The sequence below is a fragment of the Lissotriton vulgaris genome, unplaced genomic scaffold (assembly GCF_964263255.1).
Source record: "Lissotriton vulgaris unplaced genomic scaffold, aLisVul1.2 SCAFFOLD_1942, whole genome shotgun sequence".
Lineage (NCBI taxonomy): Eukaryota > Metazoa > Chordata > Amphibia > Caudata > Salamandridae > Lissotriton > Lissotriton vulgaris.
Genome location: NW_028243614.1, coordinates 206,375 through 484,524, shown reverse-complemented (window position 1 = coordinate 484,524; position 278,150 = coordinate 206,375). Strand labels below are relative to the sequence as shown.

Genomic DNA, 278,150 nt, shown 5'->3' with positions numbered 1-278,150 from the left:
CGATTGAAACAAGCACTGGCGTTGCCAATAGGTCTCGCAGTAGGAAAGTTGGAGCTATTGGTTTTGTAAATGACATTTTATATTTGTTTTGTGATTTACAATGCCAATACTTTTAACTTTAGCAAATGTGACACTTTTAGCATTTGTAATGCCACATGTTTTGTATTGACGTGACTTAGATGTATTAATATTACAAATAACAATGGCTTTTAATTTTTTTAAATAATTAATACTTAAATAAAAGTGATTGTAATTTATAATGGCAATGGTCCGAAGTAGATAAAATAGTGGCAAAATAGAAAAACTGTGGCACAGGAAACCGGGCAGAAATTCATATCTGGCGTTTGCATAACAAACTAAATCTCAGCATAATTGTTATGGAAACTTTTACCAAAACAAATATTTTGAAGACAGGTTAATAAAACCCACAATAAGTATTGGCGTTTTGATAGAGAACAGTGTTGAAAATCAGGGGCTGACCCCCTATATGCCTTTGCGCTTTCACTGGAGGGACTTCCCATGGTTGGGGGGGGGGGAGGCAACCTTACTGCCCAGCAGCTGGCCGTAGCTTTGCAGACCTGATGCGAGTCACGGCCGCCAGGCCGTTATGTGTGAAGCAGTGGGCGGGGAAGCAGATCCCTTTGAAGCTCTCGGAGGCAAGGGGAGGAGAAATGCTGCTGGTGGCAATCCTCTACAGAAGCACGAAACTCTGAGGGGATATGTAAGTGGAAGGCCAGCAGGTGGGCCCGGATAAAAAAAAAATAAAAAACGGCAATGAAATGTAAATAAATCCTCCAAAGCAAACATCTGAAGTGCACGGTTAATTCAAATGCCTCACAGGGCTTCAATTTGTTTAAAAGGAAGCAACGTGATATTAACAATCGCACAATCAAACTTAACCTGAATCTTCCTTAATGTCACCGGGGCATCACAAACTGAGAGGCTCCTCCCAGCCAACCACACTTTGCACTCAATTTATTGATTCGATTTTATGCTTGATTGGATTTACTGGTCATAGGTGAGATGAAACTGAATTAACAATAATTTAAACAAATATTATTTCCATTCCTGTACAGCATTAAAACACAGTTTAATCTAATGAGTACACCAGTTTTAATTGCGTTTAGTTATTAATTTTACAGTTGACACATGTAAACACACTTCCGTCCATGTATATTACAATTATTCAGATAAATCACACGATTCTTTATCTTTTCCGGGCGGCGTTCCAAACCAAAACAGTTAGGTAATCAATTTTTACAGGTAATTAAAAACGCAGTTTTTAAATTCAGTTGATATAGCAGAGACTAAAATTGATGACACTTTATACATGTAAGATAATCACGATATTCAGTCATCCAGGAACTAGAGCTCAAATCCAAGGGAAAAGAAGTCCAACTTATTGTACCCCGCGCTCTATTAAGGTACTGCCACCCACCAGGAAGTTCGGCGTTTGTTGGCCCCGCAAGAACTATTATCTCAAAACTGTGCTTTAAATACAACGTATTTTAGCCCGTTCGGGTTTAAACAACGAATAGTGTCAGTTTAATGTCAATATGGCTTTAGATCATCTTACCTGTTGGCTCCTAGGAGACAGGTTCTGGGCTCAGCGTGGAGATGTAGCGTCGCCATTCACTACAGTGCAGCGCTGAGCTGGAGGGGGGGCATTCTCCCCTCCCCCACTGCCCGGACTCTATAATTACAACCCGAGTGTAAACAATGTGCAGAGATCCTATGCAGCTGAACTAAGTAAGTAATACAATGTTGCATCTCTGCTGACGCCACATCCTCCTCCTGCTTGCCAGCACGTGCACGCACAACCAATTATAACTGGTAGTATATATATGCATATTTTTCTTTGCAGCAAAGCCGTGATTTATCGATAATAATTCACAGAAGCGGCAAACACCACCCAAATGAGGCAGTTTGGGGTGGAGCTATAAAGCACCCATCACCAGGACTTCGCAGCACTCTATGCAACGCTCTCAGTAAAGTCGAACTGGGGAAGCCTTCCTGAACATACAGTTGCTCTGGGGCATGCCTTCCACACACGGACTGGAGGGGGGGGCACAGACTTTGTTAGAACAATCGTGCAATTTCTCGCATAAATTGGTAAAAAGCGCCGAAGGGCCGGCGGCTGAGGAAGTGACAAGCGCTGTGTGTGTGTGTGTGTACAGTGAGCTGATACCGGCGCTAGGCTGCAGCCAACAACAAATGTGAGGGGGCATGACTTCACTGAATAAAAGCGTAAAGATAAGAAGAAAAATACGCCAGTCATATACTACTTGGACGGCAACTGAAGGAAACACCAGACTAAAGTGTCATAAAATAATGAAACAATGGCACGTCCCTGAAAGTCACAGGAGGGAATTAGAGTAACATGAGGTAAATTGCACAAAAACAGTTCAATTGACGGGAGAAGTAGAGAAATACATCTTTAATATAATAAACGAGGACTAAGATATCCGGAAAAGCACAAGTGTTTTACAGTGTTTCATTAGCTCAAAATGGTAGAAGACGTAGGTGCGATGAACGCAGCGCGTCTGCACTTATAAAATAAACAATACACGGAAGACGCATTTAGGAGAGGAAAATACATTTAACCATTCACAAAAAAACTGTGCAGTTTTAGTGTTAGGATTTGTAAATTTGTGTGCCCAGTAATAATCTATACTAATAATCTATATAACAAGTTGTGAATGAAAGAAGGGACAGAGAGGAGGAAAGGTGGGAGGGAACATGGCCCGGGGGAAGCTGGCTGGGGAGGGGGAGGAGAAATCCAAGTAAGGCTGTGTGCGCGGAGAGAGAGGGCAGGTGCTGGAGCTGGGGAACAGATGGCCGTGAAAGTTTATGGCCCAAAAGCGCGTGCCTGTGGCCACGTGAACTCGAAGAAAACCGCACCAAAAAACCCTTGGTTTCACGAGTATTTTGAGCACTTGAATTCTCTCCATTTTCCATTCCTTCGGAATGGAAAAGGCGAGACCTAAAAACGGAACAGAAGGCTCTCCGTTGCTTTGCTTTTATATCTAATTTCTCAGTTTTAGAAAACAGTTTGAACCGTTTTGCTTGAAGGCCTGCCTGAACTGGCTGCCTCAAGGGGCTGATTTTTTTGCCTGATATGACACCTGGTTCATAAGTTGTGCAGACGGGGCCTGTGGAGATGACTTTTTCTATCATGTGGGTGCTTGAGAAATGGGCAGGTTCCAGGAAACCTCTGATCTCAAATAAAGGACACAAACTAATATAAAACAAACATTGGCTCAGTCAGTCAGGATGGGCTGCTTTAAGTGAATGTGCACTTTACTGTAATAGCTATTCGCATTGTTGTATTATAGATGCATTTATATATTACATTATACCCTTCATTCCAAAGTGAATTTGTAGATGGGTAGCATACCACTCTGCAGGAGTGCTTTGGTCGGAAGATTGATTCAGTAATGGCCACATAATTCCATTGCTTGTACAACTGGAATTGCGCGACAGTGGAGGGCAAAATTAGTTGGCATAGTCGTCTAAATGATGCAGCATCAGACGGCACATTCTCTACATCTTTTTCGCTCTCGTGATTGCAAAGTAAATTATGCAGCAGGTGGTGTGTTTTGTGGCAGATGTGATCATTAATTTACTGAAAAGGCTCCAGACACAGAATCCAATACCTCCAGTGGCCCTACCTATATGGGTAGTCTTCGATGTTTCGTTGCTGCACCTTTGTGTTTTTTGATGCAAAAAGGAGTGATAAATTTGACTCTTAAGCATTAAATGCTATTATATGGTTGGAAAGATGTATCAGTGCTGTGTGCTAACTAATGTTGCTAGTATTGTGTTTACTACCACCTCTAACTGCAGTTAATCAAGAGCAATGCAGTGGTATGGCCTCACTTCCACTCAAGATAAATCCCCTAATTTAATTCTCATAAATCAGAACTATTTCGTATATTAAAGTAGGTTTACAACTGTAGCTGTCTCTGCTGTTGCCGCCCCGCTGACTACGCTGCCAAGAACGCCTTGCCACGGCGCCGTAACGCCTAGCGAAGCACCGCCCCCTGGAGCATTTGGACGAGGATTCGGACGCGAGCAGACTGCTGTGCTGTGCCGTAACAGAAACGCAAAGCGCACGGGCCACATTGATCCGGCGGATTTGGCAGGCACTTGGGACCCCTGGAGAGTTAATTGGAGCTTGCCGGTAATCGCCCGATTCAAAGAACCGCGGGGGAGCAGGAACAGGAGGGGCAGACCGCCCCGGGAACTCCCGGGTCCTGGAAGGAAGGAGGAGGAAAAGGAGGCAAAGGAACTTTTGAATAAGGTGCTGCATTGCTGAACTGCCTCCGCCCTCGAAGCCAGAAAGGAAGAGTTAGGAGGCCCCCAGCATACTAACCAGTGTCCAGTACACTGGAAGTAAGCGCAAATTGGCAGGCACAGTAGGCACGGCGGACTAAAGGCACAGCAGAGGTAAGTGTGTGTATGTTTGTAGAGTTTTAATATTTTTTAAATCCCCAGTATTACCAAATATGACTGAGTAAGGCGCCATAAATTGGAGTTTTTAAGTGAGCAAAGTTTACTGCTTATATCTCCGATACACTTCTTACAAGAGACCAATGGTACCAAAAAGGAAACAGAAAAATTGCAAGGAGCCCATAGAGCAAAGCTCTGAGAGGAGAGAGCTCTCTATGGAGAGTAGAATCCTAGTAGAGAGCCAGGAGAGTCTGGTAAGCCCCAAAGAAGGGGCAAAAGAAGTAGCTCAAAAGAGAAAAAACTAAAAAGTTATTAAAGCCACAAAAGAGTCTTTGCATGATAATAAAGGAAGTACATCAGCCTCCAAATTAATAAAGGACTTTGTAGGCAAACACTATAAAAAAGTAGTTTCATCTACTAAGCCTATGGAAGGAGAAGCAAAGCAGCAGAATGAGAACGCCTCAGTAGAACTCTGCGAAGAATTATTGGAGGCATCATACCTGATAATTCATTTTGGCTGAAAAGGGAATGATTTAACAGGACCACGGCTGTCTTCGTCACCCAAGTTGTTCTCGCTGCAGGTGCAGGACTTAGAAGCTTCTGGCTTAGCGAAGAATGACAGTGAAGGGTCGAAATCTGTCTAGGGGAATGTATCGGTCCCAAAAGCGCTATGGCCACATACTAACATAATCCAAATGCACAAGCAGACATTGAGAACTGAGAGAAGAGACCATTCCGAGAGGAACAGTTTACAGGACCTTGATAACTCTGCAACTCCCTCTTCCTCAATGATGGACTTACTGTTGATGATTCAATAAACCCCACAGGGGATATTTGAAGTCACAATGTTAAATAATGGGGTGTTGAAAACACAAAAAATATATTTACAAAAGATCGAAGAGGAATTGCAAGAAATCAGAGGGCAAATGCCAACTATGATGAGACCCGTTTTAAACCCACAGTCGACAGAAAAGAATGGGGGTACAGAAATAATAGAAACTCCACATAGTGTATATGTATCCAAATGCTCAATGCTGATAAAAAGAAGAGGAGACCATCTGAGATACAGCCTCTTGAGGCTGAGGAATCTACTAAAAAGAAAGTTACACAAAGAGGAAATAAAAAGTAGGTAAAAGGGAAAGTATAAAAGAAAAGGTGGAAGAATCTAACTTAAAAACAACCCCACGGAAAATGTCACCACTCATGAACTCGAGAGAAGAGAATAAGAGAAAGGGCCTAAATACCCAAGCAAAGGAAAGTGTTAGCAAGGAGCAACTAAAATTAAAACCGGTTTCAAAACCAACTCAATCGGGTTATAATATACAAATACAGAAAAATCAAGATAAAGCAGCCCAGTGGCAAGGAAAAATAGAAGTTAAAAGCAAACAAGGTGGGATAGAATGGAAGAACACCGTGTGGTCAGGTATAGAATCCCCTAAGCTTGAAATGAAAATGGGAAGTAATAGGTGGCTGTACTTTGAACTCGCCCAACCAGAAAAAAAGGTAAAAAAACAGGAGAGGTTATACCTTTTAAATAGATCCCAACTCTTATACTCCTTTTCAAAATGTCCACACCTGAGGGGTATTAGAACAAAAGACCTGAGACAGGTTGGATTTATAGAAAACCTAAAAGGAAAGGAAATCTCAAGAGTGCTAGCTTGCTCAAATCTAGTAAGATTGGCAATCTGGAAAGCAGGGAGGAAGATACAGCAGGAAGGCATATGGTTAATACCAGAGAAAGAATTGGAGAAAAATACTAATCAAGGTAGTGGCTTTCTAAACTGCCATGCAGGGCTCGGTAAGAGACAGGTGAGGTTATGGGAGGAGAATGAAGGGGGTGCAGGTAATCTGAATATAGTAGTTAATAACTCAGCACTTGATAATTCTTGGGGTAACCGGAGTCAAAGAAGTAGCCCCGCAGGCCCCTCTCAGTGGTATAAGGAAGGCACGGAAGAAGATGGTGGTTTAAGTGAGGTAGAATAGGATGATGTGTCGCATAGCCTTAAGTTCATATCGTGGAATATAAATGGCCTTGGAGAGAGAACCAAACAAGAAAATATTAATCTGTTAGCAAAGAATGTGGGAATTTTGTGTCTACAAGAAACTTGGCTATGCGACGAAACCCCAACGTTTGACGGTTTCCTCCAGTTCCACCAACAGGCCAAGAAAAAAAGGTTTAGGCGCCCGGCAGGAGGGATTGCGACTCTCCTGTCTACAAAAGTAGCGAAGAATGTGATATTATTAAATGTAAATGGCTACTTGCATGTAGGTTATCCTTGTTGATTTTAGACAAAACATATGAAAATGTATTTGTCATAAATGTGTATATGCAATGGGGGGACACCAAGGAATATAGAATTGAGCTGGAGTATTTTAAAGAAGACCTAGACTTTTTATGCGAAAGGTATGGGTCGGATAGATGCGAGAAGCCCACGGACGCTGCCCCTCCTCCTCCTTGACGCGCTGAGAAAGACGCTGTCTTTTCTCCTGGCGAGAAAATCCAGCTCCGGCGTTTCCAGCCTACCCTTGCGGGTAACTGGGATATCGGGTCCTGAGAGGAGATACCAGACCTCCTGCATTCTATTCCAGAGGTATGGTGCTGACTAAACCCTTAGAGAGAATTCTTGAAACAAACTCTTGGCAAAACCAACTTAACTTAAGCTACTTACTTACTCCCTCCCATGTGTTAGGCTTAGGTCAGGTACACCGGGGTAGGCGTAGTTAGAAGCACCAGTTGAGGTCATTAGCTAATGTATATATGAATGTATATATTTTAACTATCTTATGGCTAAGAAACCATATCAATGCTTTTACAGTATTATTTCGTAATACTCCTTTTACTGTACGCACTTTTCATAATAACAAGTTTTGCAATTGTGGCAATTCATTTCTATTGCATGAGAAGGAAGACTGCTCAATAAATAATATCTTTTATTGAAAACGCCCGTCTCTCTATTCTCTGCATCCTGGTGAAAGTAAAATCTGCACAACTGACAGAGTGAAATAGCTGTCTATTGTTTCACACGACTCTAGAGATTGACTGAAAGTTGTCATGTTTATGCGGTTGTCGGAAGCTGAATCCCTTCTTGTCTGAGCCAGGGAAGCTGATCACTTCCTATTCAGTCAAGAAAGTTTCCAGTGACCTCTGAGCTAGCTGGCGCAAACCTAAATTAAGTCTAACATAGTCAGTAGAGACCTAGAAGACCGCACTCCTACGTCTACACTGCTGTTTGTTATTCCAATGCGCAGGGCCTATAGGGAAAATAGGAACTACACTACAATCTCGAGGATGCGGAGAGCCCCCTTGAATCTCCAACTGCTGGGGTTTATGGTCGTTACCTTCCCTTTGGAGTATCTCAAACCTTTTTATAAGGGAAACATTCTAAGCAAACATGGACATTTATTTATTTATTTATTAGGGAGTTTTATAAAGCGCCTGGTTTACGCCCAAAGGCGTGTCCCCGCGCTATGGTAAGTAGGGTAACCGTCTAAACAGCCATCACAGTAACCTAGCGTCTGAAGAGATGGGTCTTAAGTTTCCGCCTAAACAAGGATTCTGAAGGCTCCAGACGTAATTCTGGCGGCAGGTCATTCCACCTCTTCGCGGCCAGGTATTTAAATGATCTACCCCCCATGCGTGCTTTCTTAATTTTAGGAATTGTCAGAAGTCCTGTACAGGAGGAGCGCAAGCTCCTTGTAGGCTCATACCAGGTAACCAGACTCTGTAACTGGGCAGGGGCTTTGCCTCTCAGAATGCGATGACATGTGGCAAGAGCCTTGAATTCTACCCTGATCCTGACCGGATGCCAGTGCAGAGCCTGGAGCGCTGCCCTGGAGGAGGATCTTCTCAAAACAAGGCGAGCGGCAGCATTTTGCAGTACCTGGAGGCGATTGAGAACCTTTCCCGTAGCCCCCAGATACAACAAATTGTTGTAATCCAGGCGCGAGGTGACCAGCACATGTACCAGGGTCCGTCGAGCTGTGATAGGCAGGAGATCCAAGACCTTCCTCAGAGTTTTTAAAACTCCGAAGCATGTCCCCACCACTCGGCTGACCTGGGAGCCAAAGGCGAGATCAACATCCAGCCCCCCCAGGTTCCTTACCTCCTGGCAGGGAACAGGTACCTCCCCAAGGCAGGATGGCCACCACGCCGACGACCAAGCAGATGGGCCTCCCCCTACCACGAGCACCTCGGTCTTACTGCCATTAAGCTTCAGGCAGTTGGCGGACATCCAGGCTGCCGGTTCTTGCAGGCATACTCTGAACTTGTCCGCCATAAGGCCAGGTGCACGCGAGAGGGATATTACCAGCTGCGTGTCGTCGGCATAGGACACAAGACGTACTCCATAGCTTTCAACAATGGCCGCCAGTGGGGAGACCTATAGGTTGAACAGGGTCAGACTCGGGGACCAGCCCTGCGGTACGCCCTGGCCCAACCCAATCTCCCTGGAATAGCAATCGCCCTGGAATAGCAATCTCCCTGGCGGACTTGGAAGCATCTGCCTAACAGGAAGGACCGGATCCATCTAAGCGCAGGACCTGACACCCCTCCGTCATTCAGACACTGTAGCAAGGTGGAATGAGCTACAGTGCCGAATGCTGCGCTTAGGTCCAAGAGGATCAAGGCCCTCATCCACTCCCTGCAGTATAGACTCTACTGCCATGAGCAATGCTGACTCCGTTGAATGCCGTGGACGGAAGCCAAATTGAGTCATGGAGCAGGGAAGCTTCCTCTACAAAGCCCATCAGCTGAAGGTTAACAATTTTTTCAGCAATCTTTGCCATGTATGGCAAGAGGGAAATAGGGCGAAGATTGTCTAATCTGTCATAGCTGATATTGGGCTTTTTTTGGAGAGGAAGAACTACCGCTCGTTTCCAGGCATCTGGGACAGTATAAGTCTCAAACGAGATATCCAGGAGATGACGGATATATGGCTCTAAGACATGCAGACTACCCAACAGGCGTCTGGGTGTAGTGGGATCTCGAGGGGAGCCTGATTTGATTGACCCACAAATGTGGATGAGTTTTTTAGTAGGTGGGGTTACGAGTGTCGTTAGCACCCGTTGTACTCCCCTTACTTCGAGTGCCTCTACCATCTCGGGGTCTATGATGGCCCGGCTGGGGAAAGCCGAATAGATGGTTGCTACCTTATTGGCAAAAAAACTCAGCTACTCGGTTACAATTGTCCACCGTGCAGAATTCCTCTGGGACTGCTGCAGGCTTCCCCACCGCAAGGGATTTGTATATTAAGAACAGTTCCTTCGAGGAGTTCTCAGCTTCCCCAATCCTGGTGTCATAGTAGACCTTTTTGGCCTTTCTAATTAGTCTGTGGTAGTTACGCCTACTTGAGACACAATCCATTCTGGCTTGGGTGGCGAAATCTACTCTCCACCGCCTTTCTGCACATTTACATGCGGACTTGGCCCTCCGCACCTCTTCATTGAACCAAGATGCAGTTTTCAGTGCACGTCCCTCTGTTTTAATCTGGGCGAGCGGGGCTACTTGGTCCAGGGCAGCTAAGATGCGCTGGTCCAGGTTATTGTTGGCTTTTTCCACATCCTCTCCCCCTGGTCCATCCCCCACCATGAGAGCCTCATTAAACCTGGCAAGGGAAAAGTTGGCCCATCTCCGTCTCGGACGATGCAATATAATACGATATATGCGATACATATAATCTATTGGACAATTTTGATTGCCTATTTTAAAGGTTTTCTGTGCAGGGGTATCCGTTTCTAATCTTCCGTTCAGGCAGAACAAACCCTTTGTCCGTAGATAATTTCCTGATGCGTTGTCCTGTCTTAAAGGTTCACAGGCTAGAAAGAGTGCTTGTTTTATTTCATATGCCTCCAAAACTAATAGTTTCTTACCTGTCGGTGTAGTTTTGCAGCTTGAAGATCTTTCTGGATTCACTATGCTGCGCATATTCCGCTATCTGGTGGTTGGGTCCGGAATCGTAGTCTTTTTTTCTCTTTTTTTTTTTTGTAGCCCAGGTCGACGTCCCACCATTTGGTGTACCTTCGGTGACGTCGGCATGCTTCCGGCGGAAGCTACCACCCTTGGGCGCCATCTTCGGATTCTTTTTTTTTTCTGTCTCTTTTCTTTTCCGTGTTTGTAGTGAATCCATGGCTATGTTTGTTAATCCTTCTTTTTTTTTAAAAATTTTTTTACGTAATTCTTTTCACGTATCTTGTAGGCTTCAACTTTCTTTCTTTTTCTATGCATTTCCACCTTCTTTTCCAGCCTCATCTTTCTGGCAGAGGCGGGTGGGTTCGCTAGTGAATCCAGAAAGATCTTCAAGCTGCAAAACTACACCGACAGGTAAGAAACTATTCGTTTTGCAGCGTGAATATTTCTGGATTCACTATGCTGTGCATAGATTTTGTAGCGGTTTTTGTTACTTTTGTGGCGGCTGGGTGGAAGATGAGCGTTGGTTGTTGAAAATATGTTGAAGCACCTTCTGTCCTACTTGTGCTTCCTTGTTCATTTGAACATCCATGCAATAGTACTTAGTGAACGTGTGCACTGAAGCCCATGTTGCCGCCAGGCATATGTCCTGAATTGGTGTGTTGTCCAGAAAGGCAATTGTTGCTCGTTTCTTCCTGGTTGAGTGGGCCTGTGCCCCTCCTGTTAGCTCCTGGCCCGCTTGCTTGTGGCAGAACTGAATAGTTTGTGCGATCCATCGGGCTATGGTGTTTTTCGTCACTGGTTTACCTATGTAACTGTTTGCAAAGGATACGAAGAACTGTTTTGTCTTCCTGTGTCCTTTCGTCCTTTCCATGTAGTGCATCACTGCCCTTCTTGGGTCTAGAGTGTGGAGTGCTCTCTCAGCGCTTGTAGTGGGGTTTTGGAAGAAGCTAGGGATCTGAATACTTTGATTCATGTGAAACCTCGACACCACCTTCGGCATGAAGTGTGGGTCCGGTCTCATTACGACCCTGTCTCTGTGTATTTGAATGTAGGGTTCCTGTAGTGTTAGAGCCTGCAGTTTGCTCACTCTCCGTAGTGATGTGATTGCTACCAGAAAAGCAGTTTTCATAGTCAGCATTTGCAGTGATGCTTTGTGCATCGGTTCGAAAGTTTTTTTTTTTTCGAGTTCTGTCAGTACTACATTCAGGTTCCAAGCCGGTGGCGGCATTCTTTTCGGTGGCGCTATTCTTTTAGCCCCTTCCAAGAATCTTTTCACGACCTGAGATGTGAAGAAACTTCTCCCTGTTTCTCCTCTTGTGTATGCCACAATCGCTGCCAGGTGTACCCTTAGCGAAGACGAGCTTAGTTTCGCCTTTATTAGGTGTGTGAGGTACCTCAGCACCGTAGATTCTCTTGTCATTTTACAGTGTAGTTTTTTCTTGCGACACCTTTGAGTGAATCTTTCCCATTTTGCCCCATAGCATTTGCGTGTGCTGGGCCTTCTTGCCTCTCGTAGCACTCTCAGGGTGCTCTCTGGTAGTTTTAGATGTGCGAACTCTAAGTCCTCAGGAGTCCGGCTGAGAGGTTGAGGCTCTCCGGCTCTGGGTGTAGCACTTCTCTGTTTTCCATGGACAGTATGTCTCTTCTTTTTGGGAACTTGTGTGGAGGCCCCTGCGCCATCTCCATTATCTGAGAGTACCAGGTCTGCCTGGCCCATTCTGGTGCCACCAGGATCAGAGTCATGTTGCTTGACATGCATTTGTTCAGAACGCTGGGGATCAGTGGTATCGGGGGAAACGCGTAGGCAAATGTCTTTTACCCAGCTTATCCATTAGGCATTCCCCTGTGATTGTGCTTCTGGTTGCCTGGATGCAAAGTATTGGCATTTTGCATTCCGGCGTGTTGCAAATAGGTCTATTGTCGGAGGGCCCCATCTCCTGAATAGTTTCTCCGTCTCCTGCACATTGAGTTCCCACTCGTGGGATGCTGAAGTCTGCCTGCTGAGCCAGTCCGCTTCTACATTGTCCTTCCCTGGCAGGTGTATGGCTAGCAGGTCTTTTTTTAGTGGTATTGCCCATCTCCAGATTTCCTGTTTCAAGTTTGACAGGGGAAATGATTGAGTTCCCCCTTGTTTGTTTATGTAAAACATCGTTGTGGTGTTGTCTGTTTGTATTAGCACCTTCTGGCTGTACAGGTGTCTGGAAGGCTTTGAGTGCCAGCAACACTGTTTTCAGCTCTAGGTAATTGATGTGTCTGACCGCATCTGTAGGGCTCCACAGGCCTCTCACTCTGAGCTTGTTCATATGTGCGCCCCACCCCTTCTGGGATGCATCTGTGGTAATGGTCAATGTTGGGTCTGGTGGTGTTAGAGGTTTCCCTACTGTTATCCGTTCCTTGGTCCACCACCTTATTTCTTCCTGCACCCTGTGCGTTACAACCACTAGATCCTCCCAACTCCCTGTAGCTTGTGACCATTGTTGTTGTAGCCACTCTTAGAGTGGTCTCATCTGTAGACGTACATTGGGGACCAGGTGTATGCACGACGCCATCATCCCTAAGATCTTGCTCACTGTCCTCACTGTCAGAGCTTCAGGTAGTGACGTTTCTCCCTCAGTAGGCTGAGTGTTCTCTTTTCGCTGGGTGACACTCTGCATTGGATGGTGTCGATTTGAGCACCCAAGAAGATCTTCTCCTGCTCTGGTTCCATTGAGCATTTTCCCCAGTGTATGGAGAAACCCAGGGCAGTTAGCGTTGTCGTAACTTGCTTTGCGTGATCCTTGCATGTCCTGTACGAGCTTGCCTTTACGAGCCAGCCGTCTAGGTAGCGGTAGACGTGTATCCCCTCCCTTCGCAGATGCGCGGCTACTGCCGCGAGGCATTTGGTGAACACCCTTGGTGCGTTTTTTAGGCCGAAGGCCAGGGTTGTAAACTGGTAGTGATCGTTGTTCACTGCGAACCTTAGCATGTGTTTGTGCTGCCTGTTCATGGGGATGTGCAGGTACGCGTCCTTGAGGTCTATGGTGGACAAGAAGTCCCCGGCCTTTATCTGTGGGATGACTTCTTGCAGGGACGTCATTTTAAATTTTTGGGTTTTTACGTATTTGTTTAGGAACCGTAAGTTCAGGATGGGTCTTAGGCTTTCGTCCACTTTCGGTACCAGGAAGTAGTTTGAGTACACTCCTTTGTTCCGTTCTTTGAATCGGACTGTTTCGATGGCCTCTTTGAGGAGTAGTTCTTGAGTCTCCTTTTGGAGCAGTTGTAGCTCTGTTCCAGAGTGCTCTCTTCTCTTTGGCTTTCTGTTTGGTGGATTCTTTAGCAGCTCTATGCAGTATCCGAACTGCATGATGTTCAGTATCCACTTGTCTGTGGTGATTTTCCTCCACTCCTGGAGAAAAAATCATAGCCTGCCTCCTACTGGAGTTACATGATCTTTTGTGTCCTGTCCGTGTATCCCTCTCCTCTTTGTTTCTCCGTGCTCTTCCCCCGGAGGGTTCGGGTGGGTGAGCACCTTTTCTCGTGAGCAGTCACTTAGAGGGGGGTTGTTCACCGCCTCTTCTTCTTTGTCCTCGTCCATTTCCTCTTGAACGAAAGGACTGGCCCCTGTTCTGGTAGTTCCAGTTTTGTCTCTGTTGGCCCTGGTGACCTTGGCTGTCACTCTGTTGTCCCTGGTGGAACGTCTGGTGAGAATCTCCTCGCTGGCATCCACCTCTGCCGTTTGGCCTCCGCTTAGGAGTGCCCCTTCTCCTTCCCCTGAATTGCAGGGCCCCCATGGACCTTGCCGTCTCATTGTCCTTTTTCAGTTGTGTGAGCTTCTCATCGACTGGGGCTCCGAACAGTGTTTCACCATAGAAGGGTGTGTTCGGGATGTTGTTTTGAACCTCAGCTTTGAAGCCTGAGATCCTGAGCCAGGCTTGCCTTCTCTCTGTGATTCCTATAGCCATCAGTCTGCTGGATGTTTCAGCCCCATCAAAGGCTGTCTTCAGGCACGAGTTAGCAATGCTTTTCCCCTCTTTCACAAGGTGTGATGCCCTCTCACGGTATTGCTCCGGGAGGTGCTTGAGCAATTGCCCCATCTCATCCCAATGTTGGTATTGATGTCTCTTTAGGAGGGCGTTCGAGTTCGCCATCCGCCAGTGCGTTGCGGCGTTTCTCTCTATTTTTTTGTCCGTTAGGTCCATCCTCCTGCTTTCCTTGTCAGGTGGAGGACCAGATGTTGTTGGCACATTGGCCCTTCTTCTGGCCGTTGCAGCGATAATAGTCAGCTGTGACGGACCCCTTGATATACGCTGGGTCCTGTGAGGAGAATTTGTATTTCTTTTCTGTCCTCGGCATTACTGATCTACATGTAGCCGGGTCCTTGAAGGCTTCCTTCCCCTGGTCTGTGATGCTTTTCAGCATGGGAAGGAATTGCCTTCTTGTCTGTGTGGGGAGCAATGTTTCTAGTAGGAAATCTGCTTTTAGCTTTTCCTCCTCTAGCTTCACCCCATAAGCTGCTGCTGCCTTCCTGACAACCTCGTTGTATGCCCCGATGTTGTCCGGTGGCGAAGGCCTCGATGGATATGTCTCCACCGCCTCCTCCGGGTTTTCGGCCTCGATGTCCTGCCATTCCTGGTCCTGGGCCGTCGAGGAACCCGAGCCGTAGCTTGACTGCTGGTCCCCGTAATCCTCTTCATTATAATAGAGGTCCTCTTCCTCTTCGTGCTCCGAGAGCTCCGGAGTTTTCGGCGGATGTTCGACGTCGAACTCCTCCTGTTGTACCACCTCAGCGACGGACGTTGCCGGCCTCGAGGGGGATCTTGTAACTTTTCATTTTATTGTCCAAGTCTTTCTTTCTCTGGAGGATGTTCTCCATCTCGGCCTCGAGCCTTCTTTTCTTTCTCAGCATCTCTGCGGCCTGGTCGTCGTCTAGCGTTTCGGCTGCTCTTTTCGGTGGCGGCGTCTACGTCGAAGCTTTCTTCAGCTCCTTTTCCTTCGAAGTCAAAGACCCTTTTTCGGGGGCTTGCTTCGACCTCTGCTTTTCGCCGGTCTTCTGCCTCCGGGAGTCCTTGTCGAAGGATCCGCTGGGCTCTTTTTCAGAGGATGCAGCTTCGGCCGTCAAACTTTTCGGCGCCGGTGCTCCTTTCAAGGCTTTGGACTCTGTCTTTCGAGGGTCCGCCTCTGGTTTTCGAGGCCCTGAGGGGGTTTTCGGGGTCGTAGACTCTCCTGCCTTCAGCGATGTCGTCGGTGGAGAGGCCCAGTTCGTAAAGCGTTGGGGCCTGGCCCTTGCTCTGCATCGTGCGTTGAGCTATCCTCTGCTTCTCTCGAACTCGGAGTGTCTTCGGCTTGAAGACGGAGCAGGCGTTGCAGTCTCTGCTGTCGTGGTCGACAGGCAGGCAGAGGTTGCAGACCGGGTGTTGGTCCGTCTGCGCGAACTTGTGGTGGCAGTTCTTGCAGAATTTAAACGGAGTCTTGTACATCCCTGCGCTCAGGGGGCCCCCTGTATGCGCATTCCTCCAAGGACGCAGAAGATCTCGAGGTTCTTCTCTTTCTTCGTCATCTCCTCTCTGATGGTCTTCTCAACTTTTCCGGTCTTTACCGTCGAATAGTAGTTGTATTTTCTCCTTTTCTCCTCTAAAACTTCTGGAGCTTCACGCGACGATCCAGACTCAACAGCGGACAAAAGAATCTGAAGATGGCGCCCAAGGGTGGTAGCTTCCGCCGGAAGCATGCCGATGTCACCGAAGGTACACCAAATGGTGGGACGTCGACGCCCACCTGGGCTACAAAAAAAAAAAGAGAAAAAAGACTACGATTCCGGACCCAACCACCAGATTGCGGAATATGCACAGCATAGTGAATCCAGAAAGATTCACGCTGCAAAATTTTGGAGGCATATGAAATAAAACAAGCACGTTTTCTAGCCTGTGAACCTTTAAGACAGGACAAAGCATCAGGAAATTATCTACGGACAAAGGGTTTGTTCTGCCTGAACGGAAGATTAGAAACTGATATCCCTGCACAGAAAACCTTTAAATTAGGCAATCAAAATTGTCCAATAGATTATATGTCCATGTTTGCTTGGAATTTTTCCCTTATAAAAAGGTTTGAGATACTCCAAAGGGAAGGTAACGACCATAACCCTCAGCAGTTGGAGATTCAAGGGGGCTCTCTGCATCCTCAAGATTATAGTGTAGTTCCTATTTTCCCTATAGGCCCTGTGCATTGGAATAACATAAACAGCAGTGTAGACGTAGGAGTGCGGTCTTCTAGGTCTCTACTGACTATGTTAGACTTAATTTAGGTTTGCGCCAGCTAGCTCAGAGGTCACTGGAAACTTTCTTGACTGAATAGGAAGTGATCAGCTTCCCTGGCTCAGACAAGAAGGGATTCAGCTTCCGACAACCGCATAAACATGACAACTTTGCTCCTCAGAATAAGAGTCAATCTCTAGAGTCGTGTGAAACAATAAACAGCTATTTCACTCAGTCAGTTGTGCAGATTTTACTTTCACCAGGATGCAGAGAATAGAGAGACGGGCGTTTTCAATAAAAGATATTATTTATTGAACAGTCTTCCTTCTCATGCAAGAAAAATGAATTGCCACAATTGCAAAACTTGATATTATGAAAAGTGCGTACAGTAAAAGGAGTATTACGAAATAATACTGAAAAAGCATTGATATGGTTTCTTAGCCATAAGATAGTTAAAATTAATAAAATATATACATTCATATATACATTAGCTAATGACCTCAACTGGTGCTTCTAACTACGCCTACCCCGGTGTACCTGACCTAAGCCTAATACATGGGAGGGAGTAAGTAAGTATCTTAAGTTAAGTTGGTTTTGCCAAGAGTTTTTCAAGAATTCTCTCTAAGGGTTTAGTCCGCACCGTACCTCTGGAATAGAATGCAGGAGGTCTGGTATCTCCTCTCAGGACCCGATATCCCAGTTACCCGCAAGGGTAGGCTGGAAACGCCAAAGCTGGATTTTCTCGGCAGGAGAAAAGACAGCGTCTTTCTCAGCGCGTCAAGGAGGAGGGGCAGCGTCCGTGGGCTTCTCGCATCTGCTGGACTCTGCAAGGGACAGCTGTTCTGCTCCAGTATTCACCACCACCGTGTGCTTGCTTAAGGCAATGTTGGTATATTTATACCTGAAAGGTGCCGAGTTTGATGTAAGTTTTTGGACATTAGACGTCAATAAAGATGTCATTAAGAACTGGTCGTTCTTACAGTGCTCGCAGGAGTTCTATTACTAATCAAAACAAAGCAAGCGGGGCTTTCCCAGGTTGCTGGGGGGTTTGAGATGTCGAAAGAACTCGGTGTGTTATCTAGGAATCTAAGGAAGTGGCTTCTGCTGTGTCATGGACTGTCATGAGCTGCAGAGACGAGTTACTGAAATATGGCTCTGATCGTTTATGCCATTATAGGGATATGTATTGATTATAGCCGTATAGGGGCTTGAGGTCATAATATTGATCGGGGTCCTAGATTGATCACAACAAGATAAAGTGATGCAATGCCTTAGAATTGAATTAACAAAAGATAAAATAAATCAACATTCATTAACAGTAAGACAACATAAATGGTTTTCAATGGAATGCCTAAAGAAAAAAAGAGATCAGGAAAGTAACTATAAGCATTAAAGCAAAACATGATGGGACGAGACAAACATATCTTAAAGAACTGAAAAGACAATATAGAAAGCTAATCACTAAGGCAGAAAGAGTGTATAAGGATAAATGCTGGGAAAATCTTCTGGAAGCTATTGAAACGAAGAATACACAACAGTTCTGGAAGCTGGTACAAGCTGCTGCCAACCACTCGGTGGGGGAAATGAACTGTGTAGTAGAGGAGGCTGCATAGGAGAAGTATCTGAAGGAACTGTGGCCCTCGTGGAGAGCTTGATGAAGAAGGGCCCCAGCCCCGGCAAGGGATAATGGAAGAACTAAAAGCAGACTTCACAGAAACAAACGTAAAAAAATACAATAGCGAAATTAAAGTTAACAAGAGCAGCAGGACCAGAAAACCTCCCAGCTATTATAATAAAAACACAGTTGAACTGGTGGGCGAGTTTTTTCTCTCTCATGTTTTTGGCTATTCTTGATATAGGCAAAATACCTAAGAACTGGGAAGGGGCAGTAATAAGACCCGTGCATAAAAAGGGTAATAAGAACGCACCACAAAACTATAGGTTAATTAATCTATTGGATATAGGGGAAAAGGTATTTGCGAAAATAATACTGCATAGACTGAAGGACTGGGTGGAGCAGTTTTCGATCGTACCAGTGGAACAGGGAGGCTTTAAAGAAGGCCACTCTACGGTCGATCACTGCTTTGCCCTGTGGGCAGTGGCCCAGAAGTCAATTGAACAAAACGGTAAATTGTGCTGCTATTTCTTTGACTTTCGAGCTGCGTTCGATTCAGTCGACAGAACTGTCCCTGGCAAACATTAGTAAATAAAAACATCCCAGAAAATGTGTTGGCCATCATAAAAGAACTACATAGCGGAAACTGGGTACAGGTAATTGGAGATACAGGAGGAGCTTTGACGCCAAAAATAGCAATCGAGAATTGACTTAGGATGGGCTGTGTACTGGCCCCTTTGCAAATTTTTTGGGCGGATTTACCTGCAACCCTAGAAGGTTGCTAGAAGTGCTAGCCCGAGAATGGACGGTAAGAAAGTGTCTTGTCTATTGTATGCAGACGATCTGCTGATAATGGACCAGACCGAAATTGGCCTTCAAAGGAAGTTAGATGCTTTCAGATAGTACTGTGAAGAAATATAAATATGGACAAAACAAAAATGTTATGTTTTAGGAAAAAGGATACCAGTTTTACTTGGTCTTTATTAGACTTGCAATTGGAAACAGTCAAGGAATATCTGTATCTTGGACTGTGGTTCGAAAGTACTCTAAAGTGGCACACTCATCTTGAAGCACAGAAAGCTAAAGCTTTTGCATCAATCTGTGGGATGAAAAAATTTAACAGACTATGGAGACATGTCCCATGAACCGTTAATAAAAGCCTTTAGCGTGATGATACCTCCACAAGTCCTCTACGGAGCAGAAATCATTTTCCTAAGTGGCAAACAAGACTGGGATTTAGAGGAAGAGAATTGTCTGAAAACAATGCTGTCCCTACCACGCTCATCGATCCAGGCAATAAGAACCGAGATAGGTTCAACTGCTTGGAGCATACAGACTCAAATGCTTTTAATTAGATTCTGGAAACGGCTAGATACAGAATCAGTCCAGAAGGTATCTCAATGGTGCAGAAAGGCGGTAGAATCTAGTAGCCTAAAATGGGCTAGGGAGGTAAGGAAGAAAGTTCCATTGGTTAGTGAGAATATAAAGGTGCCAATCTGTCAGTTATCATTCCATGTAGATTTTACCAAGAGTGATCTTAGAAACCAGGGACAAGAAGTGTCCAAAAGAGCTGATATAGAATACCGGAGTAAGAAAAAATCTGTAACACCGGAGTAAGAAAAAATCTGTACAATTCATGAGAGAATCGTGGTTAAAGGAAAACTAGTTCCCCTACTTGGATATTCTACCTAACCTTAGGTTTAGACTTTAAGATTAAGAATTTGCATTAATCCTTGGCTGATAAACGAAGAAGTAATAGCTAAAATGTTACTTCTCGATGGATCGTGTAAATGTATGCTGGGTACTAAATGTGACATAATGCACATTTTGTTAGACTGCCAAATCGTATTAGACCAGCATAAACAATACCATCGCCCAATATTTCTAAAATATGATACAAGGCTACGGTCTCAAGCGGCAGCTTTACTTACAGAATTGCCCAACCTCGAGATAGCAATTGCACTGGGTAACTACATGAAAGCAATTAAAAGCTTTCTCAGGGAGGTTTAGTTAGCTTCTTTTAGAGATTTTAAGTTTGTAAATTTTTGTGTCCGGTTTTATACATTTTAGATACATGAACTGAATGTCTTTTTAGAGAATGTGTTAAATTAGATACCATTTTTTTTAGTTCAAAATATTTTATTGCAAATTATTTCATAATAAACAAACAAGCAAGTCATACAAAAAAAGAGTATGAATCAGCAACAATCTATTACAATACCTAAATTACGATATTTGTTTACACATTTCAATAGAAATAATAAAAAACTTAATCATAGAAAAACTAAAAAGGAAGAGGGAGGGAGGGAAACATTAAAATAGCCAATTGATTGTAAAATACAAATTGAGTTACTAATCAATTTCACTTAAAACAACAAAAGAGTAACACATGGGGAACAAGCCATAAATATACTAATAATTTGATAAATAAATATCAACAGGAATCCAGAATGAATGATAAGCAATAGAATTATGACAAACCCCAGACATAGATAACTAAGCACCTCTTCTTGTAAAAATAACCCATGACCACCAAGCATGAACTGATAACTTTGAAACATCTTTCCAACAAAATGTAATGTATTTTAACGCAGCTGAAATTAAGAAATTAAAGAGTTTACATTCAAGATCACTTAAATACAGTGATAAAATAACAGCTTTGCATATTAACATTTTATACGATATATCTTCCTGAATATTAAGAATCTTTTTAATATTAACCCAAACTTCTTCACAGAATTTAGAGATTAAAGGACAAGAAAAAAAGCATATGTTGAAGCGAGCCAGAGTGTAAATTACAGTGCCAACAAATATCATATTGAAGAAGTTCAGCCTTAAATAAACACAATGGAGTCCATAAACAGTTAAGTAGAATAGAAGAGTAAGTTTACAAAAGCGAAACAGGTAACCATCCAGATATGTTACTAAGCCAAATCTTTTCCCATGTATCAGATAAGGTAAGTGATAGCTCATTATTCCAGAATGTAGCAATCAAATTTATATTACTACCTAGATTATTAGACAATTTCTTATATAGAATAGAAACACCATGACGATTCGTTGATACAGTTTGGATGTATACGGATAAATCGGCTTGAGTATTAGAAGGAATAGTTTGCTCAAAAAAATCTAAGATTGAATTACATAAATATTCATATTTCATAAGATCCTAATTAGCCAAACCAAACTTGGGGGCCGATTACGATGGAGGATTCTCCGCATCCACTGGGCCGGCGGAAGCCACCGCCGGCCCGGAGGATGCGGAGAATCCTCTGCGGAGCCTCAAAAGACCCACCGCCATATTAGGATGGCGGTGGGTCTGGGTTCCGTCCGCAGCTTTTCCGCCACGGTCGCCTTCCGACCGCGGCGGAAAAGCTATAACATGGCTGGCGGTGTCTATCGGGATTCCGTCCGCCATATTAGGATGGTGGTGAATACATGCTTTTCCACAGCGGCTTTTCCGCATGTATTGTTATCCTATTATTTTTTCTAATGATATACCAGTGAGGAGGCTGGGAAGGAAGGTAAAGGACTCCATAGTCTGTAATGATATTCATATCTGAAAATTAAAGTTTAGGGAGGGATGCAATTTTTTTTATTTTTTTACACCAGCCTGTACTCCACTTATGTTTTAGCTCTGTCCCTTGTTTGATCTGGCAGGGCATATAGGATTTTTAATCTGGTTGACAGGCTTATTTTGGTCTAACTAAGAACCTACAGTGGGCTTGGTGCATGCCCATTGCTTACCATTGATTTACCTTATTGTCACTAATATGTGCTTGCTTCTGATTCAGTGGCTTTTCTTTTCTCATCTTGGTTATCTTGTGTTTGTCCCTCCCCTGAGGCATAGCCTCTGTACCGTCCTTTTGATTCGCTTACTTGTGTTGTAGCGTTACCAGGCCCATGAAAAAATGTTTAAATTATAACTTTTAACGCTTTCCCTGCCTATGATTACCTCTCTCTCCAATGGTCCTCCGATGGATCTTGTTTAGTGCTGAGAGGGATTGGGTATAAAGACTCCAACAGTCCTCCAATGAGGATAAGGAATTGAATAACTAAACTACAAACTAGAACTCAAACTCATATAAATCACTCTCGATACAATACTGTAGAGAGAGATTATCACAGCAAGCCCTAATCTCCTGAAGAAACGTAGGCGAGCCAGAATCATACACACTAAAAGCTCTGTTCAAGCTATACAGAATAACTGCATTAGTGTTTGATGCTCTGAGATCTCTCTAGTATGATCTCCTCTGGTCATTAGTCCCAAATGGGAATGCACATTCAATTGAAGAGAAACCATCATGATAGCTGAGTCGATATGTTGATTAAGTTGATCAAAAGTTAAGGCAAACAAGTGCATCAGTAAATCGGGTAATAGACAATATAGTCAAATTATAATAAGGCATTTGAAATAAGATACCAAAGAGCAAGAGTTCAGTAAGGGACATGAAACATGCCAGTTCAAGCAGTGGCTCGATAAGGAAAAGACCACTAGCTTATGCGTTGGATCATAAAAGAAGCCAGGTGAGATCTCAATTGGGCAGGTAAAGATTTTCCTGAAGGTTCTGCAAAGATATTAGTCAGCCAGCAGCTCAAATGTCACCATCAAGATTGCTGACTTCAGCCGGGTAGGCAACAATGTTGGTTAAATCAGGCAATATTGTATTCTTGAAGTTCCAGGGGTGACACCTCCTAGAATCACCTCATCTAGTCAGACCACTCAGTCCATTGGTCAGTTCGTATAGGATAGGTGTCGGGCGACATAAAGAACATACAAAATGTAGAGAAAGAGGTGGGACTACTACGCAGACCTTAAGCAATCCACTATGTGAAACGTTAGAACAATGCTACTTCAGCAAAAGCACATAAACAAGATTAAAAGAACAGTTTCCCAGGCAGCTGTTCAGAATTGTATCAGAAAAACATGTAGCACAGTATCTTGTACAATACATGAGAACTAAGGAAAGAAAACACTGTTTCACTTTACTGGTTATATTGAGGAATTCTTTCACGAACAGACTTGGTAAGTCGAAGGACTTCACATTTTCTGTCTGTCCTACATTAAATTGAGCTAATATGACGTAAAACATATATAATTATTAAGCATACAATCATGGAGAAAATTAATGGTCATCATTCTAGTACAATTCTGATGCAATTGAAGTCATTTAGAATGGTTACAAATAATACACTTTAATGGAACTACATTTAAGGTTGAGCCTACCAGACAGCGCAGACTGTCTTGTTACAAAGGATCTATTGTGGGCTTACCAAGAACTTACAAGGGCTTACAGCCAGGCCATTTCTTACCTTTGGTTGGTTTTGTGTTACTCACATGCTTGTGACTTATTTGATGCCTTCCTTTGTTCCATCTTGTTGGTTCCTCTTCTGAAGGATAGACTCTAAGTCATCTTTGTGATTGCCTGTCTTCTATCCTTCCCCTGCTCACTTTGCTCACTTCATAGGTGACTACTTTTTTCTTTTTACTTAAGTGCTCTGAGGGTGCGTGTGTGTTCCTGCTTTCTCCTTCATGTGCTTTCTCCTTCATCTCCCCCACCAAATACCCCCGTGCTCCACGTTGCTGTCTCCCTCATGTTTTCAAGCTCACTCTTGTGTAATTCTCCCCACCTCCTATTTCTCTCCCTCTTATGCTGCCTTTATCCTCCCCCACCTGCTCCTGCTGTTGCCCTCCTGCTGTTGCCCTCTTGCTCCTGCTGTGCCCTCTTGCTCCTGCTGTTGCCCTCCCGCTCCTGCTGTTGCCCTCCCGCTCCTGCTGTTGCCCTCCCGCTCCTTCTGTTGCCCTCCCGCTCATCCACGCCTCCATTGCCCTACTGCCCACCTGCTCCCACCATGGCCAAAGTAAAAAAATATATATATATTGCAGGTATTTTAAAAAAAATTCAGAGGGCAAGGAGCAAATTGCTGCTGTTGCACCTTTTTCATTTTTTGGTATTTATCAATCTATCTCACATGCGTGGACCTACAATATGATGCGTCAGCAGCATCGTGCCCTTTTTAGGTCGAGCAAGGGCAGCGCATGTGCTACTCTGTGAGATATGCTGTATTCAGGTATGGGCCTGAAGCTCCACCCATCTTTTCAATTGGCTCCTGTTACTGTCATTTCGAAATCGTTGATTTTGATTTATGAATAGGATTAGTAGTCCCTCCTCAGTACAGCCATGTCTAGTCTCATGAGGACTGGACTTTTTACTTGTGTTGTTAAACGGTCTGTTTTAGCTACAGTCTGTGAGTACTATTTTCTTTCATGATTTTCCCCTATTCCACCTAAAACGTACTTTCTTACATTGCAGCAGGTCGCCCGCTTTTTTATATTTATAACTATTGGCAGGTGGTCCGCTTTAACTATTGTGGCCGTGCTTCTGAACTATGGGGGCTGTGCTCTGCAAATTTGTTTTGTTTTTGGGGGGGGGGGGGGGGGGGGGGGGGGGTGAAAGTGCCTTGTACCGGGCTTTCACTTTAATGGTAGTCACGCCCGTTCTTTAGACGCCACTCACCGTATTCAGCTTACAGCGAGCCACGTCTAAAGAAGGGGTCACGGTCGCCATTACATTGGAAGTACGGCATGGGGCGCTTTGCCCCCGCCACCCCCGTCCAAAGATGTTTGTAAAGGTCACAAACACGTTTTTTTTTTTTTTTGGTAAAAGCGCCCCATACTGTGCTATCAATTTAATGACAGCTGCGCCCCATTCTTTACACGTGGCTCGCTGTAAGCTGAATTCGGCGAGTAGAATCCGAAGAAAGGGGAGCGGCCACCATTAAAGTGGGTTTGCATTTGCAAAAGTTTGAGCTATTGTCATTAACAGTGCCAGAAGCTCAAATTCTCACAAATGCGAACCCTGTTGCATTGCAAATGCTTGTTCTTTTGCCATGCTGGACAGCATCTTGCAGATGCTGTAAAGCATCACCAGAAGGCACTAGTGAAGCCAATGGAGCTCGAAGGTTAGCCCCATTGGTGTTGACAAAGTTTGTATGTCAGGGTTCCTTCCGGCAGAATGAAGAATAGATTGAAGGTCTCAATGATGGCTTGATAGGGTGTGGTTGGCCTGTAAACAGCAACACAAATGGTGGGGGGGAATTGTGCCGCAACAACATGCAGAGGGTGGAGGCCTGTCACCATCATGGAATTGGCAGCCAAAGCAGCATAGAAAGGAGTTGTGCTCTGTCACGAGTGACATTGAGAGGAGTGGCATGTAAAGGCAGGTGGAGCTCTGGCGGGTGCATAGAGAAGGGGCAGGGCTAAAGGGAATAACAGTGAAGCTGTGATACGGGGCCATCTGCCATTCAAAAGCTTAATCAATGTAGCTATCTTGGAAAATAATGATTTCCTTTTTAATCATACAGACCTTGTGTGAAGCAAAGCTTAGTTCTAGTATGAGGTAGATACGCATGAACGTTCATTAATATAGTTGTGATATGGTATTTATCAAGGAAATCGGTTTTGGATTTCTAGGTTTTTCACACTAAAATTATTTAGAAACTAAATGTAAGTGAATTTGAATTCTTATCAAGATGTCACATGAAGTAAGCTTTTATTTACTCCATCATGAGGTTTTTTTTCTCTATTTGGCTATTTAAAGTGGACGATTTTCTCTCGGGGCTGACCCGTAGGGGTACTAAGACTTCGTGGAAAAATTACATCTGTCCAAATGACTGAAATCTCTGTATGATTGTCCTAAGGGGTAACCTAAAATATCAATGACACTGGCAAGAAAATTGACTGAAGGGTGGTAATTCATTAACCCATTGTTTGTAAACTAGCTGTGAGCTCGGTCAAATGAGAATGACACTTGCAGCAAGCCACGTGGCTTCATGGTCCTGACCCAAACCCCTTCTATGTGTTATTTATGTATTATTTACTAATTACAATAGCTCTGGGAGACAGTTAAAGATGTCTGCAGCCCAGACATTACAAAAAAAAAAAACTCTTTTAATTTGAAATATCTGATAGAGACTTCCAGCTGCAGATTCCTGGCCTTTGAATTTCCCAGGCGTTCGAGTGGATCCGGAAACTTTTGCGGGACAGTCCCCCTGCCTACTGTCTGGTGGCTCTGTTTGGTTCCGCGTGGTGTTGTCAGCACTGGATGTGACATCGCAGTAACCTATATAGGTGCCACCCAGGCGCGCGGATATCCGTTCTTTTCTTTCTGCGCCGGTTAGTTACCCCTCTGTCTCTTTTTAACAGACTTTTTTTTCAATGTTTTGTCAAGGATTTTTTTCATAGTGTGCTGAGGGATTTTATATAGCACAAACTAGACCCAAAGGTATCAGAGCACTTTAAATAAGCGCCAGTTGCGTTACAGACGGACACATTCATTTTTTGTTAAGAACGGAGAGATGAAGTGATTTGCACAGAATCACAGGATGTTGAGCGACCCTGCCGAGACTCGAACCTGGTTCCCCAGCTTCGAAGTTGACTGCTCTAGCCGTTGGGCCACATCCTCTAGGGAAGAAGATATTTTCTTCCACCAGCCTGACATTGCGGTCGGTGAACACCACATTCCTTTTGGGCCGTTTCTCACATACCCTTTGGGAAATGGTTGCTCAAAGTGCCGCCACAGGTCCCAGAGGAAACGGGCTGTGCTCTCCCAGGCATTAAAAGATGGGAGACATGCAGCAAAGTTCACCTTAAGGGGTGCCTTGGATACTACTCACTCACTAGGTAGAGCGCTTCAGTCGACTTGTGGCCTTGCGACGCCACTCCTGGCTAAGAACCTCTGGCTTCTCTGTGGATGTCCAGGCCAACCTCATGGCCATTCCCTTCGATGGGACTGGTCTCTTATGAGAGAAGGCAGACTCTGCGCTGGAGCACTTCATGGATTCGTGGGCTTCGGCCAGGTTCTTGGGCCTCTCAGTGACATCTCGTCCCCAGTTTGCCTTTCATGGCAATGGAAAGCGCTTTTAACCACATCAACCATACCTCAGCCACCGTCCTAAACAGACTTCCCAAGTTGTACGTGTACGCTGTGCATTCCTTCCTCGTGGGAATGGTAGCCAGAAGTCGCCTGCCACCCACCTCGGCAGCTGTAGGCTCTAAGCCTTCCTAATTTGGTTCTGGAAGACCATGGGTGTCCAGTTGGAAGGAGAATACATATTCATCTCGTCTACTGGCAGTCCATAACATCGGACAAATGGGTGTTGCAGATCATTTGGGATGGTTACTCCCCCGCCGCCCCCTTCTATCTTTTCTTCCTACTTTACTGCCATCTCAAGAACAGCTGGCGGAGAATCATCTTGTTTTGCTCCGAGAGGAAGTTGTAGCTCTCCTGGCCAGGGGGGGTTATAGAGAGGTTTCCAATTTCAGAACTCAGGCAGTGGTTGTTATTCCTGCTACTTTCGATACCCAAAAAGAAACTTTCTGATACCTAAAAAGAACAAAGGTCTTCGTTCTATTCCAGACCTTTTGGAATGTCAATCTCGTCCTCCAAAAAGGAGAAATTCAAGATGCTCAGGTCATGTCTGCTCTAGACCAAGGAGACTGGCTTGTAGCGTTAGACTTCAGGATGTGTATTTTCACATCTCCATCCTGCCATCCCACAGGTGTTACCTGTGGTTCAAGGTAAGCCATGAGCACTTTCAGTTCACTGTGCTACTCCTTGGCCTTACCAGCACCGCTCCCGTGTTCACCAAGGTGATGGCAGTGGTTGCAACTCCTCTGCGCAGGTTAGGGGTTCCAGTCTTCCCCTATCTAGACGACTGGCTGTTCAATGCGTCCTCACCCCAGACTGTCGTTTTCCACCTCCAGACTATGGCGGACCTCCTGCATTCGCTGGTATTCACTATAAACATGCAGAAGTCACATCTGACTCTTTCTCAGATGCTCCCTTTATCTGTGCGGTTATGGACACAGTGTAATTTCGGGCTAATACTTCCAAGCAGCGAGTCCATGATAATCGGGTTATGATATCTATGTTTCAACCTCTATCCTGGATTTCTGTGAAAGTTACTCTGAGGCTGCTTGGACTCATGGCCTCCTACATCCTGTTGGTAACTCGTGCCAGATGGCATAATTGGGCTCTGCAGTGGGACCTGACATTCCAGTGGGCGCAGCATCAGAGGAATCTCTCCGACATGGCTCAGCTATAGTAGGAAACTGAAAAGGACCGGCACTGCTGGCTAACGGACAGCGATTGGGTCAGAGGCAGACCCCTCTCCCTTCTCCAACCAGATCTTACAATGGTGACAGATTCTTCACTCCTTGGATTGGATGGTCATGTGGGAGAGGTGGAGATCAGTGAATTTCAGTCTCAGGCGGAGTCGAGGCTCCACATCAACTTGTTGGAGCTCCGGACATTAAAAGCATTTCTTCCCTCTGTCAAGGGGAAGTTGGTGCAGGTGTTGACAAACAACACAACCGATATTTGGGACTGCAAAGAAGAGGGCGGTGCGGGGTCGCGAACCCTTTCTCAAGAAAGCTGGAACAGCAAGACCTATTTCTGGTGGTTCAACACGTGGCAGGTTCTCTGAATGCAGGGGCAGACTAATTCAGTCGTCTATGCCTAGCGGATCACGAATGGTGTCTCCAGCTGAAGGTGGTGCAAGGTCTCTTTCAACAGTGGGGAGAGTCTTGGTTAGATTGGTTCGCCTCCAAAAAGAACGCGCAATGTCAGCAATTTTGCACCTTGGAGTTTCCAAGGCGGCTATTGCTTGGTGACTCTTTTCGTCTAGTGAAGCTTAGGCCTCCTGTATGCCTTTCTGCCCATACCACGCCTGCCCAGAGTGCTAAAGAAGATCAAGAATGACCAGGCCCAAGTCTTTCTTGTGGCTCCTGACTGGAGACTGAGAATCTGGTAACCCAAGCTGCTTCAAATATGTGTTGATGCTACGATCAGGCTGTGCCTTCGGTAGGTTCTTCTGTCGCAGCAGGGGAGGTTACTCCACCTGAACCTGTCAACTCTACGCCTAATTGTGTGGAGACTGAGCTGCAACAGTTGATAGCTTTTGACCTTCCTCCCAAAGTCTGTAGGGTTATGTTGGCGGCCAGGCGGCCCACCACCAATACAGTATACGTCTGCTGTATGCAAACATTTGTAAAATATTTTACAGAAAAGTCTATTGACATTCTTTTTGCCTCTTTCCGATATTCTGCTCTTCATTCTTACCCTTGCCCATCCGGGATCTGCTCTGGGCACTCTCCAGCATTATCTTCCTGCTCTTGTATGCTTTTCTGCGGCTGCCTGACCAACCCTCTTTATTCAAGTCCCCTATTGTAAATGGGTTCCTTAAAGGGCATATGTTTCCTCCTACGCCCGTCATTGTGCCTCCGTGATTCCTAAACCTAGTTCTCACTTACCTCCTGTGCGCTCTCTTTGAGCCGCTACATAATTGCTAGTGGGAATACCATCTGCCCGGATGGTGAGTGAGTTGCAGGCTTTATTATCCAAGCCTTTATATCTCTTGATATTTCAGGATAAGTTGGTGCTTCGCACCCAAGCCTCTTTTCTGCCCAAGGTGGTGACCCAATTCCATCTGGGTCAGTCGGTCACACTTCCCATCTTTTATGCTCCTCCGCATCCCTGTGAGGAAGAGGAACATCTCCATCGTCTGGACCCCAAAACAGAGTTGTTCCACCTTGACCACACAAAAGAATTCCGGGTGGACGACAAACTCTTCATGGGTTATTTGGGAGCTAAAAAAAGTTGGGCAGTGCAGAAACTAACCATTTTGCTGTGGGTTGTTATCTGTATTAAGATATACCATGCCCTGGCTAAGAAGCAGCATCCGGAGGGCTTGCAAGCCCCTTCCACCAGGGGGAAGGCTGATACCACGGCGTTCACTCGTGATGTACCAGTCCTGGACATCTGCCAGGCTGCAATGTGAGCTTTACTGCACGCACTTGTTAAACACTACTGCCTGGATATTGCGGTCCACAAGGATGGGCATTTTGCCTGTTCGGTCCTACAGGACTTTCTAGTTTAGTAATTTGTCCGCAGCCAACCCCCAGGAAGTATGGTTTGGGGATCTATTCAAAGGTGTAAGGAATCTGCAGCTAGAAGTCTCTAGCAAGTGAACAAGTTAGTTACCTTTGGTAGCGCATTCTCTGGTAGAGACAATATCTAGCTGCAGATTCCTTACAGACTCATGCATGCATCTCTGCACTACGGACTCATTGATAGGGCTAGGGTTGTTCCCTTTTTTGGGCCCCTAGCTTGACACAAAATAGTTATTCACTTCTTGGCTCTGTACTTCTGGCATGGAAAGCGTGAAAAGTAACTGATGTCCACGTACCTGGGTGGCGTGTATATGGGAGATCACAGCATCACATCGGGCGTCGATGCCACACAGAACCGAATGGAGCTACCCGACGGCACGCAGAGTTCTACTCACGCTAAAGTTCCTGAATCCAGTATGTTGCCTGGTAACTTCAAAGTTAAGGAATCTGCAGTTATATGTCTCTACCAGATAATGCGTGACTGAAGGTAAATAACTTGTTCATTTGTTACTGCGATCAACACAACACAAAGAAAAAAACACAAATTGATTTGTAGTCTTTGAACCTGAACAAAAAAAACTAAATTAACTGATTACAAAGAATAACTGCTATACTTAGCTGTAAGTGACATGGAAAGCAATGGTTTATTCAAACAGTGATCGATGATGGTAAGACATTGTTACAGCTATTTCCAAATTATTTTTAATTTGCCATTTGTTTTTGTAGAAATGCAATCTTATTTTGAGTTTGTCTTTTGTTTCTGGGGGAAGGAAATGAAGCAGTTTTGCATAGTAAGTCTCCAGTATGGTCATACAATTTTGTTTTTGGACAAAACACCATTGATGAAGTTAGTAAAGTGTGCATCTTAAGATGGCTTGCTCTACTCACAGAGGAGGCTACTTCTGCATTTTCACAGCCCAGTAAAAGCTTCAGAGCAGCTTTCATCACAAATATTCTTTTGCTAAACGTCTGCAATTTTTTTGTCTTTGTATTTTTAAGGATGGAAGTCCCCATCAGTTTTACCAGCATTCCCATCCTAACGTTTTACTCTAGTCTGTCATGAAGTTCTCCTGAATTTTAGCTCTTGGTGTTCTTTGTAGGGCAATGGTCTAAGCACCCCCTCCAAAGCAATGACTCTAGTGCGGCTTAGGGGCAGCCTTGTTTTCTGTTTGGACCCGGGGCACCCCAATCCTGCCTTGTCTTTGTGTCTCAGGCGGGTTCGCTTGGCCATGACTGGGCTGGTGGCTACAAATTCGCAGTTAGGGTTCTGCAGCTAATCGCAAACACTAATGAATGTGGAGGGAGAATTATCACATGACTACCAGGTCACCCTCCCTTTCATTTTCCTCCTCCTTCACCAAGGGCTGTCTGTGTGAGTAACACCTACCCAAAGATGTACAGCAGGAGACCATTCAAACCAACCAACAGCCTCTAGCACCTCAAAATCACCGGACCTTTGGGTAGCTGTATTAGCACCTCTCAAGGAACAGATGGTGCAGGCTGAAAGGGTGATGACCTGGGATGGACGTCAGTGGTAGTTCCCCCAGATTCCCAATGTTCTTGTGCAATAAGTCTCTCGCACGATAGCCACGTGTGAAATATGGTGAAGGTATGGATTATCAAATCTAAAATTACAGGGTAACCTCAATGAGATGTAAAATAATTGTAGCAGTTTACTCCCCGAGCCACATCCTCGGAGTAAACTTTACATGGATACTATGATGCAGATGAAACTATATCTGTGACCCATATTCTTATGAATTAGGGTGAATGGAGGCTTAGCAACAGATCAGGACTGGATAGGACAGATCATGGCAGTCTCGCAACAGGTCAGGAATACCCTAAGCTAAGGAACAGACCGAAGAATCGAAAGCCGAAACACAAAAATTAATGCTGCTGTTGTCGAAATCCAAGATTAAGGGGAGCTCAAATCAGCTGAGAGAACAAATAAAAAATGCCATTGGACAGCAGCAAGGCACTCCAGAGTAACCATAAGGGCAAGCCAGGCACAGTAGGCAAGTAAAATGGAGTTTTGCAATGTAAAACAATTGAGAAGCAATACGTTTTGGATGTTAGATGGGCCATTCGAAATGGCCTCCCACACAGGTGTTGACAATTGCTTCCAATTGGTTTAACCATATGCAAGATGTATCCAAATGGGTTCTTTAATCGTGTTCAACGCTTATAGCCCTATTAGATGCTTGTGAGAGTCCCCTGGCGGTCTTTTGATGGAAATCAACATGCCTCTGCTCCACAGCTCCACACACTAGGACAGACCTACTGAAGGACACAGAAGTTAAAAGGCAATGCCGACCTGCCAGGAATGTGAATGCATGGCTTGAGTGTTGCATGGTAACTTGCAGCACGCGTTCAGAAAAAATGCTGCCTCTTTCGTGCCAATGATTTTGACAGTCATCTGGATGCTGAAGGCTTCAGGACCATGCTCCTGTAACACAATTCAAGCGAGCATTGATGCTTCTAGTCTCTGTGAGGGACTTTGGACTGAGCGTGTGACAATGAGGTGCACGCTATGATTCCACCCCAGAGCAACTCTCTTGGGTGTTGCATTTTGTGTGGTGGCCTTTAGCCACCAGGATCTGCGGTGCATACTGGAAGCAGGATAAGCTTGCTCTAACCAGCACATCCTGACCTTTCTACAGTCTGGAAATGCATCCCAACATGTCTGGCAGGGAGTTTAAACTTGGAACACAATGATTGGTGGGACTGGTAACGCATCTAATTCCAGCGTACAAGCTCCGTAAATTTACATGTGAGCATTGCAGCGCCGACACAATAAGGAGCTGCCCGATGATGAAGCATGACACGCATCTGGGTGTGGGAGGGCTCCTGCTTTTGATCAATCATATCTCCCGGATCTGCTTGCTGAGACTTTTCCTAACCTGTCTGGCAAAGTGGGAGTAGGCTGCACACCATCGTCTTTGGCATGAGTACACTCCACTCTTCCTGGCCGTGCTGTGATCCAGGACCTGGTAGGCTTACCTGGTAGTCTGATTCAGTGATTGAGGAAGAACCTAGGAGGTCCTTTGTCATTTTGGGCTCATGTCTGATTTGCATTTGAAAGCCAAGCCCATCTTGAACCCAATAAAAAGCAAAAGCAGACCCCCCCCCCCCCCTTTAAAAAAACGAGAGTTCTTAGGATATCCTAAACCAAGGGATAACTGGGATTTCCCCAATGACAATTCAGACAATAAAAAAAATGCACTACACGGGCGGTCTGGACATTCCGCTGGGATTTGATTCAAGCCATAAGCTTCTGCATCTAGGAAAATGTTGACATTTGGAAAACTATGAAGCTTGGATTTCATATTTTGCAGGATGAATTCACTTCTGCCTCTCCACGTTTCTTGATTTAATGAGTGACGTTTTTTCGGACCTACGAACGGATTGGTCCCGGTTTTATCCTTATGGATTTGAGTAAAGTGAAGCAGTGTCCGCAGCTCCCATTTAGAGGCATTTGATGATAAAAGTCACAGATAGGATTGAACGATGGTTCTTTCAGATACCCCTGCTCCTATTTATATTTTTTATTATTGTACAATTTAAACACTGGTTCTAATGAAGGTGGTGAAAAGAATTTGTGTACCACCGAAACGTACGTCAACCATCCTTCCTTGGGAATCTGCTTAGATAGACACACAGGAAAAGCAATAGATATGACGGTTGCATATAATAATGAAATGACTCGGTGATTCTTATACACTGTTGTAATTTAGGAAATGCCTTGATGTCGCAGATGAAATGATTTCCTAATAAGTTTTTCTTGCTCCTGTCCCTGTCAGATCCCCATTGTGCTGCTTAAATAGTATTTTTATCTTGCACTTTGAATGTCAGGCGAATGAGTGGTATGGTATGGAGTGTGAGTATGTTGTACTATTGTATGAGTTTGCTGGAGTATGTTAGTTACATAGAATTGATGTGTATTAGATTCAAATTTTGTATATCCATGTCAAAAATAATTGTGACTTATGAATTTAGCTCGTTATTAATTTAATTTTTGTGCGATTTTAAAAAATGAAAAATAACAAATATACATAAAAAATAAAGAATGCCAGTTTAATCACCATTGTCATATCTATATGATTTCACTATAGATAGGACAATTTTTCTCCTTGTGGGGCACTTGTAAGCCATAGGCTACTTTTGAAAGAAATATAGGTCAGCTAGAGGACTCTGTGTAGTCTTTGCCTGTTTTCTCCCGCTCCCTCCTGGACCTGAAATTAATATTAGGGGGTACCTTCTTTATCTTTATTGAATAAAACTAAGGTGAACATTGGAACCCAAGATTAACATGTTTCAATGTTTAACCATGAACCCATTAAATAAGAGCTAACTGTTTTGTATGGCATTTTTAATCTTCTGTTTCTTAGAGACACAGTTGTTCCCTCATCTGAGGACAATCATTTTAGACATCTGTTACAGTGTTCCCATCTCCACCCAAAAAATAACATTAATTTTTGGGATTTTTATGAGAAACTGTTGCAGGCCTTACAATTGTAAACCATGTTTTATGATAGGCGTAGAGGTGCAAAAACCACAATGGGTGTTATCATTTTTGACAGGAGGGTTTTTAATCAGATTCCCTCCTCATTGATTATATTGATCCTTCATTTCCTATGAGAGAGTACTGTTATCTTTATATTTTGAGAACAAGTAATTTAGAACATCACTTTGATAGCAGCATCTACATACCACCGCCTCTTTCTTTGTTTTGCAATGACTCGATGGCTCTCTGAAGGCAGGATTGAACCAAATCTCTTGGAAGATTCCTGCATAGTTTAGTGACCTTAAAGAAGCAAGCTAATATTGATCCAATGTACTGTTCAAATATTTGTTCTCCACATTCCTACACGCAAGGTTGTGGAGCAGTGTATTGACAGCACTCTGCTTTCTATTTCTCACTTATATTTTCTTATATGATCACATCATGTAAGCATTGGGCAGTGCACGCTAGAGGTAAGCTTAAAGAAGGAAATGAAATACTATTTGGTGAATTATCTGTTTCTATTTTTTTCAGAGAAAGGAGTAGTATTTGGTGCACCATTGACAGAAGAAGGCATTGCCCAGATCTATCAACTTATTGAGTACCTCCATAAAAGTAAGTCTCCTGCTCAATTGTATCTCCTAACTTTTCCCCTGTAGTGCCTAGACCAATAAAAAAATCTCCCTTTGTTTGTTACGAGCACATGGTTAGCACTAAAACCACACTGAAACAATTGTTGTGCTATCTGGATCTTTTTATTTAAGTGTGTTGCCTTGAGATTCCATAAGAGGTTTGGCTTTATATTTTTTGAGGAACGCAGATGGGAAAGGCTCTTCATCACCTGCTCCATTTCTTTACTCCAGTCACCTTCTTTAAGGAAAGCACGCAATCACACACCAGAGTTACTTCCATGGCATGTAGGACGTCTGCTTGAGGTCCTGTTCTGGAAAAAAAGGCACAAGTATGGAAGGATCCACTAGAAGACTCATGGATGAGGAGTTTAGACAGGGATTCCAACGCCAAGTTGGCCCCTGATATCATTGAAACAATCCAGATTAGCATGCTGCTGCTGTAAAGGTTTTGGTACTTTGTCGAAGCACTACAACTTCTTAAGGGATTCACTCTCTCCTTCGTGGTGAAAATGGAATAAGATCTCTGCATGGACTTTGAGGTATTAATCCAGGGATAATCTGCGTTTGTGTTGATCTTTTGTAAGCCTAGATTTTGCTGTGAGCTAGCGGCCTGAAGATATCTTGGGAAGCGTAAAAATCCCTGGAAATGTGTTAGTACATCTGCCATTGCACCCTATAAAGCTAGAAAGCCTGAAGTCAGTTTGCTTCCCCACCCAGTGTGTTTGACTGTGTGTCACGGTGTGACACCAAACTCTTTTAGAGGCACTGATGTGCACCTAGTTTCTCTTCGCACAGGTTGCCAACTCCTCACTAGGCCACATACCCCAGATCTGGTTTGTAGATTGGACTGCTATAACTGTCCCATTAGCGATTATTTCAGGTAGTGTTTGCAAAAAGGGGCAATTTCTTTCCTGCTAGGGTTTTATGATGTGATCGATTTGTTGTTGTGCATTTAATGATGTTTGAAAGATGGAATTGTTGTGAGTGTTTGGATTTGATGTATTGCAGTAATGTGCTGTATAGGTGTAATTTGAAGGCTGCTGTGCATTGAGAGAATACCAAATAGATGTCTAGAGTCTAGTAGGACCAACCCATAATTTAAGGGGGCTTACAACCCCTATCTCTTGTTTGAAAAACCTAATGCTTTAAGAACAAAAATCCTGACCAACTCTTAGATGCCATGCTTGATAATCGGGTTACTCCTCACACAACCTCCCACATTAGCAGTGGTGTGGGCTACAACTCGCTAGAATGGATAGGTGTACTTATAGGTGTTCTTATGGAGGTAAACACCAGTGTGAGCTACCTGGCTTGGGTGAGATTAGGCACAGTGTATGGCAATTAAAAGTAAAAAGGAGTAAAAATGCTGACCTGTGAACTAAAGTATAGATTTATGGCATGTCCCCAAAGATCATATGAAAAACAAGCAGCTGAATATGACTTTAACTGGGGTTGACATGTTTCTGCCACGTATGCAGAGCCTACAAAAAGGTTTCAAGTTTATTTTATTTAACAGAGTTTCTTAAAACCATTGCTACAAAATCTCATTACGTGTCATCAGTTATTAAAAACCAATTAAGACATAACCAAATGGTGTTTACAGTACATTAAAGGTATAAGCAGTTATTTAGCAGCATCCGTCTTTTCCTTGTCGGCTGTATTGCTGTTCTGACCAGGCATTTTCTTTTCTACTTGTTTTAAGAATTTTACAAAGCGGCAGTTAAGCTGAGTGTCCTCTGGTGCAAAACATACCAGCACAGCCTGTCTCCGTGTGCGAATACCCTTTCTGGTTAAAAAGTGGTTTTAAAAGCTTTCTCCTTTCCTCTGTTGGTTCCTTGCATGTGCAAAGGAGATGCACCATATCTTCTTGCGGTGTATTACATAAACGACAATTAGGATCAGATTGGTTTTTCAGCCAATATGGAAAGTGCTTTGTGCATGGCAACAAGCCTAGTCTGTATTTTAAAAATTGCATTTTTGTATGTTTGGCAAAACCCGAAGCTAGATACTTTAGTGCGGCCAGGGAGGAATAGGAGCTCAAGATCATCCAGCCATGTGACCTCCTTGTTAGGGCTGCCTTATCTTCAATCCAAGAGGTGTGTGGCATTCATCAGAATATAATGTTCAATATGCCGGTAGAAGTGTGGCTAAAGAAAAGACGAACAGGAATAGCTGCAGAAAATCGAAAATACAACTGATATTCCACATTCGGTGTGGCTTGATCACCGTTGTCAGCACCTATAGAAGAATAAACAATCAAGAGACAGATCATTATTCAGGTGGCAATATGTTATGACCATTTATCAAGCGCATAGATCACCCCGAGGGGTCTCATGGCGCTATTACAATTTCTTATCCGTTGTGGCTGGCTCAGGTATGTGTTGGAAGCTTAGTCCATTGTTGAGGAGCTAGGTGGGAGAAAGACCTACCTCCATTTCTGGCGGTTCGAACTCCAGGGGAGGGGAGGGGCATGGGGGGGGCATTGGGGTCAGAAGTTGTTTTCCTCCACACCGGAGTTTTTTTTTTTTGTAAATAACAATTGAGTTTCTTGGCTAGATAACTTGTCCCAACAGCGTAAAGGGACTTGTGTGCAATACACATAAGTTTTAACGAGTACGTTTCCTTATCAGGAGCCAGTGCAGCGATCTTAAGATGGGTAGAGATGAGAACCAAGATGGGAGATTTAGTACTAGTCTGACAGGTGTGTTCTGCAACACCTGCAGTCTAGTATATAAATCTTCGTTTATGGACGCCATGAGTGCATTACCATAGTCTAAACGGCTAAATATTAGAGCCTGAACCAATGTTTTTCTGTTTTCCAGAGGTATCCATTGGAAGATTTTTCGCAGCATTCTCATGATGCCATAGCATGTGGCAAGGGTATGGTTTACGTGGTCCTTCATGGGTAGCTTGTCGTCTATTATCATGCATAGTTTTCACAACGTGGATTTCGGAGTTGGACATGGACCTATCCCTTAAAGCGAGAAAGTACATATACCTCCTAACAGGCTATGTCCTTAGCAACCACGCCCACTGTGCCACCAAAATTCCCATGATGTGAATAAATCAAACGCATATACTGGTGATAATGTATGCATACTGCTTAACAGCAAATGTCTGATATTGAGCCTTAAGTCGCCAAACATTCAGTCATACAGAAAGTAGGGCTACATGTTTAAAAGAAAAAGTCAGATGAAGGGGTATTATAAAACGATAGTCTGAATAGAGTCAGTAACAACATTTCCATCATATCTAAAACATTACCGCCATCTCCTTACCATTAATATAAAGGAAATCAGGAGTTCTGCTAATCTGGTAATGCAAGCAAAACACTGAACAGAAGACAAAAGACCCACAACAAGCCACAGAATGTAGTAGGCGTCAGGCAAAATGTCACATGTATATAACTCATCCAGTCCGTAGGGGTTTCCTCAAAGAAGGGATGTCATTAAAAAAAAGCACTATATGGTCCACCCGTGGGCAGAATACAGTCCACTGCTACTTGTACTTTAATGCTTGGAGCGAGAAGAAACATTCCTCCGAGCCCAGCCGACATTAATACAGCTGTTTCTGAGATGCGGATCGGCAATCAGATTTGGTGTTCACCATCAGGAGCCTGGGGAATGTAGTCTAATCCACAACATGGTATCCCAGCCTCAGCAGAGATGTGAATGACATGTGGGTGTCTCGTGTGGCTGCTGCATTTTTGGACAAATAGTCTAATTCAGGCTCAGCAAAGTAACGTCCTTACTTTTAGGGGCCGCAAAAGGAAAAAAACAGCATTGTGTATACGGCCCATAATTCATAGACTACTCTTAAGGAAATATAACAGCCCAACATGAGGGTTGAAAACCTTACATTTAGTCCATGCTGATCATGCAGTTCTATAATATGTATAGAAACTACCAAGAGAGAAACTTGTTCACGTGAGTGAATGCTCATCCAGTAGTGCGTATCGCTGTAACTGTTAACAATATGGTTTGGGAAGTGTAACGCAACAAGTCAGTAGCATACGAGACCATATAACAAAGTACGGAGGTGTGTGGCAAGTGATAAACCGGGATGGCATTATTCCTATGCTGCACAGACGACCATGGACGAACACTTCAACTGGAAAAATGCATCTTTCAAGGCGGGTTACTCCAAGGTATATAATCATTCAAGCCCCTAATAAAGGTCTTCCGCCTGTAGACACAATGTTGTTCCCTTGGATCGAGAAAAACATGTCCCTTGTGTCCAGTATATATGTAATGCAGTTTATCAAATATAGTGCACAACAAGTCACTATCACTGTAGCCCTCTTCAAAAGAATGTTGAGTCATCTTGATGTTACGTGTACACTTGATATAAAGCACTGTTCTGAAATCCTGATCTTGATTATGCACAGTCATGCCTGTATAATGTAATGAACAAGGGCATGTTATCATATATATCACACTACTACTACTACTACAGTTACCATGGTGTCTAAGTTTCCATGGGGTAGCCAATTCCAAATCAATTTCAGCATCCTATCCCGTAAATCGACAGACTGTACACAAACCGCATGGAAAATGTCCTCTTAAGTTTGGAAAAGACCTGCTTCTCCGTTCCTCCCAACAAGTTTCACACAATGAATTTATGGACCTGGTCAAAGCAAGCAGGCCTGTCGGAAGCCCTTCTGACCCGTGTCCACCGCAAACTTTCAAGACAAATCTTCTAACAACCTCTGCTGCCACTCTAGTAAGAAGAATCCTCAACAACTCCTTAATTACTAGAATATGGGTATGCAGCAAGGAGATTATTAAGTTGCCAGAGTGATTAGGCGCACCACCTGTATGTCCGCAAAGTGGAAAGTACTATAAGGTAGCTGGTACAGGCAATAGGGCGAGCGGTAATCTCACACAACCGCTCAAGGTAGGACCCAAAAGATCCACACAAATAACAATTAAACAACAATGCCCCTGCACTATGCAAAATTAGAACATTCTTGGTAATGTTAGTGTCCAAATAGATATTTGGTTTGTACACATCCACACTTTCGGAGTGACTTTAAGAGAATCAATCCTCCAAATCGAGGTATAAAAGTTCAACAAAAGACGTTCCGTTCTTGTTATGGAGTGTCTGTTTATTGTTCCTTTAGTTATGCCAACACGTGTTTCATCGCAGGGAACACACTGCGAATCTTCAGGGCTTGTTCATTAGTATTCTGAGCTGTAACCGGGAGGAGTCGAAAATTAACTTGAAAAGTAAAGCTCTGCTTTCTCAAAGGCGGGTACACCTTGTTCGTGCTATGCTCCCTCTTGAGGTTCCCGGTGCCGTTTGCCAATAACGGTGTTAATTACTAGAATATTACCAGAAGAACTCCGTGTCATACATACTCCCATTACTAGAGAAAAAAAACTTGGACCCGCTGAACCCTGGCAACTACAGAATGATTTACAAATGGACCTTTCCTGGCCAAACTGATAGTAAGAGTGCCTTTCGCCAAGATGTCACAGTTCATTGAAGATAATGCCATACTTTTAGACTTCCAAACAGGATTCAATCCAGGAAGAGACACAGAATCTGCTTTCCTTGCCATCTGGGAAGACCTGAAGAACACAGTTGAGCGCAACTGGTTAGCTGAGCTACTTTTCTTGGACCTCTCAGCTGCCTTTGATACAGTTGACCATGACACTCTGATACAAAGACTCTAAGAAGCAGTCATAGAAGGGATTGCTCTAGACTAGACCACACCCTACCTTCGCAACAGAGCTAATGTCACTCATACCCCACCTTTCTCATCCAAACCGTACTTCACAAAAGCAAGGGTCTCTCGGCTCTATCATCTCGCCCATGCTTTTCAACATCTACATGAAGTCATTACCGGCACTAATCTATCAATTTTACCTCACATGCTATAACTATCCAGGTGACATGCAAATGCTCCTTCAACTAGAATGCCCCAAAGACATTGGAAACCTGCCAATTTTCAGCTGTCTTAGAGCCGCTGATCAGTGGATGACGTGCAAAACGGAAAGACTCCCGTGTGGCGATTGGAAACATGACCCGCTCGCCGCATAGCCTGATGATCTGGGAACACTACCTAAAGGATCCAAGGAAGTAAGAAACCTCGGAATGACCATGGACTCCAAGCTATCAACGAGAGCCCAAGCTTTTTTACAATAAAAACTGCGACAAATATTCCCCCATTTGGTATTTCCATTCAAGGTCCAGGCTACCATCTCCCTTGTTGTGTCCAAACTCGATTACTCCAATAGCCTCTACCACCGATCACCTTTAGTAACCATGCAAAGAGTACAACCGGTTCAGAACTCGGCTGCCAGACTACTCTTACATATAAAACCGCAAGGCCACATCTCCCCTGCCTTGAAAGCCATACATTGGTTACTGTTTGCCAGAAGATCCACGTTCAAGCTGCTTTGTATCATCCACAAAGCGATACATGTAATAGGACCGCTCTTCATCAGGAATAAAATCGCCAAATACATTCAGCAAAGGAATCTCTGCTCTAGAGTGGACCTCGCCTCAAAATCCCAAGATAATAAAAAAAAACATTGGTGGCACAGCCTTCTCTTTTCAAGCAGCCAAACTATGGAACCCTTAACCCCCCCAACATAAGATCCACGGATGACCACCTTATCTTCAGAAAACTACTCCTGAATCGCCTCTTCCCCCCACATAACCACCATACGCAAACAGAAATATGCAGCATATCCCTCTGTATATAAGCATTTTTGTGCGGATAAATCGGCCTGTGGATTCTTCACCTTGTGAATATCCCCTGCGCCAGCATTCCGCTAAAAATATTTCCTAGCTCTCCTCGCCGACGAGGTCGTCACAATGCCATGGCTCCGACCGCATGACGCCACCAGAGCTATAAGTGAGCCTCGTCGGCGTAATGACGTCAGTTCCCTTTTTTCCGCCCTGTTGACGTGTAACGGTTTTCTGGGACTCTCCATACTATTTTCGTTTTACTTTGTTATTTCTCCAGGTTTAACTGTAGCTGTACGATGGTGTCGGGATTCAAGCCCTGTGGAGAGTGTGGGGGGGTCACATGTCCATCATTGACCCCCATGAAGACCGTTTGTGGTGTTTGTCATCTTACCATGACGTGGAGGGCTGTTCATGCTGTCTCAAAATGAACCCGAAGGCCTTGAAAGAGCGTGAGGCCAAGCTTTTCATGGCAAAAGCAAGGAAGAAGAGGGGTCGGAAAAGGTCGAAGTCTTTCACCTCACATGCTTCGAAGTTGAGCAAGCATAAAAAGAGGAGGCGTGGGTCTTGGCAAAAGGCTGCGAGGTCACCTTCTCCAGCTCCTCGACGTCGACAAAAGGATTTTGTATATCCTTCGCCATCTCCTCAGGCGACTCCGGTTCATTCTCCTTAGTCTAAAGGTACCCCGACGAGGTCGCCGAGGTGCTCTCCAGCTTCGGAGGGCTTACCGGTTCAGGATACGCCTTATCCTGTGCATGAGACTGTACCTGTGGATCCGGCTGTTCCGGCGCCGGTTGTACCTCGTGTGTATCCTGACTCGGCTCTGTATCCTCCATTTTCTGGACCGGTGTCAGATCCCTTGCATTTTTTTTAAATGCTATGTATGGCGTGTTTGCCAAGGCTGCTTTCCCCTCCAGAACCCAGGCACCCTTCGTGCCTTTTATGCCGACAGTGCCGTCTTGGCAGTTTCCGGCTCTGAAGTTTTTGACGCCGTATGATCAGTCCCCGGCGCCATCTGGTGTCCCTTCATCTCGACTTCGAAGTCGAGATGAAGTTGCGTTCTTTGAGAGGGCCCAGAGACTGTTGGAGGAGGAGCAGTTTCGAAGAGAGGAGGTTGAAGGTGAAATCGAGGAATCTGTTGACGATTTCGAGGGTCTTCAAGAGGCTAGTGGCCTGGACACCTCACCGTAGTTGGAGCTTTCCTCCTCAAGAGCCTCACCATCTCAAGAGGTTGCTCCTTATCATTCAGTTATTAGAAATGCTGCGGAGCTTTTGGACTTGCAATTGCCTACCGCAGAGTACAAACCTAATTTACTCACAGGTTTGACATTCTCCGTCCTCTATAGTTGAGCCTTTGTTACCGTTTAATGAGGCTTTAACTGAGCCTATCCTTGAAGTCTGGCGTAAACCTCTATCTGCTCCTGCTGTTTTGAAATCTGTTGCAAGGAGATACAGGTCTGCTCCAGGAGACCATGCCTTCCTTTCATCTCATCCGTCAACAGAAAGTTTAGTGCTACAGGCGCATTTCCTCGAGCTCCTGCCGACATGGACTCTAGAAAGTTGGACCAATCGGCTAAAAAAGTCTTATCTTCTTCTAGCATGGCGTTAAAGTCAACCAATGCTATCTGCTTGCTGGGCAGATATATACACGCTCTGATGGGTTCTGCTAAACAGTTGGCACCCAAGTTGCCTGACGAGGATCGTGGTAATTTTATGGAGATTCTGAAGGATGCACAGGCTGCAGTTCGTCAGGTTTTGACACAGCTGATTCGGAGAGCAGAGTTATGAGCTCCTCCTTTGTTGCCAGGAGACAGGCTTTGCTGAGATCCACTGGGTTTTCTTCTGATGTGCAGGCTACCCTCCTTGACCTTCCGTTTGATGGATCAAAACTGTTGGGAGAGAAGGCTGATTCTGCACTTCAGAGATTCAAGGACAGCAAGGCAACAGCAAAGTCCTTGGGGTTGCAAACTCAGTCAAGAGGGGTTGCTTATAGAAAGTATCGAGGATTGGGAAGGTCTTCCTTTTGTAGTCTGCGACAGTCTCAGCAACAGCAACAAAATCCTCTTTAAAAATCTTACAGCAGGAAAAACAGGAGTCGCCCACGAGGGTCTAACCATCAATTCTCCTTCTTCTCCTCCTACCTCCCCCACCCCCCTCTAGTAGCGCAGGAAAGCAGCCCTAGATCCCCCATCCTGGATCATGCGGGTCCTGTGGGTGGCCGGCTGTCCCACTTTATACAGGATTGGAAATTGGTCACTTCGGACCTTTTGGGTTTTGAATCTTGTAAAGAATGGGTAAGCCCTTCCCTCTCTGGAATTCCCTCCTCCTTACCAAGTATTCTGTTCGGAGGATCATTTGCTCCTTCTCCAGGAGGAGGTCCTTGCCTTATTGCAAAAAAAGTTAGATAGAGGTAGTCCTGGAGCAGGAAAGGGCTCAGGTATTTTCAGATTCCCAAAAAGTATGGCAGGTCTTAAATTTTGTACCTCAAACAGGAGAAATTCAAGATGCTGCCCTTGCTCAGGTTCTTCAGGCGCTGCAGCAGGAAGACTGGATGGTGTGGATCGATTTTACAGGATGCATATTTTCACATTCCCATCCTGAAGTCACACAGGAAGTATCTCAGTTTCACCGTGGGGTCGCAGTACTACCAGTTTACGGTCTTCCCATTTGGTCTTACTACTGCACCTCAAGTCTTCACAAAGGTGATGGCAGTGGTGGCAGCTCATCTCAGGAGGTCTTGGATTCCTGTTTTCCTCTATCTGGACGACTGGCTGCTCAAAGCGGAGTCGCCAGAGATGGTGCTTCATCATCTGCAAGTAACAGCTCAGCTGTTGTTCAACTTGGGTTTTTCAATAAATGTGCCCAATTCTCACCTAGTGCCCTCTCAGCGCAACCTGTTCATAGGGGTGGTATTGGATACAACTGTGTGTCAAGCTTCTCCACCTCCAAGGATTCTTGACATTCACGAAATTATACCTTTGTTTCACAATGGAGTGGTTGTTCCAGTCTTGAAGTTCCTTCGCCTGCTCGGTCTGTTCGCCTCCTGCGTTTTGTTGGTCAACCATGCACACTGGCACATGAGGGTGCTCCAGTGATGCCTCCACAGGCAGTGGTTTCAACACAACGGGGATCTCAGGGAGACGATAAGAATCTCCAGAGACATGGCAGCGGACCTGACTTGGTGGAGCGTGGAAGGCAACCTGTCACAAGGAAAGCCATTTCATCTTCCTCCATTGGTGGCCACGGTGATTACGGATGCCTCCACCCTAGGCAGGGGTGCTCATCTGGGGGACCTGGAGGCCAAAGGTATTTGGTCTCCAGAGAGAAGATTGCTTCATATCAATCTTTTAGAATTGCAGGCGATAAGTTTGGCACTCGAGGCCTTTCTTCCCTCCCTTCGCAGTCAGTCGGTTCAGGTCCTGGCGGACAACACTGCCTTGATGTGGTAGATCAACAAGCAGGAAGGAGTAGGGTCGTATCGTCTCTGCAGAGAGGCTCTACGACTCTAGTCCTGTGCCCAGGACTACCAGATTTGTGTGATGGCAAATCATCTGGCAAGGGTGCTGAACGTGCGTGCCGACAGTCTCAGTTGGCAGTTCTCGGCCGATCACGAGTGCAGGCTTCATCCAGAGGTCATTAATCACATCTTTCAGATGTGGGGATCTCCACGGGTGGACCGGTTTGCCACTCACGAGAACGCGCACTGCTCGTTGTTCTGCAGTCTCCGGTGTCTGATGCAGGGAGCGATGGGGAACGCGATTCAATTGGATTGGAGCGCGCAACTCCTTTACGCGTTTCCTCCCAAAACCTTGATTCCTCTGGTTCTAAGGAATATTCGCCAAGACCGGGTCCAAGTTATATTGATCGCCCAGGATTGACCAAGAAGGGTGTGGTACACAGATCTACTTCACCTTTCATCGCACGCTCTGCTCAGTCTCCCTCTCAGGGCAGACCTCCTCTCTGTCGCAGGGGCAGGTTCTTCACGCCCACCTCCAGAGCCTGCTCCTTCATGCTTGGAGATTGAACTGGGCAACCTGAATTCTTTCTCGCTCCCGTCTGATGTGGTGGATGTCATTTTTTTGCCCAGGTGACACTCCACCAAATCTATTTACTCCTCCAGATGGACTAGATTCGTCAAATGGTGTGGAGAGAAGTCCATTGATCCGTTAAAGGCCCACTTGTCGGATATTCTTCAGTTTTCGCTGTTCTGGCCCAGCAGGGTGGTGCTGTGGCCACTGTAAAACGTTATTTGTCGGCCTTATCGGCATTTCTTTGTTTGCCAGATCAGCCATCTTTGTTTAAATCGCCTATTGTTTTAAGATTTATTACTGTCCTTACCAATAGGTTTCCACCTACCTCAATGGGATTTAAATCTTGTTCTAACCTGCTCAATGGGTTTTCCTTTTGAACCCTTGCATAGTTGTCCTTTAAGACTCCTACCTTTCAAAACAGTTTTTCTTGTAACTATTACCTTGGCCAGGAGGGTGAGTGAGCGAGCTTCAGGCTCGAAGTTCAAAACGACAGTTTTTGACCCTTTATGCTGAAAGAATGGTCCTCAGAACAAGGGCTGCTTTTCTGCCTAAGGTGTTTACTCTCTTCCATCTGGGGCAGTCCATTACCCTTCCTGCATTCTATCCTCCCCCTCATTCTTCCAAGGAGGAGGAGAGACTTCACCCCCTAGATCCTAAAAGAGCAGATAGCTTTTTTTTTGTTTTAAAGGACTATTGGATGATCTTTTGTGGGCTACATTGTAGGCATGAAGGGCAAGGCTGTGCACATGCGCACTCTATCAGATGGATCATCTTGTGCATCAAGCCCTGGCTGGTAAGGAGCCACCTGAAGGTATTAGAGCTTAGAGCTCATTCCACCAGAGCCAAGTCATCCGCTTCTGCTTTGGCCAGATGTGTTTCTGTAGTGGACATTTGTAAAGATGCAACTTGGTCCTCCCTCCACACTTTCGCAAAGCATTTTTGCTTGGATTCCAAAGTGAGGAGGGACAGTCACTTTGTGCGCTCTGTCCTGCAGGATTTTTTGGTATGGAAGGGTGGACACCCTCCTCCGGGTGTGGGACTGCTGTGGGAATCTATTCAAAAGTTGAGGAATCCATAGGCGGATGTATCCATCAGAAGAAAGTTACTTACCTTCGGTAACACTTTTTCTGGTGGATACAGTATCTGCCTGTGGATTCCTCACTGACCCACCCTCATCCCCGATGTCCACCCTTGTATACCTTTATAAGTGAAATTATTTAACATGTATATTTTGTACTGTTTCTTCTATCTGCTTTTGAGTGGATTTATAGGAAATGCTTTTATTATTGGCTTTCCTTGTTAATTCTACACTGTGTATTTGTATGAATATTGTGTACTGTGTATACTTTGAATTTGGTGTCGGTCCAACCGTTCGCCTCGGAGGCATGGGAAAAATGGGTGTATCTGATGTCATCACGCCGACGATGCTCCCTTATAGCTCTGACGTCATGCGAAGTAGCAAGCGGAGCCATGGCATTGTGACTACCTCGTCGGCGAGGAGAGCTAGGAAAAAAGTTTCAGTGGAATGCTGGCGCAAGGGATATTCAAAAGGTGAGGAATCTATAGGCAGATACTGTACTCACCAGAAAAAGCGTTACTGAAGGTAAGTTACTTGCTCATTTGTACTATAGATATGTACTTATATATGTGTATTGATTTGTATAAACGAGTAGAATAAGGATATATTTTTAAAAATATAGATATTCATTAGTTCTGCTTAACAAATGTACATATTACTGAGTTACATTATTCTGTTTTTAACATGTATGTGACTGCATAAATAAGTAAATCTTTTCTCATAACTATTTATCTACAATTGCTTCACTATTCAATTACAAAAATATATATAAAATTAATTTTAAGTACAACACTTGAAAGCCAGAGTTTATTTAATGCATCTTTAATCTACATATACTACCCTCCTTTATGCAACTAGATACCTTCAGTGTACTTATAGATCTATATATTTATTAGTTTTCTTCTAATTTGGCGTCCTCAATGTACTACCCTATTTCTCACCCTATACCGCTCTCAATATATCCTCTACCCCAACTCAAACCTCTTTTTACTACTCTTTCCAATGCACTACCCTATTTCTCACTCTATACCTCTATCGATATATCCTCTACCTCCACTCTCTCATTCATCTCAAACCCCATACCACTACAGTGATCCCAAAATAACCCTCTCTAGGCTTCCCTACTCTACCCCTCCTTGCATCATCTCATACCTCTTTTACTATTCCAATCCCCCAAAACAAGCCTTTCTAAAGCCTTCACTCTGACTCTTCCCCCTCCACCTCCCTTTTACTCATCCCTAGCTTCCTCCTACTGCTATGAGCTCCAAAACAAAAAAGATTTCTAAATCCTTCCCTCTTCTGTCACTCCACTATCCTTCTCAATCCAAATAACTGGCCAACATATCCACCACTCAAATTACTTTAATATTTCACTATACTAATTCGCCACTAATCCTTTATGGGTTCCGGAGTAGCGTGCTACTCGCCAAAAAAGCAATTTGATGCCTCGTCAGGGGTAGTAAGCTTTATATAAATTTAGTTACAATAGTGTCTTGGTTGTCACCTTTCTATATTCTTGGTCTTGTGTGCACCAGAAGGTCTTTGAGGTTCGGGCCATGATGAAAAGCAAATATCGGTGGAGCCAACTTAATTTTAGCTGTATTAAAAATACTCTCATTCTTGCAAATAGATTGTTTGATGGCGCGTGAAAAGCTACAGTAAGTGGTGACACAAATCAAGTGTTCATTGGAAGGGTGCCAGTGTTCTTCAAGTAACTCCTCATTATTATTATTGCGGGCCTGTTTGGAAGCTCGACAGATCAAGTGGAATGGGTAGTGCCTCTCCATCAGTTGTTTACTCAAGGTTGACCTGTTTGCGGAATTGTCAGTTCAGAACAGTTGCATCTAATTCTGAAAACTGGCCCGCAGGTAAATTGTCCCATAGGGACCTTGGATGATATCGGCCATATCGTAATAGGGAATTCCTAGCCATCAGTTTCCTATCCAACTCAGAACATACACACCCATCTTTTGTGTAGATCAAGAGACATAGAAAAAGGTAGTTGTTCTCTGCTATATTCTCAGTTAATCTCAAAAAGGTGTTCCTGATATTGAGCCACTATAAAAAAAGATTCTTCTGCATTGCCCGTCCAGATGACCAAACATCATCAATTTAATGTTTCTCAAGCTTTCGATGTTTTTTATAGGGATTGTACATCTGCAAATTCGCCGCACTGGGAGTAAATATACTACCCCTCGATTTCCCAGGCACCTCAAGGTATAGTTGATTTTAGGAACTGAAAAAAGTTTCCTTTCATGGCTAAATGGGCACATTGCATGATGAGGTCGGAGTACATGTATGTGGCAAATCTTCTCTTCACAGGGCTTCAACGGTTCTCAGCGTATCGTTATGAAGGATACAAGTGTACAGAGATTCCACATCCAGGCCCAACAATACATCCTTTTCTAAATTATATACTGCATTTTTCAGCACTTTTAAAACTTATTTACTGTTCTGAAGATTAGAGGGCGTCTTGCAGCCTAAAGGTCTGAGAAAGCAGTCTACTAAGTGGGAAGGGGCTTAAGGAGAGAACCGATCCTAGACACTGTGGGTCTACCAGGAGGAGGTCGTTGAGAATCCTATTGACATCTCAGTTGAGGTTTGAATGCTGCGTTGTGGATAGTGAACGCGAGATTTGGGCGTCCTCCCACGTCCCGGAAACTGCTGTATTAATAATGGCTGTCCTTGGGGGCAGGTTTCTCTTTGCTAAGGGCATTCTAGTAGAAGTAGCAGTGGACTGACAGAGGTATACATTTCCCTTGGAGTGGGCCTTATCTTGCTTTTTTAAAAAAAAATGTAATAACCTCCCTTTTCTGAGGAAACCCCCTCAGACTCTGGGAGTTATATACCTGTGACATTACTTCGCCTGACACCATCTACATTCTGTGGCTTGCTGTGGCTTTTCTTTTCTGTTTGGTGCTTTGCTGGCATTACTTGATTTGCCAAACTCCAAATTTCCCTTGTATTCACGGTGAGGATATGGCTGTAGTTTTTAGAGCTGATGGCTATTGTTGGAATAAAACACAGCAAGCAATAGTTGATGAAGAGCTGTTTTAATCACGTCTTGGTCTCTCGCACTCCAGCGCCTCACACGAACGTTCTATCTCAGACGCCCTGCTAACATTCCAGAGCGCTGATAACACGGGAAGGGGAGGGGTGTTGGAACATACCATTATAGACAGCCAGTAAAAAGGAGATTACAACACATCTCCCTCTGTACGGAAATAATAACAGTTTACAACCATTTCTCTTGGGAAGAGAAGCTACTAAAACTTACCATTTGTATGTTTACTAGGAACAATGGACAAATCATATGAAAGGTCCTCGGAGAGGAAAGGTTACATCGCTTAGGTTACATAGTCCTTTTGCCAACTAGGTGGCTGACGCATCCTGGTCACTCTGTTTCCTTGCGTGTCCGATGAATCATTGTCTGGGGTTTGCTCACCAACAGCCGTTGGTACGCACACATCTGGGCAAGCACACACATTGTCTATACTCCATGTACTTCCATCCTCCAGTACTAAGGAGTTATTATTCACACTCTGTATCCTTGCAGGTTTAGAGAAGGAGGACACTTTAGCTCGACCCACAGCAGGTCTTTTGACCACCACCCACTGGCCCACATAGAACTTCTTGGATGATGTTCCCCATTTTTGGTCGTACCTGGTTTTGTACTCCTTTTGGTGTAGTTCCACCTTGTCTTTCACAGACTGCCTGTCCACCCATACAGGACTATTCCCATTCAACCAATTTGGGTTAAGCTTGGACCCAGGGTTTCTCCCTTTGAGGGACACAAATGGAGACACCCCTGTCACTGCATTAGGGGCAGAATGATACGACCACAGAGTTTTCCTCACTGCCTCCTCTACTGGTTCACACATCGTAACAGCCATTTGAATAGAACTCTTTACCATCCTGTTTGCCCTCTCCACCATACCGTTGGCCTTGGGACAGTAAAGGGGTGTTTTTATGTGTGAGATGGCTAAATCAGATAGAAATTTTTTCATGACTTCTGACGTAAATTGGACCCCATTGTCAGTCACTAAGGAACTGGGGATACCTTCAGTAGCGAATAATTCCTTCAGGAATTCTATCATATCCTGAGTGGTTATAGAGTGGACAAACTTGGTGCTGATCCAATGTGAATGGTAGTCTATCATCACAAACATGAATCTCTGGTTGGCTCTAAGGAAATTCATGGGCCCGATTATGTCAAGTCCCAACTTGTCCCACGGTTTACTGGGAACCTCTACAGGAATAAGGGGGGCTTTGTGTACAATTTTAGATTTGTCACTCCTGCCACACGCTTCACAATTCTTGACCATGCTTTCTACCAATCCATCCATACCTGGGAACCAATAGTGTTGTCTCACTTTACTCTTTGTCATACTTCTTCCTGGATGACCCTCATGTGCAAGCACAATGATCCTGTTTCTCATTCCCACGGGGGGAATGACCTTGCTCCCTCTCCACAGCTGACCATTCATGCTGGATATTTCATCCTTCACAGACCAATAAGGTCTGAGGTTCTCAGTTAAATCTCTATTGTGCTCAGGCCACCCTTTCTCAACAAATTTCATAAGATCCTTTAATTCTGGGTCATTTAGGGAATCATTCTTCCATTCCTCTTTACCAATGGCTGGAAGTTCCACCGCAAGTATAGTTTCATCTGGTGGTTCACTTACATTGTCTTCACCTTTTATGGGCAACCTAGACATACAATCTGCAATGGTATTCTTCTCACCAGCCACGTAACACATTGTGAAATTGTACCCTTGTAATGCCAGTACCCATTTGGCGATACGTGGAGTGGCTCTCTCCAAATTCTTAGTTGAGAATAGGGGAATTAATGGTTTATGGTCAGACCTTAATGTGAAAGGGATACCCCACAGGAAGAATTTGAAGTGGATTATAGCCCAGTAACACGCTAAGGCTTCCCGTTCAATGGTGGAGTAATTTGATTCAGGGTCCTTAAGTGTTCTGGAGGCGAATGCAATGACCCTTTCGCATCCACCATTGGTTTGGGTGAGGGACGCCCCTAAGCCCTTGCTGCTAGCATCTGTAGTAAGAGTGGTCTTTTCATTGGGATCGAACGTCCCCAAAGTGGGTGCTCTTGCGATGGCTGCTTTAATGTACTTAAATTCCTTCTCGCACTCCTCACACCACTTAAAAATGCAATTTTTCTTTAGGAGTTCTCTCATGATACTTGTGTGACTGGAGAAATTCTCCACAAACTTGCTCATGTACTCGACCAAACCCAGGAAGGATCTGACCTCCTCCTTGGTAGACGGAGAGGGAGCAAGGGATACAGCATCTACCAAACTGGTTTTTGGTTTTATCCCTTCCCCGGATATGGTATGCCCAAGGTAGGTCACAGATTTGACTCCTATCTTACATTTGTCCTTTTGTGTAGTAAAACCAGCTTTACTCAATTTACATAAAACTACTCTTAAGATAGAGTTATGCTCGCACTCAGAGTCCCCATAAATCAATATGTCGTCCTGGAAACACAGAACCTTACTGAGGTCTTCCAGGATGTGTTGCATTATGCGTTGGAAAACCGCCGCCGCGGACGCCAACCCGAAAGGCATACGATTATACTGGTATGCTCCGAATGGCGTAATGAAAGAGGTAAGGTTCTTGGACTCCGGATGGAGGGCAACCTGGTGGTATGCCGCCGAGAGATCCAATACACTGAAGAATTTGGCACCCTTTATGACACTGAGCATCTCATTTATTCTAGGGAGAGGATGCCTCTCTACCCAGATGTTGGCGTTGAGATCCCTAAGATCCACACATAAACGAATCCCTTTGCCACCACCTTTGGAGGCGACCAAAATGGGGGCCAACCACTCAGAACTCTCAATTTTTTCAATCACCCCCAAGGACTCCAATTTCTCCAACTCCTTTTTAAGGGAATCTCTCACCACCAATGGCACCGATCTGGCTCTGTGTACCGTGGGCTTGCAATGTTTTTTAAGTTTTATTTTATGGAGGAATCCCTTTAACAAACCTAACTCACTGGAGAATACTTCAGGGAACTCCTCACACACCTCATTACCGATGTTGGGTAACTCAATCAAATAGACAGGTTCTGAGGCGTTGGGGTCTAATCTTATGCCTAGGTCCTTTTGATGTCTCCATCCCAGTAAGCACGAACCTTTCTTGGTTAGGTACACTTTACCCACAGTGGCTCTATCTTTAAACCTGATGTGCATAACGATCATTCCTACCACAGGTATGGTATCATGGTTATAACCACCCGGGTTGATGTCAGAGGGTAAGACTTCATAAACTTTGTCAACAGACTTGGTCTTGAATGTGGTTTCATCTATAAGGGTGTACGGTGAACAAGAATCCGCATAAACTTTATACGTCACACCATCAAGCAATATTTCACATTCAGGATAGCTACATCCAGTATTTTCCAACAACTCATTAACCATAAACACTATGTCCTCCCTTGGTTCCTCATCATTCCAAATCATATGGGTCATTTCTTTCTTAATATCATGACACACCTTGGTGAAGTGTCCCCTCTTGTTGCATTTTCTGCATATGGCACCCCTTGCTGGACATTTTATACTATTCGCCAGGTGATTAGGATTACCACAACGAAAACATTTTATCTTTTGAGACTCTTCTTTTAAGACAGTGCTACTCTTCTGAGACACTTTGCTCTTGTCATATTTGTTGGACACCTTAAGGATTTCGTCCTCGCATACTTGTTTCACCTCAACCGCCTCTTTCATCTCATTCATACAGAATGCTGTGTGCTCAATGCTTTTGGCTATGTCAATAGCTTGCTTCAATTCGGGGGCATCAGCCAGTAACTTTTCCTTTATTTTTCTATCAGAAGTGCACCTGACCAATTGGTCTCTTATAAGTGAATCTGTGAGATTTCCAAAATCACAGGTGGAAGACAACCCTCTAAGGACAGCTATGTAATTCACCACCCTTTCTTGTTTTCCTTGAACCCTTGAAAAAAAGTTGTGTCGCTCCAATACCACATTAATTTTTTTCCCAAACTGGACTTCCAATTTTTTCAAAGCAATACGGTAAACATCTGGTGGAACATCCCCTTCTCCTTCTCCACCTCTATTTTCCAACTCAACTTCTGGTAAATTATCATACATTTCTCTAGCATGTTTACCTAAATTGTGTAACAATATGTGCAATTTCCTTTCTGATGAAAACCTGTTACCTCCTATAGCTATCAAATAAGACTCAAAAACCTTCTCCCAATTCTTCCATGGAGTGAGAGGTTCTCCATCGTCATTAAGAAATGGAGGGGGTTGTGACATTGACATTGCAGTAGCCATTAGAATCTAATACACTCAATATCCCCAGTGAAATTTAAAATTGCAAAACACTTTAAATAGCTCTAGGCAATACGTGATATAGGAAATAGGTATCAACAATGTCAAAGAAAAGATTCAGTCTCAATAAGCTGTGCCCGTCAGCGTGACACGCACCAACAGGCTCCTGAATAAAGTGCCTTGTAACGTTGAAAATGTTAAACAAAGCAAAGGCAACCTCCGACAAGCTATAAGATGAAAGCTGGATGCTGTGCCTGTTGGCGTGAACGCTCAACAGGCTCGCGAATAAAATGCCTTGAAACGTTGCGAATATTTAACAGCGCAACAGCAACCTCTGACAAGCTTTGGATGAAAGCTGTGCTTGTCAGCGAAGAATATCTTCATCTGCGCTTATTCCCATAGGCCTAACATTGGCTTTGTATAGGCTTCAACAAAACTTAGGCTCCTTTATAGAGGAATTTGCCGTAAAACCAGCTACACAGCGTCACTCTTGTGCTCAGGTTCACTCACTGGATGCCCTCTCAAGAACAGAAGACCCAAAGACACACAGCTTGGCTTAGTAGCTGAAAAATGACGGAGCGCTAAGCTGCAGGATTAGCTGGATACTGTAGGTGGCGTCAAAGCTGTATATATCAGCTGACAGAACTCCTCTGAAGGCTTCTTCGCCAAGTCTCTCACACGACTTTAATACGGAGAAGTGAGACGGCTGCACAATTACTCTGGCACCGTGACAATTTATTACTGTCATCCGAGATAACTTAGGCTAAAATGCCGGTCCGTTCAAAGGTCAACTAGTGGCGGCAGTTACTGGTGAAACGTCACCCTCTGGACAGTTCACGGAGCGAGGCCCTCCGCAATAGTAGTTAAGCACTGACCTCAAATATACTCCTTCCACAATGTCACATGTAACGCTTAAGGAATAAATGTCTCTGATACGCGGGACAGTCTAAGTTTGCGCACCGTTCACCGCAATCTGTCCTCCGCTCACAAAAAGATAAACTGCGCACACTTATAGATGACTCACGGTTACTTCTCGGGCTGGTGTAGTGGCTCCCGGCAGTGCTGAATGAACGGGGGAAGACCAGGACCTGCCCCCCGCGCAGCCCCGTCGCCAATTTGTTGGAATAAAACACAGCAAGCAATAGTTGATGAAGAGCTGTTTTAATCACGTCTTGGTCTCTCGCACTCCAGCGCCTCACACGAACGTTCTATCTCAGACGCCCTGCTAACATTCCAGAGCGCTGATAACACGGGAAGGGGAGGGGTGTTGGAACATACCATTATAGACAGCCAGTAAAAAGGAGATTACAACAGCTATTTTGTCACTGACCCTATTTTGACTATCGTTTCATAATACCCCCACTCTGACTGTTAGTCTTGACTTTTTCAAACATGTTGCTCTGTTCGCCTAACTTTTTGGTGAGTTGAGGCTCAAAATCTGATGTTGGCGGGTAATCGGATGGATACATTATCACCAGTATATGTGTTTGATTTATTCACATTATGGGAATTTTGGTGGCACAGTGGGTGTGATTGCAATGGTCATAACCTGTTCAGAGGTATGTGTACTTGCTTGTTCGAAGTGATATTGTCACATCCGTAATGTTTTCTGATTTTATCTTTTGATTTGTTTATTCTTATACATGTGCTGACAACCGTGGTCAATACATATTAAATGTGGGATACCAGTTGAATTTTCATTATGCACACTGTAGATATTGCTGTTTTTCTTTACTTTGCACCACACTTCTACCTGCAGAGCGATAGGATTGAGCATTATGTCCTGACGAATGACTAACACCTTTTTGTAGGGTTTTAATAATTGGCAAAAACACGCCAAACCCAGTATCAGAAACTGAAGTCCCATCCTCTGGCTTGTTTTTATTATGCGTGTCTGGGACATTCAATAAAGATATGACTTAGTCCTGAGTCGGAGTTCGTTCTCTTGATTTCTGCCATTTAACAGAACATTTACCAACATTTTTCCAATGCACAAGGGACATGTCACCTCCGAACATGAAAGGGTTCAAACCTTATAAGGATTGCCACAAATGGATGTTAGTGACTGACAAATGGTCTTTCTCTGGTGTCATGGCGCCTCACACAATTCTTAGTAGTGCAGCAAATGCGCTCGAATTAACTCAAAGGCCTTTTTGGACCACAAGGCCATACTCTGCCGCGGAGTACCGTAGGAAGGCGCAGAAGACACAATCCATATGTAGGATGCAGATGTATTCTCTGTCACAACACTGTTTCTGAGAGCGATCATCACCCTTCCCAAGTCCTCAGGTAAGCCCAAAATAAAAAAAATACAAGTAGTCCAAACATGACTCAGGAGATGTCACGCAGATGTCAAGGGTTCCTCCAGATCTTAGTAAGCCACCTCCAAAATAGACCATCTCACTGGTCCCATTTGTGAGTCCATTTGTGATCTCGGAGCAGATTCAAGCCTTCAAGAAAGCTGTGATGTAGATTTGTGGTACTCTCCTGAAGCCCTCAGGTGTGCCTTCATACCCCGTGGATCAGAGGAGGCTTCTAGTCCGATTACTGTCGGCAGATCTGTCCTTGAGACTGACTACGCCTCTCGATCTCACTCCAGTGTCCGCCTCCTGACTCAAAGCCTGACGCACACCCCTACACTCGTGCCAAGTATAACACATTTTCCCGATGCGTTGATGCAGGCACCACGCTGCTCATGTCGGAAGGAAGCCTATAGTCATTTCAGAAACTAAAGCAAATTCACTGCGACTTTAATTTAAAGTTTCAACCACCTCAACCTCTCCCAAAACCCCTTTCTGACTAGCTTCCGCTGCCACATAGTTTCAGACCTGTAGCCGTATGAAGACGACAATTGCAATGACAATTTGCAAGTGTATGATGGTGAGAATCTTTTTCTGCTCATCCAGGAGGCCAGTGGTGTAAACAGCTCTCCTGTGTCCAGTCACCCTTTGTCTGTGTATGCGCAATCTGCCTGGTTTGCTATGGGAATCAGAAGGGCAATAGAAGTTCCAGTCCCGCAGCTTCCCTCATAGCAATTTAAGACAAATGTACTAACTGAGGTTTTGCAGCCTGAATCTTTCTGGATCCACTATGCTGTGCATTATTCCGCGGTCTAGTGGTTGGGTCCGGAATCGTAGTCGACGTCCCACCTTTTGGTGTCCTTCCTGTGACGTCTGCACGCTTCCCTCGGAAGCTCCCACCCTTGGGCGCCATATCCAGATTCTTTTTTTCCACGGTTGGGTCTGGATCGTTCCCGAGAACCCAAGACATTTTTGGAGAAAGAAGACACCACAAGCCTTTTTTGGACGAAAAAAATTGGAAAATACGACGAAAGACTACACCATCGAAGAGGACGACGAAAGAACTGGAGAACTTCCAGAACTTCGACGTCCATCGGAGAATGCGCGATCAGGGGGCCCCCTGAACGCAGGAGATGGACAACACACCATTCAAATTCTGCCGTAACTGCTACCACAAGTACGCGCAGAAGGACCAGCACCTGGTTTGCAACCTCTGCCTACCGGTCGACCACGAGAGCAAGGACTGCAACGCCTGCTCCATCTTTACACCGAAGACTCTTCGAGTAAGAGCGAGACAGAGAATGGCCAACGCCAGCATGCAGGGCAAGGGCCAGCCACCATCCCTTCGAGACCTGGGGCTCTGAACAGACTAAGAGGACAACGTCGCCGGAAAAGACGACGACTACACGGTCGTAGAGACCGATAAGAAGACTCCTAAAAAGGTAGGAGACTCGACGGCCCCTAAAGCCCCGAAAGACACTTGACAGTCTGATCCAGACTCTCGTAAAAACTAGGGCAAGTCCTCAAAAGCGCCGACGCCGAAATCCTCGGCGTCCGCGGCTACAAACATGCCCAGCGGATCCTCAGAGAGGGACACCCAGGCGCCGAAAGCTGGAGAACAGCAAAAGTCATCGAAAAACGTCCCCGAGAAGGAACGTTTGACGCCGAAAGAGAAGGACCCGAAACCCAGCTCGGCGCCGAAAGTCGCCTCTACGCCGACCAATCTGCTGAAAAGAGCGGCTGATCCATTCGACGCCGAACGTGCAGCCGAAATGAAAAGAAAAAGACGGCTCGAGGCCGAAATGGATAACATCCTGCAGTGCAAAAAAGAATTTGACGCCAGGATGAAGAACTTCTTAATCCCGACGAAACCAAGACCACAGGTTGTCGAGATAACGGAAGAAGAGGACTATGACGTTGAAGGGCAGTCCGGAAGCCCGGAGGTGCTGGAAGATCCAGAAGAAGCCTCCTACTACGAGGAGGATTGTGACTAGAGACAATCCTGGGCTCTGCATCCTCCGAGAGACAGGACATAGAGTGGCAAGACCTCAACACTGAGAGTCCGGAGGATAACGTGGACACGTACCCTTCGAGGCCCTCGCCGCCTGATGACATTGGGGTTTACAACACAGTCATCAGGAACGCAGCAGCAGCCTTCGGGGTAATACTCGACGAAACACTGCTCCCAACACAAACTAGGAGCCAGTACCTGCCGATGCTCGACAGCGTCAAGGCACAGGGGAGGGAGGCTTTCAAGGAGCCTGCAACTTGCAAAGCCATCACACCCAGGACGGAGAAGAAGTACAAACCTTCCTCCAAGGACCCGCCCTACATTCAGGGATCAGTCAAGGCTGACTACATCATTACAGCTACGGCAAGGAGGAGAGCTAACGTGCCAACAACCTCAGGGCCACCCCCGGACAAAGAAAGCAGAAGGATGGACCTGACTGGGAGAAAGGTCGAACGGAATGCACTGGTGCATGGCAAATTCCAATGCACTGCTCAACAGACACCAGTACCAGATCTTAGACAAACTGGGCCAGTTACTAAAACACCTCCCTGAAGAACACCAGCAAAGGGCTACACATCTCGTGGAAGAAGGGAAGAATGTGGCAAATTCTTGCCTCCAGACTGCTTTGGACGGGGCTGACACGGCCAGCAGACTCATGATGATGGGCATCACGGAAAGAAGGCAAGCCTGGCTCAGGATTTCAGGGTTCAAGGCAGAAGTACAACACAGCATCCTGAACACCCCGTTCAACGGAGAGACACTATTCGGTGCTCCAGTGGATGAGAAGCCCACCCAACTGAAGAAAGATAACGAGACTGCAAGATCCATGGGGGCCTTGCAATTCAGAGGAACAAGAGGGGCACCCTGTGACGAAGACCTAACTTGAGGGGAGGAAACCAGCCAGGAACATCGCACCAGGCGTTCCAGCAGTCCCACCAGTCCGACACCCAGACACATCAGGGGCAACAAAAACAACCCTGGCAATACCAACAAAGGGGCCAGACCTTTCTCGGGAGAGGGAATGGGCGTGGACAAAATAGAAGAGTGGGTCAACAACCCGCCTCGAAGTGACTTTGTCACGCGACGAGTGCCCACCCATGCAAAAACTCCCAGGGTGGAGCAGGGATACAACAACAAGGGAGTACACAAACTAAACGCCTGTGATCATGTAACACCGGTGGGAGGTAGAATAAACCTTTAATTCCAGGAGTGGAAGAAAATAACCACAGACAAGTGGGTACTCAACATCATACAGTTCGGGTACTGCATAAAGTTGGAAAGGAGACCACCAAACAGAAAGCCGAAAATAAGGGCACTAGCAAGGAAAGAGCTAGAACTACTTCAAAAGGAAGCAAAGGAACTCCTGCAAAAACAGGCCATCGAACCAATACCTTACAAGGAAAGGAAAGGGGAGTGTACTCAACCTACTTCCTGGTACCAAAGGTAGACGAGACATGGAGACCCATCCTGGACCTAAGGTTCTTAAACAAGTACATAAGAACGCAAAAATTAAAGATGACGTCCCTACAAGAGGTACTCCCTCAATTACAAGGCGGAGACTTCATGGTCACCATAGACCTCAATGATGCCTACCTGCACATCCCAATGAACAGGGGGCACAAGCATCTACTCGGATTTATCATCAACAAGAACCACTACCAGTTCACAACCTTGGAGTTCGGACTAAAATCGGCGCCAAGGGTCTTCACAAAGTGCCTCGCAGCACACCTAAGAAGGGAGGGGATACACGTATACCCTTACCTAGACGACTGGCTAGTAAAAGCAAGTTCATAGAAGACGTGCAAGCTGCACGCGCAAAGAGTGACAGACACACTGATGGGCCTGGGATTCTCCATCCACTCGGGTAAATCCTCAATGAAACCGGAACAAGTAAAAATCTTCCTGGGAGCACGGATCGACACCTTACGGAACAAGGTGTTCCCCAGCGAGAAGAGAACGCTAGCGCTACTGAAGGAGACCCGACTCTACCAGAAGGGGCGAGCTCTGACAGTGAGGACGGCGAGCAAAATCATGGAAATGATGGCGTTATGCATACATCTAGTGCCAAATGTACGCCTGCACATGAGACCCTTCCAAGAATGGCTGCAGGATCAATTGCCACAAGCTGCAGGTCGTTGGGAAGATCTAGTGGTTGTAACACACTCAGTTCAAGAAGAGATAGCATGGTGGAACATGGGGAAACTGAGAAGGGGGAAGCCTCTGACACCACCAACGCCAACGGTGACCATCACCACAGACACATCCCAGAAGGGATGAGGCGCTCACATGGAAAAACTCAGAGTGAGGGGTCTGTGGACAGCAGCAGATCCGGTAAAATACATTAACTACCTGGAATTAAAGACAGTCTTGCTCGCAATAAAGGCCTTCCAGACAAAGTTGTACAACCAGAAAGTGTTGATCCAGACACACAACACAACAGCGATGTTCTACATAAACAAGCAGGGAGGGACACAATCAGCCCCGCTTTCAAAACTAGCGCAAGAAATGTGGAGATGGGCCATCCCGCTCAAGATAGACCTGCTAGCCATACACCTACCAGGGAAGGACAATGTAGAAGGAGACTGGTTCAGCAGATAGACATCTGCATCCCACGAGTGGGAGCTCAATGCACAGGAAACAGAGAAGCTGTTCGGCAATGGAGGAACACCGTCAATAGACCCATTTGCAACACGCCAGAATGCAAAATGCCAAAACTTCGCATCCAGGCAACCAGGGGAAGGGTCCCTGCGGAATGCCCTATGGATAAGCTGGTCGAAGACATTTGCTTATGCTTTTCCGCCGATCCCTCTGATACAGAAAGTACTCAACAAGTGCAGAACCAGCAACATGACTCTGATACTGAATGCACCGCAGTGGGCCAGGCAGACCTGGTACTCACAGATAATGGAGATGAGACTGAGTGCACCGCACAGATTCGGGAGACAGAAAGACCTACTCTCCATGCAAGACTGGGAGGTGCTGCACCCAGAGGCAGAGAGCCTCAGCCTAGTAGCATGGCTCCTGAGGACATAGAGTTCGCTCATCTGAAATTACCAGAGAGCACTCTGAGGGTACTACATGAAGCAAGAAGACCCAGCACACGGAAGTGCTTTGTGGCAAAGTGGAAGAGGTTCACACTATGGTGCAGAAAGGAAAAGCTGCACAAGAAGATGCAGAAGGACTCAACAGTGCTTAAGTACCTCACGCACCTGCTCGAGGAAAACTTGAGCTCATCCTCACTAAGGGTACACCTGGCGGCGATAGTCGCTTACACAAGAGGAGCAACAGGCAAGAGCTTCTTCACATCACAGATAGTAAAGAGATTCCTGGAAGGAGCAAAAAGGATCGCGCCACCAAAGAGGGTGCCACCACCGGCATGGAACGTTAATTTAGTCCTGACAGACCTCATGAAGGAGCCTTTTGAACCACTTCATAAGGCCTCACTACAAATGCGAACTATGAAAGCCGCATTCTTAGTGGCAGTCACCTCGCTGTGCGGGTGAGTGAACTACAGGCGCTAACGCTGCAAGAACCATACATCCAGATACATAATGATAGGGTGGTGATGAGAACAGACCCACACTTTATGCCGAAGGTGGTGTCAAGGTTCCACATCAATCAGACAATACAAATACCAAGTTTCTTCCAGAAACCAGCCACAAGCGCAGAAAGAGCACTGCACACTCTAGACGCCAGAATTGCAGCCATGCACTACATAGAGAGAGCGCTAAGGGACACAGGAAAACAAAGCAGTTTTTTGTGTCCTTCGCAAACAGTTTCATGGGGAAACCAGTAACGAAAGGAACCATAGCACAGTGGATCGCACAAACAATACAGTTGTGCCACAAGCGAGCAGGACAGGAGCTGGCAGAGGGGACACGAGCCCACTCTACCAGGAAGAAAGGAGACACAATCGCTTTCCTGGCTAACACACCCATTCAGGACATATGCCTGGCGGCAACATGGGCTTCACTTCACACGTTCACGAAACACTACTGTGTGGACATACAAATGAACAAGGAAGCACAAGTGTGACAAAGTTCTTCAGCACATATTCAACACCCAACGCTCATCTTCCACCCAGCCGCCACAAATATAACAAGCCGCTGCAAAGTCTATGCACAGCATAGTGAATCCAGAAAGATTCACGCTGCAAAACGAATAGTTTCTTACCTGTTGGTGTAGTTTTGCAGCTTAAAGATCTTTCTGGATTCACTAGCGAACCCACCCACCTCTGCCAGAAAGATGAGGCTGGAGAGAAAGGTGGTAAAAACAAAGACAAGACTGAAACCGACACCCTGGAGGTCAAAGCGGTGAATCACTTACTTGAACATTGCCATAGATTTGGAAACAGAACACAAAACGAGAAAAAAGAATCCGAAGATGGCACCCAAGGGTGGGAGCTTCCGCAGGAAGCATGCCGACGTCACAGGAAGGACACCAAAAGGTGGGACGTCGACGCCCACCTGGGCTACGAAAAAAGAAAAAGAAAAAAAAGACTATGATTCCGGATCCAACCACTAGACCGCGGAATAATGCACAGCATAGTGAATCCAGAAAGATCTTCAAGCTGCAAAACTACACCGACAGGTAAGAAATTATTCGTTCTTCTGCCAAGGCAGGCCTCTTTGGAATCACTCCTTTCATTTATTGAAGCTCACGCAGACATCTACTTGGGCGATACTAGGAACCCCCACCACCCACATGTCCATCAGCATGCAACACCAGAGAACCTTGTGGTTCAGACTTCCATCAGTTGGCTAAACCTACATTTTTTTACAACTTGGGCTCCCGGTTTTATGGGTTTTTTTAATTTTTATTTCCGTCTGTATTTATCCATATTTATTTTTTGTCAACTTTATCTATTTATCCATATTTATTATGTGTTTTGTGAAAACAATGAAGCTGAAACTGGTATATTTCTGCATTTATTTAACCAATAAATATGCAGTCTTGCTTGAATACCTGCCAGGTTTCACTAATAACACATGCAGAAGATAAATCAATGCACTTATATGAAAATATGCACATTTCAGCATCAGCCTTGTACATATCTACTTCTGTTTAAGCCTCTTTACTAAAAGTACTTTATTAACCCCCCTTACATATAAATCCACACAGTTATTGGCTTGACAGTCATGGCAAAGTGTGTTTAGAATCACTTAATAGTCCATTTCTAAAATGTAGTAAGTCTTTATACTCTTTTTGAAGTCGAAACGATTAAAATGCCTAAAATGGGAATAAATAATGTCTGTGAAAAAAAGTATGCTCATTAATATGCAGAAGTAAATCCTGGCATTAAAATGGAAGGCACTGGGGCCAATCAGTTTGTAGGAACCTACGTTCTCTCTTACGAGGAGTAGAGGGCGAAACGGAAGACGTTCAATGAAACAAATGCAATCTACCAGTTTAAGGATACTTTCTAGACACCAAATCTGAAAACCATGATTTCAATATATTATACTGTATTGACGTGATTATCTTTCTGTTCCCACTTCTGGAGTTTGGGGTGTTTTTACTGCAAAAAAATGTCCAAATAAAGGTTTCAACGGAAGCACACTGCAGGGATTGATTGATTGGTGAGGTTTTAGTATTTTACATACCAAGTATAAAACGCTTATGGGCTGTAAATTACTGTTCTTGAGCATACCTTTTTACACAATGATGCCTGCTCACATCTGTGCCCTTTGGTTTTGTGTGTCTTTTTCCTTTAGTTTTAAATTGTAATGGCCTCTTCGTTTATATCTGTGCTTTACAATCGTTGAACTCTAGGTTGCACTTGCTGTTAGGTTACTCCTACTGCTCGAGGAGCAAAAACCAGACGCGGTTTTCCTGACAGAAACCTGGCTCACTGCTCACTCTGAGCCAGACGTGGTCCAAGCACTACCCGTAGGCTACCATATCCTTAGATTGGATAGACCGGTAGGGAGAGGCGGAGGGCTGGTGATTATATTGAAGAACCAGTACCGATGTCGTACGACAGCAGATACTATCCCTGAGTGCGAGAGTGTAGCATTCCGCATAGTTTAACGCAAATAGCTCCTTCTCAGGTACCCTGATCTATCGCCCCCCTGAGCCTGCAAAAGTGTTCCACAGGTCCCTTCCAGAAATTATAGCGGAAAGAATTCTGTCGTCCCCAACCACACGATCCTAGGGGACCTGAATCTCCATTTCAACTCCCCTTCAGACCATATTGCTCAGGAATTGCTAGAGGATCTGGAAGCCCTGCAACTGCTCCAACTGGTCGCAGCTCCGACCCATGAAAAAGGCAACCTACTTGACCCTATATTTAGCAACTGCCTGGATCTAACTGTTGATCAACCCATCCCCCTTCCATGGTCAGACCACTTGCTGGTCCCTTTCACCTGGGTCACACATGTCCCCCCAAATACCTCCCCAAGTCACCAACAGGAGAAATTGGTCAAAACTCCCTTTGGAGTCTTGGCTGCATAAACTGGACGCCACCCGCCCTTTACCCTGCCCAGACCCCAATGTGGCAAATGCCAACTACGGAAGCTGGATCACCCACTCGCTAGATTCGACCCTCCCGCTCCGCAAATCCTCCTCGAAGAGACTACAGAAATCTGCCCCCTGGTTCTCCGACTCTCTAAGACAGCTAAAACGTACTTGCAGACAACGAGAGAGAGCCTGGCGCTTAGATTCCCTCCCAGACAAAAAGGCTTCCTACAAAGAGGCGGTCAAAGCCTATAAAGAAGGGATCAGAACGGCCCAGGCAACACATTACTCGGAGAAAATATTAGGAGCGAAATCAAAGCCCAAAGAAATCTTTCAAATTATAAAGCAATGCTCCAGTGCCAATACAGCGCCCCCTCCTAATAAAACCCAGGACCAATGTAACGAGCTTGCAGATTTCTTTTATAACAAAGTTCTAAAAATCTACTCTACCTTCCCAACTGCAGCCACAACCCCGGATACGATTAACCCACTCCCCCCCAGACCACCTCCTCACCCGGACCAGCCTTCCCTCGAACATTTCCTACCTCTTGACCTTGACACTCTAAGTAAAGTGGCTCGTTCAGTCAAGTCGGGTTCCCCCTGCGATCCCGCTCCTCCAGAAATCCTGATGCAGGCAAGCAAAGCCACCCTGCCTGTAATCCTGGATCTCCTAAACACGCCCATATCCGCCTGCTCTGTCCCCACAGCCTGGAAGCAGGCCATGGTACGGGCGCTGTTGAAAAAGCCTAGCCTAGATCCAGATGACCATTCCAGCTATCGCCCTATCTCACTTCTCCCTTGGGTGAGCAAGGTGTTAGAGAAGTACATAAGAAGGGGTCCCAGTAAGAAGGACGTATGAATAGAGAGAATTTAAGACAAAGTAAATAGAAATAAATGCATCTATAATGTTTTATTCACATTATAGGGAAAAAGTTGTCAAAAACAAATGAACAATACAAAATTGCATTAGTGCCCCTGGGGGTAAGGGGGACGTGCAGTCGTGAGGGTAGTGTGGGGGGGGAATTAGTGACAGTAAAAACACGTATTATTCAGACATTATCATAGGTTCAATGTCAAATAGACAGCATATAGATATTGAATCAGCTTGAAAGTTCAGAGTACACATGCCCCAAAGTCCATACTGTACAAAATTTGGGGTAGGAGGAGGCTGTGTAGGAGCTGAGAAAGTCGACGTTTCGACCCAAGGGAGGCAGGAAACATTAAAGTCCTTGCAGGTGGGTCTTCATCAGGACGGGAAGAGGGTAGCGGGGCAGGCAACCTAAATTTGGGTAAATATTGAGGATCAGTAAATTATTTACAGAACTGGGTACTTGTTAAGTTGCATAAGGGTATACACGTTTAGCCAGACTGACCTGTATTAGTCAGTGTTGCTGGGTTAAATTAATTTGCTGAGGTCGATATAAGCATTCAATCCTAAGTAAGAAAATTTAAAATTGCCCATTAACATTAGAAAAAAGGGGCGTGCTCATGTCAAGAGCTAGAGAGGAGAGAATATCTCAGAACTTACTTGGAAATTAAAATACATATCCCACAAGGGTACAGAGGAACGAAACGATCCGGGTGCTGGGCTGGGGACCACTCCAAATATCTGCATAATGGAGGACATACTTCAGATTGGAAAGGGGGCTGATATAAGGTTCACTCAAAATCAATTATACACGATGGTAGTGATCGGTAATGCTTACCGATTTGAGGGAAAGTTACTCTCGTGTCCCCGTTGACGGAAAGGATTAGTCCGAGTCCGTAACCTAATACACAGGAAACACGAGGAGAGCGTCAATATAAAACTCTTGACGAGGCAGGCAAACATAGATCAGGAATATTATCCGGAGCTGTGTGGGAGGAAAAGCTTACCGGTCTCTAACGGTTTGATCAGAGCGTAGCGTCTACCTCGGCTGTCTCGAGCAGAAAGCCGAACTTCCTGGTATCTCCGTTGTCATGGCACCAGGGGGGGTCACGTGATAATAGATAGCGTAGAAAGACTTAGGAGTCGGTGGTAGTAATAATAATCCGTTGAGGGGTGAAATTGCATCAGATATTTAATGAGCAGTAAAATATACTCAGATTAAGGTTAATATTGTGGGCATATAAGAGATAAGGATAGTGTCATGAGGACATAGTCCAGAAAATCTAACCGTGGTGGAATGGTCATGCCCTCACCACTTGCGGATAGATTCAATTGTGTGCATTACGCGTGGTTACACTACTGTAACACGAGATATTCAAAATAGTGCTAGAATAAGGGGAATTTACAATAAGGCGTATTTCAGAAATCAAAATATGATAGCACATGGGTATTGATGCGCTCAGCTAAGGTCATGAGTATAAGTACTGCGAACCTATCACACGATGGTTAAGGCAGTATAGTACAGAAAATAGTCAGACTGTAGGAGTGATTGCCAAACAACGATTATGATTCATTTACAGTTACACTAAAGCGTAGCCAACCAAAAGGACAGTGTTAGGTCCCCATAGCGGTCTACACAAACCATATGCATCATGATACAAAGCCATATATATTTGCAAAGCTGCGTACCTATCACATGATGGTAAAGCAGTATCAGTTCAATACCAGTAAAACCCTAGACCGGTCAAATTAGAGGTTTGAAGATTAGGGTAAGGTAGCAAGCTGAGAGAAAGAGCTGTCATGTTCATTTAGACCACATTGGATAGAGTTTAAAAAGAACATCCATTTAAGCTCTCTGATGTTTAGTATAGTTGTGATGTCACCTCCCCTGGGGCCCAAAGAAGCTTTCTCAATCACAATCCATCTCAAGCTCTCCGGAGGGTGTGAAGCTGATCTGAAGTGGTCAACAAGGGGAGCCCCTACCACTTCACACCTTATTCTGCTCATGTGTTGTAGGATGCGCTGTTTTATTTTCTGTTGGGTTTGACCGATGTAAATGAGGTCACACGGACAAGTAATGGCATATATCACTGTTGATGTGTTGCAATTGGTTAGAGATTTCAGTTGAATCTTGTTCTGGTTATGATGGAACTCCTTGGTTTGTATCGTAGTGTTGCAGGCTTTGCACTGCCCGCACTTAAAGTGACCTACTACAGGTTGGAGGTTCCAAAGTGTTCTAATAGTAGGTTCCTCCTTGGAAGGAAGGAGCGAACGTACAACATAGTCTCTGACACTTCTCGATTTCTTGAAAGCATGGAGAGGTTTATCAGGATGTTCAATGTCATCTGCAATCAGTTGCCAATGGTTGTTCACAATCTTCTTGATTTGATTACTCTTCGTCGAGAAGGTGGTGACGCATACAATGCGGTCCAATGAATTGATGGTGGAATCCTTTACTCTCAGGAGTTCTTCTCGAGGGTAAAACCAGGCTCTTTTACGGGCCTTAGTGATCAGTCTTTTTGGATACCCCCGCGTTTTAAGGCGGTCTGATAGATCTTCTGATTGTTCAAAGTAATGCTCCTTAGTGGAGCAATTTCTGCGAATTCGCAAGAACTGCCCAAAGGGCAAGTTGTCTCTCAGTGCCCGCGGGTGGTGGCTACTGTATTGAAGTAAGGAGTTCCTTTCGGAGGGTTTCCTTTAGAGGGTAGTTAGTAAGTGACCTTCGTGGTGGTAGATGGTAATATCAAGGAAGTCGATGTTGTTGTGATCAGATTGGATAGTAAATTGTAGATGAGGAGATTGCTGGTTGAGCCAATTGTGAAATTCAGTGAACGTGGTCACATCGCCATTCCAGATTATAAGGATATCATCTATATACCGAACCCATATATTTAGATGATGTTGGAAAGGATTCAGAGTATTCAATACATTATTGTCCTCAAAGGCTGCCATATACAAAATGGCTACATCCGGGGCAAAAGGAGCCCCCATTGCCACCCCTTTAGTTTGTAAGAAGAATTCGTTCTTAAATGTGAAGAAATTTTTTGTCATAGCAATGCGGAGAAGAGCTATGATAAATTCCGTTGGGACCCGCATGGGTGTCGGTCTTGTGTCTAAATACCTAGTGGTGACTACTAATGCCTCTTCCTGCGGAATGCAGGTATAAAGGGATACCACGTCACAGGTTGCCAGCAGTTGTGTCAATGGATCAAATGGTAGGTTCTCAACCAGATTGATGGTTTGTAGAGTGTCCCTCAAGTATGTTTGTGTGGATTCAACAGACGCCGATTCTTCCTCCAGTGCGGGTGCACGGAGGGAAAGTAGGTTATCGGCCCATTCGGAACGGAGAAACTGTAAGTAGAATCCGCCCTGACCGAAATACCTCGGATTCCAACCCCCATTTTAAAACTAACTACCGAGGAGGTTAAAAACGATACTGGGGACCCCCCCCTTTTTTTGAATCACTATTCATGTCCCTTTATCTTTCTCATGCAGAATACGTTTTGAACTCTGTATTTCCCCTCATATCCCCGTGAGGCAAACCTTCCTCCATTGAGGAGTAAGTGTTTTTCTTTTCAAAAAATATGTGTGTATTGTGGTGTTTTGTTATATGTTATTTGTGGTTTTGGATCAAGTTGGCATTTCTTCACGTCGGTAATTCTTGACACAAAAAGGATAGAATTATGACTGAGGCACGCACTATAAAAAGTTGTGACAGAAGTGGTTTAAAATATAGAACTACGCATGCGTGCTCACTCACACCCATATTGATAGGTGTGCCCTACCAAGTATCATTTGGTTATAAATATAAGAAACTATGCTGACACACCGCACCATGGTTTATTCGCATCACTGAATGTGGAATGAGTCACAGACAGAACGGACTACGTCACTCCACTACGTTACAGGCACGTAATTAACCTTTATAAGTGATAATGTTCTTTCTTTTACAGGTTTGTTCCTTTGTATGTAACCACTTCTGGGTTACTATTTTTTACCCACTTAGCAAATCGCTATTTTTGGGTCTGAAAGGGTTGCAGGTATGGCAGGGTGTTAGTGTACCCTGACCACCCAATTCCTTTACATCATTTTTGGTCCTGATGAAAAACCGGCAATCCCATATGGTTTGAAACATGTAGACCCAGCACATACCAAAGATACACTAGGTCTGATTAAAGCCTTTATTGTATCATCACTGTTTTTAATATTGTCCAGTAGCTTCAGAATAAAATATATTTGGTAAAAGTTATACCAGGACAATTTTTAACTCACTGACTATTTTTTACATTCATCACCCACATACCCGCTCCACTGTATTCAGGTGTTGTAGCACACCTTGGCGGCACTCGGCTGTCGAGGTGGCCCCGATGATGAAGCATGTCACCGACCAGGTCGGTGAGTGAGGGGTTCCTTAAAAACAAAGGAGGACTTCTTCTTTTACACTAGTGTCTCATCCCACCAATACTGGCTGTTTCAGCCTTATTTTTGGTGGTACTCCTTCATATTGTTGTATAGCTACTTACCTAGGGGACTGGGAGTACCCTTCCATCCACAGCAGTGGATATAATCCCTTAACTCTCTCACCTTGTTAAATACACTTCAGATCAGCTTCACACCCTCCGGAGAGCTTGAGATGGATTGTGATTGAGAAAGCTTCGTTGGGCCCCAGGGGAGGTGACATCACAACTATACTAAACATCAGAGAGCTTAAATTGATGTTCTTTTTCAACTCTATCCAATGTGGTCTAAATGAACATGACAGCTCTTTCTCTCAGCTTGCTACCTTACCCTAATCTTCAAACCTCTAATTTGACCTGTCTAGGGTTTTACTGGTATTAAACTGATACTGCTTTACCATCATGTGATAGGTACGCAGCTTTGCAAATATATATGGCTTTGTATCGTGATGCATATGGTTTGTGTAGACCGCTATGGGGACCTAACACTGCCCTTTTGGTTGGCTACGCTTTAGTGTAACTGTAAATGAATCATAATCGTTGTTTGGCAATCACTCCTACAGTCTGACTATTTTCTGTACTATACTGCCTTAACCATCGTGTGATAGGTTCGCAGTACTTATGCTCATGACCTTAGCTGAGCGCATCAATACCCATGTGCTATCATATTTTGATTTCTGAAATACGCCTTATTGTAAATTCCCCTTATTCTAGCACTATTTTGAATATCTCGTGTTACAGTAGTGTAACCACGCGTAATGCACACAATTGAATCTATCCGCAAGTGGTGAGGGCATGACCATTCCACCACGGTTAGATTTCCTGGACTATGTCCTCATGACACTATCCTTATCTCTTATATGCCCACAATATTAACCTTAATCTGAGTATATTTTACTGCTCATTACAATTTCCGATGCAATTTCACCCCTCAACGGGTTATTATTACTACCACCGACTCCTAAGTCTTTCTACGCTATCTATTATCACGTGACCCCCCCTGGTGCCATGACAACGGAGATACCAGGAAGTTCGGCTTTCTGCTCGAGACAGCCGAGGTAGACGCTACGCTCTGATCAAACCGTTAGAGACCGGTAAGCTTTTCCTCCCACACAGCTCCGGATAATATTCCTGATCTATGTTTGCCTGCCTCGTCAAGAGTTTTATATTGACGCTCTCCTCGTGTTTCCTGTGTATTAGGTTACGGACTCGGACTAATCCTTTCCGTCAACGGGGACACGAGAGTGACTTTCCCTCAAATCGGTAAGCATTACCGTTCACTACCATCGTGTATAATTGATTTTGAGTGAACCTTATATCGGCCCCCTTTCCAATCTGAAGTATGTCCTCCATTATGCAGATATTTGGAGTGGTCCCCAGCCCAGCACCCGGATCGTTTCGTTCCTCTGTACCCTTGTGGGATATGTATTTTAATTTCCAAGTAAGTTCTGAGATATTCTCTCCTCTCTAGCTCTTGACATGAGCACGCCCCTTTTTTCTAATGTTAATGGGCAATTTTAAATTTTCTTACTTAGGATTGAATGCTTATATCGACCTCAGCAAATTAATTTAACCCAGCAACACTGATTAATACAGGTCAGTCTGGCTAAACGTGTATACCCTTATGCAACTTAACAAGTACCCAGTTCTGTAAATAATTTACTGATCCTCAATATTTACCCAAATTTAGGTTGCCTGCCCCGCTACCCTCTTCCCGTCCTGATGAAGACCCACCTGCAAGGACTTTAATGTTTCCTGCCTCCCTTGGGTCGAAACGTCGACTTTCTCAGCTCCTACACAGCCTCCTCCTACCCCAAATTTTGTACAGTATGGACTTTGGGGCATGTGTACTCTGAACTTTCAAGCTGATTCAATATCTATATGCTGTCTATTTGACATTGAACCTATGATAATGTCTGAATAATACGTGTTTTTACTGTCACTAATTCCCCCCCCACACTACCCTCACGACTGCACGTCCCCCTTACCCCCAGGGGCACTAATGCAATTTTGTATTGTTCATTTGTTTTTGACAACTTTTTCCCTATAATGTGAATAAAACATTATAGATGCATTTATTTCTATTTACTTTGTCTTAAATTCTCTCTATTCATACGTCCTTCTTACTGGGACCCCTTCTTTTCAACGCTAAATACCCAGGTCCCAGTGACTCCTTTGGGTTAACCCTTTTTCTAATACTAGAGAAGTACATAAACGCGCAGCTGGTTTAGTTCCTGGAGGACCACTCTCTGCTTCACACATCCCAGACAGGCTTCAGACCGAAGCACGGTACAGAAACCGCCTTATTAGCAGTCACTGAAGAAACCAGAAGGATACTGGACCAGGGAGGATCAGTGGCAGTGATCCTCCTTGATCTAAGTGCCGCCTTCGATACGGTCAGCTATTCCACCTTGCTGGACCGTCTCTATAACATCGGAGTTGCAGGTGACGCTCTAAGGTGGTTCGACTCCTTTCTGTCTGGGAGGTCGTTTCAGATCTTCGACGGTGAGACAGTGTCCTCTAGTAAAACTCTAAGCTGCGGAGTACCACAGGGCTCCTCCCTGAGCCCTGTACTGTTCAACGTATACATGAGGCAACTGGCGGGTGTTGTCGAACCGTATGGCATTAAAATCGTGTCATACGCCGACGACACCCAGCTTGTGGTCTCGCTGGCTACGGAGAACAGTAGGCACTCCCCAGGCGATCTGCTAAAGTGCCTAGAGGACGTCAAGGGATGGATGACCAACTCCTCCCTAAAATTAAACGGAGAAAAGACGGAGCTCATGCTCCTAGGCCCAACCTCCCCGGTACCTTTCATCTCCTTGTGGCCCAATGCACTGGGCCCCCCACCCACTCCCAAGGAAAGCGTAAAGAGCCTGGGAGTGTGGCTGGACAACAAACTCTCTTTTTCCACCCAGGCCACAAAACTGTCCGCTACATGCTTTGGCCTACTTAGAATCTTGAGGAAGGTTCTCCCGTTACTTCCTCTAGAGGCCAAAAAGGTGGCAGTTCAGGGTCTCATCCAGTGTTGCCTGGACTCGAACAATGCCCTATATGTGGGAGCACCCGAGCTGACCCTCCGAAAACTGCAGGTTGTTCAAAACTGTGCAGCACGCTCCCTGCTGAAAATCCCGCGCACCCAATCTGCCAGACCAGCCCTAAAAAGCCTACACTGGTTGCCAGTGAGGCAGAGAGTGGCCTTCAAAGCACTGTGCTTGGCGCACCGCACCTTTTGGAAAACAGGCCCAGCTATTAACATCGACCTTATCACCCCCTACCTTCCTAATAGGAACCTGCGATCGACGGAGGCCTTCCTCGCCGTCGTTCCCAGAGTCAAGCGAGCCAGGACCGGGGGTAGGATGTTCTCTCAGAACACCGCCAGGCTCTGGAATGACCTTCCCCTCGCACTTCGGTGCAACTCTGATCTTCTCTCATTTCGTAAAAACCTGAAGACACTGCTGTTTGCCAAATCCTGTGTACCTTAACGTCCCCGTCCGTCACCTCTCTGGTTCAACTCAGCGCTTGGACGCCTACGGGCAGCAATCGCGCTTAACAAATATTTTTACAATTACAATTTCAGCCCTATTCGTTTTGTTGATCTTGCTGCGGAGTTTTTCGACACATGGGTAGATTTTTAGTCGAAGGCTACATGGCTGGTACTGCCTTCGTGGGTCTGCCCTGTGGTGACTGTGTAAGAGATCCTTAGGGTGAAGTTGAGCATTTGGTTGATAGTGCGTCGATGAATGTTGCATTTTGACATATTCTAGCTTAACGGCGCGTGACTGATTAGACGATTTACAAAGTTGTTTGTGCTGTCATTTTAAAGTTGGCACTCTCGTACAATAATTGTTTTCATACGGTGGAAAGGTCATCTCGAAGGTTGCCCAACACACTCAAGGATGCACATTATGAAGGGTTTGGATTTTGCAAATAGTGTTTGGAATTAGTTGTAAGTGGATTTAGCCATTTGCATTATAGGCGTGCTTTTACGTAGGAATGCTACGCTGTCTTCGTTTTGTGGTGTTGGTACAGTTTCTTACGAGATATAGTTCCAAACTACCGCGGACACAGTGACCGCACTACCCTGTGAAGTTCCCTTGTGGTGTGTTATTATAGTCCATCTGGTTGAGTGTGCACAGGCTACTCCAGCACCTGCCGTTGTTGGGTGCCAACTGCTGCGCAGATAGATCAATAAGCCAAATTTGTGGAGTGGTGCACTACTCTATATTGGGATGAATGGTAGTCAATTTATCAATAAGTAATATGGTATTAAGATCTTGAATAATCCTTTATTTTCACAAAAAAGCCAGCCAACTCGTTTCGTTCAATGTGGGAGCTGTGAGCCGTCCGCTTCCGTGATGAAAGGTCACCACTCTCATCACGAAAGCGGACGGCTCACAGCTCCACATTGCTTCCAGATTAAGCGCACACCGGCCCTTACCAAGGTGGCCCGTGCAGCTCGGATTACAATTTCCACCTCGATTTCCTCAGCTAGGAACCTGGACATATGCCCTGAAGAAGTTCATTCACATGAACGAAACGCGTTGGCTGGCTTTCTTGTGAAAATGAAGGATTATTCAAGATCTTAATACCATATGACTTATTGATTCATTGACTTCTATTCCTCCCAATATCGAGTGGTGCACCACTCCACAAATTTGGCTTCTTGGTACAGTTTCTTAGTTAGGGCCGTGAGTAGGATGAGCACGACCGGGATAATTTCGATGTGCACTTGATTGATGTAATGACTAGTGCGTTCTTAAAGCCGTCACTGCTGTGGCATTTGCCTCGAATTGCGCCTTCTGTGTCGGCGTTGGTTTAATGTAGAGGTGGAGATGGTTTAATGACGGGATAAATAGTGGTCTTTTACAAATAGAGGCGATTTAGACAGTAAAAAAATGTACGGCATTTATTTAAATACGCATTGGATTTTTCTTTGGTTCCTACTTTTTTCTCGATTTGAAGTTTCAACTTTTTGGGGCTGGTGACCTCTAGCGCTGGAAAGTGGAACTAGCAAATGTTGCTGGTTGTCTTTTTTTTTTCAAGGAACGTGTTAAAAAAGAATCCTATTTTTTTGAACCAATAAATCTATTCATTAGAATTGCTCCCTTGCAATAGTTGTGTGAAACAAGTGACGAGAAGCTCTTGTTTTTTTCTTCTTATATAAGACTAGATCTTTCTGAAACTTACAGTTGACGGATCTTCGACATTGGGAAACAAATGTATGGTTTTGGGTCCACTTTCAAAACCTTTTGAAAAAACGTACTCTGCCGCCTGTGTCTATTAGTAAAATCAGAATTTAAAAGTGGCCGTGGTGCATACCACAAATTGATATTTTCAGATTTATGAACTCATAAATGTGATAGTCACTGCATAGGTATAATTTGTAACACCTTTTCACGTGACTTTATCTTCAACCAAGTCTACATGTATGTAAGTGAAACAAAATCCGGAAAACAAAGTAATGCTCTACGCAAAGGGCTGATAAGACAGAACGGGCCGTGTAAGTCCCAAAGGAGGAGGGCCCTATGTAATAAAGAAAACCTACACAAGGCCAGATTCAACGCTCAGACCATGAGGCTTTAATTACAATTAAGAATCCTTATAGAAAGCAAAATGATTATTCAGGCAATTCAAATCCGAATCAATATATCACCAGTCAAGAGAAAAGTCCAAGTATAGGGTCAAATAACACTGTCATAGGGTCTGCGGAGTATGAAAGCAGGGAAAGGGCTGGCCCCAATCCCAAAAGTAGCATATTTTATAGTTTCACAGGAGCAGAGAATATTGCCTGTTGCATGATGTGCGGTGGTAAGCTGGGCTCAATAAATAAAGTTACATACAGGCATACGTAGTTTCTCACAAAAGCCACTCCCCTGCAAGGTCTTGCCCAATTACATTACTGTGGACAATGTCTTTCACTCTGAACTATGCCCAGACATTGTGGTTTGTCTTATCCTTCCTTACTGATGAAACAAAGATTTAAATTCATTCTGGCTTCACCAATGGTGCATCTGTTGAAATATGTTTTTTTACTATTTTGGGAAGATCGCGCAATATGATATTTGCTCTCGAACACGAAAAATGGGCAATTATAAGTTTAACTTGGCCAAGATATATATATATATATATATATATATATATATATATATATATATATATTTACAGAAGGTAGGGTTGATTAAGTTGTCATACCTATACTTGCCGCATAAGCAGCATGGATTCGTAGCCCACATTAGCTTGCTCTCAACATTAGAGAGTAAACTACGCTGCCAGGGACCAGATACAACGGGGAGGGGATTGCAGTAGGCATCGTTGGGGAATAGATCCTAGAAAAGAGCTGTACAGTGTATTCTCGTTTAGTAGCAGTTCACTTAGTACAAAATTGAATACAGCGTTATTGTTATTGTCAATGCTTTATTTCTAGCAGAAAAGGGGCGATCTACAGGATTATGTGAGACAAAGTGGATTGAAAACTATGCCAAATATAATTTACCAAAAGGTTCTCAATTCGTCTTTTTATCATTAGATGGATTGAGTGAATGTAGTTAATATTACAACAGAAATGTAGCCAGTACAAAACTGAAAATCAGCTTTATGCTTTATGCTCTCGGCACATGAATTGTATAAGGAAAGAGCACATGTGCAAAATATGAGCAAACACACCAAAATGAAAAGCCTTAACAAAAAAAGCAGAGGGCAGTGCAATCCAACAGAGAACACCCCCCCCCCCGCCAAAAAAGCCCACTGAGCTTACAGTAAGTCAAGTCCATTTATACTGTGTTTAACATTGAATTATTTGCAGCAAAAGTTAAATCTCTTTAAATGCATTGTACAATTTCATGTTTTTGCTCTTTGCTCTTCCTGCGTTTATCTGTTGAAAGAAGCTCCACATAATAGTCAGTGAATACATTGACTTATGTCAAAAGGCTACAGCTTTCCCCTTGAGATCTTTCATCTTGTTAGCTAAGGAAAGATAGAGACCAGCAGATGAAAATGAATTCACAATATTTTTTTGTTTTTACTCTGAGAGAAAATGTGTGCACGCTTGTCGTGCATATTTTAAAGACCTATAGTTAGCAACACAAAAGTGTAAAGAACGTCCTACAATAGTCTCTACTTGAAACCCACTTTTACAAAGTCCATCCCAGTGAGACTTTAGTCCTTGTCACAGAGTAATGAAATCTAATGTGTTCCAGAAAGATTCAAATCAGGGCAGACTCACCCAGGCAGTAGTGCAGAGACTATAGCGACCACTGGCTCAGCGGTTCCACAGCCATTCACAACTACCTTTCACTGTCTTTGGCTTCTCTTCCTCCACAGGTGATCACCTTCAATAAGGTGGTGTGGCCAGCAGCACAGCCTAATCATGCTACCTCTTATCCTTCCTGCAATCTCCATTCAATACCACTGCGTGTACACACCACTTGGGAATACACTTCAAGGCACATAGGCTGTGGCTCTGTCACAGCTGCAAAGCTATCTTGAAGTAGTTCACCCATAGGTCACTGAGAATACTTACCACCTGAAAAATCTACTTGGTCCACATAATGCACAACGTTGGGTATGACATACTGGAGCGGAGTTAGGCCCAACTTTGTGACAAGAAATCTCCTCGTCTTTCTTGGTCCTTGAATTTTTTTCAACAGGTCAGATGAAGTTCACCTTGCTGCATAAACAAGTATTCTATCAGTTGATTTTGTTTCTACTTAAAAACAAGATTTGTAAGATGTTTTCATAAGTGAGTCTTGAGCCACTAGCTTCCCAATTATGTAGCCATTTCGCTGACTGCTTTCTGTGTGCCCTCATAAATAACTTCTAACACTTATTGTGCTCTTCTAGACTGAAATATTGCTGCTAATATATCATTCTGAAAATGTCATACTCTGCACATCGGCTGCTCTTTCCCCATAGAAACCTACCAAATAAGTTCTATTTTTGAGAGGTGGAACATTGGAAAAATGCTGAGCAGTGGGGCATGTTAAGTGCTATGTTCTTTGAAAGCAATGCTCCCACACCAGTTTCTTTTGAAAGCAATGCATGTGTGATTTATATTTCCTTCTTAACTTGGATATTTGTGGGGCAAATGTTTGGGTAAAGCTATCAATGGACCCTTTGTTGATAGTGAGAAACTGTTCAATGTATTGGACAAATAGAATTGTCGGCATGCTAATAATACATATTTCCCATTCTAAGCAGTATCCCTCAAGTTTGTTTGCATAGATTAGCTTTTCAACCGAATAGAAGTGTAACATCTGTTCTGGAATGACCTTTCTTTCAAAACGTGCTTTCTGCTTGCCCCTTTTCCTGAACAGATCTTCGCGTGGAGGGCTTATTTCGGATTCCTGGCAACAGCGTGCGCCAACAGATGCTTAAAGATCTGCTTAACAGTGGGGTTGATATTGACATCGAATCTGGTGACTTCCACCCTAATGATGTGGCCACTCTGTTAAAGATGTTCTTGGGCGACTTACCAGAGCCTCTTCTCACGCACAGGCATTACCATGCACATCTGAAAATTGCAGGCGAGTGTACCTCTTTGAAAAAGTTCATATTTCCATTGTTTTGTTTTTTAGAGCTCACCTACCATACAGGCAGCACAAACTGTCTGGTTGTAAAAGAACGAATGTGAGCGTAGCATAAACCTACAGTGGGCTTAAAACTGGTTATGCTAATTTGTTTGCTTCTTTTTCAATGGCTTGTTTTCCCCTTTTAATATTCTTCACGCCCAGGAGTATAGCCTCGTTCCATCCCTTTGATTGGATGGTTATTAGTCCTCCACTGCTCACATTTAGGAAATTCATATTTTCTTCTTCTTTGAGCACCCCATGAGAGTGAATGTGCTTTTCTTCTTCCCCAAAACACCTGTCACTGCTGTTGTCTATGCTGCTTCCTCTCTCTCATATATGTGCTTCTCCCCCTCCTATATGTGCTTCTCCCCTCCTATATGTGCTTCTCCCCGTGATACACCCACCAACGCTACTTTGTGCCAGCATGGGAGCCAGCATGTTTCTTCTCCCTTCCATGGGTGGGAATCCTGCTTCTGGGCATGTCTGCCAGCCACAGACTCTGGCACGTGGGTGAGAGAGCACCCAGCCTGGCTAGCTTTGATCCTGGGGGCATGGGTCCCTGAAGCCAAAAGTGGCTGGGGGGAAAAGGACACCGTGCACACCCCCTCACCATCAAAATGTATTTTATATGGATATGTTGACCGCCGAGAGCTTGGCCCTCACCAGGTGCAGATTGTAAAATTATGGCCAAAACCACACACTTCATTCTCTGGCTGGTCCCTATGGGGGAGCAGACTTTAGAGACTGTTTTCACTGGCCCGGTTGGGCCAATTCCTAAGCATCTTGGAGTCATGTTGCTCCTGGTGGCGAGCTCTAGCCAACGGGAGCTTTTCCCTCAGACCTCCTGGCTTCTAAATCTGTTTTTTGTTGTGAAACCTGGTTTTGTTGTTTCCTTGCCAGACTTTTCATCTGCCTAGGCTCCTGATAGTCACTCCTGCTTGGGGAGTATCTGCCACAGCCAGCTAGAAGAAGATCCTTTCTGCTGCATTCTGCGGTTCTCAAAGTTTCCTGAATATTTGAAAGGGACCTGTGTCAGCAGAGTCAAGGGGGCATAGGGGGACTAGCACCACTGGCTCTGTAGAGACCCATCCCAGCTATGGAGCCGGCTAGATTAAAGTCCTTCAGTCCATCCTTGCAGTGGCATCCGGTTGCTTCCACTTCCATTTGGGGCTTCGTTTGCCTTTGTTGCTCCCTGGTCCAGTGTCTTATCAGTCCGTCCTTCGTGCAGAGGTTTTTAAGTGGAGGTGGGAAGATCTAGGCACACCTGGCGAAGTGTGCCACTTCACCAGAGTCCCATCCTTCTTACACAGCCTTTTGAAGGATACCTCCAACTTAAGATTCCTCACCTTGTGAATATTCCCCCAGGCATCAGACTAGATCTAGACACTTAAAATCAGTATTCCTGCGTGCCAGTAAGTGGTGTTGTGTGACTCCTCATGGATATTATTCCCATCTGGAAGTGATGAGCGGGGCAACATGCAAGTGCCACCTGTATGCACAGGCATCCATTCCTTTCTTTCCACGCCTTCTGATGTGCATCCAAAGATTTACTTCTTTTGTGTTTAGCCAGATTTTTCCCAAACATGTTTTTCTCTGTACCAGTGTGCCAGTGAAATGGGTTGTCTCTCAAAACGATAAGATTTAAACCTTGTACAGACTTCCGCAAGCAAATGTCTCAGGCCTGAAGGTCCCTGCGAGCGTGGCTTTGGCCCAGTGGACCAGAGATTAGTGACTTTTTCCATCCTGCACTCATCCTATGGGATACCGGATGGGGCTGCGTCAGGGTGGACAGTTTGAGGGTAGGGTTGTCCTGATCGCCTCCAATCTTAAGGTGAACCAGAGAGTCCAAAAGCCCACCAGCTAACCAGTGTCACTGAATTCTGACGTCCAGTTGACTGTGGGCTATCTGAGCCTGTTGAATGCCCTGGTTCATGCAAATAATACTTTGTTCACTGTGCCTCTAGTTTGCATTACCACTGCCTGCAACATCAGAGAAGTCAAATCCCTGTATATTATTTTTTTCGTTGAAATTTTACTAGATGAAGACTATGTTTACTTCTACTACAATATTGAGCCTTACAGTGTACAAATGCATACTGTGTTTGACTGGTCTTTCAAATTAGTCTGCCATGTTGGTTTGTATTTTGTATTTCGATAGCGTGAACATAGCTAAAAGGCAGTGGAGCACTGTACATGGTCGAAGGCAAGTTTAAAGTAATAGAGTTTTAGGAGAGGAAGCAGATTTGTGGCTGGTTAATGCATTGTTATATAGTTGTTTTAAAAAAGGTCAATGTTCAACCCTTTCCTAAATTGGAGCAGCATTGGGACGGTCCTGATGGATTCAGGGATGTTGTTCTAGATCGTAGGTGCATAGATGGAAAAAAAAATTCTTAGTTTTTCTTTGCCTACAGTCTGATGGGGTCCTGGCTGTGCCGAAAGATGGTGAGTTTCTCTGCAATGGCTTTGTAAATGTTTCTGCTGGTTTTGAAGGTGGTACAGGCTTGTAAGGGGAGGCAATACAGTTCCATTAGGATGAGGTTGATGTGATCATATTTCTTCAGGCCCTGGATGAGACATGCTGCATTGTGCAGAATTTGAGCGTACAAGGGTTTGAGCAGCAGTTCTGAAGTGGTTTTCTGGAAGAAAGAGTTTGACTTTCTTTAGAAGAGAAGCTGGTACGAAAACAACTTTCCTTTTTTTTTTTTTTTTTTTGCAAGGTCTTTCTTGAAGGAGATGTTGGTGTCCAGTGTGATTCCTGGTGATTTGGAATTTTTTGAGAATTGGGTTCCCAAGTCTTCATAGTTCGTCATTCAGCCTGATTTTGTTTACTCTTGTTGTTTTTAGCAAACAATAGGACATCTTTCTTGGAGGAGCATTGGGGATATCAAATGAAAAGCCATAGTTAAAGTTTTTGAGGAGTATTATAGAGATCTATACCAAGAAGATATCTACCCCTCAGTGGGTCAGATAGCAGGCTTTCTGTAGAGAGTAAGTAACGTTTCTTTGGATAGAGATGAGGTTGAAACACTTGAACCTGTCATTACACTGGAGAAAGTATGTGATGTTCTAAAATATCTTGCGTCAGGAAAAGCTGCTGGGCCAGATAAAATACTGCTAACATTTTGATTGATTGATAGCTTTATTTCGATATGCAAGTATCATAAAAGCATTACAAAAGAAATATATAAAACAGCACATCGTAAAAGACTGTACATTTAAGAACAGGACAGATAAAAACTAGCAATTTGATCAGTAATAAATTAGTTAAAAAGTGAATTAAATTGATGTGGACAGACTTTTAAGCGGATCAACCATGCCCATTTTAGAAATTTGGATACAGCACAAACTATGGGAGAGGATGTATCAGTAAAATCCGTAAGGCCACCATATGCTGGCGAGTTCCCAGTTGTCTACATAGGGGTTTAAGCCAGTGAGATCTTGGGCGGGTGTAGTCATGACATTCAAAAAGGAAATGAGCCATGGTTTCGGGCCTAGTTGTACATAGGGCGCAATGGCGTGATGCCTGCGCGGGCATATTCCATCTTGAGAGGAGGTCTGCTAGAGGTAAAGTGCCTAGTCTAAATTTAATATAAAGTGCCCGGTCCGCAGAGATTGTGATTATGTCCAGGTAAGGCTCAAAAGCAACAACGTCTTTTATTTTCAGCTGGGCAGAGACCCATTCCCAGTATAGTTTTTTTAGGGTCGCCTTCGGCGGAGCAGAATGTGTGGACCAGCAAGACCCCAGACCTAGGTCCCCCAGGAGATTTTTAATGTCCCTGGGCCATTTAATCTTGTGCCAGCCACCCAAACCCATCACCTCTGACAACCCGTCTGCATATGTTTTTAGTTCGGGAACCCTCCAGAGACGAGCCCAAAGGAGAAGAGGCCGGAGGCGAGCCTGGTCCTTGATTGCTTTGCAGCCCACATCCAGAAGCACCGGAACAGTTTGAGTGCTCATCGGGATGGCCAGGAGGTCCTTCAGGAATTTGTTCTCAGCCTTGGTCAAAACCTCCATGTTGCCAAGGCCCCATAGCTCAGCCCCATAGAGAGATGCTGTTACAGCTCTGGCTTTGTAAATGTCAATTATTGGAGCTACGCATTGTTTGGATGAATTGTTGTACTCCTTCAACAAAGCTCCCCCCGCCCTTTTATGGCTGATGGTCATTTCGTTGATGTGGGGTGTCCAGCTCATGACATCGCTCATACGAATCCCCAAATAGTCAAATTCCGATACTCTCTCAAGGAGAATAGAATTCTGTATTGGAGGGCGGCCAAGCTTACGGGGGGTGCATGATTAGATATTTGGTTTTGTCCACATTGATGACCAGTCCTCTTTTTGTACAAAAGTCCTGAAAGCGGTTCAAAAGCTTCTGGAGGCCCTGGGGAGTTTTGGAGATAAGGAGGGTGTCGTCGGCAAACAGGGTTGGAATCCTTACGCCCCCCAATGAGGGAGCGTCTGCAGGTTCTTCAAGCAGGTGCTCTACCACCCCATTCACGTACAGGGAAAATAGGGTGGGAGCTAGTACACAACCCTGCCGGACGCCCCTAACAACCGGGATCCTATCGGTCTTTTCCCCGTTCTGTCCCCATCGCACCTGAGCATAGTTGGCATTGTGTAGTTTGATGAGGAGCATTAAGATGTAGGGGGGCATCCCAAGACCATACAAAAACCTCCAGAGTTCCTCCCTAGGAGCCAGGTCAAAGGCAGTCTTCAGGTCTATAAAGGCCAAATAAAGACTGCCTTTGCCCAGTTCCACCACCTTCCAGTGAAGTAGCAGGAGTCTAAAGACTTGCTCAATAGTTCCTGTACCGGAACGAAAGCCTGCTTGCAGGTCGGACAATATGTGATTTTCATCCACCCACTGGAGAATCCTCCCCAAAATTGCTTTTCCCGCCACCTTCTGGGTTGAGTCAATGAGGCTTATTGGCCTATAATTCCCCGGTTGGTCCCGACAGCCCTTTTTAAAAATTGGGACTACCTCTGCCCCTTTCCAAGACTCGGGGACAGGGCCTCCCTCTATGATAGCATTCAGGAGGGCAGAGATCAACACACCCCATTCGCCCGGATAGGCTCGAAGAAGATCCCCTGGCAACCCATCCGGACCAGCTGCTTTTAATGGTGTTAGAGATTTAATCAGGTTCGTAACCTCCCGTGCAGTAAAGAGGTCAGTACCTCTATCCAGAGAGAATGGGGGAAGGGGGAATGGGTCGTTGAGTGTACCTTCTACAGCAGAATATAGGGCCTTAAAATGGTTAAACCACGTCTGGGCCGTAATAGTGCAAGTCCTCAAGGTGTCACCTGGACGATTACTACTGCCCACCAGGTCCCAAAAGCCTTTGGCGTCTCTCCCTCGACTTGCGGCCAAGAGGTCCTGCCAAAAGTTATCCTCCCATTCCTTTTTGGCAGTTTTCAAGCAGTGTGAGTATAACCTTCTGGCCTCCCTGGTCCTAATTTGGGACTTAGATTTTACTGCTTCAACGAGCAGTGTCTTAGCTTCCCTGCACTTACGGTTAAACCAGCCCCGTCTGATCCGGGGACATAATTTCTTCCCGTTGAGACTAGATGGGACAATAAATAGGTTACTTAAAGCCTGGGTTAAATTACAAAACCTGTCGGACACCTCCGCCGGCCCTCCCTCAGGAGAGTCAAGATTATCTAAGGCTGTGGCTAGGAGCTGCGTTATGGGGGATATTTTCTCAACCGATAGCGTCAGCTTGGCCCACTTCAGCCGTCTACCACAGTTCGAGACAGATGACTGGTCCGGGACAGTGGCACATGGGGGCCGGCCCCCTAAACCTTCTAGCCACCAAGGAGACAAGGCAAGAGAGAGCAGATTGTGATCGCTCTCAACGGAAGGTATAATCTCCATGTCTTTCACTGAGCTCCATAGGTGGACGTCAAGCAGAATATAGTCAATTCTTGACGTATGGTTGGGCCTATTATATGTATGAGCTCCCACTTTATCAGATCTAGTCCTGCCGTTGAGGACCCTCAGGTCAAACTCCATTGTGAGGGAATTAACCTGGAGTGCCACTTCCGTCCATCTTTTAATTGGGCTAAGCTCTAGAGCCGGTATCCCCCTCCTATAGTCATCCTCCTCCTGGTCTTGGGTGACTTCTGAGCCAAGGGGCTCAAACGTTCAGTTGAAGTCACCCGCTACCAGGGTACAAAACTTGTAGGGGGAAGATCGAAGCAAACCCTCAAGGCGGGCTATAGTGGGGGATTCTCTGCCCCCCTTGGTACCCCGTGCATAAATATTTAAGATGTTGAGAAGAACATGTCCCTTGGGGCTTTTTAAGGTGATATTAAGAAGGTCCGGACAGTTTGTTTGATGCTCCTCTACCCTGCAACTAAGCGAGGGAGCTACCCAAACAAGGAGGCCACCCGAGGGACGTCCCCTGCCGGTCTCTGGATAGACAGCAGGTATATGATGGGATGAGTACCCTACCTTGTGTAAGGGCTCCCTACTCCAAGTTTCCTGAAACACACATATGGAGTACTCCTCCACAAGTGCATTCCAGTCGGGCAGGGCCAGCTTCCTGTCCAGACCAGCCACATTCCAGCTGAGAACCCTAATGGGTGGGTCCGTCACAGCTGCAATGCTACTGGACTCGACAGTACCGTCCGAATCTACCTCTACCAAAGGAGGATGGGCAATGGCTGGTTCGATTAGGTCCCTCCCCTGGTTCCCGTATAACTACTAGGGCAACCTGTTTCCCTAATGGAGTCGGAGGGTCAATCCACTTTGCAGATGGATAGAACTGTTCGTCAGATGTTCGGACCACCCGAGCCTCCGCAAGGGAGTCGACGAGTCAGTACCCCCTGGGACCCCAGCTCGACATTGGCCATACCGCATGCGGCTGGAATAGAGTTGTTGCAGGATGCCATTGGCCACCGGCTAACATTTTATGGGGTATTTTTTCCAGAGTTGGCAAAGAGCATGTTAGAAATTTTTCTTGGGGTTTAATGAGAGGGGACTCCACCAGCCTCCTTGGGAGGGTACAAACATAGTGATCTTTAGTAGGCAGGGGGAGCCACCAACGAAACCTGGGTCATAAAGACCGATATCCTTAATCAATGCTGATGCTAAAGTGTACAGAAAGATCTTTGCGGCACGTATGAGAAGGGTGATTACCAAAAGGTTTTCCCCTTGGCATCATGGATTCATACCAGGGCAATGGACCACGGAGCATATCAGATGGACTATTACACTCTTTGACATCGCAGAGGTGACCAAGAACCCTTTGGCCGTGATCCTCCTAGATTCAGAAAAGGCATTTGACTGGGTTTCCTGAGGTTACCTATGGGGAGTGCATTGATGTAAGGGATTTGGACCTGGACTGATCAAAGCTATGAGGGTGCTGTATCACAATTCAATAGCCCAACTCAAATTATGTGTACAGAATCAGTAAGGAATTAGAAAATCAGGGGGACGAGGCAGGTGTGCCCATGCTCTCCCTCCTGTTCACCCTGTTTATCGATCTGACACTCACTCTACTGCTGGAGAACCCAGCCATGAAACCAATAAGGGTGAAGGGATATAATAAAAATGTTCTAGCATATGTAGAAGATGTTGCATTGCTAACAACTGAGCCCTTAAAGGCGCTGACCGAAGTAGAGAGTGGCTGAGATGTTCCGTACAATCTCTATAAAGATAAACCCAGGTTATATCCACAACTGATTTTTATATGGCTGACCGTCGCTGGGTAAAATGTGTGACATATCAGGGAGTCAAAATTGCAACCAATGTGGGTAGTAATAATAAGATACATTTTGACCAGATTCTGGGGAAAGCGAGTCAGGATTTAAGGCGGATTAATAGCTTGCATCTCAGATTAGCTAGTAGATGTAATGTGCTGAAAATTATTATGCTCCCATAGGTGCTATACCTGTTTAGAGCCATACTTTTGGAGTTAGAATCCGTTTGGCTGAAGAAACTAAACACCATTTGTACAAACTATTTGGCAATATAAGAAGGTGCAGCGGGCTTCGAGATATTTAGTCCTCCCCAGAGACAGAGGGCTTGGGCAGTCCCTAACTTTGTTATACAATTGGGAAGCACTCCTGCAAAGTATGGGGATCTTCATCAGGGTTAAAAAAGACACTAGTCTTTCTAGGTCCGAACTTTCAACTATCTATGAATTGTCTTTGGGGGAGGATACAAGGGGGTGCTTCCTAAGGCATATCGAATATAGTTCTAAGAAGGAGAGGTTTAAAATGGTGGACGCAGCCTTTAAGATCCGGGAACAGCTAAAAAGTAAAATCTGAGTTACAAGGTACAACAGCTATACTCTTTCACGGCCAGGTTTGTCATTCATGGGAGCAATCTGGGCTGGTCAGGATGGGTGATCTATAGTGCCACAGGCAATAGTACTCATTCAGTGAATTACAGCAGGATTTTGGATTGGAACGGAAAACCTTCTTTAAATACCTGCAGACTAGGGACTTCATATTAAAGCTCTCGAATGAGCTAATATTTGTTGCAAGAATCCCCCTCCTGGAATTAATCATGCAACGGGAAAACAGAATCGGGCTGAGCGATCTGGTAGTGGATGATTTAGAACCTCAAAGGGGAAGGTGGGGTGAAAGATTGGGGAGACAGTGTAGATATCCAGGTCTCAATCAAGTTTGGCATGAAGGTTTTTCTCACTGCAAGCTTGAGAAGGTAGCTCTATAAAAAAATCATTTTCAACCTCTATTACTCTCGCTAAGCTGGAACATTAGATCCTACGATAAATGCCTCGCAGATATGTCCCATATGTTTTGTGAGTGTGAGAAGCTACAGGCGTTAAGAGGCCTTTCTGAAAGAGGCACTTAAAGGTCGATATTGCCCCATCACCGATTCTGTTTGGCCTTGATTATCGCTGATCTGGGGATATTGGAAAGATTTACTTAATTTTTTTTATCCATGGCGATAGCATGCCTCCTCATAGCAGCGGCCTGGAAAAATGTTGAGCCACCAACAATACAGCAATAGTTTTCTTGTTTACTGAGCACGTATAACCTGGAGGAAACTCTGTACAATTGTAAAGTAAATGGAGCTAGGAAATGGGGGGCTCTGATCTGTTTGCCAGTGTCACACTGGTTTGAAGACCAACTTTAATTCAAGGATTGGCATGGCACAAGAGGGATCAGGGCCTCGCTCAAATCGAGCTAAAGACATATTTGAACAACAACAGAAACTATACCAACTGGTGTGGGGGTCTTGTCAGTGGAGCTGTGGTAAACTTCCAGTGCAATAACCGTTGGATCAAAAGATTTATCATTGGATGCTAGTTATTAATCGGTTGAGTCAATAACACTGATGCTATGCAATTTGCTGAATACTATACTTGACTCAAATAGGAGAGGAACACTACTGCTACAAGTTAACTCACAACCAATGGGCTTTTACACAGGCTGTTGCCAGCGTTCACTGCCTCACTGAGGCAGAATTAATGATGTAAAGCTCTCTCTTGTTTCTTCCTTATCTATAATTTATTCATCTGTTTATCTGCTCATGAAAGGATTGTAATACCTATGATTATGAACTTGAATTTGTAGAGCGTTGAGCGAATGTGATTTCAGGAATAAGGTTTAGTTTGGGAGGATGTGGGCAGTATTATTTTTTTTTTAAATACTTTGACGAATTGCTCTCTGTGATCTGCTCCTCACTGAATTTTTTAAAAAAAGGATTTTTCTTTTCTTAGATTTAGCTTCAAGTAGGCACTGGACATCCAGTTCCGAATTATGTGCAAGCAGTGTCTTAGGCATTGGATGTTTGATGTAGAGGAAACTTTCAAGTAGGGTTGTGTATCATCCGCATATTGCTGAATCTTGATGCTGTTATTTGTGAACAGAGCACCATGTAAAAGTTGAAGATGACAGGAGACCTTATGGAGCCCTAGAGGACTCCACACTTGATAGGAATATTTTGTGACCTAGAAGTGCCCAGGTGAACAAACTGGTGATAGTTTCGGAGATAGGAAAACCAGTAAAGGATATTGCTGGTGAATCCTTCTGCTTTACCCTTGAAGAGTAAGCAGTGACTGCACTTCCTCATATTCTCTTAAAGCATAAAGGAAAGGTTAATGAAATGTCATTCAGTTTGCATTTGTTCCTGGGGTCCAAGGGTCCACAAGCAATGCTTGGTATTCCTGCATTCTGGGGCCCTAGTGAGGTAGTTGTGAATGTAAAAGAGATATCTATGATGGAGGAAGAGTTTCATACCTATTCTAATTACTTTACAATGCCAGCATTCTCTGTGATTCACATGCAGCCCAGGCGTCTTTCTGTAGATGGAAAATGCTGGTCTGTCATCTAGTGCTACATAAATGGATCCGGGGATGTTGGAGATCTTTATAGAGGCCCCACAACATCTGCGTGGCCCACTTCCTTCGAGACATATTTATATGCCCTAATGAAGTGGGTGTTTTTGCCATAAGATGTACGCCACCCATTTGTCACCACTTTAAAGTAGGAGGCTTTTAATTTGCTTGATGAGGTGCGCAAGTTTGTGCTACCTCAGGGAAAGCTGGAAAAAGCTATTCCTAGCATGGGTAGTCACCAGGCATTCTAAGAGCGAAAAGGTTAAACCAAGCCCTCTTAGCAAAGCAAACGCCAAATAAAGTCGAAGACGTTTTACAGTTTATCCTACAAGCAGGTGATTCTGAAGATGGTGCATTTTTAGTCATATATGTTAGATGCACCATTTATAAAAGTGGTGTGAAGATGAATCCTAGTCCATATTTCCTATTGAAAAGAGAGCATTAATTGAATGTCCAGGTAATAGTTGTCTTAAGAATGCATTAATTGAATGCACATGTAATGGTTCTCTTCTTTGCGCCGTTTGTATTCCAGATCTCATGCTGTTCGACAGTAAAGGGAACAAAACGACCACACCAGACAAACAGCGGCAGATTGAGGCCCTGCAGCTGCTCTTCCTGCTGCTCCCACCAGCCAATCGGAATCTGCTGCGATTACTTCTCGAACTGCTCTACCAAACAGCAAAGAAACAGGACCGCAATAAGATGTCTGCTCACAACCTGGCCCTCATGTTTGCTCCGCATATTTTGTGGCCGAGAAATGTATGTTTGTGTTTCCCTTGAGTACAGTATATAGGTCTGAGGTTCCTTTGGTCATTCATAGCTTTGTGTAGGCATCACGGTCTTTGGTTTTTACTGGTTCAAAGTGTCTAGTGTTTCTTCTTATAAGCAGAGTGAGGAATTTAAAGGGGAAAACATTTGAGTAGCCTTGCTGAAGATGCATGCCTTTGGATGTTAATATCTAGGCCTTGTTCCACTTTCTTAATACTTGAAAAGAGTGCACTCCACCACTCGCATTATCAGAAATTTCCCTTCCAGGCCATGTTTTAGTAGTCTACACTGTGTACGAATCTATAAACCATCATTGCGGTTTCTACCGTGAGGTGTTAGTTGAGTACTAACTGTTACAATCGTGGTATTAGAACCAGAGAGAACATGAGACACAATTCGATCTGACCCTAAATGTTCTAGTGCGTGAACATCGGAATTAGACTGTTTTAAACTGTTTTGTAATCCGTTACCATTATTTTGACATCAGAAGGCACCATCTCACTCACCATTTTTATTTCCGTAACACTACTCAAACGTTCTGATCAATTTTTCACGAATGTGTCTCTATTTACCCATTGTAGCAGTCTTAGTTTGCATTATTCTCTTCACACATGCTTGCTCTTATCTCATAATTAGCTTTCTGAGTAAGGGAAACAACACATGAAAATGAGGCCCTGAACCGGACTCCTGCATTTAGCTCCCAAATGTTTTGTCCTTCTTTGTCATCGGCACACCATGTGCACTTACTTGCTCCACTCTAGGCAGCTGATGTTGCAGGCAAATGCTTTGTTTCAGGACCACAACTTTCGCCCTGTCCCGCAGCATTCAGGCTCAATATTGTTGCCTTATTCCTTTTTTGGCAGTGGGTAAGAAATATTTTGAGTGATTAACTACAGAAGATGTGCAATAAGAATCAGGCAGTGGTGTTAGAATTTGGGTCCTGCAAGGGCAGGTGAGGAATAAATATGTTAGGGTTAATATGAGTAGTGGAATAATTTGTTTCAATATGGAAAATATTAAATATGAAAACAGTTTGAGGAAACCAGTAATATGCGCTGAAGGTCATTGCAACTTGGAAAGAAATTCTGAAAGGTGAGGTAAGTTCTGGTTGTGCTGGAATAATAAGGATTAGTGGTCTGGCATCTAATCTTCTGTGCACACACATCAGTGTAATACTTTTCAGACTTCTTCACTGCCTCACACAGTCATGCAAATGGTGCTGGTCCTGTTATGTCGAGGGTGCACTTTGTGTCTACATGTGCTGTACAGGTGGACCTAATCCACAAGACTGCGGCTGCCTGTGACATGAGAAAACCACTTGGCTGCAGTGTGCCAGCCTTCGCTTAGTGAACAGAAGTTCAGAAACCCAAGGAACAAGAAAATGCAATCACCATGGAGGGGCCTCTACCATGAGCCTTGCATGTTTTGCTGGGCACAGTCGTGGACATTGCCATGCATTCCAAGCTGCCTACAGCGATCTAAGGCGACTTCAGCAGTCTTCTCCGCTTTAGTAATGTCACAGGGAAAGGACTTTGATTTTCAGAAGGAACATAAGTTGCTGCAGTTCGGGTGAACATGCAGATCAAAATGTGACTCCAGCTTTCGGAAGTGATACCCCAAGACTAAATGAAAAGACTGATTCCATCTCTGGTTCTTCTCATGGCTTCATGGCTTTCTTTTTTTTTTTTTTACTTTCCCTGTATACAAATTGTCTTGCAAATATTCTTCAAATATTTTAGCAGTTTGCACTTCTGTTGCTCGAAGCAGTCTCATCTGCAATGCATTTAATAATATAAGAATAGTTTAATTTGCAGGAAAAATGAGGAGAGTTTAATATTTCACGGGAAGGCAAATAAAATTCTGTTAGAAGGAACGGTTTTGTAGGCAATAACTCTGGGCTGGCTGTATGCTGTGCTTCTGTCACCCTAGTCTTAGATTCTAATAATGGGATCATTTATTAAGTAAATGACAAAAGTTACATTATATAATATAGTCTGGGTGATTAGATGTGTCCCTTCACGAATGGTTGACCCTTTGAAGCCTGCTTCAAGAAAGAAAATGCGATACATTTCACCTGTTTATAAGGTAATTATTGTGAATCCTATTTATGTATTCCAGCACCCAGCTCTCATAGCGATTTTGTGAATAACCTGACAAAATATGGCATGATTAGAAACTGCTTTTATTTGTACTAAATGTAAATGTGCAGCTAGAAGCAGGCATGCTTGCTCCTCAGTCCTACATTTTTTAGTAGTAGATGATTATTGGTCTTGCCCTTTGTAGGAAGCTGGCTTATTATGTACTTTAACACAATTAGGTATACTATGTAGAAAGTCCAGGCGACCCTTATTGTCTTAGAGGGCTTAAATTAATAAGCCCAAATGCTCTTTTTGTGGTAGTGAGAGCGAGCACATTAGTCTTGTAAGAGGGTAGTATTAATGCACTTGTTGAACACACAGTCAATAAATGACACACTCATGAAGAAACTCGAGACCAATTTAGAAAATTAACGGATATCTTTTTATTTTAACACCAAGAACTTCATTATTGAGTAAGTACTTTGCTGTTTATCCATTTTTGCAGGTACAAATGTCATGTGAATGTTTTTTTTTATGCGGTAATGCTTTCTCATGGAGAAAAAGGCATATACTGCCTTAGAGTATTTGCAAACAGTTCTCAGGGGACCCCTTCGGACTTATGGTGTTAGGGGGCCAAAGTCCAAAGTACCACCAGCGGTTCAAGTTTACCTGCCGTAGAGTATCTGGGTGCCGAGGTGCTGGACGGTTTGGTAGCCTTGCGCGCTGCACTGTAGGCAAAGAGTGGGGCCACCTAGAAACAGGCTGCAGAGGGGGACAAGTCTGGGAGCTCCCAACAGGGGGCTCTTTGTGGGGGTCCTGAGAGCAGGGGAAGACCGTCTGTTCTATTGGACCCGGACTAGGGAGCCCGGGTGCAGAGGGTTTTGTTCGGCTGGTTCCCGATTGTCAAAGGCACCCACAGTTCTAGGTAAGACCTGCCAAAAGGACAAAACAGGAAAGCTTGGCCACTCTATGCTGGCATAAGCGCTGCTGGCGTCCTGTGTTGGCTGGTTTGTCTTTGGGGCGTGGATTCCCGATTAGACTCAAAAAAGCTTTGGTTGCTGCAAGGGGTGCAGTACCACAGCTATTGGTTCAGGGCTGCTCCGGTTGTCATGGCATCTTCTCATTTGGTGGGGAGACGGATCTGACCTCTTGGAGCACGGTAACCTCCTCCTGGGCGGCTGCTGCATCGGTGGACCTGGTGGTCAGCAGAACGGAAAACCAGATGTTGTAGTCAGTGCCCTCAGGCTGCAGGGCAAGCCTTATCTCAAACATTTTCATGAGTACTGTGGTCATGCCCTTGCGTAAAGGCATAGTCCCATTCGTCAGTCCCCTGCTAGAAACTGCTTGTCATAGTGTTCGTGGACACACTGGAATCTAAAGCTCCTTCTGCACCAAATCAAGCACAGGTCCTCTCATGGCAGCTGCCCTCTCTTGGGCATTCTCATCAACAACTTAAATTCAGACATGATGTCCTGGTAGCCTTGACTCTGCTTCCCAGCACGGTCTATACAAATTGGTATTAACCTACTTCTGGAACCCTTGTGTGAGTGAATCGTATCCGTCAAGCTTCTCCTTTTAACTCTCACTACAACCCTGGGCTCTACAGATAAATGTATTGATCAGTGAAAAGGAGCAGAATGTCCTGCTTGTGCCTCCATCTAAATGTATCAAATCTTGAAAGGACACAGCAAGACCTACCTGTCACTGTAGTCCTCCTTAACCGATTTCTGAGAACATCCTACCACCAGGGCTGAGAATAGACTGTCATTTGTGCAAAAGCAGGCGTAACAGGCCTTATATCCTCTTGCCTGTGACAGCAATACCATCTCGAACTGGGCGGACCTATTTCTCATTCACTGTAGACAGCCGTTATCCCTCACCAGTCACTGACCGCAGAATAATCATATTTAGCGTTGCTTTCCCTCACATGCCACAGTGGAGAGCTGTCCCTCGCCTTTAGCACACCAATTCCATGCTCATCTGGCTGAAACTGTTCAGTGGGATTGAGAAGGGACCCGGCGGAACTCACCGTAGGGTTGGACTACGGGACCCAGGCTTCCCTTCACAAACGGGACTGTAATCCTTAATGGGATGTTGAGCTTAAAGAAGAAGAACCCTGAAGCAACAAGAATGTTGTAAACCTTGCTTGAAGAGCACATCAGATGCCCATAGTCTGACAGGGAGACACAGATACAGCGGACATGGATATCAAGGGGACCCTCCCCAACTGAATGGTCCGGAAATATACAGAACAAGGGTGTTGCAGACCAAAACAATGAGAAAAAAGTGCAAGATAAGGACCTACCTGTTCTAAGCAGAAGTAAATAAGAACCCAGGGCTTGATGTTTCCAGTAGAATCTAGATCAGGAACAGTAAACCCCAGATGAAGGGAATGGAGTATTCAAAAAAGCTACACGAGAAAGGCTGACATACAACCAATGAAGTCATTTGGGGGGCTCAAGATTCATTGTCCCTATATGATTGCACAGCTGTAGCTGATGCACATTAGACTGACGGCCTTAAGATCCGGATCACCACTACAAAACCCAGAGCTGACACAGCCCACCAGTCCCTCAACATTCAATCAAATTAGGTTTAAAGGTTTAAAGACCATTCTACTCCTATGGGCCATGTCCATGAGTATATTTCACTCCCTTCAAATCAGCCACCCCCACCTGTTTATGGATCGAGAACGAAATTCCCGAGTAGGAAATCCCTGCTGGTGAAATTACGGTTGCATGTCGAGGTTATGCAAAGCATCAAGAGGACAAGTAGTTGGCAAATGCTTTGTTAGCAAATACCTAGAAACCAAACATTAATTTAACAACTGCCTTGTTTAATTAAATATTTAATGGAATCAAGGAGCCAGCATTGTCTCCTAATTGACTAGGATGTGGAATGTCCTCCAACCCACCCAACTGGTGGCTGAGCATAGATGTGTCTTAATTCCCTCGTTTGTATTTGTTAAAGACCACTGAAGTTGCAACTAATGACATGTTGGGGCTATATAAAGGTGAGGAAATAAATGTGATTATTCACAAATGTATCTGAAAACCTCAACAAATTAGGACACCTCGATTGTAGCATCTGCCTAGAAAGTTTCCAGTATTGGATGTTTGAAACCTTCTTGCTTCTTAGCCCCCTGAACTTCCTGCACCCCACTCTTCTCCAAACAACACGTATTCCATAATGGTCTACTTTAGTAAAATCCCTTTGTTTTAACCTAGGGCCTCCTCTAACATCCCATATTAACAAGGTGACAAAATCTGCCATCTATTTCCTCAAGTCGAACACCTCAACTCAGCAGAATGCCTAAAAATAATTTTTCATGTTTCTTTCCAAACTATTCTAGGAGTCTCAGAATCACCTCCTACAGGGCTGATGTGTGGCGAAGCCTTGGAAGTCCGTGATTCTTTTGCTGTGTGGTGCAGATTTTAATCCGTGGTTTCGTCACTGTGTCTGTCAATTGCCTCTGGGCCCATGCTGCGACAGGACGGTCATTCTTTAATGAGTAATAAATCTCTTTACCTCTTCATATCACTGTGTCCACCTGCATCTGACACAACAATTTGGTAACAATCGGACCTTTGAGGACTCTCCACTCCCCAGAGGTTGTGATAAGTGGGTTTCCTCATTGAATTAAGGTTCTCCTACAAAACGCAGTAGGGTCCAGGGATGCCACTGCTCGAGGCATGTGGGCTGCTGATATCTGTGCATAGATCGCCGCCTAGTGTTGGGTCCGGATGATTGCACATTGTTGTCCTGGAATCGTCTTCGAAGTATCACGAGATAGGTGGCTCCTCCCCTGGACTACAGTGCGCATGGGCATCGACTCCATCCCCAGATTGTTTTTTTCCGCCATTGGGTTCGGATGTCTTTGGTTCCCTTGTCGGAATCGATAGAAAAACTTTCCTTGAGACCAAAAGGTCTTCAGTCTTACGTCGGTATTGTCTTGCGTTCGGCTTAGCAACTTATACTTCGGCTCCGAGCCGAGTTCTGTACTTCCGCGTGCTTTCGGCGCGGAAGGCCTTGTCGACGCTCCAGACTCATCGACCATCCATCATGGACCGAAGTCCATTCAAAAGATGTCCGGGCTGTAACTCGAAGTACCCGCACATTGATGTCCACCCGGTGTGCAACAAGTGTCTGTCGCCGGACCACGATGAGGCCAAGTGTATGGCCTGTTCGAGATTCAGGTCCAAGAAGACACTTAAGCTCTGGCGAGCTGCGCGCCTGGAGGCCCAGCAATCTGCTCCGGCGCCTACGGACATTTTCGATGCCGGGGAGGTCGAGGAAGACTATATCCAGGACGTTTCGGAATCAAACCCCGCGTCGGATGTTGAAGAAGACTACAACGCTGATGCCGAGGTTTTCGAAAGCGAAGAAGTCGTCGAGGAGGTAGGAGGCGATGACGGGGCCCTCGGGGCCATGGAGGATAGCTCGGACGAGGAGCTTCCTCAATCTGACTCTGGGGCCGTGCCTATCTATAAGGCCCAGGTCGAGGGATCGCCTTCGGGCCTGACCCAAGACCTCGATATGGGTTCCTCGGCCCTGCCTTCGGGCCCTGCCACGGACATTGCTACCGAGTCACTCCCGGTCAAACCGAAAGTGAAATCTACGGTCTCGACTCCAGATACTGCGCAGGGGCAGGTATCGAAACCGAAAGTGCGCATCGCATTAGTCGGATCGAAGACTCCTGAGGCCTCGGCGCTGAAGAAGCCTAAGATGGCCGTCGAGCCAAAAGGCCAAGTCAAGGGTGCTGAGCCAAAGGCTACCGCGCCAAAGACTAAGGTGAAGGTGTTCGACACCGGCGCCGAAGACAATCGATGCCGGCAAGGCCCGGGTCGACCCGAAGAAGGCTGTAGACGACCCGAAGAAATCTCTCGGCGACCCGATGACCCGAAGGTCCTCTCTGCCCCGCTTCACCATGACAAGGCCAAGGGTGCTGCGCCACGTGAGTCGACTCCAAGGGTGACCTCAAAGGACTCTACTCCAAGACCGTCCTCTAAGGACTCCGTTTAACCGGCACGTCCATCTGCCGCGTTCACAAAAAAGGTCGCGGAGTCCCTGCACCGCATTAGGGACGGCGCCGCGGCGGTCCAGCCGAAGGACCCTCCGCCTGCCAAGCCTCTGGAGAAACCGGTTATGGCGTCCACGCCGATTCTCTTTACCTTGCCGCCTAAGACGGCGCCGAAGGCTTTCGCTCTGGGGCCGGCGTGCCCGAGAAGGTCTCTTCGGCGCCGAAGGCATCGTTGGTGGTCCACGGCACGCGACCTAGACAACCTTTGGAGAAGGAGAGTCAAGAACATTTTATAGACGCCGAAACGGGCAGGCTTTCCCTTCTAAAAAGGAAGATCACCCCGGAACCCCAACTGGAGTCCTCCAAAATCCCCCACAAGAAGAAAAGGGACTCTGAGGGTACTCCGGCCTTGGTGGAACCCCTTTCACCACAAGCCCACGAGGTCTCGCCCACTTACACCGATGTGGACGCTGGTGAGGCCGATGGGGAAGATGAATATAGCTATCCGGTCAGGTTGGAAACGGTCTATAGCCAAGTAGATTCGAAACTCATAAAAAACTGTATGATATTCATTATGATTTATATATTTTTATCAATACCCAGTGTTTAAGTGAAAAAGTCACCCAGTAAACCAATTTAGAAAAAGATTATTTCATTTATTTATTATAGAGCTTTTTCAAATATTTCTATCTTTTTGTAGTATTCTTGTTATTTATAAAAATCTTTTTTTCATATTATTACATAGCAGTTAATCATATAGTTGATAAATCACATACATAAATTCTTAAAACAGTTATAAACAGACAGTAGATGAAAAGAGAACAAGTAGTGTTAGCAATACGGCAAGATGGTTCACCATCTTGCCGTATTCTAAATTGGTTTACTGGGTGACTTTTTCACTTAAACACTGGGTATTGATAAAAATATATAAATCATAATGAATATCATACAGTTTTTTATGAGTTTCGAATCTACTTGGCTATAGACCGTTTCCAACCTGATTTGCTTCCCTATGTATAGCAAGTATACTATTATTAATATATAGGGGTCCCCTACTTTCAAATATAATATAGCTATCCGGTCTACACAGACCCAGAAGATACAAATGAGCCCTGGTCAGCTGGTGGTGACCCGGGGGATCCACATTCGGGACAAGACCCTCAACTCTTCTCTGCTAAGACTTCATCTACTGAAGACTGCTGCTTTCAATGCCCTCATTGAACGGGCCGCTACCAATCACAATGTCCAGCTGCATGCTGACCCTGTGGATGTGGATTTCCTCTTTGACACCTTTTCAGTATCTGAAAAGACTGTGAAGACTCTGCGTATGCTGAAAGGTGTTTTAAAGCATGCTGCTGAGGTCTTCAAGGAACCTACCAGGGCGAGAGTCATCAACCCGAGGATTGACAAAAAATACAAAGCGGCACCTACTGATCCAACATACATTAAAGGACAGATGCCTCTGGACTCCCTTGTCGTCTCGAATGCCCGGAAGAGGGCCAATTATCAAACTACGGGTGATGCTTCTCCCTCAGACAAAGAATCCAAGGTCTTTGAGGCTTCAGGGAAGAGGGTAGCAGCACAGGCAGCCAACATATGGTGCATCTCAAACACACAGGCGCTTCTGGCCCGTTATGACAGGGCGCACTACGATACACTAGAGACCCTTTTGCAACACCTGCCTGATCAATACAAAGAAGTGGCTGAGATGCTAATCCAAGAGGGGAAGCTCATCTCCAACGCTTCCATTAAGTGCGCTCTGGACGCAGCCGACACCGCTGCGCAAGCATTTAACACCAGTGTTATGCTTCGGAGACATGCCTGGCTAAGAATCTCTGGTTTCAAGCCAGACATCCAAACCACCATCTTGAACCAAACGGTCAACCCAGATCACCTGTTTGGCCCAGAGGTTGACACCACCCTAGAGAAAATGAAGGACACTGACACTGCAAAATCCATGGGTGCCTTGCAGTCCCAGCAGTTTCGGGGTGGGTCCTTTCGTCGCTCCAATACTAGAGGCATCTCAAGGGGTCAGCTTTCACAGTCCGCGCAATTCTTCAAGGGCAACACCCAGACTACTTATGCAAACAAGAGTCGAGGTGGCAACAGCGCCAAAGGCAGAGGACGTGGCAACAACAGCTCCAGGTCCCCTACCGCCAGCAAACAGTGACGCCTTGTCACTGCCCCCGACCATACAACACCGGTCGGGGGGAGACTCCAGCAGTTCCTGCCCGTGTGGAAGTCCATCACCACGTACAGGTGGGTCAGAAAGCTTATCCAATTCGGTTATTGTCTGGAGTTAACATCCACTCCACCAAACATACCCCCAAGGCACCGTCCTATGTCGGACGAGCACTTGCACTTATTGCAGCAGGAGGTCAACGTCATGCTGCAAAAAGGGGCGATAGAGCTCGTGCCTATGCAGGAAAGAGGCACAGGCATTTATTCCCTGTACTTCCTGATTCCAAAGAAGGACGGGTCCCTTAGGCCCATCCTAGATCTCAGGCCCCTCAACTTCTACATCCTGTCGGAGCACTTCCATATGCTGACCCTGCAGCAAGTGCTCCCGCTACTCCGGCAGGGGGACTTTTTAGCTACTTTGGACCTGAAGGATGCGTACTTTCACATTCCACTACACCCTTCACACAGAAAATACCTCAGGTTCACCATCCAAAACCAGCACTACCAATTCAGGGTTTTGCCTTTCGGTGTCACCTCAGCACCCAGGGTGTTCACAAAGTGCCTGGCGACGGTGGCGGCACATCTAAAGGAGACAAAATATCCACGTCTACCCCTATCTGGACGACTGGCTCATCCAAGCGAAGGCAGCCCAGCAGTGTGCCGCCCACGTGTCCCGCACCATTCACCTCCTGCACGATTTGGGATTCTCACTGATTACCCAAAGTCCCACCTCCAGCCCGCCCACATACGGCAGTATCTGGGTGCGACCATAGACACTCTGGCGGCCACAGCCCAGCCGAATTCAGTGAGAGTCAGCAGCATTCAATCGCTGATTCAAAAATTCAGACCTCAACACTCGCTTCCAGCAAGAGTGTTCATGCAGTTGATAGGCATGATGGCCTCCTGCATCTCCATTGTCCCACACGCGAGACTACATATGCGTCCGCTTCAGGAGTGCTTAGCACGTCAGTGGACTCAATCTCACGGCCAGTTGAAAGACCTAGTGTTGGTGAGGGGTCGGGCATACAACTCACTGCATTGGTGGAATCCACGAAACCTTTGCAAGGGCTGACCGTTCCAGGAGCCTGTGCCGCAGATCATCCTGACAACGGACGCTTCTCTCCAGGGATGGGGAGCGCATGTACTCCAATACACTGTGCAGGGACTATGGACGCAACAGCAAAGGAAGATGCACATCAATGTTCTGGAACTGACGGCGATCTTCATGGCACTAAAAGCCTTCAAAGTACATCTGTGCAGCAAGGTCGTGTTGATCCGGACGGACACCATGACAGCCATGTACTACATTCAAAAGCAGGGAGGAACACACTCTCCGCAGCTGTCTCATCTGGCTCAGAGCATGTGGAAGTGGGCCATTCAGAGGAACATCTTCCTCATGGCGGAACACCTCCTGGGCAAGGACAATCAGATGGCGGACCTGCTCAGCAGGCACAGCCACCAAATGCACCAGTGGGAGATACATCCATCAGTTCTCCAACCGTACTTCCGAAGGTGGGGTCATCCAGAGATCGACCTCTTCGCCACAAGGGAGAACGCAAAATGCCAAAGCTTCGCCGCCAGGTTCCCACACCCACAGTCGCAGGGCAATGCGATATGGATGAACTGGTCAGGCAAATTTGCGTACGCTTTTCCCCCAGCACCTCTGATACCGCTGGTGGCACGCAAGCTCAGGCAGCACTCGATGACTCTCATCCTGGTTGCTCCAACGTGGGCTCGCCAACCATGGTACACCACGTTTCTAGAACTGTCCGTGGTACCGCATCAGAGGCTACATCTCACACCCAGCCTTCTGTCGCAGAGCCATGGCGACATTCAGCACCCAGATCCGCAACATCTCAACCTGGCGATCTGGCTCCTGAAGTCCTAGAGTTTGGCTACCTGCACTTACCTTCCAACTGTATGGACATCATTCGGGAGGCGAGAAAGCCCACCACCAGAGCATGCTATGCGGCAAAATGGAAGCGGTTTGTCATTTATTGTGCAGACCACAACATTAACCCGCTGGATGCTTCTATTCAGAACATCATCTGTTACCTTTTCCATCTGTACAAGTGTAATCTGGCCTATGCTTCCATTCGCATTCATCTGTCTGCAATGGCCGCTTATCTACAGAATAGGCAGCACCTCTCCCTCTTCAGGGTGCCTGCCATTAAGGCTTTTCTGGAAGGGATCAAACAAGTCATTCCTGCACGGACTCCACCAGCTCCGGAGTGGAACCTCAATGTGGTCCTTACCCGGCTGATGGGTCCTCCCTTTGAACCACTGCATTCCTGCGAGATTCAGTTCTTGACGTGGAAAGTGGCTTTCCTAGTAGCAATTACATCGCTACGGAGGGTTAGTGAATTACAAGCCCTAACTATCCAAGAGCCATTTATTCAAATTCATTCCAACAGGGTAGTGCTTCTCACTAACCCTAAATTTCTTCCCAAGGTTGTGTCTCAATTTCATATCAACCAGACTATTGAATTACCTGTTTTCTTTCAAAATCCAGAGTCCTTGGCGGAGCGGATGCTCCATACCCTTGACGTTAAGAGGGCCCTGATGTATTACATCGATAGGACCAAGGATTTTAGGAAAACTAAGCAACTCTTTGTCGCCTTTGCACCACACCACAAAGGTAACCCTATTTCCAAGGCTGGTATTGCTAGGTGGATTGTTAAATGTATCCAGATCTGCTATCTAAAAGCCAAACGCACTCTTACCATTGCGCCAAGAGCCCACTCTTCCAGAAAGTTGGGGGCCTCTATGGCTTTCCTTGGAAACATTCCTTTGGAAGACATATGTAGAGCAGCCACATGGTCTACCACACACACATTTACTAAGCATTACTGTGTTGATGTGCACTCCAAACAGCAGGCAGCTGTAGGGCAGGCTGTTCTCAAAACACTTTTCCAAACTGCTGCAGCTGGCACGGGCGGCCGCCGCTAATGGAGGGACTGCTATGTATTCTATGCACAGATATGAATTCAGCAGCCCACATGCCTCGAACCGAAAATGCTACTTACCAGTATGCACCTGTTCTTGGCATGTAGGGCTGCTGACATTCACATCGCCCGCCCTCCTCCCCGGCGCCTGTAGCAGCTGCAGTATTCACATATACTCATAGCATGGTCATCATTCACTGAGTTTCACTCCATCTTGGCCACAATGGCTAAAAACAATCTGGGGCTGGAGTCGATGCCCATGCGCACTGTAGTCCAGGGGAGGAGCCACCGATCTCGTGATACTTCGAAGACTCTTCCAGGACAACAATGTGCAATCATCCGGACCCAATGCTAGGCGGCGATCTATGCACAGATATGAATGTCAGCAGCCCTACATGCCAAGAACAGATGCATACTGGTAAGTAGCATATTCGTTACAGGTCGACTGGGGTTAATGGTTCAAATTTAATAGTGTTGTACCATCTGAGAAGTAACATCAGCTAAAGGGCACCTAAAGGATAGATTTTTTTTATCCCCTGGCTGTGACAAAAGTACAGTGCAGCCTTGGTCTGCAGTTCATCAAGGCCCGCTCAGCTCTCACCATGTCTGCCATGGTGACCAGCAAATGTAGGCGAGCTGGTCCTTAGCATTTAGTGAAGATATGGTGTTACAGCTACTAAGTGGCTTCTTCATTGTGGAGAGGCAGGATTGTCAAAGTGACTTTTTTGGAGAGACTTTTGACACAGCGGTTAAGTTTGAGAGTGAGGTCTTCTTAGAAATGGGAACTACTGCTCAGCTTCATTGGCAGGTGTTCCCTGTCTTGACACTGCCGTCCGGCCACGTGATTTGATCACTCTTGCGTTGATTTGAGACTTGCTGATTTTGATAGTACGTTTGTGCTGAGCTGCTGGTCTGCCTTCATGATCTGCATGCTCATCTCCACACAAAGTAAGCACGCTCCTGTAATCGAGTTTCATAGTGTACGACTGCGTTAATGTGAAAGTTCCAATGTAGTGACCGGAACATTTGTCTGCATGCCTACTATGAATAGCACAGCTTGCAACGTTCCATTCAACAATGATTTGCACACTCCAGTCCAAATCTAGTATCAAGACTTTATTTTGGCATAGGAGTGCTTCACAGTGATTTTGACACCACGCTCCAGCTTTATCCCAGTATTTTGCATGCTCTTGTACAGATCTTCAACAGCAATGTGCATGCTGTGATGCAGATATTCCAATGCAATTTGCATGCTTTAAAAATGGGTGACGACAAGTTACGGTTTAAAGCTTGTAAAACCTTCTAACGGGTGTGCATGCACTTGTGTATATTGTTTCCTGCTAACCATTCATATAATCTTGGGCATTATCTGTGACTTAGTCATCCTTGACATATTTTATTTCTTCTCCAAATAGACCTACAAAGAATAAAAAAACTTTCCTCTGACACGTATTTCATTCCCCAAACAATTTTTCTTGGAACTTCCTCAGGGCCTACTAATTTCATTTCCCAACACATTTCGAAGCGAATGTTTGGTACTATATAGTCACAAGATGATACCTGACACTCACTTAAAAAAAATCGTTTGATTATTTGTAGTTTGTAGAAAAAATAAAATCAAGGACGAGTAAAATCACAGAAATCAGACTTTTAATGTGATCCCTGTGAACTTTAATTTGGATCAATTGGGAAACACTTAGAAAATAGGCTTTGAGTGGTGCGGAGAGACTATTGTATTACAAAATAAATAGATTGCGTCTTTTCTTCCCATCATAACCCAATCACACAAGGAGGGGTTGAGCATTTTGTTTTTGCAGTTATGTCTTTGTAGATGTGTGTTCCCTAAATAACATGACGTTCTGTTTTGCTGAGGTGGTTGTGACATTGCAAGGTGGAGTGTGAGCGGGGTGAGAAAGATGGCACGACATAACATAGTAGTACTAGTGAATTATGTAATGAATATGTGCTCTACTTGCTGTACATACCCGATATCGGCCAGACGCAAGGCTATATCATGTCAGCCAGGGCAATAGTTTTTTGCTTGGTTAAGAAGGTCACATATTTACCAAAAACCTCCAGATCATATTTTCCTAAATATGCATTTTGCTTCATGACAAAATGTAACAGTTTTCAGCCATTACAGTGTAATGTATTTGGCATAAGGACAGAAAAGGATAAAGCGTGCAGTCATGCACTGCAGGGGAAAATGAACAACTATAATGTATGCAGTAGATTATAATGGGATTTCTGTTTTTACTTTCCATTTGCAGAGGAAGTGTGGCAGCTGGGGTTTCACAAATATGTTTTTGTTTTTTAATAACGGCTGTGTGTGTAATTACAAAGCATTTGCCATTATGCCTGATGGCTGTTCTTTTAAAACTGATCTTTGCTGTATCTCAGTCTATGAACTCAGAATGTTTGACAGTATCGGTGATTCGGATGTAAATACACGCATGTCTTTACTCTTATAGGCTATTTCTTTTCATTTTTGTAGTTGACAGGTTTTGGGGCCACTGAAAGTTCGAATTTGTTTTAATCACTGCAAAATGGAAATTTCCTGCAGGAACTTTGGAAAGCTTAGCCAGTCATTGTGTTTTTTCTTCCAAAAGAGAAAAAGGCCTGCTTAAAAAAATTGTCGGACCACTAAAAAATCCGCAGGCCATTATATAAGTTGGTAGTTTGTACTGTGGATGAATCAGTGAAGTAAATAGAAAACAAGGGGTTATTATTAAGACCAAGTATACCAACTTGCTGATCGTGAAATATTCAAGTTAATGGCACACTGTGAGCCTTCAGAATGTAAGCAGTACAGCTACCCCAGTAAGTTATTTCTTTATGCTTTGCATTTGTATTATTTTAGAAGATAAACTGCAAATACAAATTGGATATGTGAAGCCTAATTGTAATGATTGTACTATGAGGCAGAACACTTTAGCATCTTAAATTAGTATTTGAACTAAATGGGCCATAAAACGCAGTACACACACTCTTTGGTATGTTTTACCCTGTCTTAATGTTTTGATGTTACTTTTCATACAGTTGACAGCAAATGACCTGCAGGAGAATATCACAAAAATAAATAATGGCGTCACCTTCATGATTAAGCATTCCCAGAAACTTTTCAAGGTATTTCTGCATAGGACTTTAAAATGTGGATAAGGAAATATTTTATTTATTTATATGTAATAGTCTGTACCGAAAATGTAATGTATTAATTTCATTTTGACTTGACCTTCATTGCAGTCTTATTTGTGTTACGCTTTATTTGTTTTATTTATTTATTTTATGTTTCTTCAATTCCGATTTGTGCTGAACTCTTTAACTTTCTACAAATTCATTCATTTTAAATACTGATGTTGTGTGGGTCTCTCATATTGGGGTGTATATACAGAATTAATGTGTGATTAAAAGTGGACCTATGAAAAAAATGTATACAGTGCCACAGCTGGACATGAATTGTATTTAGCTTTTTATTGGTCAGTCTGGCTGGTCTCTTCCATTATTAAACACTCTCCAAGTCAGTCACTGATTTTAAAATGGCAATCAGACATGTAAACCAGTAAACAAAGTGTGTCTTTACTATTACTTGTTTAAAATACGAAATATGGAAGTGGTTATGTCTCCTATCCCGTGGGGCATAGCTACTGAGTGACACCTTCATATATCAACAGATTTGTTTTGCTTGACTTATCATATACAAATCCTCTGAAAGTAATTCGAACATTGCTAATTCTTCCACAGAACTTGTCTTGTGACCTCTTGTAGTATTCCTTGTGGTAAACCCTTCGCAAATTAGTTTGGGCTTTTTTGGAGTTTTAATTCTAAGTGTGGAATCATGATTTAGGAAGTTGACTTAGAAGCACTGAACTTCAGCATTATCTATTAGGACTCAATGTAACTGGTTAGTGACGGAAGAACGAATACATGTTTAACATGATGAACCCAAGCTTTCGCTGCTCCCGGATAGAACTGTATAAGGATTGAGATGGAGAAAGTTTTTCCGACTAAGCCTAACACAATTTCTTGTGCCTTCGACATGATCTGATCATAATCCTTGGATGAAGAAATGGGGATGTGTTACTCTTTGCCGTTCAATGAAAACATTAAAAAGATGAAGTACGGAGGGCGTGGCCAAGCCGAGCGCTAAGATGGCCGCTTATCTTGTTTGCTCCGCCGACCTGAGCACGAAATCTGTAACTTATCCGCTTCTTACTGCCTAAACTGACGCTGAATTGCCAGGATTGGAATCCAGACTGGCTAAGGATCTCAGCGACGTCGCTGGTGTCTAAGAAGATGTGACAGAGTCGGCGAAGTGATCTGTGACATTGGGCCACACGGAGACGAGAGAGAGGCTGTGCAGCCGGCCGGCCGGGAGCACCACCAGCAGTGAGGGACCTCTGAAATCATGGCCTCTGGAGTGGGGGTAGACAGCTGAAGACACCCCACTGAGAAAGGCGAGTGGTCCTGGATCATGGCTGCCAAGATCCGCGATCTCAGTGCTGCAGAGTGAGAGCCGCTGACGACTTGGTGTGGAGAAGGGCCGCAAGTTACGGGCAGGCGAGGCGGGCCGGAGGGCGCGTCTTTACTGATTCAGCGGCGGTGGTGAAAATTGCTTCCACCACTATCGGCTGACATCGTGGAGTGAAAGAGGCACGTAATACGGCATTGGAAGGTGACTTGGACCCCCCCCCCCCTCCGGCTGCACCTCGCACGGCCCTGTGTGCGGTAGATAGCGCAGAAGCAATACTGAGGGAGGGCAGATTGACATTGACTTGGGGGCACAGTTCTGGTGAAAGTTAGACCGCGCTCGGGGGCTGGGAGACCAACGCAGCGTGGCATTCGAGGTACTGCACTGGTCGCTCTCGGGCTGTTTAGGTCGGAGGGGAGGATTTTGATGACCCCACTCTTGGCCGTTCTACATTGTCCTTCCCACCAGTCACAAGAGGGCCCGGTCCGGGAGATCAGCAGTCATCATGACTGGGGGTTGCAGACTAAACTGTTAAAATATGCATGAGACGGGGGTCCCGGCACGAGCCCCAAAGGACAATCAGACACCTCTGACAATTCTGAGCCTCGAGGGAAGTCAAAAGACCCATCCTTGCAGGATATCCTCGATGCCGTTACTGCTGTCCGCACATCCCTGGAGTCCCCTATAGACAGGGTTTCAATGGAGGTGTCTCTTATCAGGGAAGATATGTGATCCATGAACTCGCGCTTAAAGGACGTTGAAATTAAGCTTACCTCCCTGGTGGAAGATGGGTCTGAGTTGCAAAAGAAGGTTGAGGACCTACAATCACATTCCGTGAGGCTGGAGGCGCAGCTGGACGACTACAAGGGGCGCTCCAGGCCCAACAACGTCCGCATAATTGGGGTGCTGGAACGCGCGGAAGGGCCGTCTCCGTACCTTTTCGTGGAGGATTTAATCACTAACTACCTCAAGCCACGTGAACTCTCCAACTTTTTGTCAGTGCAGTGAGCGTGCCGGGGGGAAGACTGAGGACTGGCGCCCCCAGCGACAGCTTCTCGCCAGAATATTTAACTTCCACAACAGGGATGTTATCCTGCAGTGTGCCCGATCCGCCTCACCAGTGGAATTCCAGAGCAGTCACATCACCTTTGTTCCGGACTTCACCCTCAGCGTGCAAGGACAACAGCAAAGTTTCCTGGAGGTTAAGAAGGCGCTCCGAGACAAGGACTTGAAATATGCAATGTTGTTTCCGGCCAAGTTGCGGGTGTAATCGGAGGGGAAATCCTGGTACTTCACCACTCCGGAGGAGGCCTGGGACTGGCTGGAGGGTTGGCGTACTGAGGGCCGCCGCACTCACCATGCCGGGGATGTGAGGAGGGACGCGATACCCAGGCTTCTGGTGGTGGCTCGCAACAGATGGACTTAACTGAGACAGCGGCTGGTGTCGAATAATTGGTCTGTATGTTTTTCCTTCGGGGGGTGCAAAGGCTTGGTGATCATGGATGGTGAGCAATGGGGTCTGAGTCGCCCGCGAACATTGCGTCCGATATTTGTTATTCTGTGATAGAATGTCATAGATGTTGCTGTTGTCTCGAACTTTGTTTTTGTTTGTTCCCCTGCTGATCTTGTGGGTAATGTCGGATATGTGGTTGGCCCATGTCTATGCTCTCACCACAAAGACGTTAGGCCATTCTGGTTAATAATGAAAAAAAGGAGTATTTTAGGGATGGGTGCTCGGTTGCGACATACAGTCTCGAAAGTGTTTGGAAGGGTGGGCGATAGGCACTCTGCTAGTTTGGGGGGCGGAGGTTTTGTCACTGCCGAGCAGGGAGGAGGGTCAGGGGGTATGGACAGGGGGGAGGGCGGGGAAGGGTTTTTGGGTGTGTTTTTAGTAATGTGTTTGCTTAGGCATGTCCTTCTTGAGTGGTCTCGAAAGCAGATGGCGACAGATGGGTCAGCTGATATGCTCTTACTGGTCACAGTATTCAACAAAGCAATTGACTCCTTTTTCAAACGTCCCCCCTGTCCGTCCGTCTGAAACCCCCCCCCCCCCCCCCCCCCCCACCACCACCACCACCACCACCGCAGGATATGCTCTTTATATAAACACACCTTTGACGTTAGAGGTTTAGTGCCTCGCGTAGACAAAAACTCATCTTGTTATCCTGGAACGTAAATGGGTTGGGGGACAAAATTAAAAGAGGAGTGGTTCTCCAGTTTCTGAAACGGCACTCGCTCGATGTTTTATTGCAGGAGACCCAGTTGCTGGGAAATGGTTGCAAAGCCCTGTTGCGATGGGGTTTCCAGGTGGTCGCCCACTCTGCCTTTGGTTCTGGTTCCCGAGGGGTGGGCATTTTAGTTCGCAAGTCCTTCTCCTTGATGGTCAACACGATTCACACGGACCTGCTGGGTAGGTTTGTGGCGGGGTTTGGGAGGGAGCAGCCCTCAATCTGTTATCAGTGTACATTCCACCGGGACTGTACACCCAGGCATTTAGTGACCTGGGGGGTCGCCTCCTGAATCTACCGGACGAGAGATTGTTCATTGGGGAGGGGGGGTTTAACTATTGTTTCTGACTCACTGGATCGAAGGCCCCAAAAAGATCTGCCGTTCTCACACAAAGGTGTCTATAGTTTTATGGGGGCTATGGGCTTGGTAGATGTCTTGAGGTAGATGCATCCCAGGGAACTTCAGTACACACACCTCTCAGGCCCCCACCGCTGCATGTCGCGCATAGACTACATACTTGCACTCACACAGATCCACAACGTTAAAGACATCTAACACTTGGCTAGGGGGGGTCTCCGATCACTCGCCGATAATGTGCAGGATGGAAGTGGGGGAGCTCCTGGCTGGCGGTGTTGCACCGATTTAACTAGTGGTATCTTAATATTCCCCCCCATCAGAGAGAAGGTGTTGGAAGAACCCGATCTTTATTTTCAGGAAAACCTGGCTTGGTCATTTCATCTTGCTCCCTTTGGGAGGCCTATAAAGCGGTCATCCAGGGGGGTCGTGTTGGGGCAAATTGCTGGGCAACGTAAGGAGACGTCTGCGGCTCTAGTGCGCCAATAGAGTGAACTCCTAGAATTGGAACACGCGGTACGTCAGCAGAACTCTGAGGACGGGCGCCAACAACTCCATATCAAGACGCAAGAATTATCGGACTTGGCTCATTATAGGGCTACACTTGGTAGGGTATATGATATTGGTGACAAGGCAGGCAAACTGTTGGAATGGCTTGACTGCAGAGAGGAGGCACGGCGTGTAGTAGTAGAACTCGTCACTGACCAGCACTCCCGTATTACTGCTCCGCAAGATATCGCGGATGCTTTCGGAAGACACTTCCACTCGTTGTATACTTCTCTCACATACTCGTCAGAAGAGGAGGCTTCATCACTCCCACGTGATATCCAATTGCTGGCTCTCACCGCTGAGGAAAGCTCTGACGTGGTGCGCGACCTCATGGTGACTGAAGTAAAGAATTTACGATTTACGTAGGGGGAAGGCGTCGGGCCCCAATCGAATCCCCATGGAATTATATAAGCTGACGGGGCCAGGACCGCTCCATTTCTCACTGACCTGTACCGGGAGAGTAAGCAGACTGGAATTCTCCTTGATCGTAGATTAGCTAATATAATTGTGATCCATATAATGGGCAAACCCGCAGATTTGTGTTCTTCCTATAGGCCTATTTTATTGCTCAACTGCGAGGCTAAGATCCTTATGAAGGTCCTTGCCACTCGCCTGTTGCAGGTTCTTCCTACCCTGATCCACCCGGATCAGTCCGGGTTTATGACTGCGCGGAACACATCTCTTTTTCTCCGCTGCCTACATGGGGTGCTCTGCAGGGCAGATACGATTACAGAGGATACGGTGGTGGTGTCTCTGAATACCACGTCGGCCTTTGACACTATTGAAAGGCCCTATATGTTTGCCGTGCTCCAGAAGTTCGGTTTTAGCCCGGAATTCATTCAATGGGTACGCCTCCTTTGTCAGCCATTGGCAATAATTGGAAATCTGTTTTTTCATTGAGTAGGGGTACAAGGCAGGGCTGTCTCCTGTCTCCGCCCCTTTTCGCCTTGGCTCTGGAACCCCTGGCGGTGTGGATCCGTCAATACCCAGCTATCAGGGTTCTGAGATGGACGGATGACTGGGAAGACAGTATATCACTGCATGCGGATGATATCCTGCTTTATCTTGCCTCCCTGGCAAAGTCACTCAACGTCTTAATGGACATATTCCGTGTATTCGGCGATTTTGCGGGTTATAGGATCAATTGGTCCAAATCGGTGCTTTACGTACTTAGTGGATGGCAGCCCCGACTTCCCCGGGATTGCCTACTGACGGAAGCCAAGGACGGGTTCAAGTATTTGGGCATATGGGTTTCCAAGGACCTATCTCGCTTCTATGCTGCTAACCTTCGACCTCCACTGGCATTTCTGAAATCAGACGTTCCGCACTGGAGGTCGCTCTCCTGGGGGGAGCGGCATTGTTTAAGATGATGTCCCTCCCCTGGCTGCTGTATGTGCTGCAGAGTACGCTCCTCCTGGTCGCGGCGTCGTACTTCAAAGAGCTTGAGCCAACGGCGCAAGAGTGCTGTGGGAGGGCAAGTTCCCTCTCATTGCCACACGGAAACTCACTCTGGGATGGTGGCATCGGGCTCCCTGAAATGAAAAAATATTATTGGGCCTCGCAGCTCGTCGCTGTCAAACAATGCAGGTATTTTCGGCATGATGACCCGGCCTTTCGGACAGATAGTTGGCTCCTCCCGGGAGGCGGATTTGAGGGGGCGCTGTATCAAAAAATCTGTGTTGCCCGACTCTACATGCGGTACAGGCATACAGGCATGGAAAGACACCAATAGAAGCCTGGGTTGGGAGGGCAAGCTCACTCTAGTTACGCCTCTTTGGCACTGTGATCAGCTGGGTCGGTTGTCGCGTTCCCTGGGTTTTGACAAATGGGATACCATTGGAATCAAGTGTTGGAGCACTTAGTGTTTTGTAAAATGCCCCTCACACACCAAAAGGCCCCTTGGTGTCATGCTTCATCATCGGGGTCTTCGCACCCCTCTAACGGGATGCGGCGTGCTGCGACCAACGACTACGCGGGAGCACTTATAGTTAATGACTATATGTGGTGCATGTGTGTGGGGTGTATTTACAAGTGAGTGGTGGGATGTGGTGAAGGTTTAAAAAGTACCTGGCACATGAGTATATAGGAAAAATGTATTCTAAACTCTGGCTGGTACTATTGGTCTAGAGGGTGTCCGAAGAAATGGTCACACATATGGGGGGGCTTGGAACTCGTTTCAGGGGAACATATCTGAACCCCCTAGAAGCTCATAGGACAATGCCGCTGATGTTGAATAGGATGTGTTTTCTGATGTTTCCGTTATATTGTACTGTGTAATGAGCTTTGATGTTTTCGCTAAATGTACTGCTATGGACCATCTGTGCAATTTTGGTGAACTGATTGTAAAAATGCCTGTATTTTTTCTTTTAAATAAAAAATGTAAAACAAAAAATATGAAGTACAAAACATACGGATAAAGGAATATTTTTAAGAAAGTATATTGATAGACACTAACGATAAAATAAAGAAATGTTATCCAAAGTGTGACCCAAAATAAATAACTAGTGAAAAGAAATGAACTATTCTATCCATAGATGAAAGTTAATTTTATATGGCTTTGAAGGCAAATGGTGACAAAATCTACTTAAGAAAACTGTTCACCTGTAGATTTTGCACCAGTTTGTTGAGGTAGTTTAAGGATTCAAGCACAAAAGTTGATGGTAGACGTGCTTGCAATACGTCTAATCACTGGGTAGCAATCTAACCCATTTTTTTTGTCTACCATGCCACATCACATTACACCCAGTCATATGCAAGTCAACCTTGATCCTGCGCCAGTAGGAACAGTCCAGCTCGAACTGCTAAGCCAGGTCCTCTCTGAACCAGAATACCAACACATTGAGAGAGGTTTTTGCTTGTTTGAGCCTCTTCAGTTGAGTGCAGCTTGGTTCAAATGGCACAGTGTACACGGGACCTATGTCTGAGCAGACCGTAGGGCATTTAGGATATTACATCAACACTCAAAAGGTGATTGGATTATCTGCAAGCATGTCTCCCATAACTGGCAATCACTCAGGGTAGCACTTTAACTCATTTATTGAATGCACACTATGCCACCACAGATTAGACTCAGCCATATACAAATCAGCCTTGGTCCTGCTCCAGCAGGAACAGTCATTCACTGTGCAACTGGGACCAAGCTGCTGAAGAAGCCCAGCTAAGCCCAACCCATTCTTGGATTGCTTGTGTTCCGGTTCAGAGAAGACCTACCCTGACGCTTCGGGCTTGACTGTTCCCATTGGAGCAGGATCAAGATTGATTTGCATATGGCTGAGTCTAATTGTAGGTGGCATAGTAGGCAAACAATGGGCTGGAATGCTACCTGACCAATTGCTGGTGATTAAACTATTTGCAACCATTCCTACCATTACCTTTTGTGGGTTTGTAGTTAAAGGACTGATTGATATTGAACAATGACTGCTCTAAAAGAAGTAAAGGAGACCGCTGAAGTAATTTGACACGAGGGTGCCTCTGAACTTCCTGTGACTCAATTATGAATTGAAGATGTTAAACTTTTGCGCCTTATGCACAGAGCATTGTCTCCAATTACTGCCATTGCAGAGGGCAATCATGTTTAATAGAGGCACTTCTACAAGTCCTCAATTACGTACAGGAGCAGAGTTATAGGTAGCAAAAATGTAAACCAACTGTATAATGAACTGAAACAACACAAATTCTGATGGGATTATCTGCTGTTGTGGTTAAATGCAATGCACTGCTTGTTCTTGCAGGCACCTGCGTATATCCGAGAACACTCCAGGCTGCACTATTTGGGCTCAACAACCCATGCTTCCAAGGTAAGAACAGCTTGCTCCTTCATAACTGCTGTGCCCATCGCCAAGATTTTTAGAGAATGATGTTTGTGTTTGTTTGCAGGAGTTTGCTTTTGTATTTCTTTCTTAACTCCATGAACGTCCATTTCATTGGACAGCCTCCATATGCTCTATTATTTTTAAAGCTGCCTCTTATTTTAAAGCTTTCTGCCCATTCATTTATTCATTCATTCATTAGATTTCAAAAGATCACAACTATTATGCTACCTTCTCTTGGAATATTCTAACACCCTGCTGAAACTGCTTAAAAATTAATTGTGAAGTCTGCACAAAACAGGAGATTACCTGTGGCTTTGCTCCTCGATTTTTAGGTCAGTCGTTAGCAAAGAAAATAGGATTCTAATAACTGTATATACACCATACATACTTCTTGACCGGTGCTTCCAGTCGACCCTCTTGATCTATTGGTCCGCTGTTGTCATTTACATTTTGCTTCTTCCCACCACAGCATAGAGCATGGGACACAGGGTTGTTGCACCTTAGCCATTAACTTATCTAACTGTAATTGATGGTATTCTGCCCTTGCACAGTGTGCACCTCTGCACAATAAGTGGTCCATTTCAGTGGTTGGAACCATTTGTTCAATGAGTGCTTTTACCTTTAAACATTATTGCATTTTGTCTTTTAGTCAGTGCTTGTTGTGCGTACAACTGGAATGGCATGGGGAGTAAATAAAAACACTTTAAAAAAAACAGATGGATTTAGGACCAGATCTCTGTACTGGGATGAATGTATTACATTGTTCTGCATTCTGTCCATCAATTGTTCTTTTTTCATTTGTCACCCAGAGTGGGACAGGTATGCCCAGAAGTGGGTCCTGTGCTCTCCTTGCCACTGGAATCAAACTATCCTGGCTGATGAGGGGTGAACCCCGAACCCGGTCCTAGGATGCTTGTTTCCAGTCCAGGAAGGACCTGGCCTGGCAGTTCAGGCTGGACTGTTCCCATTGGGTGCAGGGTAAATACTGATTTGCACATGGCTGAGTTCAAACTGGAATGGCATTGGGAGTAAAAAAAACGATGGAATTGGGCCCAGATCTCTGTACTGGGAAGAATGTATGACCTTGTTCTGCATTCTGTCCATCAATTGTTCTTTTTGCATTTGTCACCCCAAGTGGGACGGGTATGCCCATACAAGGATCCCGTGCTGTCCATGCCACTGGAGTCAATCTATCCTGGCTGATGAGGGGGGAAACCCTGAAACCAGTCCTAGGATGCTTGTTTCCAGTACAGTGAGGACCTCTTTACTGGGGTCCATCACTTGTTCTGTTTGTACATTAGCTTTCCCACAACTGCTACAGGGCAACCTGTGTGTCACGTGCCTTAATACAAAAACCATTCACAAACAAATTAAGAATTTGTAAAGGCAAATGGTCGACAGCTAAAGCTTCACCTGTTGGCTTTGTCAATGCATACTATGTTTGACCCTTGACACAGCTCTTTATTTGTATCTCCAGATTGTTTTCTCTCCCAAAAAAATATATAGAATATACATACAGAGAGGGTGTTTTGTTCAGAGGGCTTCATGAATTGGTCTGCTAAATTACCAATCACATTTTGCTTCTTCCCAACATAGTATACAGCATGGGGCAAAGCATAAGTGTAGGTTACCCAAAGGGGTCCTTTCACTCTGGTTACCTCCACCTAAAATAGTTATGTCTTCCGTGTCAAAGCTGTTTAAAGTGTGTTTTTTATTTTATTTATTTTGTATATTAACTCTAAATAGCTTTTTTCCCGGCATTTGGTATCCAGTTAAATGGTGATTTTAATTTATATCTCCTTTGAAACGTTCTAAAGTGTTTAATTAACATTGTAGGTGCCTGCAATTTGGGTGCTTCCTTATGTGTGATTTATTCTGGTCTCTTTCCCAAACAGCAATAATATTAAACTGCATTGTACAACTGAAAGACTTGTTATTAAAAAACAGAACTCTTGTAAAACGGGCATCAGTGAATTTGTATTCACTCTAATTTGGTAATGCCATCAGGTAGCATCCACATTTTTCTTTTTCATTTCGTGGTATGTTTTTTTTGTGGTATATGCTTGCAATTACAACAAAAAAAAAACGCTACTCACAAAGGCCAGACCAATTGCCTTTGCCAATGATTTTCACTGTATGCTTTAGAGCTATGATAAACTAATTGATTGAAAATCTATTTCTATACTAATATAATAAAGAGAGAGCCCAAACCTTTGAGGCGGGTAATCTCAGGAACCACTGCACCAATCACAATACCCAATACAGCGTTGGAAAGGGCAGTTGCAGCAGAAGGACATAGGCTATGCAGACGCCCACTATATACATTTAAAAGGTAAAAGAACCGTGCCAGTAAAGTAGTCCCTTGTGGGCGTGTCTGCGTTGTGTTGGGGGCGTGACAAACGCTGGGGGTGTGTGGTACGTTCCGCCCTTCATGCCATGTCTCATATTGTGTGCTGGGGGCGTGGGCCTGTGCGGGGCGGGGATTACGGAAAAAAAAGCAAGCGTTGTGCCCAATATTTCATTGTTTTTTCTTCCCAGGTTCTGTACATTCCAGCTCCGGGTGTCCACCCTGCTCCCTTTAAATACCCCTGCACCCCATAATGGTAACCCACCCTTACTCCTTAAAATACCCCAACACCCTTAAACACTAACCCATCTTAACCCTATAAATATACCCTGTACCCCAAAACTCAAACCTATCCCTAAACCCTATAAATACCTCAAAACCCAAACCTACCCCTGAACCCTAAAAATACCCCTGTACCCCAAAACCCAAACCTAGCCCTGAACCATAAAAATAACCCTGTACCCAAAACCCAAACCTACCCCATAACACTAAAATACTCCTGTACCCCAAAATCCAAACCTAGCCCTGAACCCTAAATATACCCCTGTACTCCAAAACTAGCCCTGAACCCTTAAAATACCCCTATACCCCAAAACCCAAACCTAGCCCTGAACCCTAAAAATACCCCTGTACTCCAAAACCCATACCTATCCCTAAACCCTAAAACTACCCCTGTACCCCATAACCCAAAACTATATCTGAACCCTTAAAATACCCAAACAACCCAAAACCTATACCTCAGTACCCCAAAACATATTTCTGTCACAGATAAGAAATGCTATCTAAACGAAAACTTACAAAACAATTTACTACTGGCTGCCAGCAATTCATACCCGGACAACGTCAGGACGGGCTGCTAGTATCATTATAAAAATGTATACAGAAACTTGAATAAAAAATTATAATTACAACTGTTGGCTCCAATTGGCACTTCAAAACTACTTAAGTCAATCTGAATCTTCTTGAAACGTAAATGTTTGAATCAGTAATAACGACTGCACTGTAACTTAGTACTTGTTATTTGCACCTGAGATCCTTGTACGACTTTACTCTCTATCCCCATTAGTTATGAGGTATAGTCACTTTTCTAACGTTCTTAAAAATATAAATGTAATAAGTTACCTGGCTTTTAGAGACACTATGGTAGTTTTGTGTGGGTTGGGGCCTGCTGGGCCTTAAAGGAATAATATTAATAAATCTTCCATTAACCATTTGTTTTCAACACATAATAAACATTACTTTGGATTATCCATAGTAACCGAAGATGTGGTATTTGAGCATCTTCAAGTTCCTTTTATTGAGAGAGGTTTTGGGCACGAAAGAGGAAACCTGTTCACCCCCTCTGTGGCTGTCATGTTAGTATATTATGGTGGCAAACTTACATTTTCATCTTTGACATTAATTTTTCAGAGCCAATGGAGTACTGTATCCCCACGCGCCGTGCATTGCTATCATCAGTTCAGATGTATATGTGGACCAGGAACTTTCTCCTAATTTTGTCTTTTCTGAGCTCCCTGCTAGTATTATAGAAGGAGAATTGCGTAGTCTGTGTAGATCATGTAACCAAACTTTAGATAAGTCTATGAACACATTTTGGAAGTGTTGGTCAGCCTCCACTGCCTTCATTCTGTCAGCCTTGTCTGGTTCTTGATCTAGAGAATTGCGTAGTCTGTGTAGATCATGTAACCACACTTTAGATAACAGTTTATGAACACACTTTGGAAGTGTTGGTCAGCCTCTACTGCCTTCATTCTTGTCTGGTTCTTGATCTACTTGACGACAGCTTTGCAGAGGAATACAAGAAGGCTTAACTTTCCCTGCAGCAGCTATGGCGCTCTTGGTTAACTATGGCTGTTTTCTTTCTCTAGTGTCCAACTATCGCCCATCTGCCGTAGCGTAATGACCTTAATGCCCGTGTGTTTGTCCATATTTGAAACAAAAGTAGTGATGTTTACAGTGGAAATGATGTATCCCTCAAGGCACATGTTTGTTGGTCATTTTTTTTGTATCTGCTAGCATTGCGTTTTAAAAGGTACAGTGGCAAGGTTTCTCAAAATAGAGCCAAAAGCAAGATATTACACGTGCCCAACTGACTCAGCTGCTGTTAGGCTTACTGAAATGTACTCACTAGGCTCTGGTACAAACTAACAAACGTTCTTATATCGGACTAGTATATATTTTCCACTTTAATTTTTTTCTCAAAGGTGTCCTACTTCGATGTATGTGTACTTCCTAGAAGGTGTTAGAAATTACACCCCTACTTTTTGTCTCACACCAAGTCTGGTTTGGTGAAATACCGGTGCCCAATAAAAAGTACTTTAAGACTGTTAGTCTTCCTCTGATAAACAACAGTTCTCAGTCATCAGATCTTAATTAATATACATAACTTGGAATAGGTAGATAATCCAAAAGAGTTTAAGTGGGAAGCCAGGTTATTGTATATGAAGCGGCCATGATTTTTGTGAATGCAGCCTCAATTGGAAATGGGATTGATCCGGCGATTAAAGTAGCAGTGTATACATAGTCTTACAAACAGGTGGCAAGTTGCTATCTAGGATAGTACAGACCGTTTATAAAAACCTTATGACTTACAACATTAAAAGAGCTACATAGTCCTTACTCACCACTTCTACAACCTGTACTCTGTATTTTTACTACTGATGCACCTACTGTACTCAGGAGTCAGTTTAGAAATATTTAAAATCTCATGGAGTCATGTGGCTGCCAGGGGTATGAAGCTACCACACATTAAACACCTTTGCCATAAAGTGCAGAGACACCTGTGCCAGAACCAGCAGTGTGGACACCCGCAAGTGGTGTCTGTGTCCTTCATAAAGCGTGATGTCCACAGACCATAGTTTACGTAGAGGAAAGTGGGCTGGGTATACACAGAAATAATCTATTTTGCCAACTTTCTCTGATACCTTCTTCTCTATCCTAGGCAGTCATCGCTTAAATATTGAAATGATGGAATGGCTTACTCCCCCAAGAGATTTGTCCAGCCTGAGTTTTTTCAGACTAATTCTGGCATTTTTACCTTGCCATAGTAACTTGGAGATGAGGATATCTATTTTCCTATGGAACTCCTCAGTCAATGTAAGAGGGAGCATGGTTATTAGGTAGTTCACTAATGGCGTAATCATCATCTTGTTGGTTTCGATTCTCCCCCACCATGTGATGAATCTCGGGGACCATGTGTCTAGAAAGTTTTTGATTTTCCCCAGAGTGGTGGTTTCATTCTGTTGTAAAGACTCTAAAATATTACTGCCAATTCCATCCCTAAGTATTTAATGAATCCCGGCGGCATGGTGAGGCCAGAGTCACCTAGAATCTCTGTAGTCCAATAGATATTGAGGGGTTTGACTTCTGACTTCTCTGTTCAGTTTGTAGCCAGAGTGGGACAAATAAACTTCTACGGTTTGTATCAGGGCTGTAATGGAATTACATGGGTTCTCTGTGACTGAGAATGTTGCCGGGTAAGCGGCCAGTTTAACCTGGAGATCTTTAAAGCTTACACCTTTTATTTCATGGTTCTGTTTAATGCCTTGAAGTAACGGTTCAAGGGCTAGGAGAAAGGGAAGGGGAAAGGGGGCAACCTTGTCTAGTGCCATGCTCAAGAGTAAATGCATCAGATACGGTTCAATTGATTGTGATGTGATGCAGTGGGTTCTGAATACATTGCAAAAGCCATGGTGACGAATGAGCTACCTAGATTAAAAGATCGCAAACAGTGTCTCAAGAATAGCCATGAGACTGTCGAACGCCTTTTCCGCGTCCAGGGTAATGGCACAAGACTGGCCATAAGTAGATGCTCACTGGCTGTGTATGGTTTGTGTTTCTTTGTTTTACCTTTCTTTCCTTGAAATTTAAGTCCTTTAGTAGTATGGTATTTACTTTTATGTATATTCAATGTATTCATTTGTTCAGAAAGCAACCAATAAAAACTTTTGAACACAAGAAATGATGGAATGGCATGGCATTTGTTACATTGTTTCTTAAGTAGAAGGAACCAGGAACTTTTTTATTTATTAGGTCCTGCACATATACTCCTAGATATGGTTTATAAAATATGCCAATGTGTACCCCCCCCCCCCCCCCGAGGATGTCATGCTTCATCATTGGACCTGCTCCTCATTGTCCGGCGCTGCAATGCCCTGCGGGCACCCTCAGTTGGAACAGTGTGCCTTTTCTCATGTCTTCAAACCGTGTGTATGTGGTGTTTAGGAAAACACCACAACTCTGAACATTGCAGCAGAGTAGATCCTATTCTCAGAGGGTTCAAACTCATTCCTTGTATCTGGGACAACAACACCAGTATCCTTATACTCTGCAGCATAGGCCACCTAGAGGATGAGCCTCCCAGCAATCCGCTCAAGACGGGACGCCTACAACAGGCACAAAACCCTGACCTGTTCCTTCACCCCTTTTCTGTTGCCCACTCCGATGGGGGGAAGCATTTAGAATTTCCTGGCAGAGTGACAACAAAAAACAAATGTCGCCTAGGTACTAAATAGTGTTGTCAGTGGTTACTGTTTCAAGTTCATAAGTCCTCCTCCTACGGTACCACCAAAGTCATCGAATCATCATCTGGAAATGTTAGGATCAGAAGTCAAGATTTTACTCCAAAAACCTGCGGTGGAAACCGTTCTTCCCCAACAAAGGAGAACCAACATTTATTCCCAATATTTTTTAGTACAGGAAAAGGACAAGAACGAATTCAGACCCATCCTCAATTTAAAATATGCCAATAAATGGATTTGCTGGTAAAAGTTCAGTATGTTGTGCTTACATCAAATCTATCCCCATATCCACAAAGGTTATTGCTTGTGCTCCATCGACCTCCAGGATGCTTATTTTCACATCCCAGTGGCACAAAAACATCGGAAATGCGTGAGGTTTTTTGGTGGGGCAGGACCATTACCAATACAGTGGTCTCAAGTCCGCATCCAGAACTTTCTCAAAAGTCATGGCAGTCGTGGCTGCCCATCTCAGGAAACACCGGGTCTTTGTCCATCCCCGTCTAGACCATTGGGTCATAAAGGCGTCAACTTTTCAAGAAGCGCAACTCTATTTCAACTGGGCATGCAAACTCCTATTATGCTTTGGACTTCAGATCTATCGCAGCAAATCTCAACCAATCCCTGTTCAGATTTTATTATCTGGGAGCCTCCATCAACACCATCCAAGCTAAAGTGTGTCCTTCTGAGGAAGGCACTTATCGATCCTTAAGAAATTTTGCTTTCTTATGACAGCATTTCATCTCAAGGTGAGGACAGTTTCATCATTCCTAGGTTCGATGGCCTCCTGAATGTTTCTCACTCTGAATGTCTGTCTCCCCATGCGACCGCTCCAAGAATGCTTGGAGAACCAGTGGTATCAGCTAACGGGCAGTTGGAACAACAGGATCCAGTTGTGCCTCCATGCGAAGCGTTCCTATAAAATGGTGGGGCTCCCCGTCCAATCTGCTTTTGACCAACAGGTTCCTTTTCAGATCATAGTGATGGATGCATCACTTCAAGGCTGCGGAGCCCACATGGATCATTTACAAATCCAAGGCAAGTGGCCCCCAAAAAAGATGTTGTATCACATTAAACACCTCGAACTTCGAGCAGTCCATTTAGCTCTCAAGCCCTTCCAGCTATAATTCAAGTCGCAGACTGTAGGAAACTGGCTATATATACTACACCAAAATGAGATATAGTGTGTATAGAGTCCAGGTGATCCCAGAGGTAGGCAGAGGTTAAAGTTAGATAGAACCTTACTCTCTCTTTGTGGTAGAGTGGTCGAGCAGTAAGGCAGTATCAGAGGACAGTGTTAAGCATTTGATGTAACACTCAGTCAGCAAATGAATTCACACACTCAAGAAGTGAACTCTAGGCCAATTTTTTGTATAAAAAATATACGGTTTATTTTCAGAACCAAGCAGCCTGGCACAGGTAAGCATAAACAACTTTTCAGTAATACGTTGCTGAATATAGAACAGTTTGAAAATGCAAGAGAACTTGTACTTTGTTTGATTTACAGGGGGTGCAGCAGGTTGCAACACTTAGCAAATGCAGTACATTGGAATTAATAGGTTTTTTCAGTGAATTACAGGCAAGTTACTTTTTACGTTACTTTTCTTACTCAGTGCTGGATACCTGGATTCCGCACTGGGACATTTCCTGTAAACGGGTAAGTAAATACGTTTTGGTTATTTGTGCGATTTTTTTTTAATTTTTTTTTTGAAGAAATTTTTTAGATTTCAAAACTCCACACTTAGAAACTTTTTGGTAGAGAATTGTCAATTTTATCCTATGGAGGAAAACCATCGGTTCACAGGTAAGTAATCGACTGTGGGATTTAAGGTTTTGGGGTTAGACTCTGGGTCCCCCAGGGTCAGTGATGCACTGTTATGTTATGTTATAATGGCTTTTGTAGAGCGCGCGGCTACTCAAAAAGAGTGTCCCGGCGCTTTTAAAAGGAGGGCTGCAGACTGCTAACATAACACATTAAAAGAGAAAGTATCACAGATATGCCAAACAGAACAAGAAAAAAAGCCTACTGGGTGAACAACCAGGTTTTGAGGAGTGTAAGAGGCAGAGAGTTCCACAGCTGTGGCGCCAGTAGTCCAAAGGAGCGACCTCCCAGGCGCGCTCTCTTCACTCGTGGGACCGTCGCTAAAAACAGGGATTCTGACCTCAGAGAGCGAGCCGGCCGGTAGAAGGCAAGTCTCTTTGGAGGTACTTCGCTCCCGTCGCATGGAGGGCCTTGTATGTCAAGGTCAAAGTCAAAGCCTTGAAGGCAATCCGTTTGCGGATTGGGAGCCAATGCAGGGTCTGCAGTAAGCCCGCAGCACTGGCACGTCTGTTCAGGCCAAAGATCGCTCTCGCCGCCGCATTCTGCACAACTTGGAGCCGCTGTAGCAGGTACTCTAGCAGGTACTCTGGCAGGCCCAGGTACAAAACGTTTGAATAATCTAGCCTGGAGCCTATCAGGGCCTGCACAGTCAGCTTCCTGTGCTCCTCCGACAAAAGGGGAAGAAACCTTCGCAGCATCCTAAGGAAGCCGAAGCAGGTGCCAGACAACCCCAGGATCTGGGACTTCATAGTCAAGCCCTTGTCCATCTTAACCCCCAGGTTCTTAGCCACTTGGGATGAACAAGTGGGGGGGAACATACCAGTCGGCCACCATGCCTGCCAGTCTGGCTCCATGTCACACCCAAAGAAGAGTACCTCAGACTTATCGGAATTGCACTTGAGGCTGTTCAGTTGTAACCATTGGAACACGGCCCCAAGGCAATCCCGGATACTCTCCCCATCAAAGTCTCCTCCTCTCTTGCACGAGAAGAGGAGCTGGGTGTCGTCTGCATAGGATACGATCCGGGCCCCAAACGACTCCGCCAATGCCGCCAAAGGGGTCATGAAGATATTAAAGAGGGTCGGGCTCAAAATAGAGCCCTGGGGGACCCCAACTCCCAGAGGCAGCATCACGGCGGAATCTGGCGAGGCCCAAACAGTTTGCCGGCGGCCAGCTAGAAAGGACGAAAACCAGCTGAGCACAGTGCCCCGTAGTCCAATCTCACTGAGTCTGGTGAGCAGGCCATCATGGGGGACGGTGTCGAAGGCCGCCGACAAATCCAGCATCACCAACTTGGCTTTTCCCCCAGCATCCAGCACCCCTTTGATGGTGTCTGAGACCTCAAGGAGCGCAGTCTCCGTCCTGAGATTTGGGCGAAAGCCCGACTGGGTGGAATGCAGAATCTCATTCGTCTCTAGAAAATTGGACAGCACCGTCTGCACGTGCTTTTCTACAATTTTCGCTGTTATTATATCCTCGGCGCACTGGGCGGCCGGTGCCGAGTTTTGAGGCCCAATGGGGGATAGGGGGGCCTCCGGTTGGTGGCCGCTGGCAAGCAGTCCATTGGGTTGTGGGAGCCAAGCTCCAAGGATTTAGGTCCTGGGAAATGGGGAAACAGTAGCTCAAATGGTGCACCCTCAGCGGCACTGGGGTCGCCGGGTGCAGAGTGGTGTTTTGACGTTGGGCGCCTGTTTTCTATGGCGAACCACTGGTTTGCAAAAGCACTGCAGATAGGGTGACTAAGGACTTCTGGGTGCGACCACCACTTGAAGAGGTAAGTTAGGAAGTTACGGGTTGGTTAGGCACCGTCCGTTTGGGCACACCAGGCTGTGGAGAGTCGGGTGCAGGGGTGCCTTTTGGGGTCGGATCTTCTTACCAGCTCCTGGTCGCAGTTAGGGGGTCTTCTGGATTTAGGCTGCAGGTGTCGGCTGGAGGCTTGAGGCAGGTCAGGGGTCACCGGATCTCGGGTCAGGATCACCAGGGTGACCTCCTCATGGTGTTTTTCCACTCAAGCTCGTGCAGGGTTCGGCGGGTGCAGAGTGGGCTGGATTCGCGGTCTCTGGCTGCTGCCAGAGGATGCCGTTGAACAAATCCGGTGTTCACGGGAGAAGCAGTTTTTGAAAGTGATGGCAGGCTGGTCCTCCGGGTTTTTTAGGTTGCTGGCTGCAGGACACACCGGGATTTCACAGGAACAGGTTTGAAGGGAGGCAGGCCGGTAGGGTTGGGGCTCAAGTCACTGGGCGTCTCTTCCTCTTGTTAGCTGGCTGCACGGCTGTTCGGTCTTTCTTCTTCTTTTCTTGTTGTCAGGCTGAATCTGAGAAGGCAAGGTTTAGGGTGCCCCTTTAATACTAGATTTATGGGCATTAAAGGTAGGTAAGGGCAGGGACCAATGGGTCCCTTATCTGGGGTGGGTACACCCCCTATTGTGCCACCCTCCAGCAGGAGGGGGGCAAGAGCCTGACCCTGGTTGGCTAGGTCCCCCCATCCTCACGAATGCGGGGACTTAGAGTTGTGCTTCACCTCGCCTCCCCCACCTGAGGGGTGGAGTTGGCAGAGGTGGCACACCTCTTTCCCTCACTTGTTTGCCCACCCGCTCTCCCGCCCAAAGTGGGGGGTGTAGAACCAGTGGGGACCAGTTTCTGAAAGCAGCAAAAGGTCTGGGGAGGCTCACAAAGGCAGCATGCCTTTGAAGCTTCCCCTTCATGAACCCTTTCCATCCTGGGGGAGGAGGCTTGGCGCCTCATCCCAGGATGTGCATTGTTTCAGGCCCCCAAGAGCAGCAGGCTCTCGACCCAGGGTTCGAGAAACATGTCTGTTGGTGGCAGCCTAAGCAGCCACTCAGTCAGGTCACTAGGAGTTGGTCGAGTTTAAGGGGGCATCTCTAAGATGCCCTCTGATGTGCATTTTACATTAAATCCCACACTGGCATCAGAGTGGGTTTAATGTGCTGAGAAGTTTCATACCAAACGCCCCAGTTTTCAGTGTAGCCATTATGGTGTCGTGGAGTTCATAATGTCAAACGCCCAGCACCATATACTCTTAATGGCAGCACTGCACTTACAGTGCCCAGGAATGGACTCTGGCACTGTAGGGGTACAGGGCTCATGCACCTGTACCCTCACCACTGGCAAAGGGCACCTAGCTAGGGGGTGACTGATGTATGCCAGGGCAGTGGTTTGTGGGCGTGGAACGCAGGGATGTGTGCCATGTCGACTCTTCACTTTGTTCTGCACCCAGACACACAGCCTGCAAAGGTAGTGTGTGAGTGTCCGGGTACAGGGCCTTTAAGGGTGGCACAATAAGTGCTGCAGCTCTTAGGGGCCTTCTCTGGTCACAGTGCCCTGGGTACCTGTGGTACCATTTACCTGGGGCTGACATGCAATTTTAGGGAAGGAACATAGGCCCTGGGTACCTGATTAGCTGGAGCCCAGGGCACTCTCAGTCAAAGAACATCAGCAATTTAGCAAAAAGTGGGGGCATACCATGTAAGAAAGAGGGCACTTTCTCACACAGACCCTGCTTGTTCAAAAGGACAGTACCATCATAATGTACTACCTCAACGAGGATGAGGTCCAGGCCTTTTGTTACTGATGCACAGTCCATATGAAATTGGTTAACTCTCAAAATCTATGGATCACAGCGACTCGTGTTCCAGGCGAGCAGAGCGCACAGAGTCATGACCTCAGCTGAGTTCTGCAAGAAAACCACAAATGAGTCTTGCACCACGCCATCGTTCACAAAGTCTTCGAGCTCCAGGGCAAGCCCAGCATAGATTTGTTTACCACCTAACAAGGCAAAAAATGCCTCAACTTCACCGCGATGTGCTACCAACCAGGGACAATGGGGCATGTCTTTTTGTTCGACTGGTCTAGCTAATTTCTTTACGCTTTTCCACCAATACCCCTGGTCCAGGCGATTCTAACCAGGCTCTCCCGCTCCAATGCCAAGATGATACTCGTAGCTTCAAGTGGCCACATCTGTGGTGGTTTCCGGACCTGCTTCACCAGTCACAGCGTCCACATCTCAAACTCATACAGACCCGACCTGCTGACAAAATTCTGAGGCCAGATACTCAACCGCAATCTCTCCTCCTTGAATTTGACTGCAAGGCTCCTGAGCTAGTACAATATGGGCATTTGAACCTGCCACAAGAATGCATGGAAATTCTGAAAGAGGCCAAACAAGTATCCTCCCGGTCAGAGTATGCCTTAAAGTGGAAGAGATTTTGCATCTAGTGTTCCTCCAAAAGTGGATATCCTTCAACTTGCCAGGAAAATGTTATTCTTCCATACTTATTACATCTTGCAAAATCTAGCCTCCAATTATCTTCCTTAAAAGTTCACTTAGCGGTTCTTACTGCAAACAGGAAATGTTCTTCACAAAACTCTTTTTTTTTTTCTTTCCAAAATACCCTTTTTTCACAATTCCGGTCATCAAAGATTTTCTAGAGGGTTTGACGGTGTTTCCTCATGTTAGACGACCTTCCTCTCCATGGGAACGCATCTCTTCCACACCTCTCTTAAAAAACAGCTTTCCTTGTAGCCATTAAATCAACACGTCGGGTCCAAGCTTTTGTTCTCACAAACCTTACACAGTTTTCAATTGTTATAAAGTTTGAGAGCGCACCCAAAATTCTTCCCTTTGGTGGTTTTAGATTTCCATGTTAATCAAACTATCTCATTACCAACATCTTTCGGAATCCATCCACATCAGCTGAGAGAACTCTTCTTTCTCTAGTTGAACTGAGAGTGTTGAACTTTTATCTCAATAAAACACGCAACATCCTCAAATCAGACCAATTATTAGTTAATTATGGTCCGGTCCACACTGGTCTAGTCATGTCTAAGCAATCCATTTCAAGATTGTTTCTTGCATCCTTTTATTTTATCAGAAAGCTAATAAAACACTTGATGCCAGACCTAAAGCACATTCCACTGGAGCTAAAGCAGCCAGTGCTGCCCTAATGCGGAATACTCCCATTAGAGATTAGAAAAGGCAGCTACATGGAGGTCTATTCACACTTTCGCCAAACATTACTGTCTTGGTGCTGATGCGAAGGCAGATGCCCAACTAGGGCAGTCCTCCCTCAAAAATCTATTTTCTTAAATAGCTTCTGAAAATCACTCTGTCTTCTGTAGTAGGGGATCTCTGTGTATAGTCATAATCTAGTGAATAGTCCCGCCCATGTGGTGGACCCCGGAGCAATCAAAAATAATCTCTTAAGCTGCTTCTGTGCAATCCTGCATAGACACTTAAGAGAAAATTAAAGACAATAATGCAGCCTATACCTGTAAGGCTACACTGTCCAGTACTTCAACTATAAATGCAAAGGAAATTCCACCAATATTGCCTGTAAAACAGTCTGCTAAGTTTCACCCATAGAGAAACTTCCCCTTCACAAAATCCTTGGAATGATCGAGAGGAAGGCATGGACAGACAAGCCCCATAGGCTGTCACTATATGTGTGGAAAAGAGATACCGTGCCTTTAAGGAACTCTCCAGAGACCCTCGGTATGCCATGATGCACAGCAAACTCCATTTACTTTCAGTTCTTTTTTCCGGCTCCTGCTAGCAGGACCCTGGAGCATTGAGCTCTCCCTTTTTGGGTGTTTAAACAATTTTTTGGCACTTTTAAAGTCTTTAGAGTGTTTCACTTGACGTCTTTTGGCTTCTTCTTCCTTTTGCTGAAGTTTATTGGTAGTTTTGGCCACTCTTCTGTCGAATATGCCAGCCCTGTTTGACAAGTGTCCTGAGTGTGCCAGGAAGAAGGCCAAATCAGATGCACACAGAGTGTGTATCCCCTGTCTCCCTTCCTCTCTTGTCCCTGAAGACTGCGAGATCTGTCAAGCCTTCTCCAGGAGGACCCTCAGGGAAATAGAGAAGATTCGTCTCCAAGGCCTGGAGCTCCGGGGACCACAGGAATCTGGTGGGTCTGGGCATGGAGGGTCGTCCTCTACCCGTGCTGTGGCCTCTGGGGGCTCCCCAGTCAAGAACAGGCCAGGAAAAGACACAGATCGTCGGCGTCGAGAGGGATGACTACCATCTGCTCCCCGTCTCCCCAGGGCTCTGGGTCGAAGCGACGTCGCCGTTCGACGACGAGGGGACCGACATCGAGACCTCAGACGAGGTCGACGTCGAGGACTACATCCCGACACCATCGACGTCGATGGGTCTAATAGGCATCGCGCTCGCCGTCGAGGCGACACCACCGCTTGCCATCTAGGTCTACTCGACGTTCGACCTCGAGGGATGTATCGGCGAGACGTTTGACATCGAAGAACAGATCAACGTCGAGGAGGCGAAAATCGACGTCAAAAGGCAGATCAAGGGCCAGGACTGTATCTTCGGCCTCAGTGGTCAGCCTATCCTCTGTCTCCACGTGCCCCAGGTCGCGGCGCACCAGCGCTCGTCTGGAAGGAGATCTGCCTCGAGGACATCCTCTTCAAGGCCTGCACAAAAGAGGAGAGTGGTTAGGTCAAGTCAAGTCAAAACAAGCTTTATTCGATTACATTCAAGTTAGGTCATCTGAATACTCGCAGACCTATTCGCCATCTAGGCTCCGGATGCCCACGCCTCCTCCGTTGCCTAAGGAGAATCATCCTCCTCCTCATAGTCCTCGTCGTTGTCGTCCTCCACCGCGACCACCTCCGCGTTCGGTGTCGTTGCCATGTTTTCCATCGCCCCCACGGGACCTCCAAGACCTAGAGGTCTGGTTCTGCCTCTCCAGCTTCTGCTTCCTGTCCGGTCAGTGGAACGCCCGAGGCCTAGGAGGTCGAGATCAAGGTCTGGAAGGAGACCTCGGTCAAGGAGTGACCGTCGCTCGTCAACACAGTCCAGGAATCTCCGCCGTAGGGACAGGTCCAGGTCCCATCATATAGATTCCTCATGTGCCCGGGAATATTCACCAACATTGTCAGATTCCCCAGTTACGAGGGTGTTACCGGTGGATGGCATTGTGTCGTTCCAGGAGGTATTGTTGAGAGGGGCAGGGAAGCTGGGGATTACCCTGACAGTCCCCACAACTTCGACATCTGTGATTTTTGAGACCCTACACAAGCAGCAGTTGTCTCGACCCTTGATGCCAGGGCTAGAGGAGCCGGCACTGGAGCACTTCCTGACGCCGGCGTCAGCTAGATCTGCCCCTTCCGGCTGCAAAAGAAATACAGACCACCAGATTCAGATCCGGCGTTCCTCAGATCGGACCCAGTGCCGGACTCGGTGATAGTCACTGCGGCTAGGAAACAGGACGCTACTGCCCCACCCTTTACGGTACCTCCAGATAAAGAGCCGTATGATGGACTCTGCGGGACGTAAAGTATGCGGTCCGGCTGCTATGTCGATGAAGGCTGCTAGTACGGCGGCTCTCCTGGGTCTGTATGACCGGTTGTTATGAAAGTCCCTGCAGCAGTTCCTAGAGCACCTTCCTAGGGACAAGAGGGAGGACTTCCAGGAGATCATCAACAAGGGTATGATGGTCTCCAACCAGGTGATCAGCTCTGCCGGAGACTCCTCCCTCCTGGCGGCTCATGGCTACTGCCACGGAATTAACCTGAGACGTCATGCCTGGCTGCGCCTGACTTCACCAAAACTAGAAGCGCAACAGAGAGTAGCCAATCTGCCTTTCTCGGGTGCTACTCTTTTTGGAAAACATGTGGATGAGGAGATGGCCCGCATGAAGGCGGAGGCTGAAACCCTGACGGCTGTTGGGTTGGAAAAGCCGAAAGAGCAAAAGAAGACATTTCGTCCTTTTCAGAGACGTTTCGGTGCACAGGGAAGGGGGCAAGGTCGTCAAGCTGGGCAGCAGCAACAGCAGCAGTACCAGCGGCGCCCGTTCCAGAAGCGCCAGCAGTCCTTGCCTAAAGGCCCGGCTGGGTCTAGACCCTGAGGTGCTACTTCCCCCATGTCAGTTACCCGCTCCGGTGGGGGGAAGCATACAAAATCACTTGGCAGATTGGAGAAAAATTACTCCGGACAAGTGGGTGCTGAATATTGTTTGCAATGGATACAGTCTTAGTTTCGTCAGCCTGCCTCCAGCGATTCCTCCGGTTTGCTCACAGTTCAGCTGTGCGAGCTCCAAGTGGAGGCCGATACCCTATTAAGAAAAATGGCGATAGAAGACGTCCCTCTGTCTCAAAGGGGAAAGGGTCTTTACTCACGGTTCTTTCTGGTACGCAAGAAAGACTAGAACGAGTTCCGGCCCATTCTGGATTTGCGACAGGCAAACAAATGGATTCGCAGAGAAAAGTTTTGCATGCTGTCTTTGCACCAGATTTATCCTCAGCTGCAGAGGGGAGACTGGCTTTGCGCAATAGACCTACAAGATGCATACTTCCATGTGCCCATTGCACGGAAACAACGTAAGTTCCTGCGGTTCCGGTCGGCACCAATCACTATCAATACACCGTACTACCGTTTGGACTGAAGTCTGCTCCCAGGACTTTCTCAAAGTGCATGGCGGTGGTAGCAGCGCATCTGAGAAAGAACAAGGTGTTTGTCTACCTATACCTGGACGACTGGCTGATCAAAGCCTCCACCTTCCAGGAAGTGCAACTTCAACAGGACTGCTGTTCTGCTGAATCAACTGGGGTTGCGCATAAACATGTCTGTCTGTTCGGACTCCTGTCCAGTGCCTGCAGTACTTGGGAGCCTCCATCGACACTCTGTCAGCAAGCGTGTCTCCTTCGGAGGAGAGACTCTTATCGATCCTTCGGAAGGCTCAGGCTCTCATAGCTGCTCCATCTACGACAGTGAGGACGGTGTCTTCTCTACTCGGGTCCATGCCATCTTGCATCTTCCTCACGCCACATGCACGGCTCCACATGAGGCCGCTGCAGGAATGTCTGGAGGACCAGTGGGATCAGAGGCGGGGGAGCTGGGTCGACCGGATCAGGCTGTCCCTTCACGCCCTACAGTCTCTGAAATGGTGGTGCTCAGCGGAGAATCTCCTCAAGGGCGTTCCATTCCACAAGGACATTCCGGGTCAGACTATCGTCACAGACGCTTCTCTCCTCGGCTGGAGAGTGCATTCAGACCATCTACAGATCCAGGGTACGTGGTCCCCAGCGGAATCCACGTACCACATCAATTTCCTGTAACTCGAGAGCTGTTCACTTGGCACTGAAGGCCTTTCATCCGTCCTTCCAGACCAATTCCTTGCTTGTGCAGGCAGACAGACAATACGACCACAATGTATTACCTCAACAAGCAGGGGGGCTCGCGATTGAACCCATTCATAAGGCTTCACTGCAGCACTTGTTGTGGAAGGTGGCTTTCCTTGTGGCCATTACATTGGCCCGAAGGGTGAGTGAAATACAGACATTATGTTGTCAAGAACCTTATACTGTTTTTCATGCTGCTAAGGTTGTAATGCGTACTCATTCTAAGTTCCTTCGGAAGGTGATCTCTGATTTTCATGTTAATCAGACTATAACTTTACCTACCTTTTTCCAGAATCCTTCCTCTCCAGCGAAACGGTCTCTTCATTCCCTGGATGTGAGAAGGGTGTTGAAATTCTATCTGGATAAGACCAAGGTGATTCGTAGGTCAGACCAACTGTTTGTTAACTATGGGTCGGTCAGGACTGGTCTTGCTCCCTCTAAACAGTCCATCTCCAGGTGGATTGTATCCTGTATCCAGTTATGTTACCAGAAGGCTTATAAGACCTTAGGAGGTAAGCCTAAAGCTCATTCCACCAGGGGGCAAAGCGGCTACTACGGCTTTGCTATGTAATGTTCCCATTGCAGAGATCTGCAGGGCTGCCACGTGGAAGTCGGTCCATTACTGTCTGGACTCTGATGCCAGAGCAGATGCTCAGGTTGGGCAGGCTTCGTTAATTTATCTGTTTGCACAGTAACTCCACCGCCGGATTGTGGTTGGGATGGGCTTTCAATTCTAGTCACTAGATTATGACTATTCACAGAGATCCCCTAGTACAGAAGGAGTAGTTGCTTACCTGTAACTAGAGTTCTGTATCTCTGTTCTAGTCCTAAGCGCCCACCCTCCTCCCCGGTGGAGAAAATGGTACTGTAATGTATGCTACAGGCCTTGCTTTATACACCTTCAAAAAGAACTGAAAGTAATAGGAGTTTGCTGTGCATCATGGGATACCGAGGGTCTCTGGAGAGTTCCTTAAAGGCACAGTATCCCTTTTCCAGACATATAATGGCAGCCTATGGGGCTTGTCTGTCCATCCCTTCCTCTCTATCATTCCAAGGATTTTGTGAAGGGGAAGTTTCTCTATGGATGAAACGTATCAGACTGTGTTACAGGTGATATTGGTGGAACTTCCTTTGCATTTCTTGTTGAAGTACTGGACAGTGTAGCCTTACAGGTATATGCTGCATTATTGTCTTTAATTTTCTCTTAAGTGTCTATGCAGAATTGCACAGAAGACAGCTTAAGAGATTATTTTTGATTGCTCCGGGGTCCGCGCACATGGGCGGGACTATTCACTAGATTATGACTATAACAGAGATACCCCTACTACAGAACTGGAGTTACAGGTAAGAAACTACTCCTTCCCCATCGCTATAAGTAGGGATAGGCTTGCTATTCGATGCAGTGCTTATGACTCTACATGGAAATCCCCTACAGGAGAAGGAATAATTTCTTACCTGTAACTCCATTACTCTTGTGGGAGTATTTCCATGAAAAGTCATAAGAAACCCGCCCTCCTTCCCAATGGAATAGACTGAGATATACTCGTAGATCATATATACATTTTCTCATTGTTTGCCTCAAAAAGAACAGAGTTAACTGCCTCTAGCCAAGCAGGATGGGATACTGGAGGTCTCTGTGGCCTTAAAGGCACCACTTCTATTTTCAGCTCTTATTATGGCAGCCTATGAGACTACACTGTCTCGTGCTTCTTAATTTCTATACTCTTCAAAAAAAGGCTTTTGTGAAAGACATTTGAATTGTTTTACAAAAGCATTATGCATTTATCTATATCTATAATAATATTATAAAGGAAGAACTTTGAACCTTTGAGGCGGGTAAACTCGGGAACCACAGCGCCAATCCACACACCTGATACATCGTTGTAATTTTCAGGGCTATATATATATTATATTGACATAGGCTATATAAATAAAAAAAATAAGTTATTTAAAAAATTTACGAGAAAAAAAGTAGTCCCATGGAAGTAGCGCCGGCCGCGACTTGCGTGCTGACATCAGGAGCGCGGGGAGGAGCGGCGTCCAGGAGCACGAGGAGGAGCGGCGGACATGAGCGCGGGGAGGAGCGGCGGACAGGCGGGGAGGAGCGGCAGACCGGTGAACTCAGGAGCGCGGGGAGGTGCGGCGGATGAGGTAAGGCTCCGGGGGACCCACGGACAATGTCTGGGCGAGCGGGGGCCCTGAAGCCTGATTGCTCCCAGACACGGTCTGGACGGGCTGCTAGTATGTATATACACCTCTCCTAGCAACCTTTTTTTTTTTTATCTGTAAAATGAAGAATTTGGCCATTGTAGCTGTCTCCTACAGGCTGCTGAATATTATTCTACTTTAAGTGGCTGCAGTCCTTCCTGAAGAAAGGCAAACATCTACACTTCAGAAGATATATTGGAGAAGTGCTCCATGGTCCCCGCACATGGCTGGGACTATTCAGTGCTTTTGACTTGTCATGGATGCACCACTGCCAGTGCGGCATGAGAAAAGGAGAAGACACTTGGTGAAACATAAAACTTGATCCTATCTGCCAGATAATGTGGGCCACAAGAATACAAAGTCCTTTGGGTCAAAGGCAATCACTTAAAGAGGATCCTTTATCAAACTGGCAGCAAATGAAGGGCTCTGAGATTGTAATTTTGATTGCATTTATGTAGCGCTTACTACCCATGACGAGGAGTTGAAGTGCTTTACGACGAGCAGTATGCTACTCCCAAACCAAAGGTTATCAGTTAATCAAGTGGTACTTGCAGTTAGTCATGAACTCACGAGAAAACAAAATGCTTGCATTTACTCCAGTTACTTAGCGATCGATTATATTGACACCAGTTAGGTGCGATCATTAGTGGTTTCAGGTGAATGTTTGATGTGGAGGTTAGGTAACGTTGGGATACCGGGATAGGATTTTAAAGACGAGAGGTTGTGATCCATGAAATGTGTCCGCCAATTGCAGAATTACTATAAGAATGATTTGAGTCAGACAAGCAGAAGATGAAAGGTGAGAGGGACACTCGGAAGAAAAGAAAGGAATCCAGTTCAATTTTTCATGCAGGGTTTTAGGATCTTAGTGATAGAAGGTTTTCAGAGACAGCAAGCAATCAGAGGACATAAGCTCTAGAAAGAAACCATATACATAGTACTCCATGTCTGGGGCAGACAGATTAAAGAAGCAATTCTGAAGTGTACACATAATTTAAACATTAAAAGTCTGACCCTGCTGTATGCCAAGCCTAGAGCAGCTCTTTTAAACATAGTCTGGAGTATCCCATCGTTGATTCAGGGTTTGTATTCTGCAGAGGAGGAGTTGGTGCTGACAATAGACGTCTCATTTAAAGATCTACCCAACTATTCTGTAATTAATTCCTTTTTCACTAACAAAAAATAGATATTTGGTTCTGTTTGAGAGTGTCTTACCAATTCACAGTTCGATTTATACCTTGTCACTTAATCCCATATGTTGTGCATGTTTGTATATTTGCCATTGTAGTCAATGCATTAAATGTATAAGGGAAGCAGAGTGATGAAGACCTGTGGGTTCCATTTGAATGCCTCTGGCCTGTTCTGTGCACATGACGAGTGGAAGTGTATCAAGAGAGATGCAGGAGGGAGGAGACCTAGACCATGGAGTTAGGATGAAGGAGACAGTGCTCCTATAGAAATTCAGCTACTTTTGCTGAGAAGGGCTGCTGATGAGTCTTCCTATAGCACCGCCACTTTGTGAATGGTGAGGTGAAAGGCTCCAGTCTGTTGTTCTGAGTGAGAAGGGTCTTGTAGAAAAAACGACCATTTTATCTTTTTCCTGGTCACTTTCTTTGTGGCTGTTCATAGCCAGGTGCAGATAGTTCACACCTCTGTGTTCTTCTGTTGTGAGTGGTTAAGGCTAGTCTGGAGACTACCTCGCTGTGAGAATCATCACCATACACTAATGCTGTTTTTGCATACAGCGTAGAGAGACAACTGGAAACAAAAGAAACGCCAAACCAGTTTTTCTACCTACAGATTTGTGAGAAATAGCACTTCTCGGTTGTCCAAGAGGGTTTAAGGAAAGTTTGAGCTGCACTCCGTGAGCATACTTTATTCCCCTCCAATACATTTGATTGGATACTAAATTCCCACGTACTGAACCAACCAGTTCTTACTTCTTGTAGTAGTAGTAGTACAAAGCTTTATTTCGATATGAAATATCTTAAAAGCACATTTAAAGTTAAAATCACAATTCATTTAAGTTACACAAAAACGAGAAAGATCACTTTAACAATCAATTTTACAAAGATAATAAAAATATATTAAACCAATAACAGCTTTGTAGAAAAGTTAAGAACTGAAAGCCATACAGAATCTGCGTACATTTTTCAGTCTAAGCAACCATGCCCAGCTTAAACATTTTGCCACCCCACAGGCTATCGTAGTATTTGCATCTGTCTGCAAAATTCTGAGAGCAAACGAGTGGTTCCTGGTCTCGAGCTGCTGGCAGACAGGTTTTAGCCACTTCAGTCTGGGTTTAATATAAGCTGGACATACAAAAAAAAGTGCGGAATATTTTTAAGAACACCAGTACAATATGGGCATTCACCAGGCGTTTGGTTAGGTGGTTTCCATTTGCTTGTACGTTCTCGAACAGGAAGAGATCCCATTCTGAACTGAATATAAAGTGCCCTGTCTCTAGGCTTCCTAATGAAATCCAGATAGGGTTGAAGACGATGCGCTGTCTTGTGCAGGCGGAACTCATCTGTCAGTCTACCCAAGTTAGTATCTCTGTGGTCCCGATGGTCAATGCATGTCCAATAAGCTCTCTTAATTTCCATTTTTGACAACGAAACCCCTGGCTCCCAAACAGTATTAAAACCAATGGCCACTAGGAGCCTTTTCATGTGTGCTAGCCAGACGATCTTGTGCGACCCCTGAAGATTCATTACTTCTCTTAGACCGTTGGCATAACTAGACAACTCTGGAGTACGCCACAGGCCAGCCCAATAGAGAAGCTGGCGCAAAGTAATTAAATCTTTGATTGAGCGACGGCCCATATCACTCATGAGCGGTCTAGTGGGGATTCCCCTGGGAAGTGAGACCAGCTCTCTAAAGAACTTGTTTTCAGCTGTGACAAGGGCATCAACATTATTAAAGCCCCAGAGCTCGGCTCCATATAATGCACAGCCAACAGCCTTTGCAGCATAAACCTCCAGAGCAGGGGCTCCGGGTCTGGATATTGAAGCTCGATGTTCCCTCCCAATGACTCCCAGAACTCGCTTGTGGCTTAAGGCCATTTTTTCAATGTGCGCCTGCCATTTCAGTTGATCTGAGATTCTAATTCCCAGGTAGTCAAAGACTTTGACGCGCTCTAGGGGCACTCCATCGAGTGAGAGCGTGGATTTAACTGACCTACTAGGGTTGAAATAGAGGAGCTTAGTTTTTGTTGTATTAATTACTAGGCCCCTCAATTTACAGAATAGACAGAAACGATCTAAGAGCTTATGTAACCCCGCCAGAGTTTTTGATACCAACAGCGAATCCTCCGCAAAAAGTAGAGCAGGGACTTTATCTCCAGCCAAGACAGGGGCATCAGCGTTAATTTCCGTTAAAAAATGACCCCCCCCCCCCCCCCCCCCCCCCCCGCCCCCGTTCACAAATAATGTGAAAAGGTTTGGGGCCAGGACGCATCCCTGCCGGACACCTATGTTTACTGGAGTTTTGTCTGTTTTTTGGTCCTGGGTGCCCCACCTGATGCAAGCATAGTTTCCATCATGCATGCGGGCCAAAAGGTTCAAAATGGGCAGCGGGAACCCCATCTCCCGCACGACCATCCAAAGGCGCTCTCGGGGAACTAGGTCGAAGGCGGTCTTCACATCGATGAATGCAAGATAAAGACCACCATTGCCAATAGTTACAACCTTCCAATGCAACAAAACCAACCTAAAGGCCTGATCGATACTACTTGTGCATGCCCTGAACCCCGCATGAAATTGCGAGATAATATTGCTCTCCTCCGCCCATGAAAGGATCCTCTCCAGGAGGACCCAACCAACCACCTTCTGACCAGCATCAATGAGACTGATTGGGTGATAGTTGGCGGGGTCGCCCCTGGGCCCCCTCTTGTAAATTGGAATCGCCACTACCCCCTTCCAAGAACTCGGGACAGGAGAACCCTGAAGGAGGGCATTAATCAGAATGGACCATTGCTCAGCATTGGTACGTAACAGATCACCTGGTATACCATCCTGTCCCGGTGCCTTTGCGGGTACAATTTTGTGAATGGCCGCCAACACCTAATTTTGCCCTAAAGGGTCAAAGGAGCCTGGGGAAGTTGACATGAGTACTGAAGCATAACCTGAGGCCCCGATAATCTCTATATCCTCGCCCCCAGTATACAATCTCCTGAAATGATCGAACCACTCCCTATCAGTAATGTGATTTGGTATTTGGTCGGGATCGCAGCCATTAGATCTTCTAACCAAAGCCCAGAACAGCTCTCCATTCTTAGACTGGCTTGCTGTCTTCAGGTTGTCCCAATGTCGCTCCTCCCATTCCCTTTTTGCCACAGATATGGCTTGTCTATACTGGAGTCGCGCTAAGCGATCCTCAGTGGCATTGCAGGATTTAATAGCAAATATTAGTATGGATTTTTTTTCTCCTGCAATCCTTGTTATACCACTTCGCTACTGGTTTCCTACTATCAGAGTGCTTTGAAGCCCGAATCTCCAGGAAAAGAGCACCCATCTTGTCGATTGTTTCGACATAGAATGTCTCTGCCCCACGGGGTCCCTGCTCATTTATACAAGCTGCAGAAAGTTTCAAGGTCTGGTTTCTTACAATCTCCCCAAGAGCATTAGTTTTATGTTCATTCAAGATGAATTTTTGCCATTTGATATTCCTTTTGCAGTTAGAGGGTGTGATTACCTTTGTTAGCATCCTAGGTCTACTACTACTCTGACGCTCCACATTTTGCAACAATCCCGCATGCAAAGCGGCAAAGGGTTATGGTCACTATGAATAGATGGAATGACCGACATATCACTCGCATATTTCCACAACCTTTTATCAACCAAGATGTAATTCATTCTACTTGGGCAGGAAACCCTATTGTATGTGTTAGCACCCAAGTAATCAGAGGGCGTGCACCCGTTGAATGCTGTTAAACCATGTTCCAACATTAATGCATTCAATTGTATAACAATCTGCGACCACTTCTTAACTGGCGGAATCAATAATTGCGGTATGCCCCATCTAGCATCCTCATCGTGTGTTCCACCTGCACCATCGACCATCAGGGGTTCGAAAGTGCAATTTAGGTCGCCGGCAATCAAAGACAGGGAGTCAGAAGGGCAGCATAAAAGTAACTCGGACAAATGGGAAATTGTTGGAGATGTAGCCCCCCTTTGCAGGCCTCTGGCATAAATATTAAAAAGCTCTAGAGTGACACTGTCCTTTGAGTCCTTAATTGTAAGTCTCATCAAGTCCATAGTTGCACATTGATGGTGAGTAATTTTACAGTTAAGCGCAACCTTAACCCACACTAGCAACCCTCCAGATGGACGGCCACGCCCAGAGGAAATAGCTGGTACATGGAAAGAAGAATAACCGGGCTTGTACAGTGGCTCAAGACTCCATGTTTCCTGAAATATACACAAATCATAATCACCAATAAAAATATTCCAGTCCGGAAAGGATAACTTTTTGCACAAACCCGCTATATTCCATGAAATAATTTTAAGATTTCTAATAGAACCACTGCAGGGGAGCACACCACTGTGAGTCAAGACTAAGCTCTGTCCAGGTTCCATGCTACCTCCCTTAGTTGCTGCAGATGGGCTTACCAATTCAGAGCATAAGGACTGGGAAGTCCTGGGGAGATCAACAATACTGCTTCTTAAAGGTGTAGTGGTATCCAGGAAAACCGCTGCACCGGAGGGGTAGTCGAGATCTTGACCATTTTCTTTGTTACCCCCTTGCATAGCTAAAACCAGAGTTGAAGGTACAAGACTTTGGGACTGGGAAAGCATAAGGGGACTGGTAATACTGCTTCTCAGTGGGGCAGGTGTGGTTGAAGAGGCCCCTACATGTTCCGGGAGTCAGTCTACAGCCTCCAGTCCACTAAACCGTTTTTGACAGAAGGTTTGGGACGGGGCAAGCAGGGACTCCAACCGACCCCCATGATTCGATCTCCACCCTTTCCGCTGCATTAGTGTCCAGCCTTCACCTGTGATTGGGATATAGCCAGAGGGATAACAATAGGACAGTGGGAGGGATAGAATGGAAACTCCTAGACTATGGCTTTTCCAGTTACAGATGTATCCCACTGTCCTAGGGTCTTCAAAATTAACTAGAACACAGTCCCCCCTAATATCCTTGGCCAGATGTCCCACCCAAGATACCCTTTGCACCATGAGTATTTTACTCGATATGTGCAGTGGTAGTGGTCTATTTTTATAAAGCCAATCCACCACCTTGTTCCTTAGGGATGCAAAAGATTCATGCTCGTCTTTTCTCAGTACCGGAACACCTGCTAAACCTACCAAGTATGGGCTTACTTCCGGTGGTAGATCAATATTAATTCCTTCCCTAGCAGGTGGCTCCATTGGAGCACCATCTCTCATCTTCGGCCGTACTATTTTGCTATGATTTGCAACTACCTCCTTTACCGGTACCGTAGTTGGGCAAGCAGCTACGGCCAATGTGTCTGTGGGCATGGCTAGCGGGATTCTAGAATCAATGACAGCTCCCGTTCCGTGATGGTCGTTTGGGGGGGCTTCGGCCTCAACTGGGTTTACTTTATTAAATGAGTCAACAATTCCCTTTGATACAGACTCAATTTTATTTCGTTTTTCTTCGATCTTAGTTAGCCTCTCTTCAACTGGGCGAAGTAGAAGTCTAAATAGATCGCCTATTTTAGTCAGGAGGGAATCCTCCATATCCCCCCCCCCCCCCCCCCAAACCCCCTCCCCCCCCCCCTAATGCCTGACCTCTTATCCGCACCCTCAACCTGCGAAGGGACTCTCATGGATGTTAGAGCTTCCCTGGGTGTGTGTACAATTACCGGAGTAGTCACGGGAGCCTCCCCCTTTTTAATGGGTATTGTTCCCTTACGTGTAAACAATTTCTCCTTCTTACGGCCAATGACTGCGACCAGTCCCTGTTTGGTTTTAGGGATGGCTCCTTGACGTCTTTCCCGTAGTTGCCTGGTGTTGTGCTCCCTAACAGGACTTGCCTCAGTTGGTGAATTGGGAGGAGTTATCAATAGCAAATCAGAGACCATAAGTTGGTTCCCTTCAGAGGAATGGTCAAGGTCACAAACAGCCAAGTCGGTGCTTTAGAATTCCGGAATGACAGATGCACCGATGCTGCTTTGTTTACCATGTTTTGCAGGAGACCTGGCATTAGCTATGTGCCCCATTGATTATCTTCTTGCAAGTGCCAGGTCCTGTGAAACCCGCCTCTCCATCAGTGTAATACCCTGATCTATTGCGGTGTTTACCCTAGTAATAAATTTGTCCATGGATCCAATTAAGTTTGCGCTAGCCGCCTTACTACTCCCTTCCTTTGTTGCCATTTATGATGGAAACGAGACGATAATACGAATATACAACATTCAATGGGTAACTCTGATTTTAAAAAAATGTAAAGGCGGTGGCCCGCCCCGTCCTTGTACGTGCTTAAACGGGCCCGCCCTTGGCACGGGCTTCGCCCGCGCGCGTCCCGCGAAACGCTGGAGTGTACGTTAAGTACCAAATGGGGTGTGTGCGGGAAGAGGACCAGCTGCGGCGGATCACCTCGCTGCAAGGCACGCTAGTCCTCGCAGTCCCACGAAGCGGCAGAGTCAGGCAGTCAACAGCCCCGAGATGAAGCAATGTCCAGGATACACCCCAGAGTCCAGCAAGGGATCAGCCCAGCCAAAGGATACGACTTAGAGCGGCTCCCGCGGAGCGGGTGCCGCAAGTTGTTTTTGAAGAGCAGGAGAATGTAGCCGGGAAGAGGACCAGCTGTGGCGGATCACCTCGCTGCAAGCCACGCTGGTTCTCGCAGTCCCAAGAAGTGGCGGAGTCAGGCAGTCAACAGCCCCGAGATCATCAATGTCCAGGATACACCCCAGAGTCCAGCAAGGAATAAGCCCAGCCAAAGGATACGACTTCGAGCGGCACTTCTTGTAGAAATATGTCATTATATTTGATAATTTAGTTGAAAAATGTTTCACCTAAGGTTGAAAAGGTTGCAACAGTTACTTCCCCATTGACAGCCCCTCCCAAAAAAACATAACCCACACTGCAGAAATATTACAATGCACATTAAAAATGCATTTATTGTGTACTGCCTTAAAAAAACCTTTAAAAATAAGGTAATAAAAACTGTTGTGCCTATGTGCTTTGAAGCAAACCTAATCAACATCTTTCACAGTTTTGTAATCGACAGTAGGCGAAGAGCCCAGGCAGCATATGTGCCCCTAGTGTTAATTGGAGAGCAACGTCTTCGGTACTATACAGGTTCTTTAGTTTCATTCTGTTCAGTATGCCATATTTTATTATATTTCTTGCACTACCTCTAATGCAAGGAAGCAACTGCAAGTATATAGCGCTTTATGTGAGAGCCCCAGGTTGTAGGAGACTAACTGGAATATTAGTCTAGTTTTGCACAGTATGTGGGTAAATTACTTGTGTAACATGGATTTTTAGAGAAGAGCCCCAGACAGTATGTGCCACTTGTGTATTTCTTTAAATTTAGTGAAAGCCTTGGCCAGTATGTATGCCCATTGTGTTACATGGCAACCAAGGAAGTACTGGTTAATAGCTACCTGGAATGCATGGACGCCTTCGGTAGTAAGCCGGTCCCCTACATCACGTGGATTGTTAAGTAGGTCATCTGCATTACATGGAATGCCTTGGGCAGGACGTAGGTCCGCTGTGTTACCTATGCCACAAGGAATGCACGAGATTCCCCCTGATGGTAAGGAATGAAGGCGGGGTGTCCCAGACTGCATTAAGTTCTATTAATACCATGGAATGAGGGGGTACGCCACTAAGAAGTACGAAGGCAATGCAAAAAGGATTCCACTGATCCCAGTACTCAGACTCGTACTACACAGAGTCCGGCACACTTATTGGACATGTATGTACTCCGCACAAGGATCTGGGATTCACATAGCAAGTGAGCTTCAAAAGATCAAGGTCCTTAAACCACATTGTTCTTAACACAGAGACAAGCATTTACAATGCAATGGTCTCGGCATTGTTAAAGTTAGAGCTATTGGCATTGCTCATGACATTTTTATTTATGTTTTTGTTTTTAAAATATAAATAAATGGCATTGTCATTTACAATGCCAATAGCTTAATCGCTCGCAAATGTGAGACCTATTGCATTTACACTCGGACAGAGAGCACACACACAAAGCCACCCACACACACACAGAGAGCCACCCACACAGTCATTCACATCGAGCCACTCACACACACAGAGAGCCACAAAACTCATAAAAAAATAACAGGGGGGAAAAACTACGAGCACCAGTATGCCCAGCGCGGTTGAATGAAAAGTGAATCCCTTGGCAGCACAATGATTTGACGACACACCAAAAATACATGCTTTATAAATTGCAATGTGTCTGAGTGCGGCCAATCGGGAAACGGGTTTATGCATGCATATCTTTAATTTACATTTTTTTGTGAATTTAGCTCAGATCTACTAAACGAGCACACATCTTTCACTTCAGGAAGTTTTGCAATCAAACTACAATTTGCAACTTAATGATTTATATGAGCGAGAAAAAATACAGCAATAGGCTCCGCGGCCAGCAGATTCCTTCTTCCTTTGCAGTCACCCCTGCCTCTTGGGAGTTCTCAGTGCAAACCTGAAACATGTTTCCTACATGCTGCTGTGTGGCCCACTTTGGCATTTGGCGTTAAGGCACTGAAAGCCTTTTATTTGACATTTCCATTTGTGTTTCTGAGACGAATAATGCTAGCATTAAAATCGTAGGAAAACTCGGCAGCATGAGGCCTGTCATCCAGAGAATAAGGAAGTCTCCATGTTTCACACAAAAACGACACAGTGGAGGAAAAGACATAAAACGCGATTAAAAAAAATAAATGTGCAGGTCAAAGGTCCAGCGAGGAATGAAGAAGGATTTATGAGGAATGTTGTACCTTTCAGAAAGAATGCCAATACCTGCGGGCCTAGTCTGTCCTGCCCGGGGCAGAAGTCTTCTGTAGTCCCTGTCCTGTCAGCTGGGCGCTGCTCCGGGCAGAGAAGGGAGAGGGCGAGTTACCTCTTGGCTCTGGCTTTGGAAGTGGAGAGAAGCATTCCCGAGCTTCAGTCCCAAATGCCACTGACAGCCTGTGTGATCTATTCTTGATCTGGCCACTTACTTCCCCTGTCTCGCTTAAGTCCGCTGTAATTGGTTAGCACTTGGTATCTGGCCGCTCCAGCATGCAGCACTAAACACAACACATTGATTAATTGTAGCTTTGCTACTCGGGCCCATTTGCTCCCTGCCATGAGCCACTTTGCCATGGACTGTGTCCATCACCAGGGAAGGCTATTCCCCGCAAGAGTCAGTGCGACTCTCTCTGGAGGCGGAGGGGGCCTTGAAGTCGATGACAGCCAGATGGACTCTTTAAACCCGCGGCGGATCCCTCTTGCTTTTACTGCCTTGTTTAAAAACACTTTGCAAGCATTTTCCAGTTGTCTGCCACTGCTTTTATGTCCAGCACACGTCATGAAAACCGCGCAGTAAAAGCCACTTTTACAAATGCATTTTAAAGCATGCTGTACGTTATGTTCCCTTGCTTATCTTAATCTTTACGAAAACAAAAACATGTTAGCCTCCGATTTAAGCAAGAACTTTTGTCACTCTTTCTGTGAGGTGACCGGCCATCGCGCACTTACTGGAAAATCTCCAGTTTCCCACCTCTTTCTTTGACTAATTTCTTCAAACTTAGTGAATGCCTGGCTGGTTCCCAGAGTAGAATGACCACCTCACTCCATGTAATTACGTGCAGTGATTCCATGCCTGAACTTTCCGCATACAAATCTTTGATTTCAAGTGTGCTAAAAACTCAATTAAAGCACAAGCATACATGTCAATTGACCCAATTTAGGCAGCAGTAACTCGATTTCTAAAGCAAAACATGGCTTTATTTGCGATGTCTTCCACCTAAAAGTGCCTCTGCTTAAATAGGAGTCAATCGGGGAAATGCATTCTCCGGTTTTATTTACAGAAACTCCTACTTTCTTTTTTTTTTTAAATGTTTGCGTGTCTGAAACTACAAAACCCAGAAGGCATTTTCAAACACAGAGGGAGGGAAGTTTTCACCTGATCCGGTGTAAATATTAGTTAGCAGCCCTTATCACTGAGGAATTTAGATGCCACCAATGACACTGTGCGTATTGCCTTACTTACGGTCTACATTTTGTCTATGCTGGTGATTGAGCGCCTTTATTTAAGTCAGTGCCCCTCGGTAGTTGCAGTGCTATTTATATTGTGAAATGTTCTTTTGTTTTAAAAATCTACTCACCCTATCTCTCTGCGCGATTTTTGAGAGTGGGGGCAAGAGGTCTCAAACTCGATATTCATTCTCTAGCAAAACAGTGACCTATCTCTGCGTCACATCTTTCAACAAGCAGTGGCGTAGCATGGTCGGGTGGAATCCCGCCGCGGCCGCCCCGGAAGTCAGGCACGGTCGCCTGTGACTGGGGCGGGGCCACGTCCAGACCGGTAGAGGAGGCAGGCGGAGTCGATGCGTCTCGCGGCCCGGGGCTCCTGTGAGCGGTGTGGCGACCCGGGGCCACGCTAGCAGGAGGGTGGGCGCCGCGTGCTGAGAGAAGAGTCCCCGACATTGGCCAGGTAAGTTTCAAAAGGCTGGGGCGGCTTGGTGCACTTGTGTGTGTGTGTGCGTGTATGCTCGTGTGTGTATGCGACGGCGGGGGAGGGGGAGTGCGACGGTGACGGCGGGGGAGGGAGGGAGGGCCTCGGTGCACTTGTGTGTGTGTGTGTGTGTGTGTGCGCGTGTGTGTGTATGTGTCAGGGGGGGGTGTCTCTGTATGTATGTATGTGCGTGCGTGCATGGGCGCTTGTGTGTGTGTATGCGCATGCGTGTGTGGTGCTTGAGCTTCCCAGGAGACAGCGCCTGGCCACAGCGCGCGTTCCAGTTACAAATCGGCTCGAAGGATGCGCGTGGCCGAAACTGTCTCCTGGGAAGCATAGTCGCTAACAAAAGATCTCGGCGGAGACGCGCTTCCGCGCGTTTAGCCGAGACCTAAAAATTCACAAAAATCCAGTACACTGCCACCACTGCTTTATGTAACTTGTTCATGGTTTGGACAGTAGTGCTTTGCTCGCTCATTCTCTTGCTGTTACTGCAGTCCTGGCATTTACCGTTAGACGTGTCTATTGTTTGTGACTACATTTTTATGTTTCATGTACTATAACATGGCATGTCCCCTGGCAGCTCGTTGTAGTATACAAAACATTATGGGAACACTTTAAAATTCACAATACATTGTGTGAGAATAACCAGATCTTAAATGGGCAGCAGAATTTCAAATACTTATTTTGCTGATGTAGGTGGGAATGAAGGCCTCTTGTTAGCTGAGCGATCCGAGCTCAGAAATGCAGTCCTCCAGTTTGGGACTTCTAAATGTCTGGCCTTTAACTAGATGCATTTAAAAGCTGTCTGATTGTTGGTCGGGACTACATGGTTGGACAAAATAGTGAACAGAAAACCGTTCCTGTGTAATTTAAATGTGTTTTTGCGGCCGATACTTCAAATGCGATGGTGATTAAAAGTGCCAAAAAATACTGTCATCTGATGGCTATTTCTTTTTATGTTTGAAACTCTCTCAGGATGATCTGGATCTGCTACCAGCTCAACGATTCAAAGACGTTCAGCTTTTCAAGTCTGAAAAAAGAAGCCGGTTGGGCTCCTCATCTGCAACTGCTGCTCAGCAGGAGGAAACGCAATTTCGCACCGAAGAAGCACTGAAGGAGCTCTTCAGTCATGTCCAGAACATGCCTGAGTCTGCAAAGAAGAAGAAACTAATTAAACAGGTGCCTGGAAGCTTGTATTATTGTGCAAATTTCAAAACCACTACGTTATTACATGTTTGGCATTAATGTAAATTAATGATCCACACTTCATTAAGAATTGAACTCTACACCACAATCCAAATTACTGTTTGAAATTGGACCTGATATAAGATAATGTATTATGCATCAAGAATGGGAGTCTGTGTTGACTGGAGCTTACTTAAGAGCAGAGAGATCAGCCCTAAGTAAGCCATTTTACCTCAGATTTTTTTTTATGCAGGACCTAGGAGCACCTTTGGGGATTTACACATTTATTGCCTTCCAAGGATGAATTCTTTTTGTTGTTTTTTTTGTTGCTCAAGACGTTTTCTTTTCAACGTCTTTTGGCCTTTTATAACTTTTTCAAAAGTGTATTTTTCCCTTTTCTGCTTCTTGTGTGGCAACATTTATTTATTTAGGTTCTGCAGCTATTTAGGGTTGAACAAAGGGTGTTACATATAAAGAACATGTAGAATCTGTCCTGTGTCTTATGATTGCCTGTGGAAAGAAATTTGGTTGGAAAAACCACCAAGACCTGCTTTGCTTGCAGACCAGAGTAATGCCCACATTGGGTGTCCGAACACAGAGAGCAATCTGTGTTCGGACTGGCTACACAAATGAAGCTGTTCTTTTCTCCTCATTCCAGGACTGCTGATTCCTGTGCAGCATGGAAACGTTTTTTAGGGCTCGCCTGCTGATGCGCTTCTGCGCATCGCTGGCGAAGCTCTATTACGGCTTATCCAGTGTTGATCCACCACTGGCGATTCCACTGGCGATTTCTTCAAGTGCATGTGCTTTTTAGGTCATTGCGCAAGCGCAAGCCCTAAAAAGCGCGTGCACAATGCCACCAGCCCCCTGCCTGCCTGCCTCGCATTACCAGATCAAAGGCAGCCCAGCCCCCCTCCCACAAGCTTCTCAGCGTGTGCTCTGCCTCAGGCCTGCATTTCTCCTCCCCTCGGGCAAACAGATAGCCGCAATAACACCCTCCCTGCTCAGCTTTTTTTTCTCAATTTCTCCCCGTCTACACTTCCCATTAGGAGCCCTTCCTCTCCCCAGATAATCTATCTCCATAAGAGATAAGCAGCTCTTCCACCATCTCAAACCCGTATTAGTGCTCCTCACTATGCATGTTTTTACTTAGAAAATCAGCACAATGCAGCAGTGTGACATCAAGCCAGGTTCATCGACATCACTGCAAAAGTAAAGTTTTTATTCCCCATTTCCTCTTCAAGAAAGTGACTGCGCATCAGCCTCTACGGATCAGAAAGCGGAGCCCCTCCACTGACCGGGCTGCGAGTCAAATGGCCATGTTTCACAAATTATGGTTTTCGTGGTCTTATTCTGGAGTAGCCCTGTTGGCAAGAGGGGAAAGAGCAAGGCTCTGACAGTCAGTCCTCCTCTGCTTCATAGTATGCCGCGCCACTATAGTAAGTTGAACAAGGGATATTATTTGACAGAAAGAGGCAACCTGCATCTATTCACGGAAATACATTGAGCAGTCTACATTTTTATTTTTTAAAGCTACATACAATGCACCATAACTATTCTAGGTCTACAAATGGAAATACATAACAAGCAATATTTTTATTTATTTTTTAAGAGGTGCATACTTAAAAAAATGATTACAAAAATTAAACATCAACTAGTAATTAAAAAACCTAGCAATTAAGATATGCCACGTCAAATAATAACTTTTGTCGCCAATTAATTATCAGTGTCTGGAATGGATATGGTCACACCCTCACTCACCCTCAACCCCTCACCCTCACTCACCCTCAACCCCTCACCCACACCCTCACTCACCCTCAACACCTCACCCTCAACCCCTCCCTCATGCTCACCCACCCTCACCCTCACTCACCCTCAACACCTCACCCTCACTCACCCTCAACCCCTCACCCTCACTCACCCTCAACCCCTCACCCTCACCCTCACTCACCCTCAACCCCTCACCCTCACTCACCCTCAACTCCTCACCCTCAACACCTCACTCACCCCCACGCTCACCCTCACGCTCACCCACCCTCACCCTCAACACCTCACCCTCACTCACCCTCAACCCCTCACCCTCAACCCCTCACTCACCCTCACTCTCACTCATCCTCTATCACCCTCAACCCCTCACCCTCAACCTCTCACCCTCACTCACCCTCAACCCCTCACCCTCACTCACCCTCAACCCCTCACCCTCACTCACCCTCAGCCCCTCACCCTCAACCCCTCACCCTCACTCACCCTCACCCTCACTCACCCTCAACCCCTCACCCTCACTCACCCTCACTCACCCACCCTCACTCACCCTCAACACCTCACCCTCACCCTCACTCACCCTCAACCCCTCACCCTCACCCACCCTCACTCACCCTCAACCCCTCACCCTCAACCCCTCACCCACACCCTCACTCACCCTCAACACCTCACCCTCACTCACCCTCAACTCCTCACCCTCAACACCTCACTCACCCTCACGCTCACCCTCACGCTCACCCACCCTCACCCTCAACACCTCACCCTCACTCACCCTCAACCCCTCACCCTCACTCACCCTCAACCCCTCACCCTCAACCCCTCACTCACCCTCACTCATCCTCTATCACCCTCAACCCCTCACCCTCACTCACCCTCAACCTCTCACCCTCACTCACCCTCAACCCCTCACCCTCACTCACCCTCAGCCCCTCACCCTCAACCCCTCACTCACCCTCACCCTCACTCACCCTCAACCCCTCACCCTCACTCACCCTCACTCACCCCCACCCACCCTCACTCACCCTCAACACCTCACCCTCACTCACCCTCAACCCCTCACCCTCACTCACCCTCAACTCCTCACCCTCAACACCTCACTCACCCCCACGCTCACCCTCACGCTCACCCACCCTCACCCTCAACACCTCAACCCCTCACCCTCACTCACCCTCAACCCCTCACCCTCACTCACCCTCAGCCCCTCACCCTCAACCCCTCACCCTCACTCACCCTCACTCACCCTCAACCCCTCACCCTCACTCACCCTCACTCACCCACCCTCACTCACCCTCAACACCTCACCCTCACTCACCCTCACCACCTCACCCTCAACCCCTCACCCTCACCCACCCTCACTCACCCTCAACCCCTCACCCTCAACCCCTCACCCACACCCTCACTCACCCTCAACACCTCACCCTCAACCCCTCCCTCACGCTCACCCACCCTCACCCTCACTCACCCTCACCACCTCACCCTCACTCACCCTCAACCCCTCACCCTCACTCACCCTCAACCTCTCACCCTCACTCACCCTCAACCCCTCACCCTCACTCACCCTCACTCACCCTCAACCCTCACCCTCACTCACCCTCAGCCCCTCACCCTCAACCCCTCACCCTCACTCACCCTCAAACTCAACATACATACATACCCTCACCCTCACTCACCCTCAACCCCTCACCCTCACTCACCCTCACTCACCCTCACCCACCCTCACTCACCCTCAACACCTCACCCTCACTCACCCTCAACCCCTCACCCTCACTCACCCTCAACTCCTCACCCTCAACACCTCACTCACTCCCACGCTCACCCACCCTCACCCTCAACACCTCACCCTCACTCACCCTCAACCCCTCACCCTCACTCACCCTCAACCCCTCACTCTCAACCCCTCACTCACCCTCACTCTCACTCATCCTCTATCACCCTCAACCCCTCACCCTCAACCTCTCACCCTCACTCACCCTCAACCCCTCACCCTCACTCACCCTCAACCCCTCACCCTCACTCACCCTCAGCCCCTCACCCTCAACCCCTCACCCTCACTCACCCTCACTCACCCTCAACCCCTCACCCTCACTCACCCACCCTCACTCACCCTCAACACCTCACCCTCACCCTCACTCACCCTCACTCACCCTCAACACCTCACCCTCACTCACCCTCACTCACCCTCACTCACCCTCACTCACCCTCAACCCCTCACCCTCAACCCCTCACCCACACCCTCACTCACCCTCAACACCTCACCCTCAACCCCTCCCTCACGCTCACCCACCCTCACCCTCACTCACCCTCAACCCCTCACCCTCACTCACCCTCAACCCCTCACCCTCACTCACCCTCAACCCCTCACCCTCACCCTCACTCACCCTCAACCCCTCACCCTCACTAACCCTCAACTACTCACCCTCAACACCTCACTCACCCTCACGCTCACCCACCCTCACCCTCAACACCTCACCCTCACTCACCCTCAACCCCTCACCCTCAACCCCTCACTCACTCTCACTCATCCTCTATCACCCTCAACCCCTCACCCTCACTCACCCTCAACCTCTCACCCTCACTCACCCTCAACCCCTCACCCTCACTCACCCTCAACCCCTCACCCTCACTCACCCTCAGCCCCTCACCCTCAACCCCTCACTCACCCTCACCCTCACTCCCTCACTCACCCTCACCCTCACTCACCCTCAACCCCTCACCCTCACTCACCCTCACCCACCCTCACTCACCCTCAACACCTCACCCTCACTCACCCTCACTCACCCTCACTCCCTCACCCTCACCCACCCTCACTCACCCCCTCACCCTCACTCACCCCCTCACCCTCACTCACCCTCACTCACCCTCACTCACCCTCACTCACCCACCCTCACTCACCCTCAACACCTCACCCTCACCCTCACTCACCCTCACTCACCCTCAACACCTCACCCTCACTCACCCTCAAACTCAACATACATACATACATACATACATACCCTCATTCACCCTCACTCACCCTCAACACCTCACCCTCACCCTCACTCACCCTCACTCACCCTCAACACCTCACCCTCACTCACCCTCAAACTCAACATACATACATACATACATACCCTCACTCACCCTCACCCTCAACCCCTCACCCTCACTCACCCTCAACCCCTCACCCTCACTCACCCTCAACCCCTCACCCTCACTCACCCTCACTCACCCTCAACCCCTCACCCTCACTCACCCTCAGCCCCTCACCCTCAATCCCTCACCCTCACTCACCCTCACTCACCCTCACCCTCAACCCCTCACCCTCACTCACCCTCACCCACCCTCACTCACCCTCAACACCTCACCCTCACTCACCCTCAACCCCTCACCCTCACTCACCCTCAACTCCTCACCCTCAACACCTCACTCACTCCCACGCTCACCCTCACGCTCACCCACCCTCACCCTCAACCCCTCACCCTCACCCTCACTCACCCTCAACCCCTCACCCTCAACCCCTCACTCACCCTCACTCTCACTCATCCTCTATCACCCTCAACCCCTCACCCTCAACCTCTCACCCTCACTCATCCTCTATCACCCTCAACCCCTCACCCTCAACCTCTCACCCTCACTCACCCTCAACCCCTCACCCTCACTCACCCTCAACCCCTCACCCTCACTCACCCTCAGCCCCTCACCCTCAACCCCTCACCCTCACTCACCCTCACCCTCACTCACCCGCAACCCCTCACCCTCACTCACCCTCACTCACCCACCCTCACTCACCCTCAACACCTCACCCTCACTCACCCTCACTCACCCTCAACACCTCACCCTCACTCACCCTCACTCACCCTCAACACCTCACTCACCCTCACTCACCCTCACTCACCCTCACTCACCCTCAACCCCTCACCCACACCCTCACTCACCCTCAACACCTCACCCTCAACCCCTCCCTCACGCTCACCCACCCTCACCCTCACTCACCCTCAACACCTCACCCTCACTCACCCTCAACCCTCACCCTCACTCACCCTCAACCCCTCACCCTCACTCACCCTCAACCCCTCACCCTCACTCACCCACAACTCCTCACCCTCAACTCCTCACCCTCAACACCTCACTCACCCTCACGCTCACCCACCCTCACCCTCAACACCTCACCCTCACTCACCCTCAACCCCTCGCCCTCAACCCCTCACTACCCTCACTCTCACTCATCCTCTATCACCCTCAACCCCTCACCCTCACTCACCCTCAACCTCTCACCCTCACTCACCCTCACCCCTCACCCTCAACCCCTCACTCACCCTCACTCCCTCACTCACCCTCACCCTCACTCACCCTCAACCCCTCACCCTCACTCACCCTCACCCACCCTCACTCACCTCAACACCTCACCCTCACTCACCCTCACTCACCCTCAACACCTCACCCTCACTCACCCTCAACCCCTCACCCTCACCCACCCTCACTCACCCCCTCACCTCACTCACCCTCACCCTCACTCACCCTCAACCCCTCACCCTCACTCACCCTCACTCACCCACCCACCCTCACTCACCCTCAACACCTCACCCTCACCCTCACTCACCCTCAACACCTCACCCTCACTCACCCTCAAACTCAACATACATACATACCCTCACTCACCCTCACTCACCCTCAACACCTCACCCTCACCCTCACTCACCCTCACTCACCCCACCCTCACTCACCCTCAAACTCAACATACATACATACATACCCTCACTCACCCTCACTCACCCTCAACCACTCACCCTCACTCACCCTCAACCCCTCACCCTCACTCACCCTCACTCACCCTCAACACCTCACCCTCACCCTCACTCACCCTCACCCTCACTCACCCGCACTCACCCTCACTCACCTTCACCCTCACTCACCCTCACTCACCCTCAACCACTCACCCTCACTCACCCTCACCCTCACTCACCCTCACTCACCCTCAACCCCTCACCCTCACCCTCACTCACCCTCAACCCCTCACCCTCACCCTCACTCACCCTCAACACCGCACCCTCAACCCCTCCCTCACGCTCACCCACCCTCACCCTCACTCACCCTCAACCCCTCACCCTCACCCTCACTCACCCTCAACCCCTCACTCACCCTCACTCTCACTCATCCTCACTCACCCTCACTCTCACTCATCCTCACTCACCCTCAACCCCTCACTCACCCTCACCCACCCTCAACCCCTCACCCTCACTCACCCTCAACCCCTCACCCTCACTCACCCTCAACCCCTCACCCTCACTCACCCTCAACCCCTCACCCTCACTCACCCTCAACCCCTCACCCTCACTCACCCTCACTCACTCACCCTCACTCACCCTCACTCACCCTCACTCACCCTCACTCACCCTCACTCACCCTCACTCACCCTCACTCACTCACCCTCACTCACCCTCACTCACCCTCACCCTCACTCACCCTCACCCTCACTCACCCTCAACCTCACTCACCCTCACCCACCCTCAACCCCTCATCCTCACTCACCCTCACTCACCCTCAACCCCTCACCCTCACTCACCCTCAACCCCTCACCCTCACTCACCCTCAACCCCTCACCCTCACTCAACCTCAACCCCTCACCCTCAATACCTCACCCTCACCCAACCTCAACCCCTCACCCCCAATACCTCACCCTCACTCACCCTCACCCTCACTCACCCTCAACCCCTCACCCTCACTCACCCTCAACCCCTCACCCACACCATCACTCACCCTCACTCACCCTCACTCACCCTCACTCGCCCTCACACGCCCTCACTCACCCTCACCCTCACTCACTCACCCTCACCCTCACTCACCCTCACTCACCCTCAACCTCACTCACCCTCACCCACCCTCACTCACCCTCAACCTCACTCACCCTCACCCACCCTCAACCCCTCATCCTCACTCACCCTCAACCTCACTCACCCTCACCCACCCTCAACCCCTCATCCTCACTCACCCTCAACACCTCACCCTCACTCACCCTCACTCACCCTCAACCTCACTCACCCTCACCCACCCTCACTCACCCTCAACCTCACTCACCCTCACCCACCCTCAACCCCTCATCCTCACTCACCCTCAACCTCACTCACCCTCACCCACCCTCAACCCCTCATCCTCACTCACCCTCAATCTCTCACCCTCAATCCCTCACCCTCAGTCACCCTCACCCTCACTCACCCTCAACCCCTCACCCTCACTCACCCTCAACCCCCTCACCCTCACTCACCCTCAACCCCTCACCCTCACTCACCCTCAACACCTCACCCTCACTCACCCTCAACGCCTCACCCTCACTCACCCTCAACACCTCACCCTCAACCCCTCACTCACCCTCACTCTAACTCACCCTCACTCACCCTCAACACCTCACCCTCACTCACCCTCACCCACCCTCAACCCCTCACCCTCACTCACCCTCACCCTCACTCACCCTCAACCCCTCACCCTCACTCACCCTCAACCCCTCACCCTCACTCACCCTCAACCCCTCACCCTCACTCACCCTCAACCCCTCATCCTCACACTCACTCACCCTCACTCACACTCACCCTCACTCACCCTCACTCACCCTCACTCACCCTCAACCTCACTCACCCTCAACCTCACTCACCCTCACCCACCCTCAACCCCTCATCCTCACCCTCACTCACCCTCACCCTCACTCACCCTCACTCACCCTCACTCACCCTCAACTCCTCACCCTCACTCACCCTCAACTCCTCACCCTCACTCACCCTCAACCCCTCACCCTCACTCACCCTCAACCCCTCATCCTCACCCTCACTCACCCTCACTCACATTCACCCTCACCCTCACTCACCCTCACTCACATTCACCCTCACCCTCACTCACCCTCACTCACATTCACCCTCACCCTCACTCACCCTCACTCACCCACACCCTCACCCTCACTCACCCTCACCCTCACTCACCCTCACTCACCCTCACCCTCACTCACCCTCACTCACCCTCACCCTCACTCACCCTCACTCACCCTCACTCACCCTCACTCACCCTCACTCACCCTCACTCACCCTCACCCTCACTCACCCTCACCCTCACTCACCCTCACCCTCACTCACCCTCACCCTCACTCACCCTCACCCTCACTCACCCTCAACCCCTCATCCTCACTCACCCTCATCCTCACTCACCCTCAACCCCTCACCCTCACTCACCCTCAACACCTCACCCTCACTCACCCTCACTCACCCTCACCCTCACTCACCCTCAACCCCTCACCCTCAACCCCTTACCCTCAATCCCTCACCCTCACTCACCCTCACTCACCCTCAACCCCTCACCCTCACTCACCCTCAACCCCTCACCCTCACTCACCCTCACTCACCCTCACTCACCCTCACTCACCCTCACTCACCCTCACTCACCCTCACTCACCCTCACTCACCCTCACTCACCCTCACTCACCCTCACTCACCCTCACTCACTCTCAACACCTCACCCTCACTCACCCTCACCACCTCACCCTCACTCACCCTCAACCCCTCACCCTCACTCACCCTCACTCACCCTCAACCCCTCAGCCTCACCCTCAACACCTCACCCTCACTCACCCTCACTCTCAACCCCTCACCCTCACTCACCCTCACTCACCCTCAACCCCTCAGCCTCACCCTCAACACCTCACCCTCACTCACCCTCACTCTCAACCCCTCACCCTCACTCACCCTCACCCTCACTCACCCTCACTCACCCTCACCCTCACTCACCCTCACCCTCACTCACCCTCAACCCCTCACCCTCACCCTCACTCACCCTCAACCCCTCACCCTCACTCACCCTCAACCCCTCACCCTCAACCCCTCACCCTCAACCCCTCACTCACCCTCACTCTCACTCACCCTCACTCAACCTCAACCCCTCAGCCTCACCCTCACCCACCCTCAACACCTCACCCTCACTCACCCTCACTCACTCTCAACCCCTCACCCACCCTCACCCTCACTCACCCTCAACACCTCACCCTCACTCACCCTCAACCCCTCACCCTCCCTCACCCTCAACCCCTCACCCTCCCTCACCCTCAACCCCTCACCCTCGACCCCTCCCCCTTAACCCCTCACCCTCACTCAGCCTCAACCCCTCAGCCTCACTCACCCTCAACACCTCACCCTCACTCACCCTCAACACCTCACCCTCACTCACCCTCACTCTCAACCCCTCACCCTCACTCACCCTCAACCCCTCACCCTCGACCCCTCCCCCTTAACCCCTCACCCTCACTCAGCCTCACTCACCCTCAACACCTCACCCTCACTCACCCTCAACACCTCACCCTCACTCACCCTCAACACCTCACCCTCAACCCCTCACCCTCACCCACCCTCACAACACATATTGTGTTACAATAGGTGTCACATTTGCAAAAGATAAAACTATTGGCATTGTAAATAACAAAGCTATTAATTCGCTATTTTCAAAACAAGCACATAAATAAAAAGTGTCCTTTACAATACCAATAGCTCAAACTTTCCTAATGCAAACCTATTGCATTGCTGTGCTTCTCTCCCCTGCTGCACTCTCCTGCTCTCTAGAGATGTGGCCTAACGACAAGAGCTGCCATCTAAGTCACGTAAATACAAAATATGTTGCATTCCAAATGCTATAGGTGTCACATTCGCAAAAGTTATAACTATTGGCATTGTAAATGACAAAGCCATCAATTTAGCAATTTTAAAAACCAACAAATAAATAACATATGTCATTTACAATACCAATAACTCCAACTTTTCTAATGCGAGACCTATTGCATTTCCAATGCTTGTATCAATTTAAACTTTGGAGACTGTGGCAGGCATTAACATGCATGTCTCCGCTATTAAAAGCCTAACTGAGCACTGCCTAAGTGCCTCCGCAAAGAAGGCAGTTTCCACTTTGATGGTACTTAAATGCAAATCACCTGAAGGGGACCCATTTTTCCTAAAGGCTGCCCACTAGATTATTCTTTGATCGTTTGAGCAGAATTAAAGCGATTCCTCAGAAATCTGGATGTGACGAGGTCTGGAATCTGCTGGCACCCAGATGTGATGGGGGGCTTTGTCATTCATGCTCTCAGTACCACTTGCATTCTAAGCAAGTCAAAGCAAAATATGGGGACCTGATGAGTAATGGCTGTAGCCCCTTTATGAAGGTATGAGGGGGACCAATGTCTTTCTTCTAGAGAAATGGGCTATTTCCAACCTGCCCAGTAGATGTGCACTTGAGATTGTGGACCTGTTTGCTATATAGGTAGTGAGTAAAGTAATGCTCCTGTATCATGTGTGATTAAAGTTCTATGACTCAATACGTAGACACGCCAGCAGATTGAGTACCATCCATTTTATGTGCCTAACCTTTTCGATGAGGGCGAGGATAGGCAATACAAAGTTGCGTTCCAGCATGCTAACCCATGCCGCACTTTGTGGAGGCATGGTGCAAGATGTTCTCCCTGAGCTTGAAAGAAATTTAATTAGTATCTTAAGAATTTACAGTTGTATTCTTGTGTCACAACCTCAGGTAAATGTATCCCCTACCAAAACTGATGTGGTTTAGCGCAATTAAACATAATTTCCTCCTCAAAGACCAGATACAGTCCCTCTAGTGAAGGGTGCCATGGATGGAGTGCTCATTTGTAAATTGGGAAGAGCAGTGTACTTCAGATATGTTGTTGGGCACTAGGAACAAAATAGTCCTGTTTTAGACTTAAGGTGCCTAACCAGTTTTGCAGCGTGAATCTTTCTGCATTCAGTATGCTGTGCATTATTCCGCGGTCTAGTAGGTGGGTTTACATTTTTTTTTTCGTAGCCCAGGTGGGCGTCGACGTCCCACCTTTTGGTGTACTTCCTGTGACGTCTGTGACGTCTGCACGCTTCCTGCGGAAGCTCCCACCTTTGGGCGCCATCTTCAGATTATTGTTCCACCGAGAGGCTCCAGAGTTTTTGGAGCAAAAGAAGAGGAAAAAGACATATTGTACACAGACAGTATTAGAGAAGACACAGAGAAACAAGATCACTGTACCCGGACGACGTAGAAGAAGGAGAACTTCGACGTGCAACAGAAAATGCGCACACAGGGGGCCCCCTGAGTGCAGGAATGGACAAAACACATTTTAAATTCTGCTGTAACTGCCACCACAAGTACGCGCAGAAGGACCAGCACCCGGTTTGCAACCTCTGCCTACCGGTCGACCACGAGAGTAAGGATTGCAACGCCTGCTCTGCCTTCACCCCGAAGACCGTACGGGTTAGAGAGAGACGGAGAAGAGACAACTACAACATGCAAGGCAAAGGCAAACATCCGTCTCTTCGGGACCTGGGCCTCTCCAGCGACGAAGAGGACAACATCGCAGAGGGACCAGATGACTACACGGTCGTAGAGACCGAAGAAAACATCTAAAGAGGTTTGAGAGACGTCGACCCCTAAAACCCCGACAGACTCTCGAAAGCCACGAAGGGAGCACTGGCGCCGAAAATCTTGACGGCTGCAGCTGCATCCAGGGACAAACAGCCCATTGGATCCTTCGAAAAGGACTCCCAGATGACGAAAGCTGGCGAAAAGCCAAGGTCGTCGAAGCACGTCCCCGAAAAGGACCGCTCGACTTTCGAAGGAGAAGGACCCGAAGGCTGCTTCGACGTAGACAACTACGTTGAAGAGGTTGGCCGAAACACTAGACGCCGAACAGGCCGCCGAAATGGAGAGAAAAAAGAGAAGGCTCGTGGCTGAAATGGATAACATCCTGCAAAGGAAAAGAGAGTTCGACGAAAAAATGAAAAGGTGCACGATTCAGTAGAAACAACCGAAGACGATCGTTGAGATAGAGGAGTTAGACGGAGTGTTAGACGCCGAAGAAGCGCCGAAAACTCCCGAGCCCCAGGAACACCTAGAGGAAGAGGGCCTATACTACGACAAGGGAGGAGACTATGACCAGCAGACGAGTTTCGGCTCGGCATAGTCAGTGGCACAGGACCTGGAGTGGCAGGACCTCGACGCCGAAAGTCCCGCAGAGGCCGTGGAGACGTACCTTTCGAGGCTTTCGCTGCCAGATGACATTGGGATCTACAACATGGTCCTCAGGAACGCGGCAACTGCTTATGGAGTCAAACTGGAGGAAGAAAAACCAAACGTATGCTTCCTCTTAGAGACCCTGCTGCCCGCTCAAACAAAAAGTCAATTCCTCCCCATGCTTCCAAGTGTCCTGGATCAAAGGAGGGAGGCATTCAAGCACCCAGCGAACTGCAGGTCTGTCACACCTAGGACGGAGAAGAAATACAAGCACTCCTCTAAGGCCCCCCCCGACATCCAAGTATCTGTCACAGCGGACTCCATTATTGCGGCAACAGCCAGGAAGAGGGCAAATGTTCCAACAGCCTCAGGCCCACCACCAGACAAAGAAAGTAGGAGGATGGACCTAACTGGGAGAAAAGTAGAGAGGAATGCAGCGGTGCACTGGTGCATTGCAAACTCTAATGCCCTACTAAACAGACATGCATACCATCATTGGGACGGGGTCGGACAGCTGCTAAAAAACCTCCCTGAGCAATATCAACAAAGAGCGTCACACCTGGTGGAGGAAGGCAAGAATATAGCAAATTCATACTTGAAATCAGCCTTGGATGGGGCAGACACATCCAGCAGGCTCATGATGATCCGGGTCACAGAAAGAAGGCATGCCTGTCTGAGGATCTCCGGCTTCAAGCCGGAAGTACAGAACAACATTCTGAGCACCCCATTCAATGGAGAAACACTGTTCGGGGCACCAGTGTATGCAAACCTCACCCAGCTCAAAAAAGAGAATGAGACTGCAAGGTCCATGGGGGCCTTGTAATTCAGAGGAATGAGAAGGGGCACCCTGACACGGAGACCAAACGGAGGGGGAGGGGGGGGGGAGGACTAGCCGGGAATGTCACACCAGACATTCCAGCAGGCCTATCAGGGCGACAATCAAGCGCAGCAGGGCCAACAAAAACAAACCTGGCAGTACCAGCCTCGGCCTAGTCCTTTCACGGGAGGGCGAACGGACGAGGGCAAGCAAGAAGAGGGGGCGAGCAACCCACCTCAAAGTGACTCCATCCCACCAAGCATGCCCACCCACACGATCCCTCTATAGGTGAGGCACAACAAGGTCAACAAAAGAGGGTTATACGGACCAAGCATCAACGATCATGTAACACCAGTAGCAGGCAGGCTAAAACATTTCTTTCAGGAATTGAAGAGGATAACTACAGACAAATGGATACTCAACATCATACAGTTTGGATACTGCATAGAACTGGAAAAGAAACCACAGAACAGAAAACCAAAAAGGAAGGCATGCAGCAAAAGAACTAGCGCTACTCCTAGAGGAAGAACAAGAACTCTTCCAAAAGGAAGCCATCGAACTAGTTCCATTCTGAGAAAGAAACAAGGGAGTGTACTCAAACTATTTCCTAGTACCAAAAGTGGACGAAATGCTGAGACCCATCCTGGATCTAAGGTTCCTAAACCGATACATAAAAACACAAAAATTCTAAATGACACCCCTACAAGTGGTCATTCCTCAGATAAGGGTCGGAGACTTCATGTCCACCATAGACCTCAAAGATGCCTACCTGCACATTTCCATGAACAGGCATTACAAACCTCTACTAAAATTTACCATCAATAAAGAACACTACCAGTTCACAGCCTTAGCCTTCGTACTAAAATCCGCACCAACGGTCTTCACCAAATGCCTCGCTGCCATGGCAGCGCACATACGGAGGGAAGGGATTTATGTATACCCTTACCTTGACGACTGGCTAATAAAAGCAAGTTCCCACAGAACATGAAAGGAGCACGCATAGCGAGTCACAAACACTGACAGACCTGGGATTCTCCATACCCTATGGGAAATCCTCAATGGAACCAGAGCAAGTGAAGATCTTCCTAGGAGCACAGATCAACACCATACAGAGCAAGGTGTTCCCCAGCGACAAGAGAACACTTGCCCTGCTGAAGGAGACACGCCACTACCAGAAGGGGCGAGCTCTGACCGTGCGGACAGCGAGCAAGATCATGGGGATGATGGTATCCTGCATACACCTGGTCCCCAATACACAACTCCACATAAGACCATTCCAGGAATGGCTGCAACAACATTGGTCACAATCTACAGGAAGTTGGGAAGATCTAGAGGTTGTAACGCACGCAGTGCGGGAAGAGATAACGTGGTGGAACAAGGAGAACATAACAAAAGGGAAGCCTTTAACACCACCAACCCTAACAGTGACCATCGCCACAGACTCATCCCAGATGGGAAGGGGCGCACACATTAGCAAGCTCAAGGTGAGCGGCCTGTGGACCCCAGCAGCGATCAGACACATCAATTACCTGGTACTAAAGACCGTGCTCCTCGCCCTGAAGTCCTTCCAGAAACAACTGTGCAACCAGAGAGTGTTGATACAAACAGACAACACAACAACAATGTTCTAAATCCACAAACTGGGAGGAACGCAATCAGTGGCACTATCCAACCTAGCGTAGGAAATATGGAGATGGGCCATCCCACTCAAAATAGACCTACTGGCCATACACCTACCAGGGAAGGAAAATGTGGAAGCAGACAGGCTCAGCAGACAGACATCAGCAACCCACGAGTGGGAGCTCAATACACAGGAAACGCAAAGGCTATTCAGGAGGTGGGAAACGCCAACAATAGACCTATTTGCAACACACCAGAATGCAAAATGCCGATACTTCGCATCGAGGCAACCAGAGGAACAATCCCAGGGGAATGCCCTATGGATAAGCTGGTCAAAAACATTTGCCTACGCTTTTCCCCCGATACCACTGATACCCAAGGTACTCCGCAAGTGGAGAACCAGCAACATGACACTGATCCTGGTGGCACCACAGTGGGCACGGCAGACCTGGTACTCGCAAATAATGGAAATGGCGCAGGGAACACCCCACAAGTTTGGGAAAAGAAAAGACTTACTCTCCATGCAAAACGGAGAAGTACTACACCCAGAGCCAGAGAGCCTCAGCCTAGCTGCATGGCTCCTGAAGACATAGAATTTGCACACCTAAGGCTTCCGGAGAACACTCTGCGGGTGCTACGAGACGCAAGGAGACCTACCACACAAGTGTTATGTGGCAAAATGAAGAGGTTCACACAATGGTGCGGCAAGAAAAAGCTGGACAAGAAAATGACGAGGGAATCAACAGTGCTAAAATATCTGACACACCTGCTGAAAGCAAAACTAAGTTCATCCTCGCTAAGAGTACACCTAGCAGCGATAGTATCCTTCACAAGAGGAGAGACAGGAAAGAGCTTCTTTACATCACAAGTAGTGAAGATCCTTGGAAGGGGCTAAAAGGATAGCACCACCCAAAAGGATGCCACCACCGGCATGGAACCTTAATTTAGTCCTAACAGAGCTTATGAAGGCACCTTTCGAACCCATTCATAAGGCATCACTACAATGCTCACAATGAAGACAGCCTTTCTAGTGGCAATCAGGGTAAGCAAACTGCAAGCGCTGACACTGCAAGAACCCTACATTAAAATACACAATGATAGGTTGGTAATGAGAACTGACCCACACTTTATGCCAAAGGTGGTGTCTAGGTTTCACATGAACCAGACAATACAAATACCAAACTTCTTTCAGAAACCATCCACAAGCGCAGAGAGGGCACTACATACTCTGGACGCTAGAAGATCAGTAATGCATTACATGGAAAGAACTAAAGAGCACATGAAAACAAAACAGTTCTGTGTGTCCATCGCAAGCAGTTTCCTGGGTAGACCAGTAACGAATGGAACCATCGCATGATGGATCGCACAAACGATACAATTCTGCCACAAACAGGCAGGCCAAGAACTAGTAGAGGGGGCGCGAGCCCACTCTACCAGGAAGAAGGGAGCGACAATAGCCTTCCTGGCTAACGCACCCATTCAAGACATAAACCTGGCAGCTACATGGGCTTCAGTGCACATGTTGTGGATATACAAATGAACAAGGAAGCACAAGTAGGACAGAAGGTGCTTCAACATATATTCAACAACCAACGCTCATCTTCACCCAGCTGCCGCAAAAATAACAAACCGCTACAAAGTCTATGCACAGCATAATGAATCCAGAAAGATTAATGCTGTAAAATGAATAGTTTCTTACCTGTAGTTTTGCAGCTTGAAGATCTTTCTGGATTCACTAGCGAACCCACCCACCTCCGCCAGAAAGATGAGGCAGGAGAAGGTGGAAATACAAGGACAATATACAAACAGACACCTTAAATGACAAGGCGAAAAAATCATTTACTTTGAGGAAGAACTAGAAAACATTGCCAAAGGATTCACAAACAGAATTCAAAAACAAGAAAAAAGAATCCGAAGATGGCGCCCAAAGGTGGGAGCTTCCGCAGAAAGTGTGCCGACGTCCCAGGAAGTACACCAAAAGGTGGGACGTCGACGCCCACCTGGGCTACGGGAAAAAAAAGAAAAGACTACGATTCCGGACCCAACCATTAGACCACGGAATAATGCACTGCATAGTGAATCCAGAAAGATCTTCAAGCTGCAAAACTACACCGACAGGTAAACTATTCGATCTTGGCTAAAGAAAATTTTAAAATGTTCACATTGCAAGCCTGTCCTTTTTTTCAGGAAGATTTTTTGATCGCAACACATTTCTAGAATGTGCATTTACAATTTCCAATTAGAAATGCTCTTTATATGTACCTTTCATGGAAAGAAATTCTCACTATCTGTTCTAAGGTTTTTCCCTTTGGCTTGAAATCTTGTGCTGAAGGATACTTCTAACTCCAAATTCTTCCACTTGGAACTCTTTCCAGGCACCAGACTGGATCTGGAATCCTTTATCAGCAGTGCTCTTGCGTATTTTTAAGTGGCACCCTGCTGCTTCATGTTGGCTTAGTACTTCCTCAGAAGTAACAGAGCGGAACAAAGTCTGGGTGCCGTCTGTCCTTTTTCTGCACCTTTCAATACAAATCTGAAGCTCTGCACTCAGTCTTATTGGTTTTCTGACAACTCCTTAAACGAATTCCTCTGTGCTAGGACACAATGACTCTACTCAAAACGACAGCTTTTAAACCACTTGCAGAGAACCAATTTCGATCACTGACCAACATGAGATGTATTTCTGGTCTCCAGCCTTGATTCTGACTTGTGCTATAAATGTGCCCTCATGCACATGAAGGTGACGCTGTATGTCCCCCAAACACAAGTAGTAATTGTGGCCTTTGCATAAGTCCTGCTCCAAGCCGTGTTTGCGGACTCTGTCCCCTTCTAGGAGCCGCTTCCGTGACCGATCAGCTATAGCCTCTGAGTCCTCCAGTAAATCAAAGTTCACACAGAAAAAAGTGAAGTAGGACTCAACCCCCATCCCACCACTCTAGATCTAAAAGAAAGATTCAAGGGAATCACAATGTCCTTCATACGCCTTCGAGGTTTCTGTTCACAGAGCAGATTCCTCAGCTAACACCACTTTCCCATGAGTTTTACAGGGCACCCGCAATATTCAGCACACTGGTATCAACATTTGTTCACGCTCTGCCTCTGAGGGCACAGAAAGGGAAATAAAATAAGCTGAAGTCAGTGCGCAGAGCTGACACATATAAGGGCCCATGCTCCTTCACTTCTAAGACTGTACGGAGCCAACACAATCACATGACGCTACCTAGTGGTGCACAGTAGCCCTGCTAAGGAAATGTTTCCGGACCCAGTCTGACCCCTGGGGAGTAGTCTTAGGTGAGCAATCTGTGGATAGTACAGAAGGTAACTAGTTCTTTGAGGGTGTATGCACAATGCCCTGTAGTGGTGAAAGCACTTCATCTGTATTCAGACTTTTAATCTCATTTTCTTTTGATGAAGCGGTGTACACACAGGATATTGCTATTACCTTTGATAGAGAGCTGCTTCTTGTTTCAGATGATGATGTTAACGATCCAATAGGATTAGGATGGTTGCCTCTCTGCTAGGTTTCATATCTTCTTGCATACTTCCCCATTCCCACTTACATGTTCTGCTGTTACAGGAACCTAGACTCAGATTTTGGATCATCTAGACGACTACGTAAGTATATATCCATGTGCTTTCCTTACTCAATTTTTGATGGAACTGAGGAACACTTTGAGAGGATCCACATTCGAGCCAGAGAGACACAATTTGACACTGACTAGCTGCTTTATTTGCAGTCTTTCCATTTGGGTTTCTTGGTCCCCTTGGAGATGAATAATCGGGCGGACTCTGCAAGTGTTTCTTCCAATTCTATATGGGGGTACTGAATGATTTGCTGTGACATGCAGCTGTAGATCCAGCTCTTTACATGCTTATAAAGTATTTAAACATGTGGCTTCTCAGGTGATCACAAATGAGAATGGTATGTGGACATGTCCTTCAATTCCTATATAGAATCCGTATGCCTCAGAATGAAACAAGTGGTCCATAAATTCATTACATCCTTTTCCTCTAACGCAATTGATCGGAGCAACGGGGACCTGTAATGATTCTCATTACTTCCAAATGGGTGATGCATAAATCCCAGACTTTAGACAGAACCTGTTGTTCAGGAGCGTTGGCAGAGTTTACCTCACAACTTGATCTCTCTGCTTCACACCCTAGCATTTGAAGTCAATCAGTTTGAACACCTCAAACTACCTGACGATTGTATCAAGATTTTAGCGGAGGAGAGACGTCCTTCCAGGATTTCCTACTCCCTAGCAATAGAGGAGAGTTTGATACGCCTCAAATCATCCCAAAACAGTTATGTCAGTACAGTGTACTGGCCCAGTGTTTGTTGCATTTCCTTAAGTTGGGCCTCCAGTATGGTTTTGAACAGAGTGCATCGCTTAGGCATTCTAGAGTCTTGGAATTCAGCTTATCACTCCTGATTTTCTGGAGTGTTTGAAAAGAGAATTCTCTCTGGTCCACAGTCAAGGTTCTCATGGGAATTTTCCTTGGTGTTGTCTAAGTCTTATGTTTTTGCCTTTTGGGTCAAAGCACTAATGCCAAAATAGTGGACTCTGAAAGTTTCATGATTGGTCACTATTACTTCTTCCTAAAGGAATAATGAATCGATTCGAGGTCTGTAGGAGACCTTTACATTTTTTCTTTTCATAGAAAGGTTGGACATTTAATTTTTTCATTCTTTCTACCCTAAGATTGTCTTAGCTATTCACTTTAACCTCAGACTTTCCTGAAATCTGAAAATTCTGCAGAACATGATCCCTAAAAGTTTAAGGTGAGAAGGGCGTGGAATTACTACATCGAAAGAACTAAGGCTACTAAATTAAGGTCTACGGCTGATGGTGTCTTATGCCCAGAATAATGCTGTGAATCCTGTTAATAAAACCATTTAAATCTGATATAGAGTTCATTCAATTCTTAATTATAGGCAAATGAGAAGCTTCTTGGGCATCCAACTTAACTCACCTGCTCACAAAGCAAGCAAGGGCTTCTGATTTTCAGTATGTCTCTCATTGTTATCTGAAAAGTGCTGCCTCGGAGGAAAGTTTTCACTTTTGTGCTCATGATCTGGATTTGTATACTAGTGCATAAGGTCAGGTGGGTCAGGCGTCCCTCCGGAAGTTGTTTGCCTGATCAATACTTCCAAGAAAAGCATTCAGGTTAGGCATTGTTGGAAATAGATTCCCAGTACTGCGTCTGTGGAGACTGTTGGAGATGGAAAAGTTAATTATCGTTAAAGGTTGTTGTCCAGCGATTAATCCTTCCCAGATTAATAACCCTTCATCTTGTTATTGGAGGTTTTGCTGCTTGGAAAGAACTGAGGTAAAATGGCTGTGTGAGGGCTGATTCTCTCCTCCAAAGTAAGTACTTTAGTGCAGTATTTGTATAGCTGCAAACACCCAATGTGGGCTGCTGAAGGGCATACCCATAAAGGTCATGAGCTACACTGTGTAGGGTTCAAAAGGTGTCTTTGATTTGGGCCTTTGTGGGAAGTTATTTCATGTTGTGCGTGATGATGACCGAGAAGTGATAATCGTGTTAGGGGAATCACCACCTGCGACAATGTCGCATATGGGTAAAGTGCTTTACCAGGGTTCTACAACCTTTTGAGTAATAAGGGGTATTGATGATCAATAAAAGCATCGCGTGTTGTAACATTGACCACATCAGACAAGATTATATTAGGGGCCACCATGTGCAAGATTACAAACAGTGACTACCTCAGTGCACCTGGCAGGGTTGCAAGTAGTAATGCAAAAAAGGCTGTGAATTTGGAATGCCTCTATGTAGGGAATATATGCCAGCCACAGCCTCCGTGCTCCGGTCACGAATGTCATACTACTAATACGTCGCTCCACATGATTTGTCACTCAAAAATCAACTTAAAATTTATGTAGGAAATTCAGACATTTTTCTCCAAACTTCAGCATAGGAGTCCTATAAATCCAAACATTTGTTTCTTGATTACACAATGTTGGTATACATATATTCATTCAACCAAGCAAAACGCTCCAATTTAGTTGGCTGGGGTGCATACAGGAGAGCTACTTGCAAGTAGCAGGAGAGCTACCAGTAGCTCACGAGCTACTCGTTGGGAGAAGCCTGTGCTATACAGATGCTACAATACACTACAATACATTCATTTTAGAAAAGCTTTTTTTTCTTCTGCTAGTACAGGCAATGCTTAACCAGATGTGAAAGAGGGATAGCAACGAGCAGATGATGTGCTATTTTGGTACTACTTTCTTTCACCTACCTGCTAGCACACTATATGAGGGCTGGTTTCCTAAATGTAGAACGGGGAAGTACCCGCTGTCCCGGTATTTTGTAAATTGGTAGATCTAATTGATGGGTGCTCAAGCAGATTGTTGGCACCTGGTGGTCGATGACTTGAAAGGAGCCCTTGCGGACTCAGGACATGACATGAGCACATTACGTATAAGGCATGCTAGTGACCTCTGTTACTTTCTTTCTGCTCCATCATTGATGTAAATACTGAGTAGCAGCCGCTCTTTATTTTCTTTCGGTTGTTCACTCAACAGTTTTCATTGTCCTTGTGAAAATCACCTGGCTTTTAGCCCTGTGATTCATATAGATAGCAAATGTCTGTCCAAGACCCGCATACTGACTGTATGTGATGTGGAGGACAGTCACATCACGCCACATCATGCAGTGTATTCACTCTTATGCACCACAGTGCCATGAAGGTGGTGAGAGGAGGAGCTCCTTGTGAAATCTTTGCCCTTTTCGGAATGGTCTTTGACAAACATTGGTAGCATTTTGCCTGCATGTACTTGTTTGCCATATCCCAGACTGTTACACAGGCTACCTCTCACATATTCTGTTTACACTGCTCTGTCAATGCTTCTTCCCAGCATCATGCAAATTTTGACTAGGGCATTCTAAAAATGTGCCAAGATCTAAAATGTCCTAGGCTGACTTCAGGCTGACCGAGGGAAAGAACCAGATATAGGAAACGGATAAAGTTACATTAATGGCGATTTCACCACTCTTTTTTGAACCTTTACTGACATTAGTGCCTTCTGCTTTCCCCTCAACCATAAGCCCAAAAGAAATGTGTTTATTTTTAAACTAGCAGCCCGCCCTAGCGTTGCCTGGGGCAGAAAGGGGCTGGGGGCAGCATTTCTTTTTTTTTTTTTTTAGCCGCCGTTGTTCAGGGCCAACCTCCCGCCCACCTCCCCCTCCCCTCCCGCCCCGGCCCCCTCCCGCCCCGGCCCCCTCCCGCCCGTGTCCCGGAGAGCCTGATCCTTACCTCAGCCGCCGGTCCCGATCCAGGCGCCCCGCCCGCACAGGCCGCCACTTTGCCCAGCAGCAAGCCTTCGCCCAGCAGCAAGAAGGGCCGCTGCGGCAGTCCTCCCAGCAGGTCGCGATCTTCGCCGCCATTTCAGGAAGTGTTCAGGAAGTATTGGGAGCGCAAATGATGTCATCACGCAGACGTCGCAGCCGGCGCTACTTGCAAGGGACTACTTTATTTTTATTTCAACATTTTTTAAACCACGTATATTTTTTATTTTTAATAGCCTATGTCCTTCTGCTTGCCCTGAGGTTTTCAAAGATGTCTTGGGCGTTTTGATTGGTGGTGTACTTTTCGAGTTTACCTGGCTCAAAGGACACAGTTCTCTCTTTATAATAGTAGTATAGATATAGGAAACTGTTGCATGCATGCATGCATGTGTGCTGGGAGAGGCCAGGCTATATAGTCCTTAGGCATGTTTGCAGGGTACCACCATGCAAAAGATCCAAATTAACAGCTATGCAAGCGGTTTTTGGCCCAGCCTATAGATTACAGTGCAGTCAACAGATAATAACAGGAAAGGACCTTTACATGAAGAGTAGCGCAGTAAGCAAGAAGGTACTGATATCCTCGTGAACCTAAACAACTTGACTGCTAGTGCTTTCCTCCCTTGTGGTAAGCCGTTTTTGTTCTATTTGGGGTAGCTTGCACTTTAATTTGATAACCTTTATTCTTTAAAAAAAAAAAAGAAATATGGCCACACCAAATGCGCATCCTTTTTTCCAACATCTTGGTAATTCTAAAGGTACCCAGGGATTTTAGTTACCCTTGGAGGGAACTGAATAAATAGCCAACATATAGCTAACGTTTGGTTTTTGTGGGGAAAATTAGAAAAAGGTCTGTGCAAGAAAGCACGTTTATTTTTAAAATATCAGCACAAAAAAGTTTTCTGCACTAGAATCACCATGCATGCAGCTTTTCTGAACTGGCATAGTTGCATCCCAAAAAATTTTTGTAACCACATTTTTAGCATTTTCCTAAGAGTTCGTATATTTTCTAAAGTTTTGGTGTCGTATCAACCTATTTGCAGTTTGTGGTGTGAAACCCATGGGTGATCCCGGAAAGTTATATACATTTTCTTATTTTCTTAATAGTAGACAAAATTCTGAATTTAGCAAGCAGTCATTGTGTAGATTACTCAAGCTTTCCCAAGGTGAAAAGCGGTTGAAATAATAAAAAAAATATATAAATATATATATAACGTGTCTGTGGCAAGCGCGTGAGGAGAGCACCCCCCGCAAGTGTCAAAGGGGGTCGCTACATGGAAGACCCTCTGACCGCCCGCATGAAGTCTGGATCGAATGTTGCTGCGGATGCGCAGTCCATACTTGAATGGGACAACACTTTTACTTTAATTGTGTTCTCTGCTCTGCGACGGACTGATGTGCGAGGCAGGGGGAGAGGACCGTGACTGCCAACAGCAAGTGCCCAGAACAATTGCCGCAATTCCCGCCTGACTACATGGCACATCGGTCACTCACCTGATAAATTGCACCGATACTGGGACTGCCACCAGCGTGTGATGGACGCTGCATGCTGGGAAATGTTGTCCACTTGTGGTAATAGAGGCGGATCCAGGCCGTGTTTTCCAGGCTGCCCACACTACTTGAGGAAGTGGGAAGGACACTATTTGAAATGAGGGGAACTGTGAGTAACAGTGGCAAACTGAACCAGGGGGGCATTTGAAAAAGGAAGTAAACCCCGAAACGCGTCATGCCCATGGTTTAAAAATAAATTGGTTGACACCACGAACCTCGAGTGCCGCCTAGTCTTCTTCTTTTGGAGCAGACTTCTTGGGAAAATATATATATATATATATATATATATATATATATATATATATATATATATATATATATATATATATATATATATTCTTTTGTCACAATGTCTTTCTTCCACATCGGCCTGAATTCGGAAGTCGAAAAGCAGAGCAATCCAATTGGCAATATAAAATATTCTACAGTTTTGTGTTCCCACACATCTCCTGATACAAAACAGTACCCCACTTCTGTGGCTGGACCTAGGTCCTGCGACACAAAATGCACCTAAACACAACATGGAGACATCCCATTCCTCTGGGTAAAATCACCACCTTGCAATGAGGGTAGCTGCGGAATTTGGACCCTAGCTCTGTCTCCACCCAGGGAGGCCTTACAAACCAAGACATTCAAGAAAGTTGGACCCTTGTGGGTACTTCGGGAATTTACAGGGATCTACAAATTCCTATCACCCACTGTTCCACCACTTGTCTCTTGTCCAACAAAAACGCTACTCCCTTGTGTGGCAGGGCCTGGAGCCCTCAACAGGAACAGCTCAAACCAAAGACAAAGGACAATGGCAGTCCTTACTTGGTGCCTAGCAGGCTTTCTCACCTTCAAGGGGAGCAGAAAGACTAATTCCTCCTTTTGTGTTTGGGGCATGGCCCTATAAATAGTGGACCGCCCGACCTTTTTAATTTTTTTCTTTAAGACTTTTGCGGGTGTCTAGTAGACTTTCTGCACTCCCTCCTCCTAAATTGAGCATACCCCCTAATATCCGAAAGACTGTAATGCCCCCTTTGGGGTCAGGCATGTCCCTTTACATTGTGTGCCGTCCCTTTACATTGTAGTCTGTCCCCGCCCCTTAAAATACTTTGTCTGGTGAACTTTCTGCAGGGTAAACGTCCCTGAAGGCCCCCCCTCCCGCCCCCAATCTGCCTTCATAGGGGGTCAGAAAAACGAATCTTGTCTTTTTTATGATTGTCCCTGGTGTCTAGTGGTCTTTTTTCCCCCTCAACCGTTTGTGGTGATGGCATGGGCTTTGGATTGTGGGCCATCCCCACCTTTTAATTTTTAGTTTTTTTAGTTAATACTTTCCCTGGTGTTTGTTGGGCGCTCTGCGTACTCGTCAACTCTGTGGAGGAGGAGGGTTGGTTGGGGGAGACTCACAGTATTGGAGGCATTGTGGGGCGCACATGCATGTGGCCAAAGGGTCGCACCCTGTACAAAAAACATGCATCTAGTTAGTGTAACCGGCAAACAATCACATGCCACTGTGTCCGCTTGCCACTTTGCTCGATACGCGAGCTATCGCTGGAAATCTGCGTTTCCTAGGTTTTCAGCTATACCTTCCTGTAAGCAGATCGGGGCATCTTTTCAGCCCACTCTTTTCACGCAGAGAAACCAGGAAGCAATTTCCTGGTGGCCAGTCCTGCAGGTTACATAATCACATCAGTGACGGAAATGCATCATTTACAGGATCGTCACACCGACCTGGGCTAGAGCTGAAGGTGTGATGATGGGCTAGTTGTAAACACAGAACTCGGTCCAGACTGCGATCAGGGCATTCTACAAATTAGCGGCTGGAAATGTCCCTTTTAGGTGTAAATGACCTATTCCTCCTTGCCCCATTCTAAATTTTCAGCCTTTGTGGTAGCAATTTGAATTGCTAAGAGGTATTTATTTAATTAAATGGGTATGTTACAACTATGAACACCCAGAATCTATTTTTTTTATTGCAGTTTAATAAACATCCAGATGGTGGCACACCATTATCTGACAGAGCTACTCCCTTGAGAAAGAAGCAGGTCCGCTCACGGTCCCTTGGTGGTCTCATAAAGGTACATTTTTGGGGGGTTCACACTAAGTACTAACCAATTCAGACGAGCATAACTGTAATAATTACACCGATTTTTGATTTACAATGCATTGGTCTTGTTTCGGTAAAATGAGCATCACATTCTAATCAGCATGTTGAATTTATTAAAATGTCATCTTTCTGTTTTCAACGTTTGTAGTTTATACAGGGGTTCAATGAGATAAAATTGGCATATGGTTACTAATAGTATGTAATTTATTTTATCCATAGGCCATAAAAAGTTTCACAATAAAACAAAATTAATATATTTCCACATCCAGCTATACATCATTTATCAATGTTTGGAAGACACAAATACACAATTGGTAGTTAAGGTGGACTTAAAGTGGATGAACCTGATTCACTATTAGAGCTTTTGCTTGAGTTGCCATATGCCATGTTGCAATGGTGCGATTTTACTATAACACACTGTAGGATGAAATATACCAGGGCAACTAATGGAGACATTTTTGACAAGGAAGGCTGCATATTCTGACCGCAATATAAACATTGATGCAGAGTTTGTGGGTAAAGATATTTGGTGGATACAACATCCTAGTGCCAAAAGGTACACATATGAAAGCAAGAAGTAGAATACTTATGCCAGGATAGATTATGTTCTGAAAGGCCAGATTTTAATTGTCTGGAGACATCCATTCTTCCACTATTATCTCAGATCATTGTATGGTTTATCTGAAAGAGAATTTGAACACTTCTGAAACTAATATAGCACGGCAAAGTTTGTGGCTAGAATATTTAAAGATAAGTAAGGGCTCTGCCTAAATTAGAATAGTGTGGGATGCAGTTAAAGTTTTCCTTAGATGAGCTTTCATTTCTTTGCCTGGGGAAAAAGAATAAAATATGGTCAAGAGAACAGAATGTAGATCTACACTTACACCAGGCACATATGAATGTAATTAGATGATTTAAATACATTGCTTGAGATGGCTAACCTAATTTTTCCGGAAAGAAAGACTGTACATTTAAATATGGTCTACCCTGTGAGGAGCATAATCAATGTGGGCAGTTATTGGCATGTTTATATTTAAGACGGGAATTCTCAAAATACCTCCAAAAATTATTTTAGAAGAGGAAATAGGATGCATTTTGAGGACCGGGGGACAGCTTGAAGGGCATTCTTGGGGTTCAATAAGAAATTATATTCGATAAATTGCACCTCAAACTAGATATGTCTAAAAAACTTTCTACAGGCAGCTAATCTTAAATTGTCATGATTATAAGACTGCTCTATTGAATCCCATTAAAGCAGAAGTCGTCTACACAGCGCTACCCGTATTACCCTGCCTTAAAGACCCAGGTCAAGACTGGGTACCTTGTGAATTATAAGACTTAATTTCAGAATGAAAACTAATAATTCTTCTTGGTGTTCGTTTTCACACAAAATTAATTTCAGAGAATATTTTGGCATGAGACATTGGAGCACTTTTTTTATAACGAAATAAAATTTCCGAGCTATATATACCAAGCTGGTTAATCACGCTTTTAAATTAAAGTTATAAAATATTTATGAAAATACTCTTAGTAAAATTGGTCTGAATTATTTTTTTTATCTTATTCATCATGATCCAACTGATTTTATCCCTCGATTCTTATCTGAAAATCCACATTACCTGGTTGAGGCTATTGATTACTCTTCTATAACAGATACAGCAATGCCAATTTTTTTGCTTGATGGCGGATACGCACTCAACCTGGTGAACCTGGCATTCTAGCCGCTATGGTAGCTGGAAAGCAGTTTCCTGCTAAGTTTACTAGGGTGCTTTCCTACAAGATCACAAGTAAAAAATGAAACTTGGTGATACACTAACAACATACAGCAGAAGAAAAAGCACAATACCACAACAGAACCTACATCTTTTGGTACCAGCCTACCATTCAAACAGCGTACCCAAGAAGAGGTACTCCAGCTCACAGAAGACCCCGACTAACCTCGGAAGGCACACATCATCACCCGCGCACATAAAGATGTATTTCAAGGCAATACCCTTTCAGGTCTATAGTGCATCATAAATTATCTAAAAAGGGAGTAGGTAAATTTGTGTAGCTCCCAAGTTTTAAGTGGAGAGCTGCTTTTTTATATAAGTGTAATAAGTTCTGTGGCATAAGTCAATGAAGTTAGCTCAAAGGAATCTAACTGATTAATATTCCTATAATATCAGCTGAGTTCATAAAAAACATTCAATGTTAACAAGAGAAACAAGAACACACGGGCAAGTGAACAGGTCTAAAAAAATTATATAAAGAAATTAATCAGAAAGTTAATTCATGGGGAATCAGAAACAAAAGATAGGCACAGTGAAGTTATGAATGTACGCAGAGGTCAACAAATCAATACATAACAAATCATCAACTCCTTTTCTTTGGAGAAGGGTAACCAAGTCAAATGATGAACAAAGGTGTACTCTTGAAGCAAAATTTAGAGCTTAAGGAGATGATGATAGGGTCGACGTTTCGGTCTCCAATGCTGTTGTCTATGTTTGTTTATGAGATTTTTATTGTGCAGAACTACCCGAAGGTGTCTCGGCGCATATCAGACTGCCTAGGGCGGAGAGCTACCAAATAGATCATTGACTAAATAACCAGGTTTTCAGGAGTTAACGGAAAATGATAGGAGTGGGACTGGTTTTGATAAACAAAGGAAGAGAGTTCCACAGTCTGGGGGTTGCCACTAAGAAGCGTCTGTCTCCCCAACTGGTGGTTCTGGTACGTGGGACGGGGAGACCATCATATGAGACCATCATCAGGACTAATATTATGCACAAGGTTGCCCCTTGACAATATGGCAGGCAGTGGTATAGCCAAACGTGTTAATGGCCAAGTCAGATACCGCAAATGTATCTGCAAAGGATATTTAATCTCAAGGCGTCCGAGGGATACACAATGGGGTAATAAGTCGACCTCGCAGTATCGACAATCTTTAATTTATAAAAGTGCGGGCAGCGCTTCAGAGAAGTAAATCATCAGAAACGAAGTTAGCCGAAGTTAGCCGTTCTCGGCTAACTTCGTTTCTGATGATTTACTTCTCTGAAGCACTGCCCGCACTTTTATAAATTAAAGATTGGCGATACTGCGAGGTCGACTTATTACCCCATCGAGTATCCCTCTGACGCCTTGAGATTAAATATCCTTTGCAGATACATTTGCGGTATCTGACTTGGCCATTAACACGTTTGGCTATACCACTGCCTGCCATATTGTCAAGGGGCAACCTTGTGCATAATATTAGTCCTGATGATGGTCTCATAGACAACAGCATTGGAGACCGAAACGTCGACCCTATCATCATCTCCTTAAGCTCTAAATTTTGCTTCAAGAGTACACCTTTGTTCATCATTTGACTTGGTTACCCTTCTCCTAAGAAAAGGAGTTGATGATTTGTTATTTATTGATTTGTTGACCTGCGTACATTCATTCATAACTTCACTGTGCCCATCTTTTGTTTCTGATTCCCCATGAATTAACTTTCTGATTAATTTCTTTATATAATTTTTTTTTTTAGACCTGTTCACTTGCCCGTGTGTTCTTGTTTCTCTTGTTAACATTGAATGTTTTTTTATGAACTCAGCTGATATTATAGGAATATTAATCGGTTAGATTCCTTTGAACTAACTTCATTGACTTATACCACCGAACTTATTCCACTCAGTGAATGAACTAAATCCCTTGTAGCTTTCATGTTCTGAACTATTCATTGCCCATACCTACAAGGGTTTATTGGGTTACCCATTATCTGTTCGCTTTTTTATATAAAGCACTCTACAACTCCGACACTCTAAAATGCACACCTCAAATATCTATTTTTCTAGAAGAGGTTTTAAGCATTGAATGAGCACATTGCCAGCCACACCCTGCTAGAAAAGTGACAAAGTGCTTTGCCGTTTTTGCAACAAAGGTTTAAAGCATAGGATTAGCTAGTGCTTTCCATGCCTAGCTGTAACATGACAAAAGCCTGTTACCTCTCCAGGCACAGTATTATATCTTTGGATTGGTAAAATACCATCCAAGCCAATATGAAATCAATAAAAGCAGCCCCAGCTAAATGGGGAGACAACTTCATTGTTGCCCAGGTTCCATAGTATTTTCATTTTAAACAATTTCAAACATTCACTTGGGCCTGGCCCCCAGCTGTAAATAGTTTCCGAGCTCTCGCCAGGGCGGGCTGATATGCTTTTTGACTGGCGTGATTAATGTGAGGAGGTTTCCAAACGTCACTATGTGCAAAAAACAGCTTTTCCAGTTTCAGCAAGCTATAGCCATTTATAAAACGCAAACCTGGGACAAAAACAACACAACGCTACACAAGCATAGGGTCAAACCTTGCTTCCTCATATTTACTTCTGCAACACAACCACAAACTAACTGGAATCCACAGATAACATCCTATGACACCATCTTTCTATCCCTCAGTTCTGGTAAAAGTGGTTCCCAGCATGATGTTTATTGAGGGACTGGCCTAGAAAAAGGACATCACAAGTGAAAAACAGTGTCTCCTCATTTTTGATTGATTAAATCAGAGTTTTCTGCATTGTTTTTTAACTTTATTTTTCTTTTCAAAATCAGCGCAAGGTTTTAGGCAATCCTGTAATCTTGGAAAAGAGAAGTCGAATTGTATCTTCAGAATATTTGGCAGCGCAAGAACTGAAGGGAACTTTCAAAGAAAATGTCATTTTAGTAAGTGATGGTGTTTCCTGGGACATGGGTATTTAAACTCTCCTGCATGCTATTTCCACGAAATTCAAACTTCTGACTTCCTTTAATATCTAGCAAGGATTATAGGTCCCATTTTAAGCACAAAAAATAGGATTTTTCCCTTCCCTAATACATTGCCTTAGTATCCTAACAAGGCAAGCCGGCCAAGTAAAAGGCACACACCATCACAACTAAAATATTGAACAAGAGTGCTATGCGACTCTGGGAAGAGAGGGTTTTAATTAATAGGAGAAAGAATATTGGAGCAGTAAAGTTTAAACTTGAGCAAATATTCGAAGCTAGGGGACCCTTCTCTCAACTCCGCGTTCGTTGTGGTCCCCGGAATGATGTTGTGGTACCTACTTAGACGCCACCCTTCCGCGCTGACGACAGTTTTTTTTTTTTTTTTTTGCGCCAGCCAGAGCAGATCCAGAGAGCGGTACCGCGAGACACTTTTTGTTTCCTTTTTAGGACTTTTTTTTTCGAGTTGTTAGACTACTGGTGCATGCCGGGATGTCTTGTCCTCGAACCGGCTTCAAGGCTTGTGACTCCTGTCACAAACACTTGTCTGTAACGAACCCGCACCTTGTGTGCCTTTGGTGCTTGGAGCACGACCACAACCTGAAGTCATTCTCCGACTGCCTGGCCATGAACCCAAAGTCTTTGCTGGAGCGTTCCCGAAAGCTTCTCGAGGCCTGACAGTCAACTCTGCGCCGTTCGAGGTCCCGGTCGAGAGGTAGGTCACTGGACCATCACCACCACTCTCCATCCAAGTCTTCGTGTGCGGGTAAGTCGAAGCACAAAAAAAAGACTAAGCACAGTTGCTCTTTGCGTTCTCCCCGTCCGGCAGTCGATGCAACACAGGAAGCAGAAGGTAGTCGTCCGGCTCCGCCCGCCGAGCCTATTGGGTCGATTCCGGCCCTCCCACTCTTTCCGGGAATGGGTGCAACCGCTGCCCAGCTTCGAAGCTTTTACGAAGCTGTGTATTCAATCTTCGGGCAGCCCTGCTTTGCTTGCCCCGTGGACTCGGTTGGGGGTTCTAGGCCTTCGATGCCTGCGGCTTTGGTGCCGCAGGGCTCCCAAGGATCCATGCCTGGATCCAGATCGGCGCTGGTCTACCTCGTGGATGCCTCCGTCGTCTGTTGTGTTCCCACCCAAGGTCTACCCCAGCCTCCCCCTCGATGTAGACACGGAGCTGGATCAATGTCGGGACCGCCGCCGACTAGTACTTTTGTACTATTGTTCTAGCCTGGTGTTCCCTATCGCCCTGAGTGGCTAACAGAGGAGGGTGATGAGGACTGTGAGGGGTCTGTGGACCCTCTAGCAGACAAGTTGGAAGAACCGGACTGGAGAGAGGAGTTGGGTGAGGCCAGTGGTCCGGATACATCCCCAGACCTTGTCATGCTTTCTCCCCCTACCTTGGCTACGGAGGAGGGTGCATCTTTCTCAGTGGTGTAGGTCGGCCGAGGCATTAAACCTTGAGCTTCCTAAGGTAGCAGTCAGGACTAACCTCCTGACCGAGGTGCTTCAGCCAGCAGCAGCCTCTTTAGAACCCCTGCTGCCGTTCAATGAGGCCCTCACGGACAGCCTTGTGGGCACTTTGTCCAAGACCAACACAGGGGCTCCTGTGGATAGGATGATTGCCCACCCACCGCCCGGCTCCAGGCGACCCCATTTTCCTCTCCCAACACCCCACCCATGAGAGCTTGGTGGTCCAAGCCTCGACTTCCAAGGGCGCATTCCCTCACGGACCACCTGAAAGGGAATACAAGAAGCTGGGAAAGATGTTTTTTCCCTCCAGCTTAGGACTGCTGTCTGTGGACACTGCATGTCTCTTGAGCTGTTACTCCCACTCGGTGTGGGACACAGTTGCATAGGTGCTGCCACAGTCCCCGGAGATCGCCGGGGCTGTGCTCTCCTGTGCTGTTGCCGAAGGAAAAGACTCTGTGAAGTTCCCCATCCGGTTTGGGCTGGACACCGCCGACTCACTAGGCAGAACAATTTCTACGTCAGTAGCACTGAGACGCTATGCCTGGTTGAGTTCCACTGGCTTTTCGGGTGATGTCTAAGCAACACTTTTGGAAATGCCCTTTGATGGCCGACCTGTGCAGTCTGCTTTACGCCCCTTCGTGGTTCCACCCAGAGCCACAGGCCTCCGCAAGTGGGTCTGGGGCCAGTAGACAGGCCTGCCCACTAGCACCCCCTTTGCGGCAGCCTCCAAACCCTCATAATCAGACCTTTCAGGGCCCCCAATCGCCAGTGTGCAGCAGGATTCGCCATTACTGCCCCCACTGGCTCAAAATCACGTCGGACAAGGGGGATTTGCAGATAGTCCGAAGGGGCTACTCCCTCCCCTTCGAGACTACCCCTCCATCCATGCCACCTCAATTATGTTGCTTGCTGGAGGAACACCTATAGTAATATCAACAACGGTTCTGTCGGGTATGAACCTGATTGCTTCAGAGCTTGTACAAATCTTACAATCTATATTTAGACATAATTGTGCTACTTCTTATGTCTTTTAGACTAAATCATCAAGTGCAAATCGAAACAAGAAAGAGGGTCAATAAACATTTTAATCATTGAATTATTTTTTCATTCATGACTTGGTTTTCACCGAGACCCTATAGTTATGCATAGAAATTAATCACAATAAATGGCGCATCCATTCAAGTGAAATGCGACATATCGTGAAATATTGTGACTGAGTGACATAATAATCCGTGATTTATATACACATAAGTGGGGGATATGGGGAAGGGAGGAATTTAAGAATCACTGGGGCCAGTCTATAGTTTAGTGGTTATTGAATCCAGCGTGCCATATTAATTGGCTGTGATATGTTGGATTCTGTTGGCTGGTCCTGTAGTGTTTTTCGTCGACGTTTCGACCCTGTTGACGCCTTAGTTGTGGGTCTGTGACGGGTCGTCTTCAGGACGGGGCAGGGGAGGTGATATTGCGCCTATTAAGTAGATGGAAAAACCATCCAGGTTGGATTTTGCACAAGATTTACATTTTAAAAAAGTTAAAAGAATTGGGTTAAAAAATACTGGGAGTGACTGGTTATTGAGACACTCACCTCTGTTCCCTTTGTTATTCGAACACCATGGAACTACGTTGGTTGTGGTCTCATCTGGGATGATAAATCTGTGTGATATGATAGAATTTATCAGGGATGTGACAAATGGACCCTGTCTCGAGTTTTCACATAGGGTTCAAGTGGATCTTTACTTACCACCAATGCATGTAGATTTTTGCCTCCGGTGGATTGTTTCAATCAATGTTTCCTATTCAGTGCGTTTGCATCGTGGCACCCAGATCGTCTATCAATTACATTCGGCGATCTGTAAATTTAAATATTAAGGTAGGTCAATGTTATTGCGTTGAACCCTGTCTCGGGTACTGTGGACATGGGGTTCATGGGAGTCTTATCATTTTAGACCCAGATCGTATCACGATGATGTTCTGCGGTCTGTGGGTTTCATTAGTTAAGACCTATTTTCTTTTTTTCAATTGTCATAAAACATGGGATTTGCGTGAATCCAAACTCACCACAAGAAACGGGTATTTCTCATTAACTCGTTGTCTCCGTTCCATCCAGATCGTCCTCCAATTATTTATGGCGATCTGTAGAGTTAAGAACCATGTAGGTCAGCGTCTAAGCGGCGTGCATATTAAGGGTTTCAAACTGAAAAAACAGTTTACTCTACACATTTAATGGCCTCTACACTCACCGGTGGGTAACGGTCTCGATAATCATAACGGAGTTCAATTAGGGTAACAGTCCGGTGTGTTCTCCCGGAGCTATCCTGCTTCCGAATGCGGGACCGCTGGTGCAGCTTGGTCTAACCCTCGAGGACGTGGCCTCGTTGCTAGGATACAGTGCGTTCGGCTTCCGGATTGCGTCTGGCTGTGACGACATGGCGCAAGGAGGTGTGTTTTGTTGCGTTGCTAGGCAACCTGTTAACGCGCTTATCGGCCCTCGCGTAATCGGATCCGTATGACCCATCATCATTATTGAGCATGCCGTATAGCCTTGTTGGACGTCTTGTGAACGCCTGGCTCTTCGGCACCTCGTTTGGCTTATAAGTGAGGACGGGAGGGAGGGGGATGGGAGTGCAGTGTGAAATTGGTATCATGAGCTTGATCACATAGTATTTTTTTTAAAAAAATTAATCGTTATACAGATACATTGGAATCCCATTGCTATACATTTTACAATTGGCCCCATCTGCCTCGCTGTTTCCTCTTTCATTCAAACCTTGCTGTACGCTATTCAGAGAATGTATCCACCTGCATTCTTTATAGTTCATTGCCTTTGATAGTGACCCCCCTCTTGCGTCTGTGGTTACCTTTTCTAACACCCTCCATTCCACTTCGCCCGGTTTGTGTTTGTGGGTGTTATAATGTTCTACAAGTGGGGCCCCAACTGTGTTACATCTCAGTCTGCTCATGTGCTGTAAAATTCTTGTTTTGACTTTTTGCATCGTCTGCCCAATATACAGCAACCCACAGGGGCAAGTGATGGTATATATGACGTGGGTGCTATTGCAATTCGTGAAGTGGGGTAATCTATGTGTTTTGGAGTTGTGAGTGAAACTGGATCCTTCCTGACACAGATCACAGGCTTTGCAGCTCCCACACTTGTGGTGCCCAACCACAGGCGGTAAATTCAGCATACTTCTCAGATCTGGCTGTTTTGGCGGTTCTAGAAATGCCCTGATCCCAGTGTCTTTAATGTTTTTTCCTATTTTAAATGCAAACAGCTCTTGTTCTTCCATCTGCAATTCCGCTGCTACAAGGTTCCAATATCTCTTTATGATCTTTTTGATATCCGCAGTCCTTGTGTTGTATGTGGTCACACAGACCATGACCCTTGTCTCATCAGTTCTATCTTTTACTTCCAGTAATTGCTCACGTGGTTGGTACCATGCACGTTTTTTTGCGCGCTTGAGTAATCCTAATGGATAACGCCGTTTCTTTAATCTCATGGTATAGTCATCTGCCTCACGGAAAAAGTCCTTTCTCTGGTAACAATTCTTTCTTCGCCTCAGGTATTTATTGCCCATAAGGCAGGTTGTCTCTCAGGTTCCTTGGGTGGTGAGACTCATACCTCAATAGCGTATTCCTCTCCATAGGCTTACAATATAGATCCATGTATAAAAGGCCATTTTCAGCTTTAAATGTGAGGTCCAGGAAGTCAATGGAATCTGAATCATATGCCATTGTGAACTGAATGTCATTGCTCCTGCTGTTTTGCCAAACGTGGAATTCTGAGTTCTGCTTCGTTTCCCGACCAGATCAGCAGCACATCGATTTATCTCTTCCATACATCGATTTTGTCCAGGTACGGGTTGCCCAGATCATACAGGTGTTCCTCTTTGTAGTGGTCCATAAATATATTGGCCAGGCTTGGAGCATAAGTTGCGCCCATGGCGACTTCTTTACACTGAAAATAGAATTGGTTTTTAAACACAAAGAAGTTATTTCTCGTTGCTATTTCCAGGATTTTAATCAAAAAGTCAGTCGGGATCCAGTGTGGTCTGTCCCTCTTATCCAATGTGATTCTGATGATTTCTATTGCAGTCGCTTGGGGAATGGACGTGTATAGTGATGATACATCAAGTGTCACCAAAATCTGCTTCTTATTGTCAAATGGTTGAGCTTCCAGTAGCTGAATGATGTGCATACTGTCACGAACATAGGATTTGGTAGTTGGTACCCAGGGTTGTAAGAAATAATCAATAAACTTGTTTAGAGGCTCCAAGATCGATCCGCAGCCTGATACTATGGGCCTACCGGGTAGTTTATCGAGCCTCTTGCGCATATATAGTCTGAATTCTAGGTTTCCGTTGGTTAAGAAAATCGTGTTCATGCTGGCTCAAAAAACCGTCCTCCATTCCGGTTTTAGTCGTGGCTTCAATAAGGGTCTTTATTTGCAAGGTGGGATCTCTCATTACCTTGCTGTAACTATCTTGCATTTGAAGTTGTTGTTCAATCTCACAGATATAGTCTTGTGTATTTTGTACCACGATTGCCCCCCCCCTTTGTCCGCCGCCTTTATCACTATAGCCTCATTGTTCGCCAGTTCCTGTAGTGCCTTTTTCTCTTCTTTGCTGTTGTTATACTTTATTTATTTCCGTTCACCCATCATTTGCATGGTTTCTTCTAGGACTATTTTCTCAAAGTCCAGTATCCTCTCACTCATCATAAATGGGGCCGGCGTAAACGTGGAAACTGGTCTGAACAGGGTAGCAGATCGTGTGGGTGTGGGACTGTTTTTTAGGAAAAAATATTTTAGTCTGATTTTCCTGAAAAACCTCTGTAATTCCAACCGCACTTGGAAGGAAATCAGGGATAGCTGTTGGCACAAAGGACACCCTCTAGCTAAAATGTCTTTTTCTACATCTGATAAAGTATAATCAGATAGGTTAATCACTGGATCTTGGTGTGACATTGTTGCGATGGTTTGTATTGTCGTCGGTACACCCTCCTCAATCCGGGTGACGGTGATTTGTTGGTTTGGAATGGTAGTTGCCAACTCAATATGATTAGTATCAATCGGATTCAGTATGTCTTTAGTAGGTACAGCAGAGTTCATTTGATCAGCTGGTGGAGCAATAGATGTTATGGCTCCAGCGTCCAATGTTGGATCTAAAGTTTGTGCTGTGGTATAGACAGGTAGATGCATCCTCTCCGCGGGTCATCTATCCAAATCTCCAACAGTGTTATCTTCCTCTGTGATAGTTGGAACGTTTTCAAGTGATGTATCATGAGACATTACCACCGATAAGTTTGTCTCCTTGTTGATAACTCGCCATGTGCATCTGGTTGGAAGAACCTGACCCGGGATGTGCCTTGTGTGGATCTTGCCCTCCCCCATCTCCTGGGGCGGTCCCAGTTCTGTTGTCTCCCCCGCCTCTGTTTCCTCTGGTGGGGCCCTCCCCTAAAAAAGGATTCTGTGCTTGGTACTCAGAATTACTCGTGGAAGGCTGATTACTTTCCGAGTCTGAGCCACTCCCTGCCGAGGAGTTCGAGAAGGTGTTAAACCTTCTTGGTCCCTGTCTTCCTTTATTAGTGAAGAAGCCTTGGCTGGTCTTGCTGGTAATAGTTATCGGCAAGGTATGGGTATGTAACCTTTTTATCGTAATTCCTCCCGTCTTTCGCTAGTTTATCAAGTTTTTTTGCCGAGTGTGATGGTATGAAATCACTTAAATTTTTCGGCACGCTCCAATGCTTCTTTTGCATTCGTGAGTGCCGAATCACCTAAAATCTCTTTCTCAAGGTCTGCTGTCTCCTGTATTAGTTTTTTCACGTACTCAACGGCCGTCTCCACTCCAAGCACCATCCAGTGCCTGGAGCAGTTGTTGGCCAGGTGACTGAATCCTTCTCGGAACTTGGGAACGTCTATGAAGATACCTGGTTTGTTTCGTACCTTGAGGCCCTTTGGTATTATATTAGCCTCTAGGTATTTGGTCAGAACATGCCCATGTAGTTGTGATCTGATCAATTTCTTCTCTAATCGTTCTAATTTTGCAAGCTTTCCATTAAGGCCAGCATCTGCTGGCAATCTCTCGTTCCTTAATAGGAAACTGGATGCACCTTGTTCCTGGATTAGTTTAGCTATATATTCCTCACTGTTTGATAAGATTTCTTTATCAGACATATTCATCTATACATACGTTTTTCAGGGACAATACAAATTTCTCACTTACACAATAGAAAACAACAATAAATGAGAGTAAAAAACCCTCGCAGGTAAAGACCTGCACTAGGTCAATGAACTCCCTATGGGGTAACCCAGCACGCCGCTTAGACGCTGACCTACATGGTTCTTAACTCTACAGATCGCCATAAATAATTGGAGGACGATCTGAATGGAACGGAGACAACGAGTTAATGAGAAATACCTGTTTCTTGTGGTGAGTTTGGATTCACGCAAATCCCATGTTTTATGACAATTGAAAAAAAGAAAATAGGTCCTTAACTAATGAAACCCACAGATCGCAGAAAATCATCGTGATACGATCTGGGTCTAAAATGATAAGACTCACATGAACCCCATGTCCACAGTACCTGAGACAGGGTTCAACGCAATAACATTGACCTACCTTAATATTTAATTTACAGATCGCCGAATGTAATTGATAGACGATCTGGGTGCCACGATGCAAACGCACTGAATAGGAAACATTGATTGAAACAATCCACCGAAGGCAAAAGTCTACATGCATTGGTGGTGAGTAAAGATCCACTTGAACCCTATGTGAAAACTCGAGACAGGGTCCATTTGTCACATCCCTGATAAATTCTATCATATCACACAGATTTATCATCCCAGATGAGACCACAACCAACGTAGTTCCATGGTGTTCGAATAATGAAGGGAACAGAGGTGAGTGTCTCAATAACCAGTCACTCCCAGTATTTTTTAACCCAATTCTTTTAACTTTTTTAAAATGTAAATCTTGTGCAAAATCCAACCTGATGGTTTTTCCATCTACTTAATAGGCGCAATATCACCTCCCCTCTCCCGTCCTGAAGAAGACCCGTCACAGACCCTCAACTAAGGCGTCAACAGGGTCGAAACGTCAACGAAAAACACTACAGGACCAGCCAACAGAATCCAACATATCACAGCCAATTAATATGGCACACTGGATTCAATAACCACTAAACTATAGACTGGCCCCAGTGATTCTTAAATTCCTCCCTTCCTCATATCCCCCACTTATGTGTATATAAATCACGGATTATTATGTCACTCAGTCACAATATTTCACGATATGTCGCATTTCACTTGAATGGATGCGCCGTTTATTGTGATTAATTTCTATGCATAACTATAGGGTCTCGGTGAAAACCAAGTCATGAATGAAAAAATAATTCAATGATTAAAATGTTTGACCCTCTTTCTTGTTTGGATTTTCACTTTATGATTTAGTCTAAAAGACATAAGAAGTACCACAATTATGTCTAAATATAGATTGTAAGACTTGTACAGGCTCTGAAGCAATCCGGTTCATACCCGACAGAACCGTTGTTGATATTACTATTGTACTGCCCAGGTTCTGAGGGATACTGGGTTACCCCATAAGGAGTTCATTGGAGGAACACCTAGCCCTTCACCAACAGGAAATTGGGTCTCTTGGCCAAGGGAGCCATTGAACGCGTTCCTGCTTCAGAAGTAGGCTGTGGCTGTTATTCCCACTACTTTTTGGTGCCCAAGAAGGACAAGGGCCTGCATCCTATCCTGGATCTAAGGAGCATCAACCGCTTCCTCCGGAAGGAAAAGTTCAGGATGTTGACACTGGCTCAGGTCCTGTCTGCTTTCGACCCCGGAGACTGGATGGTAGCGTTGGACTTGCAGGACGCTTATTTTCACATCCCCGTCCTGCTGGCCCACCGGCGTTACCTGCAGTTCACAGTAGGCCACGAGCACTTTGAGTTTGCCGTGCTCCCCTTTGGCCTTACCAGCACCACTCAGGTGTTCACGAAAGGGATAGCAGTGGTCGCAGCTCATCTGCACAGATCAGGGGTTCCAGTCTTCCCCTATCTTGACGGCTGGCTGCTGAAGGCAGTCTCGCCCCAGGCTGTCGTCTCTCACTTCCAGACTACGTCCGACCTCCTGCATTCGCTGGGGTTCACCATAAATGTGCCGAAGTCACACCTGATTTCACACCTGATTACCTCACAGAAGCTCCTCTTCATCGGAGCGGTTCTGGACACAGCGCAGATTCGGGTTTATCCTCCCGTGCAGTGAGTCCGGGATATTCGGGCTATGATTCCGATCTTTCAGCCTCTATCCTGGGTTTCGGTCAGAATGACCCTGAGGCTGCTGGCCCTCATTTCCTCCTGCATCCTGCTGGTGGACTATGCCAGGTGGCGTATGCGGGCTCTGCAGTGGAACCTGAACTTCCAGTGGGCACAGCATCAGGGGAAACTTTCCGATTGCGTCCAGATCTCAGAGGGCGCTGCACGCCAGTGGTGGCAAGCTAGTGGTCGCTAACGAACCAGAATATTGTCAACAGCAGATCCCTCTCCCTTCCCCAACAAGAGTTCAGAGCAGTGACCGATGCATCCCTGCTGGGGTGGGGTGGCAACATTGGAGAGGTGGAGATCAGAGCACTCTGGTCTCCAGCGAAGTCCGGTCTCATCACCTCTCTGGAGCTTCAGACGATTAGTCTTGCACTAAAGGCATTCAGTCCCTCTGTCCGGGGAAGAGTAGTGCAGGTGTTCACGGAAAACACCACCGCCATGTGGTTTTGCAACAAACGGGACTGGGTGGGGTCGTGGACCCTATGTCAAGATGCTCACTGCCTTTGGACATTGCTGGAACAGGGCATACCTCTGGTGGTTTAACATCTGGCAGGTTCTCTGAACGCCAGGGCGGATAAACTCAGCTGCGGATGCATGATGGATCCAGAATTGAGTCTTCACTCGGAGGTGGTGCAAGGTCTCTTTCAGCAGTGGTAAGAGCCTTGGTTAGATCTATTAGCCACCGAAGAGAACGTGCAATGTCAGCAGTTCTGCACATTTTAATTTCCAAGGCGGCACTCTCTATTGAAGGTTTTTTTCTGCCTATACCACTTCTGCCCAGAGTGCTGAAGATCAAGCGCAACCGGGCCCAAGTCATTCTTGTGGCTCCGAATTGGGCACGAAGAGTATGGTATCCCAAGCTATTACATATGGCCATCGATCTTCCATTCAGACTGCCTCTTCAGGGGATCTTCTGTTGCAGCAGCAGGGGACGGTCCTCCACTCAAACCTTCCTCCCGAAGTCTGTAATGTTATCTTGGCAGCCAGGCGTCCCTCGGTCAAAACGGTATTCCCTATTGTAAATCGCTTCTTTAAGGGCACTACTCACTTGTTTCCTCCAACCCCTGACTTAATGCCACAGTGGGAGTTGAAACTGGTTCTCACCTCTTATGTGCGCTTCCTTTGAGCCGCTACATAACTGTTCTCTCACTTCGACTCTTAAGACTGCCTTTCTAGTTGCCATCACCACTGCTCGCAGGTTGAGTGAGCTTCAAGCCCTTTCTTCCAAACCTCCTTTCCTGGCTGTTTATCCGGATAAAGTTTTACTCCACACTAGGCCTTCTTTCCTTCCCAAAGTTGTTGCCTCTTTCTACATAGGACAGACCATCACTTTGCCCACCTTCTTCCTGCCCCCGCATCCTTTTAAGGAGGAGGAGAGGCTACACTATCTGGATCCGTTCTATCTGGATCGCCAAAACAATTCTGGGTGGATGACCAGCTTTGTTGGCTATGCAGGCGCCAAGAAAGGTCGGGCCGTGCAAAAACGGACCAGCTCCCGATGAGTCCTCCTTTGCATCAAAATCTGCTACTCCTTCGCGAAAAAGGAACCTCAAGTGGGGCTGCGTGCCTCTTCCACCAGGGCAACGGCAGCCACTCCTGATTTGGGACGTGGAGTCCCCCTTCATGACCTCTGCCAGGCAGCTACCTGGGCTTCATCACACATGTGTACTAAACACTACTGCCTGGACAGCCAGGTCCGGAGAGACGACGACTTTTGGTGTTCAGTTATCCAGGACTTTCTGCTGTGAACTTGGTTCGCAGACTCACCTCCAAGGTTGGTATTGCTGGGGTATCTATTCTAAGGTGAGGAATCCATTACTAATTGTCTCCTTAAGATGAACAAGTTACTTACCTTCCGTAACAATGTATTTGTACGAAACATAGATTAGTTATGGATTCCGCCCGATCCCCTCCCCCCCCCCTCCCCCCAACCCCCTAATTTTGTGCACCAGTGGTCATTGTCTTGCATCGCTCTGTGCTTATGGCGTGGAATGTCTTGTAAAGAACTGACGTCCGCACCCGAGGGCAGCGTTTTAAGTAAATACCACAATGTCATTCCGACGACCACGACGATGAACGCAGAGTCTACCAACGCCACCTACCGACACACAGGGTTACTGCTGAAGAAAAATTCTCCTGATCCAGCCTGTTACTTGGGGGTAATTCAAATGTAAGGAATCCATAACTAATCTAGGTCTCTTACAGATATAGCGTTACCGAAGGTAAGTAACTTCTTCGATTAGTACATAACACATCAAGATGAAGTGAGTCAGAGAAATCTTTTGGGTTGATTCTGTGATTTGTTAATCAATTGCTTCTTCACCAAGTACAGATAGATACTGCCGTCACATTTTGCCCAGTTACTGTTTTCCTTACCAAAATTATGTGCCTAGCCAGAATTGAAAGTAGGTACGTCCTAACGAATAATACATCAGTATTACATGAGGGCTCTTGTAGCCGTAATCGACTCAAAATTCTATCAGTTACTGGTCAGTAAACTGACATGGTTCTATACCACTGTGACTTGGTCCACTGGCAGTTGGATCATTCATAGCCAAACACATGCAACTTGGAAGGATATCTTTTCCCACAACAGTGGCAAAGAACTTGTCCGTTTACTGATCAGTAACTGACAATTTAGTTGAGTTGATAACTGCTGCATGAGCCCTCGTTGAATACTGGTGCATCACTTGTTATGGTGTATCTACTTTAAATTCTGTGTATGGCTAGACACATGATTTTGCCCCAAGGAAGCCTGTTACTGGACAAAACGCATTGGCTGTATCTATCTATACTTGGTGAAAAAGCAATTGATTAAAGAATCACAGAATCAACCAGAAAGATTTCTTTGACTCAATTCATCTTGATGTGTTATTTGCTAATCTTACATGTGTACCTTGTTTTATTGCCTCTCAATTGTGTTTCTAAGTAGTAACGTTTACCATCCAGTAATCTGGCTATTTCTTCCACCAAACGCTCCTCAATCGAGCCCTTGCATATTGAGGATTATCTGATAGAGACTTTTAGCTGCAGATTCCTTACCTTAGAAATATTTCCAGGCTTCAGACTGGATCCGGACATTTTTGAGCACTACCCCTGCACGCCGGTATGTGGCGTAGTTCGGCTCCACGTTGGGGTCCTCCAAGCCGGAAGAGGCTATTCACTACCTATATAGGTGCCACCTCTGCATTTTCCTTTCAGCACCAGACGGTGCAGATCTGTGAAGAGCTACAACAGTCACTTTTTGACTGACGTTTTTCGACTTTCTGTCGAACACTTTTTTGGGACATTCTTTCTCTTGGTGTGACAGAGTATCCTCTGAAAAAACAGCTGATTTCAAAGTATGTGGTGCCGGTCAGAGACAGATGGTCTGTCTATGGTGCTTCGAGAAAGACCCTGCCCCAAAGGCCTGCGAAGATTGCCGCATCATGCTCCCGAAGGTGCTGAGGGAGCAAGTCCTCACGCTCCTCCCCCCCCACCCAACTATACGACAGTCAAGATCCCAATCGTGTGAAAGGACCCGGGAGCTATCGAGGAACAGCACCTGACTGTCATTATCCCGGGCAAGGTAGTCGTCGGGTAAGTCGCACAAAAAAAATAAGTCTAAGAGTCGAAGAGGTCTTTGACTTCTCTGCATCTGTCCAAATCCCCAGACAAGGCAGTGTCCGCACTCCAGGCCCCGCGCCTCTGTGGAGCCCTAACCAGGGTTGGCTACGCACTTTCCTGATTTTCCCGAAGGATACCCCACCCAACTAAGAGAATTCTATGAAGCAATGCACCTGATTCTTAGAAGTCCGGAACCCTCTGGATTGCCCTCAGGTCCCATTAGTTAAGGAGGGACCCCTACTGTATTCCCACCAGTCTCTACGTCCTTGATGGTAGTTGAGCCCCTCTGAACTGGTGCTTAATCCAGAGCAGTGCTGACCGCAAGACCCTGTACGGATTCTCCTGTGAAAGTTTTCCATCGTCATCAACTCTGACTCTGAGCAGACCGGCGTTGCACAGCTTGTGTTCCAGTGCCTTCAGGACCCATGCCTACTGGTCGGAGCCAGGGCCTTTTGCCTTTGACAAGCCTGGTACAGGGGATGAATGGGAAGGGTATGGCGTTCTTTATTAATATAACCCCTCTTGTATGATACGGAGGACACCTGGAATGAGGATCTGGTGGATGCCAGTGGGTTAGACACCTCACTTAACACTGGCTTTGTCTCCCCTCCTACAGTTGCTACAGAGAAGGTGGCCTCTTTTGTTATTAGGTTGTGTAGGGCAGCTGAGTACTTGGACCTCAGTGGCAGTCAAGACTAACATCTTGACAGAGGTGCTTCAGCTGGGGACAGATCCTTCCAAGCCCTTACTCCTCTTTGTTGAAGCCCTCACAACATTCTCCTCTGTGCCTGGTCCAGGCTCCATACTGGAGCTCCTGTGCACAGGATGATTGCCTACCGCCCTGCTCCAAAGGACCCCAGTTGCCTCACCTAGCACCCCACTCTAGAGAGCTTGGTGGTCCAGGCCTCCACTTCCAGAATCAACCCTGGCGCTTCCCCTCCCACGCCACAGGATAGGAAATCCAAGAGGCTGGACACCTTTGGAAAGAGAATGTTCTCTTCCCCTAGCCTTTCACTGTGGTCAGTGAACACAGTGTGCCTCTTGGGCCATTATTCCCACATGATCTGAAACTCAGTGTGCAAGTGCTGCCTATAGTTTGGGAGTAGGCTCAAGCCATACTCTCAGGCTGTTGTCAAGGGGAGGGCCGTTCATGGTGGGCCCGGAGCAGTTTTAATGTGCTGTTCTCCCCTTTGACCTAAACAGTTCCTCTTATGTTGAAACCACCGCCATCACCTTCGTGAACACCCATCTGAAGAGGTCTGGGTTTCCAGTCTCCCCCTACCTCGACGATTGGGCTGGACTGTTCCCATGAGGCACAGGGTCAGACTGATTTGCATATAGCCATGTCTGAACTGGGGTGGCAGAGTGGGTTAAAGAACGGTGATGGATTAAACCCAGATCTTTTGACTGGGTGTGAGTGTTTGATTGATTCAGATGCTCTGTCCATCACCACCCCATTTTTGTACCGCTTTTGGCCGCCATAAGTGTGGCAGGGTATGCTCAGACGTGAGTCCCTTGCTCACTTTGCCACTGGATTCAAGCAAGCCGGGCTGAAGACGGCTGGAATGCCAGAAACCGGTCCTCGGAAGATTGTTTCAGGTCCAGGGAAGACATGGCTTGGCAGTTCGGGCTGGACTGTTCTCATGAGGCACAGAGTCAGACTGATTTGCATATAGCCATGTCTGAACTGGGGTGGCAGAGTGGGCTAAGGAACGGTGATGGATTAAACCTAGATCTTTTGACTGGGTGTGAGTGTTTGATTGATTCAGATGCTCCGTCCATCACCACCCCCTTTTGTACCGCTTTTAATGCGTATTGAGAGCATTTAACCCAAAGTCTGTGATGTTATTCTGGCAGCCAAGCGTCCCTCTACCAAAATGGTGTGCACCTGCCGCTGGGCCACATATGTGGCTCTGTTTATATTGAGAAACATTGATCCCCTCTCTGCTCCTCTTTCTCAGGTCTTATTATTTGTCCTTTCTTTGGCCCAGCATAGCTCTGCTCTAGGCACATTTGAAGACTATTTTTGATCAATTTTTGAAGTTGCGGGACCACCCTTCCATACTTAAGTCACCTGTTTTGACAAGTTTTGCAAAGGTTTGCAACACGTTTTCCCCAGGCCATTCATCGTGCTCCTGTGAGATTTGAACCTGGTCCTCACTTTCCTGAATTGTACAGCTTTTAAGCCATTGCACAACTGTCCTCTTCGATTATGGACCCTCATGTCTACTTTTCTGGTGGTTATTACATTGGCCAGGATGGTCAGCGAGTGGTAGGTACACTCGGCGCATCTTCCATATACTACTTTATACCCGAACAAACTGGTGCTTCGGACCAGGGCATCCTTCCTTCCGAAGGTATTCACTCCTTTTTGCGTAGGCCACACCATCACCCTGCCTACCTTTTTTTGTTCGCCTCATTCTTCCAATGAAGGGGGGAGAGTCCACTCTGTGGACCCAAAACGAGCGTGGTGGTTCTACCCACTGCGCAAAACAATTCCGGGTGGATGACCAACTCTTCATAGTGTATATCGGGGCCAAGAAGGGAAGGCTATGCAAAAACAAACCATATCCTGATGGATGGTGCTCTGCATAAGATCTACTACATATTGGCAAAGAAGCAACCACCTGAGGGCTTGCACGCTCATTCTACCAGAGCCAAAGCTGCGACCATTGCGTCAGCTCAGGGCGTTCGGGTCCTGGACATCAGTCAGGCTGCAATGTCTGTTCGATGCACACATTTAAGGAGCACTATTGTCTGGGCAGTCAAGTCAGTCGGGATGGGCATTTAGGTCATTCAGTCCTGCAGGACTTTCTAGTCTTAATTAGGTTCACAGACCTACCCCCCTGGAGGCTTTGCTTGGCTTCTATGGTAAAGAATTGGCAGCTAGATGTCTCTATCAGATGAATAAGTTGCTTACCCTCTGTAACGCCTTATCTGGTGGAGAGATTATCCAGCCGAAGATTCCTTACCGACCCTCTCATCCTCCCCGACCTGCGACTTTGTTAAAGGATGATGGCTTCCCCTTGAAAAGGGCCCTAGAAACTCACACCAGTGGTCAGTCTTCATCTTGGCGCCGCATTCCTGGCATGGAAAGTCACAAAAATGAACTGGCAGTGTGCTGAGGTGGCGCCTATATAGATACAGCATACATCTCTTCTAGCATGGATGAAGCCAACGCGGAGCTGAACTATGCCACCTACTGGCCTGCAGGGGTACTGCTCAAAAACATCCCGATCCAGTTAGAAGCCTGAGGATAATTTTAAGGTAAGGAATCTGCAGCTAGATAGTCTCTACCAGATAAGGCGTTACTAAAGGTAATTGACTTGTTCTTCAAGGCTGGACTTTCCTGTTTTCATTTTCTAATTGTTTGTAATTCTGGTGTTTTTTTTCTGTTTAGGAGTGTTTTTAAAACTAAGTGGTATGTGTTTACACTTCTTTGCTCTTCAAAAACTCACAAGGACAGTGCTTTTGCAGTGCTTGCAGATTTTATTGCTCCACCAATATAGTATAACTTCTATACAGTGTATTAGAGGGTTCTCAGCACCCTGGCAACACAAAGCACAGCTGAGCATGGGATAGTTTGCTGGTCTACTATGTGCATGGGGTGAGGCATACATTAGCTAGGCAAGGGACTGATCTCCCTCTGACATGTGAGTATTCACTGCTCACCTGTTTTATTCAAGGGGTGTGTGAAACTCGCGTAATTGGATGTAGCGTAATTACGCGAAATTACCACAAAATTACATGCAAGTATGCAAAATACATCTCACTCAAAAAAACTATCCGAAACAGTCCCCTTGGGTAATAATTCAACTTGAAAATGTCATTTTGCATTGATTTCCGATCACTAGTGTTCAAAGCACTGCTGCTCGAGTTCGCATTTTAGGTAGCACTCAAGTTATTCGAGTAGTCATCTCTGGTATAAAAGAAAATCTAATCTGAAATGCCTTCCTCATTCAAAAATGACCCGAACTGTACATCTTCCATTAAACCTTTGCACCAAAATTACGTGATTTGGTGTACTGGCAAAATCTCAAGTTTTACATTATGGTTCATGAAATTACCAAAATTACACCAGCTATGCCGAAGTACTCATACTTTCCCTCATGCCTATCTTATACCTCACTAGGTGTGTACTTGTCTAATAAGGCTATCTATGTATCAGTGTAACAATATCCCACTATTCTTTGGGTAGGGAGCCAAACAACTATCTAACTTTACCCACTTAGAAACAGAGTCTCAGAGACCGGGCCCTAAAGGGCATGTAAGATCTGTTTATGATCAGGAAACACTTGGATCAGGGAGCCTTAGGACTAGAATCTCGAATGCCAGATAACCAGCATTTATGTAGTTCAAAGGTAAGGAACCTAAGAGGATGCCTGGAAATTGAAAAGCAATGGGATATAAGGATAAGGATAAGGTGGCAGACACAAAGCTGCACCAGGTCTGAAAGTACCATGGAAAAGAACGCACTGTGTAGCGACATGAGAAAGTAGGTGGGGTGAAACTTTAGAAAGATTGAGGAAAACGAGGTGTTAAAGTGGAAAAGGATCTATCAATGTCACTCGGGGACCATGCACCATTATTAAGAAAATATGAGTCCCAAACTCCACATCATAACTTTGGCATTTTCAGGCTTAAGTTGCTTAGAAGGTCATCAGAACTCCAAAGGTCAAAAATCAAAACAAATGTTACAGGTTAGGGTTCGGATGAGGGCTAAAATTCCAGAAACCCTACCTGGCTGTGGAACCAGGAAGGATAAACCAAATCGCATAGCTCACAGTTGTCCTGGTTGTTGGAAAGGTTGCAAGGCTCATCCCATCCTGCTCGATGAGCAACCCCACAAGAAAAACATCCAATATAAAATGAATTCTTTTTCTAGACAGTAACTGACCCACACCATGCCCAATCCAGACGCTTGGTCATCCAAACCTTAATCACTGGCATGAATCTGCCCAAGGCCCCAAAGAGACAAGAGGCCAAGTAACTTGAGAATTCTGTACTATATAATAACTGCATAACATTACAGATCTACTGTGTAAAAGCAGTTGTTTGCATTGTCAATCATCACTCTATCTGTACAGGCAGCTATTATATCGGCCGCAGCACACATTAAACTGAAAATATTCTGATGCAGTATAATGAAGTAGTAAGACAGGCAAGCATTAGGTAATAAGCAAGAGTTTAGATCTACTCCAGGATGATACTTCTCATCTGCATTCTTTTGCCATCCTTTATTTACCTGGATCTGTATACGTACTACAGCGAAAGGACTGCACAACTTGCAGCTGGATTTACTTCACCTCTGGAGTGAAAAGATGGGAAAGACAGATTGCCCAATAAGTCTTCTTGCCCAAGAATCCTGCTCTTTGGCACTGTTCATCAGACATGCTTCTCTCACAAACTTCTTATCCCCAGGTCATTCCATGTTACTTCTGTCTATCGTCCCCTAACATGCACATATCGCTCTCCACCGTGAAGCAGAAGATTGGCGGTAACGGTGTCAATGTCTCACTAAAGCGAGATTGCAATACTAACTCCTCGTGTGCACTCCTAAACTCTCTCTGTAGGGCATGCAAAAAAAGAGGGCACCTCCAACCTTAAAATGACAGAATCTTAAGCAATAATACGTGTACGTGTGTGTGTGTGTGTGTGTGTGACACATGCAACATGCCTATTCATGCATTTGTGCTGATCATATGCATTATCACTGCAGGATTTTAACCACATGTACTTTCATGGTGTTGTAATCCACAATACCTGTTGCAGTTGATTTATTCCATAAGTTCTACTTTGCATGTTGCTAGAAACCCCTCAGGCTGTGAGAAATCAACTTTTGTTCTTCTAAGAACTCTTTCTTGGGGGCGGAGCACACTCATTAAAGAAAGATCAACTCCGTTGAAATTAGTTATTTTTCATTAAGCAATGTATTATGTAAATTGTTTAGCGGTGAATTTGTACAACAAAGCTATCTCTCTCAATGTGTTTTGGATTAAATCTTTTGCAGGAACTTTTTTATATACAATTTTTCCTAAAGAAAATATGAATAAATAAGCAATCTATCCTTTACATAAGCATTGTATTAATAACAATGTTTGCCATTTTTGTTACGTATTCCAAATTTCAAGTTGTTCATTAAAGTCTCTATGTTTATAGCAGGTAAGTTAGTCTTTCCTATGTAGTTGTTCATATTGTTATGTACCTTTAAGTCCACGTGATGTGCTTATCTCAGCGGTCCACAAACGCACCATTGTCTAGCCTATCTCACTTACCCGGGAGTGGCATTCTTTTTCATTTTAAATGGACGTAAGAAATCAGAATCTGTGTGGCATTCTGGCTGATGTTTGTTTTTGTTTTATGTTATAGCTCAAAGAGAACTTTGGAAAATGTAATTTGATTATTTCAGTTTTTGTGGCATTTAAATGTTTGTGTGGGTTTTTTTTTGGTCTTGGAACTACTCAGAAGGTGCAGTTGTGATTAGGGGGAAAAAGTTGTTCCTCATTTAGACCTCAGGGCTACAAACAGCCTAGAGGTTTAATCCAAAATACCTCTTGTTTGGGAAGTATCCTCTGAGACTCTGCTCACCTTTCTTGTGATTTGGCCAAAATATACTTTAGAGCATAGACTTTCGATCAGATAGAGTGTTGAATCTGTATCACAAGTTGATTAGGTACTACTACAGATTCCCTCTCAGGTTGTTGGGTGTTTTGTAGTTTTTGCTTTTCCGGACTGCTTTTTGAAATTTTCTAGTTTAAAATTTTTTTTCTCGTTTGTGCAGTATGAGAGGTTACATTTGATGCGCTCAAACATTTGTGTTACTCTTGTTCAAATGCTTCTTTCTAAATAAAATTATTTGATGTTGGTTGTTTTGTAGAGTGACAATTGTATATCTTAATTTTATCTTTTAAATTTGTGTAGCATTTTAGTCTTAAATATCTTATAGGTTTTATCTAGTGCAATTGAATTTACCCTTAAGAGTTGGCTAAAAGGTAGGTTTTCGATTATTACTTGTGGGTGGTATCCTTGTACTGCAAATAATTTATTGAGGTATGACTGGTTATTAATAATATAGAGGTCTATGTGGATCTTGTGGTTTTGTGCGTCTATTGTAGAATGTAATAGTCAATCAAAAGTTTGCCCACTGTGATTGTCCATTTAATTGGATAATTTGTATCTTGGAGAAGTTGTCATTGTGCGTGCCTGTTGTAACCACAGGATGTAATCAAGTGTTCTTGTTGAAAATGATGCGTATAAACATTTGTTTTGCCATTAAAATTAAAGCAATTATTATAAATGGTGTAATTTATTACTGATAATATAAGGTGGTTTGGATTCTCAACTCCTGGTGAGCAAGCATACTTTTTCAGTTGTGTTTGTAATCCTTCAAAGGGGTTGGGGGGTGCTATCCAAATTGGTCATTTAAAAAGTGTTGAGTATTGCTACATCTATGATTTCTATATCCGTCAGTTTATTCATTCAGGTCTGTTGTGCTCCTGAGTAAAACCATGTACACTTTAGGTATTTGTTGAGGGCAAATACTACATATTTTGATGTTTCCAATGTGGATCTGTTTCCTGCTGTTATTGGTTGTAGAGATGGATCTTTACAATATTGATAGATTATAGTCACATGGAAACAAATGATGGTTGATGATCCAGAAACATGTCCACTGTGAAAAATGCCTATAAAATGACTTAGGACTATGTTTGTGTTTATTGCCGAGCTTCCCTCTGGCTTCTGATCTAGCAAAGTAGAAAGACTGTATTCTGAGAAGATTCTAGCTTGGTCTGTCAGGGTCTAGTAGTCTATAAGGTTATGGTATTTGTTTGGGGAGGCGAGAAGATGTTGTTTTCAAGCATTCCTTTGCTCAAACATAGGCAACTATGTTTGATTGCCGAACTCAGTGTGTATTATTTGTGTGCATTATTCAGATTCTAAAATGGGGGTTAGATTCAGGCCTCACAGCAAAGAAGTCTGTTTTGTTGGAATAGTTCATCTTGTGCTACATTTTTGTTTTAATCCTATTTAAGCCTTTTAATTTTAATCACATAAATTGAGACAAATGGAGCAAGCATTGCTATGTTTTCAACAAGTAGTAAACAAAAACCTGGACGGACCCAATAAGGGATCCAAATGTTAGGATGACGCAATGTCATACACAGGAATGCGGGGGGAAAAACATTACGTTATTTAGAAGAACCCTCACCCACCAACCTAGTTGGTGGCATGCTTCTTCATCGGGTTCCCAGCCGAGCTGCCGAGTGCAGCCCAGTTGTGCTGCAACGCCTAAATTACAGGATGCTCATTAAATGCCTTTATTCTAGAGTTCTAGGGCACGGTTAAAAACGGGGTGGGGATATTGTGAAGATATGATTGATCTTCTGTATCCCCTTTAAAAGGTTGACATATTTGTCTTGACAGGAGGTGCTGAGGCTTTCGTCCGGACCAAAATAAGTGAATTTGTGAGAATTTATCAGCACATGCGCTAAGGTGTGCTGTGGTGCAGTGATGTTACCGTACTTATGGTTCCCACCGTCAGGAATAGTATCTGGAAAAAACAAGGCACAGCATAAAGAAACAAGCCAGACATATAAGTGATAACTGGGAGTGATTGTGAATGTGCAGTCACTCCCTCGGACGAGTGACATGGTGCTGGCGATTTTCATTCTAGTGCAGCCATCCAGTTAAAGTTATAGATCCACTAAAAAACACTTCACCCAAGGGCATGCAGAATACACTTTATATATGCAAAGTCATTCAAAATGAGTAGTGTACTTACACATGCCTCTTAGTGAAGAAAACGTGATGGCACATGACCCCAGCGTGGGCGGGGCTGGAATAACATGAAACAAACTGTAGTTACATGTGAGAAGCGCAATGGTGTAGTCCGTGACGAGAACAAAGCCTACTAAACCTAAAAATGGTGGTTGAGGCACCCGTAAAAAAGTGTTTTAATATGCGGTAGAAGTTGGCATACATACATACATTACAGAGTAGCAAGAGAAAATGGGTTAACGAAAGCTACAGAGAATATGTAGTCATTAATGATCCCGGAGGGGGCGTACTCCTGTTTTCAACAAAACATAATAGCAAATGTGCCACTTCTCTAACACCAATGATGAATTGGACAGTGTTTCTTCTGAAGTATTTGTTGATAAACCACTGAACAACACAAAGGATGTTTAATTTTGTATGTATGTATATTTCTAAATGGACTTCTTTTAATATTTGTTCAAACATTCCTTAAGTTACAGAAATGCCAAGAATCTCCTGCAGTTTCAGTGACAAGAGGAAGGTTGAAATTTTCTGAGGACACAGGGAACGAAAAAGAGGTGGGAGAATGTACATGCCTGCACTTTCTCGTGTCTCACTCTGGATGCTGCTGATCTGTTGCTCAAACATGTTTTTAATTGATGTATCTCGTTATAATTTTTTTCTGAAATGTTTGTTTCTCATTAATGGCTAAATCAATAAGTTATGCAAGAGAATGATATGCACCAATTTTGAGGTTCCCTGAAGATCAGAAACGCAAGCTAAAAGCCTGACCCTTTTGCGTGTGCAAAGAAATACTATTCTGGGCTTTCCTTTCTGTAATTTTTTCACAAAAATACTGGGGTCAGACCTTGTAGATTTCTTAAACTACAAGGAAACTGTTCTTTATAGGAGAAAAATTAACTCGGGCTGGCATCTTCTGCACATTATCGCCGAGTTGTCCTCATGTGGGTGAGAGTATTAGGAGTCAGAACATTTTGTTAGACACTCTCTTCTGACGGTGGTATGGATTATCTCCACTATGACCTCCAAAATCGCAATACAGACATGTATTGGTATTTTAAACAAACCAATATGTGTTATGTGCTAACAATTATTACCATAATTATCAATAGCTCAGCTAACCATAGATAAGAGTATGCTAGAAACATCCCAATCACTTGCCTACCCAATTAGTATAAAATCTATGTTCTCCTACCGCGGGTCTTCATTAATAGTCCTGAGAACACGTGTGTGATCCTGGAGCACTTTAAAAAAATATATATATACATATTAAATGCTTTTCATAGCAGTATTTTGAACAGCCTATAAAAATACAAATTTTGGCGAGTTTTATCTATTTTCTATAATAAACTAATATATTTTATAAGCAGGAAAAGATCCTCTGCAAATAATGGTATATGTGATGCCCTGCTCCTTATCAAGATCACCAAGCATGCCCTTCCATCGGGAAGATGAAGACTAGGATGGTACCACTAACTCCAGATTCAGACTACTCTCCAAGGCATTTTCACTATTGCTAGCAGTCTTGTCAGCATTAACGCCATCATCTCCATCTCCAGAGCAGATGATCTCCCCTATTTTACCGCTTTCTGAACTAGTTGTGCCCACGCTTAAGTGATTCTGTAACCTGTATTTTCTGCACCTTCAGTGTCCCCTCAACCGGTGCTATCTCCCTGGCCACCTTTGCCACCTCAGTGTCTGTGAACTGAAGTCCTCCTATCTCCGTTCTTGTCTTCTCCACATCTGCGTTCAAAATAACACTGTTCAAGATCTAATCATTGATCAAGATCAACGCAACACTCTAGATCCACTTGTCACACTGGATATCCTAGTCAGACTTACTCTTCGCATTCTTTGTTCTCTTCAGTGAGGCAGCAATCTGCAACTGTTTATCATCTCCAGAACAGGTTTCTCCTATAGAGGACAAGGCAACTTTCAACGAAGCCTTGGTAAGGGGCACCTCAAAACTCAACATACTCATACGAACAACTCTGCTCAAGACTTCATTGAGCTTTCTAACCCTTCACTGCATTTTGTCTGCATGACCTTTGCTTCCTTTTTTCCAGGTCTATTACAACCTGCTGTAGAGCTGTTCCTAGCTTCAGCAAAGTCCTCTCCAATGTGCTTGCAGATGATTACATGCAGACTGAATAAGATTAATTGTTCCTTTAGGCCAGATGTATCCAACCAGTCGGTCATGAGCTACCAGTAGTCCACAGACACCTTCAGAGTAGCTCCCAGCCTGGAGTTCAATTTAAAAAAAAGCAAGTGATCACATTCTTCTTTTAAAGTTATGGGAAGGCTGTGTTTATTTTTCTTTATAATCTTCAGGCTGCAGATAGCAGAGCCTGATCATGTCCGATGTATGACCCAGTGTGTACAGAGGTCATGAACTTAAGCACTGAGATAAATAAATTTTCAAAAAAAGTCCTTGTCAACTCTTCATTTTAATTTTATCCCACTTCAAAGGGTTGCATTTACTAACAGCAGGCATCTTGCTCTCAGTGGCCAGTAGACACTGTGCCATATTTATAACTGAAAAATACTGTCATTTTTATTCAAATGGGAGAAATGTAAAGTGGATAAAATATTTCTATGTAACATTGAGTTAATATTTTTCTCCACTTTCAATTAAGCCAATTGCGTCTTTATATTTTATGAAGCATGTTTCTTCACTATAAATTCCTCCTATTTAAACAAATGGCTGTATTTTTCTGTTATAATTATGGCATTGTGTCTACAGGCCACTGGGTGTAAGGTGCATGCTGTTTATAAATGCAACACTTTGAAATGGGAAGAAATTTAAATGAGGAGTTTTATGGAATCCATATAAACACAGGATTAACTCTTCAGTTGAATTTTCTCCCATTTTAAGGTGTCTCATTTACACACCGTGGCATCTTGTTCCCATGGGTATCAGACATGGTGTCATATTTATAACTGAAAATACAGCCATTTTTTAAGTGGGAGAAATATAAAGAGCTGTAAATGCTTCCATATATTGAACCGTTTTTTGCAGAACATTTGTTCGGCACTTTTAATTTCTACCATTTAAATAATGGTTGTATGTTTGTGTGAAGGCATTTAAGAATGCCGCAAAAGGGTTGTCCTGTGCCACAAGTGCATACAACATACTCATTTTCTCCTTTACCCATACACATATATCCAATGCATACACACACATGATCATTCATCCCAAGATCACACTCTCACTGGCGCACATGGCAGCCCTGTCATAGTGCCCTTAATCAAAGTATTTTGTTCTAACCATAGTCTTTGGCTCTATGGACATTAGGCTAGATTTGATGAATCTTGGCGAGGGGGTGTCTGGTAACATTGTGCGAGTGGCTTAGCCTTCAGTAGCTCACAATGATTTTCACAGTTCAGAAGTAACTCACTGAAGAAAAGGTTGGAGACTTCTGCCTTAAAGGCATCTTTCATTTACTTTCTCAAGTGCCCTCTATTGCGTGGGGAGGCCTCGATGTCATGGAGGAGTCCTCCACAAGAGGGCGAGTTCAGTGTCCTGGGGAGGTTTTCAATGTCCAAATGAGGCCTTTAATATCACAGATGTTCTCGGCCTCATGAAGAGGCCCTTAACGTCTTTGGTAGACATGAAGATGCGTATCAAAAAGTAGCATCCATGCCACACAATAGTCATCCACCCTATTTTGTAGATGAGATGTCCAACACTATGGATCTCTCTGTTATTCATGCTGATGCCTTCACTGCTTTTAAGGGCTTGCATTGGGCAGGGTACCTAGTGGCAGTTAAAAATACCATTTAGCGGCCAGTATTGATTTAATCCTTTTTTACAGGATATAACTTTGTACAAAGCTATTTTAATGGGTGACTTCTCTTCTTAGTAGCAAATGTGCAGAGTTGTGGTCTTCTTTCCCCCAGACTTCTTGAGTTTCACTTTAACCGCTTGACCGCGGTACAAATTCCGCCGTGGTGCTGGCGGAATAATGAGTGGGCGGGGTTCGGACAGCCTCCCACCATCCTCTGCACATGCCCACTGTGACGTCGGACCCCGAAGGGGTTAATAGGCTATTGGACCTTCAGGGGTCGCATGTCCAGTGGCGTGAATAATAGTATGTTGGCTGCGGTGTCCACATCAAACAGACCTTGGCTATGGAAAACAAAATTGATGCAAGTCATTTATGACAGAGGATCATCTAACTGTGTTTACCAAAGGGACACCCCGCAATAAACTGCACATGCTTCCTAATTCAAAAGGATAACATCCAGTGATGCCTCTGTAAGCGCGACAGACCCTACTGACACACGTTTATTGGGATTTTTGAGGTTGAATTTTTACCATAGCCTGCTAACTTATAGTGACTAAGGATCAGCATACCTTAAAAGGTCGTTCATATATTATGTTCCCTTTGGAGTTTCAGCAATTGTTTGGACATTAAATGACCTTCATGAAATTTGAATGCACATGCTTCATAAGTTAAAACTGAAAATTAACTGGTTAGCTTTTCTGCATGGCTTCGACGATCCATGTTTGTACTTCTTCAAGACATGGGATGGTCTAAAAGCTGGCTGATTTCTTCTCATTACATGGTGTAGTCCATCAAAGACGATGGGACCTTGAAGTCTTAAAATGTCTGATTCCTGCTTCCTTCAACTTAAGGGTGTGCAATAGAAAACTACGGGTTTTTCTAGAGATCTTAGTGTCACACATCATGCATCCTAAAAGAATTTGTTGTCTGTTTAATTTTGCTTCATAAGGCAACTTATAATCTGTATTCATAGATTTGTGACTGACTATGGAACACCTTTAGTCAAAACTTTAAAATTAAAATATAGAAAAAGTATTTTTTATTTTTTTACAAATTGTTTCCCTTTAAGTTTTAAAGAGCAATATTGTCTAAGTTGGTGCTTTTATAACCTATTTTTTGTTCACACAAAGAATCTATTGCTATACCTCACAGGTACCTGCTTTAGCACCAAAGGTATTAAGATAAATCTGATACAGGTAGGTTTAGCATGACCCTTGCACATGGAAAGTTACTAATGCAATGTTTGGTCTGGCCCTGCACCCAGCCCACTGTGGACGGCCCATCCTACTGCACATACCTGATGCTCTATGCAACCCTGTTGACCATGGCCGTGGATTGCCCCCCTTTTTAAATGTTTTAGTATTTGTGGACCCTTCACCAGCACTTGGGCCTGTGTTGGACCTTCCTTAGGATTCACGAAGCTGGCTACATATTTATACAATCCACGAAAGGGCCAGCCTAGGCCAATAACGCTTGCCTGGAGTTTGTGGTACCCTCGCAAACCCAGCCTCTGGGTCAGAACCCCAGGACATATTTGACTTTTTAAAAGAAATGTACACACTTTGATCCTTTGTGGCTCCCTACATGGGCCACGGGTCATGCTCTACTCACCCTGCCACCTTCTATGGACTTTATCCTGGTGAGTGGCAAATCTCTGCATACCCCACAAGGGAAGCTCTCCGCCCACGATTATATGCGACTAGATGTGATGTTCTGTACAGCACAGCTTGGCGGAGCAAGTATTTACAATTACAAAAAACTTATTTTTAGTTGCATTATTGTATTTCATGCTTTTCTAGGGCGGTTCCGTTCCAATGGCCCTACCGTTCTATGGAGCAAACCCTGAGAAGTGCAACAAAGAAGTTAATCTGTGTATCAAAGGCGACATTCATGTTTACAAAACACTTTTTCTTTTCACTAGAACATAAAATGTTTGTAAGATCATTCAGAATTATGTCAATTCCTTGGCATTCGTAAAATTTGTTTTTTCAATATGCCAATGCGGATTTTTTCCAGTTTGCATGTTGTCCTCTTCCGACTGCGCCCCACCCGGTTCCTTTTCTTAACCGTTATTTAATTCTCTTTTTTCCTTTCTACTTTAGGGGTCTTCCAAACGGACAAAAGTCAGGTTGACGTCTGCTCAAGAGACCTATTTATAAGAGACACTTCAAAATCCAGTGGTAACCCACGTGCGGCAATAGCCATTAATGCAAAGCTGTGAACTCAACATATACTGTGAGAGGACTGAACCTTTTGGACTCAGGAGACCCAGAACCCTTTCTACCGGAACTCATTTTAAAGCTATTATTCCTTTTAATGTGATTAATTCACACTGTACGGTTTTTAACCTGTGGAAAACGTGCTTCTGAACTACTGCTTCAGTTTGTAGGAGCAATATTTACACACCTCGTTTCCTGTGTTAGGTGTTATGTTGAAGCGCTTTGTGTTTGTTTTTTTGCTTTAACGTTTTGTTGATCTTCCCAGTCGCCAAATGTGGCGACCTAGTGAATGGGGAATCGCCACTTGTAACTTAATGAAGCTCGCGACGTTTAGAAGCCTTGAAGTGTGAAGCTTCGACACAACCATGAGCAGCTTGACTTCCTACACGTCAGATGAGTAAAACTAAGCCGTGCCTCTTTTTAGCAATAAACGAGACCTAGTGCCACCGTGTGGCAAGAACAGAGATAGATTTTGTACAAAACATTTTGGAAAATCAGATGTGTGTTGAATGGCCACGTTTGTAGCTCCACTGCTTTCCCTTGGGGTTGTCTTGTCAAAGTATCTGGCGGTTTGGAACATTTAAAAAACGTTTTTCCCATTTTTCTTGTATTACATTCTATTGTATGCTAGAACTGAAAATATGCCGGTAAAACGGCCCAATATCTTAATCCATGCAGACATGCCTCTTTCTGGCATCAACAGATAAACATCATTTACCATATTGCCAATTTACATACCTGATGGTTCTGGATCACCCACATTTGGTTTAATTTAGTAAACCACCGAGAGAGCATGTGCTGTGATGAGACGTCGTCTCTTGCTGAATTCTATGTATATGCCTTTGCAATCTTTTTAAAGGAATACCTATTCCGGAAATGCTGCTGCAGTTACATCCTACTCATGTGTGAACCCGTTTAAAGGACTCCGATGGGATACATCGGCTGTGTGTGACTCAAGATGTCTGTACGGCCTTGAACTGCAAAATCCAATGTCCAGGTTAGGAGATAGAGCACGAATGGAAGGCATGGGAAAGCATTTTAGTGAAAAGGTTGTGTAGGTTTGAATCCTACAGTGAACAATATTTTCTAATAACCACGGTTGTCTATTGTGTGGTGAATGACGTGTTATGAGAAAGTAGTAGCCGGAAATGTAAGTTTGTTGGTGTGATTAATTGCTATGTGTAGAGCAAGGCAGCTTTTCTCCTTTGGAATCCGGTCTCATTCTCAAAATTGATATCCATGGTCGCAGGCATCTGCATGTACGTATCGTTAAAATTAAATGGAGGCGTTAAAAGCCATGCTAGTGTAGGTCAGAACCGAAATGGGTCATATGCAATGTTCAAATATTTAGGGGTTTGTTTGTACTAGTTGGCAATACGCTGGAAGTCCTATTTTTATTTTATTTTAGATGTGCATTGTTGCCACCTATGTTTTTAAAAAACATGTACCCTGGAAAACTATAATGGTACAGCCATATATCTGCACACATACAAACCTAAGTCCACATACACAATGAGAATGGACAGTGTAGATGCTTCTTCTATCAAATCCTTTTTGAGTCGATGGCATGCCTGTGCTGTGACAGCTTGTGTTTGGTGTCGACTGCATGAACAGGCCAGGCAAAACAGACCATCTAGTTTGATTACCTTATTTCACAGGTTTGATGCTTTGACCTCTAGTAAGTCTACTTAACTTTTCAGAGATGTTCCATGAAATAAGAGTGCTTCCTAGTTCTATACTCTTCTAGCGATACTCTATGGAGCCTGCCATGGTGGACATTTTTACCTCTTTGCACACTGTGCCATTGGGGGAAGGCCACACATTTGTTCAAGTGTTTGTTTTCTGCAAACCCTATTTTGGGGGCAGTTGTATACTTGCTGATTGTGTCCAAAGCAAATTTCAAGTTCAATCACTTACATTCTGTCTCCATAGTCTTCTTGCTGCTGCTCCATGAGCCTATCAAAGTACAAAATAAAGGGATGTGTTACAACCTTTTGTTCTCACAATGACCATAAGGCACAAAAATATCAAACTCTTCCCTTCAGTACATCCATCCTTTCCACCAAACCCAAACTCTCAGGAGTGACTTGCTGTTTGACAGATGTCAGTGGGGATAAACCTAAAGCATTCTTACCCAACACCAGTGTCCATCAATATGTGTTTAATATCATTTCGCTAGCCAATGTATACGATTATGGAGACAATACTACTCGAACTGTTTGAATAAGACTGTTAAAGACTATTAAAAACAAACACAGTTTCTTGCCTATAAGGTCATGATTGGTCCACCGGTCAAGGTACATGGTCAACAGAGGATGCACTACTATTTTGACTCTTCTAACTTCTTTAGCTCCGTCAATGCACAGAGTCTTAAAACACTCCCTTAAGGTCCGAATTGATCCAAGCACTTCCAGTCCTGTCTCGTGGCAGTTTAACTGCTGCTCTGTCTACTTGTCTTCCATTTTATCCTACCAAGTGACAACATGCCATTAAGGCCCTGCCTGTGGTCTTCAGTGACAGTGTAAAGAAGAGTGTGCGATAGAGGCTGTGGCAGTCAGTCCACTCACTCAGAGGTGCACAGATTTTCATTTTGTCCAAGTCTGGCACATACACATCTCATAGCAAGGTCCCCAACTCTCGAGGAAAGAGCTAGACAGAAAATATTCCACCTCTGTACAGATTTCAGAAGCAATACTGTAGGTATATCTGAAGTTGAGAGCTAGGCTATTACTAGGGTTGAGAACAAAGTAATAATAGTTGGGAAAATACAAAGGTTTGAGTGATTGCTTTGTGAATGAAGATTCTTTCCCTGACAAAGGGACCTCAGTGCGCGGTAAACATATTTCCGTATATCCTTCTAATAAACTAGTAATTATCTCTATTACAGATATGAAGAAATGCTTTAGAATTTCCCATCATGTGCTCCTAGATAGACAACAGTGCCCCAGGGGTGCCTTTTAAGGTGTTCCCTTTAAACATCAAAGGGATGCTGACACTCCCATTTCTCCATAGCCCTTTAATAAATCACCATTAGTCCATTATTGTACCTATCTGGTCTATTCTGACACAGTAGCTCAAATATTTAACATGGAACTTCAAGTCCTTTCTTTTAAAGCTAGGTTTTTTCAGACAATATCCGAGCTGTATGTTATATGAACAAGCAGGGGCTCAAATGGTATGCCCTTCTGTGTGTGGAGCAAGCATGTTGTGCAAGGGAACAGAACTGTGTCTGCAATCAACCTGGTCAGCAGCCACAAAGAGTCAGTGAATGTCTTGGGGACAGCCATCTTAAACATAAGGCTGCATGAGTTTATTGAGAAATGCGCATTTCAGGCCATTCAAACTTGGGATCTGTAGGTATTCTGAGAAATGTTGTCCCGAAATGACAAACCTTATGAAATGACCAGCTGGGCAGCTTGCAAAAAGGCTTTATTAGTAATATTCTTCCTAAACCGTGTGATGCAAGTTAATGGCACTGAAGATAGTCCAAGCCTCAGCTTGAGAGTGGCGATAAGCTGCATCTACTTGCAGTTCTCCAGTCCTGGTAAAACCAGCAGTCACGTTCAGTCCTTTAAACTTGCCTTGTATTCACTCAGTAAGATTGGGCCCATTTCCTTGTGATGCTGAAACTAAAGATGGCTCTGGCTTCACTTGGAGGCAAAGCGTTTAAACAATAGTAATATCATGGGACCCTTTCTGTGGTCAGTGATTGTTGAGGTGTGCTTCTCAGTTGTGGATACTAATGGTGTACGACCTTCTTTTATATGTACAAGTTGGCCTTCTCACTATATTTGTTCGATGTGGGCTAATTAGCCATATAGTCTAAACCTATGTTCACATACTTGAACAAAAAATTAAATGTGCATGTGTATATTTTTCCATAGATGGGGGCTAAATGTTGATTGTAAATCCCAGTTCGAGTCTTACTGATGAGTCTTAAAATATTTGTTTTCTATGTGGACTATAAAACCTTTTTTCTTTGAATTCTTTTGGTTTGCGTGTAGGCCACAGTGACAGATTTCGAGCTGTGAATGCTGATTTTGGATTGTCTTGTTAGTTTTGAGATTATAAAAAGGCATTGAATGGGCATGTGTAAGTTTGCAGAAGCCTCACAAGTCAGATCTGTGATTGTAGGTAAAGCTCTGGGTGAAAAGCAATGGTTACCCAATAGGGTGCATGTTTTATTTATTAATATGGGAGCAGTGCACCTTCAAACGAGCTGTCGAGCGACAGCTGTGGGTGGTGAAGCGTCTCTAGTGTTTAGCTTGTTTTATGTGTCAGTGTCACTGTAAATAACGTGTTTGCAAATATATTTATTGCTGCTAATACTCAACTCTTGGCTTGCTATTTATTCATTTGTTTGTTAGAAGCGATAGTGCTTGAGGTGATTTGCAGGTTTTAGGATCCACTTTGGTTTCTGTGTTAAATGGGCAGTATTGACTGCAGTTGTGTGAAATGTCGCCTAAAGACCTTTAAATACAACATTTGAAAGAGCTTGAGTGGGCAAAGAAACATAAGGTATTCAGTATTACTGTCGCAAGGAGGTTATCTACGTACCTCTGCACTGTCTGCAAAGCTAACGATATACTCGCCGAAGATCAAAATGTTAGTTAGGGCTTTAGATACGACAAACATAGACTTCAAATACTATACAGGTTTTTTTATTTTTTTTAAATGTTCATGTTGACAGAAACACAAAAGTGCTCCGAGTGAGGCCGCAAATGTACCCTTATCTGGATTTAAAGCAGTAGGGAGTACTGAGAAAAGAAGCTATTTCGTAAATTAATAGGAAACTGGGCGATTTAATTCTTTTTTTATATGTGCTTTAAACCAAAGTGTGGCTTATATGCCTTTCTGTTTCAAAGAATCATTCAAGCAAGGTGGATAGATGCATTAATGATTGGGATTGTCATCGCTTCTACTGATGCTTAGTTGCTGGTGTAGAGTCACAAATATGCATTTTTATGCTGACTGGCAATATCCTATGCAGATGCATATGTAGGACTCATTACGTACTGACAATTTGCTGACTTCGACATTTTGACTCCCAAGTGGAAGTCTGTCCTACGTGAGTGTTTCACAAGCACTTGCACCGGACATTGCTGCATGGCAAGTAAGAAAGGATCTTCGAGGTCAGAGAAGACAATGCACACATTCTACCGTGAAGTTGCTTCAGTACAATTGTTTTGAAGGTAGATCAGTCTGATAAAATGATTCTGCTAAACTTGTCTAATTAAGAACTTCTACCTGTTTAGACAAAATATTTCTAATTTTCACTTTTTTGTACATGTGAAATGCTACTGTAAAAAATGTTATATATTTTTAATTTTATACTAAAATTTTGTAACATTCTCATATTAAAATCTGCCTCAGTTTCCAATGGGCCTTCATTGATTTCTTTTATTGACTCAAAACTGTCTGGCGTGTAATACAACAGGAGCAACTCTTCTCTGGTTAATAGAGCTCTTTCAGCCCAGGACGAGTGATCATGTGCAACACATACTGCAGTCTGCAGCAGGAAGCTTAATAACACTTGTCAAGCTAAGGTAAACAATTGCCATATAGGCTTCTAGTTACGGTTCCGGATTCTTTTGATTCTTTGTAGTAGTGCATAAGGATGGTGCAAAGTCAGCGACTAGGTACACTTGATAAGACGCACACCATCCAGGTGACTGAAGATTATGACATAAAAGTCCCACTATCTGAGGTATGTACTGAGCCGAACATACAAATATTTCTACAAAAAAATAATTCAGACCTTGTTTGGTCTCTCCTAATCATCTTCAATATTGAGGTATTAGGACCGGGGCTAGCATCAGCCGTTGCTTTCCAAGCGATAGCAAACATCTGTCAGTTATTCCCTCTCTGGGTCTGAAGGGGGATGATCTGCCATCATTTGTTTCAAATGAGCCAATTCTACAAAAGAAACAAAGGCTAATTGGACTGGCCCTCATCTCCCTTCTTAGCCTACTATACATTGTAGGGCACTCTGAGAAAGGTAATTAGAGATACTGTATGGTAATGAGGGTTGTTGCAATTACTGCTTCTCTAGGCTGTTGATGGTGACTGATACTGATGACAGCCACTTTACAAATATGTTTATGTGGAAACAGCAAGGTATGTGCTTGCCTTTACAGAGATAAATGAACCTCTACTTCAACCGAGACTGTTCTGTCGCAGATTCATCATCTCTTCAAATATAGGTGCAGGCACAGACCGATGTCTAAGTGCTCACAGCGAAGCAAATGCATGTCAGTGGCAGAAGTGTTACCACTGATACTGTGTGCCCATGAGGAAGCCATTGATCTGCTTTACCACAGTTAATTTTTTTCTGAGTGCCACAAAGTCTACTCAGACTTCTTCAGCACTGGTTCTTTCATATATTTAGATTCTTGAATCATTCATTGGTTTGCTTGGGATACTGATAATTTTTTTTGTAAAATTTTTATTTATTCAAGATTTTAAGCAGAAGAAAGAAAAAAAGGAGAAAAGGTGAGAAAAAGAAGAGAAGAGAATAAAGGAACAGGCGACATCCCGCCATAAAACCCCACACAGGGGGTGTTGGAGAACAGTGCTGTAGAAAAAAATCAAAATCACATAAAGGAAGACGGCAGTAGCTTGGTAGATGCAGTGCAAATGTCATTTTTCGCCAGCCCCCATCGATCGGAGGGAGCACCAACGTCTCAGCAGACAATCCAAAGTTCTTAAATGTGGGTGGTGTCCCAACCAGGCTCTCAATCCTATAGGAAGGTCGTGTAGTCCGTCTTCACGTGCAAATTTGTCGTAACCAAAAGGAGATCAACAACCCCAACCTAACAACCCCCACCCCCCACCCTGTCCCCGGTGGTGGCGACCATCATGCACTCAAAACAATGTCATACAAGCAGGTGGTTAAATTTGAAAGAAATGTAATGCACGAAGAGCTGAGGGGCAGACCGCAGATGGCAAACCTCGAGACAAAAACCTAACCAAGGGCCCCAGTGAAACATGAAGTTTTTAAAATTCCCCAAGAAGATATCTGACAGTCTCTCCATACTCAATAGTCGCCATAACCGTGCGTGCCATAAAGAAATGGCCGGAGCTGTCGGGCTTTTCCAAGCGGCTGCCAAAGTCAATTTGGCCGCTCCCAGGCACAGCCATATAATGCGTTTGTCGGCCCTAGTTTGGTGTTCCAACAGCGGGTCTCTAAGCCCCAACAGGACATACTCCATTGAATCCGGAATTGGCTAGCCCATCACATCCTTGATGTGGGATAGGATCTCAGACCAGAATGGTCAGATGGTAGGACAGTCCCACCAGATGTGGCGGAAGTCACCCAGCATACCACAGGCATGCCAGCATTTATCGGAGGTCGTCGGAAATATCCGATGTAACTTAGATGGATACAGATACCAGTCAAATTTAAGCTTCAGATGGGCCTCTCTAAGATCTGTTGAATGATTATGTGCCGCTACATCTCGCCAAAGGCTCCCCCACTCGTTGTCAGAAATGTCCCTACCCAATGTGGTCTCCCAGTGGTCCATGTATCGAGGTTGGGGGGACATCGTGGTGTCTAGTAGCATTCCATAAATGAAGGAAATCGTTCCCTTCATGGTGGATGTGCGAAGAATAAAGGCCTCAAATTTCGTCAATGGTCTAATAGCGGCGTCCACCACTCCAGGCGACGTCGCCCAGTGTAGGAGTTGGAGGTGCCGAAAGCGCTCAGTGGGCAAAACCCCATAATCCAGCATACAGTTATGGAAGGTAAGAGGCGCCGTACCATGAAACAGGTGAGTGAGGGCTTTGCAACCACCCTCTCTCCAGACACCAAAGGGTCCATCCGTCAGGGCCGGAGGAAAGGCCGGGTTGAAGTGGATGGGAGTGAATGGGGACGGGAAGGTGGTCCACCGGTCGTCGCTACTGACCGTGTCCCAGACCTTCAACACCGTGCTGGTGGAGGTGCTAATAAACGCGTTTTTGGGCCAGTCCGCCTTAGGTTTCCAGGCCAGGTCCCAGATGGATCTGCTGGCCACACTCCGGTCCATATGGAGCCAGTGCTTCTCTGAGAGCTGTTGGGACCATTCCACCAGTACTCTTAATTGGGCAGCTTTATAATACAAGTGCATGTCTGGGAACCCCACCCCCCCTTCAATTCGTGGACGTCGAAGCACTGCATAAGAAAGTCGCGCCCAGACGCCTTGCCACACAAATTTCAACATCAGGGTCTTTAGTCGACGGAAATAGTCCAATTCCACCGGAATGGGCAATGCTTGGAAGAGATATGAAAGTTTTGGTAGGAGGACCATTTTAAGCGCATGAATCCTACCCAGCCACGAGATGTACTTCGGCTTCCATCTCTCCAACTCCACACGTATTGCCGCCAGCATCGGGGGAAAGTTGGCCTGGAACAGTGCGCCTAGAGTAGAGGTCAGTCTCACACCCAGATATAATAGGGACGAAGTCGACCATGATAGTGGTGTAAGCGTTTGAGTCCGGTGCACCTCTTCGGGAGGTAGGGTTAGGTTCAGAATATAAGATTTGTCGAAATTGACTCTGAATCCCGCCACCGTCTCAAAGTCCGAGAGTACTGTATGGACATGGGGTAACGATAATGCCGGATCCCTGACCGAAAGTAACACGTCGTCTGCGAAGAGCGATATCTTATGTTGCTCACCTGAGAAGGGGAGGCCCAAAATTTGGTCGTTCTCCCGAATCGCTAGGGCCAACGGTTCAATGCTTAAGGCAAAGAGGAGTGGGGAGAGCGGGCACCCCTGACGAGTCCCGCGGGAATGGTGGAAACTCCCGGATCTATGGCCATTAATCAGTACCCTAGAGGTGGGGTTGTTATAGTTAGCCTCAAGCATTCTTATGAAGTGGGGCGAAAAGCCGAAGGCCTCCAGCGTGCGATGTAAAAAGCCCCAATCGACGCGATCAAAGGCTTTCTCCGCGTCGAGTCCTACTAATACCGCCGGTATATGAAATCTATTAGCCTTCTCGATTAGATGGATTACGCGCCTCAAGTTGTCATGAGTTTGCCGACCTTTTATAAACCCGGACTGGTCCGGGTGGATGAGGGCCGGCATCAAATCCTGCAGCCTACTGGCGAGAATAGAAGAATACAACTTAGCGTCCAGATTGAGGAGCACTATCGGGCGATAAGACGCGCATTTAGTAAGATCCTTCCCCGGTTTGGGGAGGACGGTAATCTGAGCCTCGGCCATAGTCTCAGAGGTTCTCCCCTCTGATGCCATTGCATTAAAGAGGGAGACCAGGTAGTCGCAGAGGTCCGACGCAAACGTCTTGTAGAACAAGGCCGTGTAACCGTCAGGGCCCGGGGCCTTGTGGAGTTTCAGAGCCTTAATGGCGTCTAACACCTCCTCCCTAGTGATGGGGGAAGACAGTAAGTCGTTCCATTCCCTGGAAACCTGTGGTATAGGGAGACCATTCAAGAACGCAGATTGGGCATCTGGATCAAGGGCGTCGCTCGAATAGAGATCTGCATAAAAGCGGCCAAAAAGGGCTGCTTTGTCCGCATCCCTGTGCCGAACAGAGCCCGTATGGTCCTGTATGCCCCCAATATAATCCTTCTCGCGTTTATCACGAAGCTGCTGGGCCAGGTGACGCCCCACTTTGTTTCCCTGAGAATAGGAGACGCGTCGAAGGCGCAGGAGGGTAAACTCAGACCGGTTGTTGAAGTGGGCTTTCAATTTTCCTCTCACCACCGTTAATGGTCGGAGGGTCACCCTAGAGGGGTTCGACTTGTGCGCCTGTTCCAAAGCATCGAGTTCCGTCTCCAGGGCTTCCCTCTCTTTCCTCTGAAGCATGTTAAGATTCGCATTGAGGGCGAGGCATGTACCCCGTATTGAGGCCTTGCATGCATCCCATGTAGTATACACAGATGTGTCAGAGGGCGGGTTAAGAGCAAAAAACTCTCCCATAGCCCTTCGCAGCTCCTTACAAGACACCTCATCCCGTAACAACGCTGCTGGGAAGTACCATTTTCGCCACCCGCCCTCCCCCCCCCCCCCCCCCCCCCCCCCCACGGACCAATGCAACCCAAGAACCACCAGGCTATGGTCAGAAACTGAGAGTGGGAAAACCCTAGCTATTCGGACATCCCCCCCTGAGGGCCTGGCTAATAAAAATGTGGTCTATACGAGAGTATGAGCGATGGACATGTGAGAAAAATATATAATCCTTGGTCTGGGGGTGTTAGAAGCGCCAGCTGTCCACCAATCCCAAATCACCTATTTGACGCTGCGTTTCTTCTGAAAAGACCCCAGGATCTGCCCTGCGCGCCCCCGAACTATCCAGATCCCTGTCCCATACCATATTGAAGTCCCCCATTAGTGCCCTTCTATAAAGTCCCCCATCTTGTCCATCAGGCCTTGTAAAAAAACATTTTGTCCAGCATTAGGAGCATAAACCACCACAAACGTACATTGTCGGCCATATAGTGACACCTTCACCATTATCCAACGACCCTCCTTATCACTACTCACCCCAGAGGTTGAAAGTAGAGAGACGCCCGGAACATGAGGGCCACCCCTCTATGCTTGGTGGATGCTGACGCCCTATAAATAAGGGGGAAATGTCTATGTCGGAGCCTCAGTTCATCTTTCCTAGCTAAGTGGGTTTCCTGGAGGACAACTACATCAAGGTGGTGATCAGACAAGTACTTCCAGAGTTTCTGGCGTTTTTGCGGGGAATTGAGACCCTTCACATTCCAGGTACCTATGCTAACAGGCATAATGATGGTGGGAAACTCCGCTCTGTGAGCTTGGCAGAAGGATCAGCGCCCAGTCTCCGATCACACCCCTGGGCCCGACCCACCCCCCAACAACCTTCTCCAATCCGCAGATCTCCCCCTCCCCCCAGAAATTCCACACCATCGGACCACCCTAAGCCAGGCAGATAAGACGTCCCGCAGAGCGCCACACATTGAGAACAATCAGATAGACACCAAGAACAATGTCCCAAGCACCCCCTGCCCATGGGTAACAGTACACACCCCTCTCCAGAGTTCCAGACAACCCCCCTCCATGCAAACATCAGAAAATGTATAGTCCTCATTAAGGCTCAAGATAGCGATTGCAATGAAGAACATCACCCGCGCAAACAACACCTCACACACAGTTTTCGGTCACCACCATTCTCCCCTCCCCCTCCGCCCCACACCCCAACCCCCCCTTGTACCCCTTAACCCTGAAACCCCCCACCTTCCACCCCCCCCCCTGCAACCAAAAACCCAACCAGGCATAACTCAAAACACTGAACCTGAACAGAGTACTCAGCAGTTCCAATGGACCATAGTTCACAAGGCCCTCATCGGACTGGAATCGGGGTGGGGGCACCAACTCCGGGACCCCCAGGGCCACCGTCCGGGGTGTCTTCTCCAAAAGTACAATAGTACCCCGGGACCTTAGGGCCGGAGTCCCTCCGGCGCCCAACCTTCATAAAACCTGGGATCACGCTGCTCCAGAGCTTTGTTGAGAATCTGTTAGTGTGGCCGAGGCCACCGATGCCACCGCATCCCCTCTTTCCAGCAAGCTGGCAGCGCGATCCGGTCGCCGCCGGTTCGGGGACGAACCAATTCTATGCCAGGAGGAAGACAGGTGTCGTCTCCTCGATGGCGAGGAACGAGTTGCTTGGGAGGGAGGAACGTCCTCCAGACCCAGAAGATCCTTTGCGACCTGTTGGGAGCGAATTTGTGCCAGCCTGTTTTGCCACCGGAATATGATACGGAAGGGGTGCCCCCAGGAGTACGAAATGTTGCGTTCCCGCAGGAAGGAGGTTACGGGGCGGAATTCCCTCCGCTTCTGGAGTGTCGACGCCGCCAGATCCTGGTAGAGCTGTGGGCAGTGGTCCCTGAATTGCAAGGAAGTGATGGCTCTGGCCTTTCGCAAGATGCGCTCCTTCACCTGAAAGTCATGTACACAAACGAGGATGTCCGGAGGGGGACCCCCTCCCCTTCTAGGCAGGCCGACTCTGTGTACCCTATCCATTTTAATTTCTTGCACATCTTCCTCGTCCAAAATCTGTAGGAACAGAGCTTGGACATAGCCACGGAGGTCCCCAGCTTCTCCGTCCCATGGGACCGCCCTAATGCGAATGTTATTCCTCCGGGAATGATTCTCTAAGTCCTACGTGTGGGTCTGCAGGTCCAAATTCTGTTCAGTAAGACGGATGATGTCCTGTTGTAGTTGATGCACGTCATTCGCTACACTCAGATCATGATCCTCCAACGTCGCCACACGTTCACCAATTCCATCTACCTCTCTCCGCACCTCTCGGAGATCCGATGCCAACTGGGCGCGGAGCTCAGAGATATCCTCTTTAATAGAGGTGAATAGCTCTGTCATTAAGGCCTTGTTAGCGGGCGCTTCATCATCAGACTGCTTGGATGAACCACTGGCCCCGGGGGAGGCCGGCTGCTGCGTGGACTTAGAGGTGCCGTCCTTTCCCGGCCTTCCCTTACGAAGCGTGTTGGACATCTTGGATTTCTGGCTGTGGCGCGAGACCAGGGCTGTCGCTCACTCCCCCAGAATAAGGGGGCGCTCAGGTGCAACTCCAGGCCTCACCAGGAATCTAGTCTTGGCCCCCGCGTAACTGCGCCACAATCAGTGGCTGCCCAGACAAGATGGCGTCGTAAAAGCTTCCAAAGTTAATGCATTGATACGTTCGACCGGCAGTCAAGGTCGCAGAGTGCGCTGTGCCCGTCTCCGGGACCTCCGCCACTGTAGATCGGGGTCACCAGTCTGGACCCCCCTGCTCCCATGCACTCCTCTCAGGGCTATGTCACGGCCACCGCTGGGGGAGTAGACCAGGCCAGTTCTTCGGGCCGCTAGGCAATGTAGGCCGTACCGCCACTGTGGGTTTAGGCGTGTCTCTGGCCACCAGACTCCCCAGCCCTCTCTCCTAGGGAACCAAACGCTGCTTCTCGGCTCCAGATGGTAGGCAATTCAACCAGGGGACCCGAGTCTTCTTACCGCGGAGCTCCGCGGCGTCCTCAAGGCCCGGGTCTGCTCTCACTCCAGACCGCTGCTCTCAGGTCCGGGCCTGCCCCTCGTCACCAGCTGTTTCACGCTGCGGTCAGGGCATCAGAAATCCCAAAGGTGCTCTGCAGTAGGGTCGTCCCCTCCTCCAGTGGCTGCAACCAGCCCCTCCGGCGTGCTCTTCTAATGGCCGCTCCCAGCCTCTCTCAGCTCCGTCGATATCCCGATCGCACTCTCCACGTGGTCGGCCGGCTTCCAACTCCCCACAACCGACTGTAGCCGAGTGTCCCAAACCGCCAGGCCTTCTTCGATGGTGTGCCACAGAACTGGTAAGTCTTATGGAAGGCAGACGGAACCCGCGGCTCCGCGGCTCTTCGACACCACGCCCAGTCGGCGCCGGGTGCCTCCGCACACCAGGGCCGGCCTCCCTCTCACGCGAGTCCGGTGCTTACAAGGCTGAAAGTCACCTTTCTCCCAATGGCGTTCTCTGGCCTCCCGCTGCCCTGCTGGAGGCGCCGGACCGCTCCACTCGATGTCAGTGGCCTCTGCAAGTGTCTGGAGGCCGATCAGCACCCAGTGGACGATGCTATACAACGCTAAGCTGGTCGGGCGCCGGAGAGACTCGAAAGTGCTTCTTACTCCGACGCCATCTTGGCCACGCCCCCCCGATACTGATAATTTTAAATAGCAGTAAACATTGTGTTCGAATGGTCAAAGGCCTGAACAACAGTGTTTGTTTAGTAGCAAATTCACTTAATTTGAAACAACTCAAACTTTAGCCAGTGAGGTGGAAGTGCTGGGCTCTCTTATCCCCTAGAGGTCACCATGGCTCAGATTCCCACAGAGGGAGGGAGTCCCCAAGAAGAGCTGTGCTCTAACCTCTTTGATCTAATGATACTTCACTGTACTTGAACCACCCCAATCTTCAGCTTTCAGAGTACTGTCAATTATTTTAGAAGTAATTCTGGGGACATCTCTTCTTTATTGCTTGGACCCTTTCCACGTCCCCACCTGTCATCATGACAGACCAGGATCACCTCAAAATTCTGCTCAAGCTGTGGACAGGAAAACAAGTACACAGGTTATCCTCATAAGCATTGTGCTTATTGCCTTTAACCCCTTCGATGCGGCCGCGATTCCCCTGGTGTGCTGTAAACAGCACGAACAGGGGCGGGCCGTGACGAACCCCAGCCGTCAACAGCACACGAGCACCGAAGTGCATGACGGCTGGGGTTCGTCATCAGCATGGAAGGGGTTAAACAGCTCACAAAGCTTCTTGCTGTAACATTTATAAAACCTTAACTTCCGATAGGAGTGTGAAAGGAGGGTGGTACTTTACCTGCTTGAGCAAAAAAAGAAATTCCCCCCCTAAAGGTGAATGCGCCCATCCCTGGGGATGATTCAGTGAAGTGTTCCACCAAAGAACTTCCTTGAAGGCGGCGCAAAAAAGGAAACATGGAGTTTCCAGAGCTGGGCTTCTTATTTAAAGTGTTTGCAAACACCTCCTCAAAGGAAAAGCTGGAGTTTCCCCCTAAATATACTCCGGAAACTGTGACTATCAACCGGAGCAAAAAAGTGCACAAAAATACACATTCTTTGAAGTCCTGACAGAATTGGCATCCTGGCTAACACAGACCTCTCATCAATGACAAAGAAAACTTCTTTGTTGGAGACCATCTCATCTATTGCATTTCAATTGAAACTTCTGATACAGCCCTCGAGATCCTCGTTATCCATCAAATCCTTGTTGATGGTACCTTCAACCCCTCAAGACTATTGTCCACCAGCTCAAGGACGTCTATCCTCCTACTGTCCACAGTTTCCCTTCACCGTAGACCGTAAGACCAGCATTGACGCCTACCACTTCAGTGATTACACCTTTGATTGCCTCATTAACAGAAATGTAAATTCTTGCCAACATATCACCATTAAAAGGGACCGTACATCTACCAGTTCATATATTAGAATCTGAAATGAAGGTGGATGTCGGTGACCATGAGAACGCCTTGGATGCAGTGTAGGAGAGTAGGGTCTGCAATCCTATGATCACCCAAGATTTTTGCTTTTTGCTTCACTGGTTTACGACTTCTCTGGCTGTGGGCCTGCTAATCGGACCCACAGCCTTGCAGTTCTCTCACTAAATTGACACGTGTACCTTAGGTGCATTTACCAATTGGTACTGGGCCACCTTATCAGACTCTGTAACTCAGGGCATAGGTGTACCCAGGGCCTACCAGGGGCTGCAGCATGTATTATGCCACCCCTGGCTGGCCATCTAAATCTGACACAACTGGCTGCACGACAGCTGGGGCAAGGTGGTGTAATCACCCTTTGCTTTCGATATAGTATACCTATATCTAACCCTAAAATGGACACACAGATTCCTATCAGTCACTCCTATGGCAGGCCTTGACAATCCTGAAGGCAGAGTGCTTGGAATCGTGTGAGTTGGTGCTCTGGCATGAGCTGAGCCCGTTTGCAGCTTGCTGAACCAAGTCCTAATAGCTGTTCCATGATAACGCATACCATATACTCTTAAGTGCCTTATAATCCTCGCGGTTATATGCTATCTTTGGTATCGCTTTATCAAAACATGTCGAGTAAGGTGTCATACGAATTGGAATACTAACCCCTCGCCAATTCTGGCGACGGGGTTAGCATTCCACCCTTCTAGAGGGACACGACATGTATGTAACTGTGAACCCCAGTTAAAGTTAACTCCAGCCTCAGCATCACAAAATGGATGCTGCTACCACAGACACAAGTCTGACCCCCTGCAGCTGGGAGTCCTACCAGCGAGGGGAGCTTGGACAAAGGGTTTCCTGTCAGGGGCAGTGCTAGCACCATCCCAGACAGGGTTTTGTGTATCCTGGGTAGGCAGGGCTTTAGAGGAAGGGGACTGCAAGTGGCACCCCGGTGCTCACTATGCATCTGCCGGCTAGAACCAGTTCCAAGGGCACACCAGCCCCTGAGCTGGGGATAGTCCGGCATGGGAGAGGGGTGTAACCACCCCCCTTCCTGGTCCCACCCATGGGCAGGACCTAGTCGCGTGCTAGCCCCTTTTCCTAGTATAAAGATAGGAGCGGGCTCCCTTCCAAATGAGATCATCTTTGAATCCTGAAACTACTTTCTACGAAAGGAACTCTCGACTTCTTCTCAAGATTTCTCCCTTGTGACTAAGGAGTACTCACCCTGCATCCACAGGCACCATCCAAGCATCGTGGTCTACTGTAAGTCTCTCCTCCGGATCAAGACTGCCCAGCTCGACGAAACCCGGCTTCCCTGGCACCTCTGACCTCTACCCACATCGTCAGCTCAGCTGAGATCCGTGGGTGCGACGAGACCTCGAGGGACCGGCCATCTTCAAGACTGCACGACGCTTGCCCAGCACGACTGATGAGGGATCCTCGAGTGAGTGCTTTGGGGTCCGAGAAGCCCCAACCCTGAGCAGCTCCAGCACCGAAGTCCAGCCCCCCAGCATCCACCAGATCTGCGTGGGGCCCTTCTGCTCTTTGCTGCTCACCGCGTTGTCTGGCTACTAGCCCGCTGGCTTGTGGCCTTCCCGACGACTAACGACGACATCAACACTGCTGGTCTGGTTGCTCCAAACTGGCCCTCGCTCCCCTCCAACAGAGGAGCACCCCGGACCCTCCTGGTCTACTCCAGACGCCATTTTGAGTCCACCGCGTGGGCTTGCATTTGCCAAGACTTGTTGCCCCAATCCTGGGTCCAGCGACGTCGACCGCAGATACCATCGTGGGACAGCTCACACCTCCATCCTGGTCGCCGACAACGCCTCCTGGTCCGTGAGACTGCAGAGCCCAGCGTCGCCCACTCACCTGGTCGAGGTGACTCCATCCGGTGCCATCTAATCACTGGCTAGTGATTCAGAACTTGGTCCCCTCTGCTTACAGGTGTCTTCCATCTCCGATCCAGGCTTGGATCCATCCGAATCTCTTCACTGGTCGCCTGCCAGCAACTTCTTCTTTCAGGCTCCATAGACTGCAACGAGGATTCCCGACGTCTTTTCAGACCTATGCAGCCGCAGCCCCTGGGCTAGGTTAACTCAGCATTTCGGTGCTCGAGCATAGTCTTGCTATCCAAGGGTCCAGATCCTTTTTCGTTTCAGCTCTACCTAGTCTGATTCGTCCGATATCCCCAACTTTGTAATTCCTAGCAACCATAGACTTTGTTCCGCATCCCGCGTGAGAGTGCACACTCTGCACCCGATCTCCCTAGGCCTCCTGCTAGTAATCTGAAGGTTCAGTAGTCAAGTCCTAGCGATCCCACCGCTGCCACCAATGTGAGAAGTTGGCCTGATATATAATGTTCACTATTCTAGTGAGCACTTTGTATCAGTCCAAACAACCCTTATTGATGATTGGTTGTAAGTCAACCGTAGACCAGCTAGCCTATTAGCGTAGTACTTACCTGCTAGTAATTTCGCATTCCACTTTTGTAGTATATGGTTTTCCGTGCCCCTCGGGCATTTGTGTAAGTTGTGCAACCTTGCGTATTTTCCTAAGAGCTTTGTATTGTGCTTAGCACCCTGTCCTCATAAAGAGTCCAGGGTTGTTGTGTTCTAAATAAATATACTTTATTTTCATAACAACTTGTGTGGTGTCCTTTCACTTGGTGTTCAAGGGGTATATGTGATGGTATAACAGCTGGCTTAACACGCCCTCTAGAGTTTAGCCTAAAGACTGCTCTTGTCCATGCTAGTAGGATAGCTGGTCTACGGTTGACTTACAACCAATCATCAATAAGGGTTGTTTGGACTGATACAAAGTGCTCACTAGAATAGTGAACATTATATATCAGGCCAACTTCTCACATGCAGCATATAGTGGTACGCAATTAGACACGGTAATGTACCTCAGTGTGAGGAGGATGCATTTGACGAAGCGGAGAAATACCAAGCCTGAATATTAGCTACAGATTTCCACAGCTAAAAACGCTCATCAATTTATGTTGCTTGACGCTAATATAAAGGAGCTTGAGGACATGCTGGTGTCTGTTGCATTCATGGCAACACTGCAACAAATGATGTGCACTTTTCAAAAACAACTTCCTTTGCAGCACTTTGTAAAGCGGCCAGCTGCTCCAGCTACTGCACAAATACGCCACCATCATGAGGGCTTATGCTGCCTCCACCTCCTTCTCCACTGTCACTTCCGGCAATGCTGGATACACCTGCACAAAATATTTACCTACAACTTGTCCCACCAATTCCTAAAGAAATTGGCATGCAAGATTAGTCTGATTCCAACTAGTCTGATATAGAGGAAAACCATGAGCTCCCAAAATAGAACCAGAAAGGATGTAGACATATGCATGGGAAGATTACATCTTGCCTAAACAGTGAGACAATTCCTCAATGTAACTTGACACCTCTCAGACAACATAGCCCACTTCCAAGCACTGATAAAGTGTGGCTATGAAATGTAATCTCCCTATGGCATCTGTGAATAAATAATGCTTATTCTATGATGTCAAAGAACAGCCACGTAAGGTCACAAAGTTGACTGTCATGTTAGACTTTGTGTGGTTAGTGGGCCTGAAACTAATGAAGACACCGGCTACAATTGGTTCCCAACTTCGATAAATATTAGAAATATTATTGGGTGCATGACTCTGTTCCAGCCTGTCAGACAAGCCATCCGAGATTCGGTTATTGCGGCAACGGCACAAAAGTGATCTATGAAGCCTATTTCGGCATTCACTGACACAGTTGGCATATAGGCAATCTATATGATAGTTTTGCAGCGTGAATCTTTCTGGATTCACTATGCTGTGCATTATTCTGCGGTCTAGTGGTTGGGTCCGGAATCGTAGTCCTTTTTTTTTTTTTGTAACCCAGGTGGGCGTCGACGTCCCACCTTTTGGTGTCCTTCCGTGACGTTGGCACGCTTCCTACGGAAGCTCCCACCCTTGGGTGCCATCTTCAGATTCTTTTTTCTGCCGTTAGGTCTGGATCGTTCCCGAGAGGCTCCAGAGTTTTGGACGGGAAAAGACGCAGAAGAGTCGAATTTTGCAGGAAAAGACTGAGAAGACAACGAGGAAGAACATATAGAAGCCGGGACGACGAAAAAGGAGAACTTCGACGTCCAACGGAGAATGCGCATACAGGGGGCCCCCTGAGTGCAAGAAATGGACAACACCCCTTTCAAATTCTGCATTAACTGCCACCACAAGTACGCGCAGAAGGACCAGCACCGGGTTTGCAACCTCTGCTTACCGGTCGACCACGAGAGCAAGGACTGCAACGCTTGCTCTGCCTTAACACCGAAGACTCTCCGCGTCAGAGAGCGACAGAGAAGGGCCAACTACACCATACAGGGGAAGGACCAACCACGCCCCTTCGAGACCTGGCACACTCGACCGGCAAAGAAGACCACATCGCCAGAGAAGACGGCGGCTACACGGTCGTAGAGACCGATAATAAAACTTCTAAAGATGTAGGAGAGTCCCTAAAAGTCCCGACAGACCAGCGAAGGTCTGAATCAGACTCTCGAAGTCCTCGAAGGGAGCACTGGCGCTGAAAACTTCGTCGGCCACAGCTGCATCCAAGGACAGAACTCAGCGGATCCTTCGAGAAGGACTCTCAGGCGACGGAGACCGGCGAAAAGCCAAGGTCGTCGAAGCACGTCCCAGAAAACGAACGTTCGAAAGAGAAGGCCCCAAAGGCCGCCTCGATGTCGACAAAGGAAACAAGGCCCGTTTCGACGTTGGTGCCGAAATACACGGAAAAGAGACCAGCAGAACAGTCCGACGCCGAACAGGCAGCCGAACTGGAAAGGAAGAAAAGACGGCTCGAGGCCGATATGGATAGCATCCTACAAACAAAAAAGGAGTTCGGCGAATGACTCAAACAGTTCACGATTCCGTCGATAGCACCGACGGTTATCGTCGAAGTAGAAGAAGATGAGGAGGATTTCAAGGCTGAAGAGCCGCAGAAAATCCCCGAAACTCTAGAACATCAAGAGGATGAAGACTTCTACTATGATGAGGAGGGTGACGACGACCAGAGGACGATCCTCGGGGACGCAGGACCTGGAATGGCAGGACCTCTAAACCGAAAGTCCAGAAGAGGGCGTAGACACGTACCCTTTGAGTCCTTCGCCGCCAGACGACATTGGGGTGTACAACATGGTGATCAGGAACGCGGCAACGGCGTTTGGAGTCAAACTTGACGAAGAGAAACAAAAGTCTGACTTCCTATTGGAGACCCTACCCCCCACGCACACCAGGAGCCAGTATCTCCCAATGCTTGAAAGTGTCATGGCACAGGGGAAGGAGGCGTTCAAGGAATCAGGGACATGCAGGTCCGTTACGCCGAGGACGGAGAAGAAATACAAACACTCCACGAAAGATCCCCCGTACATCAGAGGGACAGTCCTGGCGGACTCCATTATCACGGCGACCGCAAGGAAGAGGGCAATTGTGCTGACGACATCAGGCCCACCACCAGACAAGGAAAGCGGGAGGATGTATCTGACTGGGAGAAAGATAGAGAGGAATGCAGCAATGCATTGGCGCATGGTGAACTCAAACGCCCTACTGAATAGGCACCAGTACCAAATCATGGACCAAATTGGGCAGCTGACGAAGCACTTCCCACAAGAGTACCAACATAGAGCCTCACACCTCGTGGAGGAGGGGAAGAATGTGGCGAACTCTTGCCTCAAAACAGCCTTGGATGGAGCAGACACATCCAGCCGGCTGATGATGTTGGGAATAACTGAAAGAAGGCAAGCCTGGCTCAGGATCTCAGGTTTCAAACAAGTTCAGCACAACATTCCTAGCACCCCATTCAATGGGGAGACACTGTTTGGAGCGCCGGTGGATGACAAACTCATCCAGCTCAAAAAGGAAAACAACACTGCAAGGTTCATGGGGGCCTTGCAATTCAGAGGAATGAAGAGGGGTACCCCTTCTCGGAGTCCGAACAGAAGGGGGGAAACCAGTCAGGAACGTCGCACCAGACCTTCCAGCAGTCCAACCAGGAAGATAACCAGGCACAGCAGGGACACCAAAAACAAACTGGCACAACCAGCAAAGGGGCCACTCCTTTCGTGGGATAGGAAACTGACGTGGCCAGAACAAAAGAGGCCATCAAGCCACCTCTAAGTGACGCCGTCACACAGTATGTGCCCACCAGCACAACGCCTCTCAGGGTGGAGCACAAGAGGACCAACACAGGGTTACACGGACCAAATACCATGGAACATGTAACGCCAGTAGGGGGCAGGCTAAGTCACTTCTTCAGAGAGTGGACGAAGATAACATCAGACAAGTGGATACTGAACATTGTACAGTTCGGATACTGTATAGAACTGGAAAGGACACCGCCAAACAAAAGACCAAAAAAGAGAGCGCAGGCAGGAAAAGAACTGGAACTACTTCAAAGGGAGGCGGAGGAACTGCTCCAAAAGGAGGCCATCGAACCAGTACCATACCAAGAAAGGAACAAGGGAGTGTACTCCACCTACTTTCTGGTACCAAAAGTGGACAAAACACTAAGACCCATCCTGGACCTCAGGTTCCTGAACAAATACATAAAGACACAAAAGTTCAAAATGACGTCTCTACAGGAGGTCATTCCCCAGATAAGGGACGGAGATTTCATGGCCACCAAAGACTTCAAAGACTCCTACCTGCACATCCCGATGAACAGGCAGCACAAACATCTGCTCAGATTTACAATCAACAAACATCACTAGCAGTTCACAGACCTAGCGTTCGATCTAAAATCCGCACCAAGGGTCTATGCCAAATGCCTCGCAGCTGTGGCAGCGCACCTGAGAAGGCCAGGGATACATGTATAACCTTACCTGGACGACTGGCTAATAAAGGCAAATTCACACAGGACATACAAAGAACATGCCCAGCGTGTGACAAAGACTTTGATGGACCTGGGTTTCTCCATTCACTGGGGGAAATCCTCTATGGAACCAGAGCAAGTGAAAGTCTTCCTAGGGGCTTAAATCAACACCATACAGAGCAAGGTTTTCCCCAGCGACGAGAGGACACAGGCGCTACTGAAGTAGACGTGCCTCTACCAGAAGGGGCGAGCTCTGACAGGACAGCGAGCAAGGTCATGGGCATGATGGCCTCATGCATACATCTAGTACCAAATGTACGCCCCCACATGAGACCATTCCAAGAATGGCTGCAAGAACAATGGTCACAAGCCACAGGGAGTTGGGAAGATCTAGTGGTTGTAATGCACACAGTGCAGGAGGAGATGTTGTGGTGGAAAATAGAAAACGTAACAAAGGGAAAGCCTCTAACACCACCAACCCCAACGGTGACCATCACCACAGACTCCTCCCAGAAAGGTTGGGGAGCACACATGAGCAAGCTCAGGGTGAGGGGTCTGTGGACTCCAGCAGATGCGGTCAAACACATCAACTACCTAGAGCTGAAGACAGTGTTCCTTGCCCCGAAAGCCTTCCAGACAAAATTGTACAGCAAGAGAGTGTTGATCCAGACGGACAACACGACGACTATGTTCTACATCAACAAGCAGGGAGGAACACAATCTCCCCCGCTATCGAACCTAGCGCAGGAGATATGGAGATGGGCCATCTCACTAAAGATAGACCTGCTAGCCATACACCTACCAGGGAAAGACAATGGAGGCAGACTGGCTCAGCAGACCGACATCGGTGTCCCACGAGTGGGAGCTCAATGCACAGGAAACGCTAAGGCTATTCAAAAGGTGTGGAACACCGACTATAGACCTATTTGCAACACACCAGAATGCAAAATGCCAAAGCTTCGCCTCCAGGCAACCAGGTGAAGGCTCCCTGGGGAATGCCTTATGGATTAGCTGGTCGAAGACATTTGCTTACGTTTTTCCGCTAATACACCGAGTACTCAACAAGTGCAGGACCAGCAACATGACTCTGATCCTGGTGGCACCACAATGGGCCAGGCAGACATGGTACTCACAGATAATGGAAATGGCACAAGGTGCACCCCACAAGTTCGGGAGAAGACCTACTGTCCATGCAAAACGGAGAGGTACTAGACCCAGAACCAGAGAGCCTCATCCTACCGCACCTTAGGTTACCAGAGTTCACCCTGCGGGTACTGCGAGAGGCAAGGAGGCCTAGCACACGAAGGTGCTATTTGGCGAAATAGACCAAGTTCACACAATGGTGCAGCAAGAAGAAGCTACACAGAAAGATGACAAGAGAGTCAACAGTGCTAAGGTACCTTACGCACCTGCTGAAGGCAAAGCTAAGCTCATCCTCGCTGAGAGTACACCTGGCAGCAATTGTGGCCTACACAAGAGGAGAGACTGGCAAGAGTTTTTTATGTCACGGATAGTAAAGAGATTCATGGAAGGGGCAAAAAGGATTGCGCCTCCTAAGAGGATGCTGCCACCAGCATGGAACCTTAATCTAGTCCTGACAGAGCTCATGAAGGCGCCTTTTGAACTGATTCATAAGGCTTCCCTGCAAATGCTAACCATGAAAACAGCCTTCTTGTTGGCTATCGCCTCCCTGCGAAGGGTGAGCGAACTACAGGCGCTAACGCTACAAGAACCCTACATCCAAAATCACAATGATAGGGTGGTGATGAGAACGGACCCACACTTCATGCCAAAGGTGGTGTTGAGGTTTCACATCAACCAAACAGTTCAAATACCAAGTTTCTTTAAAAAAACAACAAGCGCAGTGAGGGCACTCCACACTCTGGATGCTAGAAGGGCAGTAATGCACCACATAGAAAGAACAAAGGAACACAGGAAGACAAAACAGTTCTTTGTGTCCTTCGCAAGCAGTTTCCTGGGTAGACCAGTAAAAAAGGGGACCATCACACGATGGATCGCACAAACTATTCAATTCTGCCACAAACAAGCAGACCAAGAGCTTGCGGAGGGGGCGCGTGCCCACTCAACTAGGAAAAAGGGAGCTACGATAGCCTTCCTGGCTAACACACCTGGCTAACACACCCATTGAAGACATTTGCCTGGCGGCAACATGGGCTTCAGTGCACACCTTCACTAAGCACTACTGTGTGGTTTTACAAATGAACAAGGAAGCACAAGTAGGGCAAAAAGTGCTTCAACATATATTCAACAGCCAACGCTAATCTTCCACCCAGCCGCCACAAAAGTAACAAACCGCTACAAAGTCTATGCACAGCATAGTGAATCCAGAAAGACACCCACCTCTGCCAGAAAGGAGGCTGGAGAATCAGGTGGTAAAAGACAAGGTCAATACTGAAACAGATACCTTAAACGACAAAGCGGATTAAATAACTTACTTGAACATTGCCAAGGATTCACAAAGACACAAAACGAGGAAAAAAGAATCCGAAGATGGCGCCCAAGGGTGGGAGCTTCCGCAGGAAGTATGCCGACGTCACGGAAGGACACCAAAAAAAAAAGGACTACGATTCCGGACCCAACCACTAGACCGCGGAATAATGCACAGCATAGTGAATCCAGAAAGATCTTCAAGCAGAAAAACTACACTGACGGGTAAGAAACTATTAGTTACCTCTACAGTGAAGACTTTGATCAAAGCTGCAAAATCCTTAGACATCCTGGGCTGCTCCGACCGTAAGCTGTGGAATATCATCTTGCCACTAATCAATCTCATTCCTGGGGACAGAAGAGAAGAAGCCAATGCACAAAGGGGCAAATACATCAGCTAACATTATTGTTGTAGTAATTGATGCTTCAAACCGGGATGCTGCCAGGTGCCAAAAGCCACTGTACTTAGAGGACAAGGATGGGACATGATGTAAGTGGAATTCGGAATGAGGCAGGAGCCTCTAGACGGTAGTCAGAAGATTTATTGGCAGAACACAGGAAAGCATACAACTCTCCAGCTGACCAGACCACCAACTGACAAGACTGAATGCAGCTTGGCTAAGAATAATACACATAGAACATCACAGATCTTCTGGAAGGATAGGGAGGAGCGGACCCAAAGGAAGGGCTATTGGTGGGGAACCATGTTGAGAGAAATACACATTTACAACACTTCTCTTTGGAATGAAAACAAAACATAAAAATGAAGAAACTTGATATGAAGCATTAACAGAAATAATCATTCAAATAAGCGGGAAGTCGGTGAAGCCTCGAACCTCTGGCTTCTATGGATACTGAAGCATCTTGAGAAACATCACTGTGAGCAGATGAACAATCACCGTGAGCAGCAATGATGCGGAAGCCAGATGGTAGGTAGAAGATTTATTGGCAGAGCACAGGAAAGCGTACACCTGGCCAGCTGACCAGACCACCAACTGACAAGTCTTGAATGCAGCTTGGCTAAGAAAAAAACAAATGGAACATCACAGGTATTGTGAAAGTATGGGGAGGAGAGGACACAAAGGAAGGGCTATTGGTGGAAAACCATGTTGAGAGAAATACACATTTACAACAGTACACTCCACAGCCTTCCGCCGAGAAGTCCACGCATAGATGATGTCCTGCAGAATATAAAAATGGACCACACCCTGCACAGTCCTTCAGGGTATTACATTATAAATATCCATGCACAACCACATTTCTTGGTGCCAGAAAGTCACAGGCATCCAGGGGACGTCTCACTAGGTTAGGGTACCAAGGTGATCTTATTAACCTTGAAGGCACAGTAGATATGACCGGGGCTAACACCTTGCAGGAGCCAAAGAAAAAACCTATGTCAGATTCTACTGAAGAATGAAGGGTGCTGCTCATTTGTGCACCCAAGACAAATTCTGAGCTACCCACACAATACTATCCCAGACTCTTATGCTTTGGGGTAAAATGTCTCTTTTTGGCCACTAAAGGGCATCCATAACATTGGACTGCTGGTTGTTGCCAATCACACATCCAGGGTACACATGCAGAATAGTACAGAAACAGCCAGGTAAAATCCACCCAGAAAAGAACATTCCTACTTGAGCGAGCTACACCAGGAAATTATCCTCCTGAAGGGAGCAGCAGAGGTTGTCCAAAAATCCCAAATAAATCAGCAGATTCCTTTTAAACAGGACCTGTTCTGGACCTTGGGAATTAGGCATGCTCGTGAAAAAAGAATACGGTCTTGTACTTTCTTACTGTGCTTATAGTCCTCATGCTTTAGGAAGGAGACTACCTTACCGAATATTCAGGATGCATACTTTCACATCCTCATACATCAATACCACAGGACATACTTCTGCTTATCAGTGGTGAGAGCACTAGCCATTCAAGGAGCTACTTTCAGTCTAAAGTCTGTACCTTGGATTTTCACAAAGTGCCCTGCACTGGGGGCTGCCTTTCTGAGGCGGCAGGATCGCCAGGTATACCTATACCTAGACAACTGACTCATCTATGCTTCATCAGAGGCAGACGCCTCTACAACCACCTACCCCAATCTGTTTCACACATTAGGCCTGATACTGAATTTTGAGAACTCGTCAGTCAAGCTATTTACAAGACTCAAGTTCTTTGGAGCAAACCTGCACACACAACTATAGAAAGCTTTTCATTAATCAGGAGCACTAAAATTATGAGTAATGGCAATTTCTTTTATTATGGTCACACTGACGCATATTCCTCATGGGCTGGATATCATCCTACACATGGTTGATGCCCTTTTGCAGGCTCTGAAAGAGACCATACAATGAGAACTAGAAAACCAAAGATAGCAAGTAATCCGGTTGTGGGATGTTACAATATAGGTGAAAAGATGATCCAAGCAAGTGCTGCTGTAGTGGAGGTTTCCATAAAACTAAACACAGTCATCTGTGACTGAAACTCATCAATGGAGGTCTGAGGGAGGGGGGGGACCGGGGTCACATGCGCTGCTGCTAGACCTGTTTGCTGGTATGCAGAACAAGACATTTCATGATTATGCTAGCAGGTTCTGACAACCAAGGACTGGGGGCTACCTTTTTGATTATTTTGTTGAATGTCTTCGAATACGTCTTTCCTCAGTTTCCCATGATTTCCAGAGTTCTAAGGAAAGTGAAGGCTTATCACTGTTACCTGATCCCCATTATCTTAGCGTGGACATGTCAGTAAATATTCGCAGCTGTGTGCAGATGTAGCAGTGTTACTCAAGATGCATTCCAGACTCCTCACCAGACACACAGATCTGCACCTCGTTTACCCCCAGGTCGCTAAGAGGCACCAAGGAGGAACGACCAGCGTATTACACCGCTGCTGGTCCTGAGCCACTAGCGTATTGCACGGTTGTCGGTCCCGAGCCGGACCCCACGGGACACCAGGAGAACATCTGACGTCCATGTAGAGATCCACGGGAGCCCTGGAAAGCATCTGGCGTCCATGAAGAGTGAAGAGATTTGCGATTGGGAACGTGGCAGCCATCAGGGCATTCTTGTCAGTGCCCCCTCCCAGATAATGCCGACCAGCGAATTACACCGCTGTTGAGCCTGAGCCACCAGCGCAATGCACAGTTGTCGGTCCCGAGCCGGACTCGGGCCCTATGAGACCCCTGGAGAATATCTGGCGTCCTTGAAGAGATCCACAGATAGTGCCGCCACCACAGGCGACGAGGCAGTTGCGTGGAGAATCGCTGGAGCCCCGGCCTTTAGAAGATTCTGGGGAGGAAACCGCCGAGGTTCGGGTCCCCGATGTGCGGACCGCCGGTTTCGTACCCGTGACGGATGCAGCGCTTTGTCACCTGTGAGTGCTGGGGAGGCAAGTGGAGCGGGTTGGATGTGCTTATTACCCAGGGAGGGGCCTGCACTCACGGTGCATGGCCCTGGGGGTCAGGAGAGGAGGCCCCGGTAAATCGCTACGAGTTGCCTGACCCCAAAATGGCGGCTCTTCGGGACATGACTAGCAAACAGGAAATAATCCAATCAAGCTAATTGATGGATGAGCCTCAAAGATCAGCCTTGTGACCAGCACAAACAGCGGCAACCATGAGCTCCATAACTAGTCAACCCAGCCAAATGACGATTATGCTACAAACCCAAGTACTATAACCGAAACATCCAGGAGGCCTGACTCCAAAATGGCGGCAATACGGGGACAGGTAAACCTGCAATAAAAATCATCCATGGTCCTGAAAGTAACCAGTGCCAACAGCGGTCACCAGGCATGCAAATAAAGATAGAAATAAATAATAAATATCTAAAACCTCAACCAAATGAACGTAAAGGCAAAACTCCTAGGCCACAAATTCATCTAGAAGCCTGACCCCAAAATGGCGTCCACCCGGGGCCAGCCTCAATGGTGACCACGTCCTGCGACAGAGCACTAAAATTGGAACCGGATTCAAATGTAAGAAGCAACTGCATCTAAACCCCAGCATACTCCAATAGGCAGTGAGTCAATTAAAATAACTTCTGCCTCTAGCTCCAACACAATTCACCCCGGATGCCTGACTACAATAAGGCGGCTCCCCGAGTCCAGGCACACTGATGACAAAATTATTTTCTCCAGAGAGGTGCAGCCCAGCCATACAACCTAACACAACCATTGGCTACCTCAGGCTCCAGTTCAGGTCACTTTAACACAAGCAGATAAATCCATGACATCATTTCTATAATTACAAACCATTATAGCATAGTCTTAAGCGAACTGTAGCATTGCGGTCCTGCAAGCAGGTAAATTCCCAATACCCTTCACTAAGCTGGCGACTAACAGGCTACAAATTGAGAGGCTCAACTAACCCCATGACAACCCTTTTGAATCGAACACAAGTAACATCCAGGTACGGTCAGAACGCTGTCTAGATAGACTGTCAACGAATACAGTACACTTTTTAGACTAATCCATTTGGATGAACTCAAGGGAGGCATCCACCAATATTTCCAAGAAAATTACCCTCTGTTTGAGATCACGCCTTTCACCCCCTGACTCCTAGCCCTCAATAAAACAACAATGCACCCACAATACAGAACAAAGATCACAGGACAGCCTAACCCCTATTCGAGCCAACTCGGCAGACAGTTTAAAACCCCATGGCCTGAACTCATTTTACGGCACCTACCCCCCCCCCCCCCCCCCCCCCCCACCTCTCACTTCATGCGAAAAGAAATTTTAAGCACAGGCTATAAGACAGCACCAAGAAACACTAATTACAGACCTATATCACTGCTCCGCAAAAGGCATGCAGAAAATTGACCTTATTTTCGGCACCCAAAATCCGGCAGGATGCATCTCCATTCTCAGATCCCACCTACACCCCCCTCAGCTGCTAATGTCCCTTATTCCCAACCTCCACACACACACAACAGCAACACCTTTGCGACCATTTACAGTAATGGAACAGTCCTGATCCAAGCCAACAATGACAACCTGGATGCATTCGACTCACTCTTCCCCACGCTACACATCGCCTTCACTCACCTATCCCACTCTCACTCGAAAGTAACTCTAACCCCGAACCAACTGTCCCTGGAAAACTATTGAAACTATCCCTCAATTCAAACACATCACTCCGACTTATCTCCCCCTAGTCTCACCATCCCCTCCAACTCCCTCCCCAACTCATCCCTATTAGACACGCCAAACACAAGGTTCATTGAAGATGACAGATTACAGCCCTTCTCCAGTCTCCCCCTCTCCCTATACCCCCAATCAGCAACCAACGTAATCGGCATGCAGACAACATCCCAGAAAGCCCTCCCTGCACCCAAACCAATGATATTGCCACACAATTCCCGAAACAACCGTTCACAACCCACTCCCATGATCTTCCCCAAAATTCCAACAGTTACTAGAAGCTCTGGGAGCCTCACCCACACAGAGACGCTCTCCACATCCCCGAACTTAACCAAGCACCCCCCATCCATAGAAGACCAGACGCGGGACACACCGATACCAAACACCCCCCCCCCCCTTCCTCCAGGAGTACTGCCCAAAGATTGGCACAACTGGAATACCAGCTAGAAATAGTTATACAGGGTATTAATAAAATCTCATCTACCCGCACAACTCCCAACACCCCCCCTCCTACACACATAGACACTCCCAGCAAACACACATACCACCACAAGAGGAGGCGACTCGGATGGAAGACAACCCCCCTTAGAATCCAACCACACAGACCCAAAAGGACTAGCGCTGTAATGTCCATGCAAGAGGTGAGGAATCTCGCTGAATCCTATGAAACCGCTCCAACGGTCGCCCCCAGCTCTGTGATACAAGTAATCACTGGATTTGGTCGAGAACATATCGCACCAAGAATAATGAGACCTCCAGCTCACCTCACCAATATTCCTGTGATCCAAGTAATCACTGGATTTGGTAGAGAACATACTGCGCCGAGAACAGTGAGACCTTTAGCTCACCGCACCAATATTCCCATGGCTCCCCCAAATGAGAAGCACAACAGCAAGAGGGCGACTAACTGCTTGCTCATGAACTGCAGATCTGTGAACAAACACGCAATCGAACTGGCAGAAACTATCCTTACACAAGACATTGACATCATCTTCATCACAGAAAGCTGATTGAACGTTTCCTCACCCCCAATCTTCGATATGCTAGTACCGCTGGGGTACTCAATCATCAGCAAGGACAGGAAAAACCAGCGAGGTGGGGGGACCGCTATCATTCATAAAAGGAACATCTCTATAACAGAGACTGACTCCTTCAAATACAATACACTGGAATACCGAACCGCCACAATCAAGGCTTCAGACAACAAAATGCTTCACTGTCACCTCTACCATCAACCTGGCAACACACACACATTTGGAGAACATCTGGCAGACCTGATCTCACACTGCTCACTATCAGACGCGAACCACATCATTCTAGGAGACCTAAACCTCCACTGGAACGAGGTAAACAACCCTCTAATACAAACTTTAAATGAGCTCCTCCACAATACCAACTTGACCCAACATTGCACCGAACAAACACACAACAAAGGCTCAATCCTAGATGCCATCATAGCTCACGAAGAAGTAATCACCATGGATTATACCCTCCCTGTTGACTGGTCAGATCACCATCTCATTCTTTTTCGTATTAATCAAAAGACACAGCGACCGCCTAACACAAATGACTTTGACTGGATGAGAAACCTGAGACAGATTCCACTCGAGGTACTAGAAGAAAGGCTAAGTACATTACCCCTCTCCCCCCTCAGGTGACAGGTTCACAATAGAACTCACCTCACAGTACAATGCGGCTCTGACTGACATGCTGGACCAAATAGCCCCCTGAAACTGAAAAAAATAAGACCCTCCCATCGAGATTGTGGTTCAACACTGACCTAATCCTGGAAAGAAGACAACTAAGAGCTGCAGAAAGACTTTGGCGAAATAACCCTTTGACAACCCACCTTAAACAACTCAAACAGGAACAAAGGAACTATAAAAAACACATCATAAATGAAAAATCCACCTTCTGCCGTGTACTCAATAGTGCTAAAAATCGCCCTAAGGAACTCTTCAACATCATCAGACAGCAAACAGCCAACCCATCAAGATTGAACTCTCACTTAAGGATCACCTCCGTCCACCCAATGAAGGCCCACTACCCTACAAAGAAAGAAAGAAGACATGAACCCACCCAGGCATTCCACAAACAACTGGATAACATTGAAACCCATCACTGAAACTGAAAGTATTGAATTGACTACCTGATCCAAGCCTTCATCACACATGGAGGACCCTCTCCCCGCTCAACTGGCTAAAAATCTCAAACTCTCTCTAGCCCAATGCTGGTCGGAGATTTTAAATAGCTCCCTGGAAACAGGAATCATACCGACTGCCTCAAAATCGGTCAGGTAACACCGTTACTGAAAAAAGCAGGTGCTGACCCTAACGACCTCAGCAACTTCAGGCCTGATTCCAGTCTCCCATTCCTAGCAAAGCCACTAGAAAAAAGTGTTCTATGTCAACTCACCCATCACATGGACAACAACGATCTCCTTAACTCACCAATCAGGCTTTAGAAAAGGAAGCAGCACTGAGACTGCCATCTTGAATATTTTTTTTTTGATGAGGGGCAGGCTCAAATGATGAAGCATGACACCTAGCTTGCTGGGTGTGTGAGAGCCCTAGTTCCAAGAAGGAGAATTCCCTCTCCTTCACTCACACAATAGTGGTACTCCAGTGACCCTACTGTCTTCACATGCTCCAAACGTCCTAACATACTAGCACAGAGGAACTCCGTACCCATCTTGTACACTGCCATCTTGAATGTCATTGATGACATCCACAAATCACTGGACATGGACCGCTGCTGTCTTCTTATTCTCCTGGACCTTTTGGCGGCCTTTGACACAGTTGACCACAATCTACTCAACGTACTCCGAGAAAGGGTCGGAGCAGAGGGGGTGGTCCTACAATGGTTCATCTCCTTCCTGCAAAACCGCTCTCAAGGAATAAAAATCAGAAACTTCATGTCCGACCTACACCCTATAACCAGAGGCGTTCCCCAAGATTCAGTACTCTCACCCGCACTGTTCACATTTACATGGAACCACTCACCATCATCCTTAAAAAAGCCAACATTACCTTCCCCATCTACGCTGACGACACCCAGATCTATTGCAAAACCTCCACCATAGCGGACATGCAAAGACTCAATGTTACCCTAATAGAAGTCCAAAAATGGCTGTCCATAACCATCTGAAACTCAACCAAGATAAAACGGAAATCCTCCTCATAGCAAACAAAGAGCCGACCCCCCAAATCACGGAATGGTTAAAGTCTATTGATGCTCTCAACTGCACTCTCATCCTGGCAGACTCTGTGAAGTCACTGGGAATAACCTTAGACCCTAACCTTGACATGGTCAAACACATGAAGAACACCGCAAGATGTGCCTTCTTCAACTTAACCCCTCCCATGCTCATGATGAGCTCAGCTCGTCATGAGCCGTTGTGGCCGTTTGCTCATGACGAGCTGAGCTCGTCATAACGGCCACAACGCTTGCACGCTTGGCTAATTCCCCCGCTGTGCTGAGCGTTCTAAAGAAAAGGGCGTGGCCGTGACGAGCTCAGCTCGTCATGAGCACACGGCCACCGTGGCTCATCACAAGCTGAGCTCGTCATGAGCACCGGGGTGCTGTGCGCGCCCCCCAGCACAGCGGGGGAATTAGCCCCGCAGGCAATGGGTTAAAACTACTAAACAAAATCAAACCCTTCATCCCTCCAAAAGACCTTAAGCAAGTCACGCGATTCCTTGTGCTATCCAGATTAGACTACGGGAACGCCATCCTCACAGGCACGGCTAAGCTACACCTTGCTCCGCTTAGATCTACCCTAAATGCAGCAGCCAGAATGGTGACAGGAGTGAAGAAATATGAACACATCTCTCCCGCTCTCAAAGAGCTCAACTGGCTCCCAATAGAATTGCATGCTAACTTCAGAACTCTCTGTCTCGCCCACAAAGCTCTGCACACTGGCAAACCCACATATCTAGCCGCCAAACTCAACAAAGCGGGACAGACAAGAAATCTCAGGAGCACCAACACTATGCTACTCATCCCCCTTCCCGCCCCGAAAACCTGTAAACAAAAGACCCTATCTCGGTCTTTCTCTGAAAATGCACCCAGAATTTGGAATGCCATGCCCATACATGTCAGGACGAACCCTTCCTTCAAAGAATTCAAAAGCCAGCTGAAAGTGTCCTCCTCAATCGAGCTCTCACAACAAGACAAAGGTCCTACAACTACTGATCCACCATCAACTGAGGATCCAGTCACTACGCTAAGAATAACTCCCTACAGCATCTTACTCTTGAGGCACATGCCTTTTGATGAAACACGTGTCGGCTGGCGTACTGTAAAAAATACACAAGAAAGAAGACTGATATAAAGTTTAATATATTTTCTTCACAACCGGTGTCTCTTATTTTTGTTGAAAATTATCGAACTACCTTAAAATTTATACTTCACGTGTGCACAAGTACCTGCTATACATTTTGTGTGGTGTTCAGGCATCTTTTGTCTGTCCACCTGTGAGAGGCTTTAAGAGTTTACCTCTATACTTGTAGCACCGTCTTACGTTTGCTTATTCTATCCATCCCCACACACCTTCACTGCACTCTGTGGGCGCCCTACACTGTACATTCCAAACTCGCAAAAGGACTCCCTCCAGCATCTTACTCTTGCCCTGCACTATTACCTGACTATTACCACCTCCACTACTACTCGACATTCGATTGCTACTTGACTTATACTGAGCAAGGATCCTTCTGTACATGATGGAAAAGCAACAGCTTCCATTCCGATTCCAAGCAGCCCCATCAGATTCTTCCTTGTGGGCCTCAACTGGCCCAGAGTGGTCTCGAGTATTATTCAGTGGGGGTTCATCTGGGAGCAATCCCTAGATTTAGAAGAACGGCAGACACTTTGTTATCATTGTTTTCAGAAAGGATCATACACCAGTTTGTGAAGAGACTTTTTAGGCCTTTTCTTCCTGTACGGGCCTCCCATTGCCTTAGGAGCTGAACACAGTATTAGAACATTGGAATGTTGGGACCTCCATTGAAAACAATGGAGTGCTCTGGGCTTATAATGGCTGGTATAAGCCTGGAGCTCCAACATTCCAATGTTTCTTTGTTCATAGTTCTGGCTGTGAACAAAGGCTTCAGGGAGCCTGAGGGGATTCCAATCCCCTCATGCTCCAGTAAGGCTTTGTTTTTTTTGTTAGAACATTCTTCCCTCTAGTGGCAGAATGTTCTAATATCCTTATAGCCCTTCGTAGCTGGGCTATATGGGCTATTAAAGTCCCTCTCCCTTGTTAAAGGCCCTCGCCTTCGGCTTGGGCCTTTAACACTGGAGAGGGCCTTTAATAGCCGGTATAGCCCTCTACGGCAGGCTATAAGGCTATATCAAAGCAACTCATGCCGCCTCTCTTTCAACCAATCCAATAACCATACCCGAAGCTCAACTCTTTGAAAACTGCACTTTTGCTTTCCCTCTCATCAGCAAGGAGAGTTCGGGAGATGCAGGCATTTACTATTAGAGAGCTCCTTATCTGGTTTACTAGAGGCAGTCCTGCTACAAACCAGTCCAAAGTTCATGCCTAGATTTTCATCTGAATGAGCCTGCCATTTTGTGTTCTCTTTCACTAATCTAACAACACTAGTAGACGAATCTTTGCACTCACTTGATTAATGCAGTTGCAATATATTTTACATGGACAAGACAAAACGTACTTCAGGCCAGCTGTTTGTTCCTTTGTCCATCCAGGAAGAGACTGACCCTACCCAAACAGGGGATAGCATGTTGCCTGTCACCCTGCATCACCTTCTGCCGCAGCAAAGCATTCACTACCGGCAGAGTGAGGGTTCATTTCCACCAGAAGCATGTTGAAGACTGCTGCACTCTACACCGGAGTGCTTTTGCCAGGCATCTGCCTTCCAACCCTGTGGCAAGCAAGCATAGGTTCACAAGGCTCTACTGCCTACAGGTGTACGCAGTAGCGAATCCTGCAGCCCTCCACAACCTGTTCTGCTAAAAGTAAACCTGCCTGCCACTTTATTCTATAGCCTTATAGCCCGCTGTAGAGGGCTATACCGGCTATTAAAGGCCCTCTCCAGCGTAACAAGGGAGAGGGACTTTAATAGCCGTTATAGCCCAGCTACGAAGAGCTATAAGGCCACTAGAGGACAGAATGTTCTAATAAAAAAAACAAAGCCTTATAGGAGCGTGAGGGGACTGGAATCCCCTCAGGCTCGCTGAAGCCTTTGTTCACAGCCAGAACTATGAACAAAGAAACATTGGAATGTTGGAGCTCCAGGCTTATACCAGCCATTATAAGCCCGGAGCACTCCATTGTTTTCAATGGAGCTCCCAACATTCCAATGTTTTAATTAATGTTATGTACTGCTTACTGTTCTGATTCAAGTCTGACTAAACTGCAAGAGCGAATGCTGAAAAAGACATTACTTACCTGTAGCTCCAGTTCTCCAGTGTTGGTACCTTTCATATGTGAGACTCCCTTTCCGGTACAAGGCTAATTTCTCTCGTATGTAATTCTCACAATTTGAGCTTTGTTTGCCTCTAGGGGAGTGGGAGAGGTCAGCACTTCTACCTCAATCAATCAATCAATCAGGAGTTTGTTAAAGCGCGACTACTCACCCGTAAGGGCCTCAAGGCGCTAGGGGTGGAGGGGGTGGGGGGGTGCAGGTTCCATTCCATCAAGGAGGGGGTCTGTCGAAGAGCCAGGTTTTGAGGTTTCTTGCGAAGATGGGGAGCGATGTTGTCTGTCTGAGGTGGAGCGGAAGGGCGTTCCATGCTTTGGCCGCGAGGAAGGAGAACGAGCGGCCTCCCGATCTGGTCTTTCTGGTGCGGGGGACCACGGTGTAGGAAAGCTGGGCTGATCGTAGGGTCCTTTGGGGTGCGTGGAATTTGAGTCGGCTGTTCAGGTATGCTGGTCCGGTGCCGTGGAGGGCCTTGTGTGCGTGGGTGAGCATCTTAAAGGTGAGTCTCGCCTCGACGGGGAGCCAGTGGAGTGTGCACAGGTGCTGGGAGATGTGGCAGTGTTTTGGCAGGTTGAGGACCAGTCTTGCGGCGGCGTTCTGGATGTTCTGTAGCTTGCGGGTGAGGTTTTTGTTTATTCCGGCGTAGAGTGCGTTGCTGTAGTCGAGTCTGCTGGTGACCAGGGCGTGAGTGACTGTCTTTCGGTGTTCGAGGGGGATCCATTTGAAGGTGTTACGAAGGAGGCGGAGGGTGTGGAAGCAGGAAGATGAGACAGAGTTGATCTGGCGGTCCATTTTGAGCTCGGAGTCCAGGATGATTCCCAGGTTGCGTGCGTGGTCTGTGGGGGTTGGCGGGTTTCCGAGGGCGGTGGGCCACCAGGTGTCGCTCCAGGCGTCGGGGTTTGGGCCCATGATGAGTACTTCTGTTTTGTTGGTGTTTAGTTGAAGGCAGCTGTTTTTCATCCATTTGGCGACGGCTTCCATGCCTTCTCGAAAGTTACGTCTGGCGGTGTTGGGCTCGTTGGATAGGGAGAGGATGAGCTGGGTGTCGTCTGCATATGACACGATGTTGAGTCCGTAGGTTCTGACGATGGGGGCAAGTGGAGCCATGTAGACGTTGAAGAGCGTCGGGCTGAGGGAGGAGCCCTGGGGGACTCCGCAGGTGATCGGTGTGGGGTCCGAGAGGAAAGGGGGGAGTCTGACCCGCTGCGTCCTGCCGGAGAGGAAGGAGCAGATCCAGTCGAGGGCCTTGTCCTGGATTCCTGCATCATAGAGTCTGCGTATTAGAGTGCGGTGGGAGACTGTGTCGAACGCCGCTGATAGGTCGAGGAGGATGAGGGCTACTGTTTCTCCTTTGTCCAGTAAGGTGCGGATGTCGTCTGTTGCGGCGAGGAGGGTGGTTTCCGTACTGTGTTTTTTTCTGAAGCCGGATTGGGAGGAGTCGAGGATGTTGTGTTCTTCAATGAATGTGGCGAGTTGGCTGTTGATGGCTTTCTCGATGACTTTCGCTGGGAACGGGAGCAGGGAGATGGGTCTGTAGTTTTTGAGGTCGGTGGGGTCCGCTGAGGGTTTCTTTAGGAGGGGGTTGACCTCGGCGTGTTTCCAGTCGTCGGGGAACGAGGCGGTCGCCAGGGAGCAGTTGATGGTTTGGCGGAGCATGGGTGCGATGGTGTTGGCGGCTCTGTTTAAGATGTGGTGGGGGCAGGGGATCACTGAAATAATATCGACGGACAAAATATCGAGTTGCCAAAATATCGTGGACAAAATATCGACAGTCAAAATATCGAGTTTGTATCTACAAACAGGTAAGTACAAAAATATCGAGTACAAAATATCGTTAACAAAAATATAGATGTAAAAAATATCGACTTTATTAAAAACAGTGTTAAATTAAATTAATATTAAATTTTAATTACTAAAATATACTTTAAACGACTTAAATTAAATTATAATAATTAAATAATAAATGAAAATAATAAAAATAATTTTTTAAAATCTTATTTGTTGACCCTGAACCCTAAAAATACCCCTTTACCCAAAAACCCAAAACTGACCCTGAACCCTAAAAATACCCCTTTACCCAAAAACCCAAAACTGACCCTGAACCCTAAAAATACCCCTTTACCCAAAAACCCAAAACTGACCCTGAACCCTAAAAATACCCCTTTACCCAAAAACTGAAAACTGACCCTGAACCCTAAAAATGCCCCTTTACCCAAAAACTGAAAACTGACCCTGAACCCTAAAAATACCCCTTTACCCATGAACTGAAAACTGACCCTGAACCCTAAAAATACCCCTTTACCCATGAACTGAAAACTGACCCTGAACCCTTAAAAATACCCCTTTACCCATGAACTGAAAACTGACCCTGAACCCTAAAAATACCCCTTTACCCATGAACTGAAAACTGACCCTGAACCCTAAAAATACCCCTTTACCCATGAACTGAAAACTGACCCTGAACCCTAAAAATACCCCTTTACCCATGAACTGAAAACTGACCCTGAACCCTAAAAATACCCCTTTACCCATGAACTGAAAACTGACCCTGAACCCTAAAAATGCTCCTTTACCTAAATTTATCAATATTATTTAATTAGCAATTAATTATTAATTAACAATAACAATAAAGTAAATATATTAGAACATTAGCTGTAATTATTTTAATAATTAATATTATTTTTTCAAAATTAATTACTTAAAAATTACACAAAATTATATATATTAAAAATGTACTCTAATTAATGTAATTAACTAATTAGAATTAATTAATTAACAATTATTTACTAATACAAAATATGTTCAAAATTATATTAATTAATTAACTAATTAATATTAATTAATTATCAATTAATTATTAATTAAAAATATTAACAAACATATATTAATTAATTAATTATTATTAAATTACTTCCCACCCTATTCCCCTATAAACCCACAACCCGCTACAGAATTACATTACGCAATTATTATAAAAACAAAATTCATGTAATAAAATATTTTATAACATTAATACACACTATTCACACATATTATTACATAAAAATACACTATAAAATATTATATATTATTAAAAAATCGATATTTTTGCTATCTATATTTTATACAGTCGATATTACTTCACTTACCTGAAAAACGATATTTTTGTAGTCGATATTATGTCCAGTCGATATTTTGTCCAGTCTATATTAAAAACTCGATATTATGTCCAGTCGATATTTTGGAGTCGATATTTTGTCTCTATACCGGGGGCAGGGGTCCTTGGGGGCCCCTGCGTGGATTGACTTCATTGTCTTCAGTGTGTCTTCGGTGGTGAGGGCTGTCCAGTCATCAATCGCTGGTTTCCGGGTGTCGGGGTGGTTGGTGAGGGTTCACTGTGTTGGTTGTCTTCGTCGAAGTTGTCGTAGATGCTCTTGATTTTGTGGTGGAAAAAGATGCTGAGTTTGTCGCAGAGGTCTTGTGAGGGAGGAATGTCGGTAGACTCGCTGGTGGGTTGGGCGAACTCCTTGATGATGCTGAAGAGTTCCTTGCTGTTGTGTGCGTGGCTGGAGATTCTGTCTTCAATCGCTTTTTTCCTCGTTTCTCTGATGAGTTGATGGTGGGCGTTGGTGGCGGCTCTGAAGTTATTGTGGGCTTCTGTGGATTTGGTGTTTCTCCAGGCCTTTTCAAGGCGGCGGCATGTGCGCCTGGACTCTCGAAGTTCGGTGGTAAACCATCTGGCTTTCTTGGCACGGGTATTGTTTTTCTTGAGGGGGGCTATGGTGTTGGTGCTGTCCGAGATCCATCAATGCAGGGTTCGGGCTGCGGTGTTGGGGTTGTCGTTTTCCGCGATGGTTGGGGTGGAGTTGTTGAGTGAGGAGGTGAGCTGGTCATCGGTGATTTTGGTCCAGTTTCTTTGTGGAAGCAGGTGCTGGTGTCTGTGGATGGTGGGTGTTCTGAAGGTGAAGTGGACGCAACGATGGTCGGTCCATGGGAGTTTGGTGGTGTGGCTGAAGGTGATGGAGTTTCCTGTAGTGAAGAGGGGTCGAGGGTGTGTCCTGCTGAGTGCGTGGGCTCGGTCACGATCTGGCAGAGTCCAATGTTGTGGAGGTTGTCCAGGAGGGATGTGGTGTTGGGGTCCAGTTGATTGTCGAGGTGGAAGTTGAGGTCTCCCAGCAGGGTGTAGTTGGTGGATGCGATGGCCTGCGGGGAGATAATGTCCGTGATGGAGTTGGCGAAGGGTCCGCGGGGTCCAGGGGGTCGGTAGATGAGGGTTCCTCGGAGGGCGGCGGTGGGGCTGGCCAGTATCTTGAAGTGAAGGTGCTCCATCAGTTCTGTGGACTCGTCAGGGAGTGTGCTCAGGCAGAGGCTGGATTTGTGGACGATGGCGATTCCTCCTCCTGGGTGGATGGGGCGGTCCTTCCTGGAGATCTTGTATCCTTGGGGGATGGCGATGGCAATGTCCGGTCCCGAGGTGGTGTTGGTCCAGGTTTCGGTGAATAATGCTACGTTTGGGGTGTTGCTCTCGAGGAGGTCCCAGATTTCTGTTGCGTGTTTGTGGAGGGATCGGACGTTGAGGAGGATGCATTGCAGGGTCTTCGGTTCGTTGTGTTCTTGTGGGCGGGTTGTGCTGGATCTGTGTTCTTGGCGGTGCTGCAGGTGTGCCGGCAGCGGTGACAGCTGAAGGGTCCATGGGTGTCGGCTGGTGATGCTAGCTTGCAGTTGTTGTTGCAGCCTGGGTTGAGAGCGTGGAGTGCTGCTGGGTCGTAGCGTTGGCGAGGCGGAGGTCCAGGGTTCCTGGTGCTGGTTGCGGACGGGTCGCAGACGGGCGCAGACTTGCTTGCCTTTTACGCGCCTTCACTGGCTGAATTTCGGGTTGTTTCAAATGAGGTATATGTGCTACTAAGCAAACAAATGTCAATACTTTTGGCTATTCTAATGCTGTTTATAGCTATTTAAAGTTACTGGAAACCCAAGCCGCACTACAGGGAGTGATCAGAGCATGTAAATATATATATGAAAGATACCTATGCTGGAGAGGAGTAGTTTCTTTATTGCTAGGGTGTAAATTCCACTTGAGAAACCACTTGTCTAGCGCCTCTCATCCATAGTAAAACCTCTGGCTTTGATTTAACTGCGTAATGCAAACAGCGGCATAGGCAGGGGTGTGCAGTGGATGTGGGACGCCCTGGGTGTCATCACTGAGGGGGGTGATAAAATAGCAAAAATATGTACGTATTGATACTTTATACTTCAGTCAACAAATGCAACAAAACGCGGCTGAACTTGTTGCTACGGGGGTGACAACAAATATTCCACACCGGGTACCACCAGACCTTGCTACGCCACTGAATGCAAAAGCCCCATTTCATGAGCTGATTTACACCTTAAGTTCATGTTGTCCTTCAGCCCCAACCATACCATCAGCTGTCTTTGGTCCTTGCTGTTAGAAAGGCTAGCTCCTTTTTCACTTCCATCCTGGGAGGTCGCTCACCTCCAGTTTGTGGCCATGTAATGCAAGTCTCTCCATTTGGAAACTCATCAGACGTTTTGAATTAAGCAGCATCTTTAGAGGTCTTAGTCTGTCTCAAGACAAATTCTCTTTTTTTGAATGTTAATCTTCCTTTGGTTCAGAAAGCAATGATGCCTGAGGTGCCGGGTTTTTAGAGACCCGGTGGTGCCAGGGGATCACACCCAAAGACCTCTGAGTTCTCCCTGTTCTGGACTTACAGAAACACAGAGTCTTCTAGGTGAAGTCAATGATCGAGTTTTATTGGCTGCAACCAAGTAACATGCGTCCTAGAAGTACGACAACACGGGCCGTAAGTTCTCAGGAGACTGTTCGTTTTTACAGAACCAGCCTTCTCCTTATATACATAAATAATAGCTGTAGGCAAGAATTCTTGAGTTTATGATATGGCTATACACATATTTTCGTAACAATACAAAGAGCGAAGTAATGCTGGTCAGCACATATTTCAGATGTCCAGTTGGTGATGGATTACCCCGCCAAATCCAGAACTCCCATCAGATATCGATGAAATGCAAATAAGGTCGAGCACCCTCCCATCATAAAACGGGTCATAAACAAGAATCATGGACAGGTGTGTGTGTATGAAAAACATAGTCTGTATGTAGTGAATGGTTTATGACATGTTGTGCCTTGATGATATCTTGCTCGGCCACTGGGCGAGGAACTGCCCGAGCAGGCTTGGCTGGAGGCAGTGGAGGCAGCTTCGGCCAGGTCATGGGGAAGTCGGCTACAGAGGACGTGTCCTTTAGATCGGCTTTAATCAATTGACTTATATGAGGGCAAGTCCTAAGATGGATGCCGTTTACAAAATGGAGTTCGAGGGTTCGGGACGGAAACTATGATTTAGGGGTGTTAGCATCACTCGATCGTGATGCAAATACATAGGGATATTGTCCTGATCATTACCGGTTCGTAGATACCAAAATCGTCATGGTAGGATGATGTTTTTCGATATCTGTAAAACAGCGGGGTCCAAATTTGCAGTACCACAGACCCTCCTTTTGCCCTCATATTAGGCAATAACTCACACTAATCTGAGTCCAAGTCCGTATTGATGAATTCACGGAGATGCTGCTGTAGCATCATTCTGTTGCTCAATTCGTCCCTTGACACAGGCTTCCTTACACATGAAGTGGCGCAGAGACCACACATTGCAGGAGCGCACTGCACAAATAGGCAGAACATAAACAGAACGGCTAAGATCATCCCAATGAAGATCAGAGTTTTCCATCCCCAGGCAGAGATCAGTTCCCAGAACCACCCTAGCAGAGACAAATCCCCTTTTTCTGTGTGAAGGGAATCAGATATTTTGTGTAATTTGGAGATGGCCTGGTACACTGTCGGAGCATTATCGGGGATGAAAATGCAGCAACTAGATTGGATCACTCTACATACACCACCATGGTCTGCAAGTATGACATCTAGGGCAACCCTGTTCTGAAGGGTCATAAGTCGATCCAACTGAAGCTCAGCTGTTAAGTTGCTAAGGGCACCGGCCGTTTCAGTCACGGCGGATTCAACTATTCTCGTTAATTGTTGAATGTTCCTGCTGTTCACCATGGGCCCCCAAAATGGCAGAAAACCCTTTGCGAAGTCTCCAAACTCCTGACCCGCAGTGTCGTCTTGACTCACGACAACCCTAACTATCCTTGTCCGATGGTAATCTGCCCCGGCCGTGTAGGTGGGTGGCAGCAGAAACGAGATGAAACATGTGCCCGAGAAGTCAGGGGGCAACCATATGTAGGCTTTGTCATGGCAGACGAAATAGGTGCCTTTAGCCACCAAGAATGGAGGGGAAGTTCGGGAGGCGAACACATACGTTTCCGTACATATGCTCTTCCCCAACTGCGCTTTGGGATCCCTGCCAATACCTTGCAGACATAAGTGACCTCGGTGGGGTACTATCCAGACTGGGGAGGATTTCGTTGATTTCTGGCTCTCACTTAAGGAAATCCCATACTTGGTGATGTTCCACCTGCTGTATGGGGTAAACTCATCCTTGGTGTTTGCTCTAACCGTGTCAATATCTCTACTCATATTTCGGATCCCTGCCACTAGTGCCTTATTGTTTGAGTTCTCCCCTCGAATGTAGGGTTCAAGGGAATACAGGAACATAGTCTGGAAAGCCCACAGGGAACCGAAATAACTAAATGGCAGGACAAAATAAGGGATGCCCTTATCTGCAGTGTGTGGCATGAGTCCGCATATCCAACAGTTCGATGTGTTCATAATAGACTGGTGCTGGTGTAGGAGCTGGACAAAGGAGTTATTTGCGAATTCCAGTCTTCTGGCAGACTTGTGTTCAGGTAGAGGGTGAAAGGAGTGTGTAGGATCAGTGGGAGAAGGTGCGAGTTGTGTGTTGTGTATGAATGGAACTCGAAAGATGGACAGAGCAAAGCCAGTCAAAAACATTATTATACTACACAACATTAAGATGCTTAACACTAGAGTTCGTCTTCTTGCCATTATAGTACATATTTTCTTTTCAAAGGTCATGTGTCTAGTAGGTCTCTCAACCCCTGGAAACTCCATCCTCTGGTTGCTGCCCGCGGTGGGAGGTTGCTTCTGCCAAGATGTGCGCTCTGTCCGATCCGGGGTAATTCCCTCAGATTGACCAGAACCGTTGACCTAGGCGTCCCCGGCTGCACTCCTCAGACTTCAACCGCGGCCCTAGCAGCAGAACCGGATGGCGGTTCGAAAATCAAAAATGAGCTAGTTCCCTGGGCGAGAGAGCTGTGGAATCAAAAATAGTTCATGGGAAGAGGGGGGAAATCGCACAAATTTGGTTAAGTCAGTTCCTCGATTTTGGCCTCAGATTATATCGTTCCTTTCCAGGCACGGCGTGATCTTCAAACAATGTTTCAGGTTCTGTAGTGTCCAACTGCATCGACGGGGGCACAGATCCTTGTAAAATACAATCACTCTCCTTGTCAGTACTAGTTCCTTTTAATCGTGCATCGCTGAAGGGGACAAAACGTGGTACGACTTCAGTCTCGGAGTCAGCGACTCCTTGCTGGACCCATCGGTCGTATGGAAGGGGCAACGGGACCCTTTTGCAGTGGGCGCCGTGCACCCAATGTTTTTTCCCGTGGACACGTACTGCAGAGCGGGTAGACAGTAACACCTGGAAAGGTCCGGTCCAGCGAGGCTCCTCGTTTTTGGTACGTCTGAAATTCCGAATCAGGATCCAGGAGCCGGGCTCGATGGCGTGGCCTGGATCCTCGGACGCCGGTGGAGAGGAGCTGTGGACTTGTTGATGTAAAGTATGCAGTTTAGTTGTCAATTGGTGCAAATAGTCAAATAGTACAGGGAACTCGATCTCATTGAGCTTTCTTGGCCTCGGTACTCCCCATATATTAGCTGGGCACCCAAACACGATCTCGTGTGGGCTGAGTCCCAGTCTAGAATGGACAATCATCCTGGTAGACAGGAGTGCTAAAGGCAGGGCATCTGGCCACTTGAGGCCTGTGCTGGCTTGGATCTTGGCCAGTTTCAATTTTAAAGTGCCGTTATAGCATTCTACTAATCCTGCCGATTGGGGATGATTTGCAGCATGGAACTTTTGGCGGATGCCTAGACACTCACACACTCTCTTCATCACTCGCCCCACAAATTCACTTCCGTTATCACTCCAGACAATCCTAGGCATCCCGAATCTAGGGAAGAATTCCTTGACAAGGGCTTTAGCAGTTGACAAGGCAGTGTTGTTCTTAAGGGGGTATGCTTCCACCCACCTGGAGAAAGCGCAAACGACAACAAGGACATATTTCAGGTTGTTGCACCTCTCCATGTGAATGAAATCGAGTTTCAAGACCTCAAACGGGTATGTTGGAGGGGCGAAATGGCCAGCTGGGGTTGGGGTTCCCCTACCGGGATTGTGTTTTAAACACACCATACAGTTTCTGACCAGATTCTCTGCACATTTTGGGATACCACTATTCTGCCATACTGGGGCCAACAGCTTACATATTCCTTTCACGCTGATGTGTGCCATTCCATGGGCCATCGTTACCACTGCGAGCACATAAGCATCGGGTAACAAACATCGCTGATGTTCTGACAGTCGACCCAACAACCATTCGCGTCTAACCTACCCTTGTTTTCTCTCCATTCATTCACTTCTCTCTCGGTAGCATCAGCTTGTATAGTCTTTACACTTTCAATGGTGTCTTCACACATACCCACATCAGGGGTCCATCTAGCAGGGCCTACTACATACATCCGACTCATTGTGTTCCTTGCAGTCTCTTTCGCGACCTCATCGGCAAATGCATTCCCTCGACCAACATCATCTCGGATCTTTCTATGCGCGCTACATTTCACAATTGCAACCTGTAGGGGCAAGGTCAGTGACTCGAGAAGGTCGTGTACTAGCTGGCCATGTTGTATCTTTGCACCATGCGACGTCAGGAACCCACGTTCACACCACAATCTTCCAAAACTGTGGGCGACGCCAAAGGCGTACTGACTATCAGTGTACACATTCACTCGTTTTCCTTTCGCCAACACGCACGCTCTTGTGAGTGCGACTAATTCTGCTGCTTGTGCAGAATTGTGGGGGATGCGAGCTGTCTCTACAATCGTGTGTAATGTTGTCACGGCATATGCTGCAGTCGTATCACCATTTGGCAACTTGAAACATGAACCATCAACCCATAAATTATCATTACATTCAGGGTAGGGAGTGTCCTTTAAGTCTACTCTCCCTTTGGTCTCTTCCTCTGTCCTAAAGAAGCAATCATGTTTGTCGACCTCATCCGTCTCTGCAGGTGGAATGGGTAGTAACGTAGCGGGGTTGAGTGTATTACACCTCTTTATGTGAACGTGGCTTGCTAACAGGGTCAATTCGTAGCTGGACAGTCGAGCACTAGTTAGGTGCTGTGTTTTTGTCCTGTTCAGTAGGATATCTACTGCATGCGGGACCATAACGGTCAGAGTATTATTCATGACTAACCCAGCCGACTGTCGAATACAGACAGCCGCTGCGGCAGTGGCCCTCAAGCAACTCGGTAATGCCTTAGCTACGGGATCTAGAGTCGCGGAGAAGTATGCACATGGGCGTTGTTTGCCCCCAAAGTGCTGTGTCAAGACCGATAATGCGCACCCTTCCTTCTCATGGACATATAGTGTAAACGGCTTGCTGTAGTCGGGGTTGCCCAATACAGGAGCCGAACATAATGCCTCACGCAATTCATGGAAACTCGCCTGACAATCTTCAGACCAAGGCAAAGGATTGGGTGTGTCTTTACGCATTAATGTCAGCAAGGGTTTGGCCAATAGTGAGAAGTTCGGTATCCATTGTCTACAGTATGATGTAATGCCCAAGAAGGCACGCACTTCTCTTTGTGTCCTTGGGATACTCAATTCTGCAATTGCCTGTATTCTTTCTGGGGTCAGTCTCCTTCCCTCCTTCGATAAGATGTGACCTAAGTAGGTTACTTCTTGTCGGCAAAATTGTAATTTGGAAAGCGAGACCTTGTGCTTCATGTCACATAAGTGGCGCAACAAGGACAACGTAGCTCGCTTGCAAATCTCTTCAGTATCTGTAGCGATCAGTAAATCGTCTACGTACTGAATCAGAGTCGCGCCATTAGGTAGAGTAATCGTATCAAGTTGCGTTTTCAGAGCTTGACTGAATATTGATGGACTCTCGCAGTAGCTCTGGGGAGCGCGTCTGAAGCGTAAACTTCGACCTCCTAAATTGAAGCCGAAAATGTCTCGGCTCTCTTCGGCGATCGGGATGCTGAAGAAGGCATTCTTCAGGTCGATCACTGAAAACCAATTGGCTGAGGCTGGAACCATTGTCAATAAGGCAGTGATGTCGGGGACGACTGGAAACTGCGGTACAACGATCTTATTCACTTCCCTTAGATCGATCACAAATCGGTACACAGGGGGCTGTGAAGGATCGGTACGCTTTAAGACAGGCAAAACAGGACTGTTACAAATGTTGCCTGTAGTTTCTTCAATGACATCTCTCGCAATTAGATCGTGGACTATTTCTAGCAAAGCCTTTTCACATTCTTTTGACATTCTATATTGGGGAATGCGTGGCAACCTGACATTAGTTTTCAATGTTATGACATACGATGCTATCTCCAAACGACCTACATCATTTGAACCCTTCGCCCAAAGTACATCTGGAAGAGATGACAACTCAGTCGGAATGCTCTCCTTTGCCAAATACATCGGGGAAATCACTTTCTTACCAAGGGTGAGCTGTACTCCCGAAGGAGAACAGTATAAAGTCGCATACAATCTCTTCAGCAAATCTAAATCTAACAAATTTTCACCACAACCTGTTGTAAGAATGAGGGGTGCTTCTAATTCGCATGGGCCAACAGAAAGGGGCATGGGATTGGAGATCGGGTTTCTAACAGGGGCGCAAGAAAAACCTACTGAAACTTTCATTTTGCTGGACAAAGGTGCGCCAGGAAGTTTTGAGTGCATAATCGAACTTTTTGTAGCACCAGTATCCAGCAGAAATGGCTCCGACACTCCGGATTTGATCACTTCGACATAAGGTCCATTCTGATCTACTGGAACTGAAACAACTCCCTCTCTTTGTCCATGGCTGTCCTAGCAACTATTACCCTCATTCTCGTTCTCTGCGTAATAGTCATCTGCATAGTACTGAGCTGACCTGGAGGACGCATTATTCTGTTGGTCAAAGCTATTCATAGAATTCTGAGGCGGGAAGGAATTGGTGTTCTGGGGGAAGTTTCCACGGCCCCTACCTCTAGGAGCCTGTTGAACACCTCTACCTCTTGCGCCGGGGGCACCGTTTAAACGTCGTGCAAGAGCTTGGCAATTACTTTTGAAATGACCCTCTTCTTTGCAATATGCACATTGATTCGGGCCATATGGAGAACGTTGGTGGGAAAACTCGTTCCCTTGCGCGTTTCTCGAATACTGCTGCGGTTGCTGATAATTGGGCTGACTAGGAGTGCGAGGCGGATACGCTTGCTGGAGAAGAACTTTAGTCTTTAGTTCTTTAGTCTTTTTCTCAGACTTATCTAGCTCGTCTTTGCGTCTATTTTCATAGTACTGGGCTGTGGCTAAAATCTGTACTGACGTGGAGACAGCCCAAGCACTCTCTGAATCTTTCAATTTATTGCATAGTTCAGGAAGTAGATTATGTACAAATTTGTCTACGAACAATCTTTGGCCACCCTCGGTAGCCATGTCCTGACCACAATGATCGGTGAAAGTCTCCTCGAACCTCGTGAAAAAGTCAGACACATTCTCATCTTTCTTTTGCTTGCACGCAGATAGTTTGTCCCAATTTACACGTAATTCAGGCATTAGCGTTTTCATGTACGCGATAATTCTACCGGGAAGGTCTGCTATTAAGGGCTCGGGTTTAGAGCCACTAATTTGTCTGGCATCTGTAGCAGCAATATTAGCCCATGAGTCACCTAGTTCTTGATCATGATCTGTATGACGAATTTTACTCCATAAGGGATGCGGAACAACATTCGAAAAACAACATGTCTATATCTGCTAAATTCATTATACATGAGCTGGCAGTTTGTGACAACTCCTTGTAATACCCTGCTGGGTTTTTACGGGGATCGGGTAGTGTCTGTTTGAGTGCTAAAACTTCAGATCTTTTCCAGGGGACATGTACCCATACACGCTGGAAATGCGGTGGAACAGGCGGTTGCGCGTTCGCATCGCCTTCCCTCCATACCGGGGGAACCTCTCTCATGGGGTACTGTCGTGCCCTTTTCCTACCAGACACATCGTCCTCATCAAACGATCTAGAGCTGTTTCCTGTGCTCCTATAAGATAACAGCAAATCCATTGCTTTCTCAACATCTGCGCCTATAATCATGCCTTCATAGAATTTGAATCGCATGCGGGCTAGTTCCTGCATTCTGCGTTTTGGGTCATTGTCTCGTACGTCTTCCCAGAGGTATACACACATTTCCTCAAATACGTATCTTTGAGTGGCTGGATCCCACTGACGGAAAACTTCCATAACAGACTGAAGATCATACCTTACAGTATCAGTAACCCATTTGCGTGCTAACTCATTCAGTACTCCTCTTTCCTCGTAGTCGGGTAGTTGACTACGCAACTGTCTACGTTCTGGTTTAGGGGTCGTTTTAGGCGACCCAAAGAAGGGCGAGAACAGACCAGTGACAGTACTTGTCACTCTCTGTCTGACAGAAGGAGAAGCTTGCGGCAAAGCAGATGCGCCAGAAAAGACAGGCTGATGTAAAGAGGAAGTCGAGGCGACAGCAGAGGAAGTTGAGGCAGTAGCAGACGTAGTATCGTAGTGAATAGTTGGAGCAGTAGGCAAAGTCATAGAAGTAGATGGAGTATGTAGCAAAGGCGGCGGCCCTTGAGAAGGCTGCGCCGGAGAAGTAGGAACCAGCTGAAGAGGAGCTGGTGCTTGTGCAAGAGCTGCTTTTTGTGCGCTAGGGCGCGGTATAACAATGCGTCTCGGGGGTCCAACAACACTTGATGTATATGGGGGTGGTGAGTTCAATAAATGGGACATTAATGGATCTTTCTCGGATGTTCCCTTTGAGTCTTGTCCCCCATGTGGTAACACCGGGTAGCATTTATCTATTGCTAGTTTCTTGCTTCTGAGCATTTGTTCACTTTCCTGCTCTTCCTCATTATCCCTGTATGCGATGGCAGCTTGTACCATCGACATACCTCTTTTGTTTTTCTTTGCTAATTTCATTTCTTTCTGTTTGGCTTCTTTGCGCCATAAGCGAAAAGAGTCAAACATCGCCGGCCGGGCTTTCTTCTTGAACAATTTGACCTCGAGGTTGTCTAATATTTCTGAGTCAAAACTACCATATTGGGGCCATTTTAAAACACCATCCTTGCGGGTGTATTTTATCCACATTTCATTATACGTGATAGGACCTACTCCATGCTTTATATATAACTCATATGTTGGAGTCCCAATCGGAGGAACCAGACACGAATCCTCTAATCGGGAGTCTTTACTACAACCAAGACAAAACAAGTTTCCAAGTCTGCTGAGACCAGGCATCTTCGCTCACTAGTCTAGCTTCAAACTTCAAGGAATTATTTAATTACGATATTGTTGTGAATACACGAACCCCTCGGTTTTGGTGCTTGCAAGTACCAATACAAACAGTATCGCTGGGATACCAAACTAAGAACCAAGAACCAATACAAATCGTATCTCTAGGATACCAAAGCTAAGAACCAAACTAAGGACTAGACTAAGAACTGGGAGACACTCCACTTATACTTAACTGAATATTGAAGATCGGTGATGACACTAGAAGACTCGTCTATCGTTTCGCTCTACCAAGGATCACTGGGTCCAAAACAGGGCGATAGTCAGGGCAGCAGTCCTTCGTAGCCGTCGGGACGCGGGGAACCTTGCAGCAAAGACCTTCGGAACCACGTCGACATGCAGGGGTCGCTGAAGTGGCTGGCCGTCCTCCGGAATTTTCACACGAAGCTCCTCACGAACATCTGGCTTGGACCGTCGCCGCTTGATATCGCCTCGAGTTGGGCGCAACTGAGGTGCCGGGTTTTTAGAGACCCGGTGGTGCCAGGGGATCACACCCAAAGACCTCTGAGTTCTCCCTGTTCTGGACTTACAGAAACACAGAGTCTTCTAGGTGAAGTCAATGATCGAGTTTTATTGGCTGCAACCAAGTAACATGCGTCCTAGAAGTACGACAACACGGGCCGTAAGTTCTCAGGAGACTGTTCGTTTTTACAGAACCAGCCTTCTCCTTATATACATAAATAATAGCTGTAGGCAAGAATTCTTGAGTTTATGATATGGCTATACACATATTTTCGTAACAATACAAAGAGCGAAGTCATGCTGGTCAGCACATATTTCAGATGTCCAGTTGGTGATGGATTACCCCGCCAAATCCAGAACTCCCATCAGATATCGATGAAATGCAAATAAGGTCGAGCACCCTCCCATCATAAAACGGGTCATAAACAAGAATCATGGACAGGTGTGTGTGTGCATGAAAAACATAGTCTGTATGTAGTGAATGGTTTATGACATGTTGTGTCTTGATGATATCTTGCTCGGCCACTGGGCGAGGAGCTGCCCGAGCAGGCTTGGCTGGAGGCAGTGGAGGCAGCTTCGGCCAGGTCATGGGGAAGTCAGCTACAGAGGACGTGTCCTTTAGATCGGCTTTAATCAATTGACTTATATGAGGGCAAGTCTTAAGATGGATGCCGTTTACAAAATGGAGTTCGAGGGTTCGGGACGGAAACTATGATTTAGGGGTGTTAGCATCACTCGATCGTGACGCAAATACATAGGGATATTGTCCTGATCATTACCGGTTCGTAGATACCAAAATCGTCATGGTACGATGATGTTTTATGACGCGAGTGTTGGACCTCGATATCTGTAAAACAGCGGGGTCCAAATTTGCAGTACCACATGCCAGACGTTGATATGTGCTTCTCCTTTTCTTTGTGGCAATTGCTTCCACTACTAGAAAAGCAGCAGTTGGACAATATACTGTTTGCCCCTCCCTCGTCCATGCTCCCTCAGCAAAAGATTTGGCAATCCTGGTTATACTCTTTTTCTTTCTTTCAAAATGCTCATGTTTTTTGCTACTTTACACGGACTTGCTTCTACTGCCTTTTTTTCAAATTTAAACTGCCTTTTTTTCAAATTTAAGACCTAGACCATTTCAATTTACTTTAGCTTTCTGCAGTGTTTAATTGGATGTCTCAGAACAATCTCCAATGTAACACTAGCAAGAAGGAAGTGCCGGTTTTTGGTTCTCCGCCTCCTCGGTGGGGAAGTGAGATCTGGCCCAACTCACAACCCCCCCCCCCCCCCCCCACCCCGCACGCCCCCCCCCCCCCCCCCCGCGACTCCTTCCACTGTCGTTTTTAATTTAGGAATAACATTTTATAATCTCTCTCACCTTCAAATCCCAAATTGAGAGCTTGGTTGGGACATATTTTGGCCTCCTGGATGACGAGGAAGTTCTTGTAAATGCTCCCGCAAAAGTTGGTGATCCATTCTTTGATAACACCCCGGGTCTATTATGCAAATGCTCTCTCCTGAGGTCTCCAAGAGTACTTGTTAAAGATTGGAGTTGGTGCAGAACGCTGCTGCTCGGCTTTTACTGAAGCCTCCTAGGAGTCGCACTGTGTATGCCCACCTCAAAAATGTGTATTAGCAGCCAGTCCAGGCAACCGTGAAATTTAAGGGACTGACCATAGCCCACAAAGGTTTCTATAGATTGAGTCCCAGCTATGTGTCCAAGAGGTTACTGCCTTAATAAGTGGAAAGGGCAGCGATGCCGACTTTGGAATTGTGAAACCAAACTCGAGTCTCGGTTTAACCTCCTGTGATTCTGTGCGAATCACTAACGCCCTCCTTACCGCATAAACCAGTAAAAAATGATGGAATCTTTCTGTAATGTAACTGAGGCTCACGTGAAGCACTCTAGTACTTTCAAGTCGAGTTTGCTCTGTATAAAAATGCAACAACAAAAAAGTTTGTTATGATTTCACTTCCGATTGTACAGCAACAACTGGAGGTGGGTGAGCCACGGAAGCTTAAACAAGCCTCAGTTCGAGGTCCTTCTGAAATCTCGAGCCCAAAACAAGATGAACTTTCATGTCCTCTGCCTGCCTCCCTGACTCTGCTCTCATGCACAACTAATTAAAAGCAAAGCTTTAACATTTAAAGAGAGACAAATAAAGACCTATTTACTGAGTTTTACGAAATGAAACCTGAAAACATAGGATTAATTTCGGATTTCCCCCTTAACCGAATTGTGTGATCTTAGGCAAATATTTTATTTCCCCCTTCTTCTTCATTATCACATATGAAAGCACCTTCAAATACGTGACTTCAGGATAGGAGTTGTACAAAAACGTATTGTGTTTAGATCATTAGGCTATAATGTTGTTCTAGCCAGAAGAATCTAGGCCACATACAGTACACAATGGAATTGCCTCTTACTTTACTAGTGGCATTACCAACAGGGCGGCGGCAAGAACGGTTCGAAGATCTTGCTTAGACGCTCCCTTAATTCTCTCTTAGTGCATTGATATAATGTGGCGTGTTAATGTGCAAGTTTTAGCATTTCAAAGAAATACACAATTTAAAATTTTTACAGAGACTTTATCGTATTTTACATAAGGTTTGTTGAAATATTTAAATGGAAACATTTTCAGGCTCGGCTCGTGCACGGACTCTAAGAGCCAAGCCAGACCCTTGGTTAGGCTGTGACGCGCCTCTTCCTTATAATGTATTGGCTGGCCCACCTCTAGCAAGAATGTCTACTTCGTAAGTACGAGAAACGAATATTACTCGTAACCAGTACACTACTACTCTTCCCATACAAAACATTACAAAAATATACACAAAACACCTTCACGCGCAAAACGTTTTCGATATAAAGCATAGCATATTACATTGTCAGTGTTTGTTGGTAATTGCATCGATCTTGCCCTTTACGTGTTTTCTGCCTCCGCCTGTTTCTATCCCAGAATCGACACAAGAGGGTGCTGTTTGACCAATTTCAAATGTCTCTAAAAATATAGAGTAGCCTGAGATTGCATGTCATAAGTGAATTCGGCTATCACACCTGTATTAGAAAACACATCTACTTTTTGGTTTAACAGTGACTATGTTGAATGTTTTAGAGAAATGTATCTAACATACTTGGTTATCATCTTCGTAAATTTGAAAAATAAAGGTACTTTTTTATGGTGACAAAAAATATCATATATCACATATACCTTACTCACATATAAACATATACATGTTGTGATGTTTGACAAAAATTTCCCATTTTGAACAGCCAAAATGGCTGGAATTGTATTTGAGTGGTGGTGGTGGGGCGGCCTTAGGCATGTGCAAGCTGTGCACCTGCACGGGGCCACCGAACCCCAGGGGCCACCACGCCAATATATATCCTGAATATAATAATCCTCTGAGGCTGGATACATTTTTGCGTGGCGGCCCCTGGCAGGAATTTGGTGGCCTCCGGCTCTGTTCCACTTCCAAGCACCCTGACACCCCCAACCCCCCCCCTCTTCACTGGCGTCCGTGCTCCGCCCTACCTGGACCCCCTCTTCTGGGGCCCCCTACCTACGCTCCCTGCCCAGGGCCGCCATGGGCCTAGAGCCGCCCCTGCCCCCTCTGACTCCTGCAAAAGTCCTGCTGCATCGTGGCAACCATTAAAAAAAAATCATCATTGACTGGTGGGTTGGCCTCGTATGGGCGGTTGGCCCTGTAGCTAACCCATGCCACACACATCTGAGCAGGAAAAGGCCATGCGTTGTGTTTATGCATAATTTGGTATGGTAATAAAATATTACTTCACGTAAAATAAAAAGCCTTGAAATTCACGGGAAAAATCAAAGATTAAAGGGACGTTATAGTTGGGTATGGAAATAATATCTTACTTTGCAATAAAACAAATTCACTAAGAAGGAAATGTTGAAGTGACATTTATAGCTAAGTGAAAATGACAGTTTAAACTAAACATTTTAAACAACACTGAAATTCACCAGTTATTGTTACTTAAACCAAATATAACTCATGCTGTACCCATGCCCTGCTTACGACCACACGTTATATCATTCATGACCTATTCTATCAGATGATTGATGACCTTAACATAACACCAGAAACTGCATCATTGATGCCAACATGAGGTGGGGCGCAATTTATGGAATCTTACTGCTTCAATACAGTGCCATTATATGTTTTAATCTAAAGAGAGAGAGGAACCCCTTGAAGAAAACAAGGGAATTGGGGTATTAAACCTAAGTCAAAACAAATAGATTCCCTTGGGTTGTATACAAGAAAAGCTGGGAATTAGCTATAACACAGTAAAATTAAATCACACAAGTTAAAAATATAAACAAAATTAAGAGTACATGACAATTTATTGGAACATTAAAATAGCATACGGTACACTTGTAAATAATATTAAAGAACAATTAAAAACAAATTTATATTTTTGTGACCTGCACAAAAGTGTGAGACAGACAAAACTGAATTGTAAAACATGGGACTTGGAAATTACAAAGCGTACATTCACAGTAAAAGTTTCTAACAACCCTGGTGTTATAACCTCACAATCTTATATACATCGGGGAGGACAAGCATGAATTGTACATTAACTTGCGTCGACGCGTTTCGGTGGTTGTACGTGTAATTCGGTGCCACCTTTGTCAAGACTGTTATTTTCGTTGTCTGTCGTACAGTTGGATCCTCATAAATCTCCTAAGATGGATATACATAAAATTAGTAATCTAATTTTCAATACAAGGTAACTCTGTCTAGTAGAGTGATTCAACTCTGTCTATCATCTAAACAACCAATGCTATATGGAGAATGAATGTATACCTCCCTTATTTCTCTTAGAGCATAGAGGTTCTCTGCACATCAAAGTTTATCAACAACCTTGTTTTAAATCTTCCATCTTAGGAGATTTATGAGGATCCAACTGTACGACAGACAACGAAAATAACAGTCTTGACAAAGGTGGCACCGAATTACACGTACAACCACCGAAACGCGTTGACGCAAGTTAATGTACAATTCATGCTTGTCCTCCCCGATGTATATAAGATTGTGAGGTTATAACACCAGGGTTGTTAGAAACTTTTACTGTGAATGTACGCTTTGTAATTTCCAAGTCCCATGTTTTACAATTCAGTTTTGTCTGTCTCACACTTTTGTGCAGGTCACAAAAATATAAATTTGTTTTTAATTGTTCTTTAATATTATTTACAAGTGTACCGTATGCTATTTTAATGTTCCAATAAATTGTCATGTACTCTTAATTTTGTTTATATTTTTAACTTGTGTGATTTAATTTTACTGTGTTATAGCTAATTCCCAGCTTTTCTTGTATACAACCCAAGGGAATCTATTTGTTTTGACTTAGATTATATGTTTTAAGACTTCACCAACTTCACTGTTTACAAACCTGGCAACTTTATTTTTAATTTTTAAATTGTACTTCCTTATTCTTAACTGTCGTCAATGCAGGCATCATGTCTGGCAACCTGTCCTGGTGCCCTGAGTGGCTTTTTCTACATCCTCAGTAAAATGCTGTTGGCATCCTGAGTTACTGAAGTCGCGTTCAAATGTTAAAAGTGTTTAAGAAAGTGGAGCATTTCACCTTGATAAATCAGATATATATATTACTGCACTGAGAGGTATTTACTGGAAGAGATCACTTTTACAATATAAACTGTAAATGAAAACCTCAAACTCATGCCTAATTTGTGTGTTTTAAGGAAAGTTCTGAGTAAAGCAGGCCTTTATTTCGATCTAGGGGGCATAGGCATCTTCCCCAAACTCAGCAGAATGAAAAAAGAAATTCTGCTGAAAGATATTTCCTGCTCTAGATATGTATAGGAGTCTAATCTCGTCATCTGACAGAACTTTTTATTTTATTTTTTTGCATTCTCTCATCTCACCCCATCAGCAGGTTCTTTCGAAAGCTAATTTCTTGGATATTCATGCGGCACAAATAGTTGCGCTCATTTGCTTCTCTGGTATTATTGATAATCCTGGTATTAATAACAGGTGAACTATTACTGCATATGTGTAGAACCACCAGAGAAAGACCTCTTTTAATGAGGGCCAGAGTGGTTTCCCATTTTATTGGCTGAGGTCAGAATATCTGCAGTGACTGAAAACTATATGTAAGTATTGAACATAAGCTTTGGGCCGTCTTTATTTCTTTTGAAAATTCCTGTTTTTGCCGTTGGTCTGGATAGAGGCATATGAGGCTGGGCAGCATGGGTATGTTGTACATAATGGGGGCATTTTTTATGTTGCAATTCTTTATTGAAAAAGAGTGAAGACAAAACAAAGGTACAGCTCCAGTGGCGCAGGGTGCAAACCTTCGCGGCTGTGAGGGCCGTCGACAAGCGTCTCGCGAGGGTAGTCCGAATGGGGAGATCGACCCTTTCCCGTAGGATGACCAATTTCCAAGACAGGTGGACGGTCATGTCCGGGGCGTTAGCCAGCGTCGCTCTGATTGTGCACCAGAAGCCCCAGACCCGCAGATAGGGAGAGGTTATGGCGCATGCCGCACTCTGAGCTGTGCAGCAAAGGTATCAACAAGTGCACTCCGTGGTAGTGTAATTTCAGTAATTTAACCATAATTCAAAGAGTAATTGCGTGCAGCCCAGGTAACTAATAAAGAAAGTGAAGTGGTTGCTCACTCCAGCAATGGACACACTATTGCAGACCAACAATGTGTTACAAATACACCAAGTTGCTCGGGTTATGTTCTCAAACTATTTGTTGAAATACGAAATGTAGTGGGGACGTATAACTTAATGGCCGTGTTTTCTTTCAATTTTTTAGTGAATTCCTGAAGAAGGGCTATAAATTAAGCCCGAAATGCATTGGAGAATAATCACTAAGGATATGAGCATTGTATAAAGCATGCGACAGAAAGAGGCTTGAAGCACATCTGCCATTGTAGAAGCTAACTATAGTCAAGTCAAGTCAAGTCAAACAAGCATTAGAAATGCAATAGGTCTCGCAGCATTAGAGTTAGTGCTTTTAGAATTGTTTATGGTTTTTTTGTAAATCTTTAGCATGAGGTTGAGGGTGAGTGAGGGTGAGTGAGGGTGAGGGGTTGAGGGTGAGTGAGGGTGAGGCTGAGGGGTTGAGGGTGAGGGTGAGTGAGGGTGAGTGAGGGGTTGAGGGTGAGTGAGGGTGAGTGAGGGGTTGAGGGTGAGTGAGGGTGAGTGAGGGGTTGAGGGTGAGTGAGGGTGAGGGGTTGAGGGTGGGTGAGGGGTTGAGGGTGGGTGAGGGTGAGGGGTTGAGGGTGAGTGAGGGTGAGGGTGAGTGAGGGGTTGAGGGTGAGTGAGGGTGAGTGAGGGTGAGGGGTTGAGGGTGAGTGAGGGTGAGGCTGAGGGGTTGAGGGTGAGGGTGAGTGAGGGTGAGTGAGGGGTTGAGGGTGAGGGGTTGAGGGTGAGGGGTTGAGGGTGAGGGGTTGAGGGTGAGGGGTTGAGGGTGGGTGAGGGGTTGAGGGTGAGTGAGGGTGAGGGGTTGAGGGTGAGTGAGGGTGAGGGTGAGTGAGGGTGAGTGATGGTGAGTGAGGGTGAGGGTGAGTGAGGGTGGGTGAGTGTGAGTGAGGGTGAGTGAGGGTGAGTGGGGGTGAGTGTGGGTGAGTGTGGGTGAGGGATTGAGGGTGAGGGGTTGAGGGTGAGTGAGGGTGAGGGGTTGAGGGTGAGTGAGGGTGAGGGAGGGTGAGGGGTTGAGGGTGAGGGGTTGAGGGTGAGTGGGGGTGAGTGAGGGTGAGGGGTTGAGGGTGAGTGAGGGTGAAGGTGGGTGAGTGAAGGTGAGTGAGGGTGAGTGAGGGTGAGTGAGGGTGAGTGAGGGTGGGTGAGTGTGAGTGAGGGTGAGTGAGAGTGAGGGTGAGTGAGAGTGAGGGTGAGTGAGGGTGAGTGAGAGTGAGGGTGAGTGAATTACCAGACATCCTTACCAGTTAACGTTCAAAGTTTACAAAATCAAAATGCTTTTTAGTAATCCAAAACAATGTACTGCTGCGGCTTACTATACAATAAGTATCATACGGTGCAGAAGTTGGGTCGTGAGCACACATACTGAATCAATAGGGGGTTTAAACTGTCCATGTAAACGTCCATTATTTCATAGAGCATCCTATTGTTAAGTCCCATTAATCCGTGCAAACAAAAGTACAGAAGCACAGGGAGAGAGAGTTTGTTATCAGGATCCACCATTCCGTGATCTTGAGAAGTCGAGTTTACAGCTTGGGCCTGCCTGTTTCACGCCAGATCATTAGCCCAGGGGACTGTCTGGGACTGCAGAAATATTTGTTGACATAAAATTAAATTTAAAGCTAACCCTGTAATATTGTTAAACCCTGGGAGAAGAACATTCATCTCCGAAATATGCCCACTCCCTGCGTGACCACCGCGTTTCAAAAGTGAAAACCTAATTACTCACTGTAACCCGGAAATGAGCCCTGCCTGGCCGGTCAGGGCAGCCCTTGGTATTTTGGAAGGGCCCGGGTGGCGAGCAGGGGGGTGGGGAAGATGAGGCGGGCGAGGGAAGGAAGACGTGTTGAGAGGGGGAGGGAAGGAAGGACAAAGGTTAAAAGGGCGCGTGTGATCAGAGGAGTAAGATTAGGAAGAAAGCGGACATGAGAATGCGAGGCAGAGGGCACAACAAGCACCCCCATGGATGAAGGACGTGGATGAGAGCCATAAAGGGGTCGTCACAGCTTGATTCGGAGGGGGAGGGCGGAGAATATAGACAAGTATTAAAGGTTGAGAATATTATGCTGGAATGAGCAGATTGCTTTGCCCAGGTAAAGGAAACAAAGTGAACCTGGGTTCGGTATGAAACCTGCAAGTTGTGTGATACCGACTCCGAGTAGTGAGAGCGCCCTCCCTCCGTTCCGTACTGGTCACCACCACATCTGTGCTTCGAAGCTGGCATTTGCAGGGTTGCTGGTCTCCTTGTTACCAGTATCATTATGTGCGTTACCTAATGTGTCATTTATGGGGTCACCAAGAGGGAATCCACATACTAGTCCGAGTTGGGTGAGTTCGAATATTTGCTCTCTGAAGAACGGGCTTAGAAATTCTTGCACAGCTGACGGGAAAGGGGGTGTGCGCAGCGCTTAGGATGAAGATAGCACAGTCAGGGAATAGAGCTAGTAACGTGCGTTCAGTCTCACGGCCGCAACCGTCTCTGGAGCTCAGTGACTGACTGGTGTCGTTGGCTTCAGAAGGACTGTCCCCCTGCTTCCGCCCCTTGATAGACTGAGACATGTTACGAAAGACAGTATGTGGCAGGGTTCCATTTATAACAGTTTCCCTTTAAACAATGCCTACTGACTGGGTGTAAAAGATCAAAAGACGGGTAAAGAGTTGAAACAAGCCTTTCACCGTAACACGGCGGGCAGGGGAGGGGGCGGGCAGGGGAGGGGGCGGAGAGGGGAGAGTTTCAAAGTTAAAAGCAGTGTTGCTTAATAACATTAGTTACAATAACATAGCAGAAAATATAGACTTGTCCAAAGTGGGTATGTAAGGTAGGGGGAAAGGAAAAAGAGGAGGAAAAGGATCGGACCAGGTAGAACCGGCAAGGATGGAGGTGCTCCAAGGGGACCAAAAGACAATAGGAAAAATCGAAAAGGGGGATAAATAGAAATAACGTCCGGAGGCGAGGTGAATGAAAAGAAAAGTAGGGAGGAGGGAGACCACAAGGGGGGTCAGGACAGGGTAAAGGAATTGTCAGGCGACAAATGGCGTAGTACAGCAGCAAGTGAGGCGGACGAGTAATCCAAGATAGATGACCCGGGAAACAGGCACTGTATGAAAAGTCACAAAATGGCGGGGCAACGCATGAGAACCAATTTGCAAAATAACAGGGGCACTGGAATTACGGAGCGGAGTAGAGATGGCAGTCACAGGAGCAAGGATGGAAATAGATTGGAGGATCGTCAAAACACAAACGAGTCATTTAGACGGTCAAATGCACAGGGTTACTGGGGCAGCAGAGTCGTCCAGGATGTTGATACGCAGTCTGTTCAAATGCACAGGCTCTGGGTACGAAAGACAGTATGTGGCAGGGTTCCATTTATAACAGTTTCCCTTTAAACAATGCCTACTGACTGGGTGTAAAAGATCAAAAGACGGGTAAAGAGTTGAAACAAGCCTTTCACCGTAACACGGCGGGCAGGGGAGGGGGCGGGCAGGGGAGGGGGCGGAGAGGGGAGAGTTTCAAAGTTAAAAGCAGTGTTGCTTAATAACATTAGTTACAATAACATAGCAGAAAATATAGACTTGTCCAAAGTGGGTATGTAAGGTAGGGGGAAAGGAAAAAGAGGAGGAAAAGGATCGGACCAGGTAGAACCGGCAAGGATGGAGGTGCTCCAAGGGGACCAAAAGACAATAGGAAAAATCGAAAAGGGGGATAAATAGAAATAACGTCCGGAGGCGAGGTGAATGAAAAGAAAAGTAGGGAGGAGGGAGACCACAAGGGGGGTCAGGACAGGGTAAAGGAATTGTCAGGCGACAAATGGCGTAGTACAGCAGCAAGTGAGGCGGACGAGTAATCCAAGATAGATGACCCGGGAAACAGGCACTGTATGAAAAGTCACAAAATGGCGGGGCAACGCATGAGAACCAATTTGCAAAATAACAGGGGCACTGGAATTACGGAGCGGAGTAGAGATGGCAGTCACAGGAGCAAGGATGGAAATAGATTGGAGGATCGTCAAAACACAAACGAGTCATTTAGACGGTCAAATGCACAGGGTTACTGGGGCAGCAGAGTCGTCCAGGATGTTGATACGCAGTCTGTTCAAATGCACAGGCTCTGGGTCGCGAGGGCAGCAATGCCATCAGGCTGCACGCCGAATGTCTGGGGAAGTCCGCCTGGGGGCCAGAGACGCAGTCCAGGAAGGGGTGCTCCCCAGGCGGGCAGGGGAGGGGGCGGAGAGGGGAGAGGTGCGACAAAAAAAAAAGCCGGAGGGAAGAGAGGGGAGGGGGGAGGAGAAATGCGAGACGGCGGGAAGGGGAGGGGGCGGAGCGGGTCAAATCAACAAACAAGCCGGAGGGAAGAGAGGGGAGGGGGGAGGAGAAATGCGACACGGCGGGGAGGGGGCGGAACGGGGGAGGGGGCGGAGAGGGGACATGCACGCGCCCGTGACTTTTAAGGTCAATGCGCATGCGCATAAGCTTAATGCGCATGCGCATTGACCTTAAAAGTCACGGGCACTGCAAGGAATCGCCACGATTCCTTGCAGTGCAGATAAAGAGTGGATAACTCGCAATACTCTCGCCTTGCTCGATGCGCATGCGCATCGACAGGCGAGACCTAAAAAACCACTTTATTCGATTTTGTTAAAAATCATAAAAGCATACTACAGTATTTAAAAACAATCCAATTACGGTAAAAATATTTCATACATTGCATTACAGTTAAAAACAATAAAACAATCAGATTAAATAAACTCATCAAGTGCAAATAAGCTATCATCTTGTGCAAAAAAGCAGTATATACCACATTCTTCACTGACCCCACTACTGAGTTTGTGATTTCCTCTTCCTAATCCGCACCACGGCAACGAGGTAATTTGCAACACTAAACATTACCAGGGGTGACTCAAGTATTTGTAAAAACAAAAGAGCAGGTTTTGCCTGCGTAAATGCTTTCTCTTTCAACAACGGTAACAAATACTTTTGCCTAGGTACATGATAAAAAGGGCAGAATAACATAAGGTGCATATTATCTTGTGGGGTAAAATTATCGCATTTGCATACAGGCGCATCCTCAGGCTTAAACCACCCCTGTCTGTCAGAAAGTACCAAATAAATCTGGTTGAATCTAAACTTAACCAGGAGCCATCTGTGGAACGGAATGTTGACTAAGGCAAGATATGGTTGGATGGCTACACAAGTAATTGACATATAATGTGCTCTGACCATGGGTTTTATTAACTGGACTTGTTCTCTCTCCAGAAACTTAAGTTTATAAAAGTTTTCCTTGACCCAAGCTAGATCTACTTTTCTTAGGTCAAGCGGGGAGGAGAAAATCTCCGGCCGTCCAAGTTCTACAGAGCACTTGTGTATATACGCCAGCCAAGGGATGTCTTTAAATTTGTCAAGTTTTAGACAATCCGTCAGAATTTTATGGTTAAGGCCTAAATTTTCGTTAATCCAAATTCTTATCCACAGAAGAATGGGTGCCATAGAGAGGATATCAGTGATGTATCCTACTCCGAGCTCCTGATGGACAGAGAAGGTGGGAGTTGAAAAGGGGAGTCCTAATATTGAACAGAAGAACTTATTTACCTCTGTTTGGATGGATTCAGTATTAACATATCCCCAAAGCCCAGCTCCGTACCTAGCTATAGCCAGTGATTTTGCCCTATACAAAGCTAACAGTGCACCAATTGGTTTTCCCCCAAGTCTCTTTGAGAAGCTCAGAATAGCATTAACAGAGCTCCTCACTGCTTTGGTCTTAGCTGTTATCTGCGGGAACCAACTGCCCTTAGTGTCAAAAATTACACCGAGGTAAGTGAAAGCCTTTACGTTAGTTATCGCTTCCCCTTTACAGTAAAAAGATCTAGTGTTATTTTTTGCTGCCCCAAACACCATAACGTGAGATTTGGCGTTATTTACCACAAGATCAAGGGAAGACATAAAATCACTGAATGCATCAAGAAGTCTCTGGAGGCCCAAATGTGTCCTAGCTATTAAAGCAGCATCATCCGCGTACAGGAGCACTGGGACTTGAGAGTCTCCTGCACGTGGTGTGTCCACAGATGCAGCCAGCAGATTTTTTTCCAGAGAGTTTATGTATAGAGTGAACAGCATAGGGGCAAGGATGCAGCCTTGCCGCACACCCCTGCCAGATTTAAACCATGCTGTACAATGTCCCTCTTGATCCATTCTGATGGAGGCCTTTAAGTCCTTATGGAGTTCAGCCAAGAAGTGGACCAAGGGAGGATCTAATCCCATTTTTAATAACATGCCCCACAGCTTAGCTCTGTTCACCAAATCGAACGCTGTGGACAGGTCCATATAAGCAACAAAAATTGTCCCCTTTTTTGCCTTCGTATATTTGGAAATAATCATATGCAGGTTCAGGCATTGATCCTCAGTCCCTCTACCTGACCGGAATCCATACTGGGCATTGGACAAAATATCATTCTCCAATGTCCACTTGTTAATTTTTGCCAACAGTACTTTTCCCAGGATCTTCATAGAGGAATCCAACAAGGATATGGGGCGGTAACATTTAGGGTCACTTCTTACTCCTTTTTTAAAAATTGGCACAATGATCGAGCATGCCCAGGTGTTGGGAAATCCTCCTTTAAGAACATGGTTAAAAACATTTGTAAGTAGGGTTGCCCACATCTCAGGGTTTGATTTATACAAGTCCAGCGGGACGCCGTCGGGACCCGGAGCTTTATTCTTAGCGGACCCAGTTATCGCTACCTTGACTTCATTCTCAGTAAAAACTACCATGGATTGCATTTCAAAGTAGGGAGGTATACAAAAAGTTTCATAGACTTGATTGCTACCATAGATAACTGAAAAATGATTAAGCCACTCTTGTTCTGTTATATTTGCCTCCAAGTCTGTGTTGCATGATTCGGCAAATAAAGGGCTGTTTATGATGGACCAAAATTTAGAGCTATTTCTCAGGGTGGTTGAGTCCATTAAAGCATCCCAGGCTTCTTCTTTTACTGCTTTTTTACGTATCTTTAGCGCCTCAGCATATTTTTTCCTTAGCTGCGCTACCACAGACTTATTTCTGGGAGAATGTTTTAGCGCTGCTATCAATGCGGAGTGAGCTTTGGAACAGGAGTGATCGAACCAACCAGAGACTAAGGCAGGACCCCTTTTGGGGCTAAGTGTAAGCTCTTCTTTCACCCTTGAGCAAATAGCCTCAAAGGCAGCAATAGTCTCATGATCACCCCTGGCCGGGTCCCTGCAGGTTTGAATTTCCGCCATCATTTCTTGTTCAATAAGATACGAAAAGTCTTTTGGACATACTTTGCTCCATTTTAGTCGCCTTCCCTGGTCTTTACTCTTTACATGCCTCACAGAAGTGGCCAACATAGCCCCCTTGAGTAGTCCAAGCGACCCATCCAGAGTTAGGCACACCGGGTTGTGGTCACTGAATCCACTTTCAATAGCATTATAAAAGTGCACATAGCGGAGTAGCCCTGGGGACACAAAGATATAATCAATAATGGACTCACTGCCCCTTGCATTATATGTGACCACCCGGTCCTTTGGGTCAGAAAATCCAGGTTCAAACAAATCGTTTGCTGATAACAAATATTCCATAGCTATGCCCTTTTGGCTATGCTCAAAGTGGGGGGGAGTCGTGAGATCAGGCCCATTAAAATCTTTAATCTGGCAATGTAATTCGCACAAGTGAACATTAAAATCACCCATTAAAATAATTTGCACAAAAGTGGTTTGTTTTGACATGTAACCATTTATAAATGAACTTAAACTCTCTAAAACAAAATTTTGGGGACCGCCGTGCATGGAGTTATAGCAATTAATAAGTACTATTTCATTTTTGTCTGGGAGACGGATCTCTAAGGACTAAAAGTAGTGTGAGGAACATGGAATTTCCCTCACACTCCCAGCTATTTTAAGAGACACCAAGAACATCAGGCCACCTATATCTCTACCCATCAAGGTACGCTGGGCTTTAACAAAAAAAGAGGAGTAACCATCCAGCCAGAAGGAGTTATCCCTTGCCCATGTCTCCTGCATAGCCACTATGTCGTGTTCTTTTAGCTTACCCAGCCAAATGGGGTCATTCTGTTTGGCACGTAAGCCCGCAATGTTCCAGGACAAAAGCTTCGCTCTTCTAATGCCCCCCTCCGTTAACGCAACACCTTCATTTGATACAGCATTATAGGAAGTAGGGGTGTGTGCAATATTACTAGGAGTAGGGATGTTAATGGAATCGACCTGAACGCTCGCTTGCAGTTTTCTTTGCTTAGGCTCTAGTCAATCCATATCTTCATGGTTAGCGAGAGCAGCAAATCTGTTTGTCAGTGGCAGGTTTTCTGCATGTGTGTATATTGCAGAAGTGGCTACACCCCCACCCCCTGATTTCTTGGTCACCCATTCCTGTCCTTGCGAAGGGAGATTATGTTTACCATGAAGTTTGTTCGTGTAATTTGGCCGTGGCCAAACGTACCCACCGCCAATTGGCCTAGATGGGGGTGGATAGAAAAAGCCTAGTGGCATAGCACGCACACCCTTGCCTAATGGGTCTAGAGGGGAAGCATTCCAGAAGAGGCGGCTTGTGACATCCCGTGATTTAAAGTTAACTATAACACAGTCACCAGCCGCACACTTTTTAGTTCTGCCAACCCAGTTGACCCTTCTGCACATCAAAATATTGGCAGCAATGTCACTATCACCTGTGCAGTTTGCATTGCACCATTTTTCCGTCAGGTTCCGCAGGGTTGCCTGATGTTCTACAACCCCCGCATCTAGTTTGGGAACATTAACCAGAACGGCTACAAAAGGTGTTGCGTCGGGAGGAAGGTGGACTGGAGGTATCCTAACCAACAGCTCTCCCGATGAAGCTAATGGCTTATCCAGTAGGACTTTGTTAGACACTGTTTGTGGCAGTGGCGTATATCTCCCATTAACAACTTTCCCTTTAGCGGGCGCAGATATTTCTGCTGGTGTATTAATTACTGGGATACTCGGGGGATCAACTACTATTGGTACTGAAGCCGGTGCCTGGCTAAGCAAGAGGTCATTAATGCGTTCACATTTGTGCATCAGATTTTTAACACAGTCCTTTAGCGTCTCAGTAATATCCGTTGCAATCTGGATTAAGACAGATTCCAGTCTATCAGAAAATAGTTTTTCCAAAAGCGACGTAAGGCCCTCCTCAGAGATATATCGGGCTCCTTGTCCCCCAGATTGATAAATAGCTGTATGTTCCCTCCCTCCCCTCCCCACGATGTTAGGAGGAATGTCAGGTATGACAGTTACGGGAACTTCGGGGGACGGCAAAACTGTAGGAGTCTGTGCCAAGTTTGTCCGGCATGGTTCAATTATGACCCTCGGCTCCAGTGGAACACAAGTAATAGGCGAGGAAGTAGTAGTTGTAGAAACAGATGTATTTTCCAAGCCCAGGGCACGTTCAGACACAGCAATCTGAGTGGATAGCTCGTCCACTTTGGTAGTGAGATAAGTAATGATGCTGGTCGTATATTTTGGGACCTTAGCCTTGGCTTCTCCAGGCAGTGAAGTAACAAGTTTGCGCTTACCCATGATGTCTATGTTAATGATCTGGCCCGTCCCGTCCCTGGTCGTCCTTGGACGGCCTTAGACGGCCCGCCCTTGTCCCGGGCGGCTCCCGCGCGCGACTCGCGGGTGCGAGGGGCGTTTCGTTCTTTGAAGCGCCTCCGGGCGCTCGTGCGGCGTCACTCCCGCCGCCGGGGCACCTGGGAGTCGTAGTTTTCAGGTCGCGCTGGCCGTTTCCCTCACGGCTTGTGCAGGTCGCGCTGGCCGTTTCCCTCACGGCGGTGGTAGGGCGCTGGAGCGCTGGAGCGCTAAGGTGCTGAGCGCCGTTCACCTCACGGCTTGAGCAGACTTCCCGCCGGGGCTCAGGGCGCTCCGTTCTTTGAAGCGCCTCCGGGCACTCGTACGGCGTCACTCCCGCTGCCGGGGCACCTGGGAGTCGTAGTTTTCAGGTCGCGCTGGCCATTTCCCTCACGGCTTGTGCAGGTCGTGCTGGCCGTTTCCCTCACGGCGGTGGTAGGGCGCTGGAGCGCTGGAGCGCTAAGGTGCTGAGCGCCGTTCACCTCACGGCTTGAGCAGACTTCCAATTACTAATAAAGAAGGAACTGCTCCTCTGCCACTGCCGCTGGAGCTGTAAGGTGGTCGATCTTGCTGTAACAAGGTGCTGGAGTCTGAAGTAGGTAGAAATATACAACCAAGAGGGTAGGCCCAGCCCAGCCTCATCCGCTCTCGGACGGGCGCAGATGGGCCCCTCCTTGGCGCAGGCTTTGCCGGGGTGCGGCGCTGGCACGTTCGTGCTTATCCCAAGCTAACTATACAATTTGTTTACCGCGTAACTTGATGAATCTAGACGAACAATTTGGATTACTTGGAATAAATTGATTAAATAATCGAGCAACTTGGTGTATTTGTAACACATTGTTGGTCTGCAATAGTGCGTCCGTTGCTGGAGTGCGCAACCGCTTCACTTTCTTTATTAGTTACCAAACACGTGGTTTCAGGGCAGGCCACAGTCCGGGCTGCACGCAATTACTCTTTGAATTCTGATTGAATTACTGAAATTACACTACCACGGAGTGCACTTGTTCATACCTTTGCAGCATGATAATGACTCTGCCCTAACACAAGTGGCACCCACCATTACTTATAAAAAACAAACTTACTTCGTTACACGATATGACTTTGGAACCATCACCTATATTTTTATTAACAGCAGTTTGAAGAGCATGGCGACAAGAAGCTGATCATTCGCAGCCAAAAGACGTCTCATTACCATCCTATTATTTGCGTGTATTAGAGTTGCTCCTTTGTAATACTTGATTTGACGTATTTTGTACATTCTTAAGGGAGGGCGGGGTATACGTGTTAAAGCCTAAATATTTGAAATGATTGGCACATTGGTTACCCAGGAAATGATCATTGATGAATTTCGTGCATTATGGGAGTTGTAGTTCAGGCGAGTAATCACATGTAACTGCTGAGCAATGTCATTGGTTAATTGAAGGGGAGGGGTATGTAGAACATCAGTTTAAATGTGAGGATGCTAGAAGTTAAACAGCGCTGCACTGTGATAATGACAGTTCGTAATGATTGACATCTAAAGGTAGGAAGGATCGTAGTTGGGTAAAATTCGAAAGCTTGGAATACAGGGGAGAACAATCTGGTAACTTGGCATTTAAATGCGGGATATCGTGTTTGTATGATAAAGTGGTTTAATACTGGTTGGGACTTTTAGAGGGGAGCGTGATTTAATCTTGTTAAACTGTATAGCGGGAAAACGTCAAATTAAAGAGTCGGGTTATGTTATCAAACTATTTGTTGAAATACGAAATGTAGTGGGGACGTATAACTTAATGGCCGTGTTTTCTTTAAATTTTTTAGTGGCTATAAATTTTTTAGGGCTATAAATTAAGCCCGAAATGCATTGGAGAATAATCACTAAGGATATGAACATTGTATAAAGCATGCAACAGAAAGAGGCTTGAAGCACATCTGCCGTTGTAGAAGCTAACTATACAATTATTTGTTTACCGCGTAACTTGATGAACCTAGACAAACAATTTGGATTACTTGGAATAAATTGATTAAATAATCGAGCAACTTGGTGTATTTGTAACAGATTGTTGGTCTGCAATAGTGCGTCCGTTGCTGGAGTGAGCAACCGCTTCACTTTCTTTATTAGCACTCTGAGCTGTGGCATCTCACGCAGTCCGCATGGTGTAGGAGTCCTGCGGAATGGAGTTTAGCGCCAATTTTAAAGTGCCTTGAAAGTGGTGAGTTTCACCCGGGATGCCCGCAATCCACTTTCCAGGTCCCCGACAACATCACCAATCCTTCTCCGTGTAAGTCCTGGCATGTAGCTCGCAAGTGGGTCAAAAGGGGTTGGGAGTGCAGGTGGTGCACTATCAAGTTGTAAGAATCCAAGACCACACCTTAAAAAGACCCCAGTTTTTCAGGTATTAAACAACGGGGGGGGGGGATCAGGGACATTCCATGGCGGAGCCACTTGCCTGCTACGACAATGTGTTTGAGCTGTTAGTATTGCCATTCTTGCTTCTGATAAAGAAGGAACTCATCCCGTGGAGATGGAAAGGGTTTCAGTGTCCCCGCCCAAAGAAGCTGGTCAATTATGGGGATTCTTTTGAGATGATCATGGGACTTTGCATTTTTATAAATTGCTTGTTTACATTACTTCTCATGTGATTACATTTTACATGTTTTGGTTCTTGGAGATTAATTGATTTATCTCACATGATTTTCAGTCAAGCTGAGTCCAGGATTATAGCCCAAGTCTCCAGGCCAGCCACACAGCCACCAGGCCACAGCCCTTTCCTGACAACAATTGCATCAAGTGAATTGGAATCTGTGCCAATGAATGATTTAGGGGACATGGCCATGAAATGTGGGTATTTCACTAGTCTAACCTTCTCGGATCCAACTCATTTCTGCTGTGGGATTGGGATATGGCCTGTATATTTCTGATTGTCTTTACGAGTGCCATTTCTATAATTCTACTTTTCGCTGCAGAGAATCCTCCAGTAGAAATAACTCATTATGGAAGAATTATGGGGTTACTTAGAGTTTGGCTGAATGAAAAACCTGTGGTAACTCCGCTCCATTTAGGGTCACAGGAAGCACTGTGTTTTCTCTTGGGAAGCCTCTGCTGTCTCAGCCGGCATAAACCCTTGACCCGATAGCCCATCCACCACTTGACCTTTAGGTCATTGTGATAGCCACCCTGTGCTAATCAGAATGTGGTGATCATCACTCTTGTCCCTACCCAGGGCGGCAATACCGCTGAGGCTTGGCGTAACTGGGTAGGGGAAATATAAAATGGCACCCATGGGTAGGAAGGACACGCCTTGAAGCAAATGTGCTAAAAATTTGCACTGCAGTTGCATCACAAAAGTGACATTGCCTGGTGCAAATGGTTAATTTGGGATTTGCTCTCAATGCAAAACTTTATTTGTGCTGGAAAGTAGAACCAGAGTAATGCAAAATAGCACTGGCTCTGCATCAAGGGAATGTCTCGTGTGGTGCATGGGTGTTCCCATGCTACCACCAATATGTTTTGATGCAAAGTACTGTCTATACAAATGGTAGACAGGGCCTTGTGCCAAAAATGCCCTCTCTTCGAAGCAGATGGTAAAAAAAAAAAAACTTTTTAAATTATTCCTACTGTTATGGAATGTTGGAAATGTTTAAAAGTATGTCTAAGCATATCATTTTGTTCTGAAGGGATACCCTCCTATAGAACCTGTGCTAGACATTATGCACAAATCATATCACTATTGTGCAAGGGTGTATGCGTTACACAAGGCAGGCTGGAAGAGCATAGGAGGAGAGCGGAAAAGCACCTTATCTTAGTAGGTATGACGCTATTCTGCTCTCTCCCTTTCATGCAGCATAATGCAGCAACTTTGGTTGCTGCGCTGAGATGTGCAATGTGTTCTCAAATCCATCCATTTGTGCATCAAGGCCTTTGTTGTTTGTTTTGTTAATTCAAGTTCCTGCTCAGAAAAGAAATAACTTTGCTGAGCCGGTGTAAACAAGGTATTCCCTAAGCCTGGCTTCAAAGCCTTCATTGGAGCTCCTGCTACACCACAGCAGCAGCTCCGCTGAAGACTCTGAGATGCCCACCTGCATGGCTGGATTTCTCAATATGTGCCAGGCGATAGCCTCCCCTGACCTGTTGGGCTACCGGCTATACTCTAATTCTGTTCCTGTGCTACCACATCTTTTGCAGCTAATACCTTACCTCTGTTCTCAACAAATACAGAGGGCAGGAGAAGGAAGTGGGAGAAGAGAGACAGAGGAAACCAACAACGGAGAAAAACATAAAGATGTGGGAATGGTATCCCAGGTGTGAATTGTATTGTCAAGCAAGGGAGTCAAAACAACCGATGATGCCAGACATGGTCTTCTGCGCCCATTACCCCTATATGGGGTTCTGCGCTCTATGACCTGAGAGCCAATTACCAGTACTGAGGTGGCTGAGGCACCGTTTTCAGACCTTACACAGGGAGCTGTTATCCTCGAGGACTGCTATAGTCTCCACTGTTTCCTTCTCCATCTCCTCCATGTAGTATGTTTACTTACTCTCTTGAGTGGTGTCTTACCCCGAAATCTGACACCTTATTTGTCTATCACTGAGATAACTGCACAGAACTCTTAACCATAACCCCAGTATATTTATTCCTCTTTCTTGCCACAACCGAAGAACCCGAAAGGCAAGATATTGATCTTCGATGTTTCCCTCATATTGTACTCTGTAATTGTTTTTCAAATTTCACCATAGTTGAAAATATAGAAATATACACTTCTGTCCAACAAACAATGCAGTGCAGTTATCTAATTCATTATACACCATATCCAGGACTGTTCAGGACTGTATGTAACCTGCAAATGTGAGTAAGCAGTCCTAGTAGGTAGGTGGTTGGGACTTGCAGTGAACTAAATCAGAGTCCTCTCGTTGCCAGCAGTATGCAGCAGATATTTTCAGTTATTCCATGCCTGTTGAGTTGGTGCAGGGTGGTTTGCTGCCTTCAACTAGTGCAGCACTGGCCTGGTATAGTAATAGGCGAGCAACCGGACTTGTACCATGCACACAGGGTCCCAATTGTGTGCTCCACCTTATATTAGGCAGTGATTGACACGTAGACTATTTGTTCAGTATTCGTCCATCCAAATAATAAATGGTTTTGTTTATTAACATGCTACCAGACTTATGCGATCTATTAAGTTCTTTGGCTTATTTACTGGGCTATTTTGAAATGTTATTAACTTCTACTTCTATTG

The 278,150-nt window shown here is 46.0% G+C and overlaps 1 protein-coding gene across 1 annotated transcript; it reads left to right on the top strand.

Annotated features, from left to right (window-relative positions):
• Positions 1–35,193: 35,193 nt before the first annotated feature.
• On the top strand, positions 35,194–208,392 carry LOC147668281 (rho GTPase-activating protein 19-like; the record flags this gene model as incomplete). Its single annotated transcript, XM_086948641.1, has 10 exons — positions 35,194–35,274; positions 78,823–79,032; positions 89,918–90,144; positions 105,417–105,503; positions 113,709–113,774; positions 146,472–146,675; positions 172,722–172,820; positions 177,419–177,529; positions 200,224–200,307; positions 205,641–208,392. Coding segments are annotated over 10 exons (1,226 nt in total), but the record flags the coding sequence as incomplete, so codon positions are not given.
• Positions 208,393–278,150: the final 69,758 nt, after the last annotated feature.